This window comes from Chelmon rostratus, chromosome 18 (genome assembly GCF_017976325.1).
Source record: "Chelmon rostratus isolate fCheRos1 chromosome 18, fCheRos1.pri, whole genome shotgun sequence".
Classification (NCBI taxonomy): domain Eukaryota; kingdom Metazoa; phylum Chordata; class Actinopteri; order Chaetodontiformes; family Chaetodontidae; genus Chelmon; species Chelmon rostratus.
In genome coordinates, this window is record NC_055675.1 from 5,263,409 (window position 1) to 5,551,766 (window position 288,358).

A 288,358-nucleotide genomic window follows, 5' to 3' on the forward strand; every position below is an offset into this window, starting at 1 on the left:
TTAGGTTGTCGATGGTAGAAGTAGTAAAAGTAAATCCTACAAAAAAGAATACAGCAACTATAAAAAAAAAACAAACTTATTTGCCTGCAGGAGGCCACACCAACATGGCAACATCTGCAGGCCCAAACTGCTTCTGCTGCTTTTCTTCCTACAGGTGGTGCAGGGTAGCATGTAGACGTGGTCTGCCAGTGTCCCAACAACTCCCTCTGATGGAAAATCTACAGCCTCATGTGAATGAGTGATTTTGTGAGCAACATAAGCACCAGCTTCTTCAAATGTTTTGCATCTGTGAGTTCAAATGTTGCTAGCTGCACCAATAACCCCTAATAATGACTCCTGAAGCATCATCGGTCGGGACAGTACAAATGGAAGGCCTTTTCTAACACTGAGGATATTTGAGACAGGTGTGGGGTGAAAAATCTTAATTATTATGGTACTTTGAGGGAGACTGAACCTTCTTTTTCAGGAGAAATCCTTTTCTTTCACATAAAACAGTGGAGTTGAGTTGAGTATTGAGGAAACTTCTAAGCAAAAAAAAAGCATCAGTGAAAATAAGTGCTGCAAAACAGGCCGATCGCCAAAGGACGATCTCTCTGTCTGTGGCTCATCGATTATTCAGCAGGATAACAAAAATACCCTTGAAGGAGACCAGAGGATAGTGCAGGAACACTATGGATTGCTCTGCTTTTTGGGAGGAACTGTAACACATCCTGCCTCATTATCTCACACTGCCTTTGGTTCAGTGCTGAGTTTGCTGCGTGTGGATCCATGCACCGACTTATCCGTCAGTCAAGGAAGAACCCTGAAAGCACACAAGTTAAAAATGACATGGATACAGACTGGTGCAGCCCTCTTGACTGTGAGGAATACCACACATCAGTTTGACCATTTGGAAACACATTTTTCTGTTATAAAGCTGCACACTGAACAAATCTCTCTTTTTTTTTTCTTTTTTTTTTTGCAGCCGCCTGCTGCATCTGGAAACTACACTGATGAAAGTGATGAGACTCATTCAGAACAATGAAGTTGCAGCCTGTGAAAAAAACAATGAGCCGAGAAGCACTGAAGGGCTGAAGAGGAGGACTGCAGGGTCAGGTGATAATTCTCTTCATCACCATGAGTGACACCATTCACATTATGCAGTTATTTGATCCACTGTTAATGTAAAAAAAATCTGATTAGTGAAGCTTTAAACATTAAAGAAGAAAATAGCGAATGTCTCATATCTCGCTATATACTGTATATGTGTGTGTGTATATATATATATTTCCATTTACATCTGTCTACAACCTTTCAGCATTAAAATATCCATATGTCTCAAAACAGGTCAATCTTATTGTCAGAGCTGTGTGTATAAGTCTGGCTGTTCGGTCCTGAAAACTTAAACTAATGGCATGTGTGTGTGTGTGTGAGCACATACAGTATCTTTCCACAGACAAACCCCCCCTAGCTCCTGCAGCTCCTGTAGCTCCTGCTCTGAGTTGAGTCTGCAGCCTCTCTCTCTCTCTCTGGGACTCAGTTTTGTGAGAGTCAGCAAACAGAGCCTGCGGAAACAACAACCTCCTCCAACACACACACACACACACACAAAGTCGTGTTTCCATCATTTTTGGGGACATTACATAGACGTACATTCATTTCCTGGGGACTTACCCTAACCATAACCATAACCATAACCACCACTCGCCTAACCCTAACCAAACCTTACCACAACCTTAACCCAAGTCTTCAGCCTAAAATTGTGTCCCCACAACTGGACTGTGTAAACAGATTTACGTCCCCACAACATCTCTCGTGGGGAATTGGGGAAATAGGGTCAGGTGTGTGTAGAGGAGAGGTTAGAGGTCAGAATGAAAGCAAAGCAATCTGCCAGTGGCTGCATTACAGCACGGGAGGGTGGAAGTGATGGAGAGAGGAGGAGGGGAATCTCACTGGATGCTACAGTATGTTGCGCTCTGAACACGAAGAGAGAAGGCGAACAAACACAACATCCCACCGGAGAGAGAGGGAGGAAAAGAGTCCAAACAGAAACAAAGGGAGACAGAGGACGAACCAGAAACACGATGAGGGATTCAGAGAGAGAGAGAAACCAGACTGCCAGTGACTGTGACGACGAGAGGCAGACGCAGAGCAACACTTCCTGTTACACTGCAGCCCGCGAGAAGATGGGAGGAGCTTTGAAACTAAATAAAACACGTTCACCATGAATGTGACACACTCACAGGCTAAGCTGAGGAAAAGCTGACTCTGCCACAGACGCAGCAAACTGTATCAGAGCGTGTGAGACCCTGAGGGAAAAACCAGCCCACCCATTTTTAATACATTCAAATGTTAAACCATGTCTCATTTCATCATACCATATATATTAATAATTTAAAAGATAAACGTGTGGAATAAAGAGCACTGGTATATACACTACCATTCAGATCGCCTGCCACAAAAGCTTAATGTGGTGCAGTCAGATGGCTGAGCAAAGCTCTGTGTCTCTGAACGCTTTTTCATGCTTTCACGTTGCAGAAAGTCCAAATAAAAGGTTAACACCCAAACCTGTGCAGATAACGGACACGTGGCTTCAACATAGACCTTCTCAAAGCTTCAAAACACAAATAGTTTAAACCTGTTCGGTCTGACAGCCGAGCAGACCGCAGGGGGCCCGACGGAAAACAAGCTCCCAAAATACCTGGAGCCCAGCTGCACTGCTGTGCTTCAATAATAATCCAAGTTTACTTAAATAATGCATGTGGAGACTGAATGATACAGTTTTTGTCTGTATTAAAACAGCCAGCACACAGCAGGCGATCATAAACTTTTCAATGCTTCTGTATTAAACTACGCAACAGTGAAATGTTTCACATCAGCTCCACCTCCACCACCTTCAGCAGTGCAATACTGCCGACACATGAACGCATCACTATTCATAATTCAATAATACAATGTCAAAACGTGCAGAACTCACAGCAGCCATTTATTCATTTTTTCATACCGCACACCGCAATCCTGTTGCACACTGATGTTTCAGGGATGTCATTTGGCTCCATGTTGCCAGTTATTACAGAATATTTGGTATTTTTACTGTATATAGTTTTGATTCTGTCATGTGTTCCCCTCTTTCACCATTCTGAAGCTATTTTTAGGAACAGGCCATTCTGCTGATTGAGTCAGAAGCCTTTTTTGAAGTTGGCACAGTTTTGGTGGACGTGTGCATCATCTATTTCATACATCCACGCAACATCGAACACTCCAAATGTTTGTGCTTAAACTGTAGACCTTGAACAACGTGCTTAGCTGAGCTGTGCTTAATCACGGACATTCCAGTAAGGCCAAATTGAAGTGGAGAGTGCAGGCAGATCCAAAGGGAGAGGAGGCGAGGGACATGACATGAATATCTGCACGGCCACAATGGCCGACTGGAGATGTGCTGGGGCAGGGGAGAGGGGTGGGGCTGCTCCGCCAAGGCGAACGACTGCAATCCCCCCCCCCCCCCCCTCTCTCTCTCATTCTTGTACACTAACACAGGGCAAAAATACCAGCCCACCCTTCCCTCCGACGGCTACTCATCACACTGTACATTTCCTGTCAGCAGATTCTGTTTTCACTGCGCACACAGAGCTAAAACCAGCTTTGTGTGTGCGTATTTATGTTTTTATTGGAGTGGTGGTGACAGCGGGGGGGATGGGAGGCAGATGAGACACTCAGAAGACTCCCAATGACTCACAGCGAGGACAGAGTAAAGGCAGAAGCAATAGCTGCCAGCTCTTTTTGAAGTCCACATCCTCTTCGCAGATCTGAGACGTCTGCAGCCTCACAGCAACCCTCTGCTGATCGGCCCTCCGTTTCTCCACATTTTAACGCACCCGCGGTCCTTTAATCGAGGCCGTGCACCGTCTCTGCCTCCTCAAAGGCGCCAAATGACCTCAACTGTCATGTCGGTGTGTGCTGTGTTAATGTTTGTCAGGGATGAGGAGCAGAGGAAACACTGGCACCTGGTGTCTGAAAAGGGTTCGGTCTGAGCGGAGGGAAGGCTGCAGCACAAACTGATCCACAGGACGGTTGTGCTGTGGGTTGTATGTGCTTCTATGTGAGGAAAAGTGGAATAATCACCAGAACATATTTCAGACGGATATTTGTACGCTAAATATACAAATTTATCAAGGCCAAGCATTGTTAAGTGTGTCACTCTAAGTCACTCTTAAGTCTTGGGTTTTAAATCCTTTAACGTCACATTAGGAGACAGTCGTCATGTTTTAATACCTTCTGAAGCATCAGTCTCTCTTTAAAGGTTAGCTTTTGCAGATGAATAAGGTAGTGTGCCATGCATGTCTGACTCAAACTGTCCACTGGTGAACAATCAATGCAAGTCAATAGCAATGCATACTGTAACGTCTGCTTGACGGTGAACAAAGAAGGACACTCAGAAAGTTCTGAACACTCAGCGGCATTTATTAACAGACCTGCACACTGACAACACTCAAAAACACACAGCACTCTCTGCCAACACCTCCAACAATCACAACATCTGCAATGATGCCTTCAAGGTACCATTTCAGTGGGAAATTCCATCATTACACATAAAAGTTTATTCTTTTGTTGATTTAACTGCAGGCATCAGTACATTAAAAGAATGGTCTCTAGAAATCACATGAAAAAAACCAAAAAGATGTCAGTCTGGATACTTTCACACTTCTCTGTCCGTGGCTCTCAGCCCATTGCTCCCTACCGAGGATGAACATTTTTTTAATGAGACACTGTAGTTTTCACCAGTGTCACTCCAACAGCAGCAAATTGTGTATTTGCTGGGGACTGTTTTCAGCTGTAGATTTGGCACACAATAGGCTGTTTCCACAGCAGGACTGTGTATGTGGGATTGAGTCCAAATAAACTACAGTGTGTGTGTGTGTGTGTGTGTGCACTGAAGGAGCATGTCAGCTAGTGCTAGTGGTGGTCAGATACATTCATGGTTGTTTTGCCTTTTTCATGGAAACGACAATAAAAATACTAATATTTCCAGACTTATCCCATAAGATCATGTCCTTAAATATAGTTTCTCCATAACTGTAAAACCGTAAGAACATTTCTTACATACGTTAATTAGAAACTCAGCTCATATCGTTGACAGGGTGCGAGTCGGCTCAGTCCAGCAGCTAAAAACATCTGCATCCTGTATCGTTCCAGTGCTTTATTATGTTATTGATTATAAACTAGATTTAAAATCAACAAATCAAACACACAGTGAACTGTTCACTGGAAAACAGTTTCTATTCAGTCATCATTCTGGTCAGAATCAAGTTTAGTGTTTTATATTTTCTTACATTTCAAGTTCAAGTTTGCATCTAAGATTATTCAACTTGATCAAATGTGATGAATCAATCTCGCTTATTTTCACAAATGCATAGTCAAATAATTAGTGTGTAAGATATGTCTTATTAAATGTAGAGATCCAGCAGTGATGTGTGATCACTTTCTACTGATGACACAACAGATTTCCATTCATCCACATTAAAAGCACAGATCCTGCTTCACAGCAGAGAGCAAGTGTCCTTGAGCAAAAACAGTGGACCCTGCTTTAGTGGTTCTGTTCAGCTCTGATCCCAGATCCCAGTTCTCAGAGTGATATTACTAAAGCAATGAACAGAAAAACAATAGACGCAGGGTTCAGTTACACTCACTGTAAAAAGTGATCATGTTGACTGGATGAGAGGTTTCCAGTGGACACCAGTACGAATAGAACATACTGTAACAGTTACTGTTACAGAGCTACTGGTAGTTTCTGACTGAGAACTTGACGCTGTGCTCGTGGAGGCGGTCGATCAGACTGGTTTTATAGAAGGCAGCTCCTGGGGTGTACACCCCTCCCCTGTCAATAACAAAAGAGACACACAACAGAGAGAGGAGGTGGGATAAGAGGAGAGAGGTAAACAGATAAGTAAGACAGAAAAGGAAGCACAATGAGAAGAAAAAACACACTAAACTGACCTCCTGGGGAGAGAGTGCACTTCATTCAGCAAGGTAACGGCTGCTTGTACCATAGTAGAAACTGTTGCTACATAACCCGGCTCTGTGAACCAGAACAAAAACACAAACAGATAAATAGTTGCAGAAATAGTATTTACAGTACAAAATATCCATGGTCCAGGTACACTCTACAGTATGAGAGAGCCTCAAGGATGAACAAATCCCATGAAAAGACCCAGACCAACAATGACCTGATGCTACTAACAAACGCTGTGTGTTTGTATCCAAAGTCTGATGTGTCCTCCTGTAAACACACCAGTGAGCCACACTGCTGCACTGACATCTTCCTTCATTACTACGAACACACACACATCTTAGTTTGTGCTGAGTCAATCCCACACACACATTCTGCTGCTGTAAATACTCGCTGGGCCACAATATGTGGATTAATCCGCCACTCAAAAGGTTCTCCTAAAAACTACAGCGTCCAGCTGTTTTAGGGAATGACTGAGCCTTTTTTAAAACAGAATAACTCAAGCCTTATCCTCTAACAACAAACTGCAATCCACTTCAATTCATCTCACTTTACCATTTAAATTACTGAAAAATAAGAGTGAGTACGTAGAAGTAAGAGAGTAGAGTTGTGGGCGGTGACTCAGGGGTCTAACAGCAAAACTACTTACTACATGTACCACAAGCAGCAGTCGAACATTGTTTCCATCACTATTTTCATGATGCTGAAGCTGAATGGGTCTTCTGTCACAGCTAGTCATGCTAGGAAAAGCCCAGGTGTTTCAATAGCTGTACACTCAGCAGAACTGGAAGCATCATATGAGTGAGGCCCTGAGCCTGCTGTAATTATAGCAGTTTTACCTGGTCCTATGACCTGGGTGCAGATCTTAGAGTTGGGCCGGCCCTGCGAGGGATCTGTACCCTCTGAGTAGCCCTCCCCGAAAAATGTCAGGCTAAAACAGGTGTTTTCAATCTGGAGAGAGGAGAGAGTGACGAGAGAGGAACTGTATGAGTGCACAAAGCAATGAAAATCAAGCAAGATACAGCAGCATAAGATACAGTACAATACAAAAAAACTCCCAGAGTAGAAATACTGTGTGCACATGGTCGAGGTCCCCGGAGCTGCAAAGGTTGATAAACGTGCTAACAAAGTGAGCAAAATTATAAACCCATGCTGTGTAATATCTGCAATAACTATGAGCCAAAACATACTGTATAAGTAATAACGTAGGAAACAGAAATCTGTTATATCATATTTTTATCACTCTTGGTTAACTCATAGTTAACCAAATATATTCAATGTGTCACTTTTTATAAAATCAAAGCCCTGAAAACTTCCAAATCTAAAGTTTTCTCTTACATTAAGTATCAATGACTAAATCAGCAACAGAACATCCTGAGGTATCATTTATGAGGAGTTTAACACTGAAAATCTCAGATAATCTAATCCATCAGGACAACTGTCATCGCATTTTGAATCAGAAGATGTTCAATGTTGCCCTGCAGAAAGAACTAAAACGTTTTGGCCCAATGTTTTGTGTCCATGTGGGAGCCCATCGCTCGCAGTAAGGCGATGATCAACAACATGGTCTAAATCCCGCAGATCAATGACTGTATCTCCTGTCACTTGGCTGCGGAGCTGCTAACAGCAGGCAATGGATGACTCCCCATGGAAGCTTTCAATTCATCTCAGGATGCAACAATGATAAAAATAGCTGCACGTGGCGATTAGTGGGTTCAACCCCTTTGGGGCTCAAAAGAAGGACGCAGCTCTAACGGTAAGTATTAAATCCATCCTGAGACCATGCACGCACGCGGTACACATTTTTGGTATTTGTGCCGCCCTCAACGGGTGAAGCTTAACACAGCCTGAAGATATGTTCCCAGACTTGTGATGATCGGACACATCGTTAATAAAATGGACATTTTCTTGTTAAGTCACGCCCCTTGCAAAGTTTTTGGTTGACGGCAGCCGTGTTTGTTGACCGATCTTGCTAATTTATAATAGAAACGTGTATCTCAGACTTGCGGTGCTGTATACCCATGATGGTGCTGATACAGACAAAATCCCATCGCGTGCCAACAGATTTTTTGGTCCATCACACTGAGCTGGACTCCTGTGTCTCCAACTTCAAGTCAATCAGACTGTGTGATAGGTGCGACCTTTCCGAAACAGCAGTTTGGGCCTGAAACACAGCTCCCCCATCTGGCCCGTGGACATCTTTTCCACCTTATTCCAGGTCGTGGCAATTTGAGCCACTGTGGCAGAAAAACAGCTCCAGCAACAACAACAATAATAAACAATACACAGTAATACATAATATACACCAGGGCTGTGCCCCTCCTGCGCTGAACCCTAAATGCATCAAACTCACACAGGGTTTGTGTTACCTGCTTCATGGTTGGACCAGACTTGGTGAACAAGCCAAAGGAGAAGAATGATGGAAACTTTGGGAGAGACAAAAAAACAAATATCAACCATTATGCATACATGTCATAAGACTGTGCTGACAGCAGAATTATATACAACGCTCGTAAGGAACTGTGACTCTATAAACTACATTCAAACTACTGACTAAATTTGGTTTCCAGACTTCCTTTGCATTTCATTTAACGGCAGTGCTGATAAGTGAAGCTTTAAAACTGTAGAATCCATGTAGATCTGAAACATTTTCTACTTGCAGACATCAAGTAGTGTCACACTTGCTGCCACCTCTGCTGTTGTATTTAACATGTGCAGCTTTGGATAAGCCTTCCAGCTAAAGACCTGCACCTAACTGCCCACATTTAAATGTGCACATTTCGAAGTCCTCCTTTTTCTGAATGAAATGAGCTAAAGCATGCCAAGGTTTGATACACACTTGATTAAGAAAACAGGTGCTCCAGTCATAAATGCTTGTGAGTCAATAATGCAAACTACACTGGAAAATCGCCTCAAACCATCAGTCTAATCTAGGAAATCCAGGAAGGAAAACACTACTAATTATATTGCCAATTACAGTATGCAAGGCAGGATGTGATGGCTTCCACAGTTTTACAGAGCCAGACTGTTTCAGCAGCCAGATGAGCGTTTTAGCACCATATCAGAAATAATCTCCATCCAGACTAACACGCCTGAAAATGCATGTCACATGACCATTCACATACACTGGGCAAGTGCAAACCAGTGTTTGGTGTTCTCACAACTTTCATAATGTGAACAATGTACAGTATTTACCGTGGTGAGGAGCTTCCTGCCCAGGCTGAATTTGACCATGAGCCAGAACAACAGGCCGCCACAGAGGAGCTTAGCTACCGAGAAGAGGCCACCAACCCCGATGTAGGCGCTGTACTGGACCTGTGGGCGGAGGCAAGACAGGGCACAAAAGGCAGAATGTAAATGATAAAAAGGCAAATTAAAGGTGACAGAGGCAGGGGAAACAGATGAGGGAGGGGAAAATGAGCGATAAAGGGGAAAGTGGTGAGTTGAGAGTGAATGGTGAGGAGGGGATGGACACGGAGGAAGACATGAGAGATTAAAGGGAGGGTGGTGGTAGCAGTGTAGGAACCAAGTGGTGAGGCGGTTGAAGATGCAGAGGTAGAGGACAGAGGAGAAGTGCGAGGGTGAGACGGGATGCAGACGACAGAGGGAGGAAGGACGGGGACGTGGAGTGAAAAAGAGAAACAGTTGGAGGGAGAAAAAAGAGCAAGGCAGGAGGGAGGGAGGGCGAGATGAGATGTCAAAGGGAGTAATGAGCAGCGGGGAAGAAAGTGATGAATCACTATAGATGACTCATCATATTTCTACTTCGCTGGTAGATGGCGGCCTAAACAACATAATGAGCTAGTTTAAGGTCTGTGTCTCTGGCTGTGATCACAACAGTAACAGCAGCTGGGATGGCTGACCTAGTTACAGGTACAGCAGGGAGAAAAGGTTTTGCTCTTCACAGCCAGGATTACAGAGGCACAGTCTGCACAGCACAGCACATATATCCTGTATGTGTTCTTAAAGCTAAATATTAAAGCTTGTTGTGTCGTGCCAAACTGTGTACCCGAGGGACACGGACAATACTCCGATATTAATCTCTCTGCTCCTGAAGCGTGCTCATCAAGACATTTCAACGCATGGCCAGTTATTTACTGCCTCAAAAATGGGTTAGCAAATTATGGATGGCATGGAAATTTGCATCTACATGTATTCACTTCGCAAACACTATGGTCCAAAGCAAACTACAATTCAGGCCACAGTAAATCAAGGAGTCAAGCGTAGTTTGATCATACCTCAGGATTAGCAAACACAATGTGCTATTAGATGAGAGAAGGTATCTGTACCCTTCTTAACATGATGGTAACATATCAGCTCCTTGCTAAAGGGGTTTCTCACCCCAGTAGGACTTTTTTTGCAAGGCACACTTGAGCCATGTATTTAGAAACATTGTGTGTGTCCCATGAAGCCTAGCATGCATGTTAACTGCATTTCCTTCCTCATATCACATTTGCAAAGCGGCTTTCTTGGGTACGTCAGAACTTGCATTATTTAAATCCACGTTTGCTTGCTGGCAGCCTTCGTCTCCCTCACTCTTGCTGTTTCATTGCCACCAACTGTCAATCAGTGAAACTGGCGAGTAATCCTTGGCAGGAAAGTGCGTCATATCGCTTGTTCGCCCCTGTGTCTGCATCTTCACTTCACTGATTGGGAAACGATCAGAAAAAACATAGCTCCTTAGTGCTGCTGGTGATCAAAAACTCCACAGCGTACCTTTTAGATATCTGGCAATATTTTGATGATCTGATGCTTTACAAACATTTGCAGATGAAAGTAGGTGACATGATACACATTCTTGTTTACTACCCAGGGACATAAGGTGTAGTGTGTGGTGCATGCAAGCTACTGTCTATTCCATCCCTCTGTTTCAAGCTGTTCCACTGATCAACAGTTGGGGGCAGCAAAGTGCCAAGAAACGTCACCATGATGCACCAGAAAAAGGTGAAGAGGATTTTAAAATATTAAAGAAAGAATTAGCTTTGCAAATGTTTCATGAGGAAGAAAATGTACTCAACGCATTTTGTTGGCCTCAAGTAAGAGTGTAACTGTTTAACTATCACCACTGCAATGAATAAGAGGAAACACTGTGTCGGTTCTTCTGTTAATACAATCTCACCGGTGACTGGTGTTCCTCCTCGTAAAGGAAACGCTGGGTTCTCTTGACCACTGAGGGGTCAGAGCCCATGAATGGGATGGCATACTGCTCGATCTCCTTGCTGAAAAACATAAAACCCCTGGACACACACACACACACACACACACACACACACACACCAAATTACACACAGAGAAAGTAAAATGTTCTACAGTTACCAGAGCTATTTCTACTTGCAGCATCCACACAGTAGTATTCAGCATCATTTCATCCATTGATAGTCTTCTCACTCTGTCTCTTCATCCCTGCCAGGCTCCACATCCCAATAAAATCTCTCTACTCTGACTGTAATTCGGTCTACCTGAAGACAAAGTCTTTTTGGTTTGCAGTAACTTAAAGCTGACCTTGTGTTTCACCTGCAGAATATGTTTCATGGCCTTGAGATTGAACTTGGCTCATCAAAATGAAGGCTTCATTACAAAACACCAACATTTTTAAAAATAACAGTTGCACCAAATGTTCATTACATTTATTTGGTGATCTTCCATCTGCTCAAATGGCACTATATTGTAAATTAAGGTATTTTTATCAAAATAATATTCCATCACTCTTGAATCAAACTACTGAAATGTAGGACAGACTGCTGTGCGTTGAAGAAACACACCTTACTCCTGTCTTGACTTATGGCTGCTGAGGCCCTACATTCCATAAAAACGCTATTACTCAAAGTAAAGTGTTTAAGGCAGACAGTAATGGCTGCATCAGAGCCTTACCTCTTTTTGACTTTGGCTCCCACCACAGGCAGCGGCTTGTGGCCAAACTTCCTCCTCAGCTGGCGGAGGGATCCGCTGTCTGCAAAACCGTACACAGCAGACTGCCAAGTGGCGTCGTGGCCAGAAAACCCCTGCAAGGGTAGAGACAACTTCAAATTCTGTCACGGTGCAGAAAACCACTGCTATCCAAAAGCCTCCTCCATAAACAGCAAAGGTTAAATCTCATTTATTTTGATTGACAAGTTTAAGTGACCTGAACCTGCTGGGGACTGCTTTACTTACTCTTGAAAATGACATGTATACGACATATATGAGAATTCTGAAAGCAGCCAGCTGTGTGTTTTGCTTATATATCAGCATATTAGTTTCCAGGGAAATTAAAAACGGTCATATAATAACAGTCTCCCTACAGAAGGGCAGCACGAACTCAGAGTGCTCTCTATATATTTTCCTTACATTTCCCTCAAGCTTCTGTTAAATGACTTTTCTGTGTCACAGAAATATTGATTTTTGTGTTCCATATTAGTGTTTGCTTGGATTCATTTTTAGGAATTCAGCTCTCTTCGTCTTGTAAACTCAGTAGAAGTGACGTAAAATGCAATATTTTATTTCAAAAATGTATTCAGCTGTGTGCCTGCAATGACATTTTCTTATATTTACCATCTGTGATTAGCCACATCCTGAACTGTGCCTGACAGCTAAGTTATATAAACTTAGACCAAAACAGCCATCACTTCACTTTTGAAAAAGTTGGACATAGTGCAGCAGACAACATTTCCCATCATGCAATGTAGAAGCTGTGGTTGTTCAGGCTACCTCAGGCCCGCTGCTAATGTTCAGGAAGCTCTCCACAGCCGTCAAGGTCCCTGAAATAAGACCAAAGTTAAAGTTGCATTTTAACTTGCAAGTTAAAGTTAAACCAAGTTCTAGTGAAAATGTATCAGATGCATGGTTTCAACTAAACTTGCCACTTTTAGCCTTTGTATAAATGGCAGCAAAAAAGTTTGTGGCTCTATTTCTTGATAATCAATGACAATTTCAACAGATGAAATCAGTTGAAATGTATTGAGTTATTACTGTGTTGATTAATTCATCTATTTTGTACACTGTGACATCCGAGAACAGTTGAATCAAGGGTAACTGGACTCGTAGAGACTTGAAAATGTTTCGCCTCTCATCCAAGTGGCTTCTTCAGTCTTAACTGAGTGGAGAGTCATAGGTATTTAACCTCTGTGGGGTCGTTATCAAGGTCATTGAATCCACTGTGTGTAACGGCAGTCATTCGAGATGGACGCACCTGAGGCCAGGTGTAAAGGACTGTTGTTGGAGATGTCACACAAGGCCAACTGTGAATAGGTGTGAAATCTCCTGGGAAGGGCTGAAAGAACAGCATTGTTGGTGGGTGCTGCAGACCGCCTCCTCTGAAGGATGGTTTCTCTATTTTTACATAAATAGCCTCCTTCACTCTTGTCCACCTTATGCAAGATATGTACGTGTCCTCGAATGAGTCTATGCATTGGTCTGCATGCACAAGACTGCTTTTCTTGAAGCTATTTTCACAAAGGTCCAGTTTTCCAGGTATCCAGAAGCTTTAACCGGCTGAGCTTGTGTTGCAGTATGAAATGTGGAGATAACGTTAGCTCTGGCTAAGTGAGCAACATGAAAAATCTGTTTCCCATATCCAACCTACTACTCTGGTTATCTAATTGGCTTCAAATGAGGCTTAACGTTCACAAAATGTCTCTTGACTGTCCCTCAATATTAAATACTCCAACATTGTTCCAGCGTGTGGGTCTATAATAGATGCTACGAGCCACACAAGCCGTGGAAAGTGCTAGTGCAAATTCAATACCAATTTGATGGTAGATGCGCAGAACAAACAACTGCCCTTATCTCAAAGATAATAGCTAAAGAGATGCTTCCCATCCACTTTGTCGAAGGCAGGGGTTTTCAAAGTTTGCTAGTGTTTGTTGAGCCAGAGTTTATGGTCAAATAATGCAATTGCAAAACTGGAGAAACTCTATGACGATAATGCAATTGAGCTGCATACTCATGGTAGACAAGTGTTGAAAAATTGTCTCTGACTGCAGATTCATGGACAGCACTTAAAAATGAATCGTATGTAACAGTCACCTGTCATTACATAGTCAGGTTGGAAATACAGAGTTGTGTTCTGCAGACCATAGCAATGCCAAACAGTGGCACACTGCTAAAAACCTGGCAGATGTGCTTTCCACCACTACTGAGCACTGGGGACTAAATAGAAAAGTCACAGCATACATACATGACAACACTAGCAACATGGTGCTAGCCAACCTGAACGACCGCGATGGAACTCTCAGCCTTGCTTTGCACATTCACTCCAACTCCCTATAAATGACGGATTCAAGCTTCAACACATAAACCGTATGGTTGTATCTGCCACTTGTCTGGTTCCACATTTCCATTACAGCTGCAACACAAACACAAACACAAATTAGCGCAGTACTGCCAAACAAGGTGGAATTGGATTAATGACATGCTCCAGCCACTACCTGAGCAAAGATCGGCCATATCTGCAGGCTTGTCAGCCAGAACCTTCAGTAAACCCTCAGACACACAAACCTTTGAACTTACTGATGATAGCTGAGGTGAGTAAGTAAAAAATTACTTAAATAGCACTTTTTACAACACAAAGTTACAAAGTGCTTCCCACACACAAAAAAATAAACATGAATGAAGAAATAAGGTAAAAATATAATGTTATATAAGGCAAACAACAAAAACACCAAAAGACAAACAGGATCTTATGCCTGTGCTTAATTCACTGAAATGTGCCACTACTGTGTTGTATGGTATCTCCGTGGTTTACCTGGTTAGAGCAACTCCTCTAAACACCCCAAAGAAACCCACAGTTAAATATCTCGGACTCCCCATCAGTCAGTCAGAACTGAAGAAGCCAATTGAGAAGGATGAGAGGTGAAACATTTTCAGGTTTCTACAACCAAGTCCAGTTGCCCCTGATTCAGCCCTCCTTGCATAACCACGGTCTGGATGACTGAGAATCTTCAGACACTCGTCGACATATTGAGGACTCAAACAACGCACAAGGATTCGGAACTTTTTACTTTTCTCCATTGAGTGAACCATTTAATGCCTTGATTCACAATGGCTGACTTCACCTGTCCTCTGCTTCCTACCTTTGAACTGCCTCTGTGTGTACAGAATACCCAGGTCTGCCGGTATGGAGTCAAAGCCACAGCTGCCAATCACATACACTCCTCTGTCCAAGGCCTCGGCGTGGTACTCCAGCTGCATCCGCTCCAGGAACTGTACACGATGAATACACACACATAATCATGAAGTATATACATAAACAAAAAGGCATTTGATTGTATGAACACACACCCATCATGCACAGTCACAAATGCAAACAAGACTCCATCTAGTCAGTCTACTTAAAGGGCAGTAACACGGGTGGGTGATATGCTGATATATCTAATCTCATATCAGGATAGAGTTCTGTTCTACTTAATATAACCACACCATACCATACTTCATCACATCTGATTATTTTCTTCTTTTATTTGGAGCTTCCATACAAACAAAAACAACTGCATGAGATGACACTTTAAATACTGAAGCTGTTTTCAACTGTGGACAATGCCTGCAGAATCAGGTCTGGCCATGTTCAGAGTTGACCTTTCAAACATGTACCACATCGGTACGTGTCAGACACGTTCTGACTTCCAGGAAATACTCCATTTGGTTCAGGCGAGTGTGTAAATACGGCATACGGGACAGCTCCCGTGGTGGAAACTATTGCCAAATACTGGTGGACAATTTTAAAACAATTTTAAACCGTCACACAGTATGAGCTGTCATATTGCCCAACCCTTGGTAGTAATAACCAAGCTACAAAACAAATACATAGATACAACACCTCGACACCTTAAAAACATCTGGATCTATGTAAAAGGGTATTTATTCTCCTACCTGAGGCTCGCCACTGATGTCCAGGTAGTGAGCTCCATTTGCTATGCAAGCTTTAACCACTGGTTCACCATAAAATCTGTACTGAAAGGACAAGGACAGCAAAGAGACAATGATTAAACACAAACACAAAGCGCAAGATTACAGTGTTGTGGGTTTGAATCCACCAGTGTCAGGTGCCATCAGTTTCCTCTGTTTCCCTCCCTTCCAAAGTGTGGATGACACACTTACAGGTCCCACACAGTTGAGGACCACCACGCCTTGTTGGCACATGACGGCCAGCGACTCATCAATGGACACATCGGCAACAATCATTTCGATGTCTGTTCTCAGCTCTGGCATAGCTGAAAAAAGGGAGGAAAGGAGATCATCTCTCATTAATTGTGCAGCATTTATTACACAGCAAATTTAGGGGCAGCTGGTTCAACCACGGCTGGCTTGATTGAGTCAGGCTGCGAGCTACACTGCGCAACAACGTGACCAGCTGCCCATTTCTTAAGCTAGCTAGCTGCTTTGGAGCAAATCAACAACATATATGTAGGGGTCAATTACAAAATAGCTAACTTCTCGCCACATGACCATCAACAGACAACAACAACAACTCGGACCGCTGCCTGCGTCAGTCAAGTGAGTGACTGGAGCGTCCTGTGGCAGTGACATGACCGCTCAGAGCCTCTACAGTGAACAATCCTGCCTCAGCTAGCTCCAGGTCGCCCTGTCAAACACATACACAGCCTCCCCGCGGCTTGTTTCAACACTTCTTCCAGGCGCTGTCTGCTTCTCCCGGCCACGGCCCATTTCAGAGGGCTACCGACGGGACTGTCTGCGGCACAGCGGGCGACCTCTTCAACGACAAACTGCCCCGTGAAGCCTGTGGCACCGAAAACGATGATATGGTAGGGTCTGGTCGAAGTTACAGACGCCATTGTTTATGTTTTACTTCAAGGTCCCGCCTGGTAACGTTACTTCCTCCTCCTCCTTCCTCGGCTTCTTCTTCTTCTTTGAGGTTTTACAGCAGCTGGCATCCACCATGTCGCAATACCGCCACCTTCAGGTTGTACAGTGAGAACTATTTACAGAAGAGGTCCCAGAGACCGTTTGATTAGGGCGGCGAGCCAATTCATAAATACACAAAACATAATATATAAAGTGCCACGTTTTTCCGCGCGGTCCCTGAATGTAAGACACGCGCTGCTGTTGATTTCACCTCATGGCGCCTGACAGCAAAACTTAAGTGGACGAGAAGTTTCACGCTCTACAAGAGAATAGACAAACGATATTTTTTGTTTTAGATAATCCAGTGTGTCCACGTTAGAGGACGAGCTCGATGAAAAAGACTTGGATGGAGTTCATTCTTAAAGGTGGTGTTTGGATGCCCAACAAGCAGCTTTCACCAGATCACGTGCAGACAGAGACAGTGTTCTGCAGGCTAGTTCTGCGCTGAGCGAGCTGAAAGCTACGAAGCTGAAACCACATTCAGAGGAAGAATTTGTGAAGGAGAGTCTTGGTGCTGCAGAGGAGCTGCCAGCAGAAAAAAACAGCAGATTGTTCTTTGTAATTTTTACAGGTGACCTCCATCTCAATTTGCAACTGTGACCTGTTGTCTGATATATTCAATCTCTAGGGATTAATGATTTCAACATATGATTGATTTCCAAGTGTTGAACAAACTGTCATCGAGCCTTTTATTAAAGTGCATGTGTCCTTGACTGACTGACTAAAAACAAGGTTTGCCTGAATAGAAGTAGACTATTAAAATTGAATGGTCTGTTGGCTGCTTAGAGCCACAGTCTCAACTTCTTTCTTCATCTTTACTGTCTTACTGTCTTTTTGGTTGCTTTAACTGCATGTTTCGAATCACTGTCCAGCAAACAAAATGGGGGAACTGCACTGTTCACTCAGCATGGACGTGAATGCTTTCATTCTCAGCATTCAACACTGTTAAAGCTCCATTAGCTGATTGGTTATCCTGTATGGCTGTGTACACTCAGTTGCCATGTACAAGCTAGTTTCCACTAATGTAGTCTGATGCAACAAAATATTAGATGTAGCATTAAAATGTTCAGTTATTCTCATTTTGGAGGCTGCAGTTTGTGGTGCTGTTGAATTGCACTGCATTACTTGTACTCAGAGCTGTTTCTGTTATTTTGTCCACCCCATTCATATCAGTGAGGGTAGCCTACATCTTGTCCTTTTCTGTTCGCATGAAAACAAACTGTCTTTCAGTCCCGAGGCTTCCACCGTGGTCTACACATACTGAATTAAGCTTCCTGTGTGTGTGCGTGTGTGTGTTGGTGTGTATGCATGTGTGTGTATACTATACTTGAGCAGGTAAATGAGATTAAAATTTCTTTTTTTAAAACATTTCTAAACCCATGATCTTCAGCCCCGGCTGTGTTTACTGCAGTATTCGGTACAGTCAGATACACTCTGATGAAGTCGTGACCTTTATGCAGCCGTCTGCAGTATCAGTGATTCAGTTTCTGACTCTCAGTCCCAACAGACGGAGCTTCCAGTTCTTTCCTCCATCCTGCTGGCCGTTTCTGCTGTCCATGCTTTCCAGGGCTCAGAGCTGGTGCAGCACATTGACAGCCATCAAGAAGAATATGTGGAGGTACAATACCTCCTTTTTCCGTAAGCAACAGTCGGATCAAAGCACTCAAGATGCTGAAATATACTTGTTTTAATTAGGATTAGAATAATCAACACCACAGATTGTAAATCCTATACAGCAACCAAACATGCTGTAGAATTTCCCATCATAAGCAGTAAATAGTACAAAATCAGTAGTTTCTCCAAACTCACGTTTTCATTTTCCAGCTGCACTGCAGGAGCTTCACTGTGAGGGTATAACACATGGGAGGTTCATTCCATTCCCCAAATCACCCTCATCTGACAGGCACCATGACCAGAGTTAAAAGTACAGTGACAAGGACACGTTTCATATCAGTGCACGGCCAAACACACCATGTCAATTCAAAGCACATCAAATTCATTCAACTAAAATTGGATCAGATGGAATCACTTAAATCAAAGTGATCAGATCAAAGAGCAGATCAAATACATCACGTTACATTCAGCCAATTCACATCAAGTGAGAATTAAAAAAAAAAATCAAATGAATTGTTCCCCAGAGGTTCACCTTCTGGAGGTCCAGCAGCTGTCATGCCCTGATAATGGCCCACAGGTTCCTCACCCACTTCAGTCGGGGGGCAGGTGTCATCAGAGGATGCTTGATGGGGGTCTGCACACTCTGTGCGGCTTACACATTTTGACATGTTGTCTCCAGTCACAGACACAGCAAAGAGGCTTGTGATGTTTGCATTTCACACTCGCACACCACTGAAGAAGTAATAAAAGTGCTAAAAAATAATGTGTCTGATAAATTTAAGTCCCAGTGGTTTGTAGGTATCGGGAATCCACCTTCCAAGACTTTTGTCAGAAGAACAAGGATAGTGGCAAAACAATTTAAGCAAGGATTAGAGCAAGCGGGGAAGCATTAGCGCTTTAAGAGAGCAGGAAGTAGGTAGTGAAATCTGCATTTTCAGTGCACACTGTATGTGTTTGCACAGATGCATAGCTGCGACATACAGCAGCAGCCAGTGAGGTTTCTCTGTTCCCATATCTGTGGCATTTACCTTGCATTATGACTGCAGCAGAAAAAGGATGAACTAACCAGATGACATGGTGGGTGTTTCTGTGGTGTACACTGACATCTGGTGGCGATAATTAGATATTACATTTGCAGGTGTCAGTTAAAAGCAGGGGACCCAAATGCTGACACAGGACACACAGCAAAGAAGAAATCAACAGAAAGTAACTTTAGTAAACTTACTGGAGGTGGCACAGAAGCAGGCAGGAAAACAAAACAAAACAAAAGGCAGCTGGGGAGTCAAGGTAAAAGAAGTCTATCAAAGAATAAGCCCAATGAAAGTAGTCAAACAAAACAACAAAGAGAAATAGAAAAGGTGACCAAAGTTCACTAGGAGCATAGCTTCTGCTGAAACAGAGGCAATAACACAGAGACACCGGAAAAACGTAAGAGTGGGAACAGGCAGATGATCCAACAACTGAAAGAGGAAAAACACACAGAGGAAATACACAAGGGATTAATTAATGAGTACAACACAGGTGACATGGAAACCTGGTGGAAAAAAAGACAACAGGAAGTAAAATCAACCAAGACACACGAGGAAAGACTCTTTCAACAAAAAACAGAAAATAACTAAAACCCAAAACCATTACAGGGGAATTTGTGGTCGGTGTGAAAAAGCTCAAGAGGAGGCATGTTAATCATTAAAAGTAAACCTTTGTGATTGTTAAATGTGTCACCTTCTATTTAAAGGTGAGAAAGCGAACAGCAGTTCAAAACAGGACGGAGTGAGGAACCTCTTTCCTATCATGGCCCCGTCCAATTTGTATAACGTATCACACTAACCTCTGTGATGGCTGGGACTGCTTCTCTTTGAGGTGTCTGATGTCAGATGGTAGTGATGATGATGATGATGATGATAATGATGCAACTCGCAGCTGGTTTTCCAGGTTTGGGTCAGTCAGTCTTTGTAAAGAGCTGCTCACAGTAGTAGGTCGTTGTTTTGCAGCTCAGTGATTCTGTGTTCAGTCTGTCCTTTCATCTCTTTTAGTGGGTTTTGAGCTGTAATGATGCTCAAGATTGGCCTTTTCCATCACTGCACTTCTATTTTGTGTTATTTTCTTTTATCTTTCTTTTTACTCTTTTCTGTTTCTGGGTTGCTTTATGCATTCATGAACAGCCTCGCGGGCTGGATCAAACGGTCTCGCGGAGGCCGATGTTCCCTACCCTTGACTGAGAACAAGCCTCGAAAAAGAAAACACAATGGCAAGTGTTCCTTAGTATAATTTGCATTCCCTTGTGGACACATCCAAACATAGATAGTGAAACATATAAAGGCGGATGACGTAATGCAATATCCACAGTGACCCCAGAGAAGTAACGCTCATCACTTTTCAAACATCGGGAGTTCAGATGAGAGAGAGAAAAATCAGTTGAGAGCTGTGAAAACATCAACACGAGGCAGTTGAAAGAAGTTGTGTACTTGTGTCAGACAGGAAAACACAATATGACCGATGTACCCTTGGTATTCAAATCTCAATACAGATAAAAGAATGCTCAGGATTGTGTTGAACACCAGGTGGAACATTTACAGCTAGATGCATTCAGGAAAGATATAAATCGAGTGTTGTTGCTGGTAATAATGTTCTCCATCTACACATTTTGTTTTTAAACCACCTGTATTTTCATTTGGATACACAAACCAAATGGATCTTCTGGAGCTGTTTGCACACTGCAGGAGGAGACTAGACCTGATCAGAAATCCAGATGTCAAACAGGAATATTTGGTCGCACACTTAAGGGTGAACATGAAAGCACTGAGTACATAATGTATATATAACATTTGTATGAGGTTTGTAAGTGCCTGAGTTTGTGCAGCAGCTGTTAAATGACTGTATTTCATATGGATAACTGATGATGACGCCACTGAAATGTATTGTGTTATAAGGTGGCAGACTAATATTTTCATACTAAGAGTGACACTCTTCTCAAACCTACACACAAAACCACAGATGGGCAGTATTGCAATTTAATGTATTAAAATCCATATTTGAGTATTTAGTAATTTCTGTCTTGCTGGGCAGAAAAGAAATTAAGTGGTAACAAAATACTTGAAAAGAGCTTGTATTTGTGTATTTGAATACTTAAAATACACTATTTAATGTGTCATTTTATCATCAAATAAGATGCATTTTTATCCCCGCCCCCAAGATATCATGATTGGCCATTTCAAATCGATGATGCAGGAAGTTAGCAGAGCTCATTTTTGCAGTTTAGGGGGGTTAAGGTCAGAGCCATGCTGAATGTATATGTATTTGCCTAAAATCTGGTAATATCAGTATTTATATTGTATAGAATGTATGTATGTGTTTTTCAAATTGCAAATACATAATCATTGATTGTATGGCTATGATATGATTGTATGGATACAACATCATTCATTCAGACTGCTTTATGATGTTGTGCTTTGTTTTTAATCGATCATGTTGTACATTTACCAGAATCACATACAGTACAATGCTCCTGGTCATATCAAGATGGTAAGAGGAATGTTATGAGTCACCGTTTGTGCTGAGGTAAACACGAGGATCTTGTCGTAAAGGCAGGAACGGCTCATCTGTATCTGGAATCAGGGTTTTTCAAAGTAATATAAATCTTTGTCGTTGTGCCGTGTAAAATTTCTGCTCTAACTGTACAGCCCTGCAGGATATAACAGAGATGGGTCAACAGAGGAAAAGATAATGGTAACGTGAATTTAAAGAGGAAATAATCCTCATTTGAATTAATCATCCAAAAGAAAACACACACACATACAATCCTAATGAGTGTGATGGCAGCATCTGTCTGAATATGTGAAAATAAAACCACCAGAATGAGAGCAGGAGAGAAACGAATACACAGCGACAACTGTGAGGGAAACACAGGCACACAGATAAACTACTACCTCTGCTAAAATATAAATATCGTGAGAGTTGAGCGCCTTCTTGTGTCGCATCTGTCAGGATCAGCTTGAGACGCAGTATCTATACAAACAGTAGTAAACAAGAGCTGTGAACTCTCACAACATGCACGCTTGAGGATCTCGACAGTTTTCACTGTTCGGTGTTGCTTTGAGCACCCAGCAGTTATACAGAAATCTTGGACTGACAGCTCAAATTCATGAGTGAGTCAAAGGGCTGAAGCTCCTGTCACTGCAGGAGACACAGTTAAAGAGTCAGGGAGGCGGCATCAGATGACCCCTGCAGGTGCCGTGCCTCTCACGTTGACTCCAAACAGCCGATTGGAGTGGCCGCGCCCGTCACAGCACCAACATCTGGACTGCACATGACGGAGTCTAAGTCCGGAGCGGCAGCCAGTGTCTGAGCCCCTCAAAGAACCTCCGCACGGTCGTGACGTAGAAGTCGACGTTGTGAGTGAAGTCGGTGCAAATGTTGGAGTACGTGTCCACCAGGGTGCAGTAGAGGGCGGTCCCGCCAATGCTGATCACCACGGTAACCAGACAGAGCAGCAGCAGGATCAGGCAGGAGTCTCCACCAACCTCATCTGCAAGTACGAATTGGACAAAAGTGACACGTTTCTTTATGGAATCTAAATATTTCAACAGCTTGTCCTCCACGTGTTGACTGAAATGTCTACATTACAGACGAGGCAAACCGTACCCTGCTCGATGCCGTCCTCTGGCTCACTGAAGCGAACTTTGCGTTTAGAGTTCTGTTTAGTGACGTTGCTTGGGGGAGGCAGTCCGTCCAGAGATGCTCTCCTTCTCTTCAGGATGGAGACCAGTCCCTCTGGGGAGGAACTCTGAAGGAGACACAGAAACAAGAGAAATGACTATTAATGTTTTCCTCTTGTATTAAAGACCACATGTTTGGGGACACTTTAGCCAGAACCTGATGAGCGAACTAGTGCTTCAGTCATCCCAGTGTCTTACAGTAGCTCTGCATGGTCTATGTTAAATAGCAATCACTGACACTGCCAACCTAATATCTAAAAATTGATCCAACAGGGCAACAAACACAAACAGTCATTTGTACATGATTCACATGAACAGACAGTTATTCCAGATTATCTACCATTTTTTTGGAGGTAAACTAAAAGTGTGCACCCCGACAATATCAGTCATAATCCCTCATCGCACAGGAAAACTGAGTGCACACAACTATGGCAAGTGTGGAAGGTCACAGCTGAACGACTATCCCTATCCGTAATTTTAGCATTCGTCTTCATTTCCTTCTAACTAACCTGGGAGTTTCTTTAAAATCTGTATTGAGAGTTGCCCTGTTAAACCTTTTTTTCAGGGATGTCCAAGTTCTAATAAACCATAGTTTTACTGTAAGTCATTGAAGAACAAGCATATACAATAGCAAGTTTTCCCACTTTGGCGCTGATTTATTAGGCTCTCTGTGGCCTCACGACTTCCTCATTATCATTAAAAAACCCCTGTGGTCAATGGTCATCTGGGGTGACCCGTAAACAAAAAGTCAGTGTCGTCTTTGAAGGGAAATTGACTAAAAACATTAATTAATTCAGTAGTAATAGTTCAAAAATACAAACTAAATGAGGAATAGGAGCACAAACCACTAATTGTGGTGGCTGAGTGGTTTTTCGACTCACACCGCGTCACCCAGATCTTTGTCACACGTCACAACTAATAGCTCAGTCGAACACCTCGTTTTCAACAAGGACGATAAAAGCTGAGAATATAGTGAAAGAAATACATCAGCACATAATTAGTGGCAGGGACTAAACAGGCTTCATCTGCAGACTAATGTGAAAGCGACTGAATGTTTGGTATTAATCAGCAGACGACCAGCAGCATTTCAGAGGAGCTGGAGCCGAGCCACGGGAGCTTGGCTGAGACGAGAAAGCACCGAGCTGCAGAGGCACAAGTTGTTCTGTGCTAGAGAGACACAGAAAGCCTGAGTAACGCGCTTCAGTTGGAAACCATTGTATGCATTGCATTAGGAATGTTTAAACTGCAGCTATACTGTACAGCGAGGAACCTTAAAACACCACCCACCCTAATGAAAACCCTCTGACCTGATCATAATCTCTTAACAAACCACCGAACAGAAACAGCGGCACACAGCGTGGCCGTATGCTGACCGCTGAAGCGGAGTCATTCCTCAAGCTGCCAGCCTCATCTGCCGCCATCATTTACAGGCCACTTATTTACTGAGGTCAGTGGGTCAACAGCACGCTGAATATTGCAGTGGTCATCACCTCCCATCAAGTCTGCCCAGAGGCACATTAGTTCATGGTATTCAAGTCAAATTAAAATGTTCTGTGTCGACACTGTGTTAAAGTGACTGAGAGAGAGCTGTATTTACTAGACAAAGGAGGATGCCACTGATGAAAAAGTATGACTTGAACATCATATTTGTGGTAACTGTGATTTAATGAATAGAAAAAAATGTTTTGATTCAGTGTTGGCCTTGTCCAGAGTTTGGAAATCTCTTGAATGTGGATGAAATTCACGCCCGTGAAGGCTCTCGTTCGTCCAGGTCACGGTGCTTCTCGGTGCTTTAAAAGGCAAGCAAGCCCAGCTGCCTCTTAAAGCACGTAGAAATCCTAAATTCACAGTTTTATTGGCAGAAATAATCGTGTCAAAACAAGGCTAAGAGTCCACAGACGCGATAGCAGCTCATTAAAGGCCCTCTCAGAAACAGCACAACAATGGCCCCGCTGTGCGCCGACACCCGTTATTTCCAGTGGCTTTTTCATCGCATCGAGCAAAGCAGCACACGCGGCCCAGCGGCCCACTCGGCGGGTGCATTGCTAGGGACCCGAGGACACGCAGTGTCAACATGGTGCAATTTGGACAGGCATTGCGCTCAATATTCATAAACTGAATAAACAAGCGAACTGCGGTCTGTGCAGTTGTGGCAGCGGGGCTTCGGGGCTCTGTGGACTGAGGCCTTGATCACATGTGTGCAGATATTTGGCAGGACGAATATCTTCTCATGCATTTGGATCTCTTGTTCACATGCAAAAAGCATTTTAGGTTATTAAAACTGAGATATTTTTCAGTCTTCATGTAAAATAGACATGTACGTGGAAAATGTTTGCTCTTGTATATCCTGGTTAGGTCACGTTTGGTTAGCGCTGCCAGGCCATGTGTCAGAAAGGTGTTCAATAACTACAAGTAAATAATTGGCCTTATTAATTAATTGTTCTTATCACTTAGAATAGATTTTCCAAATGTTTATTCATCACCCTGATAAAAGTCATTTCTGTGCCGCTGCTGTTATGGTATCGTCATCTAAGGTTATTTGTCTATATTTTCTGTTTACTTTAACAGACATGTATTGGTGAGAAAACGGCTTAAACTTCTGTTACAGAGGATTGTTACAGTCTGTAAATGGTTTCTGTTATTCTCTCTGTCCCACGCTGGCCTGAGTCTCATTGCAGGCCTCAATGAAGCTCAGCTGATTGATTGACTTAAGATTATTGACTTAAGGCCTGTTGCAGCACGCCAGCTCTCTCATCTCGCCAGCCTCCATGGGCACACCACTGTTTGGGTTCCTCTGGTAATGTTGTGTTGAGTTCCCTTTTGGTTATGTTTTCACAAACACTCACACATTTCACCCATGCGCATCACACACCACTGATTTTACTGATTGACACACCCCATGCTGAGTTATTTATTTCACTTATTTGATTTGAATTTACTTCTTTAATTAATAAAATATTGTTTAAACAGTGCACAGTGGTCTTGTCTCCCTTCTTTGTTGTGATATATATATATGTAGAACATTTTACATATATACATTATATATATATGTATTATATATATGTATATAAGACGTACATATATACGTATAACTTTTACAGTTAAAAGATAAACTTGTGAGCACAAAGGGAGGGAAAACTTTGTAATGGCATCATTCTTTCTAAATCACTGTAAACATATGTTTGGGATTCTGCGCTGCAATTTACTTATCTGTATATCTATAATAAGACAATATCGGCCAATCTGTCGGCCCAGTCAGTTGATTGGTCAGGCTCTAGTAATTACCTCAGTTGATGGCCATGAATAAAGACCACTACAGACCACCAGCTCATACCACATTTGTCAAGAAATAAAAGTTACCCATATAATTTCTTCCTAATCTGGCCCCCTGGAATCCAACTGTTCCAGCCTTGGGCATTGCTGTTATTGGTTTTGTGAATTAGTCGTCTATAGACAAATAATGTGTTTCTTACAAAGTGACTTGACTGAAAAAGAGAAAGTAGGAAAATGTAAACTTGCTTGTTAAAAAAAAACAAACTCCAAAAACTTCATGAAATGTGAGTCAACTATTTTCATTGCGAAATAAAGGAGTCCCACCCATACCACACCCATGTAAACTTCCACTGGATTACATAACAGCCACAATCCTGACCCCATCCACGAGGCCTTCAGCCTGCACTGCTTGTTTGGAATAGCTCTGATTTCATCTCCACCTCTCGGAAGAACCAGGCCCTTACAGCTCAGCGTTTGAGCCAGGACACGATGTTGGCTCAGGCCCCGACTCAGTAATCCAGCCTCTTTGGCAGTGAAAACATCCCAAGTGTCAGACCACACCAGTGAAGATGGGTGGAGGTTTTTGAACACAGAGAAGTTGGCGATGATCTCACCAAGGGCCTGCGGAGATCATTAATTCGGGAGTGTCCCAGCAAAGACAAAGAACTGTGGGCCAGAGAGTCGGACTCAAGCAAATACAGTCTTTCTTTCTGCAGGCGGAAAGTTTAACAAACAGTAAAAACAGGAGAGACCAGGGAAAGGAAGGAAGGAAGGAAGGATAGATGCACGCAGGAGACGATACGTGAATGTGAGGAGGAAGGATGGAAGGCAGGAAGGAAAGATAGAGGATGGGAAACGATATTTATACCCCTCCCATATTCATCGCAATAACTTGCTTTCATACATTCATCTTATACTAAAATCATGTTCGCTGACAATCTGTTATTATTCTGTTATTATAACAGTTCTGTGGTTCCTACCCCCTCTGTGTGGGACAGCTTGGCCAGGTCCTTGTCTGAAGCCTGGGGGACTCCTGTCGGCCACTCCACCTTCACCTCCTCTTCCTCTGGTGTCTCCTCACACGGCTTCTCCTCCTCCTCTTCTACTTCCTGTCCTTCCTCGTACATCTCTTCCTCTCCTCCTTCCTCCTCCTCACCTCCCCCCTGATGGCCCGTCTGTGGTAAGGGAGGTTCAGAGTCTGAGCTCTGCAGGCTTTGCTCCTGTTCGCCCTCCTGGTGTGTTGTTTCAGGCTCGTTGGCTAGAATGTGGGAGAGACAAAGGACTTAGGTTATTGATTATGGATTATTACTCAGGCCTTACTGCATGTGAACTTGCAGCGTATTGATACAGAAGCTCTTAATGTGTCTGCGAGTAGCTTAGAAGGTCATGGCACTAACTCTACCTGGGTTAATGGAGGTCTTTTGGAAAAATGTGCCAGAGTTTATTAACTTGTCAGCATCTCCTGTTCCATTGTCCAAACAAAGAACTGAAGTGCAAAAAGAAGTGCATTGTCCAGTCGATGAGTGAGTGAGTGAGGATGTGTCTATAAGGAAGGTGAAGGCCATTGGATGGAGTCGCAGACATTCATTGTCCCCAAAGGATGATTCCTATCGCTTCATCTTTGCTGGCATTGAGTCAAAATTTTAATCTGTCCAGTGTTGACAGAAATGGGCTATGAAGAAAATACCTGCACTAAGCTAATGACATTCAGGGCTTTCCACATAAATGTTGGCCATAAAAGCCTAAATTTGAATGCCTCTGGTAAGTTCTAATGCCACGATTCGATCATATACACAGATCTTAATTATTGCATATCTTAATGAGTTTGCTTAACCGATTATTAACATGTAGTGAATAGGAATGAACACTGAATTTGTTGCACACAAATAGTCACAGTGTGAGGCTGAGACAGGGCCTACATTCTGCTCATATGACGTAGGCCTGTTACCTTAACAACATTGCCTGTTTTAGTGTGTTTGCAGTGCGTCTTAGAGATGGTGCTGCAATGTGAATAAGCATAATTCATTCATTTGTTCATGCTAGCATGCTAACAGGTGCTGATACATGCATCAGTATGTTAGCATTGTCATTATGAGCATATTAGCATGCATTTAGCTCAAAGCAGTGGCTGTAGACTGTAATAATGTTTACCTTTATGATGACAGGATTGTAGTGTCTCGTTCTTGCCCTGAAGGTCTTTCAGTGTTGTATTCAGCATTTTCTGTTGAAACAAACGAAGCTGATGACAGTGTATCATGGAGGATGAATTATTATTATATGAAACTGAGCAAAGAGCAGAATGGAAAGGGGAGTTTCTCGTGTCTCACCTGTTCCACACTGTTGGACGGTCTAAGTGATGCCAAAAAGATGAACACAGATAGAGAAAGAGGAGAGAAAAGACAGAGGGAGAGCAGACAGACAGCAGGGGAAAGAGAAAAGAGGCAGAGAGGGTCAGACATGGTTTTTATTGTGCACACAAGGAACATCAATCAAACTAGGGTTAATTTATTCACTTTAAGAATGGCTTTTTGTTTTTAAACACTATTTTTCAGGCCTTTCCGGCAGCAGTCCTTAAAAATCTAATTCGCCTGCACCAAATAACTTCGTGCTGCAGTAACACACCAAGACGGTCACAGGACAGGTGGGGCACAACAGCGTCTGGCGTGCAGACCTGTGGTATTTGTCTGTGTCCGCTGGAAATCACTATCCTGCAGGAAATATTTTCCGCTCTGTCAGGAATATTGATTTTCCCAATGAGTCCCATGTGTGTCTGTATCCTTGGTGTATCACCATGCATTATATGACTCCTCAGTGGACTCACGTGGGAGATGAAGATAGGGGTCGATTGCAGTAAAGCAAAATGGGCACTAAAAGGTTTCTGTCTGACAGTGATGAAGGTAATGGGAGGAAAGGGCATGGGAGGAATCTGGTTGAGAAGCTGAGCTGCTCATGTTGGAAGTTTCTGCAGTGCGTATGTACTGAGGCGTAGGAAACATTTCCCACAGCTTTACTAAATGCATGTTTAATTAATAATTAATTATAATTAATAAAAGTGTGGAAAGTCTGCTTTTGTGTCCCGTCTTAATTCAGGAATGGAGTATTGTTGTTCCTCCCATGCATCTGTCTGCTTTGCTCAGAAGAGTGCATGTGTTACATCCTATAAATCCTGTGTTGCTGTGTTTATGGCATACCTGAGGTGTGTCCTGCAGATCTGGCTCAGGGTCTCAATATGTTTCTGGTCGATGCCGTCGGTCTCAGCGGGCAAGCTGCTCTCAGCGGTTTTCTTCTCTCTCCACTGGCTCTCTGGGAACACGTGTGGAGCACAAGTGCACACAAAAATAAATGTACATACCCAGCATTCCTGCCAGCAGTGCGCAGAATTACATTTAGGTTTCTGGTCACTGAAAATATTGTGCAGAAGGAAGGAACGGATGCACACCCCAGTTCTCCTGCAGGGCGGCGAGGTTGGACAGCAGACGTTCATGGTAGAGCTTCTCCAGCTGTAGGAACTGGATGGCCCACTGGTCTGGTAGCACCACAGGTTAAAGACACCACCTGAGACTTTCAGTCAAAACATCTCTGCTTAACTGCGCTTATTTTTATAGTTCTTAAATAGATTGGGTCAGTTTTATGACACAGCATAGACAGCCAAACACACATTAAACTACTTATTGCTTTTTTTGTTTAGTTTTCTAACTAAGTTCAGGATCAATGACCACACCTCGAACACACCCCATTTTTGCACAGGAAAGTCCAGGTCCAGGTTGTCATGACCCGTGCCATGCACGATCTTGTTGATCTTTGCCGTTGCCCCATTCAGTTAATAAGTGTTTGTCCATGTGCTGTCTTTGTTCACATCCAGGTCACGTTTCATGTTAGTGTATTCCTAGTGTTGTCTCAGCCATGCCTTGTTTCTTGTAAGTGTATTCCTAATGTCTTCTAAGTCATGCCATGTTTTATGTGCTCGAGTTTCTAGTCTTGTCTTAGTCTATAGTCATGCCACGTTGTAAGAGTTTTTGTCTTAGTCTCAACCCTTGCCCCGTTGTGTTTGTGTTTTTGTGATTGTGTGTTGTCTTTGTCTGGATTTTGTCACGTCCAGTTTTATTTTGAAGGTTCATGTTATGTGTCTTTGGGTTACTTTACTTCCTGTGTTTTCCGTCCCTGTGATTGTCTGATTGTTTCCAACTGTGTGTCATCAGTGATCCCTCCTTGTGTATATAAGTCCGTGTCTTCCCCCCGTCTTTGTCGGGTTGTTGTCTGTGCTACCTCGCTGTCTTCGTCACCTTGCTGTCTTGTCACCTTGCCGTAGACCTTATCCACAGCCACAGCCATAGTCATAGCCCCATAGTGAATGTTCTTTGTTGTGTTCCTTTGTTCATGTCCGCGCCTTGATTTATATAATTGTCTCCTTGGTTTGTCTTTGTCTCTAATTTGCCACAGTTCTAGTAAGTTTGTTTCTTGTCTTGTTTGTGTCCTTGTTCCTGTTTATGCCTTGTTTTATGTTAGTGTTCCACCGTCTTTAGTGTTGTCTGCGTTTCCATGCTTCATGTATGTGTGTTTCTAGTATTGTCTTAGTCGTGCCATGTTTTATGTAAACGCAAGTTGTTAGTCTCGTCTGTGTCTAAAGTTGTCACGTTCTAAGTTAGTTAGTTCAGGTGCTGTCTTGTGTGTAGTGTTTGTGTGTAGTGTTTGCTCAGTGTTTCCCGGTGTTTGCCCTCGCTGTATGTATAACCCTTGTCCCTAGTGTGTGTGTTTTATCATAGTTCCCTTAGTTGTGTTTTTTCGTTGCGTTTAATAAATTTATGTATTTGAACCAAGCACCCCACGAGTCTGCATCTGGGTTCTACCCCATAGCTCCCATACTTCCCCTAAGTCCACACCTTCCTGACACAGGTGCAATATGCATTTGCCACGCAACGCAACCCCCCAACTCCTGTCTCCCCACTGGCAGCTGACACTGGTCCATCATTGCACTCCCTTCATCCATCCATCTGGTCACGACCCAGATTTCTCCCTTCATCCCTCACCCTTGCTCCTCTTACCCCCTTCATCCCTGTACCCTCACCTCTCCATCCCCTCATCCCTTGATCCCTTCATCCTGATCCCTTCATCCTACTTTATTCCCCCCAAACCCTTATACATCCCTACTTCATCATCTCAGCTCTCCTCCACCCATAATATGTATTAAACTATTCTCAATCTTATTGGTGTGGTCATTGTTAGTGAATAATACTTTTTTCCCTATCGTGTTTATCAGAGCAGCACAGGCCTCTAATGATAATTTGTAAAGGCCCAAATCTGCTCTGCCTGATGACCCTCACCAAAGGTGAACCCTCTTTTAAACCACATGAGACAGAAAAATGTACCCTGTAAATACTATTTATTTATTTATTTTTACTATCACATGAAAACATTACTGACTGGCAAATGTCACAATTCATAAAGACTGAAAAAATGAGGTCACGTGAAAGGATACAGTCCTCTTTGAGCGAGTAGGCCTCTGCAATCTGAAAATTAAAAAGAAAGCTGAATAAACAGGAGTTACAGTGCGCTGATTCACACAGAAGTTCATATGTGCAGTGTCCAGATGCACTCTGGTACTTAAAATGAGCCTGAAACAAGTCATGTGACAGCATTTCGGTGTGAAAATTGCCATTCACCCATGCAGCATCAACAAAAGCTGCTGCGTGCTACTTTGTCAAACACTAATTAGGCTGTTCGACCAGATGTAGATGTTTTTGTTAAAATTAAACAAATTCCTTCTAAGATGAAGATCACATGACACATTATACCAAGAAGCAGAGCCATGCAGACACCCGGTCTGATATGAAGTCACATGCAACCACTCATGGTCCGGATTAAAGTCTCTCTGTTGGCTTTTTTTCCCATCAGTGTTTGACCGTCCTCTCCGCAACCAGCCGGCTGTGTGATTTAGTAAATACAGGTGGTGAAGTTTCACCTCCTCAGATGTTCTTCTGTATTTCCATGATACCAGGTAGTTATTCTGTTATTCTGTCTTATTCTGATTAATTAATCTGCTGACTCTTTTCTAGCCCAAACAATTAGGGCTATAATGTATCACAAATTCTGCACTCAAATCTGAAAGCACTAAGACAGACGGCATTTTTCTGTCCATGTTTGACCTGATGTCATTGACAGTTTTCACTGATGCTGTCTCTGTGCTCTGATATTTTCTATAACCAGATTGATATATTTCAGGAGTGTTTGCTGAGGTCTTGAAATCATTTAATTGGTTAAAACAAGTTTTTCTTAAATCATACTTAAAAATGGCAAGTTTGAAACAGTATGTAGTATGTTGATGTTTTAATTGACGGTATGCTGACAAATCGGTTGCTGCATGGAGAAGCTTGATGAGAAGTCTCGATAGTCATCAAGTTTTTTCAGAGGAGGACTCACGTCGGGGGACGTGCTACACATCAACAAAAAGTCTTTACTCACCTGCATCAATCGGGCAAATTCTAACTGTTCTGTGTCATCTGTGAATTTGTGATTAGCAGCTCTTGTTTATAGCTAGCCATTAGCCCCTTTTCCCTGTTTAAAGCATTTGCGGCAAATGGCACGAAAAAAAAACGCTAATTCTGAATGTTGGTGAGAAGGAGTTGACGATCTGGAGTAAAGGTCTGGCAGTTGTGTAGGTTACTAGCATTGGAAGCAGAAATGTTCCCTTGTCAGAGCTGGGTTCATAACTGTGTAAACGTGTGGTTAGGCCCAGTTTGAGTAGTGTAGTGGAATAAACATCACATGTTAACTTCTGCAGCACAAGATGTGAGGACCTGAAGGCCTTTTGCTCACAGTTGAGACTACTTGGTATGCATTTCATTGATAGATATTATTCTTTGAGTTTACAGACATTTACACAAGGTGAGATGCATTCTGGTGGTACAGGTGGAATGGGGCAGGTTATTATTGACGCTATACACAATATTATAAAAAGCCATCAAAGGAACATGCATCAAAGGAAGTCTTTGATGCAGAATTATTCAGCTGTCAAACATATTGAAATAGCTTTACGACTCACTGTGACCTGAGTAGAATGAAAATAAATATTGGATTAGACGGATCAGATTGGATCAGACATTCAATCAGAAAATCCAGTATCAAATGACTTGGATTGTGGGCAGGAGTAAAGAAAACATTAACAGAACACCCCTGCTTTTGGATTGTGCCTTTTGACTTACCAAAGAGAAATGTCACTTCAAACTGAAGCTCTGGCTTCGGGGCCCCCTGACCCTTTAGGCCCCATCCATGTTAGGAGGTACCTGCTTCTTGCAGAGGGATTATTTCCCTGGTAATTCAGTGCATTCTTGCATTTAATTGATGATGTTCGCACCTGTAGCTGTTCCCTGCATTAATCACAATCATGGTTCACCAAGAGCCAAACCTCCCGTCAGAGGCAGACGTGCAAACTTGCACGAGAGCCTGGAAATGTGTATTTTTAACACTCTTCTGCTGCTTTGATTAATTCTTTTGTCTTCAGTTTCCTGACTTGTTCTCTTGGGTATGTGTAGTATTTAACAAGTGAATTCAGGCCATGAAATATTTGGTACGCCACTATAGCAGAGGCTTGCAGATATGACCAAATATGGATTGTCATGTCTAACAGAGAATGAAAGATGCTGACCATGTTTGTGCTAAAAGTGGGCCCACATGCTGAACACAATAGCATCACTCACACTGAATTCCTTGCAACTGGAGTGCATTCATTAAAAAAAAGATAAATCTGGTCACTCTGTCAGTAACAAATCATATAACTGCTTTTGTCCAGTGAATAACTGTGCTGTATTGCCTGTCCTCTCCTTTCTTAGGGATTGAAGCGAAAGCGCTTTGCCTTTGTTCCATGATTACTACAGTTGGCAGTGCAGCAAAGTAAACTATAAGCGTCTCAAAGTGCTGGAGCTGCTGAGACAAATTAATCTAAGTCTTGTTATGAAATTTTGGTCTCCAAAGTTTTGCACCAACAAAATGAAACCACTACCGTTATCCTTTTAAACTAAACGCAGACTGAACCAAACTATGCTTATCACACCTCTAATGAGAACGTCTAATTGTGATCAGAGGCAGGGGAGAAATCAGGAGAAGAACAAAAATCAGAAATGTTCTTTTCTGCTTCAGTAACTGCTGCTGATGTCTCCTTAAGCAATGCACTAACAAGAAGTGTGTAAGCGTTTCAGACAGCTGAGCTTTTAAAATGCTAAACCAAGTTATCTCAGCGCATTTGAACGCGCTAACGAGCTATTTCGACACATTTGAGCAACACCATCTCCGGAGATTTGTTATATTTGTCTCAGCTAACAGAGAAAACATAGACACTAGAATCAGGTCACACAGGAGGACTGCCACACACACACACACATATACACACACACTAGATGTAAGTGCACAGAAACTCACAAACGTATAAAGATGCAAACACACCCACGCATGGAGTCATTTTGTCTGACTAAACATATTCCCCCTGGATTCGGGGGAAAGAAAATCCTCCCGCTCTCTCTCAGACATTCACCTACGCACACACGCAAACACACACCTGGTGCAGGGAGTGAGGCAGCAGTGTGTAGTCGCTGTTTTCTCTGAGGGACTGCAGGGAGGCCAGCAGCTCTGGGCTGGGGCCCGCCAGTCCATCTCCGGAGACACTTCCTGGAAACAAACAACACAAACAAACACTGGAATGAAACGGACCTAATATCTGAGATGTTTGAGCAGTCATGGTAATGATGTCTCTTTATGAAAACCAGCTACATCTCTCTGCCTGAGCTTTGAAGGGGCAGTTTTAAAGTTACTTTTTTCACTTCCTTCTAATAGTAATAATAATAATAGACTTTGTTTAAACTGCACTGTTCAAAACAAAGTTGCAAAGTGCTTTCCACGGCTGAGCCAGGATTAAAACATTACAGGAAGCAATGAGGCCCATGAAATCAGACAAAATAAATACCCAGCAATAATATGAGATAATAATGATAATAATAATAAGAAGAAGATTTGAAGATATATTTTGAGAAGTGATTCAGAAAATGTGACTGATTCTGCAGCCTCAGATCTTCAGTCCGCCTTTAGAGCCCAGCCTGAAGATCTGAAGATCTGGCTCAAAGGGGAGCAGCAGTTCCGCAATATCACTTTAAACCACACAGTGCTTTAAAGTTTATCAGTAAAATATTAAAATCGGTTCTAAAACTTGCAATTAACCAGTAAAGAAAGGCTAAAACAGGGCTGACACAAACACCAAGAGGTAGCATAACAAATATTGTTGCAACACTGGCAAGCAGTCTGCTTGCATTGACCCTGTGTGTGTGTGTGTGTGTGTGTGTGTGTGTGTGTGTGTGTGTGTCATGGCAGCCCCAGAAGATGTGGCAGATGCTAAAGCTAGCTGACAAACAGGCTGTTACCTCAGCAGGTTGCCATCAGTGACAGCCTCTCAGCCCCTCGCCTGCAGCCATCACTGTGACAATTAGTCACCATTAGCTGCAGCTGTATAGTGCAACTCTTGCGTAACGCAGCTCCAGCTGTATAGCACACTGCAGATATCCAAGAGTATCGGCCGTGGATTCCTTACAGCTTAGTATCATCCTGATCATTTTAATCTGTGTTTTTTCCGGTGCGCTAGGGCAGTTTGTGGGGAAGCTGTGAGTTGCTGTGAAAAGCTTTCTGTCTGTGTGTTGTCGTTCTGCCGCATCTCTCTGTTCTGCTATGAGATTAATCAGCTTAGTCAAGGGTCGCTTAAAGATGATAAACTATGTTTCAGAGGCGTTTCAATGAAAAGGCTGTAATGAGTAGTGTATTTTACTGTGTCGTTACAATCCACATTAGCAGATCCTGCAGAAAAAGCAGCTCTCCCTGAGGCTTACAAACATAAAAAGCAGTCATACGTTAGACAAAAGACCAGATGGAGAAAAGCGTGTCACCTGTGGCACTGTCGACGCACACCCCTTCCTCTTTATGCGTCGTCGCAGCGTCGGGACCTTTCGGCAGGGTGGCGTTCTTGTTACCCATCGCCTCCTCCAACTCCAAGTTCCCCAAAAGCTTCTCTGGGACCCTCCAGTGGGCCGTGGCCGGGTCTCTTTTAACCGGGCCCTCAATGGAAAAGCACTAGTCGCTTCTGACTTGTATCAGAAAACTTCCTTTGACTGAGGTAAGCAAATAACTGGGGAAAGTCTCTATGCTCCCAGAAAGGATTCAAGGGCGTTGTGATCACTCTTGATGGAGCATGTGATTTAATCCTCCACCGCCTCTCCTGGGTGGTCAAGAAAGGGGAGATTTGAAATGTCCACCATAGTCTATAAAGGCTGGGCTGTGGACAATGATGCCCTTGGGTTTTGCAGACCTTCCTTCTTTTTCTTCTTTCTGTCTCGCACTCAGAATTCAGTGGAGCCTCCTTTGCTTGTCCCCAGGAAGCTGTCAAAAAGTAGACACATTTTAAAACGAGAACATGACATACGTCTCATGCATGCAGTGTGTCCTGGGAAGGAGGGGACACATAAACCGTGAAAGACAAGAGAGTCTGAATGCATCGCTGGTGAAATGGCAGTTATGTCACTGACTGAAAGGGTCGTCTTTGTGTATAAACCATGACTGCCCACTGAGGCATGGCAGAGTGCTCCATGCTGAATAACATCATAGTAGTCTGTGGAGTAGAATAATGAGCCATGAGCATGTTACAGTGCAGACAGGCAGCACACTGTACACAATAATCCATTCTCGCACTTGTTCTACCAGGCTGGGAGGTTTACAAGTGAGGGTTGTCTCCTATTTTATTTCTTACAAAATACTGCAGCGTTCAGCTGAAAAGGTGGACATGTTGTAACTTGTATTTGTGAATGTGATTTATATTAATCACATAGGCTGCAAAGAAGCAGAAATTTTCTGCAGCGCTTTGAGCTAAATGCTAATGTCAGCATGCTAACATGATCACAAAGGTCATTTTAACATGCATCCATCACCTTTAGTGTTTACTGTGTTCACTCTTTTAGTTAAGCGTGTTAGCATGCTAACATTTGCGAATTATCAGTGAACACAAAGTGCAGCTGACGATGATTGGAACGTCTTTAGCTTTGTATTGACTGAGTGGTTAATCATTAAATTACAACTGACAGATTAATTGACTTGTTAACTTGTTGATTCATTTCAGCCCTGCAGGCTACAGAAGGTTACTGCAAACTAACCAAAATATGAGTTTTCTTCCGAGATGTGTGAGTGTGAGAATTCATAATCTAAGTTACACTGGGCTAATCATCTGATTTCCAGTGTTATATCTATTTATTTTTGGCATCATTTGACATGCATGTGTACCACAGGACACCTCATCATGTATTATTATTGCATGAAGCTGAGTCCTAAATATACAGCAAGTTCACAATCAAGGCTGTCACTCTAACGTCTAACCAGTCTTGTCACTGCAATCATTATGGAGAGATCTTTACTTGCATTATGCCTTCAGAGACGGATCCCTGTTTTCACGCTAAACACCTGCATCCATCTGTCTTAGCCTCTCCAGTGGGACCCACATCACAAATGTGTGCAGCGCTGGTGCGATTTTACACACAAGCTCCTCTACAAGCCTGCAAAAGCCATGGCTTCCCCCCTCTCTTGGTGGAGGTAGGATAGGCATCGGCTGATAAACACATTTCCGCCTGGTGAAACCTGCATTTTCAGCCTGAGCGGTCTGGGGGCATGAGAGTCGTGTGATATACGCGCTCTCACAGCATGTTAGCAGTCACATGAACGCTGTGAATTCTGCAACATGGAATGTGACACAAAGAACAAACGCTGGGAGCGCAGAGTGACTCACAGGACGTGTAGCGTAAAATTAAGAACGATGCAGGGAAGGCCAAAGGTGAATATCTGTGAAAATGTTACCAAAATGCATCATGACAGTTCTGGGTTTGCGTTTATGTTGTGAGGCTTCTACTGTGGCTTGCTACAAATGCTCCTCCAGCTCACCTCTTCTTTCCTCGGCTTCTGTTTACACAACAAATGTGATTCTGGCTTCCTGCCTTAAATTTTGGGTTCAGTTGAGAAGCTGTTTTGGCCTGCAGACACTTTAGCTCATTTCCCTGCCTAATGATTCTGGTCTTAATTTTTTTTTTCTGGCTTTCAAGTAACCACTGGTCTCCATTAGCTTAGCTTAGCATAAAGAATGGAAACACTGGCTAGCCTGGCTATGTCCAAGGGTAACTTGCCACTGCATAACCCGGCTAAGAAACAGTCATAACCGCCCCATAAAATCACAACTTGCCATTCATTGCCTTTGTACACTAAATAAACAACATACATGTTATTTATTGAGGCACCTGAATTTTTGACAGAGCCAGGATAGCTTCTTCCCTGTTTCCAGTATACAGTATATGCTAAGCTAATCAGCTGCTGCCTTGTATTTACAGTGCAGCTGTATTATGGCCACTGTGAATAAAAAAAAGAAAAACGACAAAATTCTCAAATTAAAGCTACATATTTCTAAGAGAAAAAAACAATTGAGTTTTTTCTTTTGTCAAGGAACCCCATGCCTCACTGTGCAAGGTCGGGTCAACCTCATTACACCACAGACGCCGCTGCTTGCTGTCTTTTATATCATCATCAGCATCTGGACTCTGAAGAATTTGCCAGGATATGTAACCAGCGACATCCTTGCATCTGTCCATTGTGTTGTAGTTCCTGATGCACAAAAGCTGTCACCTCATCCAGATTAATATGTTATTTTCTTCCTCTGAATTCTGAATTCACTGCCATGTCTGTTCAAAGTCAGAATGCTTATGATAATATGGTGATTCTGGTCTAAGTATTTCCTTATTGCTAGTAGGACATCCACTGCAGGCATAATACTCAGTGTCTGTGATGTGTGAGGTTGATCCAGCCTTGCAAAAACGAATCCATGGTTCCTTTAAAGATATATATGTTAACAACTTTTTTTCCTTCTTTTTCGTTTTTTCTTCTCTTAAATTTACAACTTTAATTTTGGAAACGCTGATTTTCTCAGAATACTACCCTCCTCCTCTGGCTCTGTTTTTTTTATTATTTTTTTTTAACCTGCAGTGGCCCTAATCTGTGTTAGATTGGTATTTATCTTCATATAAGAATATTTCCAAAAATGACAAACTATTCCTTTAAAACCTGCTCATCCATCATGTTTTCTTTTATCCTTTACTAAAGCTGACTCTTCACTCCATAACCACATAACCTGGCTGTGTCAAAATAAAAGCAGACAGATGTTAACCATGGCGGAGCGCCTGAAGAAACTTTCAAGTGTCCATTTTAGTTTCAAACTGCGCTGAAATAAACAAGCACACTGGCATCCTTGCAGGAAGAAAAACCTACTTTCATAAGCAGGATCATTCCTTGAAATATGTAAAGGAACGAGCTTTAAAACGCAAAACAATGATATGCTCATTTATGTTTGTTTTATTACTCCTGACAGCATATAGCATCGCGTGTAGCTTCCAGCCTGGCTTGTTTGGCCACAGATCTGTCAGACCGGTGCTTCCGTTGACAGCACCCATCGTTAGAACGGGCTCACGCGCACAGTCGTGTGTGAAAGGACACGCGCGAACACTGAGTGACAGGTGCTCTCACGCGCGGACACCTTTCCGCTCCTTCTATCTTCTCTACAGCTCGCTGTTTCGCGACTTCCATTAATCTCCCTCAAAAAATGTCGCACGAGTGGGTGGCGCGAGCGTGCGTGCGTATGCACGTGTGTGCGTTAAGCAACGTGAGCATGTGCGTCGGGGGCGCGTGCAGCCGAGGGGCACGCACTACCGTACCTCGCGCGCAATTAAACAGAATATGGTTTTGCCTAAATCAATTTTCATGTCAGTATTTTTTCATCCTATAGAAATGCAGAAAAGATAAAAACAGAAAAACACCACAGCAGCCACAGCGCGTCTGAAGTAGGCTATCGAGTTAATTGCGGATTGTTCTGCTTTTATCACAATAATATTCTCATAACGTTCGCTGCTTCTTAATTTTTTTCTCCGACATCCATTTCAAATCCGTTCCAGTGTTATTGCAGTTCCCCTCTGCTGAGGCAGACATATACCCAAACCCCTCTGTACCACTCGATATCCAGCACGCAGCGCGGCGCGCCGCAGCGCTCGGCCGGAGGGACTCACTCACCGCTGGATGCTGCCCTGAGACGGCGTCGCGGTGTTCCTCCCGCTCCGCGTCGGCCCGCAGCAGGATCATCTGTCCGCCCCTGACTCTCTGGCTCGTGCGTCTTGTTTACGGTCCAATCCGGGGATTTTCCTACTTCCCCTCATCGCAAACGCACGGACCATGTTCCTTCATGTCATGTTTATTTATTTATTTATTCGCTCGCTCGTCCGTGTGACGGAGGCTGCCATCTTCTGGCAGATGTGTCACACTGGCTCCTGGCTGTGTGTCAGCGGTTATGCAACAGCAGATGAAGCGGTCATATGATGGGGTGTTAAGCTGATAAACCTTACACCGGATTACAAGGGGAATAGTGAAAATGTGCGTGGTCTTTGCTCATTGTTGCTGTTACATAAGCAGAGGAGAGAACGACTGCGGATTCGTTACATTTGTCCGATTAATGATGCACGCGGACAATCACCATCACTGTGGTGTGTATTCTTTACCTTCACTGACTGGGACTGCGCTCTGTATTGAAGTCTACGATGATAACAACAAACACGAGAAGATGCTCATTTTATGCTCAGGAAATATCACAGCTATGCAAATCAGCGCAACACACACGTGCAGACACTGGATGTTAGATGAGCTCCACACAGCACTGCAAGTCATAGCGTGCTTTGAGGTTTGAATTATTGAATAAGAGACAGATGTCTCTTGATTGGTTTGAGCACAGGTAAACCCCTGAATGCATCATGATGTGCTGAAAGTGTGTCAATTACTTGAACGTCTTAGGTCAGATGTTTCAGTTGAGGATGAAGGAACAATAATATCCTTCCACATTTTATTACACATGTATTATTCATCAGTTTCATAAATCAATTAAAACAGAGCTTGTTATGATTACTGCAGAAAGTGGGATGTAGTTTGACACGTTGGAACATTTAAAATAAATGGCCTTTAAATTTCCGAGGGAGACATGGTGCCGCCCTTGTTTTCTTACGTTTCTCCTCAAATGGACAAATGAATAGCCAGATGATTGACTTGCTTAAACCCAAATTGGTGCTATTCCCTTATCTCCATCCAAAAATAGATGCTCAGAGTTTGTTAGTGTGTGCTATACATCCCCATCCCCTCTTTTCTGAGCCTGAACACAACGAGCATGAATGGACGACTGTGGACTGCGGGATCTGAAATGTGGCTAAACAATGAGGAAGTGGAGCAGAAAAGAGAGGAAGGGCAAAGTCAGGGAAGGAAGCGCGCGTGTGTGTGTTGGCGCTTTTTCTTTCTCTTCTGGAATGAGTCTGACTTTGTAATTGGGCCGCTTCAGGGCTCAACTCTGCTTGCTCTCATTACTTTCCGGCTGGCTGTGGACGACCTGAAAGCTCGTCCTGTCGTTGTTGTTATACTGTGTTGCATCACGACATCTATTGCATCGCTCTCTTTGCACACACACACCTACACACACACACAGTAAATACTACGCACAGCATGAGTAGGACTGCATAATGACTTTAATTTTTGTAAATCAAAGGATGCACTCTCTACAAACACAGAAAGTATCTGAGAGTGCTGGTCATTTATTCACAGTGACGTACGACATGCTGATTAATACAATTCACAATACAGACATCCATTGTGTGTGTGTGTGTGTGTTGTCCCTGTATGTTTAAAAGCATTGATCCAGGTAGAAAACCTTGCATTGTACATTGATCACTGTGCATCAGGCCGTCCTCTCTTATTGGCTCAGTGACTTCAGAGCCACGAAGCTCCTCAGACACAGTGACGTTATTCCTTTAATGTGATTACTCCTCCATTACACCGAGAGTAGAATCCACATTTTTTTTATTCTGCTTCCAATGATTAACTAATGTGATTTAGCAGCCAGTGTATTGATCACTGGCACCCGTCCTCTGAAGACAGTAGAAAATCCACAGCGGCGCTTCTGTTGGGTTTTAAAGCTCGTCCATCAGTCCTCCACCCAGCATCCTGCTAATTGTTGGATTTATTTTTACATTTGTTTCAAAAGATCTGAAACACACAAATTCATTTTCTTCATTGTATTCAGCACCAAAATTACTATACAAAATGGCATATTCTTTACAACAACTTTAAGGCAGACTAATCAGTTCATCAGTCGCAGACTGCTCCAAGATTTGCTACCAAGTGTAAACACCAAACAGTAGTTATTTCAACATATAAGAAGCTATAAAAATGATCAAAGTAGAGAGTGTTTGTGTGTGTGTGTGTGTGGTGAAAGCTTATCTAAGTAATGCCAAGTGACTGCTTCATAGTCTTGCTTCATCAGTCGTTAGTAAAAAGACATGGAGGTATGGTTCAAAAGAGTGAAATCAGACCATAACCAAATGACAGAAGTGATCAATGTGGTGCCCTGCATAAATGTTGAGCATCTACAGTAGTTATATTCAACCTCAGATTTACTGTCCATGTGTGAGCGGAAGCCTGGAGGCCTTTCCAGGGAACCAATAATGCAGAGTCACTGCACTTTCATGAACTTAAAGCAAAAGCTTTATGATCTGAATGCCTCTCTGCCAGGAGAGGAAAGGTTACAACATGTGTCCTTTAGCTACACTAAAATGTCTTGTTAGCATTAGATGCTGCGCGGAGCTGAACTGCTTGCTTTAAATATACTGTACAATGCTAAAAAAAGAGTAATAAATTAAGGTTGTTTAAAGGACAAATAGAGAACTTGCATGCCTGAGGTGTGACTGATGACAGATGACAGAAAAAGAGCCCATTTTAAGGACTTGACATTTTTTCAGAATTCCAAAATGTGTGTGAAAGAGCGGCGACAGATTGTAAGAAGTGTCAGCCCTTTGTAGGTCCCATGTTTCAACCCTCACTAGAATCCAGCTCAGGTTCCCTTCAGGGCCCTCTGCTCCGGCGCTTTTCGCCGACGCTTCTTTTGCCGTCTCCTGATGGAGGCGTCGAAGCAGGTGACCATCATGACGTTGGCCTTGCAGAGGTTGAGCCTGTCCTCCAGCCGAGCCGTCACCACTTCAAGGGCCTCCAGATGCTCCAGGGAGTCCACCTCGAAGGTCTGCCACAGGTCGACTGGAGAAGGAGAGCGAGGTGACACCAAAGCAGTTTGTTAGGAGGCTACCTTTTTTTTTTTTTTTTTGCTGCCCCGTAGCTCTGTTTGATGCCCCAACTTTTGATTAATACCAGTGACAAATACTTTGCAGGATGCTCAGATTTCTTCACTTTGATACACACACATGCAGTTTTAAGACAAACACACACAGTTATTGCCATTTCAAGACACTCCCATACTATAAGGCTTGCTTTGGCGAGGTTGCAATTTGAACTTGTTGTCCTGACTCCCTCCACTCCTGCCGTGCCCCTCTTGTGTAACAGCACAATGTACTTTGTGTATAAAGCAGAAAATATAATGTGATATAACAGGAAATTACAAATTGTGCCAAGGGTAATACTAAAGGTGGTAATGAGGGCTGGATGACTGTCCTAGAAATAGCAGGATGCTGCCCCCTGTTGAAATGCTGTCATACTACAAGCTCATTATTTGATCCTTCACTGAAGGACTAGTCAAATAATAATTAAAAATAATAAAAATTAATTGCCAACCATTTTGATATTCTATTCATCCTTTTAGTCATTTTTTAAGTAAAACAGCCTTCTGGGTCCAGTGTCTCCACTGTGTGTTCTGCTGCTTTTATTTGTCATACATGCTGATTAAGTCAACATCTCTGGGTTTTGGACTCTTGGTCTGAAGAAATCAGCTATTTAAGATGCTTCCATGGGCGCTAAGAAAAGGTGTTTTCCCATTACATAGGTAAAACTCTGAATTAATTAACTGCTAAGATAAAACATTAGTAACACTCATTATGCCCCTAATTGATAGAGATTTTTTACATGAGGCAAGCTGTTGTGATAGAATGTATACCGAATATGGTTAAAAAAAAAACAAAAAGGGCATGTAGATTTACTGTAATTTTCAAAAGAAGAAAAGTCTTGTCTTGCATGCTTATTTCTTTAGAGAAGAAGTGATTTGACTGACACTCTTGGTTCCACTTGGCGGGCTCCAGCATGAGGTTGTGTTTGGCCTGCTCTAGCTCTCGCCTCAGGTTGCTGTATTTGGCTCGGACCTGTGAGATCCTCTGCTGACGGTGCTCCAAAAACTTCAGCTTGGCACTGAAGCAGGCCGGCCCCTGAAAACGCACACACACACATGCACACACACAGACACACACATTTCACTACTTTTATTTATGTTCATATAGCAGGTAATGGTCTCTAAAAAAGCTTGTATTTATTTAAAACTTCACTTCTGCTGCCATTGATCTCATGAATAATAATAACGTGGTGTACTGGCTGCAACACAGTGTTTGATTTAATCCTCCACACACACATAGAGGTTGGATGACCAACGGGGCCTCCCCAGTCTCTCTCTCCACCCACCACATCATAAACACCATGTTAGGGCAGGGAGGACACCTCTGGGGATTGAGACAAGATCGGCCTGTAGGCTTCTAAATAGAATTACTCTCTGATTATACTGACCTTATTACACATGAGGGACAGTGTTAAAGGTCAGTATATGCACATTATAAAGGGACACAAAAGAAATATGAAGCAATTCAAATCAATTAAAATTTTACTCAATATGTGCTACCTATTTTAAAGAGACCTGTCATTTTTTTAGCAACAACATATTCTGGTTGTTTTACCTCCAGTGTTCTTTGTCCTTCGCTGCAGCATTGACCCAATTTCCCCCCGTGTGGTCATTAAAATTGTATCAAAGTTGCCGTGCCTGAGACTGGTGGAGGCGGGGAACAGTCTCATGAGGCCAGACCTCTCGTCATGGGGACATTACGTCACCGCATGTGCCGCATTTACTTTTCAGGCGCATTTCATCCAAACGCAAGGTGGAATCTTTCCTTTAACCTCTGCGTACCCCGGGTCAGTTCACTGATCTCGCATATGAAAACTAGCTGCTGCCCATTATAGCCACAGTCTTTATTTGTGCATGCTGCAGTAGTTGTGCCTTCCTCAAGGGCACTGTGCCATTCACTTCCCCGCCCAGATTTCTCCCAAACGATCGAAGCAGACAGACTTTTGATCTCTTCCCATAAGGCCACTACATGAGCTGTGCCAGATTGTTTGTAAAGCAAAGCAATTTATTACCTCATCTACTTACAGGCTGTGGAAAACACAGAAACAGCAACAGCTGTGAAGATGATGTTTTTATCCATTCACATTTTGGTCATCAAAGACATTTTAAAGATGATATGAGCATTGTGAATAGGACATTTTTTATTGATTTAGTTGTGCTGTTACTTAGTAGGGTTAGTAACAGCACTGCTAAATCAATAAAAAATGTCTTAGTTGCACTTATTGAACTTATCCTTGTCAAAGCTTAGCTTTCAACATTTGAAATCTAAAATTGAAACTAAAATCAGTGATTCAATTTGATTTTTTTTAAGTATTTTGGTAGCTTAATTTATGTTCACAACCTGAAAATGAGATGAGCAGCAGAAAATATGAACATTTATTGATTGTATCCGATTGGCTGAAATAAAAGGTGTAGCCTACTAACTTTCACACCTAATTTTCACCACCTACAATAGACTACATGCTCCAGATGCTGGAGGTGCACAACTATTAAGTTCATAAGCTAGTGTGGTTAGCCTGCAAGCTGTCCCTGCAGGAGATGCCTATGCAGTTAGCTGCAAGGGCTAATTTCTGTCTTTAGTCTGTGTCAGACTCAGAGACAAGCATTTGAATGAATTTAAATGAACATTGCATTTGATTGAACCTGAATAAAACTTAACTTTGTGTACCAGCCAAATGTTTTATTACACTTTTTGAGTAGCTAAAGCTAACATAATAGGCTGTCTGTGACGTTGATCAGTGTTCAGGTCGGTGGCTGGTGAAAATGAGAAGTTATTTGAATGTTTGCTCTTTACTCTTTGCTCATGAAAAAGTGCAAGGATAGATGAAAGGTCTGATAAGAGCATTTGTTCGATATTTTGCTAATGCCCCCACTGTGAGGCAAACTACTTTTAATGCAATTTGCACTTGGGCTCTTTTTCACATCTGATGCTGGTATAATAAGACTTTTGAGACCCTAGAAGAGGCTGGGCGGAGATACCTTCTATCAATACTGCTAATCCTGCTGGTTGCCAATAGAGGTTGATAAAGGTCATATTTTACATAATGCCTTTAAACCTCTGATAAAAAATCAAAATAAATCCAGCACCTGTTTGCCAGCACCTGCTCTTTTCTGCATCCTCTGCACATTGTCGATCTCATAGACCTTGATCTCGTAGGCCTCCGGGATTCCCCGATCCGCCCAGCGAGACCGCAGACCGCTAGCTGAGCGTCTCAGGGACACGGGTGTATCATGGGAAAGACGACGCTGGTGAGTACCTACAGCAGGGTGAGGCAGAAAGTACGGTGACATGCTGGATCTCAACTGCTTGTCTTTCTCTTCTCCCTCTTCTGAAGCTTCCTACTGCACATACACAGTGAAACTGTTGAGATAGTCTTAATTTATAAAGGTAACTGATCTAATTATATTTAAGGTACTAATTAAGTATTGTATTTTAGTTGACTTTTCAGCTTGTTGATTTCAAGTTTAGTGTTAATAAATTGCCCATACTGAGACAAAGAGAAGTCACTGTTTGCTGCCACTTAATTTAAAAACTTTATTTATACCAATACCAATTTATTCTTACAATAGATGTACAGTACATGGAATTCAAATTCAGCAACACAGACTAAGATTATGCTGTTTTGTTCTGAGCTCATATCTTTACAAACGAATAAGCCTGAACACGGTGCTCATGGATCTACAAGGTGGCTAATGCCGTAAAGAGAGCGTTCTTGAGCCGGTACATTAGTATTGTCGGCTAACATTCTACACTAAAAGCATCACTGCTTTCTCTGAGTAAAGTTCTATGATGAATGATGGCTTGTGTCACGAAGAGGACTTCAGCGCGCAGGCCATGTGCTCTAATGGGGAGCTGAGAAAAATTTGCCTGAGGGCAAATACAGCTTGCCAGGGCACCCATATTATTCATAGAAGTCAAGACAGGAGACACAGTTTCTGTAACTCTTTCTGGATTGATTCAGTTTGCCAGTACAGGAAAAGATTATGTTACTGGAATCCTAATACATTAAGAATATGTTTTAACTCTGAGTTGATTACGAAGGGGAGCACTTAAGAAATTAGATGCAGACAAAATTTGATCACCCAATTAATGGCAGATTATGTTTGGGGACTGACAATTCATATGCTCATGAATGAGCTCAGGAGCTCGTCCTGTTAGAGATTCTCGGCGTGTATCGATCAGCGAGTATTGGCAGTGTGCACACACAGTCATCTTTTTAATTTACTGTATCAGCCAAACACTCTTCATTTTCTGTATGTGTGCTGCCATTAGCAAGTGCCGTCACTGGCTTCATGTATTAATGATGTGATCTCCTACACAATTAGACTTTCAATGCCAGTAGGGAAACTAGGTCAGACTGCACTCTCCAGATGTGTGTCATCTCCAATTAATGTCACATTAATATGTTATGTTGTCAGATTACAAACCAAAAAATACGATGGCCGGTCTGTGATTCCGAGAAATTGTGTTGTTTATAGTTTGGAAAACATCTGAGTGTCCGGAAAAGAAATTATACGGCAGATTTAAGAAAATGTGTCAGATGTAAACTTCACCTTTATAAGTGTTTTACTTTTCTTCCATTTAAAAAATAAATACTGGAATGGACTGAAATTTTTGTAAGATTTAATTTATCTGCTTCAATGTGACAATTTTACCCGTGCATTTAATTGGATCGGTGTGACGGTGCCAGCACAGCATTGGGACACGGCAGGCAAAAACGTCATATTCTGAAAATCTATGCCCTTAACTGCATCACCAGGCAACAATATTTAAAAGAATGACAAAGTAAAACATTTGATAGAAACAAGTGGTTTCTTTAAGAAAAGGAAAATATATGAATCAATCTAAAATGGTCATTGCAGGCTGACATTAAGATGCTCAACATACATGCTAACTATACTATACTACACTTTTTGAGACCACATTTAGAAAACACCTAACACCAACAACACACTTAGCACTTGATTAGGTTGTGATCTTTCCAGAAGACAAAGTCATCCAGTTCAGTTCATAAAAGGCCATTTATTCCAGGTGTTTTACCTGTATTGCCTCTCCTGCGAGATGATCGGCTGCTGCGAGCCACACTGAGGAGAGAGCCGCTCCTGTCGCTGACAGAGTCTCTGTTTGAGGCGCTGCTGCCCGTGGCTTCACTGTCCCTCACCATGCTGTCATAGCCACTGCTCACCATGCTGTTCCTGTTGGAGAAATGCAGGGAGGTCTTCCCCATAGCTGGTGGCAAATCTCCACTCAGCACACTGGTGGTGTCACTTGCGTGCCCGCTCATGTGATCAGGCATGCGGGGAGCAGTCACCCAGCTGTATGGCGAGGGAACTGTGGTCATTTGGTCCAGTCCTCCTGAAGTGGGGCTGGAGGCCCTTTCCTTGAGGAGGTCTGAGATCCGGCCGTTAACAAACCCCTGGATGGCAGATTTTGTGGATGAGCATGTGGAGCTCTGGCTCGGGGTCCGACTGATGGAATGAAAAGACCGCGGAGGGGAAGAGGAGAGAAAGGAGGATGTTCGTTCAAAGCTAACGGTTTTAGCATCTGGGGAAAGACTGGCGCTGCGGTTGATGGACTGCCGCAGGCCTTTGTGGGGTAGACTGAGGTTCTTAATGCTGGGGGCAGACAGTCGACGGACTTTGGGGCTAGCTATCTTAAGTTTCCCCACAGCAGAGAGCTTGGAATGGGTATGCCTAGCAGACTGAGTTACAGGGTCTTCTGAGGCAAAGAAGTGATGACTCTGGTCAAACCGAGGATTCTTCCTAGGGCTCCTGCTCGCCCTTGGCAATGTACAATCTCTCTCATTATGTCCACTATAACCTCCCTTACAAGCCCCTTCAATACTTCCCTTGGAGCTCGCCTTAGAGCTCACAGAGGTGTTACTACTGTCTCTATCCAGAGTTGGGAGGTCCCTCTGGGTTCTACCAAGGGAATTAGTCCTGGTAGCCAGCTGCTCCAGTTTGGCACTGAAAAGCCTGCTGCTGTCCTCAATGGGTGACTTCAGCTTCCCACTCATATTATTATTAATTCTTAGACTTGAGGTCTTAAACAAAGATTCAACCCCCTTTCTGGGAGCACTACTAGCATGCTGTTTGTACTCTTTTCCATATTTCCGAGGAGAGGAGACATGAAGTCTGTGGTTTGATGTGGAGTGCTGTCTGCCCTGCCTCCTCTCCAGAGTTACTCCTGGACTACATGGGGTGGATGATGTCACCCCCCTTGGGTCTCTGTGGTCGTCTGCCATGTAACCGCCATGGTAGCTGTCCTGGTGGTTGGCATTTTGCCAGCCTCTAGGCAAACTACCTGTTTTAAATAAAGCAGGGGTGGTTTCTTGGCAACCAGGTGAAACACCAATTGTCTTGGGGGCATTCCCAAGACGTCTGGAACAGATTTCTCCCCCCTCTGAGCCGCTTGGAGTGTTAGTGGAATAAACATGTTCCCTGTCTCTTGGGTGGCTGTTCTCTGTATTTCTCTGTCTCTTTCCACACATTTTGTTTCCTGTAGCTTCATCGCAGAAAGCTGAATCTTCCAGAGCCATTGGTGCATAAGATGTTTGGCTAAAAGGTGAGTCACATACTTTGTCAGACTTTTTGGCACGTGTCTCTGAGGCAAAAGCCCCACTCCTCTTCTCAATGGCCTTCCTGTCTTCCGGACATTTGACATTACTCTCCCTGACCTCAGATCGTGACTTGACTGCTGTAAAGGTGTTTAAGGGACTTTCTTTTTCTTTTGCACCATCCAACTCATAATCCGTACCTGTATTAATCAGCATGGGATTTATAAACGAAGGTAAGAACCTCTTTTCCCTTCTGAATTGACACTGGGGCTTTTCAGTATTGACCTCTGTAGCTGCAGATTGAACTACAGAGCTTTTGTTTGTATTAGAGGAACCTGAAGCTACAGATTCGTCGCTGACATTGCTGATTATCCTGATTGGTTGAGAGCTGGCAGAGCCTTGAACATGTTCCTGTGATTTGCCAGCATCTCTGATACAAATAATGTTTCCACCTGTCCTCCCGCTGTTCAATTCTCCACTGATGGTCACCTCCTCCACCATAGAGAAGACAAGCTCATCTTGACCTTTTAGGTCCAGTGGCTGTTGAACAGTCACTGTGATAGTGGCCTTCATTTCTTTAATGTCCTCTGTGGGGCGTTTAGGTAAGGCATCTCCATGTATAACACTGGTAGCCAAGGAGTGAGAAGATGAGCAGGAGGAAGAAGGAGATATGGGAGAGCTCTTGCCAACGGGTGAGGTCCTTCTGTCTGGTTTGAACCAATAAGCAGCTTCAGAACGCCCTTGCTTCCCTGTAGGCTGATGTGCAGGGGAACTTGTGATGGCCATGCCTTGAGCATCCACATCAAAGTCCTGTGTAAAGAGCTTGTCATCTGACTTCAGAGTTCCATTTTTGGGCAGCTCAGAGCAAAAGGTCTTTTTAAGACTGAGAGTTTGATTCAGCAGTTCCTCGCTGGAACTGGTTGCACTGCACTCCTCACAGTCATACAAACCTGAATCCTCTCTCTGAAAACTGTCTCCAGGGAAGGAACCATCTGTCTGCTTCTCTCCGACAGAGGTCTGACTGCAGCCTAACCCCTGATTCAACGTCTGTGGTGTTTCTGATGATTCAGTGTCTGCCTGTTTCCCTGTTTCTTTTTGGGGTTGTGATTTGTTTGTGACATTGTTAACAGAAGGCCCTTTTGAAGAAGATTTGAGCAACTCCATTGTCGCCTCGCTTCCATCTATGCAGCCCAAGCGCTCTTGAAGTTCAGCAAATGTGTCACATTTAAGACAGTCCCTCCCTGGCTCCTTCATGTCTGTCTTCAGCACTTCAATATTCCCTTGAATAGTTTCCTCATTCTTCTTCTCTCCCTGCAGCTGAGGAATTCTCAGAAGCTCTTGGAGCAGAGCAGTAAACTCTGGGTCATCCATGTCAGCCTTGTTAGGATGCAAAGAGGGTATGATGGGCACGAATTCAGGCTGTGCCAGTCTTGAGGTTGTTTTGGACTGGACCAACCCATCCGAGTCTAGCTGGATGACTGTGTCACAGGACTGGTCACTGCTGGAGCGCTCATCCAGTTCACCGCGCAAACGGAAACAAGGGACGTCAACATCTACCTCGTCGGTGGAGTGAAATGCCCGCAGGGACAAAGACGGAGGCCCTCTCTCATAATCTTTTGTCAAACTCCTCCCGGATGGAGAACATGAGGTGGACTGCTGTTGGATGGAGATCAATCGTGGAGTTAGTTCTAGAACTGGACTATCCAAAACATAAATCAACAAATGAATCATTGGTGTGCCTTGAAAACAATCACATGGTTAGTATGGACAGTAAGTTTTAAAACAAATTAAATTCTAAAACTCTCACTTCCTTTACAAAAAGGGGACAGACACTGTGATGTTACTAAAAGATGGTTGGTAGAAAGACAATAAAGGGTATGTACAATACCTTCGTCCTCTTCTGTGTCCTGCGGATGCGAGAAGCCAGCTGGATGGAGGATAAGGTCTCTTGAAGGTGTGCCAGTGAATCAGCAACCTCAGCAATCACTGTGGTATGGCAATTAACATGGCCCAAGGACTCTCGAAGGAGCATAGTCAACTTACTGCCCCTGTACAGAGACAGAGCAGATGTCCAGACATTAACTCAAAGGATCTTTTAGGCAAGATAAAATTGGTTTACAGAAAGAAATCTGACTATTTTTGAAAAACCAGTTGCAAGACCAACAGTAGGAATTTAAATGTTTTCACCAAGTTACATTCTTACTTGTTGGGGATGTTTTTATGTCCACTTAGTAGAGACAAGACAACAGGGCCCAGTTCAGAATACAGAGGTTTATTTTTGCTCATACCCCTGATGCCACTACACACATCTATCATGGTCAGCTTAGTGGGGCCACGTGAACCTACGGATAGAAATCAGAGAGCAGAGGAGAGTGTAAATGCAAAAAGCTTTGCATGTTTCCAAATATGTAAATAAAGAACACAAGAACTATAAGATGTGCTGTATATTAAACTACATTAAATCAGCAGTGAGTTTAGGGTTAGCTCATGGGGATTCATGCGAGAACACCAACTTCACCAGTGACATGCTGCCCTGCCGGCTGAATAATTCATCACAACCTTTGCCAATGGTGCTGCTTTCTGTACGGGGGGGCTGGACGTGGAGAGTGAAGAACATTATGGAGGTGTGGGACAGGTATGTAACGAAGTCACTGTGCCGACGTGCCGCAATGGCTGCGTCCAGGAGGGAAGCAGCCCGCTCGGCAGTGGGGGCCTTCACCCGGTTGTGGTTACGTAGCTGGAGAGAGGGGAGAAGATAGTCAGAAAACCATCAATGAACCAATGAAAACCATCTGCCATTTGATTTTTTCTGTCAGTCTGCCACAAGTATCCCACTACTGTCAATCACTATGTGTGTTTTGATTCAGGTCTGGATGCCAGATTATTAAAATAGCATAATTATGTAGAGAATTGTTTAGCCTTAGGTTTGCACTTTCATAGAGTGTTTTAGTGTTCACTGTGATATCAAAAAGGTAGGTTTCACTTTCGTTGTATTCAGTGAAGAAAACAGAGAAATGTGGTGTGAGGTGCTGGCTTGAAATTGACAAACAGCAGTGCGAGGGAGGAGATAGCCACATAATCAAACTGTAATCAGATGTAATCTTTTATGCAATCTAATAGGTTTCATTCACTACCAGTATAATCTTCTCACATAGAATGTCGACCATTATCCAGATTGACTGTCTACATAAACATTAACACTAATCCTATAATATCTAGGGAACAATGCCTGTAATCTAATTTGGAGGGATTCCAAACAAGTCATGTATAACACTACCTGTCACTGACACGTCCCACTGAAACTATATGGGCAATTCATTTGATCAGTGGACAATGAAAAAGGAGTTTCTCCAGGGTTATGGCTTAATTTTCTGGTTCTCAGCTCTTAAAACAACTATAAAATAACATTTATTTGAATGTGAATTTTAAAATTCAGACTTTGATGCATTGCCAGAGAAGTGAAGCCAAGAAATTGTCATTTCTCAGCAACAAAAAATAGTCTCTCTGGTTTTCAGATTTGGGACCGTTTTATTTGTTTTCCAAGATTAATTAGACTGTATATAATCCAATCAAGAATAACTCTACTTACTAGTCATTTTATTTGCTTTTAAGGCTGATTATGTTCTTCAAAAGAATACTGTTTAGATCAGTGGACCCTTGTGTGCTTGCAATTGGACAGAGAAGCAGACAGACTGGGTGAGACACAGTAGAAAGTTCTTGCAACAAGCCCCTTTTTTCCTAATAAAAAACCACCTTTCTTTCTACCTGAATTCCATAGATGGGGTCCTCCTGGAGTCTAATATGGGCTTTTGGGCTGTCCTGGACACTGCCTAATGAGGGGACAACTTCCCCCAGCAGATCCCTCAGTGTGTCCTCCTCTCCACAGCAGAGCTCTATAGCGGACACTGAGACAGTCAGATCGGTCCAGGTCTTCTCCCTCCGCCGCTCAATGGCACTGTACAGCCAGGAGATGGCACAGGGAATCAGCCCGAGCTTCTGGATGCTCTCGCCGCTCCCCACCATGCTGGACCAGGATCCTGAGGTAGACAACAGAGCACGTAAATGTATGCATGCTACACACACACACACACACACACACACACACACACACACACACACACACACACAAAGGCACACATATAGGACACATACATGCACATGCTAGCTTTTAAACACATGGGCACTCTGTCAATACATACAATATACACTTTGAGAAGCTGCTGGTGCACTAGCTTACACGAACCTGGAGACAATACATGCACAAATAAATATGGAGCATCACACCCACAAACACTTTCCGATTTTCAGATGGACCGGAGCCATACAGTATCTTCAAGTGCACTTTTGCCCCACATTAGTTTTGAGTTATGGGCCTGTTTTATACTCTCTTGTCTTCTCCAAACTCTAATTGAATGAGGACAGGAGAATTGGTTTACTCCAATTAAAGGCCAAGCCGCCTGCCGTTATTCAGAGAGAATAGTACACTATGGAGGAGATTGATATCCCCTGGCTGTGGGCCACATGTAGTTTGTATTGGCCAGCTAATTCAATCAGATTTACGGAGAGTGGCGTCATGTGAAAAAGCAGCTCCAAGGAGACCCTGTCCTTACCCTGTGTGTGTGTGTGTGTGTGTGTGTGTGTGTGTGTCCGTCCATGTGTGTCTGTCTGTGTGTGTGTCCGTCCGCGTGTGTGTCTGTGCGTGCACACGCCACAAATCTATTAAACCTCTTCACCGACCCTAAGTGCAGGGTTCCATCTCTCTAATAGAAACGTATTACGGTCCATTTTGTTTACAGTCCCCTCTGAGCTCAGTGCTTCAGCAACATAAAATAAAATATTTGTGTCCTTTCGTCCAGCATGCTGACGTGTCTGTCAGGGAATGGGACGCATTAAAAAAGCATATGTGTTGTATAATTGATGAATAGGCTTTTATTCACAAAGTAACAGGTGAGAGATGAATGACTGAGAAGGAAAGAGTTGAAATGACAACACTTTTCAGTCACTGCTGTGAAAAAAGGACGACAGAGAAATAGAACAGGGGTGAAAGCAAACGAACAGGGAGAGTGGACATGTGGATCAAGATTGATAAGAGCACAGAGAGAGAAGCTAGGGATGGGGTTTAAGTGATAGAGAAAGAATGAATGATAGCAGGAATGGGACAGAGCAGCAGGAGGAGGAGGGGGTGGATGGCCCCTGAGCACAGATAAAAGCATCCCACTCCCATCTTGAGATTTTAACCCATGGCCTCTCGCAGTGACCGATTACTCACCCACATCAGCACATCCCAAACCAAGAACGCATCCATCGCTGCCGCTGAGCACGCAGCGGATGACATCAGCCAAGACGCCTGCGCACACCTCGGCCTGGCCAGAGAGAACAAAGGACAGCGAGCGTCTCATGATTCATCTGAAGAAGTACATCCAACGAAACGAGAGAGCTGAGGCCGAGGAGAGGCGCACACTGATTCTGGAGATTCCCTTGGGCTCAGATACTGTAAGGGGAGCTCGGAGAAGGTTGAATATAATTGATGGACTGTATAATTGTGGTGGCTACCCAGGCCCTCATCAGTTTTCAGGTCAACAGACAGAGAGAGCAAACCAACCGTGGTGTGTCGTGTACGGAGGGGAAAATATGCACCGAGCACTTGAGAATGTTACACTATCGACGAATCTGTTAGAACAACTCCAGCAAGACAGATTAGCCTTAAAAAAAGAAGCACAGAATCATCTGAATTGTGTCGAGCAGTAATCACGATAAAGAACCAAACCTGGCTTGACTCTTTAGGATAGGCAGCGTCAACGTTGAAGGTCTTCAAAAGTTTTTTGCCGTCCCTGTCTAGTGTCATCGTCGCGTGGGGTTGGCTTTTGCTGATTGGTTCTATTATGGTGGCTCTTTTCTTGGACGAGTCAATGCGGAGAACAGGTGGTTGGCCTTGGAACTCTGACAGCGTTGGACTCACCCTCAGCACGACTTTGACCTGTGCACAAAGGAGATTGGAGCATGTTGGAAATTACAGAGGGATGGGAACTGTTGAATACTCACTGAAATGTTTTAATACAGTATGATGGGGTAAACATACTGTAGCGGCATGGCAATGTCAGTCTGTCTGTTCTTCTACCACTTTGGTCCAGTATGAAATATCTCAACAGCTATTGCATTAATTGCCATGATTGCCATGGTAGTCCTGCACAGTTTCATGGTTGTAATACCTTTGGTGGACCCTTATTTTGCATGCATGGAGCGTGTATGTGCTCTGCTTTGACAGTGAATTCACTTCTCAAACTAAATACCAGCAGCGAACAGAAACCCGTGGGAAAAAAAGTTTCAAAACCGTAAGGTTCAAAGTTTTAGACATCAGAGTCCTTGCATCTTGGAATCTGAGAACACCGTATGGAGCGAGAAAACTCGGAAATACACATATACAGACTGTATGCATGCCACAAAATCTTCAAATACTTTGCGTAAAGCTTCCTGTTATTTTGCCGCTTGCAGCATGTTTTTTATTTCTATTTATACACTGTGTTTGAAAGGTGGTTTAAGACTTTATGTTTACCATACAAGGTTTTTTTTTTAAAAAAACTCAGGAGCCTAACATCAAATGTAGCTGTGCGAGAGGAAAGTAATAGTCAGGCCTCATCTCTGAGTCCCTGCTGCTCAGCCACAGGAGGCTAAGATACTATTTTATGCAACGTGGGTTGCAAGAAACCTCGACTGGAAAAGGGGAACCTAGGCAGAACAAAGTAGTAAATGTCAAAAAGGATAAGGTTTGAGCACTGGGATGGTGAGCTAAAGATGGTGTACTTTGCTGTTGCAAATGTTTCCAACTAACATCACTCCAGTGAGACACATGCGTGCCCTTTAACACATCTGGCAATCTGCTCTTTTGCTTTAAAACTGATTTGTATAAATGCAAAAATGAGCAGCATGTTAATAAACATGCTTTCTTTAGGCTGCAGCAGACATCAGTTGATCCAGTTAGTGCAGAAGCCATACATGCACTTACAACTGCATGGCTATGCATACCTCCTGCGATATTTCCGCATGTCATGACATTAATTCCTTAATGCAGTCCTCTACAGGAAGCCTTAGGATTTAGAGGCTTTAAGGTCTTAAATTAAGTTAGACTCTGACTCTGACAGCATTTAACAGTGCTCATAGGTCTTAGTCTGCAGGAAGACGAGACGACATTTACCTCACAAAGGACTATAAGTGCTATTAAGGTTTCTAAGCAAATTATAACAAAATTATTCTTAATCAAGGTTCAGGTCTGCAGGATTGCAAGTAGCTCTGTGTGCCATGACACCCAGTCAAATGTTGTTTTCTTGAAACTGTCCAGGACAGCATTACACCATGATGACATCATTGACAATGTGAATACCTGAAAGCCATTTTCCATCTGCCACGTCAGTTCCCAGTGACTGTGAGGGATTTGTTTCCTCAGCCCTCCTCATAATTTCAATACCTTATGCAAGAAGTGGCTCCCTAATCCTATTGAACATGTGTCAAACTCTATTTATGAGGGTTAAATTATTCAAGAGACCCATTTACAATGGGAGAAAATCCTCCTCCGCTCTCACACACACATAATCTGGCACGCAGAGGCGCACAGAGCTGAGTGCTCCGGCAGGTGTGGCTGGCGGCGGCGTCTATCTGAGCCCTTATCTGTAACTCTAGACTAAACCCAAGAGTCCATCTATCTGAGACAAGGGGAGGGCAGCCAGCCATATTGATCTCCCCAGTTTCTCCCAGAGGAGGTGAGTGGAGGAGAGGGGAGGAACAAGATGGAGACATTAGCACCACATTACAGTGTATCACAAAGAAGGGGTGATATAGGATCTCCTTCAAATAGACTGTGATCTGTTTACTCTGTAACAAGGGTGCTAAAAACACTTCCAAGGTGGTGGTTGTGTGGGCGAGGATGGTAGCATACACTTTGAAAGTTTGTATAGATGTATTTCTATAAGATACAAAGTGGCCCATGTGTCACTGTCCTACAAATTTTGTATATTTTCTATTTGAATTTATATTAGCATATCGAATGTATGTGTGCACTGTAAAGAACACAGTAGATAGATCATGTCATCTGTCCCTCTTTATGCACATTATAGAGGCAAAACAGGTTGCGTGCCTCTTCCATTATTGAGCATGTGGTATATGTTTTTTGTCTTGCGACTGTCCTGCACTGATGGACGTTGTTGTTGAACTTTTAACCCGAGCTGCGCTGACCTTCATGAGTGCAGCTAATGGCTGAAAGCTTCTGCTTGTGCAGTGATCAGAGGTGGAGTTAAATGAATAAAGTGTGTTTCTGAATATAAGTATGTGATAAAAAATCATCATTTATTACTGAGCCCAAATTGAAAAAACTGTTGAAGTTTGATATTTTGAGAAATATGCTTATTTCTTATTTACTTATTATTATACTTATTTTCTTGCCAAGAGATGACAAGATCAATACCACTCTCATGTTTGTAACAGTAAATATGAAGATAGAGACAAATAGTTAGCTTAGCATAGACTGGAAACAGGGCGGACCTCAATCTGTCCAACACCTTTAATTCTTACTAATAAACACATAATATTTAATTTGTTTAATCCATATACAAACCATGTAAAACACACAAGTTATGGTTCTACAAGAAATTACATGCTGCCTTCCCTTATGCTAAGCTAAGCCTCATATGCGTACAAACATGAGAATGGCATCGATCTACTCATCTGTCCTTAAATTCCTGTGAATTGTTGGAATTATTACCAAACTGCACCCAAACCAAATGTGGTTCACTAAAAAACACAAAAATCTCCATCTACTGTAAATCTAGTGGAATTTGAAGCGCTGTAGTCTACCTTGCCAACACTGGGCGAGTCTTTGGTTCTAGTGGCAGCTTGGAGCAGGCAGGAGGGGACGGGCGGTGGGCTTTTCTGGATCAGCTCCCTGAAGCAGGTGGAGAGATGAGCGGGTGCTGGATCAGAAGCCTGGCCCTTTTTCCTCGATGTCAGGTTGAGCTTCTCGGCCGCCCTACGGGGAAGAACGGATGTGGCGAGTCATACCACCGAAACTTATGGTGTAGCCAGGACAGCCGCGCTGCAGGTTGAACTCATTTGTGCACACAACAAGTGCTGTTTTAATAGAGAGAGATTTACCTGGCTAAAAGGGACATGGCAGCAGTGTTGGCGATGGTCACCACTCTGGATATGTGAGGGATCTTTGAGCTCGTCTGTACGATCCCAGCATCACCACAGCCCGGTGCAGCATCATCTGCAGCCTGCTAGAAGATGAGGCTCATTATGAAAATCCAAATCTATAATTGCACTCCTGCACCCACTGCAAAGAGGGCTATTGTGACAGGAATTACTCTGGGGACAAGTGAGGGGTGTGTCTGGCTAAGTAGGGCATGTAGGCTGAGAGCGCAGCGGGTTAAACTTCCGCCATTACTTATATTATGGCTCAGGCTGGCTGCATGTGGAGTGTGAGGAATAGTTTGTGACTGCTTTAGTGACTGCTGTCTGAGTTTAAACCATGACTCAGAGCTGAAGAGGTGCAAATAAACACACGGTCGCTGCCTCGGACACACACACACACAGGCACTCCAACTCCAACACTTGGACAGCTGTAGCTCCAGGATGTGTGTTTTGCATCCATTCATGTCCGTGCCATGTGTACGCAACATGACCTATTCAGCATTCAGATGCTCAACATGCAGTGAGCGAGCCTCGCCGCAGGCCACTCAGCCAGCATCTTTGTCTTACAGCGGGCTCATGCCGCTCCCTGGCTTCCCGCTTCATCTGCGTCTCAGGCTTTTTTTTTTAGGGCAGGATAACAACGTCAGCTCAGTTTTTTCTTTTCATAATGTCCAACCATATACCAATTAGTGCCATAGGAGGGCTGCAGTGGATGATGGCTTGGAAGGAGACTGGGAGGAGAATGAAGACAGGGCTAAGTTAATATATGTAGCCAAAGGTAATATGGATGGTGTATAGATACTCCTCCACCCCTCCTCCTGGCCTCTTCTTGACTCATTTCTTCTGTCATAACCATTTTTATCTCCACTTTTTCTTTGCCTCTGCTCTGATTCCTCTCTGGGTTTGCTTTCATGTAGTCTGTTATTATCCCTTGTTTTTTCCTCTCCTCTCCCGCCCTTCACTCCATCTTTTTAAACTGTCTTTTTTTTCCTGCCTCCCATCTTAAACGCTTCATTTCCCTTCCTCTTCCTCTGCGATCCATTTTTCCTCCGCCCTCCTTTTTGTCTCCTCTCTCCTCACTCCTCTCATATTATTTCGCCTCAGACACATAAACCTGTATTGATCCGCTATCACGCTGGACCCGCTCGGCTAATTTCTCATACAGTCTCGCAAAGCCCAGGACAATTTCAATATAAGAAGATGTTTCATTGTTGTTGTTAAATTTGATTAGACAAGTCGATTAAGCGTAATGGGTTAATTACGATGCTGCTCTTGAGACTGTATCAGTCCAATTGACCATTCGCTGCGCCCCACCCCCGTCAACGAGCCTGTTCTCGCAGGCCACATAACGATAACGGTGGCAGCTTTATTTAAAAATGGGTCCTCAACAGAAATGGACAAAAGCCGTCTTTTTGTTTCTAGCAGGCCACCTTCGATTTTGCTGGCTTCCGTTAGCATATTTTATCAGCTAGCTAGTTAAGCTTATGCTAGCTCGACTACGACTTTGATGTCAGTGCAGTCTTTGGTTGGCTCAATGTTTCCTCTAAAAAAATGTCTAAAATGAGGAAAAACATTAACAAATGTGTTTTGTGTGGAGGGTAAACTTCCTTAAATCCAATCAAGAGCAGGACGGCGCCGCTAACGTTAGCCTAAACCCGATAGCATCCAGGACCAGTTCCCAGCCACTGGATGTGCTATTGTGAACTGGGCTTTTTGAGCAGAGCCTATAACCCCAAGATATTGTAGAATTTAATTGTGACCCTTGAAAGTAACGCTAGCTTGGGTCACTATGTGCAGCACTATAAACACTGCCTCATCATGTGTGATGTTACACTTGCTAAGATATAATTGGACAATTGCTTTTCCAGGGAGGTGTCAGCCAGATCACATGATATCTACAAGTAGTTTGCCAAAGGAAGGACTTTCATATTTGGCTTTTGTCCATATGGATCGGAGGTAAAAACCAGCAACATCACATAAAACATCTAAAACACTCTCACTCGCCTTGTACTGCTTTATAACCTTTTTCATTTGAGGCTCGGGGGAGGGCGGGCTCAATCTGGTGTAGCTTCCATCACAGTAATGCATATTTCACCATCCGCCCTGTTAAATATGACCACCCCGCCTATTGATCACAAGTGCTTTTTGACTGGCTGGCTTTTATGACAGGGGTAAATCATGACCCAATTCCATTCCATTAGTAAAGTACTTTCAAACAATGTCCTCAGCCATGGGATCTAAATAGGTTCTGATTAGGCTCTATGAATCACTGCTTTGCTGGCACGTGCACCCGTAAAGATGTACTTTACCCATATAGCTCATTAAAAGGGGAATGCACACCAGGGGATGTGTTATGTGTGATTTAGTGGTAGGAGAAGGCTTTTAGGGGTACCTGATGGCGAGGGTAGATGGTGACACCATCAGTGCTGGACACAGATTTAGAAGCAACCAGCTGCTGCTGTTCCTCTACCCAGCGGTCCATATCGGGGTTGGGGAGCTTGGGCCCCCTCCGCCTGAGGGTTTGAGGGGTCCTCTGAGGCGTCCTCGGGCTTCTTGGGCTGTGAGGACTGTGGCTGCGACTGCAGGGTTGATGGACGGCCTCCCTCGGAGCTCTGTCTCCATGCTTTGTCCCACTTTGTCCCAGCAGTGAACCGGTGCTAAAGCTGGGTTCAAAGGCAGGCTTAGCTAATGACTGACCCCTGCTCAGAGCCAAGTGGACGGCCTCTTGTTTGAGCTGGTTCAAGTTTACACCACAAGATCCGCACTCTCCCTGCTCCCTCTCTCTGTCCCTGGACTCATTGACGGACCGACTATGGACGTGAAGGTTGTCATGAAGAAACGTAGACAGGTCGCTGGAGTCCTGCAAAATTACAAAGAAATAGCAGAATTTACCAAATGCAAATAAGCTTGCCCGTTAGGTGTTTGAAGTAGGTGCTTGCCTGTAATTCAAGCTCTATTTTCACAAAAGAGACTGAGCTAATAAGATCACAGATTCATCATAAGCTTCTCATGAAGACATTAAAACAAAGCTAATTTACTTAGTTTGACTTCTGGCTTTAGAACTACAGTACATGAATGATCACCGAGCATATGAAAATTGAGTCGTGGGGAAGCAGTGAAAGCAATTTTAGCACTTAGCGAAGTAATCATGGAGTCAGCAGTATTGATTAATACCATCCCTGTCATTTTTAAAAGTGCAGTAAGCAAAAAAAAAAAAAACTTACTTACTGCAGCTTTGATATAAAATAAAGGTGTCATGAATCTCTGTTGTTAGCCACTAGTTCATGAAGAACATGTCAGCATGCAGCAATGGTTAAAGGAGCTATTTATTGTCATGTTCCCTGCTGAAGAACAGAAAATAACGCTGCTCCCTGGCTTTACAGGTGGTACAGTGCTGCTGGAAAATGATACAAGCAATGGAAAATAGCTTTGTTTTCTGTAAATGAGTGCTGGACATTCAGCCTTATCATTTTACACAATCATGCCAGGATAATTTAATAAGACTGTGTTATTCTGATAGACAGTCGTTATCTAGATGGAGGCTAATAATCAAATTCAATTTACAAAATTCTGACAACGTGACATTTGAAAACGTTTAAATCCCAATCATGGAAAGGGTTTTTGGCATCTGTGTTCCCGGCATCGACCCAGGCTGTCAAATCTAACAAAATGAAAATCCGACCATCATTTTGCTTTTCATCCTGACAAAGACACTCCTGTCTCGCATCCTGTTTGCCCTTGACACCTACCAACATCCAACACACCTCCTCCCTCCTCCTTCCCATCCGTCCCACCCATCCTGCAAGCTGCCAGCGCACTGCCGGTGACCCATATTCCCCCAGAGGAGTATTATAGGAGCCCTCGATAATTATGTAAAAAGAAAGCATTAAAACTCCAAAAGTGCTGAAACATCAGGGACTAAATTTATGTCCTCCAAAACAGCATTTCCTGATTTTCTTCATGCTACGTAAAAATGGCAAAATAAACCAACTCTACCACCTGAACATTTCAGTTTCAGGTCTGTGTCTTCCATTCGTCAAATAGAAATGATGACAGATACATAAAGGAAGAAATGTCCTGTGATAGCCAGACTTTCCATCTCAGCCAGATTGCAAGCCCATCCAAAAAGATGACACTGCTTTAGAGAAATCATGCTCGGATCAATAAACTTGCAGGAGCTGGACGGCTTATCAGATTTCATCTGACCATGTCTGTGGCCACAAGATACCATCTCCCTCCTGCTCTCACTGTGCACTGCTCCGGCAGGCTGTGGTCTCCCTCTAAAAACCTGATGCTAGCTGCGCCCCATCCCACTTAAGAGGACAAAAATAAATAGTCTTCCCTCAGTGGAGAGGGCTGTGGGGATGACACATGGATGTCGGAGATGAAATATTCATGCCCATTTGAAACCACTCGCGCAGGAATGGCACTGGTTTACTTTGTCTATTGGCGAGGTTGATGGATGTTGGTGGTGACAAATGTACAGATGGATGGTGTGCGGACCTCCCAGAGGCAGCACTGTAAAGACCCACACACATTAAAACGCATAGACATACAGCACTCACACATACAGTCAGAAAATGTGTTAAAAGAGGCAGTTTTATGAACAAAGTCTGCATGCGTGTGTGATTACATTAGGACTGCAATTAATGTTTTTCCCCCTCAATGCATCAGTTAATGTTTTGGTCTGCAAAAGAAAAAGAAAACAATTTCCCAGAGCCCGATCTGACACATTCATATTGCTCATCTTGTCTGACCAAACCTCCAAACCTTACAGATTTCATCTCAAAACAGACTAAAAAACAGGAGCTGTTCAAATTTAATTTCAGTTATTTAGCTTTATTTTTTTTTAAAGGACTTAAATGCTTAATGGATCAAAATTGCTTCTGATTAATTTTCTATATTGTTTATCTAGTATTCTCACTGTGTGCGTTGAAAATATGGGTGGAGGGGAAACTATGCAACCTTAACAATCTGTTTATGTTGGGTTATTAAATTAAACCTTATAACTAATTATTGCTACCATACTATATTTTTATGATCCAACTGTCTATAAATATGAGGCCACCCATGTGTTTACTTGAATCAGCCTATAGTTTTGTCTTATTATTTGACTCAAAACACCACTCTAACCTTTTTTTCCCCCCTCATCAACACTATTACCATCCTAACAGTGAGCAGCCTGGTCTGAGATGCATTCATGGTCCGTCCCGGCTACTGACCTTGGTGGAGAAGTGATGGTGAACAGCCAGGCTCAGAGCTTGCTTCTTGAGAGCAACAAGGGTCGCCGAGCACTTCTCACAACACGCAACTTTCCCGTCAGACCTCCCGAAGCCGGGATTCACCGACATGCCGGTCCTGCATATGGTCCCGCTCGCAGAGGACAGGGTGCTCCTGATGCGGTCTCCCACGGTCCCAGGAAGGGACTTGTAGGACGGGACAGCGTCCGCTCTCTGGCACATATTCCGACGTGGGCCGCCTCTGGTCCCACCGGCACCCTCAGGAGCGGGGCGCTCCTCGGGCTGGCGGTCTTTCCCGTCAGCAGCTGCAGAAAAGCCGCCGGGCTCACAGTGATGCTGCACTTCTGAGCTCTGAGAAACAAACCATTACAAGAAGGATGTATGTGGGCTCTGCCAGTGGGAAATTAGATGTCAATCGACGTGGACAACTGCAACCACACCCAAATGTGTTTTTCTTGCAGTGCAACAATATCACTCTTGTGTGAAGCTGTATAAAGATACTACAGTGAGTTACAAATGGGAGCAAATTCTGTTCATAGTGAATAAATCTGACTTACCCAGTGTGTTCCTCCTCCGACCGACGCAGGAAATCTCTCTCTTCTTCCAGTCAGAGATGACATGACAACTTGTTAATATTTAAAAAGATATCCGAACAAAGGCAGGCTGCACTTTTATTGAATTTTGCCAGAGCTCCGTGGATGGAAAGCAAAAATATTTCACTCATGGTGGGCTTGAATGCAAAATGTGACAAAGTAAGAGGCTGGCGACACTGGCTGAAAGCCGGAGTGATGACAGTGGAACAGTGGAGAAGGAGTGAGCGCACCGGAGAGCGCTTCACGATTTCACTTGTTGTTTATTATAACCGCCTCTGGGAGGCAGTAAGGAGCGTGTCCAGAGGATCAGGCTGCTGCTGCACAGTTTGTTGGTGATATCCACTTGGTATTTCTTTCTTTTCAGAACATGATTCCTAAATAATCTCTGAACATAACAGCCCTTCACATGGAATGGTACTGTGTAGCTTCTTGCAACAGAAAAGTCACATAAGGCTGCCTGCATGGAGACATACATTCACTGTCACACTGCTGTATTATACTGCAGGAACAGTGGGTACATGTGACATTATTACATCAATGTATAGGCTATAGTGTGCCTTCTGAACATGGCTTTGTTAGGTAGCACTAGAGGTCACCTTTATAGCTATGTAAAATGAAAATTAGAAATATATAACTAGTATAAGGCTTTTTGAAACAACATTGAACTATGCAAAACAGGAGAATATCAGACTTGCAGTAATGCAAAGTCTGCATGCAGTAGTCTGCATGCAGTCCTAAAAACATGAGCATGAGCTCTAACATAAGGCAGAGGCTGTATAAAAATGAGTTTAAAGGTTTGGCATTGCACTTTCAGAATGTTGTGGGACTCACAAGACAGATTGACAGCAGAATGGTCAAAAAGGATGCAGCAGAGGAAGAGATATCCCGCTTTTCAGTCCCCAGTATGAGTCAAGCTCTATAAATGCAGGAGCCTACGTTTCTGCATCTAATGACATCATCAGAGGTTTTTTTTTTACTCAGACACAGCTCCGGAGCCACAGGATGCATTCAATGTTTTCACAAGCGGAGTGGTAGGCCTCAGCAAACTGGATGTCACGGGTTTGCCGAGGTCATTGTAGGTTCTCCTAAAGGCTTGGAAGGGGACGAATGAGACGAGGGGTTTATAGTTGGTTGCAGGCTGCCACCTCACTTCTAGATGCCATGAAATCCTGCACACTCGACCTTTAAATGAATTCTAAATTTTAAAAAGGCTGACAAAACATCAAATGTGCTTCATGTCGTCATGAAGAGCGTGACGCTTTTTGTGCTAATGCATGAACATGTTCCACATCAATCGTCAAATGCCTGAAAATGGCCGCACTTGCTGCTCTTTAGTAATGAATTTGGTGTTCTTCTGTAATCGGGATGAACAGATGCAAATAAAACCGTGTATTTAGAAAAGTGAATTAAAGGATGTACAGTCGTTCAAGTGACCCTCCTTTACTCGATTGGCTTGGTGTCAGATGATAGCTGCCCTAAAACCCTCCAGCAGATTTAGTGTTAAAGCAGCCAGCTGAACTGGAAAGTTCAGTGAATTGATCCAAATTTCACTCCATGATTTTTTAACTTATTAGTAATTTATATTTGTTCCTCCCCATGGCGAGGAGTATAAATGTTCCCAATCTATACATTATAGCCTACTTCCAATATTTCTACATTAATGGTGGTAAATAATTACATTACAGTATTTTTTATCTTATTATCGTCCTATAGTCTTGCTAGAAGCACGACCTATGAGCATATTTTGAACGTCCATTCATTAACCATTCCCTTCTAAAAATGCATTATGCAATATGTTTACTTATGTCCACACATATATGCATTATGCCTTTAACGATAAGATGAGTAATATCCTGGATGTTATATGTGTGAATTTTCTTCCTCCACATTTTGTCCCATTTTTTCCTCTGGGGCTGGTTTTATAATTACGGCAGTGACAGATGGTCGGCGGGTTATGTAGCCAAGCTGCGTTGCTCTCTGGGTAATTACGGTAGGGGACGTCATCCTCCTCCCCCACACCGCAGGCTCGGCTCAGCTCTTCTTTGCCGGTGAACGATTGGTAGGACAGAGCGGGTGCCATTTGGCGCAGATTTGAGCTACATCCGTTAACAAAGGGCGCCCAGTTATTTATTTGTCGTCGTATTTGTGAATTTCAGCCACTACATTTTGCAGTCGAACATTCACAATGAGCGCAATTAACGTTAAAAAGCTGAAAGTGAACGAGCTGAAGGACGAGCTGAAAAAGCGTAATCTCTCGGACAAGGGGCTGAAGGCCGAGCTGATGGACCGGCTGCAGGCCGCGCTGGACGAGGAGGCCCTAGCCGGAGACTCCCCGCTGGACCAAGAAGCTGCGGCGCAAGAGGGCTTCAGCCAGGAGGGTATGGGAGAGGAAGAAGAGGGCGATGGCCCGATAGAAGAAAGCATGGAGGCCAACGAGGAGGAGGAAGAAGAGCCGGAAAATGGGGGCGAGGGAGATGGCGTTGCCGAGGACGAAGAGATGGGTGAGGGGGAAGAGGACGGGGACGGGGACGGGGACGAGGACGACGAGATGGATCCAATGCTCAAGGGAGATGTGGACGACATGGAGAAAATAGACACAGAAGATGGTGAGCCCGGGGACCAGGCTACTGAGGGTGAGTCGACTGGATTGGTTACGAAAATGTGACTGGCTGGATGGACTGTGGCTGGGTGTCGGTTTTTGCCATAACGTTAGCGTTAATGCTACCGCGGGAGGGAGCCGGCTGGGAATGACCAAATTTGAATGCGTAGCCATACAAAAGAGCGTCCATGTTGAGCTAGATAGCGTAACCTCGATAGAGTAGCAAGCGGTAGCTACAAACCGAAACTGTTAGCCGGTCAGCTAATTTACCGTTAGCATCGGTCACTACCTTGGCTAGCTAGTCATTTTGCAACGTCAAGTATCGATAGTCTAGTCCACAAACGTCAACTTTAGCATTATTACTTTATAACTGAATGTCATTCGCTGCAGTGTCCGAGTAAAATAAGTGAGAAATAAGCTATTATTTTAGCTTAGTCTGGGTTTTCGTTTTGCTTGGTTAGCGTGTTAGCCTCCTAGCTAACGTCATTTTCTTTGTCTGTGGTGCAGTGCTAACTATCTGACCAGCCGGTTAGCTAGTTCAGTGGTTCCAGTATTGACGTTTCAGTACGAATTGGGTGGTAGGGTGGCGGTGCTCCTAGACAGACACGCTACAACCTACATTAAACTGGCATAACGTGAAAGTAACACGTTGGAAATGTTGAACTGGTTTGGCTACTGTAGTCATTAGTGGGTATCTTCCCTACGCTTTTCTCCTGTTAATTACCCTAAGCTCACACGGGATAAGTGGGGAGTTCCAAAAGCAAGACGAATTTTTACTTAAATTTCAAATTCCCAGGGAATAACTACAATTAATGTCTCCATAATGGCACGATATGTGTAAATCCAAGTGTATTTGACTTGAAATGGACCGGGAACACCTGAACTAGCTTATCCAAAGCCGTGCTGAATATGGGGCAGGCGCTGGACTGCTTGTCCAGCACGTGGTTAGTTTGTACGTGGTTTGAACAGAAAGCGTCATCCTTTTTTTTTGGAATGAACATAGAAAATGTAGGATAAAGATAAATAGCCACCGAGGTAAATCTGTAAGATATGGGGAGGGGGGATCCAGATCTATGCAGGTTTCAGTATTTCCTTGCATGATGCGTTTGTCCAAGAGCACAGTACACTTGTCTCTTAATGAAAGACTGATATCTGAATCTTATTAGACAGTATAGTCTGAGCCCTTTATTGCAGGGTTTATGTCCCTTTAGTTAACAGAGACTTGTTTTTCCAGCCCCAGCAAACCCTGTTCACAATGTTCATTTGGACCAGCTCACTTTGTAATTACTAACTGGTCATTAGAGCTGTTACAGTTTATGGAGTATGATTGTGTTGTTTAAATGTAATCATGAGGTGTCACCTCTTAGTTACCTTAATATTGATGATATGGTCGACACTATGTAACTAATGAACGGGCTTTGTGGGCCAGAACCCCACTGCCAGTCCGACCTCTCTCTCTCACATAAAAAGGAGCACCTCATTCTATATCTTTGTTCTATTTTCAAAGGGGATGCGGACAAAGACACGAATGCTGATCAGAAGAATAAGAAGGGTGTTAAGAGACGCCGGGAGGAACATGGAAGGGGCTACTTTGAATTTATTGAAGAGAACAAATACAGCTGGTAAGGATGGGACAGAGCAAAAATGGCCTTCAGCATCCCTGAAGCGCCATCCATAGCTTTGTTAAACTGTATTGGCTTTAAGTGCCAATGCACATATAACTAGCAAGAGAAAACCCTCATTTTCAAGCATTATACTATTTATTAATAACCTTACTTTCACACACATGTTTTGAGGGTCATCCCTGACTACTTTAAGAGCCTTACCATTTACCTTTTACAGTGCCCACTCACATTTGTGTCTTTAATGAACTGCATTCTGTAGCAGAAGTGCAACTACCAAGTCTCTATGAATTTTCACATCTGTTCCTCGTGCCACTTATTGTTTTGGAAAGCCCATTGTGTCCTCAACGTGAAACAAGGCTGCTCAAAGAGAACAAACCCAGAGGAAAGTAGCAGATGTGCACTTTGGAATGAAGGGAGGGTGGGAGGAATAGCTGAGAGGCATGGGAGAAAGGGTCCACTGCTGCAGTGTAGCACACAAGGATGTAGCAAAATTCCCAAAGTATTTGGACCGTCCACGGAGGAGCTTGCTATTGACCGTCCATCGTTTTGCCTCGCAATGGTCCTTTTTTTACATTTTTTTCCCCCCTTTTTCCTTTTTTTTCCATTTTGTTTGGTTGTATGACGTCAAAATGCTATTTCTGTCTCATGTATCATGTCTTGTGTGTATGCTATCATGGTGTGAGAGTGTGGATGTGTGTGTTTGCAAGGCTCTCTTCTACCCCTGTACAGGTGACATCATGCATGGTGTGTGTGGGTGTTTGTGAGTTTATGTGTGTGCATACATGTACCTACTTCTCGGTCAGTGTTTTGTTTTCATTGCGCTGTTGACACACTGTAAAGATCAACTGGCAGAAAATGGAATCGGTTTTGGATTCAACCATTTTTATTTTTAATTTTTGTTTTTTTACTTTTGGGAAACGTCTGGGACTCTGGGATAGTATTGCTGCCTCTTCAGGTGCTTTTATCCCCCCTTCTAATCGGACAGTCAAATTTTTTTTAAAGCAACCGTTCATTTCCAATTGGAAGTCCAGTTTTTCCCTTGTTTCCCATTACTGTAGTATTTTCCCCAACAATTTAAAAGAGAGACACACAGCTACCCTGTGTGAAAACAGTGGCCCCTGAGCAGCCGCACGCCTATAGACCAGCAGCCAGTGTGTGGCCCACTGGTCGACTGCATCGACAATATGCTCCAACTCAGTCTGTTCTCCAGAGCCACCATAAGTCTCCCTTCAGCAACCATTTGTACAGCAGTCAAGTCGGCTTGAGGACAATTATGATGATGGATGTCTTTGGAGATGCTAAGACTGCTGCAGATGATGACAATGGGATGTTGTACCCCAAATCCATCCCACTAAATAATGACTCCACTGGCCTCAGATCATTGCTTCAGTTGAAACAATGTGAATGTTTGCCTTCCTTACAACATTTTGACTAGTTTCTGGAGCTTACCAATAAGAGGTTTAGATACCTAATCTCAAGCTACAGAGTTGGTAAGTTGCTGTAGCTCTCAGTACACTGTGATTGCTCCTTTCAAGCAGCTAAGCATGTTAACAACTTGTACTACATAGTTACACAGGCCAGTGAGCTAGTCATGACCTTTTCATTTATAATTCCACACATGGGAAGTTAAATATAACTGCACCCGCCATTGCTTTGACTGACCCCACAGCAATCCTGGAGATCTTAAACACACTGATCTCAAAGGGGAGAGGTCTGCTTTGAGTTTACCACTTTCACCAATGGATAGCCTTGCATGTTAAGGCTAGCAGAAGTGCTTTCTTTCTGTGTATCTCTCATGTTTTAGATTTCGCTGGATACTGCAAGGTAAGTGTTGTCTGCCAAGGTCCACATTACAGCTGACTATCCACAAAGTTTGGAGGCTCGCCTGCTCATTTTACTGGCTCTATTTTGTATGGTTTCCCCTAGTCTGTCTTTCCATTTCTCTCCCCAAATATTTTTCAGCAAGTGGTACCCAAGACATCTATTTGTTCCATGCAGTTGCATTGACATGCGAATCCTCTAATTAATTACCTGCTTGGTATTTCTTTTCAGGGCCTCATTTAAGTCTCCTGTGCCACCCCTGGAGGAAGAAGATGAGGAGTTTGATGACACAAAAGTCTGCCTGGATGCCTGTCAGTGAATTTAATGTGACAAATTACTGTATTCAGTAACATTTTTTCAAAGCAAAGTTAATGGTATTCCAAGATTGTTGATCCAAAATTGTTACTGCAAAGAACAAGAAAAACTTGTAGCAAGCTAGAAAAACCACACTTTGTTTATGAGACCTTTTTGAATAGATACAGATATTGATGAGTGTGCTTGTGTGTGTGTGCGCTACAGACAACTGCGACCTGCACTTTAAGGTGTCACGGGACCGTTACAGTGCCTCATCTCTCACAATGGAGAGTTTTGCTTACCTGTGGTCCGGAGGCAAGGCTACCTATGGCGTGAACAAAGGCAAAGCCTGCTTTGAGATGAAGGTATAACTTTAAACAGTATTTGCAAAGAAGGTGTAAAATAGAAACACACACTGGAGTAGTGGAAATGACCTGTGATGCATTTTGTTGGTGTGTTTTGTTTCCTGTCAACAGATTACAGAGAAAATTATTGTGAAGCACATTTCCAACAAGAACATGGATATTCACGACGTGCAGGTCGGCTGGTCCCTGGCTACTGGCACCCTGCTCCTCGGTCAGTGTTTTAACATATGTTTTAGCTCTACAGTCTTCTATATATTATGCTGTTGGCTGTGTCGTTCAGGCATTCAGTGTCGAGTCGAGCTGTAACTTTCCATTTGTCCACTTGTTGCCAGAGTAGCTTCTACTTGGTCATATCACACATGCCGTGTACAGAGAACTTCTGAAGATTTTTTTAGTTGATTCGTTTGTCTGTTTAAATTATGGGATATCACTGCTTCTGATGCACAAAATGGTGACCAAACCAATGCATGGGCTCATAACATATATTTTGGATAGATTTTACAGCGTGTTGCATAAATTGTGTATTTGGACGAAAGTGAACCATGTTTTAAAGTTTAAGACTGACCAGCCTGTGCTATAGGTGTATGTTGCATGAAGGTCTGCCATATAAGATAACAGCAAGTACTGAGACCGCTGTGATCCTCTGTGAAGGCAGTCTGTCTCAAGAGGTCCCTCTAGTGGTTCATACTCAGCACAACATGCTAATGTAAAATGGCTCCATCTCCGGCTGCATCATAGTAATGGTGGCTGGCCTGTTGCCAGCGGATGATTCACACACCATTACAGAGTCCCAGTGACTGAGACATGATGTGTTAATTCAGCAGTATTCCACCTGCTAGCTGTCACAAATTGTTTTTGTCAAATAATTTATTCTCCCATTAATGTGTAGGTGAGGAGGAACATTCTTACGCATACTCTGGGAAAGGCAAGAAGACCACCAACTGTGTGACGGAGGACTTTGGAGAAACCTATGAGGAGAATGATGTCATCTGCTGCCTTATTGTAAGACATAAATGCTGCTTATATTTCATCAGCTCATTGAAGTACATGAAAACCAAGCCAAAGTAAGATTAGAATTAAAATGCCTCAGATGTGTAAAGAGTTCTGCAGGATTGCTCTCTGTAGAACAAGTTTGGTTTTGTTCCCTTATTTATTGTGTTTAGGTTTTGTTTTGTTTTTTAATCTAGATGAAAGGCTGTCATCTTTTATTTTGAAAGTGAAGTGTGATTTGTCAGTGACTGGTACATTCTCTCATTTCATAAGAAGAAAGAAAGAACTTTGCGTTTTGCTTGCTTTGCTAAGGACTTTGAGGGTGAGGAGCTGGTGTTGTCCTTCTCCAAAAATGGCGGGGAGCCGGCTGTCGCTTTCCAGGTCAGCAAGGACAGTCTGAACGGCCAGGCCCTTTTCCCGCACATCATCTGCCACAATTGTGCTGTGGAGTTCAACTTTGGCCAGATGGAGACGCCGTACTTCCCTCAGCCCCAGGGCTACACCTTCCTGCAGCAAATCCCTGTGGATGAACGAGTCCGGGGGCTCAAGGGGCCACAGACCAAGGCTGACTGTGAGGTAAACAAAGCACTGTGTAGATATTTTTTTAATTACTGATGTGGTAAATATATATTTTGTTGGTATTTAGAACATTACTTTTTGAATGTATTTGTGTGTTTAAAGTCTACTTTAATTCTGTCTTTGGCTGTCATGTTATGTAGATCATAGTGATGGTTGGCCTGCCAGGCTCAGGGAAGACTACATGGGTGAAGAACCATGTCCAGGAGAACCCTGGGAAATACTACATCCTGGGCAGTGACACCATTGTGGACAAGATGATGGTCAGTACTGATACAGCTGTGTGGTTTCCTATTTTTTTAGTAGCCCTGCAGCGTGTGTACTGTATGTTTGGTCTCTGTCCCGCTATTCTAAGTGTTTTTTAATGTTGAGTATTTTGTCCCATCATTTAATGCAGATCAACAGCCTGAAACGCCAGTCAAAGGACATTACAAAACTGACCGCCATTTCCCAGCGAGCACCACTTTTCCTAGGGAAGTTTATTGAGATTGCTGCCCGCAAGAAGAGGAACTACATCCTGGATCATGTAAGCGGCGGGCACCGAATGTGATCGCAGCATTTGCCAAAATTCTGCAGGCATGACTTTAAATTCAAACCTTATAAATCACTCTTCTCTCCCAGACAAACCTGTCTGCCCCAGGCCAGAAGAGGAAGATGTGCTTGTTTGCAGGCTTCCAGCGCAAGGCCGTGGTGGTCTGCCCCTCTGACGAAGACTACAAGCAGAGGGTTCAGCAGAAGGTTGAGAGTGATGGCAAAGAAGTGCCGGAGCACGCTGTCCTCAAAATGAAAGGTAAAAAAGATGCTTGGGTTAGTAGTTAGTAGTTGAAACCTCTACTGGGTCTTTTTCTGTCATATTCAGTCTTTTCTCTTTTTCCATCCCTAATCATGTCCCCCACCCCCTCTCCTTTACAGGTTTCTACTCTCTGCCTGAGGAGGGAGAGAGCTTTGATGAGATCATCTATGCCGAGATGCCGAAGGAGGGGGCGGCCAAGCTGCTGGAGCAGTACAAAGAGGAAAGCAAGACTGCTCTGCCAGCCGAGAAGAAACCCAACCAGGGAAGCACAACACCAAAAAGAGGCGGCGGCCTGCGTGGTGGCCGGGGAGGCAAGAACCAGTTTGGCCGCGGCGGTGGACCTGGACAGAGGGGTGGTGGCCGTGGAGGCTTCCAGAGCAGAGGAAACTTCAGAGGAGGTATGATTGACATTTGGGGGTGTAATTAATGCCATTTTGTTAGAAACTTGTTTTATTGAAAGCACATTTATCCTAACTTGTGCTGTTTCTGGTCTTTCTGCAGCTCCTGGTCCTCGCGGCGGCTTCAACCGTCCACCTCGCGGCTTCCTGCCTCCTCCAGCCTTCAGAGGAGGGTTCCATAACCGTGGAAACTTCAACCGGGGCGGCGGCCCCATTCCCAGCTTGGGAGGATCCCCCAGGGGTGGTCCAATGAGGGGTAACATGGGACCCAGAGGGGGGCCCATGAACAGAGGCGGCCCAATGCACAGAGGCAACATGAACAGAGGAGGTGGAGGCAACATGAACCGTGGTGGAAACAGGGGACATCCCGGCCAGGTGGGTTTGATGATGGCACACATACATCCTGGTATCCAGGTTGCAAAGGCTCTCAGACGGAGAGTCTGTAGCACCGAAACACTTGTTTGTGTTTTAGCATTAACCACTGACCTGTATTCTTTAAGATTATTTGCTTTTCTCTCTTTTTTTTTTTTAATATTCAAGTTTATTAGCTACTGCATGCTCATCTTTTCCCTGAAACCCTCCCCCTACAGTTTCATCAGAGAGGTGGTAACCGTGGCAACTTTGGCAACAAGAATGGCAACTTTGGCAACAACAGGAACAGCGGCAACTTTGGCAACAGGAACGGCATGGACAAGGCCCAAGCCTTCAACCAGAGCTGGCATCATGGGGTCAGTATTTTTGCAGTTGAGAAATGGTTTATTTGCACACTACACCAGACTTCTCTAACACACACACACACACACACACACACACACACACACAGTCAATGTTTTAATGTGAACTGTCACTGAATATTTTCCCACTAGCGTTTGTGCGTGTGAATGGAGTTCAGCTGGTATTGAATTAGCTCTGTGGGTTATTCAAGAACAGTAGTTATATCGCAACCCTGATGAAAATCGTCTCTCATTATCACTTTCACTGTAGTGCCTGTATGTACCATACTGCTACTTATTAACTGTAAACAAATAATACTATAAACTTGTACTACCAGGGCAAAATATTTTCCGCAACAAAGTACATTTACAATTTCTTTTTTTTTCCCTCGCAAGTATCCCTTTGACATCATATATACACGGTTTATATTTTGTGATTTTTAAATTTTCCTACATGTAAAGCTTTTTAACATCCGGTCTTAATCTCAGCTCCAACCGTATTTGAAAACTTTGAGATTGGTCTCAACTTTAAAGTTAAAGACGCTTGTATACAGTGACGTCATAAAATCAGTGCTTCCTACTGTTCATTCTTTATCTCGGACTTTAGAGCATCCTCGAATGCACAAATGAGGAACAGTCTTTAAAGCCCCTACCTGTAACTGTATTATTCTAACACAATAACAAAAGAAAAGTATCTAAATATTGAATGCATTGCCGATGTCTGTGTCTTGTGCAGTTCTGGAACGAGAAGCTGTGGAGCCAGCAGTATCAGCCTGGATATTACTAAGACACTTGTTCTAACGGACTGGTGGCAGAGACCCACCGCTAGCCACGGAACATCCCTCCACCCCGCTTTTTGATTTTATTTTCCTTGAACCCACTTTTAATAATCTAAAAACCCATCAGCTGAAGGCTAAAGCGATATGGAGCAACAACATTCCACATCAGAGAGGAGACCAGGCAACCTGAGTGTAATTGAAGCTTTATATATCTATATACACATGTACAACGTGGGTTCAGTCTCATTCAGTCATCTGTTTTTCTTCTGTTGTATATTTCATTCTTTTTTCCACCACTTTTAAATGATGTGCTTTTAAAAATCTCATGTTTGTAATATCAGGAACCAGAAATATTTTGCCAGCCCAGCAGATGTTGAAGTTTTTGTTCCCTCCCTCCCCCCGCCCAGGGTTGTGCATTTTATCTGTGCTGTGATTTTTGTTTTGCTTTTTTATTACAAATTGTAAATTTCTTTTTTTTTTCTTTTTTTTTTTTGGCGTAGTTTGTATGCAAAGTTTAAGAAACAGTAATGATTGAAAGGAACCTTGGCTTATTAGCAAGAAGCATGGTAGGTGATTATATTGTTAGACTGTACATGTCAATATAGTCCGCTGTCAAACAGTTAAACTGAAGCAACGAATGAATTACAGCAAGTTTTTGTCTTTTGTTCCCAGTATCAAACCTGTAACCTAAACTCCATAGACCTACAATAAACGACTTGTTGGCTTTTTTACATTCTTCCTGGTTTATGACTTTTGATTCACTTCAAAGGTGTGTAAAAGACCTTTGAATGGGCAATGTCCAAGTTTGCTACTTCAAACAGTGAGGACATCAGCCCCACTACAAGTCCCAGTTTACACCTCATTAGCGAAGAATTCCCCTCCAGTGTCCTGTGTTTGATACGCCATTACCAAGCCTTTAGCTATTCTAATGTCTGTTGCTTTGAGAAAGTATTTTGGCCAAGCCATTTTCAGGATATAAATAAGCCATTTTTAGTACAACATTATGCCTTTTTTTTGTTTTATTTTTTAAATAAGTCCTTTAATTTATTTTAAAAATTAGAGCACTGGCTATGCTTGAGTCTCAGGAGGAAGTGCGGTTCCTAGATTCCTTTTTAAACGGTTCCTTTAGTGCAGTAGACTTCTGAAAAACAGCACTGATCAGTCGGATCTGAAAACCATTACAGCATTTTTCTTTTTAATTGACACACTTTCGATTTTTAAACAAATTTCCGATGATGCTAACTCAGCACAAACATGATTGAAAGCAGGCAGGGTTACTCATTTTCACCAGCAGACCTAAAGGGCTACACAGTGTCGCAACACATCCAAAACACCAACAGTTCCCGAAGACCTTCTCAGACGGTTAGGAAAAGGAGCGGGGAGTAACTTTTGGTCAACTTTCATACATTCTTACGTTTGGAAGCACTCCAGAGTTGATGTTGGTGACCGTGTGGCCCGGCAATAATGGCAGCTCCTCATCCAACTGCTCATAATGTGCCCCACCACGTTGTGCTGGCGGAGGACACCCAGCTTGAGTTTCAGCAGTAGAAGATCATCAGAGCTGGAAAACAAACCATCACAGTAGATCAGACAAAACCCGCTCGCGTGTGTCCATTGCTTTCATTTTTTACCTGCCCGTGTTGATACTTAATAAACATGTAAATACTTCACCACTATTTGAACCATGCACGAATGTTCATGAGTTAATTGACTTTGAGTAATAACTGTATTGTGATTAAGAAAGTGTTAGTTTGCCCGAGTACTGCTGTGTGATGAATTGACTATATTTAAATGTCTGGCGAGTTTTTATTGTACTGGATACATAAATCTAGCAGAATGCAAGCTTTGAGTTTACAGTATAATCTGTAATACAACAGACACTATATTTTTATCGCTTTATGTTGCAGGTTGTATATCAGGTCTTTTACGATTAAACCAACAATGCAAATGCTTTGAGACGTTGAGATTTCTTGTCTTTTCTATCTGACAGTTTTTGATATTTGTGTTAAAAGATTTGGGATTGTATTTTCTGTTTTAATTTGTCTCAACTCTATTAAAGTTAAAGAAGCTGGTGGATAGTGACTCTGTGGTTTGTTGCAGTGCAAATAAAAAGTGCCCATTTTTATTTATTTTATTGCCTCACGACGTCGAAGCGGGCTAGATTTAATGCCACCGTTTAATGTTATCTAAATCCATCACAGATGCTTGCAGGATACTTGTTTGCGAGTGTGTCGTTGAAGCACCTTTGGCAGTAATTCCAGCCTTAAATCTGTGTGAATCCACAAACTCTCGGTTGGACTGAGTTGTAGACTCTGTTGTTTTTAAGCCTTTACTGTGCAGCTTGTGTTTCATGCTCACTGTCTAGCTAGAAAGCAAATCCCACAAATCGTCAGGTTCCTCGCAGGCTGCTGGTCTATCTGACTTTTCGTCTGACCCTCCTGCCGTCCAGGGCTTCCTGCAGAGGAACATCCCCAGGGTACGACGCTGCCGCCAACATGGACGGTGCATCGGTACGAATTGCCGGACCACAGAACCATCCTTCAGCTGACCTCAGAGTCTTCTGGGAAACTGCTGCTGAGATGTCTTCTGAGTTTTTAGATGCACAGGTCTAGGGAGGAGCAATGTTGATCTATCCGTCTGCCGGTCCGTCCACCACTTTGGTTCAGACTGAAATTTTTAAACAAGTATTTGATGGATTACCACAGAATTTTTTACGTGCATTCATGGTCCTCAGAGGATGAATCCTGAAGTTCAGGACAGACATTAATGGCCTCCGGAGGATGAATGTTGATACCTGCAAAACGAATGATGGTCCCATCAGCCTAAAAAGCCTAGCTTTGTGTTTCCTGCTACATAGACAATGTCAGCATGCTAACACAGTGGATGGTGGTGAACATGGTATTACATTTGATAAACAGATTGTGTTGGCATGCTGATGTTAGCATTTATCTTCTATAAGCACCACTGTGTCACAGAGCTGCTAGCGTGGCTGCAGACTCCTGTCTTAAAACAGAGGAAGGGTGCACGGTCTGTCCAAACTCAGCCTCCTCCTGAGCCGTCATCCCTCAGTTGTTGAGGAAGGCCTGCTCTGGGCGGATTTACAGCTGGGTCGTGGTCTCCTGTGTTTTTCAGTGACTGATTTCATCGAACTCCGGGGGATGCTCACTTGGAAAGGGTTCCTTCTCCAACCTGCATCGACCTCCTGACCCTTTTTGCTCAGTTGGTGGGAGTCTCCCTTTGTCTTCATGTTGCAACAGTACTACCTTACCTAAAGCTGGACCGTCCGTACACAGACTTACTCCCACTACAGATACAGGTTTATTTCTACTACACATGCTGCAGATACAGGTGTATTTCTACTTCAGATACAGGTGTATTTATATTGCATTTGAATGAAACCCCTTGACACATGCATGATATTTCCATTTGTCTAATGATGTGACTTCTTAAGCCAGTGGGCTGCACTGTTAATGGTTTAGATGTGTCATTTGAAAGGAGGTGAATACACACTAATGTTTGTACTCAGTAGTTCATTTACATCACCATGTAAATACATTTTATCTTAAATGCTCTTTTCTGTTGATCAGTGTCAGAAAAGCCACATTAAATCTGTTTAATATTCTAAAAAATAATAAAACATGAAGACATTGAAGGGGGCTGACTACGCTTTGAAGAGTAGCAGAATATGCATGACATTCATTCTTTCAGCGCCGCCTGTATTTCCTCTATCCCGATGCCTCCTGGTGTTGCTGGAGGTGCATGCTGGGAATCCACTTCCCTCCCAGACAGGCAGCTGCTTGTCTTCGGCTGGGCTGCATGTTTACCTCCATCAGCAGCATATTAGCGAATGACAAGACCCCCCACTCAGACAGCAAACAGCGCATTAGGTATTGGCTCTGATTACCAATGCTCGGCCCGGTCTAAGTCTGATGTAAACACACGGAGAGCCCGTTCTGGCTTCATGTGAATTGACTTCATGTTTGCCTGCATGTGGCCGCGTAGCTCCTTCCCACTGTAAATAAAGCATTACAAGTAGGCTGGACCGCCATTGTCAACGACAGGGTCCCCTCGGTGTAACAAATGTTAGAAGTCATTAGGCAAATTATTTGCTCTGCTCTACTATTTCCTATAAGTGCAAATAAATGGGGGGGGGGGGGGGGGGGCAGCTGCATGTAGCTGCATGTGAATGTGATCATGAATGTGAATGGGGCCAGACAGCCACGCTCGACAGCAGGGAGGAAGAGGAGGAGGAGGAGCACACACTCTTAAGTGAAACAAAATATTTTATTTTCCAAACATAAACTCATCCATATTATGTACAGCTTGAAAATATAACACATCGGACCGAATTTGAATGACGGCTGCAGATCCGACACAACTCACACAAATTCAAATAAAAAAAGGATATCGAAATTTACAAAATATATAAAAGTGCTTGTGGGAGGAGAGGGAGCGGGACGGCAGCAGGACCGCCCGCCGTGTGTGAAACTCCCGATAAATGTCATTTAAATAGAAAGTACTAGACGTGTTGTTTCAAACCATTAAATACATCAACACCCAAATGAAAAACCACTATAATATTCCCATGAGGCTCAGCAGCAGGCTGTGATTGTAGGAATACTACAGCTGTTTTCCACGACTTCATACTATGGAGACATTGTCCATCGTGCAGGCACACCTCTCCACGATCATATTGGGGAATTCGGCCACTTCTATCTCAGTGTAGTCCCCCTTCTTCACCAGGTACATGATGGGTAACGGGGCGCTCTCAGACACTGTGCACCGCCTCTCCCCGTAGCCGTAGTTGCGCTTGGGCTGCTTGCAGCCGCCGGTGCACCTGAAGGCCTGGTAGCCCGCGGGCTCGATGATCCAGTACTGCGTCCAGGTGAGGGCGCGGAAGTTGACGAAGTACTGCTCCCTGCAGCAGGCGTCTTTGTTTTGGTTGACGTCGCAGTCGCCGCGAGAACTGGGGAGGGAAGGATCGAGGATGTGAGATGGCTGCTGATGCACGGAGGCCCAGAGGGGCCCAGAATCTCTTGGCTGCACCCCTGCTCTTCGTATTCATTCAGTTATGATATTTATTGTTTTTTAGTGGGCGAATCTACATAAAAAGGCCTAATTAAATGTGAATAGAAGCGAGAGCTGTTCAAACCACATAGGATCAGCACCATTAAGCACTAATATGTGAAACATCTGAACTAATTTCATGTGGCTCATGGACTGTTGCTGCTTCTCAGTGCCAGACACTACTTTTATTTCTCCAAACCATGAAAACAGGTAGCCTGACACCCCTGTGTCACACTGCTATGATGAATGTGTAATGGTAAGGGGGAGAAAAAGAGGATATGGGCTAATTGTCACGCTGATACAATATCCTGTATATCAAAAGCTGGCGCCCTTACCCATATTCTTCGAGGTTGAGTGTGTAGAGGATGAGCTCGGGCTTCCCCAAGGTGTTGTCCGTCTGCTCCTGGGTGGTAAAGCGCACACTCTTGGCCACCTCTGCCGCGTAGCTGCCAGGTCTCTCGCCCTCGATCCACACCTCCAGGTGCATAGGTGTCTTCTGCTGGGTCTTGGACCAATAGTGCACCGCCTGGGTCACATCAAAGCTCTTCCAGCCGGTCTCGTGAATGGGGATCAACCTGTGAGCACGAGATAAGGATCGATTAATTAAAAAGGAGAAGAATGCAATTTGGTTATTACCAAGATAACCCGCAGGGGCCTTGGTGATGCCGCCTCTTAATTGCTCCACAGCTAGTGTATATTTTCCACACGTCACCATGAGAAAGTGATCCCTTACCGTGAATCCACCAGCGACGTCCGGTTGGACCCGTTTGGCAGCACCTCCACCCAGTAGATGCTGACCCGGGCGTTGTTGACGGGCCGGTGGTTCTTCCTCTCCACCGCGAAGCGCTTGTGGTAGGAAGCCCGCTGGTAGAGCTTCAGCTCCGCCATGGTCACCTCGCTGTTATCAGGGATCCTCGCCTCCATGTCGAACACCATGCGATGCCGAGTGGTGTCAGAATACACATACTCCCCGGAAATATCTAAAGCACAAAGCATCGGAAGCGTTTTAGGCGAGTCTTTCCTCAAATGACTGTTTGGTGAAGGCAGTTTGGTGCGTAAAATCGTCTTTTCACCAAGTGTCACGATTACGCTCGGAAATAACTGTTTATTTAAATTGGCATCTGTGTCAAAGCTTTTTTCATATGAACTCCTACAAATTACATGTTACATATGTTTAAAAATGGGGAAGGGCCTTACCTGCGTTACCAGGGATTCCCCTCAGGATGCCCGCCAGGCTGGGCAGAGATCTGCGTCTCCTGCTGTGGTGCATCTTCAGCATCGACAAGTACTTGTTTCTGACGTGCGCCGGAATAACCAGATTCTCCAAATCCCTCTTATGGATCTTGGGAACCTCGTCCAACCCAAGTTTCTGCAGCAGCGCGTCCTTCATATCCTGATGCGTAAAAGCCTTGGCGAGAGCGAGGAGAGCGGTGCACAGGACACAAGCGCGGAGGAAATCCATGAGTCAAATCTTCAGTGTGGTAAACAGCAGCACGGTAGCACAAGTCAGCCAGAGACAGGACAGTGTGCCTCTGACACTCCTCCGGCCCCTTATATTGTTGCGGCCCTCCCAGTCGTTCGCACTTTGTCAATGGGGGCAGGGACCCTTATCAGAACAAAGGTGCGACAATACAGCCCCATCCTAAACAGGATATCTAAGTGGCCATACTTCAAACAGCAACAATTAGACTCGAGTGCCATCCGCATTGTGGAGGTGTAATTTCACCATAGTTCCACTAAAACTATGCTTGATGCCGCTGGTCTGCGATGCATTTGATGGCTAAAACCTACTCTCTATAGTGTAAATAAATAAGGCTATTTTGTTCATCTTGACTGTGGAAAAGCCTTTTATGTATTAAAAAAATTGTTCAGCTATAATTTACAAATGTGCCACAAAGTTGAAGTGGGTATCATGATGGTTAAAATGCTCTTTCAGCGGCTTTTTCACCCTAAAATGCTGAACTTTCTTGAAGAAACATAAAATGCATTAATTTATTTGGCAGTGACACCAAATATAATTGAACACAGACAACAATGTGGTCATTACCGATGGAGCCCTAGCTGCCATTTGCACTGAATTAAAAATCAGAGTCGTTTTCTTTAATTCACACAGCTGAAGTAAAAGTTTATTCAGCTAAACACAGAGATTTCTCTAGAATCAAAATGCTCGTCTCGTGAAGTGTTTTCTCTGCTGCTACACATGCGTCCCAGACAGACATCTCTTGACCCTGTGAACCTGAAGTGGCCTCTCCTCAGTAGCACCCTTGTCTACACACACCCCACACTCTGATGTGTACATTCCACCGGACGATGTCAGGCCGGGGCAGTCTGGCAACAGTCTGTCACACAAGGAGCTTATTTCTGACCGTCTGGGTGGCTGGAAGGCAGTTTTGTCCAGCGAAAGGTGGGCCGAGATCTGGACTAAAACCCAGCAGGCACGCTGGCCTGTTCATTTAGGCGCAACTGTGTAACAGGGGGCCGAGGAGGAAGTAATGCGGAGGTCCAAGGGAGGAGGGGGACTAGAGGATTAGATGTTTATTCCGAGCCCTGTCACCCATTCTTGGCCCTCTCCAGCAGATTAAAATTATAAGACAAACAGACAGTTAATCCAGGGGCCGGGGGGCCGGCATGGATGTGGATTGGGGCAGGCTCTTCACAGGTTGGTGATTATCTGATTCCATTGCGAGGATTTGCCTTGCCTTTTTTGTCACACAAACATTAGAAGAGGGCTGCTCTCACTGGCTGCCCTGAAGGCTCTGCCTGGGGTTGTGTATTGGCCGGTGTTTGCTTAGAGATGTCAGACAGACTGAAGGGGCACACAGGAAGAACAAATGACAGATGACTGCCAGACCCGCTCGCTCGCTCCAGCTAGTGCCTGCATCTTACAAGCAAGACCAATTATTAATTAGTGATGAGACCTGGTACCACACGTATGGAGCGAACACAGTGTGGAAATATTTGAGTTTGAAAAATACTTGAAAAAATGTCCAGTTGCATGTGTGTGAAGGCAGTTATGTGTGTACAGAGTTAAGACTAATATCAGTATTGCAGAGTTATAATAACTCGGTTATTCTGCTCTTGATGCTGCTGTATTTGTGTTTTAACCTAATTATTTCTTTTTTGTTGCAACTTTGCAGCTGTGCATGTTCTGCAGCTTTTTGCACAGTTAAATGAACAACTGAAATTTGCAATGACAATTTGCTGTTGTGCATATGTAGTAAACCCACTGGTCTCATAGGTCACATTAGGTTTTTATGCTAAGTTTGGCCAATTTACATTTGAAGACGTTTATTCTTACAAAATTGGTGCTGAAAAAAGGAACTTTAATCATGGGACACTAATCTATTGGTTTATTTGATGGGGGCATTGCTAATTAATTAAGCATCGATCAACACAGAAAATACTGTAAATGAGCCTCAAAGACTGTTTTCATCCATTATCATAGGACCCTAAGAAAGAATAAAACTACACATTGTGACATTTATAATCACAACATGCTAAATATGCACAAAATAGTTGAGAATGTCACAGTTGCACACAGTTCACTAATGACAAATGCAACAAACAAACAAAAAAGATCTAATTGGCTGGAGCAGGAGTAGATCCTGAATATGAACAGCAAAGACCACAGAGTCTCCTCTCTCAAAGCCCACAGATGAGGTCCAAACTATCAGAAGCGTCAGTGCAGACATGTAAATTCAGCACACAGCCATTGTCCAGTCCAGCCAAAGGCCAAGTCGAAGCGCCTGTTGTCCAGAGCCTGAAATGCACAGACCTTCGGTACCCCCTCTCCCTCACATTACAACCCCTAATTCGGGAAATTAAGATGGCCTTTGTGTGATATTTCTCAGTCTTTCTTCCTTCCCATGCCAATCAAAGACAAGCTGCCTAGTTCAAAGCTACATCTGATGCTCCTAGGTGCCATTTCTTTTCAATCAAAGGCCAACAAGCTCCCACAATCAACAACACAGGTGTTAATTAACATCCAGACATTTGCATTCAAAAGCAGTCCAATTTATAGGTCATTCCCTTCCATTTGTGAAACATGAAATCGCCTTTGCTTGCAAAACCTGCTGTTTGTAGAGGGCCCGGCTGAAATGCTTATATGAGAGAAATATTACAGAGAGGCCTGCAGGAGGAAGGCCTGGCTGCAGCCTGGTTGTTTCCCATGTGGTTAGGGTTACACACATTACATATATCAGCATGTGGAGTCTCAGTGGGAACAAGGCGGAGCTGCTGCTGCTCCAGAAAGTCAATATTGAACTTGTGTTGGTGGTCAGCGCAAATTCCTCATTATTCACATGCCTCTATTGTCACAGACTTCCTGATCTACAAGCCTGCTGCCTGTTTTATCTTCATATCAAATATTTGGGGAAATGAGCCCAGCTAGTTTGCACGTTAATGGCCCATACAAGCCTTCACTGCAGACGTCAAAGATACACTCTGAGTCTGCATCAGTCCGTCCAGCTGCCTGCCAATAATCATCGATCAGTCTGTTAGAGGGGAAAGCGCTAGACCTGTGCAAGGACAATACAATTATTGCTCAATGGCCTCCACATCTAGACGGAGTACAGGCCAGTCTAATTGCATTTCACACAGCTAATGACGGCTCAATCAGCGCAGAGACAAGAGGGTTTAATCCCCGCGTAGACTTAACCAAATAGCCTCGGATCAGACATGATTAGATAGGACTAACAATAAATATTTTCATTAACTTTTAATTAATTGACACAGGACAGACTTTTAGTGTGCAGGAACCTGATCAAACTTGGAAAATCCAAAAATGATTGTTTCATTGGCTATTCTCAGGTGAAGGACGTTCACAAAAAAAAAAATCTGCAGTCTGTAAATAGCAAACATGGATTAAACTGACTAAAAACCAATCAAAGCCCGGAAAAAAATAAATAAAAAACATTTACAATATGACATTTTATACCTGACAGCCGCAGGGAGCCTATAAAAATACTCCAGCTTCACTTGCATGAAGGCAGTTTGCACAGCAGAGGGCGCTGTGGTCACACTATGAACAGCTCGAGGCTTTAAAGGGAACATCCACCCTAAAAACTGCGCCTGCAGTGTGGCACTTGGGAGGGTGAAGTCACAGTTCGATGAAATAGACAAGGCAAGCAGTAAAGCCCAATCGAGACTCAGTTCACACTTGCTGGCACTGGCTGATTCATGTCTCGGTTACACTTTCTGTTGTCTTTATTGAATGTGTGACAGTTTATTACATCACTGTAATTCCACTATGACTCTATTTATGCTCTTTTTGTACTATATTTTATTATCCATTTTACTTTCCTTTTTTTATTGTGTTTTTAGATATTTTTCCATTACAATCCTTCAACTTATTTAAGAGGATGCATTTGAAAGACATCACAAATAAACATTATTTATATTTATTATGTAACTGGGAATGTTACATGCAGGCTAATTTTTTTTCTTCCTGCTGTCAGTCAAAATAGGCCGTTGTATCCCAGTGAAATCACCATGGCTGCTGTTTCATAGTGCACCCAATTATTTATTGCCATTACGTCATCAATAGAGTTGATGGTATTCATAATTTAGAATTCCACTAAATTAAAACACGGTGCAATAGATACCGCACATGTGGGTTCCATTCTAGAGTGCATTTCCTCTTTAACAAGATGACCTGGTTCTGCAGTGCCACACATGGGAGGGAGTCATAAATGTTGTGAAAGAAAGCAAACAGGTCTTCTCCTCTCCAGCATTGTTATGACGTTGCTGCCCACTGTTGCTCGCGTCCTTTTGCACACAGTATATTTCACACCGGGGCAATCAATCACCTCAGAGTGGCTCCACGCCGTAGAATATAGACACAGCTGAGTGGCTGTTTCATATAAACAGTCGTGTCAATGCAGTGTGCTTCAAATTACACTTGGTCACCATCGAAATGACTTTTATTGGACACATCTTACGTGCTGAGCGGTTCAGTGTGTGCTCGCTTCAGCACAGTGCGCCCTTTGTGCCTTACTCGTCCCAGGCACTGCAGCAACAAATCCATTTGAATATGTACTGAAATATGGAAGCGGATCATTTTATGCTGGTGTTTGCTGGCGTGTGGCACAAAAAAACACATGGCTTCTGTGTCTGCCTCTCTGCTCCCGAAGGTTCAGCTGCTCTGCCAGCCGTTAATCATTAATAGATGTACTCAGAGTGGCGATAAGCACCTCACTTCAAAAGGATGGGACATTTCCCAACAAGAGATTAGAATAAAACCCCTTCAAGTGTGACAACGGCTGATAGTGTTTTCATGATTTATGTGTGGGCATTTAAGGCATTGCTATCACTGCTTTCATGCAGTATATCACTAGGAATGTGAGCATGATGGCCCCTCCAACAGGTGTTATAGAACAGACACATGAGTGCAAATAAATAACCACTTGCAGATGCCTTGATTCTGTGGGATTTGCCTAGTATATCATGATCCATGCTCAATTCTCATTTAGGGATGTGTGCATGGGAACAGTGTGAGTGACTCAGCTTGCAGGAATACAGCAGAGCCCAGGGTCATCAGAAAGCCTGTTTATCTTCCAGAGTTTGCTCTCAGCATTAAAGCTTCTCTCGGCCAAGAACAGCCCAAGAGGCAGAAAATCCGAGACAAACCTGCCACACCTTGACGCTGGCACATGAAAAAAGCTGTCGAAGTGGAACAACTGCAATAATGTTTCACTCTTTTATAATGCCAATGATGTTTCTGGGCACATGGGTCACAGTCAAGGGCCTGTTGAGACTGCATGTAGTTGTGATTAGATGCACACATGTCAATGCAGGCTATTCTGATGTATGCACAACTTTCATGGATCAGCTGTAGCCAAAGTGCCTTAAACTTTCATTAAATGTCAGAGTTTGGTAAGTTTGGCCATTTGCATCAATCCAACACACACACACACAAACTACGACTCTCATGTACTGTCTGAAGGTTGTGTGATGTGGCCCACTGCAACATCCATCAGGGCTCAGCACAGGTTTGACGCAGACCCCATCACTGCGTAGGTTCGCCTCCATAAACCAAGTGTTTTGCAGCCAGTTAAAGGGACAGCAGTCATTCCAGCCTGGAGAAAATGTGTCCTCTCCGCACCACGTCACCAGCAGACTGACAGACAGCCCGCAGTTTCCATTCACAATATTGACAGCCCCCACCACCACCACCACCACACACCCCTGCCCCTTCCGCACAGCAGATGCTGTGACGGGCGCCATGATGATGATCTGGGATTTTGCCTGCAGCAGCGACCAGAGACGCTATAATGCTGGGAGATAGGCTGCTAGCTGTAAAGGAACGGACCGGCTCACGCTATGGCTCAGCAAAGATGGCCGATTTGAGGATTTAGCGTTCTACGCATGCGTGACAGTTGGAAAACATCGACGTTTTTCGTAAAAAAAAAATTAGACACACGACGCATTTGAAACGTATCGCTTCGCAGCTGAGACAGTCTTTATTAGATGAGAAAGAGGTGAAGTAGTTTGAGCGAGTTCATAAATAGTTTTTAGCCACAAGCAGCGTCGCGAGCTGAGCGTCCATTTTTATCTCATTCATATTTTACAAGCAGGCCCCGCTTCCCATAATCCAGCGCGGCGTTACGGATAGAGCCGTCTACCTGCTCGTCTTTCCTGTCGTGAGTCTCTGGCAGCAGGCTGCTGGTAGCTTGACTGTGCAAAGACGGCAAGAAGCGACCGACCGGCGGGGGAGGCAGGCAAGGCAAGGCAAAGGAAAGGAAAGGACAGGGGGAATTCAGGCTGTGTCCCGTATTTGGAATAAGCAAGGCTAGACTACAGCTTTCCTCCTGACGTGAAACGAGCTCCTCTGTAACCTTCAGAAAGGACCCGCATTTTTTGACGGCTAACTTACGGGCTGTTGGAACTCCTGAACTAACCGTCGCGTTGAACTGTGAAGAAAACTAAAGAGACATTCGGTTTCTGGACGAAGAATGGGATTTAAAGAACATATCTGCCAGCGCTGAGTTGAGAAAACAAGGGGATATTTTCCACTTGGATGAAAAATAACCACACTGTCGAAAGGGGCCAAATCGAGTCGAGCCCTGCTAACACTGCATATTGTATGTCGACTCCTGGGAAAAGGGGCAACGATGGCATTTAGGAGCGCAGAAAAGTAACGTTAACGTTAGCTCGCTGGCTAGCTAAATAGCTAACCTAGCAGGCTGCTAACTAAGCCTGTGTCGCCCTGCCATTCCTGGAGCAGAGGAGGGGCGCTGGGGCTTTGTAGCATTGCAGATCTGCCTTGCATTTTTGGGTTGCTGCAAGAATGGAGAATCCCAAATATCTGCCACAACAACTCAGGGGGATCTGTTGAACCGCATCTACTCAGTTTATCTTTCCATTAGCCGCGCAGAAGACCAGAAAACTGCCTGCTAACGTTGGGATTTCATCAAAATCAGCCGGCCCGGAGCAATCGGGGTCTGTAATTGTGACTACTTCTTTTCGTGTATACTCTGTGGGGATAGGTATTATAAAATGGGGGGGTGCTACACGTCTTATCCACCTCTTAGATGCTGGATCTTGAGAGGGAGATCATGAATAGGCCGGTTTCAACGAGGAATTAGCCCCGGCTTGCCCTCGACTCAAAGTTTTATTATTTCCAAGACATTCAAGGTGAGAGAACTTCTTTTACAGGCCCCTCTGCGCTCACTAACAGGCCGAGGAGGTGTTCGCTCGGTCCCCACCACCATCATCATTAGTTCAGGGAGCAGCAAGCCGGAGCAATCATGTCGGGAGAGGTGCGTTTGAAGAAGCTGGAGAAGCTGATCCTGGACGGGCCGGCTCAGTCCAACGGCCAGTGCCTGAGCGTGGAGACGCTGCTGGATATCCTGGTCTGCCTCTACGATGAGTGCAACAACTCCCCGCTCAGGAGAGAGAAAAACATCCTGGAGTTTTTGGAGTGGGGTAAGCAAGCTTGTTATTTGATTTTATTGTATTTATTTTACGTCCTCTTGTTTGGCCTGTGCATTCAGCCTGCCTGTCTTTTGGTAAGATGATAGGATAATAATGTTGGTGGTGCAGTGGCCCTCCCTTCTCCATCACATTCCTTTTATAGTAGTAGTGGGGCTCAGTTGGCCTGCTCTCCTCTCACTCAAACCCTCCCTAAAACTAAAAGCAAGGCCACTTTATTCCCGTGCAGTTAAATGCTTTATATGTTTTGGAAAAGATTCGTACTCGGTGACACGTCCAAGTTACAAGACCACACATTAAACCGAAGCCATGTCCCTTTACCAAAAGCAGACGTGTTGCAAAGAAAACAAAAGGTGGTACCAAGTTGGCAGTGAGAGAGAGCAACCAAATACACAGAAGGACAGTGAGGAAGATGTTGAACAGACCCACTCAGAGTTTTGATACGAATCCAGGAAAGATTTCATGAAGACGTCCTATCCTCCAGGCCACATTTAGTCTCATGAAAACGCACTCTTACGTAAAGTAGATCCCTGTCAGTCATTGCACGAACCCTCTTTATCTCAGTTTTCACAACTGCTTTGCATGCCAGTTTGTTTTCCTCTGTATGGGCGTGTGGGTGAAAGCTTGTCACCGATAACCTGCCTAGCTGTCTCCAGCAGATAGACGTTGTAATAAAATGAATGGCAGTCTTCTGTTGCCGTGATAGAGATAATTTTCGCACACCCTGAAGGTTTTGCCCAGGACTTGACTAGTTTCTAATCAGGAAAGGAGCTTCGGGTGGCAAGCTTGGAGTTTTGTGACTTTCCCCACTTTCCTGGTTAAAGCAAGGTTTGAAAAAACAACGCACAGAAGGCAGGAGGACCACACACACACACACACACACAAACAACTCAATCATTTGTGCAGAAGGACGGTGTCTCTGTGTGTGTGTGACGTCGGGGGTTTGGTTTGTGCATGAAGCAGGAATGTGAACAACTCACCTTTTTTTATCTGCTGCAGAGGCCCAGCTAGCTGCCAGAGCATGCCTGGCTGGCCTGCTTCTCTTTTAAAGCCCTGAAAGAAGTGCTGCAGCAGTTTGAGGCGGCACAGGGGTAAATCATTGCTCTGGATTGAGAGAAATTAAGAATACAGCAGGCTGTAACTAAGTATAATGGAAAGAACGGCAGTTTGGTGCATTTGCTGGCATCTCTCCCCCCCCCTTCTTTATTTCTGAGAGTGTTTAAAGTGCAGTGTTAAACAGGCAGCACTTTGGCCCATTATAGAGTCGCACTGTCAAAGACAGACAGGATGGAAGTCAAATCAGTCAAATGGTGGTACATTTCAGCTGTGGCTGCTAAGTTGGTTTACCCCACCAGCCACCATCTGGACAACCTATTCTGTTTAAAAAATGCTGCCTGGTAAAATACTGGAAGTAGCTGGATTTGGTGTCTATGAAACGGATAAAGAGGTACTTTTGTGCCTGTCTGAAAGCCACAAACAACTGTGTTTATGCATTAATGGATTGGATTGTTTCCTTTAGGCCATCTATGTTTTCCCCAGTTGTCAGTCTCAGCCGATCTGCTGCATCTATAGCAGCTGACCTTGCAACAATGCTGGTGTGCCCTGGCCTTTAAGGATAGGTGGTTTGTGCTTGGGTGCCAAGTGGTGACTTCATCCTGACATTTCCTTGTGTTGTCACAAGAAACTTTGTGACTGAGCTCGCCTAGACACAACACGCAACATGCATATGTATCCAAGCCGTCGTAGTCCCGTCGAGATCCCATGTTGTTCCACTCCAGAGGGATTTGTGTGAGAATCCTCCAGCTTCTGCAATTAATATCAATTAATGTCACTTAGTTGCAGAGTTTGTTCCCAGAAGTCACTGAAGCTGAAGTTACGTAAACAAAAGTCATTATCCTAATCAGGTAACCCTGATGGAAGAGCCCTGCGGGACTCTTAATATCAGTTATTGTCTGCTCTTCAAATAGGCTTGTACTGAAGATTTCTCACCACAGACCCTGACCTTCACGCTGATCAGCTGAGGGAAACCCTGTCCAAACAGATGAACCATAATGCTCCACTCTCCTCTTTTTACTATGCTTATATATATTCCCCACTGTAACAAAATGAAGATAGCTATCAGACATGTGTTGTGGTACCCAATGAGCTGTAACACGGTTGCTGTGGTTCTAAGCTGGATGAGCACTTTCATCACCAGTGAGTAAAAGGTAGACTGCAGCAGTTTATTGTGATTGGTGGGGGGAAAAAAACAGACAAGACAGTCATTAGTGGTCCTTGAGGGTTTCTAAATGAATTTCTTCATGGATGATTTATATATAGTGTTTGGAAGTTTCACGATTTGAAAAATAGCCAGAAACGCACACAAAAAAGAGACGACATAATGTCTAGATCACTGCTTGCAGCAACAAGTTTATAACTCAGAGGCACCGGTGTGTTCACTGTCTTTGACTTTATAACATTGGAGAATTTGTGATATACATCATCTCAACAGTGTTTGTCCAAATTAAATGTAGAGTGTGGAAGAACACAGCTGGAGCCTTATGGACATCTGTGATGGATCACATTCTGGTTGCTCTTTATTACACACCTCTCTGTCTTATTCTCCATTGAGTGACACAGGACCAAGTTATCAACCACTGTGAGCAAAGACTTCTAAATGGACTCCCAGTTAGGCCTGTTACTGGACCCTTAGTTAAATGAGTAGTTCGACTCTTGGATATTGTATTCTTATTTGCTTTCTCGCCCAGTGATAGATGAGAGCATCATACCACTGTCATATGTGCTAGACTAAGCCGGTTATGTTAGGATGAATACTGGAAACTGCTTAGTCCAAAGGTAGCAAAATCTGCCTACTGGCAGTTCATGTTATACCTCCTTTATGTAATCCTCACAAAAACTGAAATGTAAATACAACAAGTCACAGTTTTACAGGGGATCATTTGTAACTTCATATACATGTGATTTTTTGTTTTTCTTACAGATTAAACAAGCAAGATTATGTCATATGTTTAAAAGTGAAATTTTGAGGTGCTGGTTGGCAGATTTTGTTACCTCTGGACAGAGCCAGGCTAGCTGTTTTCCACTGTTTCCAGTCTTTATGCTAAGATACGCTAACTGGGTGCTGATGTAATTCTGTATTTACCAGACAGATATGGGTGCTATCAGTCTTCTAATCTAACTTCCCAGAACGCCAAACTATTGCTTTATGTGATTTGTATTGTGATGCAGTGTCACAGTCAAGTATTTTGGGATAAAGCTTCATCGCCAGTCAAAAACAAACATGTTAGAGCAGTCTTAGCAGACAGTACTGAAGAGCAGATTTCCATCTTTAGAGAAGGGATGAAATGGCTTGCTGTGGCAATGGTTTTTAGCATTATGATAACGCACGTCCACAAGATAGCATACCACACCTTTTTGGCGTAGCCATCAACACAAACAAGGTGTAATTGAGGTCAAGTCTTGTCCTGTTTGCTACAGTTTTTGGAGTGTCGCCACTCCCATGTTTTCGTTCTTGGCAGAACACCCAGTCGGGGGTCAAAGGAGAAGGCACAACTGTTACTCATGCAGCACCTTTTGTAGTATTTAAAGAGTTACTAGCTAGATGTTAGCTGAAAAGGTGATATAATGCCATTAAAGCCCCCTACTTATACTCACTAACACAGCCAGAGAGCCCACGTGACTGATTGTAGCCTACAAGAAACAGATTGGTTTAGACAGATAGCGTTAACACGTACTCAAAACACAGTTTAATCCTAGATACAGAAAAATGGCTCAAGATGGGCCCTGTGTAACCTTAGACCTCCTCAGCTTGTGAGTGATCTGCCTTTGTCAGCCACTCAGAGGCGGCCTCTGCAGCTACAGCACGCTCCGACAGAAAAGACGTATCATCGCAGCTCACTCGCTGGGCCTGTGTCCCTTTTTGCTACAGTGGCACAGACAAAGGTGCAGCGATGTTCCCCTTTCTTCTCCAGAATGTATATGAGCCAGAGATGAAGACAAACATTTGTTTTGGGCTTGCTTTTCTTCTTGTTTGGTGACCTAATTTCTGCTGAAATAGAGACCCCTACATGACCTGCAGCCAAAGGGGTAATGAACATGGGAAAGTACCTCACATATAGCACAGTTGTCTACCGAGTTCACTCGCTCAGGCCTGCACTTGTGTTTGTTCTCTTACGAGCTGGCTTGTGAAATTCAATGTAAGCCTGCCAATTTATGTCAACATCTTTCTTATTCGTAATGTAATCCGGTGTTTTAGGCAAAGTGAAGTGTGTCTGTATTGCTGATCGCTGCAAATGTCAAAGGAGGCTTCTAGAGTTAACATGAAGGTTGAGCATCATGACTCAAAGAACATGACTTTCTCCACTGAACAAGCAGCTGTCAGTCAGGAACTGAAGAGTTGATTCATATGTATCATTCCTTCAGTTTCACATTGATCCATTGCTCATACAGGGTGGTGTCAGTGTTTCTGTAGCACCAACAATGGAATTTGTGAACTGACATTCTCACTCTACACTTCATCTCTAGTTGTTGGTTTGTGTGTTTTGTGCAGCAGTGGGATGTCTTCCGTTTTCTTAACAGGAGTTTATGTTTCTGTGGACGCAACACTTGCATTCATTTCTCATAGATATCCTGTTTTCCTGCTTTTCTCCCATCATTTCCTGCTTTTCGTTTTGTCCTGATCTCCTTCCCTGTTGGGGAAACGGATTGTCGGGCAGCTGAATCAAAACGAGCAGCCATGCCAGCCCACAGTAGGCAAACATGGGGGAGGCAGCCTGACCTTTTCTCAATCCAGACTCAGTGTTAGCCCGCAGTGGCCAGCTGTTCAGCTGTACTGATGTGTGCTCCACCCTGCAAGGCTTTCATTGGCAGCATGCCTCACACACTACTCACAGTAGAGACACACACTCTCACACAAACACACACACACACAACTTATTATTGTGATTTTGCCTAACGAGGCTATCTCATAGTTCAGACTGGAGTCCCTCCCTGTTATTGACGTTGTTGAACAGACCAGAAAAGCTGCCACTTTACCTATAAAAATTGGAGTTGTGTTGGTTGCAAAGAAGGTTTTTTTGTGTCCCGTTTCAATTCTACTTGAGGCCCTTCCACCCAGCCAAGAATAAACAAGGCTGCGCACAACACCAGCACTTTAAACCTCTGGCTTCATGTACATAGTGCATCCTACTGTTGCAGCAGTGAACATGCATTCAGACCAGTCTAAGCTAACTGACTGTGAGAGATCACTGATGTTTCTGTGGCTGCAGTTTGATCAGTCCATTGCCCTTGTCAGTAGAGGTAAACCAGGCAGGAAATGTACTTTGGTGCTTTTATTTCTAGAATCCCGTGGCGGATAATAAAGACAGAATGGAGATATGATTATGAAGCAGTGCTTTATTGTGTTCAGGTTATGTTCATGACCAGGTGCTTTTGAATGATGAAAAATCCATTAAGACATGATGTAACCAAAATATTTGCTGATGATAGGAATTTGTCGTTCAGATAAATAGTAACCTGGTACGATTTAAGTGTCACATTTTATAAATCAAAATTCAAATATGAACTTTACTGTGAAAATACATGTTAGCATCACCGGCAGTCTGTGTGAGGTCATCAGAATAATCGCTCACAACCTGAATTTCACTATTAATATGAGACTTTAAAACCCAGTATGGGCTGGACTCTATCAGGATATCCTCGTCACCCCTCTGGTTGTTTTGCCGTTTCCTGTCTTGCTGTCCGGTGCTTATGGCTGGCACGGACTACAGGAAGGAACCACAAGGACTCGTTAAGATAGTTCAGACCCAGCAGGGACATGATGTCATACCAGGAAGTGGGACAGCTGTATCTCATTGTGTCATTGTCTACTCTGTGGCTCACTTGTGTCCAATATTTTGATGTTGTTGGTAAGGTGCAAGGTCACAAGCCTGTTTACTTCTTTGCTGGTGGATTCCTTTTTCATACGGACTCACACTCACACACTCATAACCTCTCTGCGTCTTTCTGTCACTCTTTAACACACACACACACACACTTTCATTCTCTCTCTCTCTGCAGCACAGCCTAATACACACACAGTGTGTGCATTCATTGTCCTGAGTGGACACACAAACAATCATACATAGCAGAGAGGCCCATGTAGATTCTCTCTTCTCCTGGTGTCCTCTACTTCTCATCAGAGTTTAGTATCCCTAAGGGAGCAGTCCAGCAGCCTCTGACTCTTTATTATGCTCTTTTTGCCCTCTATATTTCACTTACTCTTAATTAAGCCAGCAGCATTCCAAACAAACCTGCCCAAAGAAGAAAAATAACATACATCATTCATTTACAGAAGATCATAGAGTCATTTAAAGTGCTTGAAACATGGGAACTTTTTCAATGAATAGCTTTAGCATGAGCATAATGAATGGCGCAGGTGCCTTTATCATGAGTGTATGAACATAATACAGTTGTTCAGGATTTCATAAAAGCTGGTACATGTGTTTGATTTGAAGACTACATCTGTGAAGGAGCAGTTTACTGTTGGATGTCTGTAAAATAATGATAAAAAAAACGTCACCAGAGTCCAGTATATATGTACCACACAACTTATTCTAACTACCAACATGCTATTTCCCCACAATGCATTGCATGTCTGTACAGACTGCACTGTGTCTGAGATTTTGAGCCAGGCTAAAAAGCCTTGTATGTGTCCCTTTATTAAGTTTGTAATATTTTGTCAGGCAAGAAAGTAACCATTTAGATTAGCTTATCCAAATAACGCCTGTCTGGAAATGTGCTGCGATGTTTTCGGAGATCTGAGAGAGCCGCTGGCTGGGTGAGACCTGCTGTCAGCCATGTGACTGCATCACGTGACAGTCTGACTGTCTGCTGGCAAGTGCATACTCAAAAGTTCCTTTAGTAGGCGTATGCGGTACATACTGATGGAGTATGTAGCAGGCTATATGTCTGCATGCGATTTCGAACGCAGCCTTCGTCAATGTGTCTGGGAGCTTTGTAGGCAGTGAAATGCCTGCTGCTAATTGTGATGCGTCATCAGAAAGTGGCAGGGGAAGGGTTGGCAACCTTTCTCTGTCTCCCAGAGGACACGCTGTAGTGCAGGTCATTAGCCTGCCTTTCAGGACCCCTGGGATCTGACTGCAAAAGGCCTCTCCTCCCCCCTTCGCCTTTCCTCTTTTCTTCACCTTCACTTCTTCTCATCCTCCCATCTCTTTCTTTCTTGTCCTTTTCTGCCTCGTTCTTCCCTCATCGTGCCTGTCAGCTGGGTTTGGCTGACCTCTCTGCTCAGCTGTCTGTCCATCACTTCAGCCAGTGTTTGCAGACCAAATGAAAAGGAAGCTGCTCAGTTGGCTGAGTTTGGCCCATTTCAATGTATTCTTTCCTACTGCACCTTTCAAAAGAGGGACCTATTTTAGCACAAAGCACACACCATATACTTGCATTAGCACAAGTTATGCCAGAACTCTGGCCTGTTAGGATCCAACCTCAACCAGTGCTTTTTCTCAAGCAGTTGCTCTTATTATGAAGCTCCTGGCATTAGTGTGCAAAATGAGTTTGATTTCAGAGAAATTACAAGAGGCATTAGTGCTCCTTCTAGCAGTTTAAAGCATTTGCGAGTGTGTTTTGTACATGGTGGAGGAAAAATGCTGGTCTGCTCTCCCTGTAATGACTCTTAAGCTCAGAGGCGCAATTAGCGAGTCTTCCTTTTTCGTCTGCCAGCTAAGTCTAGACCAGCGACACACACACACAAATACACACACGAACGCTACAGACAGAGCAACATTGTTTTCTAACAGATTTTTTTTTTTACTGTTGTCAAAGGGTGAATTTTGGGAACGCCGCTCGCTCCCTCCACCCGTTCAGCCGAAACGGTCCCGCAGCCAACTGGCGAAGGCGCTTGCTTGCATAGTTTTGTTGCTTCCCATACTCACTGAATTGGTGGTGTGTGTCAGGAGACTGCTTCCACGCTGGTCTCACTGAGCAAGATGTAAACAAAAGCTAATTCAATTGACATTCCTTCCTTTCTTCATTCAGAAAACCGTATGGCATCCATAGTAATCACAGCAGCAAATTAAAGGAATTGAAGGAAATTTGTCTTTAAAGTGGCTATAATCAATATTTTTAATGACAGTAGATCCACTGTGCCATCACTATTTGTAGCATTAAAGAGCTTGTAATGATGAACAGATATCACCACTGGACTCTGAACCCCCCTCAACTGCTATCATTTCTCTCACAGCAGTGTTTCCAGCTGCAGCAGGCAGCTCTATTCAGTGAAAGCTGTTAAAAACCCACTGCCCAGCACCATTAGTCTTTAGAAAATATTTTTCTCAGGAATTGGTAGAGACCAAACCAGAGCTAAAAACAGAACGAATATTGAACATGACTCCAAATGCATGCGACTGTGTCTGGACACCTGCTGGTTTGTAGTTCATTTCTTTTTAGAGAATGGCAGCTGTACTCAGCCCAAGTTCACTGCATTAAAAGCGAATTCAAACGGGGACCCAGAGTCACAGCATTAGAAAAAAAAACTTCTATAGAAAGCTTTCAAACCACCACTGCAACATAATCCACCTCTCCACATTTGATCTTTATATTCATTATAACACAAAGCCTCTGAGTGATTCTCAAGGTCTCACGTTAACGGATTCTATTATGATTGAATGCTCAGTGTAGTGCACATATTCACCAGAAGTATATTTCATGTTGTATATACTGTGATACACTTTTGATGTTGAAGGACGGGACAGTTTGAAGAAGTCTTCATGTTTAACCACTGTTAAATCTGGGGATTAGGGAATCTAAGACCATTTGGGCAGCAGCCATAGACACAATTTGGCTTCAGTAGAGTTTCTACTAGATCCAGTTCAAACTGGGTGTACACACTGTTATATTATTTATATAGCGTTACTAAAAAAGGGTGAATTGCCTTTGTTATACGAATCTGTCAAAGAGGTGGGTGGTGGAGACCTCAGACCCTCCACTGTCTCCAACCCCAGCATAAAACCTATTAGCTGCTGTAAAAACCAGAGCCCTCAGGAGCCTTGTCAGGGCACATGTTCATGAATAACATGGAAAAAGACTGCAACATGTGATCTTCTCTGGCCCTTTGGTTTCTCCTCCTCCAGTTCCTCGTCTCCTCCCCTTGCTCCTTTCTATCACAGGATGTTTCTCTGACGAGCAGAGACACAGCGAGGCAGTTTGGCACGAAACCCCAGCTGTGGTAATATGGGGAGATGTCAGGGAGTCCAGATCATCTCTGCTTCAGGCTTCTACTTGCTTGGCATTTTAGCACAGACATTATCTATGTTTGTTCCATTTGTTTGTGTTTTATGCATTTTTGGACTTAATGGTCCATGAGGAATCTGTTCCTTCTTTTCACCTTTTCTCTGTTGGTCCTGTTGCTCTGCTGTGTCTTCCCATGCGCTTTAGCACAGGACCAGATAGCGTTAATTTTAGATGCTCATTCCAGCCGGTTAGTCATCGTAGTTCAGTGCCTCTGTTATGTTTTACTGGTAGAGATATCGCTCACTGCAGCAGCCCTGCCTCTGTCTGCTCTTCCGCTGGGATTCGCCGCCTTGTTTGATTTCCGAATTTTAAATTTGTGTCGCCTTTTTAAAATGTACAACCACAGCTGATGATTAAGGCGCAGAAGCCTGGCAGAACTCCAGACCTTTGTTGCCGCGGCCGCTTTTTGTCCCTCTGCGCATGCCGTAGCCAGCGCATCCCCTGGCTGCTTTGAGCGGAGGGCTCAGCTGTGTGAGTAAAAAGCGCTGACTCAGGCCCCAGCCCCTCATAGCCAGGCTGCCTGTGGAATTTGGAGCAGAGGTGCAATGTTAGAGAGAACAGCAGCTGTTTAGATGAGGCCAGGTCTGCCTCTTTGTCCACTGGTGCCTACCAGCCCCCATTCACTCTCCCTGTCTGTCTGTCTGTCTGTCTGTCTGTCTGTCTGTCTGTCAGCTTCTGGTATGTCTCTTGCTGCCATTGTTTAAATCTGTGTCACTCTCAGTTTCCTATCTCTTCTATTCACTCAGTCTTCATTGCTCGTATGCACTCTGCAATGCTGCATACCCCTTGTTGATTATTTGGCCCTCGTTGGCTCAAATCGTCCCTCTCTTATTCTCGCCTTCTCACTCCTTTATTTCCTCTGTTTGCTCTCTCCTCCCGTCCTCTCTCTCCCCTCCCTGCCTCTCGCAGCTCCCCTGCCTCCTCCCTTTCTCCCTCCCAGACTGCTGTATACCAGTTTTGCCTAGTGACAGGAAAAGCTTGGTTGGTGTGCGAGTGTGTGTTGTGTATGGCATGTACCGGGTGTAGTGTGCATCGTGCATGTGTGTGGGGTTGTTCATACCTGTCCCTTTTTTTGTTGGGTGTGTTTGCATGCGTATACATTGAGTTAGCGTGTGCGAAAGAGGCACACGTGCGGAGGCTGAGTCGATCAGACAGCGCAGTCAGCCCAGCAGTGTCCTGACAGCACAGAGCTGAGACGCATCCCTAATATAGTTCCTCTGCTGCATCCGCACACACACACACACACACACAGGCTTTGATCCTCTGTCTCATGCTGTAATACTTGGAAAGAGAACTTCATGCCAAATGAAAAGGACAGGTATTTGCCCTTTGAATTTGTTCATGCTAAATTAGGAGCGCACAGTCCAGTGACTAAATTAGCTGCTCAGCAAGACTATCGGAGCAGTGCTGCAGCAGCCTACAGGTTACACAAGCAGGCTCTTTTGAATCCCAGAATTCAGGAAAAAGTTTGTCCCTACGTCTCCTCAGTAGTGAGGCACTGGCGCAGTTAATAAATCAGATACAGTTATCCAGATTCTGTTAACCAGTATCAGTTGATATTGATATGCATTTTTGTGAGATTCAAAACAGGTTGACCTAGTCAGACATTATTGTTTTGAGGTAGCTGCTGGTAAGTGGATTTCTTGTTCATGTTGCTATTTTGACAGTTATGATATAGCAAGTGACAAACGAGTAAAACGCACTGAAATGCCAAGTCCACAATCAGGCAAATATCAGCACTAATGATAACAGTGCTCTGATGTCTATGAACCCATTTGCACTTGTTATTTCAAGTGTATAAAATCCAGATGCAATTTAGTGCTCCACTGTGTTATAAATGCTGTTTCTCCACTAGTGGAGATTAGTCTCTCTGCTGCAGCATTAGTATTGTTGAAAGCCACTGTTATCCAAAACAGGACTTCTAAAATGAAAGAGACCTGGAATAGAGTTATTTATCCCCGTCTACCAGCCATCTCTGAACCGACCTGAGATGGCTGGGGCTTTTGCAAAGTGCTGCAGCTGATGCTGGCTATTCTCTGGGTGATGGGGCACGCTTTCGTCATAATTGAGTTACTAAATCCAAACTGTGCCCAAATGATTGCTTTTTGCGAAGATGGCCTTCTGTCGACATTATGTACCTTATTAACAACATGCAAAAATCACTTTTTGGCATTTGTTTTTTTGCCCCTGTCTCTGCAACTTCTCTGACACATTAGCATTCAGACTTGTATTTTATGACATTTCTGCTTAATCTTCTTAATTAGAAAATGAGAGAGTAGATGTGAGAAATTAGGCAGAGAGTGAGAGAGAGGAAGAGAGAGTGAGATGGGGACAAATTGAAATAGTTGCAGTAGGTTAGAGGAGCCCACGCTCTTGGCTTGGAAGGTATCACTTGAAGTCAGTTCATCTATCTGTACTCCTTGTTCCTCTGCCTCAGTACTGCTTGCAATAGCTGACACTGATGCAGCATTGACCTTGTCTTGTGGTGCGGTGGCGAATTTGATGGTGTCCTGATCTATTTTAAGCCCTGTCCATGTATCTACACTGCTGCATATGCGCGTGTCTCTTGTACTCACTGTTCCAACCTCCCCCTCCTTATTTGTAGAAATGCATGACTCAAATAATGTTTGATGGGCGAGCAGTTTGCCAGCACCATTCATCCATCTTCCACCTGAATGGCGGTCATTCACGCCGGTGGCTCTCACATGCAACTGATCCGATCATCCCTCAGCCCTTCAGCTCAGGTCTGAGTCACTGTGTTTTCTGGGTAGATTCTCAGTGACAAACCGAAGCCCCTGCGAGACACCAGGCGGTCTGTTTACACATTCACCCATGAGCGTGTTTCCTCCTCAGCATTGCTGCATCCTGACAGTGATTCAGTGGTTTTGTGGTATCTGTTTTGAAAGGGGTTTTTGTGGGTTGTGGGCAAGTGTGTGAAAGCGAGAGTGAGTTTGTGACATTTGTGTGTCACTATAAGTGGATTTTTTGAAAATTGCTCTGTATGCCTGAGCTTTGACTAACCTCGGCTGTCCCTATCCTCTCTCCCTCTCCTGAGACGTCTCTGGTGGGGGAAATCCTGTGGTCGCTCCTATTGTCATCACAGTTGTCCTTTACTGAGTCCTCTCTGTTATTCACCTCTATATATAGAGAGCTGCCTCACACTGTTTCCTCCCTGTGCTGAAGGTCATGATACAGACAAAACAATTTGACACGCTGCTGTTGGTTAAATGTCTGCACCCCCAAATCCAATTTTTTTTCCCCCTCAGGCATTTGAAATAAGACTAATCAGTGCCATTGTTCCTTCATCTATTTTTCTCCCTTCCTGTTTATTGATTGCTCATGTGTTATAGTAGATAGTAGGGAGTGGGTTTGGGAAGCAGTTTAGCATAGCTTAATTTCCTTTTAGAAAAGCAAATGTTACACATCATGAATATTTTTGCATTTCAGATATCTACCCATCATTATTATGTGCAGCACTACTCTGTTAATTACTACACACTCACACAAATGTGCACACACTTTTTCCCTTTCTTCCTTACTGGTAGCCCTGATAGCATTCATTAACAAGCTGTGAAACATACTCCATCATGTGAAGAGATCCACAACTTGACAGGTTGTGCTTTGTTTCGGGGTAGCTAGTGATTTAGCGAATGGTAAATTGTTCATAAATGCACATCCTTGTCACCCAGCCAGTTCGGGATGGATGTGCTTCCTTTACTGTTAGGTGTTTCATGGGTTTGGGTCATTTTTTTTGTCATTTTAGTCAAAATTGCAAGACTTTAGCTCATCATTATCTTTTGACAAACATGGGCTGAATGATGAAGAATGCAGCTGCGCGGAAAAGTGTTTGGTCTTGTGGTCTGATGGCATCAGTTTAAGAAATAAATCACAATGCATTTAATTTTGATCAACATCAAATTTATTTTAATAGTAGTGTGAAGAAACACAGCCACCACATACGTCAGTTAGTAAGTTAGCTGCTCAAGTGTCTGGTGCACTCTTGGCTGTTTATGAACTTTAGCTAGTTAGCGTGCTAGTTTTAGCCTGACGCTCTTACTGCTCCTTGAAATAAGCCAAGTTGAGTTCTGGAAGAGGGAAAAAATATTTTAAAAAATGTGTCATCTTTAACTTCATGCTGTTTGGAAATTGGGTCATCTTTTGCTCCCTTAGCTATTCAAAGTAACAAATGTTGAGCAAGGATACTCAGACTTTTGCATGGCGCTGTTAAATGTGTGTAGTGGCAGTACGGCTGTCATAGTTGCTTGGTGCTGGTCTACACTATGTCCAGCACAGCACCGTGGAAGCAGACAAAGTGCAGCCTGTGGTTTATCAGCCTGTTGCGAGAGTGGGTGTGTGGTCACCTGGATGTCTCGCGTCCTCGTCAAAACAAGGGCCCGTCCCGCTGTGGCCTCCCACACTGACTCAATCTGCTTATCAGTGAGGTCATTAGTCTCGTAACTGTTATCTAGGTGTCCGCCTGCTACTGCACGGCCGCAGTTGTCATGGATAAGTCTTAAATGGATAAGGCTAGAGTATTCCCTGCCTGGTTAACTCTTGGATGGATTCGTTAATTGGTCAGACTGGTAGATTAAATAAATAGAGATGTATGAATGTAGTGCAGTGTCAGTTTATGAATGGATATCAATCATCTTGTTTGTTCTGAAAGTCGTTTTTGTGCTTTTAGAAGATTATTAGCCCAATTTATTACCAGTGCTTGTGCAGGGAAGAGGAACATTTGTAGACAGAGCATCCTCTGTGCTTGTCTTCTATGCTTGTGATATAAACATGCATAGTTTTTTTTATGATAACAACATGGAGAAGAGCCAGGTCCTGCCCTGCCCAGATCAGATCTCCGCCTGTCCAATCAGCTACGTAACCTAGCCCTACCACTGTATCCTTGCTTTGAAATCAAATTCATTTTTGTGTAGTGGTCACGTGTGTACCTTGCTTCTGTTCGGAATGGGAGGCCTGTCCTAACACGCCCAGCGGTTGCCCAATGCATATTTTCAAGATGCTTTTGGTTACAGGTCCCTGCGCTAACACCTTTATTCTGGAGGTTATAATTAGTAGCCAAGCTAGTCTTTTTTTGCAGCGACGGGGACTGGTTGTGGCCTAGAAAGTGTCTGTTGTGCATGGCTGCAGCAGAGGGGGAAGTGTATATATAGCTGTTTCACTTCAGTCCTCTCCATTTATTTTGGGAGCCACAAATGGTAATTTAGTGGTTTTCTCCAGATTTCAGTGTCACAGCCTGCCCGTGATTGTTTTATAACAGGAGAGGCCACCACCTGTATTGGAAAAGTGGAGTTTGTTGCAGTGTTGTGGTGTACACTTCATTCTTTTTGGATTACATAACGTACATGATGACTTGCTAAGATTTTCGGTGTTTCGCTGTTACATTTTGTTTTGCTTGGTTTTCAGGGTTGTTATTCGCCACTCATAATTGATCCGTAATTGGGGTGCACCACACTGGGACTAAACAATTTTTATGGTTACTGTTTTTTAATTATTCAGCACTTATTCAAGTACTCAACTTGGAAAACATGTAGCCTTGGCCCGGTTTTCTGCCGATCATTGTCACTCCTCCATGCTGGCCATAGCTTCAGGTCCTTCCTGTTGGTCCATCTTGAGCACACCTAGCTGGGCAGGTTTCCAGAGAATAAAAGACATCTTGGGTTACTTCCATCATGACACATATCGCCACAGGGAGCCTGCAGCCAAACACATCTTAATGTTGAATAGAAAAGACCTGGGTCATCTGTAAAGTACTCTGGGTGTTTTCTCCAGTGACAGCAGTGGCGGGGGAGGTGTATGAGCATGTCAGTCTATGAGTAGTTTGCCTTTGTATGCGTATAAGTAGATAGTGTAGTTTTACCTTCACGGACGTTTCAGTCTTTTCTGATACATTCCTTCTTTCCGCAGTCTGATCTTTTATTTTCTTTCCTCTTGCATCTCCTCTCTTCCTCTCTCCTCCTATGAAGAGGATGCTTTCATTCATTTGGTTGGTTTTAGTGTGGGTGGTCCCTATAGGAATCAAACCCTTAAATGGTGCAATGTCAGTGTTGGGTGGTACCAGTTGAGCTGCAAAAGGCTGTAGCATAGTAACAACCCCCCTGATTTTCCACAAGTGCCAGCATCCAGCGGTGGGTGGGGGTTAAGAGAAAGGATGAGCCCAGAAAAGGCAGTAGGAAACTTGTGGCGTAATATCTGTCAGGATGTTGTGACATGTTGGTGCTGGAACACCACTGGCAATAAAGTCTCACTTTTGTTTAAGTGATTGGCGACTTTGATTTGACTGATCTCGAAATTTATAAGGTGCTGCTGGAAGTTGACGAGGTGCCACAGTACAGCCACATTCTTGTGTGTGCACTGTGCCAACTGAGATTTTTACGTACTTGGTATTGGAAAATATCGTCTGCGTTGCTGAACATTCCCACAGCTCATGCCCGGTATTCCTAGCTCTGGCTCTTGTAACCGCCCTGTAGTGTTTTTCCTTTCAGGCTGATGTGGGAGCTCTGGCCTGTGAAGGCACTTAGAGGCTGCCATAAAGTCATTTGTTCCTGGGATTGAGCAGCAAGTGTTTCTGCTGGCAGTAAAAGCGGAAGATTCATACAGCTGTCAGTGTCTGTTTCTCAGGTGGCCACCTCCAAAGCCTGCAACTCCTTCCAAAGTGGAAATGGAGTCAGGTCAAACATCACATCTTATTCATTTAACTGGATATTGCAATCAAAAATGAGTATAAAATAGTTCACTGAACGTTTGATATCTTGAGTTCTTGTTAATGGATAATTTTGGATAATAGTTTTGTTAAACTTGCCACCTCACTTCATTAGCAGACTTCCCTGTTACTCATCTTGGTGAAAAAAAAGTCCTGTTTTACACCAAGAGCCACTTTTCAAATAATATATAAAAGTTTAGTCCTTTTTTGGTACAGTACTGCACTGATGCAAACTTAAAGTCCCTTATATTTATGCTTTTTGCAAAGTAAGCCCACACAATTAATCATGTGTGATTGTAGGGCAGTGCTAGCACCATTACAATAGCCAGTAAGTACCAATATGTTGGAGGAAATTCATCAACAAAAAGTGTTTATGGAGACTTCCTGCCCGATTTGATAATCTCTCCTTTACAGCACACAAATTATATTGTAAAGTAACAAATATGACCACTGCCCAACACTTATCAGGCCTGGAATTGAGACATTTTAGGGCAAGGCCGCTTTGACTGTTGATAAGTATAAATTTATTGGGTCATCAGTGCCAAAATTTAGGGCACCAAGGCCAAAACCAATGGTGCAATAACAATTAGTGATAATTACATTGTACGAAGACAAAACAGTATACAGTCAACAGTTAGGAGTCAGTGTTTGGAAAAACAGTGTCAGATAGCCTTATTGTACTTTGGCTGTTGCTTGGTGTTTCTATCTACATATACATTTGGATTAAATGGACGCTCCCTGCGATTTTTTTGGGGAAAATATGGCGTCGCTAGCTAGCTAATGGATGATTCCAGGTTGTCTATCAGCATTATACTGTATAATGTAGCTAACTCGTTAGCTAAAGCTACTTTTAAATGCCATATCACTAATACAGCAATATTCATAACTCAGCAACATATTTAATCATGCACGACAGAGTTACCTGTCAGAGTTATCACTCACCTGTGGAGAGGAGCTACCACACTCTGGGCATTTCATTCTCTCCTCATGTTTTAATTCAGAAATGCAGACTTTGCAGACGCAACGCTATGTGATAACAATAAATGATACCCTCGAACCTACGCTTCCTTGATTGACAAAAACAGAAGAAGCCGTCTGATTGGCTGTGAAAAAATGCATTTTTGAATCAAGCCACATTAGCAGAGTCTCAAAAAACTCACACACAAATACACAAATACTTTTATATACATGTATTTCTGCTACATTTATTTAGAATAAGAAATATTTGTGTGTGCATCATAAATACATTTGTGAGCCTTATGTTTTTCATATGATGATTTTTTTTACATTTATATACAACGACAGCTGTATGCATTGATAAATATTTATGTGGAGATATATAAAACGTGAAATACATTTGTGAATCCTTCTGTATGCCTTCATTAATACTGAAACTCATGTGAGTCCATACAGAGCAGTGCAGGCCAAACTGGCTTTTTTGCCGTGGTATAACTCCTGCCCTGACTCACTGATTCTGCCCACCCTCATGTGATTGACCTTTATGACAGCCAATAAAAACACTGAAGAGTGCGGTTAATTTTAAGTGGAGTGATGTTTTTCTTTTCTAAATACAACCTTCCAACTCCAGCCGAACAGGAGATGTAGCTCGCTACACCTACACATGTAGGTGAAATGCCACTGAAATGAATAATGTTTCAGGAGATGATATAACATCCAAATATGGCAAATATTGGTGGTGATTTTGTGTCCCAGAATATGATAAATCACGATTCACTTATCATAATATCTTGTAATATAATCATGATTATCTGTGTGAGTTTGTGTGGCACTATCGCTTTCTTGACATCCTGCCGTCTTATCTCAGCCATCGCTCTGTTACTATCAATACCCGGCAGAGGAACAATGCAGCACCTGGTGCTTCTACCGCCAACAGAGTGGCAGACAGTAAGGAAACCCAGCCAAGCTTGGTAGCATGGCCTGGCAGGCTCCTTTCATATTCTCTCTTTATCTGCAGATGGTATCGGGAGCCTGTGTTGACACAGAATTGTCTAAATCACCTTGTTTGCGATGTGGGTTGAACAGGCCGATGTGTGGGCTTGGAGAATTCTTTGAAGTGCTGGGAACACTTCCTGTACAGACAGCAGAAACTGGTGTAGCCCAGCCCCTCCAAGGCAGTTTTTCTCACGTTGCTGGCCTGGGTGTATGCTCACTGCAGCAGCCTATGCACTGTAACACCCACAAGATCTGATCTATTGTTTTGTCAAGCCCTGCCTCCCCTTTCCTTTGGTGTTTGTGGTTTCTTAATATTTTTGGAACATCCTGTTTGCGTGTTTAATGCTGTGGGGCACAGCTTGTTTAGTTTAAGGCCTTTGACCATTCCTGCCCTCTTATTAGTGTGACAGGACGAGAAAGACAGACTGAAGCAGACGAGGAAAAGTCCAAGCACAAGGAATGCACGGAGGGAGATAGAGAAGGAGCTGAGGCAAGTGATCAAATTGGATAACTCAGGAGGAAGAGTGGAAATGTAGGAAAAGAGATGAAGGGATGGAAAGAGAGGGAAATGGGTAGGGATGGCAGTGAAAGGAAAACAGCATTGAGGGGAACTTGAGGTTGGCTGTGGTGGAGTGGAGGGGGCAGGGAGGGTTATTGCAGACAGACAGCATTGGGAATTCTGGTGTCGCTGGAGTGCAGCCTAGCATTAAATGCAATTTAATGCTCCAAGGCATGTTTACATGCTATGTAAGTGATTCCCCCATTTGTCCTTCACGAATTTCCGGTGCTTATCAATGATTTAATGGCACCCCCCCCACTTCTCTGATAGCTGGCATACATCAGATACGATAAAATATGTGCTGGGGCACTGTCACTGCCCCTTGGCACTGCCTGTTGGGATCAGACAGCTGTGCACGTGTCATATGAGAGAGCGGGACATGGAAAAACCTTTTATCGGAGTTGGTCGTGCCTCCCTACACACATCTGCTGGGAGAACCTCTGGCTGTGACATTAAGGGGCCTGGTTCTATTTCCATCTGTAATTTAGGTAATTTACTGGATGTTTTTAAGCTACTTGCAATTGAATTGCTAGAAGGGCCGTGTTTTTGAAGTGCCTCTGGCATGGAGTCGCTTTTCCTTTGAAGGACTAGTTTATTAGAATCAAACAGCTTTAATATTTCCCTCGATGACCTTGCTGTGCTATTTATTCAGTCCTCACTTAGTCTTTTTTTTGCCTTCATTTAACCAGGAAGTACTTTTATAATAAGGCAGCTGTTATTTCCAGGAGACCAAAGCCTTGTATTTATAAAAATGAGGTCATGATGGGTCTGGAACAGTTTTTAAGTTTATTTTTTCTAAAAATAGTAAATGAATACTTAATTCCCTTTTGTGGCAACTAAGTAGCCTTAATAGACAGTTTTTGGAAACCCTGAACATATTGCACCTTGTGTCAGGAATGATGGGTTGATGGGCTTGATTCTGTGGCAGATGTTGCTGTAGCAGGAAAATGATACAGGAGCTGGTGGGCTCAGCTTGGGTTGTCTATTTGCTGACACAGCGGCACTGAAATGTCACATACATAGCCATTTTGAATCAGAAGGCAGCCCTGACTGGCAGTGTAATTTAGAAATAGCCTTTTATACAGACCTATTTGCTCCTTTTTATGACACAGCGTGTTTCCTCAGCAAAGGTTTACACAGTCTAGGAAAACTCCCAGCCTGCTTATGAGGTGTGATAAGTTCGCCCCCTCCAGTGGTCCCGCTGCAGTCAGATGGAAGGAAAGGCCATCCCTGGGTCTCTTCCTCTTCGTCTCTGCCATTCTCCCGCTTCATGTCGTATTCTGGAAAGCCTTTCTCTCTCTCTCTCTCTCTCTCTCTCTCTCGCGCGCGCTCTCAGTCTCCTGTCTCTCCTGTGAGCAGCATTTTTCTGTCGTTACCTCACTGTGGTTGTAAATAATCCCCGTTATGGCTTCCAGATGTCCCTCCGTCCCACTCTGGAACCGGGGATGGGGTTGGAGCACGGTGCGGGTGTAAGGGTAGGACACTTACTGTAACTGGCTCAGCGGCTGGCTCGGTCCGAGTATGTGTTGCCTTCTCTGGTTTTCGCTCTGTTCTCTTGCGTTCTCTCTGTCCTGCCCAGCCCCACTTTCTCCCACGAGCTGAGCCTGATTGCTTTTTCCATTCTTTTCTCTGCTGTCTCTGTTTCTCATGTTTTTTTTTTCTCTTGTAGTTTCTATCCCACAATTGTCCTCTGTCTGTCAAATATCTGTCATACTGTAATTCCTCACACAGCTGATTCCTGAAGTGCTGAAAGGAGTCAAGGGCTGGCCAAACTGTGTAATATCAGAGAGACTAATACTAGAAATACCACTGAACTCGTTTTCAACTACACTACAAGAGAATACAGGATTTATAATTACAGATTCATTTTTCTTTAATTTCCACAGTTTCACTAAATTCCAAATACATTAAAATCTGTTATCCTCTTAGTCCCAGTTAAACTTTCATCAATATTATATCAATGATTTAAGCTTGGGGCCCTCAGGTTGCTTGCCTAGAGGAGCGCATGCCCCATGTGCCAAGCCAGTGTCCTTACTGCAGCTAGTAGAAAGCAAAATTATGAGACTGTGTCACTTCAGTGGTCTCCAATGGTAATTAAATTTAACTAAAATGCTTGCTGTTGCTGCATATAAACCAGAAGGGCCATTGTTGTGTTTCATTTGCATCTCTCAGAGTTGGCGTGGGTTGGTGCATTTAAAAAAAAGAAAAAAAAGAAAGAAGAAGTGTGTCTGGTCTGTGTAATTGATGAGCTACAGACATCTAAATCACTCCAAATATTTCTAAAAAACGATGTGGGTGTGGGTTTCCCTTTGTCCTCTTTGTCTCTGTGCAAAAACTACACTTGCAATATGTAGATACTTGGAAATACATGATTCACATGTAGCATGCACAAATGAGCTCAGGGTCACACACAAACAATTCCTCTGTAGCACACAGAATATAACACGCACACACACAGGCTCAACAGTGTCGGGAAAGGTTATTTTAGAACACGGGCAGTGGTTCATTTCCTTGAGTAATTCTGAAGTCAGATCTACAATTTTCTCTTTGAGGAAGCCTTGTAACATGCAGTATATGAAGCCAACACTGTTTGGAGACTTTTGACTGACTGACTGTTCAGTTCTCTGCAGGGTGTCTCGCACATGTGCTCTGTGATTCTGGAAAAGCATTAGACAGGTGTATGCATCAGGTGACTGTACGTGGTTGTTTTCCTGAATTATTGGCTGAAGTAGTGGGTGTGTCATTTTGTACTAAAGAACACAGAACACGAAGCACACCCACAGCCCTTTAATAGCAAGCATACTTGTAATGCAATGTAATGCAATACTTCAAATTGTTTATATTTTTTACGGTTCTAACAATTAAATGGAACAACAGGGGTTAAGGTAAGAAAAAAAAGATTTGGGAAAAATGGATATGTTCTATGTATTTCTAAGTTACTGATAAGTCTAGTTACTTTTATCACAGTGAAATGAATGCAGTTACACCCAGTGTTGAGTCACACACAGAAACCTTGCATGTATACAGACATTGTAATCCTTGCTACACTCATGTCACACACGTACAGACGCACACTGACAAATTTCACATGAACACACCCTGGAGACACAGCGTGGAAGAGATCCAGACTGAGGCCGGTTGGGAGTACTGAGCATGTCATTTGTGGGCCAGCTGCTAAGTGAACACACTTGCCTCTAGTTACCAAGTTTCACACAAAAATGGCTGCGACCTTACTTGTTGGTATGGAGCAAGATGGGCCTGATAAGTGCTCAGCGTTTTGGACTAAACCAGTCTGGCTATGAGGATTAGCTGGCGTCACTCGTGTTTTTCCAGTTTCACTGCATCTTAAGGCCTCCTACTGAACACATGTGTACTTTGCAAGCATACGTGTGTCTTTTAATGTTTTTTTTATTTGTGTGTATGTACTCCTAGTGTGTCTGCAGATGGATGTCCTCCCCACAAAGCACGCAGTACATTAATGTGTCTGACATGTCATCTTTTTCCAATCTTGGCTCACTTGCCCTACACATTGCAAAACCATCTGAAAACAAAGAGCTCCAGTCATGCTAAAGCTTGGATAGACACCTTCGCAAGCATTGCCAGGGGTTCCTACCACACCTCGTCATAGCAACAGTTGCTATGTTTAGGTCTACCTGTATATTTTGCCAGTGAGTTAAGACGTATGACCAAACTGTATGGTATTTATTTTTCTCTGTTGTAAAAAGGGATGTAGTACGTTGCTATGAATCCATCTATGCTGCAAGAACTGCACAGACACATTGATCCCTGGGTAAATGTGGGTGAGCTTAGTGAGTACATTCAGTTCTTGTTTGAGTCACGGTGTTTTATACGTTGACCCTGCATACTGACATATGGGCCCAGTATTTCCAAAATACTCACACATACACACAGTTGAATACCATTTATAAATTACAGGCCAGAATAACAGGTTAATAGCTGCCGTGTGCTTCAATAAACAGCTTGTTGTTGGTGTGATGACCAGTGATTTTTCCTTTCCCGAAAAGCAATTTATATCATATTTCTGCCAAAGCCCGAGCAAGAAATAGTCACCAATTATGTGTCACATGTAGATGTAGGGAGCTAGACCTAGCTGTGTGTGTGTTTGTGTGTGTGTTTGCGCACATATTTGTATGTGTGCTTTGTTGTGGACAGGGCCTGTGGGCTCCTGGCTCAGAGATGAAAGACATTTCTTATGTGGCTGGTTTAGTGGAGCTCCTGAGTCAGCACGCAGCTACTAATCAGTGTTTTCTCCCTCGCTGCTAGCCTGACTCTGTTCCCCCTGCTCTCTGGCCCACCACTCTGTTAGCTCTGACTTGTATAATTAAGAGTTAAACCAGAAGGAATCAGATGCATGCATTTGAACCGTTAGCCACCAGTCCTACCTTGTCAGATCAGTTTAGATGAAGAAGATGGGGTGATGCAAAGAAATTCAGGGCTTTTCCACTGGGACTGTTGGCTGTGCCAAGTCAAACCAGGCCACGTTGATTTGTGTTTTCATTACCAGTTTAAATGCACCAAGTTGAGCTGAGTCGGGCATAAGAACAAACATGGTCCATCATAGACCAAACGTAGCAGATACTTCGATTTTTCAAGCAGTGGCGGTAGATGGCAAGCAAAATCGTAACAGCCTGAAAAATCAATGATAATAAGTAGCTGGCTACCAGCAGCCGTTACACAGTACAAAAGAGGCAGGTGCTTTTAAACATCATCGAGAAGAGGTCACTGCTTTTAGACGTTATTGACTCAAGACGAGCGCATCATCGCGCAAGACACACCTTCAAACCAAGGTAGCACGTCTGTTTGGTAAAGGGCTGATAGACTGCTGAGAGACAGATGACACTGAGTGTAAACAGTTTTGAATTGGGATGATGGATGAAGGGGAGGCACCAGCAGTGCCAAAAGATGTGTCTCTAAAATGTAAATTAGTCTACATCAGTTACTGTGACCCTTTAGGTCAAATATTGCCCTTTGTGTTCATAGGGTGGGGGCAAATGAGACTGCATAGTGCTGAATTAATGGAGCCCTTGTCTTAAGATAATAGCATTTATTGATATGGCTGCTCTCTATAAAAGAAGTCGATATGGACTTCCTGAAGGCGTGGAGATCTTGCAAGACAGGTAGCTTAGTAAGGCTTTGTCATCATATGGAAAACATTTTGGCTAATAACGATCAATGTTTGATACTTACGTCAATTGTTACAACAAAAATCAGAAGACTTCAACATTTCTGTGACCAATATAAAAGAGACTGATTTAACTATGTTCCTCGCATGTGACGCTGATTGAGAAAACATGGATATACTCCTTTGTCCCTTGTAATAAATAACCATCATAAAATGTGTGAAAATCTCATTATTCACACATTAAGTGAAATGAAATGTAAGAATCCAGTTCTAAATCATTTGTGCATGACCAGATCTTTGAATGCAAATTATTGCTCTTCACGCTGAAGCTGTGTAAGAGGTGAATCTTACGCCTGTGCTTTTAACAGTGAGAACACAACCGTATTAACCATATTATTTAATCCTTTTCCTAATCGTTTGCTACTCCAGCACAATTTGTTGGCTTTCATACATGAATTAATGTGAATCCAGGGATTTAGCTGCTAGATTTTATCTTGACTCTGGCAAACACGCCGTGCCAGGTTAAAGATGCTGGCTAAAGTGGAGAGCTCTGGCAGAGATATACAAAGAATTGTTTGTGCATGGAATTCAGCACTACCACCCAGCCAAAAGGTGGTAGATTTGACTAGTTGCTTATGAGTTTGTTTGGCGGCCAGTTAACCTGCGATTAGCCTGTCCTAAGTCAAATATTGTGCGATTATAAAGTCAAACAAAGCCAAGCTGACACATGTACTTATGGAGGAGAACCAGTTTGTTTGTTTTTTAAATGTTGCATGTGCAGAGATCACATCTTGATATATTAAGATATTTTTTTGTGGTTGACATTAAATTTAGAGAGAGCGTGTTTTGCCAGCCAACTCTCTGTACTATTGTTTTGACTGCTGTTTGGATCTTACACGTTCTTTCTTCTTGAGAAAGGTTAGTTGTTTGTCACAGCCTTGTTTGTCATCATCGTTGCAGACTTGTGGTGATGTCCTGGTCAATCGCCTGAAGCTGGAACACACTCCAAATACAACAGGGTTGACTGACCACCAAGTTTAATGTTTCTGGCCGACATGCTCCGTAACTGGTCTGCAGGAAATTGAATGAAATGACGAAGCAATTTTCCCATGTCAGGTGTTCCCAGCCTGACTCGGTGCGATGGCTGAGTGGCTTGTGTGTTTGTGTGTGTACATTGTCTGTAGTAATGCGTGCCAGGACATGGCACACTGCACCGGTCCCTGTTTTCCCTTTGCCCTGCGGTCAGAGCAGGCCAGGCCAGCTGTCAGTTGAGTCAGGAGTCAGGAGGGAGTGTGAGTGGAGAGGTTGTTGAGCTATGAGCAACCTGTTTGTTTTGTTTCAGCAGGCACTTCCCTGTTTCACAGTGGGAGAATGTCCTTTTTGTCAACACTAGAGGTTCTGGAAAGTCATGGCAACCAGATGAATATAGCATGATGTTTTGCCATTGAGGGATTGCAGATGGGCCCAGAGCGTCAACATGGGTGGTTACAGACAGACAGACAGACAGACAGACAGACAGAGCCTCCTCATGTAAAAGTCAAGCATCAAAGTGTATTTATATGTGAATACTTGCTTGTCTGCAGGCTAATAATGTTAAACTGGGCTAATCTTGCTGTTTCAAAGCAGGCAGCATTCAAATTAATAAAAGTTAAGCTATACTTCTCTGAGTTATCAGACAATTAAGTGTATCACTGCAGCCAGTATGCTAACCTTGGCGAACCTGCAGCCAATCCAGGTTATCCTTGGCATGCTGAGATCATGTAAACCAGGAAGTGGTTGAATAGCTCTCCACAAATGAGGGAAATGCTGACTTTGTCAGCCATAGATGGAATCTGTTTAGCTTTGTGAGGGAACGCTGGTGACCCTTGCAGATCCCTCCCGGTCCTTTTTTCCACCAGAAACCATGACTAAAGGCGTAACAATAGCCAGCTTTATCATTCAGCCTCTCTGTGTCCGGTGTCATGTGCTATAGAGAGGTCCAGGTGGTCACTAATACTTTGATAGAATAGATGTAGAATGGCATGGCAGCCTTTCCTGAGTTGTGGGAATATTGTGGGTCCCTAGTGGGTTACCACATGACCAGCACAAGTATGTTTCCATAAGCCTGGGTCACAGGATAAAAATACCTTTAACTCTTTTTCCTTGCATTGTGATGTGCTGCTCTGATCAATTGCAAAGCAAACATACGATGTGATCTCCTGCTGAGCAGAATCAGACAGATCCTGATGCATAACATCTCATTATCAGTGTTATCACTTGATGACGGTCAAAACAATTGCCTTACTCATTAGATATGTGGCCTTTGCTGTGTGACATAGCAAAATTTCATTATTCCCCTGAATCTTAATTAGCCTTATTGTCATTTGTGTCCTATAAATGCTCTAGTATTTAGTGACGTTACCTCTTCATTTCAGGCTCCTCCTCTATAAAATGCTGCTGTAAACCCTGAGTGTCATGATAATCAAAAGAGCATCAAATAATCTCTTTTATTAAATTTAAAATTATTCTTCCACCCCTGTGTGCACTTAATATTTTCCTTTGCAGTATATTTCTTATTTTGCAATTTGTGCCTTTTGCGTTCTACAGACACAGTTTGGACAAATCTGACGTCTGTTTTCCTTCTCTCTACAGCTAAACCCTTCACTTCCAAAGTGAAGCAGATGCGCCTTCACAAGGAAGACTTTGAGATCCTGAAGGTGATTGGACGAGGAGCCTTCGGAGAGGTACTACGCCCTGTGGTTTTAACACTCAGCCATGCAGCAGTCTATTACCATACAAGTCGAGAACCTGCAATTTGGTTTTCCCCTTTTTTGCTTTTGTGAAAGAAACAGGTGTTATAGGTTAGTTTGGAGCATTTTCACACAGATACATCATCTGGAGTGTATGGTTTTTGTCTGTCTGTTTTGACCGGAAACGTCTCAACATGTGGAGCTTCTTCCTTGAGGCAGAGATTTTGATCTTTGGACAACACTTGCCAGTAAAAGGCAATATTCTGTTGTACCCTTATAGCTTAATACCTGAATTATAAAAGACAAGAGTGCTCTTGTATTTGATCGTGGATTACTTTCTGCTGCATTCCAGCAGCAGTGCGTAGTATTGGTCCGCTGCATGAGCATGACTCTACTTGCAGCTTGAACAAAACGTTTAAATTCTTCTTCACACTTAACCCGTGAACAGTAAATGCATTAGAGTTCCAGTAGAAAGCTTGCAGTGTGGGGTTGGATGGTTTTGATTATTTACTTTATGCTTTTGTGTGTGCCTGTTGGGAGATAGAGTTACATTTGTCACTGGGTTTCAGGTAGTGATGTAAAAGCTGAGGAATGTTGAAGGGACAGGTATTGTGGTCCTCAGCCAAGACTCTTACGTAATGTCAGTGTCCTGCAAAAACCTTCAGCTTCCTCCTCAAGCTGATTGGTTTCACCATGGCGCAGAATTGTTTTGACAATGCCGCTGTAAGAGATTGTCTGAAATTGTGGGGATTCATCTCTGAACCGATCATCATGAGCCGTGCCACGCGCTTCCAAACATTTCTGAAGCTGTTACTCCACATCTGTACAAACAAGTTAGTGAATTCCTGAGTTCCCTTTAAAGCGCTCAGCTAGGTGGAGAGAGGCGAGGAGAAATCAACAAAGTGATAGATTGATTGATGGAGATAGATACAGGCACACCTACCAGCATGTAGCTGCAGTATCACCACAAAATACGAACTTGCTCATTTGTGTCCCTGCAAGGAGCGCTGGTATGTGCATGCACGAGTCATGTGTCTGTGTGTGTGTGTGTGTTTCAGGCATGTTGTGCTCAGCGCTGTGGTGTGATTCATGAATGGTGCTACCTTGTGGTGACATTCCAGTGCCTTTTCTCCAAGTCAGCTGTGCTAGTATGAGTTTTACGTGACAGAAAAATTAAATTAGTTCGAGAGACATCGTGACTGTCCCACCTGATAGTAATATACTTGCACAGTGTGTTGTGATGTGGATGTCATTCTGAGGTGTAGCAAACAGAAAAGGGAATGTAGCAGAATGAAAATGGTGGAATGAGGAGCTCAGTGGTCAAAGTAGTTGTAATTTCTGCACAGCTTTTGTTTAACATTGTCTGTATACATAGTAGTATCACATTTTATTTCATGTTCTAATGTATTCAAAACTTTGTGAGCTTTCCCATCTGGAAACGTGGCAGATGGGAAAGAAATGGCACTGAATATACAGACAGCTATCCCAAAACAAGGTTCTCAACAGCAGTCAGACAGCACAAGTTTCTGCAAGTTTGTAAGCTCTGCTACCTTAAGGCACCTTAGAGGAGTTGTGAACCCACAAGCACATTTGCCAATTTTACTGTATGACTGCTCATCACAAAGTTAGGAAGTCTTACTTTATTCTGGTTGGATGACAGTAATAACAGCCATATGACCTAAGGTCAGCCCAAGCAAACATGGAAAATGTGTATTTTGGGAAGGCTTCATGAAAATTTAGAAGGGTATGATTTATTTGTCGTCCTTTTTGGAGATTTTAAAGAAAATTGAGCACAGAACTGCAACTGAGATATGGTAACGGAGAATCGCAGAGTTAAAAAGAGACAGACAGCGACGGAGATGGAGACGGAGCCAGGTGGGCAGACACAGACATAAGAACACAAAGAAAAGAAAATGCCTGACAGTCAGAAAGGGAGGCGAGGGAGTTTGAGTGCAGGATGTTTTGATTTCATCCTCCCATTGTCAGCAGCAGGCAGAGAAATGGTGCAGGTGGGTGATGCTGTGGAGCTCATGTGATGAATGGACCAGTGTGCACTGGCCTCCTGCCTCTGAGAATGCTCCCATTAGGACTCAGTTGCCTCTTCACCAACACAAAGGGGCCAAATGGTGCTCAGTCTGGTGGAGCTCAGCGGATCGTGTTTGTTACGAACAGTGCCAGGGTTAGAGGTTCTGCTCCCTTAACATCAGTCAGTGTTAAACTTTATTGTACTGCTTGTTGCGTTGACTCAAAGAACACTTCTTCAAAAACACTTGTCAGCAGCTAAATGCCTTTAAATATGGCCTTGGCTGCTAAATCTGGCAGTTCTGTGACCATTTTGGCAGATAGCTGGTGTATTTGCAGTCTGTCTCTGCCACTCTCTAAAGCACTTGGCCTGTGGAATAATTATGTTGCCGCTGTGGCGCGTTTCATGCCTGTTCCAAACTGATGAAACCAAATTTGAAGACTCAGTCAACACCCTCGGCTAACAAATCATCTTCAGTTACAATGCAAAATAAAAAACAACCGACAATATATACTTATAAACAGGAATATAGTAAGGAACAGAGATGTAAAAAACGTAGAAGACACCAGGCCTGACAGCGAGGACCAGATGAAGGAAGGAACAGTGGAGACATGAAAGGAGAGATGGATGGAGAAAAGGACAAAAACAGCCAAGCATTGCCAAGAACAGTGTGCTCCCCCTGTCCTCCTCTCTTCCTCCTCCGTTCCTCCTCTCCTCTGGTGAGGGATCACTAGGGGAAATCCAAACACTGCAGGAATGTTATCATTGTATTGCATTAGCAGCATTCCCCGGCTCATTTAATAGACTACAGACCCCTCTGTCGCATGGGGCGCCCGTGTTTGTTTCACTTCTCATCCTTGTATGTGTGTGCAGTGCACTTACAAATTCCTGTCTATTTACTTGCGTTATTTTTTTTTTTTTACGGTGGTTTTCCCCCAATGTATGCATATTTCTGTATGCAATTAACCATTAAAAGAGGCCAGATTAAATGTATTTCTGCTTTTGGATTCGCAGAATATTACAAGAATATAAAGGAGGCTAAAAGAAGTCAGCCAGTATCTGAGTTCGCATCAACATGCGCTTTGGCGGTCGGCTTGCAGTGGTTTGTCACAGCAGCTTGTGCATCTCCTTTTTTGGCAAAATGTTCAGCCAGAGCCGGGGAAGCTTGTCATGGTGTTCAGCAATTATCAGTGAGGGGAAAGTTGGCAGTTGTTATATTGTTAAGACGGTACAAGAGGGTACGAGGAACACAGCGAGCGGGTGGGAAAAGACAGTATAACTGACAGACTAACTACAGCTTGTAGCTACTAAGATCTCCAATATTAACATTTTTTTTCAAATGGGTTGATTTGTTGTAGTAGAAAAGTTGGTCAGTGCAGAGCCTGTTATCCATCAGTCATTCAATTTGAAGTTTCACTATTCTGTCATTACTGTGAAAAAGTATGGCCTATACTGAATGCATACATGTTTATGCACATATACTCAATATACACAGTATGTGTGGTGTGTGATCCACATCTGTATGTGAATCTGTGTGTGAGTTTAGGTTCAGGATTTACCATGAAGGATTACATCTGGGGATTTAAATATGACAGAAGACCACATCAATAATCAGTCCCCTCTAAACCATCACATCCGCACAAATCTGTCCATTCGCTATTGATTTGTGCCCATTTACAAACCACTGGACACAGTGATTAGAGGAGTGGTCGAGTTCTTCTCTCAAAATTTGCTAGTAGCAAGCATGAATCCTCTTTAAGCGTCCAGCTGTGTCCAGCTGTGTGTGTGTGCGCGAGCAGGGGGAGTGCATCTGTTAGTCAGCACTTTAATATCTGTGGTCACTTCCTGCCCCTGCTCGTCCCTCCCCCTCCTTGACTCGACTCCGCTTTCCCTTCTTCTCTCCATTCTGGCCTTTTCTTTACCTCAGCTTCTCCTTCCTCCCATCCTCCTGTCCTCTTCTATTCATCCATTCTCTTCTTCTTCCTTTCATCGTGTTTGATGGTGCAACATATATTTCTCAATATATCCTCCTCCCTGCATGGAGAGATAATTTCCCTCTCGTCCTTTTATTGTTGTAACAACTAATGTATGGCTAAAATTGTAATGATCATTATTATTTTGTAAGGTATATTCATCATTTGTGATTGTTTGTGGATCTGAAGCATCACTACACATTTTTTCATTGTGCAATTCTTGCATTTGTTCTTTTTCCTGTTGCTTCAGGGGTGAGATATTAAATCTGTTTGGTATTTTCCTTTTGGTCTGTGTTTTTAACATGCTTCACATTCTTTCACTTGCTTTGGCCTCACACAAATGACTCAAACAGTTTTTTAACCTTCCAACTCTTCTGTCTTTCTTGCAGGTTGCTGTCGTAAAAGTGAGAAACACAGACAAGGTCTTCGCCATGAAGATCCTGAACAAGTGGGAGATGCTGAAGCGAGCTGAGGTGAGCATCCCTCACTCCAGGCTTTTGCTGAAGTCGACCAGTTCTGCTACTGGTTTTGGATACACTTGGCCAGCAGTATTGGGGGGATCTTTAAAGAAAACAATAATGAGAATTGTTGATTAATTTCAGAAAGTCTCTGCTGTCAAGAGAAGTCACAACCCTCATTTATCCACCCACAAATCAGGCCTTCATTGATTAATGCTTGCAGAACATGTTGCTGCTTGAGCCGCACGAGCTGCATGTTTTTCTCATCGACGTCTTCCTGACAGTCTGACATTCCTGTTGGTCCCCTGGGTCTTCAATCTTCATGCCTCATACGTCACAGGCCAAAACTGGTCCCTGCTGTGTGTGTGTGTATGTGTGTGTGCGTGAGTGAGAGAGAGTGCGTGCTTGCATGCATGCATGCAAACGCCAGGACATGGGAAACGATGTTGAGCAACAGATGTACTGTAGACAGTGGACACCAAGCATGTAATTGTCTTCGACATCAAGGAACAGTACATTTTTTTTAATATTGACATTGCAGGGTTAGGGGCCATGTTTGGATGTGACTTAAATTATTAAATATTGCATTGTGCACAACAACATTCAGAATTTTGATTAATTTTTTTTAATGTGCTGCTCGGCTGTAGAAGTTGTCTTATGAAAATTTACTTAAGTTTAAGTTTTAATTAGTCAGATTATGAATTGAATAGTTTTGGACATATGAATCTACCACCACATACAATGATTTTTTTCACCATGCTGCTGTTACAGTTACAGTACAGGTTTCATGTCGTCGGTCTTTATTGTATAGACAGACTCTTGTTAAAACCCTTTTAGAATCCAGCTAAGGTTATGCTGTAGATGGCCTGGTAATCAGGTTTCTCTTGCAAAACGTCTTGCTGTGTTAATCAAGTTTCATTCAATTAAGGGGTTTCCTGTTTACATTATGATGAAGAAATCAGGTTATCGCAAAAACACACATCACCTAGGTTACCTAAATGAATGTAAATGCACTGCCAGACAGCCCTGAATTATAAGATTAGCCAGCATTTCCATTCCAAACTGTCCTCGAGTCAAGACACTGAATTCTTCTCAGTTCCAAGCATGTGGCTTAGTGGAGGATCCTGATGTTTGACGTCCTACTGGATGGGGCCAGAGGTGTCACACAGTATATTCTACTAACGACTGAGCCACAGAATGTCAGTGCAGGATTTAGTCACTAAAATTACACATTGCCATCCTCTCATTGTTGTCAGTATGTTAGACATTTTAAGCTTAAGTACAAACTTTGTTGCATCTTTCTTTAGACGGCGTGTTTTCGGGAGGAGCGGGATGTGTTGGTAAATGGGGACTGCCAGTGGATCACCACCCTGCACTACGCCTTCCAGGACGACAATAACCTGGTAACACAGTATTCTTTCTTCTTCTCTCTGTATGTGTGTATAATCATGAACAGGAAATAGTTTTTTTTTTCCACCAAGTGTATTTCCAGAAATTCTCCCTCCCTTAACTTCTCAGGGAGCGTTTAACCTTTACTTATCTGATGCATCAGACTCCTTTTGAGTATCCCCCAACCTCACTTCATACATTTCAGCACATTCAAGCTTTGGTACTTTCCAAAGTCACAACCACAGTCTTGTTCTGCGTAGCTCCACCTGCCACTTTCACCATTTCTCCGGCCAGTTCATTTATAGAAAACAGCACCACCTCTGCATGATGGCTGGTGACCTGCCAGACGCTGACCAGCACATTCACTTCTTACCACAAAGCACGACATGACTTAGAATTGTAGGAAATTGGGCAACAGACGTTAACAGGGCCAAAAAAACATTTACGTAAAAGACCAAAAGAATGACTTTGGAGATTTCTGACTGGTTATGGGCCAAGCTCTTCCTCGCTTTCATTGGCTACTGGAGGCAGCTCTTTCAAACCTGATGGTCTGTCCTCTCCCCGTGACCCTGAGTTCAAATGCCAGGACTGCTTGTCATTCCATTTCCAACATTCTCACAACAAATGCTTTACCCTGGACACTCCCCAAGGCTTTAAAAATATACACCACTGCCCGTCCAGCCGTCTATTTTTAGAGAAACCCTCAAAAGTTGAGAACGGTTTTGGCACTCGCTGCCTCAGTGCCCCTCCGTTGTAATGATACTGTGAGAAAAAAGGGAGAGGAGAGTGAGGAGGGTGGAGGGGGAGAGCGAGAGGGCGGCATATTTTTGCCTTTCTTGTGTGACTTTCTTGTATTGTTTTCCACATCAATCATCTCACTGATTCACACTATGCTGATCATTTTTTGTCTAAATTGAGTTATTCTATTCTGCACATTTGTTCTTTTCTTTTTCGCTACCTGCCACTGACATATAATTCTCATTTCCTTTCCCTCTGTCTCTTTGTCTGTCTAGTACTTGGTCATGGACTACTATGTGGGTGGTGATCTGCTGACTCTGCTCAGTAAGTTTGAGGACCGGCTGCCAGAGGAAATGGCCAAATTCTACCTGGCTGAGATGGTGCTGGCCATTGACTCTGTTCACCAGCTACACTACGTCCACAGGTGAGGAGCATGCAGAATGTGTGTGTGCGCATGCATGCTAGGAGGGTTAGAATGTGCGTCTGTAATTATTTTTTGAAGAGGAACTGAGCAATAAGTCCTGATGATGGATGTTCAGTGGATTTACATTATTCTTGCTGTGTGGGCAATTTTCCAGCTGTGGGGAGCCACAGCAGCTAAATGAAAATAAATGAAAGTAGTGGAGAGTGTACGTGTGCACATGTTTGACTTCAGTCATCACTGAAGCTAGTCAGTACCGCTCACTAATTATACAGTATATTAGTTTGTGTTGCTGTGTGTGTTATTATTTCACTGTTGAACCTTTCCTTTTGAGGTGAGGTTTGTGTGTGTGTGTGTGTGAGATGCAGGATTTCAGTGCCTTAGAAAAAACTGCTGTGCTAGAAGGTCTGCTCATATCCTTTACTTTATTCAAAGTACCAGTCAGTCATTACAAATTAAAGTCCTACATTTTACACACAGAATTATCCCGTAAATCTGCTGCTCCCCTCAGCTTCAGCTCATTGTTTAGTTACTCAGCCTAAAACATTACTGCCTTGGTTCACCCTCACCTCTCTCTATGCATCGTTTTCAGCAGTTTCCAGTGATAAAGCTCTAAAAACCCACTGCACACTACCTGCTCAGCACCAAACAGCAGACAGACACAGTTAGAGACTAGCTGGTGAAGATAGTGGAGCATTTAACAGCTAAGTTAATATTGGACTGAGATTGAGCAAGTGGACACAAACACAGTTGTGGCAACGAGCCCAAACTAGGCGCTGTGTTTTGTAAGAAACCAGCAGCCAGTGAGACTCACAACCACTTTTGCAAACTTATCATATATTTTTATGCAAAATCTTAATCTGAAAAGAAACTAATAACTGCATCTGTTAGATACATTTCGTGGAGTGAAAAGTACAATATTTCCCTTTCAAAAGAGGTGGAGTAGAATTATAAATTATCATGAATTGTAACGCACAAGTACCTTAGATTTGTGCTTAATATCGCGCATGAGTAAATGTACTTAGTTACTTTCCACCACTGCCAGCTTGTGCACTGTTTTTGCATTTGTTGTCGCGTCAGCTGTTATTGCTCATTTTACTTTTAAGGCCCTGCCCTGTTCCCGTTAAGACACTTTCACTCATTTCACTGAAATGAAAATGATCATAAACAAATGGCCTAAATCAGACTGTTCACACCATGTGGCTCTTGAATCCACTTTCTTCTGGAACATAGATACCAAAAGAATGTTTCAGCCCAAAGAAGATGCCCGTGGGAGCAGGAAGTCGGGCTCTGCCAGACAGGAAGTGGTCACATTGGCATGTCAACACAATTACAGTGCTGCTTTCGCTGGGGGCTCGTCACGGCAATTTTGTTCAGGGAACAAGGGGAGGCTGGATAGACGGAGGGAAAGATGAGAGATGGATAGAGAGCAAGGGAGGGTCAGAGAAAGGGGACAATGAAGCAAGGCTTCTGGGTGGGAGAACGTTCTGGGTGTGTCTATAGCTGCTCTGATCACTAATATGCCAAGTGGAAAGTCAGACGGAAAGAGACGCACTGAGAGGCGACGGCAGAGTTATAGAGAGATGTAGATATAAATGTGTAACTAAAGAAAGGGAGTGAATGAGAAGAGAGCGGGGAGCCACTAATTGCATGGTGTTATCTGGGGGCCGTGGGTGGGGGTTGGCGGTGGTAGCCGAGATGGAGAAGTGGATGGAAGAGAAAAGGGACAGGGAGGAGGGGACAGCCGTGATTCTCTTTAAGTCCCCTTGTGAACGCTTTGGGACAGTAATGATGGGGTATGGGAGGTGTGTGGGTGGGGGTGTGGTGCTGTTACCTCCTCCTCCTCATGTACCAACCCCCAACTCCTCCTTTGCTCTCTCTTTCTCACTTGCACACACACTTGTGTGAGAGCTGTACTCTTGCTTTGTAGAGGGTGGAGACGGCCATGCAGGTCCCCTGAGAAGGGTGTGTCCTGCTGGCTGGGCCCATCTGATGAGTGAGTGTGTGTGTGTGTGTGTGCGTGTGTGTTTGGGTGCACGTGCAGGAGGGTGTGTGTTTATCTCGGCGGTGGTATGTATGTGTTTTTGTGTGTTTCGTATTCATGCGACTAAGTTAGAGTACAATGCATTAACCCTGTAATTTAGAGGCTCTAATGTCCATTAGACAGAAAACCAACCACCCACTATTCATGGCTCACTTTCAGTTAGACCAACAACACACACGCAACCAGGCCACTGTTTGGGAATATAAATGGGCAGGCTGTGGGTTTTCTCACTTCACCTCTTGGGAATCACATTTGTCAGTGGCCTGTGGTGCCAGTGTCTTATTAGCACAGTCCTTAAAAATACCATATTAGCCTGAATATATAAGACGGCCCTCCACCACCTGTTTTTGGAGAAAGACTTTTTGAAGATAAGAAGCTCCTGTATGTTGAACTGGGCCGACTAAAGACTTAAAGGTCAACATTAAGGCTACAAACAACCCATAATGCAACACTTTGTTGATTTAACAGCTACACTCTGCAAGATCAGTACACGTATATATCCGTCCTCAAAAGCACCAGCTTCTGTTGGCTTTATCAGTTGTGTTTAGTTTACTGTTTCATGTTGTGTGTCTGTGTATGTAGCACTCCATTATGTGTGTCTCCATTCCATGCTAGAAGCTCTGATTGATGAGCAACATTGTCCCAATGACCTAATACTATCAAGTATGTTAAAGAGACGTCGCCCTCAGTAGAATCAGTCAGTGTGGAAACTGTTAACCAAGTTATATATAGTCTCCTGGTATACAATATGCCTTCACATTGCCCAGCCCTATATTATATTATGTTAACAGCTAACCTTATTAGCCTATAGTCTAAATTATGGCATCTTAGCTCACCCAATGTGTGCTTTTCCTTGTTGACCTTGCCACAATGCGGGGCCATTTAAAATGAATATTTGCACTTCTGTTGATACTGACGAAGTTGAAAAGAGCCCAGATGAAAGAAATGAAGAGGAAAGAGCCTTCAGGTCAACCTTCTGTCCCCCTCGGCTGAGTCCCATGAGAGGCAGCGTGCGTTGGAGTCAGACCCTAAGGGAGACCGAGTTTGTATGTGTTCATTTATTCAGTGGTCAGTGATCTGCGTGGCCTCCCAGAGGGGCCTGACAAACGTTTCAATAGGCCAACTCAGCATGGCTTTGTGCTGCCTAGCACCACATCTGTCTGCCGCGTGTGTGCATGCGTGCGTGTGTGCGTGTGTGTGTGTGAGAGTGAGAGAGAGACATTGCCTGAGATAGGGGGATTCTGATCGAGTGAGTGTCGAGGTGGGGGTTGGGACAGAGGGACAGCAGTGTGTGGATGGTTAAAGAGAGGGGGACATTTGTTGTGGCCACAGAAGAGGAAGACGGATAGCAGTGCACACTTGCATGAAATAAGATGTGATGCGAGGGCATGACAGTTAACATCTGTTCTGAGTGGGGTCTTTCTACTGTAGAGTTCTGTGTAACTGTGTGCATGTGTGTGCGCCAGTGTGTGTTTTTTCTATTGATTGCAGCCTTTGTGTGTTTTATTATTGATCAGGACCATGTGTCTCTTCACAGCCCAGTGATCTAAGAGAGACGGGGCTTCCTCTCTCTCTCTCTCTCCTACACACACTCAGGCAGTGTCACACACACAAGCAAACACTTAACTATAATTTAGATCTTCATGCACATTGTGAACTCCATATATCTGACTTCTTGCATGTTAGAAATATTGTCCGATTTGATTGAAATGGACACTTTATTGAAAATATTATTAATATTAAGTCTGTGCCAAGGAGGATGTGTGAGTCTGTGTGTGTGATTATTATGTGATGCCAGAAATCATACAGGAAGCAGATCTATGAACCATTAGTTAACAAATGCTTGGCTAGAGCCATGTGGACATGCCTTGTCTGTCCAGTTTTTAGTGTTGCTGCAGGTCACATTGTGTGTGTGTGTGTGCATGCGCGCGTGTGCGTGTATGTGTGTGATAGGTGGTGTCCAGATGGCCAACACAGATGGATGCTTGTGGTCTTAGAAGAGATTATCTCCCTCTATTCTCGTCTCTGCACTGCTCCTTAAAACCGCAGGAGCCCTGTGACACAGTAGCCCAATTAGCTATGCTAACTAGCGTAGCCTAGCACTATCGTAGCATCACCACCTCTCTAGGTTTATCCTTGTGTGGAAGGCTATATGTGAGTCAGCTCTTGTGTTGTTAGCCTCCACTGGTGTGAGCTAGAGGCTTTTTTGTGGCTGCCCTGACCATCACGGGGTTCATCACTGCAGTCAGATTGAGCCATATTGCTAAAGACAAGGTGATATGAAGCGCAGCGAGCAAAAATTAATGTTGACATTTGGTGTCTGAAAGAGAGGTCAGAGATTTTGGAGAGGAGGAAGGTGGTAGAGAGAGAATTGCTGCTAAGAAGAGAGAAGAAAAAGAGAGAGGGGAGTGGGCAGACAGGGGCTTTGCCGGGTACTAAATGGTTTATCACTAACAGCGCCAATACCCCCTCCCTTGCCCCCACTGTGCTATTTGTCTGCCACACACATTTGCATACACATGGACAGGCAAGGGTCAACTCACGCTGTCTGCTTTTTGGCAGACCAGAAGTCTCTGGAGCAGATTAAGGCCTTTCAGCAATTGAAGCACCTGTGTTACGGGTGTCATTCATGATTTGTAAGGTCTGCACTTCCCGTCAAGGTGATCGGGTTGTGTGTACAGAGGTTGTGTGCCTGTTAGCGTAATAGAGAGTCACACTAGTGATCACAGACTTGTGAAGTGGGTACAAATTTATTTAAGTAACCCTGTCATGTGTGATTGCTGCTGTGAAACTGAACCTATGAGGTGTCTTTCATATGGTAAACCATGAGATACTGTGGACTTGTCATCCGTGTTTTGTTTTTGTATAACGTACATACAGGTGAGTTTTCTTGTCAACAAATGTTCCATTTACATTTAATGTCTCTCCAATATACATTGTGTGTATCTTTGAGGACTAACAAATTCATTGAGGGCATTTACTTCCTCATAAAACATTTGTGAAGCAGATTTATTGAAACATTTGACACCTGGAATGTTTACGTCCCTGCTTTGTCTTCTTCATCCCTGCCTTTGCTGGTGAATTGCTGTGTTTCTTGGCGTATTACCATCACTTTGTAGGTCAGAGAGAGGAATGGTGTGAAACAATTGGCAGGAATTTGTATTACATCACCAGCATGCTCCTGTATGTGTGTAATTCACCTTATACACATGTACTAGAACAGCTAAACAGAGATACATTTCTGCATAGCGCTACTAGTGGTCAAAAATTCCACAGAGCGCCTTTAAGTTATTGTCGTTTCCATTTAATGAAACAGGATTGATGGCTCTTCTAAAGGGTAAAAATTTTCCGAAGGTTCTGTTTAGTAACATAACTGCAAGCCAAAAACCCCATATTTTTTCCAGTTATTATACCCAAAGTTGTGTCTTCTTGCTCAAACCTTCCATGATGTCTTGGTTTTGAGTTGTTAAAGTTAAGGTGAAGGTTCAGCTTTAACAGCGCATTACAGAATCCAACGTGAAGAAACATTAGAATTTTATCGTAGAAATTTTGATTCTTCTGTTTCCAAGTTTTCAACTCTCTTTTATAGTGTGACCTTGAGTATACATCGCCTTGTTGTTTATGTGTGTTCGTGCCTGCCAAGTTCATGTTACTCCAGCCTGGTTACGTGAATGTTTACACTTGGGTACAGTTTGTGGTTTCCATCCAAAATACTATATACAGTATCCACTTAGGAAAGTGATGTCCAATCTGGAACTCATCTGAGAGCACCCAAGATCTTTAAAAAGACTTCTAAGTAACCTACAATGCAAATGTGGTAAAAATAAGTGTCAATTTATATATATACGTGCCCGACTTTTATGTGTCTATGCAAGTCACATGTGTGCACATATAACTTTAATCCATGGTTTTATAGTTTGGTGATTTAGTGGTGTATATGAAGCAGAGAGATAACTCGCCCACCCCCAGCTCCAGCCCCATGAGATGTGACTATTAACACTACTGGAAAATGACAGGGGCTCCACATTTGGCTTTGAAGAGATCTCGAGCTGAAGACAGACACATCAAAGGCGTCTTCTAAGCCAATTCATGTCTGCTCACTCTTAAAAGAAAGAAAATCTCTCAGGCCTGGCCAACAGTCTCATGTATTTATTGAGTAGTTAAGAAGAATTAAAGGAAAATTCTAAGTGGAATGTGGGAATTTCATGAGCTTTAAGTGATTAGCTTCGACTTCCTGAAGTTTTTTTTCATCTGGAAAAAATTGATTGTTTTGCCAGACAGAGTTAACACATTAGTGTTTGTCTGTCAGAAGACACTGGAATTTATTTGGGCCTCGGGGTAACTTTTCTTAGAATACAGCTCTGTCTGTCTGTTTGAAGCTGAATCTAAAAATGCATGCACTGTAATGGTTAGAGCCATTACAACAAAGATAGGAGGCTGTGGAGTTTGACCTTCTTTAATGTACTGATCTTAAAGGGCTGCTTCTGTTTTATCTCCTTGTTGTGTTTTATTCTATACAACCATCATCTTCTTATTCGTACTAGTTTAGTTCAGTTTGAAAGAGGGGGTGCTGCAAATTGATAAATGCACACATGGTAAAAAATAAATGCCAGAATTAGCCAAGAGGCTATTTTTTTTATCTGTAGTCCCTTGCTGGCAAAAACGAAACAGGACATGTAGTTGTTAAAAACAGAAAAATATGTACTGACATGTAGATTTCTGCAACAAAAACAGAGTTCAGTGCTTACATGTATATGTATACATCCATTGTTTTAATTGGTTGCTGAAAGATCTTTAAGTGTTAAGTTGTCTGATGGGATTTGGAATTATAGTCCACTCTCTTGAACCTCTGACACACCAGGCTGACAGGCTGAGGCACTATTCCACAAGGGAATAGTGATGTCTCCTCTTGTAGACCCCTTTGTGGTTCCTCTGTTGATAGTATTCGTATGCTGTTAGAGTGTTTGAACATGAGTTAACGGGTTGGGAGTACGTGTGTGTGTCCTTGTGTTGGACGTCTGTCTTATGCTTTTAAGCACAACCAATGTACACACCGCTCCCCAGAAGCTGCACCAGCTCAGTTCTGTAACCTGTGACATGAACTGTGTGCTTGTCTGTTTAAGCGGACTTTCGTTAAAATAAGATAAGATAAGATAAACGTTATTTATCCTCAGCTGGGGAAATTCGATTGTACATCATGCCCTATAACTGGTGTCGTGTGTGTTTTTGCATGTACTGTGCTTAACTTTTTTGTGTGCCCTCCACACTCAGTCTGTTGACCCATGTTGTGGTTCAGCGGGTTGAAAAGAGGGTCCCAGACACAGGCCTCGACGGGGTCTGCCCTCAAGGGAAATCGGTGGGATGGTCAGACAAGGACAGAGGCTATATTTAGCTGTGATGGTGGGATACAGTGACATCTCCATTTCATGCTAGTCCAGCAATCATTAGCGTTATTTAATATGTGTCTCTGATGATCATAATGTGAATTTCAACCTAATACACACAGTATTCAGAATATTAACACTGATGCCAGAAGGCCACAGACGAAACAGAAGCAAATCAGTTATTGTTCCTGGAATTTCTCAAGAAGCACAAGCTGAGAATCACCCACCAGAGACTGGACTAGACCGAGCCTGGCTGTAGATCCAGGATCTACTTTGGCACACTTAGACTCCCGTGTAAGACGATAGCACCCACAGCCCGACACAAACCACCTGTCAGTGACCCAGCAGTTAAGCACACTGTAAGCCCTCACAGAGCTACTTCCTGCACAAATCTTGAACATATTATAGAGGGAATATTAACTCTAAAAACCTAGATTGCTGGTTAAATAGTGAAAGAAGCTGATGAATACTGAGGCGGTCCAGCCGGTGTAGCTGCTAGACAGACAACCCTGTGCAGCAAAGGATCCCACCAACTGGAATGAAGCCACAGTCTCAGTATCTATATTATAAACATATCATCAGCAGTAGTAATGCAGAACAGATGCAGGTCGGGGAGGAATTCTGCAGCGGCCACCGTGTACACATCTGTGAAAGAATGTGTTGTCAGTAACCCCCCCCCCCCGCCCAGCCTGTCTCTGTTCACAAACACAAATATTGTTGGAGAAGTGAACAGGGGAGTGCGTCTGTTTAGGACACAAGGTCTTTTTTATGAGTGGGAGTGTGTTCGTGCGTTGCGTATTGCACACTCACACACACATTTTCTGTACAGTGAACTCCCACAACACAATTCCAGTTATTTCCAGTGTTGAGATTTTTTCTTTCTTTTGGTCAATTTGGAGTTGTCACACTCTTGATAAATGTGCAGGGGGAAATTACACTTAATTGAATCACAAATATATTTGAATTATTACACACTAGATTTCTAAGCAAGTTAAGACAGTAAGATTTCCTAAGGTTATGTAATTTACTTTGACGATGATTAATTACTGTAATATGAGCTCAGGCTTGTGTGTGTGTATGTGTTTGACTGTCCTGTGGATATTGTTTTGTTTGGAAAATTGTCTCATTTTCTTCATCATCTTCATTCTACTCCGAGGAATAGCTTGCTCAATTTGTCTTTTCTTTCTTTTTCTCCCCACCGCCCTCCACCCCCCGTCATCTTTTTCTCTCTCAGGGACATAAAGCCTGACAACATTCTGTTGGATATGAACGGCCACATCCGCCTGGCTGACTTCGGCTCCTGCCTCAAACTCATGGAGGACGGGACAGTAAGTTTTTACCACACCGCTGCTGATGCCTCCTCCGGTCCAAAGCAAACATACCAGAGCTTTACTGACCTCCTTGTCAACCCCCAGGGGTCTCCCAGGAGGAGTGTGTGGTTCAGCGGCTTGGCCCTGCCTGCACTTGATGATTCAGACAATTCTCCTGGCAAAAAAAAAAGGAAAAAAATCCCTCAGGTGTTATATAAAAGAAAAATGACAGGATGAAATAGATGATCAAAGAAATGCCTGAGTTTGTCTCCAATATTAATATGGTGATGAGGTTATATGACCATTTGTAGAAATAAATGTAGGGCTTGTTGGAACATGGTCGTAGACTAAATCGTCTAGATTTAAGTTTTGAATCGTGATCAGAGTGCGTTTCGCTGGTGTTTCATCTGTATTAAAGCAACTTCCCTAATAATAAAGACGAATGATGCCAACATGCGATGGATGTGAATTCCAACATCTGCTTTTTCTCTTCCACTGTGAAACTTCTGGCACATAATCATGACAGCCATTTCTGAAAATTCCTGTTTTTGCATTATGAATGTCCTAATTTACTGCCTTCATTGAAATTCAGGATCTCGAATCAAATGTGCATTCTCAATATTGCTTTAAAATAAGCTGAAACAGAGCTCTGCAAAAAAAAAAAAACTGTGTAGACGAGGGAATTCATCCCGCCGTGGGGGTCTTTAAGTTCAATAAGTTCTTTGTCTGGTTGTTTGCTGTTGCTGGAGCAGTGATATTTTCCAAGACTTCAGCCTGTAACTCATCATCATCATTACTTTCATTAGCATACAAGCTGAACTTGAATACTTAAGTTCTGTGCTTCTTTGTATTTGAGGTTTTGTCTCACATGAGTGACATTTTTCAGATTTTTCGGATCGGTTCTTGACTTTTTTCTTTTGTTCCCCTGCTAGGTCCAGTCCTCTGTGGCGGTGGGGACTCCCGACTACATCTCCCCAGAAATCCTCCAGGCTATGGAGGATGGGAAAGGCAAGTATGGACCTGAGTGCGACTGGTGGTCCCTGGGCGTCTGCATGTATGAAATGCTGTACGGCGAGACTCCTTTCTATGCAGAGTCCCTGGTGGAAACCTATGGGAAGATCATGAACCACAAGGTGAGCGCATGGAGTTTGATGTTGATATGTGCATATGGGACTGCTGTATCTTTCAGCTGGAGTGTGTACACATGCTGTAACAGAAATCAGAAGCACAGTTACAGCTGATTGAAACATCGTGTTCTGTTTGGGACTTAAATCTGTGTTTTCGAACCATCTCAAATCTCGGCTGCGTCTAATGCAAACCCTCGCATGTTTGCACAGGAGCGGTTCCAGTTCCCGCAGCAGATAACAGATGTGTCGGAGGACGCAAAGGATCTGATTCGGCGGCTCATTTGCAGTCGAGAGCACCGACTGGGCCAGAACGGCATTGAGGATTTCAAGCACCACCCCTTCTTCACTGGTACAGTCTAACATCACAGATATCGTGATGGGATTTGAATGTTCTTTCTACTGTGTGTACCAGCATGGTTTGTAGGCATTATCTCTGAATAGATTGTTTTCCTGCAATTTGAGTTATGGACTTATTGTGAAAGTAAATGAATTAAGCTATAAAAAGAAGCTGAATATTCTACGATGCATGTATTGTAGTAAATGAGTAAACAGCAGATGGAAAACATAAAGGAGACCTCATAGACAAATAATTAGATTTAACAATAGAATCTCTTAACAGGTTTAATCATTGACTGAAGTAGAATTAACTGGCATTTCAGCTCCCCAGAGTTTACACATGTGTGCTTATTAATAAAGGAATCAATGATCACCCTGTGTTCAAAGCATGACCTCTCCTGTGTTCAGGCATTGACTGGGAAAATGTTCTGACGTGTGAAGCCCCGTACATCCCAGAGGTCAGCAGTCCTACAGATACCTCCAACTTTGATGTGGATGATGACTGCCTAAAGAACTCGGTGAGGGGGCTGCTCAGTACTCTCACATTGTTTTCTGCATGTGAATGTGTTCATATTTTTTCTAGTTCTGTGGTGCATTAGATGTGAAAATCTCACTGCGTTGGCATGTTCTTGAATCATTTTTCAGGAGACCATGCCCCCTCCCTCACACACTGCCTTCTCTGGCCACCACCTGCCCTTTGTGGGTTTCACATACACAAGTAAATGGTAAGTGCTACCATGGGAAACAGATATATAAATACTTATATAAAAGACATATTTTTAACCGCTGGCTAAATTTAGGCTTTGGTCTTTTTGTGTCTTTTTGTAAAAGTCTTTCATCGCACTCATTTTCATGATGTGATTGGTGGGTTTTTAGTGGACAGGTGAATGGAAGTAGATGACATGAACAGGCTCCTTTTTCCTCCAGTATTTTTCTAGTTTGCAAAATTAAGATTATTGATATCTGTCTATAAAGGGAGATGACAACAGTGCGGCACCTTGTCATCTGGCTTCATGTGTAATTGGTTGACATAAATGGACTGACCTTCCAGACGAGCCTTCTCAGTGCATAACATTCTTATCACTCCATCTAAAGAAGCAGAGTGTTAAATTAGCTTCCCTCCCTAATAAGGTGACGTTCATGACTTGCTGTAGATCTTCACACTGAAGGCTACCCGTGAGAAAGCGACAACCCCACCACTTACTTTCTTATCTCTTCAAGGCTCAGTGATAATGGCCTTTTCCACTTCCTGTCTTTGCTCTTTCCCCCACTCTCTCTACACCCCAGTTTCCCCGCCTCTGTCTCGCACTCACCATCTTTTTGTTGCTGTCATTCCTTCTCCTCCCTCCCTCTCTCCCTTCTTCCATGACTCAACATCCTCTCATATTTCATCTCTACCTCTGTCGTTCACTTCTCTTTCCTGTTTCCCCTCCCCTGCTGTGTCTCTGTCATTTCCTCGTGGCCTTGCTCTCTCCTTTAACCATACATTTTCTTACTGAATTTCCTTTTACTGTTTAACGCCATTATGCCCATTTTTCATCTCTACAAATGGCCTTTTCTTCCCTTATCATCATCTGCCACTTTTATCCACTTTCTCACTCTTTCTCACAGATTATTTATGGTACTGTTCTCATGCCTCCTACACCTTCCGCTTCACTACCTAACCTTTTTTTTCCCATCCTTCCCTTTAGCACCCTATCTGACCGGGGTTGCCTGCGACAGCTCGCAGTGGAGCCGGGTAAGGCGGGTCAGGACAAGTTGGACCTGGACGTCCAGCGCGGCTTGGAGGACAGCCTGGCCACCGAGGCCTACGAGAGGAGAATCCGCCGTCTAGAGCAGGAGAAACTAGAGCTGAGCCGCAAACTGCAAGGTAGGGCTGAGGAAAGAATCCTCTTGGACGTGTGAGGGAAATCACATACATGCACACAAATACATTGCAATTTGAGAGAGTCAAGACGCATTGATACAGTCATTGTATATTTGTTAAAGACACACATATACCCACAGGTCGTTTACATTCAGTGGTCAAGTCTCCTCCAAATTTTATTTAAGAAAAGCACAAACGAAGCACATAACTAATGCCTGTGATCTGACTTGTTGCAGAGGCGACTCAGACGGTGCAGGCCCTGCAGCACCCGACAGGTGAGGGCCCTGTCAGCGCTAACAAGGAGGTGGAGATCAGGAGTCTGAAGAGCGAGATCGATGTCCTCAAGAAGCAGATCGCTGGTCAGGATTTGTTTTTGTTGATATTTATTTCAGCTCATTAGTACTCCAACCAAAGGGGTTCATTCACATGCTGCTTTTGAACAGAACTTGACAACCTCGGTAGCAAAATAACACAGTGACAGTTGAAGTCTGTCACTTTAGTGCTTAACTAAACCATTGTGTGTGTGTGTGTGTGTGTGTGTGTGTGTGTGTGACAGAGTCAGGCCAACTTGAGAAGCAGCTGGAGGACGTGTCGTTGGCCCGCAGGGACCTGGAGGACTCATCTAAACACATCAAGATTCTGGAGAAACAGATGAAGAGCATTTCACAGGAGAGGGACGACCTGCACAAGGTAGAACCAGTGTTATTTGGGGAAGCTGTGTGTGCGTTTGTATGTGAGTGTATTTTTATTTTCTTTAGATTATTTTAGATGCTATTTCCCCAGTGTAGGGAAAGTGATCATGACTCTACTAAACATTACCTACAGTAACAAAAATGTAGCCTTGATTTGCCCTTGAAGATCAACTATGATGCAGAAAGTCAAATCTAAACCCTTTGCCTCAACTGAGATTAATTTTCCTTGAAGCCACCGTGCAAATCTTGATACGTATCTACACTCTTTGTTGCCAGGATGTTATGGAGGCCAGTGAGAAGCTAAAGTCTCAGTCGAAGGAGCTGAAAGAAGCCCACAGCCAGAGAAAACTGGCCATGCAGGAGTTTTCTGAACTCAATGAGAGACTCACAGACCTCAGGTAGGATCACTGCTGGAGACCATTTCTCAACACCAAGACACCTACACTTCCTAGTTTCCTTAACGGAGCAGCTTCCTATTGAGTATTTGTAATGCTGTTCGTTTCTAAGTAGATTGATATTGACTTGATATTGACAATTTATCACACCTTGCACCTAGGTCAGCAAAGCAGCGCCTGGCTCGCCAGTTGCGCGACAAGGAGGAGGAGATTGAGAGCCAGAGTCAGAAGGTTGAGGCTCTCCGCCTTGAGGTGCGAAAGGCAGAGAGGGCCAAGAAGGAGGTAGAGTAGTCTCCCTGTGGTTGCTAGCAAACCCTGTTTTTGTCTCCCCATCCACTGGTTGGTGCCCAATTCCAACTTCTACTGCTGTCTGTGTATTGAACTCCTATCACGTTTCAATGAATATTTTTCTGTAGATTAGAAACAGTGTTGCAGTGGCTGTATTTCAGTGTATAATGTGTTTCTGCATTCTTGCAAAAACATGTCAGGCAGTATTTGGAAAGATTTTCATCAGTTTAGAATAATATAACACATAATTTCTATAGGTTGATGCACAGCACAATACACTACAATAAGGCCACTTTATGTATATTTCTGTTTCTTGTGTACTGGTGCAGTTGGTGCATGTTTTTGTATATGTTTTCATTATATGTCTAAAAAAAGATGGGTGCACGAGGGGGTAAATGGTGTGTGAGCTACACTTTCATCCAGTCACTGGAGTTTATGCATGCATCCATCATCAGATGGAGGCGCAGGCGGAGGAGCAGGCAGCAGAGGCTCAGAAAGAGAGGAAGCTGAGAGAGCGTAATGAGCAGTATAGCCGACAGCTGGAGGAGGAGCTGGAAGGGCTTAAGGTAAATGTGCAAACACACACAGCTGAACATTAACCTGTCCATCTACAGAGTCTCTGTACATCTTTACAAGTTAAAGGTTCCTGATTAGACAGGATGTCAGTACTGATACAGAGTCTTACTGCTCCCCTAACAGTCTTTTCTATGTATGTTTTACTAATCCTCATCTCTGCTGCTGAAACTCACCAACCCCGTTTTTCTCCATATTCCCACTACCCAGCTGAAGCAGGCCGGCTCCTCTGCCACCCCGGCCTCAGCAGACCAGACCCAGGAGGTGGGACGCCTGCGGGGAGACCTGGAGAAGAAGACACTCCTGTATGAGGAGGAGCTGGCGCGCAGGGAGGCGCAGCACACCACCGAGCTGAAGGCCCTGCGCAAGGAGCTGCGGGACGCCGAGAGCCAACACCTCACCCTGCAGAAAGAGATCCTGATGCTCAAAGACAAGCTGGACAAGACTCGCCGTGAGAGGTAGTTTAACATGTCCTCCTTCTTCTTTCTCTTTTCTTCTTTTCATCCAATCAAGACGATTTAATTCTGTGTAGTTGGCGTCGTGCAGTTAGCGGTATTGCTACACTGTGTCTGTCCAATACCCTGGCAGTCATGATATTATTTTTGTCTTCTTCATTGTCTTTTCCAGTGATGATTGCATGAGGTAATTAGAGTTGAATTAAAAATAGCTCTCTGTCTGGTATTAATGTGTAGTAACTGTGAAGTGCTGATTCTTTTGAATAGTTAATCTAACTATTGTGATGTAACATTATTAGAATGTGATAGCTCTGTTGTCCCTGACCCAAGCAGAGATAACTCCGTGTACAGGACACCTCCTTCCAGGGGTTCTCAAGTATTTCATCCCTCATTCCAAAGCTGATATCTTCCATTTCATAGAATTCCTTTATGTATCCTCATGAAATGGTTGCTGTATAGAAGTGATCTTATTGCCATTACTTTGAAAATAGTTCTCTTTTTAAAGCTGTTTATCTCATTCCTGAGCCATAGGAGGCTCAGGAATGAGAGGCAGGAACAGTGCTTTTGAGATGATAAATTGATATTGTACTCATTTATGTTCAGTTAATTTAGGGTTTATTACTAAATTGAAATAATACGGCAACTTATAAAACTCACTTATTGTAAGTTGAAATGGCAATACTGGACTTTTTTCACACCCCGCTGTAGTTTTGAATGGCAAAGAGAGCGTGCAAATGGTTGAATTAGTAAAAAAAAAACAAAAAAATTCTCTCAAAATGTGCCAGCTGGGATATTAAATACCAAGAAAGGAAAGAAGTAACTTATTTTTCCTCTACAGACCCCCTGGTAGGTGCTCAGGGGCACCTGATCCCACTTTGAGAACCGCTGGTTTAATCGAATTTTAATAAATCTTGTTTTTGAGGTGAAAGCTTTGGAGCTTTGTTTTTGTACCCTGTAGCCTAACCTTCCTGCCTGGTGTTACTCACATATTATTCTCACTACTTTCTAATTCATCTTTAAACACGCCGCTGTATCAGATTCTAACTGCATTAATGTGTTTTGGCTGAATAATGTGTACCTGGTCTTAGTACCAAGCCTTTGAGTCAGGTTTGGAGGAAACATGTGGACTCTGAGGCCCACACAGGAACAAAGGTGGGAGGATAGATGAGGCATTCTGAGGGAGTTTGGCCATGACATCGGTGAAAATTTGATTGTGTTTTCAATCTGTTTATACTCACCTTATCGCTGCATTAGAATACAGCACCTTTAATGTAGAGTGACTGTTTAAAGGCCAGCATTTCAGTTCAGGAGGCTGGACGGTAGAAAACCTACAAAACCAACCAATCTACAAAACCCAAATCTCTGCACAAAGTCCTGTTTTTGAAAGATTGAGTCAAGAGTCAAGATTGGATTTGCAGCTGTGAATTATGGTTGGGGAATAAATGTAAGTTTATACAATGTCACACGTTTAACAATCTGTGTGTGTGTGTGTGTGTTTTTCCTCCAGCCAAAGTGAGCGTGAAGAGTTTGAGGCCGAGTACAAGGAGAAGTATGAGAGGGAGAGAGTCCTGCTTACTGAAGAAAATAAGAAGCTATCCAGTGAAATGGATAAGGTAAAATATTTGTTCAGTCGTAACAAAAGTCACTCTGTTTAAAGCGAGTTTCAGTGTTTTTCTCTCTTGCTTTTTAGCGATGCGTCTATCTCCCTGAAACACACACATACATACTCGCGAAAAAACACAATTCCCAAAACCCCAGGTAACCTCGCTCAGCCAGCCCAAACCCTGTCATCACATTCCTCCCTCCACCCCCTCCCTCCCAGCTACGCCAAAGAAATCACTGTTCAATAGCCCCCATAAAAACACCTTGTAGCCTCCTACACAGTCAGATGGAGCTGATCTCTGGATTACGCTCTGTTGACGTTGGAAATAGCTCTTGGAAGTTCAAAAAGTCTCCAATTTAAACAATGTCTTAAAAGCAGGAGGCATTTTGACATATGGAATAAAATGTCTGAGTGTTGTTTTTCAAGTCTGCAACTGATAACATAGAAAATATCTTGATGAACTAGAGAGAATATGGATGTGGGTGCCACTGGAATGATTGCACGTGTCACTGTAGTTATTTAATGTATTATTCTGTTATTTCACTTACTGAAAACTCATGTTTTTAAAAGCATAAGCGTTCAGGATGGATTAGATCTGTCTGTATCCTTGACTCTGCACAAAATGGTCCTTCATCACGTTTGGAGCGTGTGAAAATATTATTGTTTGCTTACTCTCATCTTTCAAAGGAGGCGCCAAATTTCAACACTGTTTGCTTAATGGCAAAATCAAACCACTCTCTGCAACTGTATGTCTTTTTGTGTTTGTTTTAGGGAAAGTTTCATTTTCACTGTCGTCAAGGTCAAACTGGTGATAAATGTGGAGTATTAATGCAGTTGCATTAAAGGATAACTTTCGTTTTTTACAACCTGGACCTTATTTCTAGCATTAAATACGACCATTTACTCACCCAGACAACTTTGGTGGCATTTGGAGTCGTTTTGAAAAAATTAGCCCCAGAGGAGCGGCGTGTATATCCGTATAGTGCGAGTACTCGGGGCATCCATGCGCAGCCTCTATAAATGCATAATCTGTGGCAAAACTCGTTCATATTCCAATATTTTGTTATGATATGCTGGTGCTATTCCCCTCTGAGCCGGCGGTCGGCTAGTTTAGCTGTAGTTTAGCACAGCTATGGTTCGTTATTGCATGTTCGTAGCTGACTGCCGCAGAGTCAACTGTGTTGTGGCCGGCTGCTCGCAGCGCCCGGCGTTCGGTAATGACATCATCCACGTCAGAGGTAGTTGTCTAGAGACACTGGATGTTGATAACATGCCACCACGGGCTCAGAGGGGAATAGCACCAGCATATCATAGCAAAATATTGGAATATGAACGAGTTTCGCCGCAGATTATGTGTTATATAGAGGCTGCACATGGATGCCCCATGTACTCGCACTATACGGATATACGCGCCGCTCCTCTGGGGCTAATTTCTTCAAGACGACTCCAAATGCCACCAAAGTTGTCTGGGTGAGTAAATGGGCGCATTTAATGCTACAAATAAAGTCCAGGTTGTAAAAAACGAAAGTTATCCTTTAATACTTGCAGTTTTTTAGAAATGAACAGGACCTTGAGATTTGTGCCTCTTGCAAGATTTTTCCTATTCTGAACTTAAATTTTCTTTTTTTCCCTGTAAGGCTTATTTTACTTACAATTCAGATTCACCAAACCCTGTTAATTCCTCAAACTTGCCAAAAATCCCTTGTATTCTCTCAATAAATGCCACCTGTTCATGAGGAGACAGGTGTTCACGTGCTGTGATCAGAAGTAGAATTGAAGCCCCTCAAATTAGGTCACTTTTTCCACTCCATCTGCAGTCATTCAGTAAAGTGTCACTTAATAGCAAAAAGAAGAATTTCACACTGTGAAGCTTCAACTCATGTGTTAAAAAAGAAGCAGATGAAATATATATATAAAGTCTGGCAGTGACAGTTTTCAAATTTGGGAACCTGAAAAAAGAAAGTTGTCAGAGCTGAATGATTTGAGAGCAAGAGAGATGCCAAAAACAGTCTTGCTCAAATAAAGTGGTTCATGATGAAAATGGGAGGTAGTCACGGGGATGCGACAGTCGAGGAGACTGCACACCTGCACAGCAACCTGCAGAAACACCCAGGTGCAGCTGTTCACATTTTTTTGGCCACTACTGAACTGTAATAGAAAATACTTGAAACATGATCCACTGACTAGCTTTTAATTTTAATTCAAGTCAGTTATTGTGCAAGAGATGTTTCCATTGTGAAAGTGTCAGCAGATATGAATCAGATCCTCCCTAAGCCATTTATGTATCTCAAGCCATATTGTGCAGCTAGTTTCTGGTGAGGTGTGGTGTCGGTGGAGTGCTGTTAGACATACATTCTGTCACACAGTGGTGGTGGTTTCATCACTACAGCCCATTACAGAATAAAGCACATGTCATTTAGTGAGCTCTTATCCAAACATTACAGAAAACATTCAATGTTTACACTTATTTCTGCGTCTCGAAGCCTTTTCCACAAGTCTGACATGATTTTATGACCTCGACTGCACTCACAGATAGTCCAAACATCGGTTGGCGGCGGGCTCCAGGATTGGAAAGCAATTGCAAAACAATATTAAATTACTGTCTTAGCTTGCACATTACATCACAGCCTTGTCAGTTGCAAGACACCAAAAATGTGCCCACAATGTGTGGTATTTGAGCAAACAATAGGGCAGCTTGGGACTTGTAATGATGTCACCATGGTTACATCTTTACACACAACCCTCACGTTAAAGGACTCAGGAAATTTTTTGAGATGAATCACCCTCCTCGTCTCTGTATAGGTGTGTGTATGTGAATCCACACAGTTCCTCAGCAGCAGTGTAGTTGAGTGTGGTTGAGCATCAGGGGGCTGAATCATAAAATCCATCATAATCTCCAACAATACAATGATTCATTCCACACATTGAGCCAGTCACCACGTTCAAGGCTGAGCACCTTTGCTCGTAGCGACGCAGCAACTGTTAGACTCATTACAAAGTGCTACAGTTTTCTAATGTAATGTCAGTGTCAGTGTATGCGTGACATGACATGAATCCATTTGCCAGGTGTCCAACTACCTAATGACAACTTCACGACTCAGTGATGTTTAATATGATCTGTTTTCTCTGCTGGTGTGCGCATGTGCTCTTCTCCTCAGCTGACCAGCATGTTTGAGAAGGTGAGCAGCTCCAACAGGCAGCTGGAGGATGAGATGAGGGAGCTAGCAGACAAAAAGGAGAGTGTAGCTCACTGGGAGGCCCAGATCACAGAAATCATCCAATGGTGAGACACACACACACACACACACACACAAATACACATACACACATGCACGCAGTAGCTTTCTCAAATGTCCTCAATACTTGCTGAGGCATGTACTTTCTCACTGATGCTATGGCACAAACTGATAGACAGCTATATTCAGTCTCAGAGCAGACACACACACACACACACACACACACACTCCCATGTTGTCTAGGAGTGTATTGGGTTCCTCCGCACAGTATAACTGCAGCATTTCTCGCATGCCTCTGAAGATCCTCGAGCTACTTGACCCTCCCTTCCTCTCAGATCACTTCCCATTGCAGCTGACACCTCGCCAGCTGCTCGGCCTCCCTCTGTTGGACAAGCTCGCAGTCCTGGCATTGCACACATACCACACACACGCACATGATACATCCATCCAGACGCAGAAACACACATACCCGAATGCACACACTCACATTCCAAACATGCACATACAAATGTTCAGTCTGGAATGCATTTTTAGAGGAATTTAGTGATTTATGTTGCCCCCTGGTGGAGACACTGTGCTACTGCAGTGGATAAGCCAGAAAATAGAATCACTCAATTGGTGAAGTATTACAAGTATTCTTCTAATCATTCTTTTTTTGTTTGTTTGTTTGTTTGTTTTTAACTAGGCTCACAAGTAAAAACTGTTCTATAACTGTCTCTACAGGCCTTTAGTATTTATGTGTATGGGTGAATGTCGGTCTTTGGAATGTTTTTGTCTTTTGTAGTAATGCAAATGTGTGTATTTTGTGTGTTTGCTGCAGGGTGAGTGATGAGAAGGATGCTCGGGGCTACCTGCAGGCTCTGGCCACTAAGATGACAGAAGAGCTGGAGGGACTGAGAAACACCAGCCTGGGAGCGAGAGCAACGGTGAAATACGCTCACATACAAACACTGTTACCGACTAAAACTGATGTGCATAAGTATTATTTTTCTAAGACGATTAATGAATGTTATGAAAGAAGTCTTATTTGGCATTAACATTATATTTGCTAAACTAACTAAACTTTAGTAATACTAGTTCTAGATCAGCACTATCATCTCTCTCATTTGAACTCCATTCGTCACGTTTTTTCATTTACTAACTTTTCTCCTCCCTGTTTCAGGACATGCCGTGGAAGATGCGGCGCTTCGCCAAGCTGGACATGTCGGCCCGTTTGGAACTGCAGTCGGCCCTGGACACTGAGATCAGAGCCAAGCAGAGCATCCAGGATGAACTGAACAAGGTCAAGGCCAACAGCATCGCCACAGAATGGTACGGGCACTTTACAACAGCTGTTGTTAAAAAAAAAAAAAATCAGAACAACCCTCTGGATAATATTTGTTGCATCGTTGTCTCTCATCCTCCAGTAAACTGCAGGAGGTGGAAAGTAAAAACCAGGACCTCCTGGCTGAGATCGACAGGCTGAAGAAAGAGGCTGAGGAGCTGCGGCTACGAAGAGGTACGACTGGAAGTCTGACCTCTCTGTTCTCTTGTCAGTCGCCAGAATGCACAAAGAATTGCAATAATTGATACAGACCAGAGTACATTTTGACATTGCTATTAATTAAGTTCCCAAACACTGTGGTAGAACTTTATATACAAGTATGCATTCTTTGGAAAATATATGGGGTGAAACAATTCTTTAAATGTACATTTTCTCTCTATACATTGCGTGCTGATCGCTGACTGGACACTGCACACTGTGAAACATCTTGTGGGAGATTATCACTGTGAAAGAGGGATAATTGCAGCCGCGGAAACAAATCGGAAGGTTTTGCGTCAGCAGCCATGTTTGAGAAATAAAATCATGTGCTATGTACATGAAAATGTATTGTTTCTGAGGTCAAATGAAACACCCCCCACTTCTTAGACACAGTCCCGTGACTCATTTTGTTTAAGTCGCCCTTTGATGTTTTAATATCGCGTACTTAACCACGGTTGTGTTATTTGTTCTGTGTCTGTAGGTGTCAAGCACCAGGATTCCCAGAATTCCTTCTTGGCTTTTCTCAACGCCCCCACCTCAGCACTCGACCAGTTTGATGTAAGTATTCAAGAAAAAAAGCCTTACATGGGCTGATTTAAATATAGCTGACCATATATCTGCCTGGAATTAGAGACTTACGATCTATGATCGTGATCAGCTTGGACGTCATAAATCTCATAAATCTGCAGTTCATTTAATTATATCTGTGCTTTTTCTTCGCATCGTTTTTTGTTCACATGAATTTTTATTTTTGTTTTTATCCATTTGGTTGTTTCCTTGCTTCATTCTCTGGTACATCAGGACTCTTATTCCTCATCCTCATCTTCTTTAATTGAGTTTTGGGAAGACGTAAGTTCCTCTTGGTTAGGCGGGGGTCCATGTGTGTATGTAACAGTAGCTGTACGCTGTAGGATTTGACTAGCTGAGAAAGACGGTGCAGATCTGTGTATACGTATTGCACCCGTGAGTTTGTGCCTGTGATTCAGCGTTACTGTGAGAAGAAGAGCGGAACCACTGCAAAAACTGTCACTTATAAAAGGTCTAAATTTATTTTTTCCTGAGAACAAATGGAAAAATACACAGAATGAGATACATTCATTTCCTCCTTGTGCACATTCTGTACTTAAGATTGACATTTTTTGCAGTGTGCTGCCCTTTTATTCAGTTGCTTGCTAGTCCTCGTAGGCTAGTGGGCTATTTGAATGGCTCTACTTTGGCTTTCTAGTTCTAGGACTTGGGTTGAACAGAACTGCAAAGTACACAGTACATTTTTTAGGAATCCTTCATACATCCCTTCATCTTTTCCCTGTGTTTTGTTTGTTTGTTTGTTTTGATTTTAGTTTGTTTTTTTGCCAGAAATAGACGTTGAGTCATCACTGTGCTCCATACTGACTTTCCCAGCTGCTCCCTTCCCCTCACCATGTGCACACATACAACCTCTTCAGCCTCTTTCCTCAATTGAACCCTGGTGGACATACAGCCGTGTAACGCAGTGATTCCCAACCAGAGCTACTGGTGCAACTTGTGCACTAGCCAGGGCAGATGTGGAAAGCTCAACTTATTAACTCAATAAACCTTCGATAAATTTACAATAACAAGTAAGCTGCCCATCAGCCTTAATCAGCTGTAACACGTGTTGCAACTGAAAGTGTGTGAAAACTAGTTAAGTAGGAAGAGAAGTTGAAATAGTTAGCTAAAAGTAATGGATAAACAATATCCACTTGTATCTCATTAGTAGTGTAAAGCAACAGCCAGTTTTTAATCCATATATAAGAACGTGATTGGTGATGATGAAGAGATACTCGGGCTCAGCTGATGTTTGATGTGGGGGAAGCCCTACATCAAGCCCAAACAGGTTGGGAACCACTGGTCTCATGTGATGCAGCCTTATATTACCATTTCATGTTTCTCCCCCCAGTCTGTTTAAATGTGTGTTTTCAGCTCTGTTAGACAGCCTTTCTGATATTCACCCATCTCTGTGTCTCTGCCACTCTCTGCCTCTCCTGCCACTGAAGCGCTCGCCATCCGTTGGCCCAGCTAGCAAAGGCAGACGTGTAAGCACCATCACTGCGCTCTGTGATCTCATCGAGCCTTTCTAAATGTGCTGTCCTCGTCACATTGATGTTTAATTTGTGTGTGCGTTTCCTGCGGCTGTCAGATTGCATGGCAGGAGTTGTGTTGTGTTGTCAAAGGCTTTAATGTGTTGGATTTTCTCATATTTTGATTACATGGGGTGTTGCTGTGTGTTGTGCCTGTGTGCATTGTTGTCCGTGTGTCGTTTTTCTTTTTACTCTTCAGTGCAGCTTTGTGAATGGCAATGCATGGTGTATGGTGACTGGTGTATGTTTGTGGTGTCTCAAATTAGCATGGACATTGGGCTGTGATGTGTTCCTTTATGTTATATTGTAGTACGTGGGTTGCAGAAAAAGTTGTGGTCGGATTTCCTCTATAGCTTTGAAAATCCAGTGGATATGACCACAATATCCCTTTATTCTGTTTTCCGTTTGTATATAAACGCACCTGCGCTTCTCTCTAAGCATGGATGCTGCATATCGTTCTCTGGTTTGTTTAACTAACCCTCTTTCCCTGTCTTTCCCTTCCTCCTCTCATCTTCCTCTGTCCATCTGCCTCATCACCACCTTATCCCTCTCCATTCCTCATCCTCTTTTCTTCCTCCCATCCTCATCCTACTTGCATCTTGTCTTTGCCCTTCTCTTCTCACTTATCCTTGTCCTTACTTGTCCCTGTGTCCTCTCCCGCTCCTCCATCCTGTCTCTCTCTCCTCAGGTGGACTCTATGGATAACTTCACCCCCTCCAACACTCCATCCCGGGAAGACGACCCTAAGTCCCACCTCAAGTCGCGCTCGCGTTCACCCTCCATGGCCAGTGATATGGAGCCCATAGAGGTCAGACAATCCCTTAGTCTGCCAAAGAAGTGCATGCGTTCTTGTATAGAGGCTGGTATCCTGCCAGGAAGGTCTTGTAGCCTTAGTGAAATACAGCATCACGATCTGGATAGTGGTTGGGTGTTATTCCCCATCCTTTATCACCAGCCTCTCTAAATGTGGCATCAGTAAACATTCCCCATACCAATTCAATTGCCAATTTTCAGTGAAGAAGGAGCTGTTACTCAGAGCAACGCACAATACTGAACTTGTCAGGTGGGTCAGCCATTGTGAATTGCAAGTAACTTAGTTATGGAGAAATGCGAGCAGTATAACTAAAAGAAGGAGAACATTGAGACCAGCAGGAGACATCGTTACCTCTGACCTTCTTCATAGAAGGTCTTGTCCGAGGCTTTTCTACAAGATTTATGTCCCTCATACATGGGTCAAAACCACAACCAAGACCCAGTGATGTCTCTGATTGGTTGTTTGTGTGTTCTGTCATACAGTTGATAGACCACCCTCCCCGTACAGTCCAGACCCCCACCATGCGCTCAGGAGGGTACGGCAGTATTGGACGCTCCTCACCTAAGGTTAGAGGTTTTTCTGTAGGATCACACTTCATTGTTGGACAGCTTTGCATCAGTAGGCCTCATGTTTTCTTAGTTAGCACTGATTACGTCTCTCTTACGCATTCTTGTGTATTCATTTATTCTCCGCAGTCCAAAGCACATCAGTTCGTGGTGAAGTCATTCAACACGCCCACTAAGTGCAACCGGTGCACTTCCCTCATGGTGGGGCTCATACGTCAAGGCTGTGCCTGTGAAGGTAAGGACAGGAAGGGTAGAAGGTGAAGGGAAGCACAGTGGATTGGGTCTGCCTTTTCATTGATTTTAATGTCTGCTAGTTGACCAGTCAAACCTCTCTTCTGTCTGCATCTTGTCTCCGTCTGTCTCCTCGTCCAGTGTGTAACTTCTCCTGCCATGTAACCTGTGCGGACAAGGCTCCGGCTGTGTGTCCCGTACCCCAGGACCAGACCAAGGGCCCGCTGGGTATCGACCCACAGAGGGGGATTGGTACTGTGTATGAAGGGCACGTTAGGGTGAGTGAGACTGACAAAAGCCTCAAGTAATTGAAAATCAGTTGCAAACAATGCAGGTGATGGGAGACCTTCAGATGAGCTCCGTTTTCTGGATTGTTTACTTCACCTGAAGCCAAATAGACTTTGGTTGTCACTGTCCCTGCTTTCATGCTGAATCCTCACAGAGGTAAACATGAAATATAGCTTTCAGTGGACGCTTGGATTTGAGGCTAAATTAGTTTTTATATAGGTTTATGTAGTTACAAATTGGCATCTTTTACATCTCGAGCACTGCAGAAGGTGCTCTATAGTACAGATCCATGTTTTCTACCACTAAACCATGTTTTTATGCTCTAGGTGCCCAAACCGACAGGAGTGAAGAAAGGTTGGCAACGGGCGATGGCTGTGGTGTGTGACTTCAAACTGTTCCTCTACGAGCTGGGAGAAGGAAAAGCCACGCAACCAAGTGTAGTAGTCAGCCAAGTCATAGATATGAGGTATGAGTAGCATAGAAACTCCTCTTAGTGACTGTAGGGACTGGAGTTATTTACCATTCATGTAAATACCCTGGATATTCAGCAGCGTCTTCAGCCCGAGGTAGTTTACTGTATGCTGCAAACAAACAATACAGCAAGAAAACGTATTGTAGATACTAGAAAGTACTGAAAGTGATGTGATCCTGCTGGGACCTGCAACAGATTCTTATTGTCATTATCGATTAATCTGCACATTATTATATTTTTAGATTCATCAGTTAATAGTTTAGTCTATGAAAGGAGATAAAATGGGAGTCACAGTTTCACTGAGGCCACAGTCTAAAACCTAATGATATTCAGTTTACTGTTACAAAGAACAACAGCTGTCACACAACTAGAGAATGTTGGCATCTTATACTAGAAAAATGACTGAAATGATTGATCAACTATGAAATAGTGGCCTATTTATTTTGTCTATCCAGTAAATGAATAATAGCTTTAGGTTCTGCATGTCTGACCTTTGATCTCTGTCATGTCATATAGGGATGAAGAGTTTTCAGTCAGTTCTGTCCTGGCCTCTGATGTCATCCACGCCAGCCGCAAAGATATCCCCTGTATATTCAGAGTAAGTCCTTTTATTTGTCTGCACCCTAAAGTTTCAAAACAGCCCAAGTAGCCTAAATTAGTAAATTCCAAATGCTGTTCAACACCTCACGTGCCCTCTCCTCCCCTCAGGTGACAGCGTCCCAGCTCTCCCCCTCCAGCAGCCACAAGCCCTCCATCCTGATCCTGGCCGACAGTGATCAGGAGAGGAACAAATGGGTGGGGCTCCTCAACGAGCTCCACCGCATCCTCAAGAAGAACAAGCTCAAGGAGCGCTTCGTCTACGTCCCCAAGGAGGCTTACGACAGCACCCTGCCGCTCATCAAGACGACACAGTCTGCTGCTATCATAGGTGGGCCTGCACCACCAACATTCCTGCTCAAAAAGCAGGGTAGCTCTGCGAGACTACAAGAGGTATCACAGGAAGCAATTAGGACATGTCACTGATCAACAGCCCTCATTATTCAAAAAGAATAGTTCCTTATTCATGTATTTGTAGCAGTGTAGTTGTTCCAGATGGAGCTACTTTTACAGATTGCCAATTAGATGAGAGAAACTCTCTGAGCCCGGCAGGTATGTTATGAAAATAGAAACTAGCCGATTGGAACATTTTCTACACAGGAGCCCTTTTCTGTCCCCTTACTGGCTCTGGAATGGTCGTCTCACTTCATTTGCTCTGCCCTCAGATCACGAGCGTGTCGCCCTGGGCAACGAGGAAGGCCTTTTTGTCATCCATGTCACCAAAGATGGTAAGAGCCACTCTTTAACATCTGGTCTGTGTCATTGTTCACGGTGGCAGCCGGGGACAGGGGCATTATGTTTTTGGGTTGCCTGACCATCTGTCTGTTCCACTCTGGTGAAACAGATATCTCAGGAACGCCTTGAGGGGATTTCTTCAAATTTGGCACCAGTGTGACCAAACAAAACATGTTTCTGGACATAACTTAAGAATTCATAACATAATTATGACCAAATTGCACACACATGTCTCATAGGATAAAATGATGAAGGGACGGCACTTTATATCCAAAAGGTCAAAGGTCAACTTCACTGTGACATCATAATATTTTGCAAAAACACGTTTCTGTCCATTATACAACACCATCAGGAGCAGAATAGGTGGATTGATGACCAGCGCATTTCTCTTCCTCTCCTCTTTTCACCACTTCCTTTCTCATCTCCCTTTATCCCCGCATCTTCATCCACTCCCTCTATCCTCAGAAATAATCCGGGTGGGGGACAACAAGAAGGTGCACCACATCGACCTGATTCTCCAGGAGCAGCTGCTGGCGGTCATCTCCGGCCGGAACCGTCACGTCCGTCTCTTCCCCACGCAGGCCCTGGACGGCCGCGAGACCGAGTCCTACAAGCTGGCAGAGACAAAGGGCTGCCAGACCATCGTGTCTGGCCCCGTCCGCAACGGCTCCCTCACCTGCCTCTGCGTGGCCATGAAGAGACAGATCATATGCTATGAGGTGAGAAAGCACTGGATTTGTTGAGTCTTGTTTATTGATACAAATCCGTAGACGTGCTGCTGTAAAAGCAGTTTCCTGTTTGTCCTCGTGCACTCCAGGTGAATAAGAGTAAAGCGCGTCATCGTCGGCTGCGAGAGCTGCAGGCCCCGGGGCCCGTCCAATGGATGGGTCTGCTCAGCGAGCGTCTCTATGTGGGATATCAGTCTGGCTTCACCCGCTACAGGTACTCCACCTGTCGACTGATCTAAATACAGTGGAGACGTTCCTCTCATGGTTTTTCACGTCCATGTTTGTTTTGTTATTGTTTCTTCATGTTTGATCACTCCCTGCTCTAATAATTCATTCATTTCATATGAAAGGATGAGCTCAATTTAATCAATCTGACTGTGTTTCCGATGACCTCCACAGCGTCCATGGCGACGTGTCCCCTGTCAGCCTGCTGCACCACGAGGACCACACCCTGGCCTTCATCCCCCAGCAGGGCCTGGACGCCCTCTGCGCTGTGGAGATTTCCAGCAAGGAGCTGCTGCTGTGCTTCAGCGCCATAGGAGTATATGTGGACTCCCAGGGCCGCAGGTCACGTCAGCAGGAGCTGATGTGGCCGGCCGTTCCCAACGCTGCCTGTGAGTGCAGGAATAATTGATTTACATGGTGATTGTTATATGAAGGTCGATGGACAGTCATTGTATTCACAATGTGCCTGTCAACTAAATACCTCCACCTGAGATAATATAACAAATGAACAGAATTTCAGTAAGACAACATTTTTTAAGGTATGAGAGAGAGAATTTGCTACAGTGATCAAAATATTTACATCCTGATAAAACTATAATCAGAAATGTACGGACAGTAAAAATTGACAAGTGACTACAAGTGTTGTTTCCTTTTGTTCAGGCTACAACGCCCCCTACCTGTCAGTGTACAGTGAGAACGCTGTCGATGTGTTTGATGTCAACACCATGGAGTGGATTCAGACCATCCCTCTCAAGAAGGTCAGTGCTGTGGTCTGCGGCCTGTCGTGATGTGACATGACTGAAGCCTCAGCAGAAATCGACTGCTCAGTGAAGCAGACGAGCAGAGACGTCTCTGGCTCCACCTGGTGGTTTAGATGAATGAATCCTTCTTTTCAATCACCATAGTAACCTGACTTGTTCTTCTGATTGCAGCCCTGCCACATTAACAGATTTTGATGTGAGCCTCAGTGAATTTCTGTGATGATCAGAAATCGGTTGTTGAAAATGCGTTAACGATGGATTTATCTGCTTCCCCTTCAGGTGCGACCTCTGAATGTTGACGGCTCTCTGAACCTGCTGGGACTGGAAACAGTCCGGCTTATCTACTTTAGAAACAAGATGGCCGGTAAGAACGCGCAAGTGTATCATGTGCCCGTCTTCTGTTCTTCACGTGTTTTGTAGAACAAAAGCAACTTGAGTACAGTGGAAGGTTTGACGTGAATCTGCCGCACGTTGTAGTCTGTCATGTAAACACGCCCGCGGCTTTGTTCTGATCTTCCAGAGGGTGATGAGCTGGTCGTCCCGGAGACATCAGACAACAGCAGGAAGCAGATGGTGCGCAGCATGAACAACAAGAGACGCTTCTCCTTCAGGGTGCCTGAGGAGGAACGACTTCAGCAGAGGAGGTAGTTTACCTGCAGCACGAGGCAGCACTCTCCATACTCACTGTGCAACGCCAGAGGACGCTTCTGCCTGTTTCCCGCTGATCAGTGTATCCACTGGGGCCGCAACTGACAATTAGAAAAGAAAAGCAGCAAGTCCTCCCATGTCCTGAGTGTTTTCACGTGGAAGTTGTGAATGTTAGAATGTTAAGCCATGTACAAGTTGCTCTTAAGGTAGAGTTCATGTTTAGTGGAGGAGAGTACAGTTTCATGTATTGTGCCTCTCTGCGTCTGTTCCGGTCTGTTTGTTACTCCGAGCCTTTCTGTGCCGCTGCTCATCTCTTGCATGTGTGTTTTTGCTTCCAGAGAGATGCTGCGAGATCCAGAGATGAGGAACAAGCTGATCTCCAACCCCACCAACTTCAACCATGTGGCCCATATGGGACCAGGAGACGGGATCCAGATCCTTAAAGACCTGCCCATGGTATGTGCATGCAGACACACTGAGGCACATGGTGTAGAAAATACAGACACATGGGAAAGAAGCACGCGTATACACACAGGACACAAAAACAACATAGCACTTGGATTGTTCAGGATGTGTGTGTTTGTAGGCCTGCTTCTCCAGAACCAGCACAGCTTCTCTGTCCTGTATCCTCTGATGCCCCCTGTAGCATGCTAACACTGGGATTTGAACAGAGAATAGAAACTAACACTAAGGTGTAGTTGAATCACAAATTGACCCTCCTCAGCTTCACCTTCCTTTGTCCTCTAAAGTTCACTGCTCCTGCTCTCTGACCTGCTGTGTGTTTATGAAGATCATGCATGCATGTCCATCTGCCCAGACCTCAGTGGCCCGTCACACATGAGCCACATTCATGTTCAGTTCATGAGCATGTCGTGTTTATAACTGCACCTCCTCACCCCTGTCCCCTGCACTGCACTCTGTCTCGTGCGTGCGTGCGTGTGTGTGTGTGTGTTTGCTCTGTTGCGTGTTTAAACCAGAACGTCCGTGTTCAGGAGAGCCGAGCGGGCTTCAGCGGTTCAGTCAGCATCCCCTCCATCACCAAGAACCGAGCCGAGCCGGGCCGTTCCATGAGCGCCAGCAGCGGACTGGGCATACGTGAGTAACAGCAGCACGCCTGTCGTCTTCAGTGAACCTCTCTCATGCCGCTCCATACTTCCTAACCTCATTCTCTCTCTCTCTGTCCAGGCTCGTCCTCGCAGAACGGCAGCGCCCTGCGCAGAGAGCTGTCGGGAGGAAGCTACGGATCCAAACGGCAGACCATGACCTCTCCCTCTGAGAGCTCCCTGTCCTCTGGTGGAGGCATGGACTGTGGCGATGCTCCGCTGTCACAGTTTGACAGAGAGGTTAGTACATACGTTGAAACTGAACATGCAGCTTCATGTGCGGTTGACTCTCAGCATTCGATGTATACAGTATCTGTAAGAGAGGCCTGAGAGCTTGGCTTGATTCACCTTAACAACTAATCTTGTCTTAATTACATACTTCAGATTCTACTGGTAGTTCAAATCAGGCCAGGTCTGATGGGACAGATTGTTGTATAGCCACTTTATAGATCTGATTACAGAGTTAATGTCAACTCAACATCAGCTTTGTATGAACAGGTCCACATGCAGATCATGATTGTTTCCTTGCCGTGTGATTGTAGAAGCTAGTGTTCAAATATTTCCAAAGCCGACCACATTGTTCCCCATGCAAAGAGCTCCTCCCTCTATCCCATCTGTCACGAACATCCCGGCCTCTGGGTGCAAGCCTCTCACCTCATCCCACCTCTCCGAGCGATTGGTTAGCTCCCTGTGATGTCAGCGCCTTGTAGTGAACGCAGTCAGTTAATGATACCTGCTGTATTTGTAGCTCGGGCTTATTGTCGCCTCAGATTACTGAAGGAAACACTGACAGTTAATGTTTATTATGTCCCCCTTACGGTTTTATGCTCCTCTTTAAACCTGCAGTGCAGAACTTTTGTCTCCCCCTTGTGGCAATGAGTGGAATTACCTGTCACCATAGGCTCCATCATACTCCTAGTTAGCTGCTCCGTCACTGTGTTGGTCACACGTGAAATGCATCACTTCTGTTGGCCAGAGCAGGAATATCAGCACAGATTTAAAATCCAGCATGCTGGCGGCTCAATCAGCATCGTGTGAACTCTTTTGGCAAAGACTCAGCTGTAACGGATGATCATGTATATGGAAGTCCCGCACTGCAGCTTTAAGACCTAACCTGATGGAGGCAGTGGTGCCGTTTTGTTAGAATCATTGCATGTGTCGGTTCCTGTTCATAAGACAAAGCAGCCCTGCAGCATTGGTTTTGTGTAGTTGTGGAATTCCCTCACACAAGTAGAGACTAGAATCCAACAGTATCTACAGTACGGTACAACGGTACCCTCACCCATCAACCCACCCTAAAACCGCCTGTCATCCCTCCTGTGGCTCCCCATCCTCATGGCCCATAAGCCTGGATGCCGCCAGCTCCATTTTGCCCCATTCCTTGCCTCCCTCCACCCTCACCCAGCTGTGCCTCGCCCTCCCCGCCCCCACCCCAGCATGTTGTCTGTGGGCTGGGCGCTGAGTCTGAACTCTCCTCTGCAGTGGCAGGCAGTCTCACCGTCGGAGAAGACCCCCGATCTGAAAAGGGCTTTAAGGACCCTGCTTAGTAAGATGAAGGTAATGTCAACAGCTGCAACGACTGCACCAAACACACAACCGAGAGCACCGTGTCTCTGAATATGCACCCACACGCAGAACACACTGGAAGCTTTTAACACGTGTAAGCGAAGGCATTAGCATGAGGTGCGCGCAGAACACAAATGTGCCGCAGTCACATGCTGCCTGCGACGCCTTTGGCCGCCCCACAGCCCCTCGCTGCACCATTTCAGCTCCGTCATGTCAGCAGCATCTGATGGCTTGTCACATCCTCCACCAGAGCATCAGCCGCACCATCAGTCTGCCCCTCACCCGGCCTGTGTCATTTTTGGTTGCTGTTCAAACGGTGCAAACGCTGCCGCCCGTTTTGCATACGCCGGTGTCCACGCAGCCAATCACAGAGCATGTCTGCTTCCACACGTCTGCTCGGCCAGAGGGATACACAATAATAAGTACACTGTGTAGTCAGGGCTCCACCGGCTCCCTTTCAACCATGCATCTTGTTTAATGTGGGGAAGGTAACATCATGTTACTCTTTCTGTAATCTTCTAAATCACCTGACACAGACATTCATTAGAAATGTGTCCATCTCAACAGCTGCATGGTTTGAAGTGAATTCTGACGCTTCTCTGCTTCAAATGACCATGAGCCTTTAGTTCATGTCACATAAACAAAGGTTTGTACACAATGTAGCTGGGCAGTGCTCCACCCGATCTGAAAACTGCCCATCTACATTGACTCGTGACAGGCCTGTGTGTGTGTTTGTGTGTGTGTGTGTGACACAGATGGCTGCTGTGATGTTCAGTGTGAATGTGGGATGTTTCAGTGTAGAAATGAGGCAGTAGCAGCTTATTGGCCTCACGTGTTAGGTCGGATCCGAACAGGAGACGATTGTTGTCCATCAAAGCAGAGCCAGTGAGCTGGAGAAAGACGTCTTCATGCAGCACATGAGGTCATTCTGAAGGCCGCGACTGAGGACGTGACCACTGAAGTGGAAAGAGACTCACACACACTGCACCTCACATGTGTTCGGACCAAACCCTCTCTCTCGTACAGTCGTTTTTCAGGGGAGGGGGTTAAATCTCCTCGCATACTGTATGCGCTGCACAGTGCGAAGGTTTAACCCACACCCCTCCCTCCTCGTCAGGCCTGCATGCACGTTTGTTTGCCTTCAGCTGATCACTTCCGCTCAATCGAGCCGCTCATCTGCTGATGACGTGAAATGCAGCGGAAGACGAGGTCAGGGTGGGAGCAGCAGTCTGTCCTCCATCCACCCCCCCCCCCCCCCCCAACAGCACATCGATAACAAGCACAGAGAGACGACCGTGTTAGATTGTGCATGAGAGCCGTCGTCCCAGAGTCACACAGCCCACACAGAAGTAGTCTAAATCTTTAATTCAGTCTCCACCTTCCTCAGTTTAAATGATGGATGCTGCAATTTGTCTTCTACTTCACCTCATTTATCTCCTTTATCCCCTGTCCCTTTATTTCACTTCATCTCCAACTCCCCCCTTTCTACATTCTACATTTCTCTCCCCTCCTCTCTCTTTCTCCTCTCCTCCCGCAGGACTCGGACTCCCCCCGCCACTCCACAGCCTCCAACAGCTCCACCTTCAGCAGCCCTCCCAGTCCGGCCTCCCCACACAAGACCAAGTCCCTGTCCCTGGAGAGCACAGACCGGATGGGCTGGGACACATGAGCCTCCGCCTGCTTGTCGTCCCTCCCACCGACCGACTGACCGACCGACCGACCGACAGCACAGGACTCCAAACCCTCCTCTTCCCTCCTCCACCACAGCCTCTCGCGTCCTCTCTGAATCCCCCCCCCCTCCCACTGCCCAGAGAACTGCACCTCCTGACGAACATTTGTCCCACTTTACAAGCTCACTTTGTCTCTCATCGTACTTCCAGGATGGGGCAGAAACACTATGAAAGAGTCTGTCGTCTCTTTGAGGGAGGAGTTAATGGCAGTGGTTGTGTACATGTGGGTGCTGTTTGAGGGTGCAAGTGTGTGTGTGTGTGTGTGTGTGTGTGTGTGTGTGTGTGTGTGTTTGAGAGAAGCTGTATGCGCTCGCCAGCGTGTGTGCATGTGTTTATTCAGAAAGGGCATACGATATAGGAATGAAAACCACCCGTCTAGGCTCGCGTCGAGCTTCCTGACACCACTCTGTCCACGGCCCCCCCGATTCATTCAGAGACTCGAAAACGTCACAATGCAACAACAAAAGAAGAGGATTATTATTGAGAAAATGATTTGTACATGTACATAGGACCCTTTGGGTTTTAGGGGACGATATTTTAATTTATTTATCAACCAGGAAGGGGGGGTTTGCTTCATGGCCTGAATCAGACGGGTGGAGTTTAAACCCCTCCTCAGTTCCCTCACTTGCTTTCTCTCTGGGTGCTGCAAAAATTGAAAATGTTTAAAAAAAAAAAAAAGAGAGCGAGAGAGAGGAAAGCAATGATTTATCTTTTTTCTTTTACTCATGATATTAAGTGCAGTGACTTTATACTTTTTAATTTTTGACCATCAGCAAAAAGCAGCGTTAATAATGCCGGCTCCTCTGACATCATCACAGCTCCTCTGTGCTACTCCCCTCCTCATTGGTCCAGCGCGAGTGACATCATCCAGTAGCCCCGGACGTGTCCTCCGTTGTAGTGTAGACGTTCCACTTTGCTGTGCAACCAAACTGACCAAGTCACAGGTTCCCATCACAATGATGTACATAGGTTCAAAGTAGAGAGTAATATATGAGAAGGAAAATACTATAGAGAACTACACGGGAAAGAACAAAAATCCTCCTTGGCTTTTATTTTCCTTTTTCTTTGTTTTGAGAGTGATTTGGGGTTGTATTCACACAAAAAAAGCCATTTAAACCACTTTCCAGTTTCCTTTTTTTATGATTGATTTTAGATTTGTTTGTTTTATATTGTATGTATGGCACACGTTGTGTGTTTTTTGTGTTTTTTTCCCCCACTGTGTTTGCATTTGAGTGAAGAAAATTCATGTATGGATCAACACTACTGCCCGTACTGTAGAGTGAACACGTGCATTTATCACAAACCTGCTAGCACACATATATCTGCACACACACTGAGGTGGTGTTTTCATGCAGCAGATGCCTTGTCCTGCTCCACCTCTGGCTGTCAGAGGTGGAGTGGCTCTGATCATTTAATCAACAGTTAACGTGTGTGTTTAAATTCACTGTGGTATCTGGGTGGAAAGATCAGTCCTTCCGCTGAGCTTGATTTAACCAAAAATGGACAAAAGAGGGAGGCTTTGTGATAGGATTTGTCTTTCTGACGGCCTTTGCATATTCTGAAGGTTTGATCTGTTCATTACAAGGCGATGTTCGTGAGAGCTCTTGATTAAAAAACACTAAAACCAGATTGTAAACACTTAGAAGCTGCGAGAAAGTCAGCACTTGGGTTTCTGTTCAGATGAAATGACCTCAGTGCCACCTGTCTGTATAATGAACAGGGCTGGGTCTCGGTTTTTCTTTGGCAGGAGAAAGGCCTCTGAAAGAGTATTTGACGGCGTGGCAGCTCCTGGCTGCAGAGCAGGGCATTCACAGCCAAAAACCTGTTACCTCTGTTCATCTCCTTCAGTTTGCAGACAGAATGAATCGCCCACAGGGCAGATCGGGGTCAAACTGTAAGGGAACAATGTTCCTGAAACCTGAAACTGTCCTGACATTAAACACTAATTTTATCGTGGTATTATCTGTGAGAATACACACCCTGCACTCTTATAATGGCCTGTTGCTGGTCTTTAGCTCCTCCTCGTTGGGAACAGGCTGAATGCTTAATGCACAGGACAGAATCCTCCAGTTTATTCCACTTGGGTTGTCAGAAAGTGAAACAAAAACAAGTACTTTGGTGGTCATTCCTGTCGATTCCCCTGTTAAAACTGAACAAAGTAGCTCTAAAAACAACTCATTCCAGGTGTTTTTTTAGTATTCCATTTTATATGAAGAGAGAGGGAGAGGTTTGGAGCTCCACAGTGCGACTAAGCTGGTTTTATTCCAAACAAGCGCCTCTTTGAAACTTTTTAAGCTAGTGAGTCTCCTTAGTTCCTGCTGGAGTTTATCTGTAGAATGTATTAGGTGGGGGTGGGAGAACTGTCTTAGCCAGGTGTTTTATTATCGGCCAATATTGTACAGAAAAGCTGATCCTCGATATCCCAGTTCAAGGAGAGGGGAAGAGAAACTCAGGAAATGTCAGAACCAATGAATTCTTTTCATTTAGATGAAAATGGGTGTGTTCGAGATTTGTTCGATGGACGGATGGATGGAGCGAGAGAGGGAGAGATGACTCTGGCTGTAGTGTACAGTAGTAGACCTGGGTGGAGACAGCAGGATGGTGCAGGTGGTGAGGACTGTAAGATGTAAAAAAGATGAAATGTTTTCAGGGGTGAGGGGTGACAGGTGCTTTGACGGCCGAGGTGCCACAGTGGTGACGTAAGAGAAGGAAAACCTAAAACAAAAAAAATTCAAACGCCTTTGCATTTCAGTGAGGTCTTATCTACAGTACCTTCTATATTATTTTGCTCTTTCATATCATATTACACTATGTTTTTTTTCTAGGATTGCTTTGTAATAATTTGTACAGTTTTGCATGTTATAGATGTAATCATTTTTGTTTTCGGTTTGTTGTTTTACTTGGACTTCCTCCTTTTTGAACGGTTTGGGCGTTTTACTGAGGATAACCCACTACAGGTGATGTAGATTCTTTTTTGCACAAAAAAATATTTAAGGTGTAAGGTCAAAACAAAAATAATGTATGGAACTGGCTGCCACACTTATGTGGAGAACTCATTATATTAACCTGACTCCGATGTATTTCAATAAAGCGGAGGGCTGTTACAAATACATCCCCAGTGTGTTGATGTGTGGTCATTGCTTCATAGATATCCTCTGTCCATTCTTTAAAAAAACTTTATTACAAATGAACGATAAAAGTTCAGTTTTTACATCAATACGCAAGAATTGCCATTAGAGGAGATGTCGGTCTAACATTTTACAGTAGCTATACGAGTAAGGACACGTTCTTAAACAGGACAGACTACTTGGAATTTGACTCTTAGGGCGAACTATCATCTATTCAAACTGTAAAGGTGTGTTCAGACAGAAAGAGAAGCCAACTGTTTACCACCGCCAACCAGCCAACTGTATGTTAGCTGCAAGCTGGCTAGCTACAGACACACTGGCTGTCTGTGGGTTAGGGTATGTATATGTATGTATGTTTGTGTCTACTTGTGTTTTTGATTCTGTGAGTAATCGCACTGTCTGTACAGTTGGCTTAGCTTTCTGTCTCAACACAGTCATAAGGCAGGAGTTTAGATTCACCTTGTTTCCTGTATTTCAGCCCTTCACATCCTGACAAACCACACGTCCATTTTTCTTCTCATCATTACACCGAAGCAATGAAATAACTCAATAATAAAAGGAAACCACTTTTTCAAATGAGACAAGGCTTTTGTAAAGTTCAGGAGTCATTTACAGCTCGTGTAGTGTCTGCCAGGGGGTGTTTGTTCATTAAACTGCTAATGTGTTACCTTTAACATGGAGTTTCAAAGCAGGGGTGAAGAGTTTCCTTTATAAAGGGGGGTTTAAAAGGCTGAGTTACCATTTAAAAAAATGATGGGAGGTGTCAGTAGCTGAAGAGGTTCAAAAAATGTAGCTGGTAAACCTTTTAAAAAAGTACCCTGCTTCCATCCTCCTGAGAGCTAAAAGCACAGACTAGAAGAGAAGGCTCATGATGTCCACGGTCCATCGTTCAGATCCTGTTCAGAGTCCTTCATACAAACACGTACAGTAAAAACCGATCCAGTGCTGTCTGTCAGCGTTGGTCACATTTTGTTCTCGACCGGCTCGGTAACGTAGGTCCGCCAGTGAAGCCTGTCAACATTTTCCAGTGTCAGCTAACCACAGGTCGCCATCAGGACCACGAAATCCATCACAGTTTTGTAAACTGGACAGAAAGACATTGTGACCTTCAGTTTTTGGGATCAGCTAGTAGGTCGAGTAAAGCTGAGAGGACATATTAAGGCATCGATCCACACTCGGTCCTCTTAATTTGGCTGGCTGTAGCCCTATTCTAACTCCATCAGTCAGCCGGAGCATCACGTGGCTGCTACTCCGCTCTCTGTCCAACTTACTGAGGATCCTCACATTCTTAAACTTCTAGAAAAAGAAAACTCATCTTTCCTACTTTCACTTCTACTCATCCTGTCACATCTTCTTCAGAAGTATCCATGAAAAGTGGTTTACAGCCGCCTTCCTGTTCAGGCTGTGGCTCCGTCCTCCTCCAGGACCCTGTGGATCCCGTTTCCGGGGACACCGAGAACAGCTTGGGTGGCGCTGCTGAGGTCCCTGATGCTGCTGTGCCGCGACTGGGTCTCCAGCCGCTGGGTGGAGCCGTGGCGTGACAGGCTGTCCAGGCGATTGGTGCTGCAGTGCCTGGACTGCGATTGGTCGTTGAGGCGAGACATGCTTCCGTATGGCAGCCGGTCGTCCACGGCCCGGAAACTGGACGCTGTATATCTGGGACAGAGAAAAACAGCAAGTAGCATCAGGAGTGGGATCTACAGGAAGACTACCGCGGCGCAGAGGAAGACGAAACGGCGCCATGACACATGTGAAGCATAAGAGACCCACCTGCCGTCTCGGGAGCGGTGCAAGCTGCCGTGGTAGCTGCTCATCTTGGAGCGAGCGCTGCGGACCGAGCCGGCCCGGCTGGTGCTGGCGCTGGGCGGCTCATCCAGCATGGCCAGGTGGGTGGACGAGGCGTGGGTGGAGGTCCCCTGGGTGGACGTGCCTCGTGACTTCCTCACGATGGGGGTGTTGGGGTCCCTGAGCAGCAGCTGGGCGAAGTCGGGCTCCTGGAGCACCTGACGGCTCTCGTTCACCATTGCGCTGCAGCAGGGGAAGGAGGAGGGCAGGGAGGGGGTGGAGGCGGTGGAGGAGGAGGAGGAGGGGAGGGGAGGCAGGGAGGGCAGAGAGAGACGCAGGAGGGTGGGTAGGGAGAGGGGGAAGGTAGCGGGGCGGTGGGTGTGGTAGAAGAGGATGGAGGAGTGTGTGGAGCAGGCGGTGGGAGAGGGGGTTAATGCTCTGAGTTGGAGGGGAGGGGAGTGAGCGCAGAGAAGGGCCTGTGTTCACCACCAAGCCACACACACACACACACACACACATATCTACACTCAGTTCAACACACACTGAGCTGGGAACAGCCCAGGACCTGCACCACCTTTAACGGACTACAGCTGACCAGCTCAGAGAGCAGCACGGTGCCTGAGCTCAGCTGCTCACCTGACAGCAGGTGCAGTACAGGTGTGTCAGTGAAACCATGAGCAGGACTGTGTGCTGCATGGAGACCTCCTCCAGACATAAACACTGCTCCACAGGACACCTTTAAAGGACCAGTGTGTGGGATTTAGCGGCATCTAGTGGTGAGGTTGCAGATTCTAACCACATGAATCCCCCTCACCTCCCCCGTCGTGGCTGGAAAAACATGAAAGGGTTTGGTTTGTCTGTTCTGGGCTGCTGTAGAAACATGGTGGTGCAGCATGGCGGACTCTGCCACGGCAGAGGGCCTGCTCCCTCTGATATACAGAGCTAACTAAAACACCACAAGTCTTATTTTCAGGTGACTCCACACTAATAAAAACATAACTGTGAACACTAATAGATCCTAATAGATGCTAATACATCCACCTGAATCCTACACACTGGGCCTTTAAAAGGTTTGTTCAGCCTGTGTGTGAGTATGTCCATGTTCATATATCAGTGGTGAATACTGAGGGTGTGATATCAGCAGTTTGTTTTGTTTTTGCTTCATCTAACTCGTCAATGGGGTCAATTTCCTCCGTAAATGAATTAATGCTGTTTCCAAAATATATTCAATGACATACATAGAACTACATATTTCATGTAGTACACATTTGTTTTTTCTTGCTGTGAGATGGTTAAAATACTTTTGTCATTTCCTGCAGCACCTGAGCTAAATCTGGAGGTTATATGGCAGAATGAATGACTTTCTGATTATTGAATAATCACTACAAACAGCTGAAGTACCTCTGCTGGAGTTAAACATACTGGGACAAAACTTTTGTCTGAGCCCTTTTAAAGATGTTTTTAAGATTTTTCTATGAAAAGATTTAGCATCATATTTCAAACCAATGTGTGCACAGCTGTGCCAGCGGAGGGCACGGCTCGACAAACAGCGTGACAGAAGACATCCTGCAGCGCCAGCGGTGTGTGTGAGGTACGTACTCTTTGCGTCTCTTGCCGTGGAAGAAGCTGGCCCACTCGAAGCAGGTCTTCTTGCTGCCCACCCAGAACACAGAGGGGATTCCTACGATCAGCATCATCAGGTACTTGATCAGGAACAAGACCAGGTCTGGACGACTGGTGCGCTCCACCTGTAGGGGACACACACACACACACACACACACACACATACAGAAGGTGTGGTTATTGCGGGATGTACAGTGTGTGTGTATGATTGAGACGGCGCTGGAGGGGGGAGACAATCAGATCGATCAGAGTGAGTGAGCGTGTTTGGTAGACTGGGAGGATGTAGAGAGACAGTCTGCAGCAGCTACACCCACGTGCTGTAGGGCCCGAGGGCGGGAATGTGGAGGTCGTTCACAGGAGGCTTGACGGCCAATCACATCCCATTTCCAAACCAAGATTTAACATAAAGCAATGCTCACATCAAAGTTTGACTCTGACAGCACTTTCATCCACGAGTATACAAAAATACAAGTGTGTGCTTCGCTTCCACTTCATCTGCACCACAGGGCCACACAGTGACGGAGCTACGTCACTAAGTCCTGCAGGTCAACACCAGCATGTATGAACTAATGACAAGGTTCACGCCTGCTGACAGACTGTGTTCATTCATACCGTGTGTGTGTGTGTGTGTGTGTGTGTGTGTGTGTGTCTCTATATCATCCCTGACAGCTTTGCTGGAAGCATAAACACCACAGCAGCCGACACACTGCCTGTCATCTGTCTCTGATGCGGCAGCTGACGACTAACATTTGCGTCAAGCTGCAGCAGATTTTCTGGCGCTCTCCTTCATCGTGCTTCTATTTACTTTCTCATCACGTCTCTCGTACGCGATCAGTCTATGGTACAAGGAAGAATATCGTAACTGCACGAACAGTGCACAGATATGACTCTACAGACATGTGGTTTCTGTTGTACTCAGTATGTTTCCGATACGTTCAAGTTATAAAATAACATTACTGTGCTGTATGTGACTGGATGAGGCAAGAAATATAAAAACATGAGAAAACAGTCTCAAAACATCGTTTCAGAACTATAAACTGATACTGAGCGCGTTTAGTCCAGCAGAGGACAACAGAGCAGGACGACGGCGTGCAGAGTCACCACGCTGCTGCTCTCTGCCTCAGCAGCAGCAGCACTGCAGCTGCCACGCAGTGAACCACACAAACACTCCACATGTACACACACACACACATGTGTGTGCACTCATGCAGTCACACACCCAGATGTAGTCATGATGGCCTCATTATGAGTGGGACAGGCGGAGAGGCCCGGGGCTGAGCCGTCCACAGATAGGCTCATTACAGCGGAGAGATAAGACTGAGTGAGTAGGAGCAACGTCCTCGTTACAGACCGTATGTCATCGGTCATCGGTCGTCAGCTCCAACATCAAACTCTGTGGACAAATAGCTGCACGTAGGTTATTAAAGTCAAACCTAAAATTAGTTTTGATTCTTTCTTGTTCCTTCGACCAGTCTCATGTGGCTTGATTTAGTCATCAGTCTTTGTGTGTGTGTGTGTGTGTGTGTCCTGTGGAGAAGACGGGGTCGAGCATCACTGAAGAGCTGTTCAGCAGAGTGGAGGTCTGCGCCTCGGGGAAGGCTTTTAAGATAAATATAGTAAGGCACTTTGAGTCTAAGCTATCTACTGATGCACGTTATTGACTCTGTGTGTGTGTCTGAAGGCACAGTATACGTGTGTGCTTTCATGACATCGTGTGGGTGGAGGAGAAAGCTGGATCTTTGTGTGATTTTTACACCGAGAAGCATCTCTACAACACGCCACTGTTTACTGTATGATAACAACACAGCGCATGCAGCCTGTGTTCAGATCCGCTGCAACTATAATGTGGTGCAGCTTGACCTCACTGACCCCATCCTCTGCGCACACACACACACACACACACACACACACACATGCAGGATTACTGCACTGCTCTCTTACACAATGCAGTGACTGTGACAGATTAAGAGCACACTCTGGCCTGCATCTCCCACAGCTGCAGCTCTGTATTGTTGAAAAACAAATATATCATCACCCATTTTGCATTAGTTTAAACAGAAGCAGGGACCCATGTGAAGCTATTACCTACAGTCAACACCAGAGACTTCAGAGCAATTCAAGAGTGGTTATTACTGAATCCCTGACAAGGTCTGACTGAGACTTCACAAACAGCAAGCACACAACACTCACTCTCTCTGCTCTGCCACGATCAAAACCCACTTTGAACATGTGACGCTAAGTGCGGATGTGCAAAGGCATGCTCGGGTGGGAGGTGATACCTGACAGGGAGGAAGGAGGACAACAGAGAGAGCGAGCTGTTTGAATTATTAACAGCTCTATCAGATGAGATGCGGTGTGAGCGCTGATGCTGGAGGCAACTCTGTGAAGTAACTGAGCGGCTGAAGACGAGCAGCATGAAAGCCACTGCTGGACATGTAGGAAGATGAGTGTGTGTGTGTGTGTGAGCGTGTTTGGTCTGTGCTGGACATTGTGTTTAAATGCACGCAGCATGCGCTCGCATTCAGGACACACTCGGTATCTGCTCTCTAATGTCTCTGTGTGCAAACACATCTGGCAGTGATCAGCCTTCTCCCAGCTGTTACCTCCTGCTCCGTCTTCTAGCTTCCTTGCAAAAGTCCCAGTTGTGCGTTTAATGTGTGCGAGCATCTGTGCAAACTGTGATGAGCGACATGCAGCAGTATCTCAGCTACTATCAGTGCTGTGTGGTTCTAAAACTGCAGTGAGGGTTCATCTGGGTTATGGGATGTTACTGCAGTCATTACATACACACCAGAATCCTGTTGTATCATTAGCTTATCGTGTTAGAGATAGAATCTAAATGCAATTACAGGTCATTTCCTTCTGTTAGATTTGTACTTGTCCTCCATCTCTACACTGTGCATTATGTTTGAAGAAGATGGTACGATCTGATGAAAGCATCACGTGACAGCAAACATGCATGCAGACAAGCTTGGGTATAATTAGCCTGCAACAAAGAGGCTAAAAATTTTCAACATTTCAATATTTTCAGGAAGTAAAAACACGTTATGTTTTGGGCCCAAGGCAGGTTTCGTGAAAACCTCACAGTGGAGGTGCCAATTTAAACTGGGAATTATTAGTCAAGACCAGTACAGCCTGCAAACTATCAAAGCTTCATGTTAAATACACATCAGGTAGGTGTATGACCTGGTAGGGGCAGGGGATGTGGTAGTCTTTACACTTCTCCTGGACCCAGGTCGTCTCCCAGATGGCTCGGTAGCTGTTCTCATAAAGGTAGCAGCCCAGAACGGCCAGCAGGGGGACCAGGTAGAGCACGGAGAACACGGCGATACGAATCATGAACTTCACCAGTTTCTCCTGGTTCTCCTTCTCCAGTGGGATCTCCATGCGGACGCGGTTCAGTGCTGCTATGCCTGCCAGCAGCAGTGCCACGCCAACCTAGCGTGATGCAACAGAGGGGTGGGGTTGTGGTTCACAGCCATCAGCAGATCATTCAGATTAGCAGTTAAAGTTTGCATCATCTTTTAGAAACAACTCAGAACTGAGCTGAAGTTGTGAGGTAGATACCACTCTATGTGTTTAAACTATCTCTGGTTCTGTAATACTCTTCCTCACCACTACGTCCAATCCCAGCGGGGCCAACAGGAACCAGCGCAGGGCCGTCAAGTTGTAGAGCCCCACAAAGCAAACGCCGCTGACGCTGTCTCCCTCGATCCTGTTCATGGCGAGCAGGGTGACCGTGAGGACGCCGGGGATGCCCCAGGCGCAGGCGTGGAAGAGCAGGGCCTTCTTCTCTATTGCCTCACTGCCCCACTTGGGAACAGCAGCCAGGAACCAGGTGATGGTCAGAATGACCCACCAGACGCTGCCGGCCATGGTGAAGAAATACAGCACCATGAAGAGAAGGGTGCAGGCCTGGGACAGACAGAGACAGGTGCAGGATCAATACCAACGTCTAGGCAGTTAAAAAAAACAGCAAAAAATACACAATCACGACTTTCTTACTTTATTATGGGAGCCTTGTGTCACCGTTGAAGCCCTAAACTTGCCAGGACTCGCTGCGTTACAGGAGACTTTGTCCTCCAACAAAAACCCCAGGAAGAACACCAGGGACACCATCATGTAGCACACGGCGTAGAATATAATTGGACGTTCCGGGTAGCGGAAGCGCGACACGTCGATGAGGAAAGTCAGGAAGGTGAAGAGGGTGGCGGACAGGCAGACGATGGACACCACCCCGATGAAGTAGCGGGCGAACGTCAGCTCCTCGCGTGTGAAGTACATGTTGGGGCAGGGGGGGGAGCAGTCGCGGACCCCCATGAAGGAGTAGCCGAGCTCGGGGTCGATCTTGAGCTCTCTGGGACACCAGAAGCCGTAGTCCCGCTGGACGGAGATTGGGGATTCGGTTGTGTCTGAGCTGGACAGGAGGTCTACAGGACGGGGATAGGACTCGTCACAGTCTGGGAACCTGGGAGGAGGAGAGAGGTGATGAAGACCTCAGTATGTGCAGCCTTCTTGGTTTGTCACTGAGGAGTCACAGTGTGTGTGTTATCTGTACCCAGTGTGGTTCAGCTGAACTCATGTAAAGTGTTGCCTGCTCTGTTCCTTACTGATATTTAATTGAAAAAAATCCACCTTTTCTCACTGTTTGTCTTCTTAGTTTCATTTGTGACAATGTGTGAATGTGACGTGGATTTGGTGATGCTGCGTTGGTCATATCTGTGCACTGCGTCGCTGCTGAGGTTTCTAATTTGATGTGTGGTTCACTGATCAGATTATCTGACTGCAAAACTAATTTCCCCTCTGCGAGAACAAAGTCTGAAATAAGTTTCATTGTTTAGCTGCTGGTTCTCATAAACATGGTATTCCTCTGACCCCCTTTATATCTGGGGTCATCAAAATAAATGAGCTTTTATATGCTCGCTGGTCTGCTGCTGCACTACTGCTCCTCTAGAGAGAAACTGCTCCTGTGACTGATGCAGTAGGGTCGTTACAGCCGACATAAATCCAGGGGAAAAGATTTATTGCTGTTGTGCCAACCTGTTGCAGTCCATCTCCTGCGGCCAGCTGACGCCAAACATGTCCATGAGTTTGTAGCAGTCGCTCTTGGCCTGCAGACAGAGGCGGCGGCAGGGCAGAGTGATCCTCCCATACTCGGTGCACAACGGGGCGTAGAGGGCGCACAGGAACATCCGGAGCTCCGGGGAGCACTGCAGGTTCACCATGGGATGGAACGGCTGCAGGTAGAGATAGACGGAAAGTGTTTAACATGTGCAGTAATAGTCCACACTGTCATTCATTTAAATGGGAAAGTGTGTCCAAACCGTTGACTGATAATGTTTATAAAAGCACAAAATAATGAAAGTGGTTCATGTGAAACAGTTTAAGAGCTCCTGATCTTCACAGTGAGGGCCAAAGAGAGGCACAAAGAGATCAGTGGAGCATGTCTCTGACGGTTTCTGGAGATGAATCCATAAAAACAACTCTGGCCTCTTTCCTAATAATCCCCTCCACCCCCGTGATTCTAAGCTCCCCCCTTCCTCCATCTCCTCTCTCTTCCTTCCCTCCAACCTCCAGATGGGAGGAGCACAACAAGCTGGGCAACCCCCAACACACACACACACACACACACACACACACACACACACACATGCAGGGGTGCTGCTGACAGGGCCTTTGTGTTACAGAGAGGACCACGCTGTGACTGACTGACACACTGCGGTAATGTGCATACACACTCTCTCACACACACACACACGAGCCAAAGTACCAACGGAAGTATATTATTTACATGGTAACACACCCGAGTACCAGCACAATAATGGTCTCACACATATAAACTGAGCCAAGAGGCGGTGTGAGTGCAGGAAGCATCTGTGGGGCGTGTTGTTAATATGCAAATGCAGAGGAGAGAGTGTGTGTGTGTGTGAGTGAGTGTGTGAGTGGGAAAGCATATGTACAAATCCATGTGACCAAGGGCTCATGGTTACATGTGTCTGCATGCAGTGATTTGCATGTACCTCTGTGTGTGTGTGTGTGTGTGTGTGTGTGTGTGTGTGTGTGTGTGTGTGTTACAGAAAGGCCTCCAGCCACACCCAAGACAGTCAGACACATGCTACCCACCCCCCCTTAAAGACAGGGGTCTGTATGACAGACAGGGACAGGGAGGGGGAAGGGAGGGGTGAGGAGAGGACAGGCAGGGGGCAATTTGTCTCTGTGTTTGTTAGAGGGGTGGATATTAATCAGGACGTGTCGCCGTGCTTTAAACAAGTTAAACTGTTTGTTCTGCGTCCTCAGTGTGCGCGGAACAGAGAGATGAAGACGAGGAAGACCACCGTGAACTGGTGTTTGTTGGAGACAGCATGTTGGGACCATCTACAGCCTGGACAAACAGACATTTAGCTCTGTGTATGTCTTCATGACACAGAGCGACTGTCGATGCAGCTGAATTCACTCTGTCATGTCGAGATATGACTTTTTAATTGAAACATGAAATGAAAATTCGAGGCTGCTGGTATATAGCTGCACATTCAGGCTGAACAGTGGATATTTGGATAAAAACTGAACACTATCTAATCCTTAGAAATGAAAAGTGAGAACATGTCCTAGCTCAAAATGCAGCAATAAATCATTTTAGAGAAGCAGTGATTGAGGATTTTCTCCCATCCTCTCAGCTGTTTGCTTCCTGAACCGCAACCACAACAGACTATTGTGTTCCCACTGTATGTCTACGACATCGCTACACATCCCTCTCCTGCCAGCCACCCACATGTGATGTCTTTATGTAAAAAGGATTAGAATGGCTGTTAGGCTTGGCCCTTAAAGCACAAAGCGGCCACATCCGTGCAGCTTTTGTCATCGCCTTGTTCATATCACTTTTCTAGCCAGACGACGTTAAGCTGCTGCGGAGGAGACGGGAAGCAATCGCGAGGCAGACGGAGGGGGCACTGAGGTAATCAGAGCGGTTCGTCACCTCCACTGTGAGGGATCAGGGATGGATGGGTGATGACAAGGATTTATGTTCACGGGAAGAAGCCACAACGTGAGTCTTAGCACTTTGGGTGACTTACACGCCTGTCGTAGCTGAGATCAATCATGCAGTCGATCGTGTAATTTCTGCACAAATGGAGTCACCACGTTTCACTGAGCGCCACTGTGCGATGACACAATAACACAAGAAGCCAGAGTTATCTACGAAGCATAAACACAAGTGCTGTGAGAGTGATCCACCTTGAAATGAGTCTATTACTGCAGATGTACGCCATCACTCACACTGTGCTGTTTAATAGTGTAGACAGCCTGCCCTGTAACAAACACAATCCAACCTTTGAGTCTCACGTTAACGTTAATTCTAAAGCAAGAGGAACAATCATTTTCCCCAGTTGACCCCCTTTTAAGATTTAAATGACACTTTTTGCCATATTGCCTTGTTAAATGTCTCACAGCTCCACTCAGTGACTTCTTAATTATCGTAATAGGGCTGTAAGTAACAATTATTTTCATTATCGATCAAGATGCCAATTATCATTTTTTATTAAGCAATTAATCGGTTGGGCCATAGCTGACATTCAAATCCAAACTTCATTCAGTTTAATATCATAGAGAGAATTAAGAAAACGAGCAATGGAAGCTAAAAACAGCAAGGCTTTGGTATTTAAAAAAAAAAGATTTTTGACTAATTTTCCATGAATCAGCCAATCCATTAATCAAAAAATGATCCATTTAATTAATTATTCATTAAGTGAACAGTTCATAAAACCTATTCAAAATTCATGAAAGCTTCACCTGTACTGATCAGGACCACAGCAGGTTGAACTATGTTAAACTAAGAATAGGCATGTGTTGTGAAACACTATAAAATCTCCTTCTTAGTCTGAGCAGAGAGGCCAAACACACCGAGACCACAAGAAACCCAGACTTCATCAGAGGACGTCACAGCACAGTGGACACAGATGGACAGATCTGTGGTCAGTAGGATCCGGTGAATTCAGCCCTTTTATAAAAGCACTGGCGGGTCTTGATAGAATCATTGCTCAGACACTGTGACTCCTCTTTAAGTGAGAATATTATATCACAGATACAGTCAGGCACAACAGGGCCAGAGAAGCTGAGAGAAAGGAAACTGGAGCAAGCAGCCTCTGGAGAAACCCTGAATGTCAGCCCCACCCTGCCAGCACTGGGTCCTGTGACTGACATCTATTACTTCATCAGTGGTGCCCTGTCAGCGCTGGATAACCACTCAAACATGATCTAATGCAGCTAAAGTGAGCGTGCGTCTTCGCTCTTCCACTCCGTGTTGAGTCCCGCAGGCTACTGATGCGCTCCACAGAACACAATGTACTGCACTGCAGTGTGTGGGGAACGGCTGAATAAATATATAGGCTGCAAGGAGTGATGATCCACGAGAGAGAGAAAAAACTCTTCCTATTCATCATGCTTCCCATTTTGCTATTTTTACACTCCTCCATCATCCACCCCTCTCCTACAATTCTTACCCCTCCTCCATCGCTTCAGCATCTCCATTCAGCCATTTTATTACAGTCGAGCCGTCATGTGAGCCGCTGTTGGCAGGACTGAACTGGTGGTGGATGGGACAAATGGCTGGTCGCTGCTTCACAAACACAGTCAGCGGCCCCAGCAACTCCAAACGCCAACATCTCGAGGCCCCGCAGAGGGAGCCTCTGCGCTCTCCATGGGGATTTGATGTTAATGGCCACACTGGAAACAGCTGGTGAACCACTGCTCCGATGAATGGCAAAGGGTTTGTCACGGGGCTTCCCACCCCGGAGCCGGCCGTGTAAGGAGAATCGAGCGTGTAATACACAACTCTGTCGAACGGTGCGGGCCCGGGGGTGGAGGTATGCTAATGTTATTCCAGCTTCAATCCTACTGCTACACTCATTATGTATTCATGGGACTTTGGTACGGGATTTTTGATCTCTGGAAATGGGAAATAATATGGCGCTCTGTAAACAGCAGGCTCGCACACAGTCAGATGTGTCAGTTAGAAAAGCTGTGGATTCTGGGGCTCCGGTGAAGGCCAATAAACACTGCACAGAGGACTTATACATAAAACAGTATTCTTACTAACTGATGAACAAGAACAAAATGTAGCACAAAGGGTCAAATTAACAACACAAAAGTCAAGAGATGGGGGAAAAGAAGATGAAGAGAAACCAGCCCGGATCAGGTCAGAGCCTGGACCCGTCTGAACAAGAGGATCCTTCTTACGGAGCACTGCTCCTTGATACCATGACGCTGGGACATGAAGTTGTTTTTATCACAACAGACACTATCCAAAAGATTTATTCCAATCTCAAAGAAAAAGCACTAAGTCTATAACTATCTTTAAATCCATCAACACATGACATGTACTGTCTTTGTCCTGTATGTGTTTTATATGCTCGGCTGGATTATAAACACGGATTATGACAACAATCTACTGACAAATGTCATCAATATCCCTTTGTCACAGCAGACACTTTAATTCGTCACAGTGGGGAAAATTCCAGAAGTTGCTAGTTGTGCCTGCAGTATCTCAGTAAGCTGTAAGCTGTGTGACAGTGAGGCAGCGTGAAGCAGCTAAATGGAATCCAGCCATCGTGTGTGCTATCATTTACACTTGCTTTCCATACTGTGTGTTGCGGCTTCCAAAAACAAACCTTTTTAGCCGCTGAGAGTGTGAGATTTGTGATGCGCACGAGGTTATAGCGACAGATACGCTGAGATCCAAAGATGCATTTACTGTGAAAAACCAGCACAGAGTGATCACAGCGCAGCGAGGATGATTAAATGGAAATGAAAAGCAGCGGATTAAACAGATGACGACAAATGATGAATGAATGAGTAGCGCGGTCAACAAAAATTACGGCTACTACCAAACCCTGACTCTCATCTGTGTCACCAGTGAGTGCACACCTTTACACACACACACACACACACACACACACACACACACACATTCAGACGAACCGTGAGCCTCATCTCCAACCTGTGTGTCTCCTACACTGTGACATGTCCAAATGTCCAAATGGTGCGAGCGACGCAGTACGGCAGTTCGCCACGCCATTCTGCAGCTGGTTTACTCTGATGAATCACAGCTGGTTGAATTCCTGCTGAGTGAACAGCAAATATCAGCAGCGCTCTGAGACTGAAAACCACCGATCCGAGCGTAGACTGCAGAGCAGAAAGCTTTCACAAACCCAGATGAGGAGAAGACAAGGGAAAGCGGTCATACGTTGTATCACCATGCAGTTCAATCAGACCAACACACATTTGTTTACTTAACATGCGCTTTTGCATATTTCTGCATATTTTTTTGGAGTGGAAACCTCTGATCTCCAAACTGTCAGGCTTTGAAGAGGTAAGAAAAACAGCCTTGACCTCAGTTTCACCTTCATACATTTCTGAGATTATCCATCCTGTTTTGAATCACATCATCGTGATATGAAATATTAATACGGCCCAGTCCAATGAAGCGCATCCAAGGGTGGCTGTATGTACCTTGCTAATGCTAAAGTAATTAGTTTTTAATGAAGGCTCCCAGTCAGCTGCTACGACGCTGTGACTGATGAATGGCTGACAAAGAAGCCCACCGTGGCCAACTGGTCTGTGTTGATTTGCTCTTTTATAAATACCTCCCAGTCACCTCTCTTCCCATCAGACCCTGATCCCTCCCTCCTTCAGCCCCTTTCCCTCCCGCATTCTCTCCCCTCTACCCCCTTTCTCCTCTGCTGCCATTTCCAATTCTCAAAATTTCCAAGCTCAGCGCCATGACAACGAGTGATGCATCACCAGGGAGGAGGTGGAGGAGGAGGAAGAGGGAGGAGAGCAGGGTTCGAGGAGGTCAGGGTGTGGGGTGGAGGGGACCACCTCCCGGGAGGCAAGAAAGCCTCTGCTCCCTTTGTTAACAGCACAATTGGGACCGTTTCCTGGGCAACGGGTGAGCCCTGCGTAGGGGGAAGGGGAGGACAAAAGAGGTGGGTGAGGGGGGGTTTGAAGAGCGGGTGAGAGAGAGAGAGAGAGAGAGGAGGGATGGGTCAACCGAGTCAGCCGTGTCATTCACCGCTAAGAAATGTTTGAAAACCTAGCGCTCTGACAATGTGCAACACACACACACACACACACACACACACACACACACACACACACACACACACACACACACACACAGAAAGGTTGTTGTGGACGAGCGACTTGCTCTCTGGATGTGCTTCTCTTTCAGTCCACTGCCAATAAACACGGTGTTGGACATTAAATAAAACAAGAGGCTCTTTTATAGCCTGGGTCACGCTGGGTAGGATTTATCAGACCATGTTGTGGGTGTGTGTGTGCGTGTGTGTGTGTGTGTGTGTGTGTGCGTGCATGCTTAGCCAGGATACATCTTTTTGAGCTAACACAATAAGCATGTTAATTGGTGTACTTTTTAGTTCACTGCAGCATGTTTTAACAGACTTGCAGCCATCAGAGTGCTTCATCAGCATTTTACAGAAAGTCTTTCTCACACACACACACACATACACACAAACACACACACGCACACAAAAAGACACACACCTCTCCCTTACAAATCCATTCACACAGCATGGGTGGAGTATCTGGGTTATTCTACACAGCAGCTGTAACATGACACAGTTTGTGTGAATGTGTTGTAAACCTGAGACAAGAGGCTGATTTAACGACCTGAAAGGAGGAGGAAATGAGTGTAAGTGGGACTGAGCAGATTAAAAACAGACCATTGATCTGTCTTTGTGTCGCTGCACAGCCTTCATACAAAGCAAAACGCGACAAATACCACGGAAAGATGAAACCCAGATGGCTGAGAAAAGACTCGACCACAAGCCCTTTTCTGTTTCATTATATTCTACCTATGACACAGGCAGAATACCCTCATCTTCATCTTTGAATTCTGTGATGAGGACAAAATAAGATGCGTCAGGGCTTGTTTATCATTGTGATTTTTTTCCATCCTGGAGCTATTAAAAATGATTTGCTGGCTTGGCTTTGGCTTCACGTAAACAAATCCTCTCGTCCATCTAATTTAATTAACATGTTTGCTTTGCCCTGACCCTCGCTCGTCCCATCTGGCCTTGAAGAAACGCTCAAACAATCCCAGCTCTCATTACTTTTACCATGACAGTCACAGGTCTCCAAAAAAATCACCTCCACCACCTGTCTCCTGATGCCTCCTGATGCTCATTTCTCTGTCCTGCTAAACACAAAACATTCTATGCACTTGGTTGATTTCCTCTAATAACTGTGCAATAAAGCACAACACGGCAATTCACACAAAAATATGAACATTTGGTTTGATAGCTGATTGGAAGCTTTAGTTTTTCAGTCAGCTCTTTGTAGCAGGATATGTAAAATCCAGTAAATCACTGATGTGTGCATCACTACACAGTAGTTCTTAGAAATGTTATTTCTCTAAGACAAAGCAACATGAAGTTTAGCGCAATATCGCAAGAATTTCCCCTGCTTTCCACCAAAAAAGCACAAATCCTTAAAGGATATGTAAATCCCATAGCAACTGCCTCCATTAAACAAAGAGACGCCCTGATCTCACACTGTACATCATCACCGAGTTGTGAACCAAATGCCATCAAACCAGATGCCTCTGGATGGCGAGGACACTTCCTGACAGCCGAACTGATTTACAGTGACGAGCCCACACAGTTTTACATTCATCCCGTAGCTACAGTGTGCGTCTGTCTCCAAAGACGGGGATTTTAGCCAGTTTCTTTTCTTCCTTTTGCCGTGCCAGTCAAATCCGCCACGCTCCCACTTATCTTATGTGAGTGTGGCACGGTATCATTGTGGCTCAGAAATAGCCGATTCCCAGCCCCGAGGCCGCTGTCCCACTTCAGCTGCGAGGTCATTCAGCGGTCAGCGGCGGCTGATTGAGCGTGGATGAACACAGAATCAGAAAATCCTTTTTTTTAGAAATCCCCCTGTTTGTGTTGTTTCCTGCTCAGACAGATAATAGAATATGAATTTGTAAAATAAAGTAAAAGACTTTTTATTCCTGTGCACATTCTCATACACCACAGGACCATGTGTCGCCACAGTGGGCGCCAGCCTCGGGTGAAGAGGAAAGGCACGCTGAACATCAGCACTTTAGAAATATTGCCTGTACATCTTAGAGAAGAGAGAAGAAGTTCTCAACGATATCATGATAAATTGCATCAACTTTCCCAAAAAACAAAAACCTTGAAAGACCTTGAAAAAGTGAAACGAGAAAAAAGAAATTCACAAAGACACCACTTCAGGGGGTTTAGACAAAAACTGCAAGAGCGGCAGGCGCTGGTTCTCGTCCAACTCCCAGTTTCTCCACGGTGCAAGGCATTCATCATCATTATCATGGCTATTCAGCAGACCTAATTCTCTTTAAAATCATCTGTCAATTCTCATTTGGCTGCCCCCAACATCTTATAGGCTTTGAATTCTCCCATGAACTGGATCTGGGGCGAGTTATCTGGAAAACAAGAGCCAAACAGAGGCGCAGTCTCCGCTATTTGGAACCTATTGGGTTTCCATGTGTTTTCCAAACTCAACGAGCATTTCTGAACACTAAGAGAGACTTAATTGTGGATCCATGACCAATCAAAGTGAACACCGTCAAAACCACAAGTGCCTCTCTCTGTTCACTGCGACCCACACACTGAGATTAGGTGGAAAAAGCTAACCTGGCCTCAGAAAACACAACGCAGCACGGGGTTGGTAGCATCGACCAAAAACACACACAGTCCAACTGATTTAAAATTCTAAATGTTTTTTTTTCTGGAAAGAATCCATCAAAAATCTCTCTTAAAAAAACAACATGGCAGAGTGACTAAACCCAGAAGAAGAGAGTGAATATTTCGGCAAAGACAGGAAAGGACACAGTGTGAGTATGAGCAGGCAGGCGGAGGCGGGAGCGTTCGCATCTCTTCCAAATGTGTGTGCAGCTGTGTGCAGATGTGATGCGATGTGATGCTCCCACAGTCGGGCAGGGCATGTTCAGAGGTTACATAACCCCGGATTTTCGTGGCAAACAGCTCCTCCCGCCCACCACCGCTCCATCTCCCTCTCGCTCAGTGTGCCTATGCTGAGTACAGCGGAGTGCAGCAGGCACAGATGGTCGGCGCTCGCTCCACACATGGACCTCATCGCTGCGCCAGGCGGGGCGGGGCGGGTGTCGAAGGGCAAAAGTGATAGAGGGAGCGGTAACATGACGCTGAGAATGGATAAACTGAGATAAATATAGATGGATGGACGGATACACACACACAAACACACACACACAGATAGACAGACAGATAGTTCAGCCAACAGAGCATCCAATCTAATGTTTTGGCACAGTTTGGCCTGTAATTGCTCGATAGATTGAGCTTCCAGAGGGATCAGCCTATATAAAGGATGGGATTAACTTAACGAGGTGATGCATCTGCTCCATGATTGTGTTTAAATGCCTAACTCGACGTTTCAAAGAGGATAACACAGCCACAACAGTCGGATGCTGTGGCTGGTAAATCTTTAGATTATCTGAGGGGCAGAAACAATAAAACACGGACTAAACGCTTGAATCTGAGCTTTAATCCACCATCTGAACCGAAGAAAAACAGAGGACAGTTTGGGATCTTCGCTCCCAGCCTGCGTTGACTAACTGCTCAGAAGCCTGTTGTGTAAAATGGTACTCTGGGAAGAGTCCCAACATGTTTTGCTAAATCGCTGTCTGTCAACATGCCAGATGTGCGGCCAGAAAGCACTTTAGGACAACACACCCCGTTAAATCAGTGGTGTTTAATAATGCACTGTTCTCGTTGCCCCCAGGGACAAGTATTAAAACTTCATTTTCTGCTTAATGTTTTGGTAATACGCTCCCAGTCCCTGGAGCTAGAGCAGCCAAATTAAAGTAGGCTAGCACTTTGATATTACTAACTCTCAGCACATACCCGGTTAGCCGTGGTGATAGCTATCTAGGCTGCTGATGTCCATGGGGCAGGCAGCGCAGCAGACACACTGAGCCACTTATCAACATGTGAGGAAAACTAATTATATCACAAACACCAGCCCGGACCTGACAACACATGCATGCAGATAGAAATGTGCCTCACTCTGCATGCAGACGTGTGTGTGTGTGTGTCTGCAGCGTGAGGCACAACACGCAAGAAAAGATTCAGCTTTAAATGCTTCAGATTTTTCAGACTGACTTGTGACTCTTGTGAACCAAACCCAATACATTTTTAACCTCTTTTTAACACAAGCGTGATGTGAAAATATCCTAAAACAGAAAGGACCAAGAAATCTGCTCGTCTTTCAGCATCTGTGGCCAAATAATTCTGCTAAAATGATTTACTGTAAATAGTTTGTAAAAACCATTTTATATAGACCATTACGTAGTTGTGTCCCCAATCCATAGCTATACTGACGATCAGATAAAATGTAAGATGTAATCAATATCCAGCAGGATATATTACTATTAGATTCAAGATTCGCAGTCTATGATGGTCCGTCACAGTTTCTCAGACGGTCACATATTTAAATGTTTTTGTTTTGTTTTTGTTTGCTCCAAAAACCAAAGATATTTTACTTAAAATTATATAAAACAGAGAAAAACAGAAAAATCCTTATGTTTTAGAAGCTATGTTTGGGTGCTGACCATTCATTAATTTTTTTAATAGCTGTCAATCAATCTTTTGTCTTTGAACTAATAAACTGATTGGGAAATGATTTCAGCTCTAGAAAGAACCGGGGCACGATGCTCAGAAAAAGGAAAGGAAAGAGAGAGCGAAACATTAAAGATAACAGCGTAAGAGAGAGTAATAAGCTCTTTGATATTATCCCAAAAGGCCATTTTTGAGGGGGATGTGGAACTGAAACACGACCGGCTTCTGATTGAGACGTTGTGAGTGAATTTCTGAGACGACTGTGACATAAAAACTGCAGACAGGACGTGAAATCCTCTCCAACGTTTATCAAACATGACTCAGGTACAATATGACATCATTCCAAACTAATTATTACTGCTAATTAAAAAAAAAATACTGTGATCAGGTAGAAGCACATTTGATTCAGGCAATTACCAATCTGTGCCCCAAATCCACAGCTTTAAATGGACATTTTAATTAACCAAACAGCAGCGGGCTAGAATCTGCAGATATATTCTAATTTCCTTGTTTCTATTTAAAAGAGTATTTTTTAATAAGTACATTAGAGTGCCTAATGTATCCCAGCTATTCCTCTTCCACTGAGCAGGTGTGGACCACAAAGCTGCTGTATTTCAGTCCCACTGCGATCTAAGTGGTCTGTTAGGTCTAAAAGGCTAATTTTCTCCACCTGACAACCGGGAGAAAACACTGACGCTGATACAAAGATGTCAGCACAAAGTCTGAGCAACCCTGCCCTGTCCCTCTCAATCTCGTTTTCCATGTAACTCAAACCGCAGCTTTAAAAAAAACAAGCTTTTCACACGTTTCACAGGTCAGCAGTGTACCGTACCTCCATGGCGAGGGCGGCCGTTTGCTGGTCGTAATGGTTCAGTACGTTGGGCATGAAGGTGGAGTTGTAGGGCAGCCCCTGGCACATGCGCAGGGTGATGGGCTCGCAGGTGAACAGGCTGTGGCTCCCCGCCGCCGCATCCATGGGGATGGCGACGCACGCCGTCAACATGGACACCGACAGCGCCCACAGGAGGTCCATGGCTGGTCTGTACAGCAGGAAGGCTGATTAGGAAGAGATGATGAGCCCCTTCAGCATCTGGCTCACCAGGAAAGGGAAGTCACAAGGCTTAAGGAGCGTCCAGGACTGTCTGGTAGTCTCTGCCTCCTCTTCAGCTCACAGGGAAACAGTCTGGGTCGGGCGGCGTAATCCAAGAAGGCCATGTTCGAAGGCGGCTGCAGCCATCACATCAAAAGACCTCCATCACCTGAGGGATGCTGTGGTCCTTTAAGATGCCTCACCGTGACCCAGCGGCTCACACTCCTCCTTCTCCTGCCTCCGCCGACAGCGACGATGCTCGGGAGGACCACAGATGGAGATGATGTTCAGCCTGCGATCTGAAAAATAAAAGCAGCACATTTTAAAATGAGCGTTTGGTGAGAGGACACCATCGCGGGTTACTCATCATTTTTGAATGAAAATTAGACTAATTACAGACTGCAGCAGAAAAACACACAAAAGGCTGTTTCAGGAGGGTTGGTAGTTGCTTTTCAGCTCACTAACTGTGGTGGGTGGGTTGTGTCGATGAAGGTAACATTAACAGAAATCATTAGGAGCCATTAAATCATGCTGGTGACTGAGAAAAACAGCAAAACACTCACTAAATATCTAAATCACTGCTCTCTTTAAACATTTAGGTTTGTGTTTACAGCTTTTCTGTGGGAGTTTATTGAGGTGACACACGCACAATTAGTGGTATGTTACCATCTCTAATTAATGTGGTGTAACCTTGTTCAGAAGCATTTCTAGCAATTACTTATTATTCAGCCATTTGTTCATAATGGCCACATTTACATGACAGTACACACCCATAACAAGCCACTACCTTCCATTCACTGACACACAAAGCATAAATACTTTATAAACCTGTCTAATGTTACCAAATGTCAAACCAGCCCAGCTGCATTTTAAAGGCTGATTACCATAAATGTGAAATTAGTACGTCTGTTCGTCTACCTGCGCGTCAACACTAACGGCTGCTCGCTGAGAGCAGCTAACTGCCGTAACCTCGTCCGCCTCTGGCCGGCGGAGCCGAGTCACCGCAGGGGGAAAAACGGTTCAGCAAAGCGGACAGAAATGTCAAGCAACGCAGCGGAGACAAAAGATGACGGTTGGGGAACTGATGGTGACCGCGGCAGATGGAGCCTGTGTACCGGTGGTGTAATTCACCGCGCCGCGCCGCGCCGCGCCGGGCGGCAGCGGAGGTAGCCGCTCGCGAGAAACGCTCCGGTGATAAATGTGAGCAAAGGTGGCTCCACGAAAGGCAACTTTACCTGAATGCTGTGCCGAAAATTCACGTGTAGCGACGCTCCCTCGAGTTGGTAACAATGAGCGAACGTCCCTCTGTCGGCACCCTCCTCCCGGCTCCTCCTGTCCTCCTCCTCTGTCCTCCTCCCCGCTCCTGTCCCTCCTCTGTGCCGAGCGTCAAGCCCGCGACGTTTTAAAGATGGCGTCCAGCCGAAACGCTAAAAAAATAAAAGCCCCGTCAATGGGCATGCAGAGACGACAAGGAGCATCAAATCCCAGCCAGAAAAACACTTTCAGCAGAAAACGAAACAGCACTCAGCCGAAAACACACTATTATGTCAGTAAATTAAACATGTGGTGAGGTAGTGACGCAATTTATTTTTTACTTTATTGTCATACTCTTGAAAATTGTGTTGTTTCAGCAGCAATATAATACCAACCAACAGATTTTTATTTAATTATGTATTCATGTTTATTAAAATGAATCATAAGCAGTAGTAGAAAATAACTAAGCTATTTGGCAGTCTTTAATTTTGAGGTCCCTCTATAGAAGAACCTCAAAATTAAGTACTTTTCTTTAGTATTTCCATTTATGCTTCTTTAGAAATGAACTCAGTTGGCGTTTTCCTGCAAAAAAAGTACTTTTACTTTAATTCTTCGAGGTAGGATTTCGAATGGACCTGTATTTCATAATGTTGTACCGGTACCTTTACGCAGTATGCTTCCACAGATCATAAATGTGAAATATAGAAGATCATAAATCCGAATAACATTTATGTGTTATATTTTATGATGCTACATAGCAAAAACACACGTTATATGCTGTCTGAAAATAAAATAAAATAAAAAAAACACTTTTGCCATAAAAGATTTTTTTTAAATAATTACTTTGAAGGTCCGCCGGCTGGTTTCCGGTTCCGGTTTGCGTTAACTTGACGCAGTTCTCCCCCTTTCTTCACAGCAGGTTTTCTGTCTTCGTTGCGCGCAACCGCCCATCCGAGAGCGAGCAGCAGGCCTTGTGCTTTTCAATGAAAAACTTCTTTGACTGGTGGGACCGAGTGTTCAGCGGGGCGTCTGAAGAAAAGACCCGAAAGCTTGAACAGTGCGCCCACAGCAGCGCGGCAGCAACAGGCGCATTAATCCATGGGAAAAAAACAGAGCCAACGCCTACATCATTTACCCTAGTCAATTTATTTAATTTAACACATGGTAATACTACTAATACTACTGCTAGTAGTAAATAATAAAAACAATTATTATTATTATTATTATTATTATTGTAGTAGTAGTAGTAGCAGTACTAACATTTATTTCGAATCCTTACATGTAATGTGTGTTTAATGTGTTTTATGTTTTAAAATATAAATACATACATAAACATATTAATTTCAAATGTCCAGGAAATTTTGCTAGGGCTGCAAGTAATGTTTATTTTCATTGCTGATCCATCTCAAGATTATTTTCTTGATTAATCAATTCGTTTTTTGCTCTATAAAATGCCACAGAATGGTGAAAAATGTCGGTCAGTGTTTCCCAAAGCCCAAGAAGACGTCCTCAGATGTCTTGTTATATTCAGATATTCAGTTTGCTGTCATTGAGGCGTGAAAACTAGAAGACATGCACATTTAATTTTGCCTCTCAAAATATTTAAAACTGATAATAGATAATTATAATAGTTGGCAACTGATTTGATAGTTTACAACTAATCGATTAATTGTTGCAGCTCTAAATAGTGCATAAGAAAATTATATATTTCATTGTCATTCCAAATATCCTCCAAACATATCCAGAAGCAAACAAGCTGGAAACATATGTTGTTGGTTTTTTGTTTTGCAGAATCAGTGTATCAGAGGCAGATGGTCTTTATTGCAGTTGCAGCGTCAGGCCTCCTGCACTACATTTGTCATCATTAGAGGCAGGGACGCCTGCACGCTGCACACACTCCACTGTGGTTTGCTTTGCAGCACCCCCTCTGTGTGTGACAGTCTGCGACAGCCAGCCCATGTAAGGAGAGTGCACTCACTGTTACTATGGAAACAAGTAAACTGTGCACAGGGAAATGGGAAAAAGAAGAAGAAGAGGGGTAGGGTGTATGCACACAAAAGCCGTCAGGAGTTTGCACATAGAGGGAGAGAGTGTTTAGAAGTTGGATTTATTTCCTTGTGCCAGCAGAGTTGAACTCGTGGTGAGTGTGTTGTGCAGTTCTGAGCAGTCATGTTAACTCTTATAACACGGCAGACTTAACTTTGGAGATGTGATACGCTTTTGCTAACTCTTATCTTTGCAAGACACAGAATTAAAGGTGGTAATGCTTTCTTCAAGAGGATCATTTGGCATTATTCACGAAACTTTATCCATTTTAAGTCAGATAAACCTGGTGTTATGTAACTTCATATTTTAGAAGGAGCATAAACATTAGCCTTAAAGTGCCAAACCTTTAAAGTGGCTCTGATGTAGACAATCATGGAAACAATGAGACCACACCATGTGCTGCACACACACTCAAACATGTAAGGAAACAACGGCAGAAATGCGACTGATGTTTTGCTCTGTGTGTTTTAGCACGCCGCCTTCATCCAGCCATTCCTCAAAGATGCCACTTGCGCCGAGGTCACCTGCAAACTGTGCTAAGATGCGGACCACACTGAGCACCTGGACTCCTCTGAACCACCCGCTGTCCAACAGCAAGGTCACATCAAGCATTGCTACCAGCCAAAAACAAGTCACTAGTGCTCATGATATAATTTTTATTTGATTAGTGGTGGTAAAGTACTCAGATTTTTTACTAATGTGCTTAGAAGTAAAAGTACTGCATTCAAAATCCTACTTAACTTAAAGTATAGTATCAGCAAAATGCACTTTTGCAACAAATTTATCAGTTTTTATTTATGTTTCAGTTTATTTGTCAGTATCCTTGGTTGTAGGCTTTTCTACTTAATAGCATTATCATCAGCAAGAGTCCTTTAGTCAAGTTGAGTACATAATAAATAGCGACATTCTCACAGATGTGACATGATCATATAAAAATGAGAATATCTGTATCAAAAAAGTAAAAGGTAAAAGTACCCATTGTGCAGTAAAACGGTCCGTGTGACTTTTTTGTGAAATATTGGATCATTTTAGCCTTTTGGGCCTTGAACAGTAGTGAACCACTCATTTCATGTTTAAAAATCCATTGTGTTTTATGAGCTTATCATATGTTACATGGCATTTATACAGCTTTCAGATAAATGTGCTGGAGCAAGAAGTGGCCTGCAATATTTCAGTAGCATACAGTGGATACTAGTGAAGTATAGGAAAGTAAAACTTGATGTGGTTACTAACCTGTTTCACTGCTCTCTGCTTTCAGGTGTTTGGAGAAAGGCGAAACCTCCTGGCAAAGTGGGTGAGTTTAAAGACGATGAATAGAGACACAGTTAATGCACTGATGGTTCTTTACTGTGCTGTACTCAGTGTGAGCCCTGTCTAACACAAATAAATCTCCGGTGGTCATTAGAAAGGCACTCTGTGCTCTGCGGCTCCATTCGGCTGAGACAGTGCGTGTGAAAGAGTTCTGTTCTTTCACGTCTTTGTCAGTTTGACAGGTGGTCTGACAGCCAGAGGAGGGCGGTGCTGCAGGACCTGGTGCTGAGCTGTTCCACGGAGCAGCTGACGCTCCTGAGCCTCAGCGTGAGCAGACGGCTCCCCCTGCAGGCCGCAGACTTCACCTGCCTGCTGCCCAGAGCCCTCTGCCTGTACCTCTTCTCCTTCCTGGACCCACGCAGCCTCTGTCGATGTGCCCGGGTACACTCACTGACCACAGTGCAAACATAGGCCTGTTAACTTGGATGAATGTTACTGACGCAGCTGAGGGTTCTGGCTTGTAAAACTCACTCCCTGTGGGTGCACCTCATCCCTCTCTGGGCAGGTGAGCTGGCACTGGAAGAGCATAGTGGATCTGGACCAGCTGTGGATGCCGAAGTGTCTGAGGCTCAGCTGGTGCATCAGCTTCTCCCCCACACCCTTCGAGCAGGGCGTCTGGAAGAGACACTACATCCAGACTGTGCAGGAACTGCGGCTCACCTCGCTGCAGGTCTGGAGATCGCATCCACAATTAGCTAATGGCTCTAACCTGATTCAGTTCTCATGATTTTATTCTGAAATGTCCTGTGCTATAGCTCAGAACAAAATGCTACGCAGAGGAAAGTGCTGTCCACCTCCAGAGGGCCTCATCCCAGCAGCAGCATGTGGGTCCACTGGTATCAGCCACCTGCAGCAGACATGATGACCTGTCAGAGCTGGCCTTCCTCAGGGAGGAGCGTCCAGCATCCAGCACACTGCCCCATGGAAGCATCTCCAGGAAGAAGCAGCAAACTGCACCACCACCATGGAGAGATTCTGACAGGCGTCCTAAAGACACGCTGCGCTTCAACTACTTGGACAACCTGGACCCCATAGAACTCGGGCTCAAAGCGTAAGACTGCAGCGGACATGAGGGGGAAGAACAGTTTTCAAACAGGAGAAAATAAAAATAAAAAAACACGTAAAAAATAATTAAAAGTAAGATGAAAAATGATTCTACCATGTTAAGCAAAAACAAACTGATCAATTATTGAACTGGGTGTTATTAACAGGACTTGAGGAGGAACATTTATGAACATTACTTTAGCACCCGGAGAACAGAATAGTCAGTAATGTTTGCTTTAGCCAAAGGTGCACAAAGAGAAGCTTCTGTGGAGTCCGACAATTCAGCTCTACAGAGGAAAACAAGACAATCTGGCCTTTTTCACACCATATATCCCCAACTGAGTTCAGATATTCACATGCAAACCTCAGTCTACAGTCTGCATTTATTATGTGAGTCTTAGAAAATGGGAGTGTTGTGAATCTGTGACACGAACACCAAAACGGTTTCCATTTTCAGATGCAAATCTCCCCGCACAGCCATCGTAATCACACACTGGTGTCTGCAAAGAAAAATACAACTGCAAAATGCAATAAAAAAAACACTGATGGAGCCGCACATTGCCAGTGCTGCTCAGACCAGCCCATAATGTGTGAACTATATATATAGTACTATTTGTATGTGCAGGTGTGAACAGTGAGTACAAGATACATAGCACTAATAGTTGAGTCCATAATGTTATAAATCCAGTGATGTTCCACCTGCTCACTGACTCATCTGTCTCTCTGCAGGCAGATGAACATCAGAGCCTCCATCTGCAGCAGGAGCACGAGGAAGCAGGACGACAGGAGCCACAAGCCCCTGTCTGAGGCCAATTACAAATTACGCAAAGCCAAATCGCTGGTAAACCGCGCTCCATTCATCATCGCCGCCGTAGCCCCACTGTGACTGTGACCTCCTTGTCTGAGTCAAAGGGAGACGATAAGGACTCTCTGGAGACTGCAACCAGCAGGCATCGTGCATTATGGAGCAGCTTTTGCGCAGAAATGCATGTTAATGATGCGCTGCTCAGACAGGGAGGTGAAGGGGGGGCAAATTATGGTGATGATGGGGTTTGAGGGAGGCGGGAGTAGGGTGAGATAGAGGACACTGGCATGTAATATTCAGGCTGTTTTACTGCCTGGATACAGGAGCTAATGTGAAATAACATAATGTTCTTGAATCATCTTGAATTGATTGGTTGTCAAGGCAACAGCAGTCCTCTGAGAACTTTTGTCTTTTTTGTCCTCCAGATGTTCCTCAGCTCCAACTGCAGACCCCAGCATCCTCCTCCTCCTCCTCCTCCTCCTCATCATCATCATGAGACCCAATCTCGACCCTCTTGGGCATCTCGCAGTCATGACCACCCCGGCACCAAGGAGACCGCCAAGACCATGCTGCGCTCGGCCCAGTGGAACGCCGGGATCCGTCCGGGGCCGGCGAGGACGGCGGTGCCCCGGCTGAGCGTGGGGGCGCTCAGGGCGTCCCAGCGCTCACAGCGGAGTGCTCCCAGTAAGTAAATCCCAGCTCCTCCGCCCCTCTGGGCTGAAGATGATGTAACCACACAGCAAGAAATGTACTGGGGACTAAATCTGGGTTTAAAATGACTGATTCTGCAGGAAAGACTTGTGTGCAGTTTGTGACCCAATTAGAAATTAGCAGATTAGATTGGAAATTTGAAATGTTTTATCTGTTGTTACCAAGTGGAGCAAAGTTATGGATTTTGAACATTTCAGTGTTTTTAAAGCAAAGCATTAGATGTTAGGGTAAAATGGACACATTTAGAGGACGTCTACGTGACAAATTACACCAAAACATAATGGAATAAAACAACATGCTTTTTTTCCCCACTAATATATCTCCATTTGGCTGTTGGCTAGTGGTAAGAAAAGGCTGAAAATGTTAATGTACTCTTTATATTACCACCGTTAGCAGGGTGGTGAGGGCCGTGTTTGTGCTGTCTGTTCATTTTGTGCAGCAGAGCAAAAGGCAAATCATCTCGCTGAAGGTAACAGACATCACAGCAGGGAGAGTCCAGGTGTAGTCAGCAACATTAATGCTATTAGTGACAACTGTGTTTGCTGTAGGAAGGTCTATAGTTTGTTCAAAAAATGAATAGAAACTGCAATTTAAAGTATTTGCTGATGGCTGTCTTAATGGTACAGTGCCTGTTAGTGTCAGATCTTTTATGTAGCGCGTCCACTATTTTATTCACAGCTTGCAGTGTTAAGTGATCCATATCTTAAAGGGTAAGTTCACCAAATTACTAAAAAAATTCTCACATACCTCCAGTGTTCAGTACCCATGTACATGTCTCTGGATAATCTAATGTGTCAAATTCAGCAGCTCCAATCACATCAACAGTTTTTACTGGAACTATTTTCTGCTGGTCAACATTTAAACTGTTCACTGTGAGATCTGTGGAATTATGATTTAGGTGACCCAACCCTTTAAAATAGGGTTAAGATGATGTCCCAAGTATCTGCATCATCAGACTATTCGCAGTCACAGCAGCTGTCATGAGCCATGTTGGAACATGTTGGCCAATCAGACGTCGCACGCCGACTAAAATTGAAATATTTTGTTTGACAATTTTAACATGAAGTGGAAAATCGCTAATGAAGCGAATATTTCTGTCAATCCCAGGTACACCACTGTTTGAGGTTCAGCCCTGGACTGTGCCTGGTTCACACACACGAGATATGGAGTGAAGCACATCGGCCTCATCAGAAAGACGTCAGAACGCCTTCACATGCAATGCATTCTACGACTGCAATAAATCATTGTGTAAACATGGCAGCGGCTGGAGACAAGAGGAGAATAACTGTGATGGAATTATTTTGAAAAGCACTGCAGAGACGACTAAATCTTTCAGAACTTGAAAGAAATGAATCCTCCTCAGGGCTTTCCACTGAAAGGAGAAGATCAAACATGAAACACTCATGGTTTTAAAGGAGACAGTACTTTGCATCAGCTACAAATAGTCAGTAGCCTCATCTTGAATATTTTAACAGTCCTGTTGAATAATGATGTTTAACATTTACACGTAGAAGCAAGCTTGCTTTTCATGACTTTTTACAGACGGGATTTCTTAAACCACTATCATGAAGAGTGGGTCCCTGTTTTGTTTGCATCTTGTATACACTCACAAGGCCCCCCCACAGTCCTGCTGGTAGACGAAGGCCAAGAAAAGTAGCAATGAGCCAGCAAAAGGCAGGGCATGGATAGCATCATGACTTAGTTTGTATAGAAACCTCCACATGGTACCTTTAAGTTGAAGAAACCATGAGCATCAGGTGTGTAACACAACATAGTTCTTAGAGAAGAAAGCCAAAGGAAACATACGTCAGTATAAGAAATGTACCACCTTTATTATCCAATCCACACATCCCATTCAATACGCAATACAAAGCCAAAGCAATTTATATAAACAATAAGTCTGAGCTCCAAAAATATTAAACAAGAGCTGTCAGTTTAAGACAAAAAAGAACAAACTGATTTTGTCCCAGTATTCAGAACAACATGTTGGATTCGACACACAGTAGCATATCCTGGGCAGAGAGGGAAGCTTTGTGTACATCAATCATGACAGAAGATGTGATTTTTCATTTAAAAAAAAAAAAAAAAGCTACTTCAGTCAGATATGAAATATCCGTATCATACGTACACCTCGCTCCAAGTCTCGTCCATGTACAGTTTTCACTCATTGCATATAAAACATTGCATTCAAAGTATGGCTCACACACGTATATATTACTAAATACAAGAGGGTCAAAAAATAAACAACAGACTGAACAGTAGATATCTGTTAATTAACTGGATGTTGATGTGTATTGTTCTTTATATATATGGCTTATGGATGAAATAAAGAGAAAGTACTTCTGTATTGTCTTACAGGTTTCACAGGTTACGTCTTTAAGGCAATGTTGTGCTCCATGATGATGAGACACACACACTTCCATATTGAAGACATCTGCTCAGTTAGTAGAGGGTTTTATAACACGTGTCTTAACAACGGGTCCAAGTGTTCATGACTTGCTTATCCATCGACTTTCAGATATAACAGTAAAAATGAGCCACAGCTGAACGTACAGCAGCGTACAGCAGTCGTGGATGATGAGATTGTCTGACCAGGTGAGGTTAATGTTAGCGACTGTCAGGAATATCCACGTCGAGATGTTAGTAGGATGACGGGTGATATCAGTGATAGACAACAGATCCTCATATTGGCTATGATTAGTGATAATGATCATAAACACGAGAGGTGAAGGCAAACAGAAGTTTTACAAGCCATTAAATCTTAAACCAGCAGTCCAATTTCAGGCAAAGCTCGAAGTGTTTGTTATTTCAAATTCTGAGGCGATGAAACGGTCCTGGGTGTAGTTTGATGTATAGAAGGCTTAATAAACTGAAAATGTAGTTTTTAACATGTTAAACAACATCAAAGTTCATGTTTAAAAAGGAAACCTCGCCAGTGAAGACCCATCTGGGTCTATTTCTAGAGGGCTAAACAGAGTCTTTTTTAAAAAGAATGAAAAACTTTAAGGAAGAGATAAAAAGTATTCTCTTTAAAAATGTGTTCCTTTGAAGAAGCACGTCATTTAATCAGAATTAAAGACTTTTTGGCCTTTTTAGCAAAATGCATTTTCTGTTTAATACAAAAGCCACAAAATGTCACTTAAAACATGGCAAAGCATGCGACGAAACAATGAAATAATACATTTGGTGGGTTTCGGGTTTCATCATCAAGGCCTTCTAACTCAGCAAAACCTCCAAGTTAAAGCACACTTTGACACACTGGATCTTACTGGATGTGCAAAGTAAGTCTTATGTTCACAGTGGATTTATTTGAACAGTTGCACAAGGTTGGAGTCTAAAAACAAGACAAATGCAAGAGAAAACACCCAAATGCTTTTAGCAATACGTACATCAAACTGATCAATCCCTTATCTGCTCTCAATATCTAGCCCTTCACTGCGACATCCATCTTTACATTGATTTCATATTGTCATTAAATCTCAAGTGAAAACCCAGAAACAACTTCACTTGTTTTAATACTTGATGAATTTTCACTGATAGAAATGAGAACCTGCGTCAGGATTTAAAAACGCTCACTCTTACCAAAAAAGATTTATCTTGCTTCAAAAATCAAGCTGCATTTGACGACAACCTGTACACTAAATTAATTCCATTGTCAAATAAAAGATTGAAGAGAGTCATCAAAGGACATTTTTATGCTGCCTTTTTCATTTCTGTCCAAGTGCTGCTTGCAAAGCTCAGTTACTATATAAGGCTGATAGGCATCCATCATTTGTGCTTTGACAGCTCTTAACCATAGAGGCAACTCATGTGATGCTTTCATACTTTTTTTTGCAAAGTAGAAGAAGAAGAAGGTAGACGTTCTACAGATTTCAATAGCTTGGAGGGAATGACTATGCAAATACACACAAGTATTAACATCAAGTCTTTTTAAATAATGTAAACATATACATCTTATTTGAGGTCAGAGCATTGATCCTCTTCATATCTATTTATATAAAAAAAGAACAAGCATTACTGGAGCATCGTCCGGATGTTCTTCGGAGTGGACTCGTCATTCAGGTGTTTCGTGGTGAACCTGAGAGGAAACAAACGTTTTAGTGGGACTTCCAACAACGAGGCAGTCTGAAGATGCACGGCGCCCATCGGCTTTGCTGCTTCTTGCCTAAATGAAACGTGAGCTCTTGACAGTGAGCCCACTTTAGTGACAGTCTGGAAGTGGAAGTCTGGCCTGCATGTGTTCAGAAACAGAGCAGTATGGTATCTAGAGCATTTGCTTGAAATAGCCCAAAAAAATTGAACAGAGAGACCTTGGTTTGGTTAAGATGAACTAGTTTTTGTAGTTACATTAATGGTGGCAGTGGCCAAAAGTTTGTGACGATATTTAATGTCAATAAAGTAAAAGAAAAATGTCAGAGAAAGAGAGAAAAGTTTGTGGAAAAAAACACTTGTCACAACATCCAGGGGCAGACTGAACGAATAAAATGTGTTTTTCAGACTAGTGGATGAGACTGATGGAAGTCTAACCAACACAGAAACACTCCTTCATGATGCAAAGCTGAGTGAATGTAACCTACTTGAGGGCATTCAGGAGGCCTTCTACGTTGTCTGCCGGCTGGTCCTTCAGGACTTTTATGCAGCCTTTCATCTGAGGAGAAATGAACAGAGTCAGCAACACAAGAGCTGCAGCACAAAACAGTTCCACAGTGACGGCGTTACATCATCTGTGCAGCTTAAATCATGTACAGGTGTGTGAGAGAGAGTGTGTGTGTGTGTGTGTGTGTGTCTCTTACGTCGATCTTGGAGGACTTGTTGAAGGCGCCGTTGGGGTGGACGTGGTCATAAAGAATGATGACTCCGACCATGACCCTCATGCAAAACAAGAGTGTGTCCTCGCTGCTGAAACGACTCGAATATTCCCTAAATACAGAGAGAGAGAGAGAGGGAGAGAGAGAGAGAGAGAGAGAGAGAGAGAGAGAGAGAGAGAGAGACAGACAGAGAGAGAGATAGAGAGGGAGATCAGACAGTATATCACTTGTTGGTGTTCAGTTGGTTGAATGTGTGTGAGAGTGTGTGAATGTCCTCTACACTGTTAAGCTATCAGGGTTTACACACTAAGCAGGCATCAAATTCCAGGTCTTGTCACGTCTCAATGTGTTGTCTTGTAATTCAATGACTCAACTTGTCATGAGTCTCAATCATGCCGTGACGACGGTCACAGTGTCGCATCTAACGATCACAGCGCCATAAACTCTTGGGCAGGTGACTTGCAAGACTACACGTATGACCCCGACTAATCACAGCAGGTCTTATTTCACGATCATTTCTTTTTTGACCCGTCATGGTTCTCTTTTGAGGAAACATCAGACAGGCAGGGGTACTGTTGCCACAGCTCAGCTAACTTTTCCTCTTTCGTTGTCCCACCTCACAGCAGCAACCTCAGCATCCTTCCTCCTCCTCGCCATGGTTACCTGAGTTCGCACTGGAGAGAGCACCTGATTGGTCAACGCTCCGGCTAGATTCATGTAGTCTGAACCTGAATCAGGCTTATTTCTTAAAATCGATCAAGCAAAATATCACAGTAAAATAATTCAGTGGCTGCTGTATCAACACAAATCTCACAGTGTTGCTGCTGGAAAATAGGAATAATAATAAGCGCTGCATTTAAGATTTCTTTTCAAAAACCTTCAAGGACTCACTTTGAATGTGCAGTCTACTAAGGACCTGTGAGACCTGTGTGTGTGAGTGTGTGTGTGTGTGTGTGGTTAAGCATCATCACTCACGGCGTCTCCAGCATGACTTTACAGACGCTGGCCATGGTGCTCAGACAGTCTGTTGTGTTCTCCAGTGGAAGAGTCTTGTTCTGCAGAGGACACAGAAAACAATCACAGTTTATTGTTTGACATGAGTATTGATTAATAATTCACTGTGAATACGTGATGATCTGCTTTCTGACACGAAACAGGATGGCAACATAGTGTAAATCCTTTTGAAACTTAGATAATGTGTTCAGCACTTCTGGAATTTGGCCTTCTTATCTAAATAAGCAGAGTGCAGTAAGCTGGAGGGCTGTGTTAGAGCCACAGCATGAGGACGGTATGATGGACATTTGCTCAGTTCGAACACAGCTGCCGTGGGGTTATTCTGGCCTGTTGAGTGATGCAGTGCAAGCACTCTCACCTCTGTCACAAAGTTCGTGGTCGCGTTGCTGAGTGTTTTCAGCATGGGCGTGGCTTCGGCGTAGAACAGAGACATCCTGTTGGCCATCTCATTGTTGACTTCATTCTCAATGTCCAACTGGAGGTGTCGGAAAAAAAAAACAGATAAACCAGAGCTGTCAGCGTAGGAGGGAATGTCTTTTTCCACACGTGTTTTTTTCATTTTTCTAATGCACCTACATCTCTCACATATTTACTGAAGAGAGGCAGCATCCATACACTGCTCGACAACAGTTACACCTTGTTCACTGTTATCCCATTTTTTCTAATATGACCAGTTTGACTTATTTCCAGGTTCTGATGTCACAGACATTAAAACACAGTGAACACAGCCATCGTTTCTTGTGTCGTACTACGATTGTTTCCTATTGTAGACTGAGAAAGATACTAAATATAGAAATATCAAAGACTGCTGGGAGATATAAATATGTGGACTTGAGAGCCTCAGGAAAACAATGGCTGTCACCTTGTGCCAGCTAATGTAGATCTGAACTAATGTAAGAACATCTGCACAACTCACATTCATGTTGTTGATCCGGTTTCGATTGATGGTTCTTCTGTAGTAGCTGAAGTCGTTCTGGATGGCAGGAATTCTCATCTAAGGGAAACAGTCAGAGCTTGGACTAAATACATTCAGCCCCCATACAAGTATACTGTGTGGTATGAGAGAAGTAATTAGGGCAGAGCGACTGAAACTGTGTGTGTGTGTGTGTTGGCAGCTCAGCGTCTGCAGCAGACCTTCAGCTCATCAAAGCGCAGAGTGAAGTGGAGGATCTCAGCGAACTGTTTGGCCAGCGCCTGCTCCCTCTCCAGGTGCTGAGTGGGCGTGAAGGGCGGACATGTCAGGCACTCCAACAAACTCTTCAGAGCCTCCTCTGCAGACACACACAGACGCACAGACAAGAGGTGAGCTGCTGCGTAGGTGCCAAGGTCCTGCTACACCTAAAAGCCTCTTTCAGTTCTTCTTCACAATGTATTTGGACGTGCACGTCTTCACAGTAAAGAAGAAAAGGCTTGGGATCTCATTATAACAGTGGCGTACGCACAAAACAGGGCCTGAAAGAGGCGTACACCACTTCCCTCACAAAATCTATAAAAACTAACTTGATGGTCGAGGTGGTGAATTGAAGCCAGATTGTGTCATGATGCGTCTCACACATTTAATTTCTCTTAATATCAAAGATTAATTGTACATCCACATTATCATAAACATTCAAAGCAGAAGTGTCTCTAACTGTGGTTGTAGTGAGCCATAACTGTTCCACAGCAGCTTTAAATCTGAAAAGAGCCAACTCAAGTCTTAAATCAAAGTCTGCTCAATATTTCATCAGCGCTTCCCCACCGTCACAGCTCAGAGGAGAGGCTGGGCTGTATGCTAACTAACTGATGAAATTATCATATGGCCTGTGGAAATCCAAGATGACATCAAATAGCATTAAAGAATGCAGAACCCAGCAATCCATAATGTCCTTATGAGTCCTAATCATAGCGCAATAGGCAGAGTTCACCATAACAGAATAAACTGTGTTCATCTATCAAACTTCCCCTTTCAAATGATGATAGTGGATATCTACATGATCATTTGGACAAGGTGTGAAGCAGTCAGTCAACAGTACAACATATAAAAACTGTGGTGACACTCGTGTGTAATGCTGCATGATGGACTACGTGAATGGAAAAATTCATGTGCACCTCGATTTCCGTGTCAGAAAAATTGTTTCCCCCTCGGTCGCTGACGTGATTCACTGTAACGTACCTCTGATCAGCAGGCTCATTTATATGCATCGATATTCATGAGGTGGTCATATTGGTTTATGGTTGAATGCAGGCCTGCAGAGGGCGGGACATGAGGCTGACCCGTGTGCACACATTTCTAGGTGGATTCTGACTTATAAAGGGAACACTGCCTGCAGGTGTGGATACACGTGGTTTTATTATACTAATCATTTTCGGCTTTTGTGCGCACATACACTTTTAGTAAGGATCCTACGCACTGTTTGCTAAATGAGACCCCAGAGCATTTTGTACTAATGCTGTATGACATGAGCTTACATCCCATAGTTCCTTATAACAGACTGATATAACTTGTGTTAGGATACAACTTGTACACTGTAACCTCACCTAATCTGATAGAGAAACTGTAGAACTTCTTGAGTTTGATGACCAGTGGGCAGACTGAGTTCCAGGCTCGCTCCTGCTGCATGAAGTCGCTGGGGTTTTGAATTGCCTGGAAAAAAAGACAAACAGCAGAACACATTAGAAAACATCCATAATTCGAGCCATAGTAATCATCAACATCAAGCACCGGTGTGTGTGTGTGTGTGTGCGTATTACATCTCTGATCTCCTGGCCCGCTCCTTTGTACGCCTGCAGCCCAGACAGGATGCTCTCAGAGTCCTGGAGGACTGAGTTCACCTGGTTCCACACCTCACGCTCTCCTTCTGTCGGCTGTGCATCTAACACACACACACGGATACATACAAAAATCACACACACGCACACACACACACATGCACACCAGTTAGATAAGCTACTGCAGCAGTCAATGTGAATACAAATACATTTGATAACTGTTAATTCTCGCCTTTTCACATCAAGAATCAATTTGTAAGAGATTAGCAATTTTAGCAGATGTGACTTTTCACACTTAGATTTAATTTTCTAGTCTAAATGTTACACTGTGACTTGATGTGAAAGGGCTTTGATTAAATAAATAATAAAGACATGTGTGCTGAGTGTTTTTGTCACTGAAGTAACTCTTCAACTCGTTCTATCTAGAACTCTTTTTTTTTTTTTTTTAGCAGAGGAGTACGAAAACATTCAGCACAATGAACTGTGTTTGGGTCAAAGCTAGAAGCATTATTTCACTTCAGTAAACATTTTTAGCTTTTAGCACATACAGCACATCCACATAGGAGTCCATCAACAGTCAGCCACCAGAATTTGCTGCCGTGGGCATCCAGAGTGATGCCTTTAATTTGCAACGCAAAACCCAAATGACGATAAGCAGTGATGAGACTGGAATCGTCTATAAAACAATGAAAGCACTCTACTGTAGACTGAACGGCTCCACACACACGCACAATCGAGTATCCATAATGTGTCCTAACCTCTGTAACTGAATACACTGGAGCTGGATGCATTTACTGCATCCTGCCTGAAGCTCTAACTAAGCTAATCTGAATTCTGAGTGCATTTCAAGACAGCAGCACTTGGAGGTTGACTGTAAGAGAACGAGTATGGAGGTATATACAGCATGAGCTGCAAAACTGTACATGTTCTACTACAGTGAAATATGCTGAAGTGTTTTTGCAGGGTGGTCTGATCCCAGCGTGCTGGAGTGAGCTCTTGGAAAGACATGGAGTGACAGGAGAGTTTTAACAGTCTGGATAACAATATTCAAGGCATTTTACTGCATAACATGGATTAAGTTAATTGTATATTCTGTTTGCATATATTTGGGAAGTCATGTCTGCAACCTACAGACAAGTCGACTGTTTTGCTCCATACTTCCTGCATGGTATCCTGATACAGACATCAATTATTTGTGTAGTTCTGCCGAACCAATATATCTCCCATTAGCTTGGTTTGCTTCAGGACGTATTTTAATACCGTGGGAGAACATGTACGATGTCTAATTTACAACAAATAATAATGAGATTTGTGCCGGAAACTAAAGATTCTTCCACAGAGGGAAGAGCAGCTCTAAATATGGAGCATCAGTGACATTAAAACTGTGCGTCTGAGGTCTGTTTTGCATTTCAAAACCCTTCCACTCCCATCATTTCCTCTTTGCTGAGTAAACAAAGCCTGAGGTTGGCTACATTGTCAGAGTGGCTGAAATGCCACTGTGGAGGCGTATTGTGTTTTTCTTTCAGCAGGAGCTTTTAAGAAAAAGGCCAAAGCCGATTTATTTGGAGTGTTGAAAAAATGAAAATAGCCAGTTCGTCTCTATCGTGTAAACATCAGAGGAAACAGAGCACTACTGGAGCTACTTTAATATATTACTGCAGTGATGGAATTTTTTTTTTTCCTTGACAGCATTCATGTAGCTAACTGATGATGATTATATAGTGAAATGATCACTACAGATAACAGGATTATGCAGGAAAAACAACAAGGTGCCATAATATAAAGCATCTGATAATGTGTATTACATTAATTTATGTATGAATATGTATCATACGTGTCTTATCATAAGTGAACATACGGGGGGAAGCATGCAGACAAGGTCAAGGGTCAGCTCCATTCTTCTTCAGCTTGGCATGCAGTGAATGGATTTTAAAACCACACTGAAATCAATCATGAATTCCAATAAATTCACAGGAGGAAGGTCAACAATACAATGGCTGAATAGGCTGACCCCGGACCAGTCAGAGCAGCTAAAGAGACATTAAGGGATAAAGGAATTAGGAATGTTGGTGGTGGGGGGGTGGAGGGGGTCCTAGCAGGACAGGCATAAGCTGTGCTCACTTTCAAAGTCAAGGAAAAAGTTTGGCCCCTGTTCAAGCTCTGTGCAAGTGAGCACTTTTAACAGATTCCCCATTTGGTTTCTGCAAGAGAGAAAAGAGAAAGAGAAAGGAAGAAAAGTATGTGTGAAAGGCCATCAACAAGTTAATAGGCAGATCAGAGCGGGAAGAGCAGGAGATCATGATGGATAGAAAGGAAAGGAGGGGAAAGCGAAGGAGAAAAAGAGGAGCATAAGCAGACTCCTTCAGGGCTTCGTCATCAGGAGCAGAGACCTGCTGACAGAAAGGAAACAGCTGAGCTGCTTTCACCTCTCCCCACCTCCCCACATCACTTTCTCCATCCATCTTTTCTCCCTTTGTTCCACTCCACTGCCAGACTTACTTTCAAAGTCCAGGAAAAAGTGTGGATAGTTCTCTATTTCCCTTGTTAGGACTTTTAGCAGGTTACCCATTCCAGCAAACCTGATGGTCAAAATACAGTCGTGAAAAACAGACATAAAAAAGACATGTATACATATATTTTCATACAAAATGCATTAAATGTGCAGTGAACTGTGTACGGAGTACTGTACTGTGCACACAGAGACATTCACGATAACCTAAAGCAGGCTGAAAATGTGTTCAACATCCAAATATGATTTATATCAAGCAGAGGTTGTTTCTGTTTGTTCTGAATGATGAATTTTCAAATGAAATAGTTATAAAAGTTATAATTTCAACCTAGTTAAATGCAGATAATCTGGATTTGAAGTGTGTGTGTGTGTGACCCTGCCTTAAGACATTTGTAGCCAAAATAACTGCAGGCCAAAACATAAACCTTCCTCTAAATTCTTTCATTTTTTGCTTCATGGTAGTCCATGACTGGCTGCCCGAGTCACTGTAAGGCAACAGAGAAGAAGAAAAATACAAAGGGGTTTTCATTTCAGCCCCAAAGCTGCGGCACTACGAGTTTTGTTTTTTTATTTGTTTTTTTGGGGGGGTGGGTTTAAAAAGGAGTCAATGACAGCTGATGCTTTCAGTTGCAGTTTGTGTTGCGTTTGAGATGCAAATGTCTGCATGTCTACTGAGACTGATTTACTGAAACTGAATTCAGTGGTGACCCACTACTCTAAAAACTGGAGCACGGTTATGGGACTCATTATGTGCATTTAGTTTTCCTAAAAAGTCACGTAAAAGATTTTTACGCAAGTCAAAGCAGTTCTGAAACCTTCTGAAACATTTTACAAAATACAAAAAAGTACAATTTTTCTAGGGCTGAAAACAACTATTTAGTAAGTAGTTTAAGTAAGTAAACTAACTAATTAACTAACTAAATTTAATAAACTAATCTGCCGATTATTTTCAGCATTTCACGATAAGTTGCTTGGTCTATAAATGGTCAGAAAATATTGATAATTTGACATCACCAGTTCTCAGAGCTCAAGCTGACGTCTTCAAATGTCTTGTTTTGTTTGACGTACAGTTCAAAACTCAAAGTTATTCAGGTTAGATTAGAGAAGGCAAAAAACAAAACAAAACAAAAAAAAAGCAATTACTATTTGTTGATTATTTTTCTGTCACTCAACTCGTTTACTCCATCAATTGTTTGACATTTACAGTTTTCTTCAATCAATGACATCATCTTTTAATCCAACCTCACCTCATTTCACAGAAATGACACTGATGGGGAAAACAGCATTTCTAACTGAATGATTTTTGTGTTTAAAAACATGCACAGCAAGAACTCAGTCAAAATGAGAAAATTATTATTATTTTTTATTTAAAATGTGTAGTATATAAACAGAATTCACATTGTGCACATGTATGCATGTGTGTGTTTCCTGGTCAGTTAAAGAGGCTGCGGAAGCTAAATCTCCTCCCACCTTCGCTGGACAGAACTCCTGAGGTTCTGAACCTCTTCCTCTGCTCTTTTGGATTCAGGCCTTTCTCAACGTGGCCAAACACGGGGCCGGAGTCCTAAATGGCAGTTACACTCTATAAAGATTTTATTGGAGGCAAAAGGCAGTGGGTAGGTAGCAATTTCCAGGGAAAAGTCTACCTCCTCAACCGTGGAGGGTGGTCACAGACTCTGTAATCACAGCAGGGCTTAAATTTACAGTAGCATAATATGAGGCAATGATTACGGTAAAGGAGAAAACGTCACAGTGTATCATGGGGATGGAAATGGCAGTAGTATAACCTTGCTGGGTTCAAAACATTTACCCAGATGTTGAATTCATGTTGGGTGGGAAACAAAAGTTGTTACCTGAAAGTCATTTGAAACAAAGAAAATGCAGATGCACTCGAAACAACAGATGTTTTTTAACTTTAAGTCTGCGTCAGTCTATTACGGACATGGAGTTGCAGATTCATACTGTGTGAGGAAACTAGATGGGTGTAGGATTGTTTATTCTCACACACACATCAAACTTCTCTCAACTTTAAGAAGTCACAGTGTGACGCGAAAACAAACGAGACACTGTGCCGCAGTCTGCACATGATAATCACACTACACTTCTCTGCACAGCCTCCAGCAAGCCTTCGACTATTTTCAATCATGGTATTCATTCCTCCAGTGAATATCTGGATACAAAAAAAAAAAAAAAAACAGTCTGCTTTCAGTTCCTACAGCACCAGCTTTGATTCTGGAGGAGTTAGAAACCTTTTAATGTGTCTGATTAGCAATTTCATGCAGTCACGATTAATTCTGGTGTTAAAATACAAAGCTGAACCAGAAGGGGGCAGTGCTGATTTGCATTTATATTTCACTGACGGGGATTAAAGTTGTGCTGTAATGGTGTCATGTCAGTACATGTGCAGCAGAAGTCTATTTTTCAAGACGAACCCTGACCTGCGGCTACAACAAGTTCCTCAACATACTCACTTGGGTGTATCTGCAGCCACACTCCGGTTATGCTACCCTCAGGTATCAGTTAAGCATCAAAGCTCACAGCCAGTTCTATCAGACAATCATCCGCAGACGTACCAGCAACATCTAAAGGGGAACAGTTTTTTTCTGAGGGACCACAGACCATGTGATAATAAAAGGTCCAGTGTGAAAGCTGATGCAAATCCTTGGTTTAACATACTTTTTCATTCAGGCCACTTTCAGACATTTTCATTCGTTGTGGGGAGTGTGTCCGAGAAAAAAAGACAGCATAGTTTTGTAGCCTTGAAGAGATTCCTACAGGCAAATCTCTCACATACTGTTACACTGTTGGATATCATTAACTTGTCATTTCCCCGACAACACCAGAATCACTTTTAACAACCCCCAGAGAAGTTATAGCTTTGAGTCATAGGTGTGTGTGTGGATTAACACAGCTAGCGAGCCAACTGATTAATGAAGACTGGGGAGCGTCTATGATTGTGGTGACATCACTCAAAATGTAGCTGCATTGCACTGCACTGCATATGTGAAGACTACCATTCACAGAGAAAGCAATGATTCAAATAAACGCTTTTTAGACTTGAACAAAACGTGTGACATATGTCACAGAGTCAGATCTAGGAGACAATTCAAATATGAAGTAAGCAACTTTTCCACTGGCTAAATGTAATGTCAGAAACTTAAAGACAACAAAGCGATATCTTAACTTGCATCAACCCATCAACATGGATGATCGTAGGATATAACAAGGAGAAGGATGTAATATTTTCACTCTCAAAATAGTCACTGCCCATCACTTCTGATGATAGGTACACAGTACAACAGTGCAAACAAAGACTCAGCAGTACAGAACAGAACATGTGTGACTTCTAAGTAAGTAAAATGTGCCAATGTGTATGCAAATCCATGCCAATAATGTCCTGTGACAGTTAACTTAACCAGCAGCTACAGGAAGTGTGTGCGTTATTTTCCCCAGAGGCAAACAAACCAGCTCCAGCAGCTTTTTCCACTATTTCTTGTCTCTCAGGAAGCCAAGGCGCAAATGAAACAAACAGCCCCAAACAAGCTGAAAATGCAATCTCTACTCAGAGAACTGTACAGTAAAAGGAGAAAGAAATGAACCATGATACAGAACAACATGGTAACACTGTGCATGCATAAAGATCCACTTCTGGTCTCATCTTTTCCTGTTTGTAACATGTAACATGTGCCATATACGTAGGTATGTGCACAATACCAGGAACCTGCTGGCTCACCTGAATGAAATGCAGTCTGTTGTAAAGAAAGGTCTGTAGTGAACAATAAAGGACAAGCCTGGTCTTTGAATGCCTCTCAGACCGGATTTGTACAGTGTGACAGACTAAGTCTAGCCAGGTCTGTGACCTTTCAGAAAGGTTGATAAATGCATAACACACTGCACTGAAATGCTCACACGCTGTTCAAGTCTGAGCTGTGATGTCTCCTCCATCTTTAACATCCTGCTCACAATCAGGAACAGCCCTTTGACAATCTATGTTGCATGATGGATTGAATTTCCTTTCTTTTTCTTGTTTTATGAATTATAACTTAACGGACACAGTTGCAGACTGAAGTCATTGAATGGTTTCTACAGTAGAAGGGATTAACCTTGTACTGCAGGCTGAATGCACGCTCAGTAAACCTGCATCATCATATGCACATCTCATTCACGACACTCCGTATGCACACTTTTACTCAAGGTCATTAGCAGTGCTATGAGTATATGCATTTCTTTTTTGGCCCACTGGGAATTAAACTTTCACATGTACTTACTTTCCCACATTTACCCTTCAGTCTTAATACCAGACAGGGAATTTTATTGTCTGCTTGGTTCCTGTTTCATAACCTATACCACAGTCTGTATCTTATCTTTTCCTCTTTCCCATTGTACTTACCATCAGCTGATGTGAGTTAAATTAAAAGGGGAATAGCACATATAGTAAAACATGTAAATCTTTTGTGAAAGGTGTGCTGAGGATGTAGCTACAGACCATTTAAAAAGTACATATCTGAGAGACAACTGAGACAACCAGTTTCCCTTCAGAATACCATTTACAAGAAGTCCCTATTCAAAAAAAAAAAAAAAAAAAAAAAAGACATCCAAATGGTTTTGAAGCTGACATCACAGGTTTGTTTGTCTGGGGAACTTTTTATTACCCTGTAAGACAACTTGTCGGTCTTGATCAATGACTTGCCTTTCTACTTGTTTAGTGCCACAAGCTGTTCTCAGTGATACGAACTGACAGAAACTCTCTCAACACCACCACTGTCCTAGTTCAACCTCAAGTTAAACATTCCTCTTGCTCCAAAAAATGTGCTTGTGAAAGCGTGCTGCAGTCTCAAGCCTATTTGTGCTTTATAATTAAAGCAAACTCTTTGCATTTGAAGCACCAAAATGAGTGCCACGTTTAAATTGCCTTCCATGCTGTCTGAGTGTCTGAAACAACCTCTGGTGAGAGAAACCATTCCCTGAGCAAACTCACAAACCTAATCTTTGTAGAGTGCTAAATGGAATTTTGCATTTTGTGTTACTACAAGATTTAATATTTGTCTTTTAAAGTGACAAAGACAAAAGACAAAAGACAAACCACAGCAAAAATTGAATTGTCCTTCCCAACAGTGAATACCTACAGCTGTTCTCAAAGTTGCTTTTACAGCATGTGAAAATTACTCAAAAGCACATCTTCAGTTTGCATCTTATTCTCTTTTCTGATGTGCAGGCAGGTAGCTCTAAACATGCAACTATATCTTGTACACACAACTTTGCTCATTTATGTTTTATTTGTTATGCTTGTACGTGGCATTTGTAGTTCACAGTCCTAAAATCCCCAGAGTCAAATTCATGAAGCGTGTAAATTTGCAGAAGCACGTTTAACCTTTCTTCTGACAGATTAGCAGCAATAGTTTTTAATTTAATGTTGATTATGGAAGTTACTTGAATGTTAAAATGCTAATTTAAATTCATATTTCACTAACTGGACATGGAGACATTTAAAGAGTACGATCACTTGCTTTTTCTTTTCAGGTGGCATTTGTTAGTGCAAACTTGCATCCTTTTGGGTAAATGACATAAAAAGTTTGGGAACCTGCCCATATCGGAAAAATGCGGTTCAGTATTTCTCTTTAACAGTGCTGAGGACAAATAGTTCAACAGCCTTTGCGGGAGAAAGTTTAGGGCTTAATACAACAAATGCAGGCTAATCCCACTGTAATCATCTAAACCACAGCATTGTTGCTGGGCTGATGTGCCTTAGTGGCAGCTTAGTGTGCTGTTACTCAAACATGACTACACTAGCTCAGAAAACTCTGTGTGTGTGTGTGTGTGTGTGTGTGTGTGTGTGTGTGTGTGTGCATGTGCGTCCTGTACCTTCTCTGGTGGAGGACCTCGGGTTGCTGTCTATATCATCCGCTTTCTCGTTATCCCTGAAACAAGAGGATAAAAGGAATTGTTAAAATCAATATATATCAGTATAGACATAGAGGTGTGTGGGTGTGTGTGGGTGTGCGTGTGTGTGCATGCTTGTCACATCCCACATCTGTGCTTCGGGTAGGTTAAGTATCAACTTTCCACATTAACTAACTTCCCCCTTTCTCCTGACATGCACGCATTCAGCAAACAAATACAGCCCTCCCTCATCACAAAACACCCAATGAATTATTCAACGGTGAAATCTACACCCCTGTCTGTTATAACCAAAATAAAGCTGATTAAGGCTCTGCCTGCTGCATGCTCACTGGCGTATTAAATGTCTTGTGACACGCTGCAGCTGCTAATGGTCACTGGGACTGTACTGTATCTCCCTGAGGCATGAGAGCAGAAAATAAATAAATAGATGGCACTCTCACCTTCTGTCAAAAACGAACGAACGAGTAGTGCACATCCAGTGTAACATTTTGTGACCCATCCGAAAAACACAATACAGTAACAAAATACTAGTAGCCATAAAGAAGTAATGTAACATGTACTATTAAGACTTCAGTATAGTAGTAGATACAGTAACGCATTAGCACCCAGCTATTAAGCATTCAACAGCGAGCAGCAATATCATCTTTCCATGATATTCAACACATGAGACAAAAACTCAAACTTGCTGCTGTTGAACAGCTGGGGTCAAGAAACGTGTCTGTTACCTAATTAATGGTTCAAATTATAAGCCAGCAAAAAAATTACAATTACCAACATGAACCGCCGTGTTCTGAACACACACCCTTACACCCCAACACTATTGGATAAACGCTGTAACAAAGCAACATTTGCACTTTGGAAAATAAAACCTAAAACATGACATACTATTCAACTCAGCACAGAGAGGGGCCCTGCCCTGCAAAAGAGCTGCAAGCCTGCACAGAGCACAAATGGGAGCAGATCTGTTGTAGACATTCACGTAGAAAAAAATTGATAAAAGTGTGTCGAAATGTCTGTCAAAAGCAATCATAAGCTAAGCCAACATTGCCATAGAGACCAGGTTATATTGAGGCTATAGTAGGGATAGTGTTATTGTTACCAACGATAATATAACCGTAACAGCGTGAGAGAGTGGTTATTTTGGTTTAAATAATGCAACAGTAAATAAATGAAAGTAAGAAATAATATGACAGATATTACATTTTAAAAGTTACTTGTCCTGCACATAAGTACTGACCACACAGGTCAACAGGAAGCATTATTCAGAAATCTTGCTGCGTGTTCATTCTCCACAGAAGTACAATTTCTGTAATCTTTTGTTATCTATGTAGCTTCTTTTCTTTTTTGGTTACCATCAACAGTACAGACCATCATGTGAGAGCCTGAAGACTGAGACAGCCCCATCTGTCACAGTAAATAGACCTCATCCATCTGTGCTGACCTCCATCCCTCCTCTGGAGAACCTGCACGGTAACAGAGCGAGGGAAAAGGAGGTGGGATGTTGTGGATGGATGGATGGATGGATGGATGGATGGATGGATGGATGGATGGATGGATGGATGGATGGATGGATGGAGGCCCCACAGGGACACTAGGCACTCTCCTTATAAGGGCATGGTAGTGTGTGGTGACTCCCTGTGGTCTGACACATGAGCGGACATCACCTCAACATTACACTAGGTCTACAGACACACACACACATACTACACACTTCATGTGTCCCTTCTGGACCTCTTCACACACACGCACGCACACACGCACGCACGCACACACACACACACACACGCGCACGCACGCGCACGCACACACACACGCGCACGCACGCGCACGCACACACACACGCGCGCACACACGCGCGCGCACACTTGCCAAAACACCATGTGGACAGCACAGACTGAGCCCTGATGAGAGCAGACACTTCACCATCACACCCACTTCACTCATTAGACAGCCAACTTCTCTCTTTCTCTGCACTTCAACTTTTTCATCCCCGCACTCTCTCTCCTTCCCTTTTCTTCCCTGCCTGCTTTCTCCCTCCCTTTCACCTCTCTGCTTCCTCTTTCAAAAACACATAGCTGGATTTTCTGTTTTTCCAGCCTGACAGACACACAGATGTCACCAGGCAGTCAACTAATTCACACCATGACGCTGAATTTGATTAATTCAATTCAATTCCAGATTAGAAAATAGCCACTAGCTAGCCAGACACATCTTCCACCTAGCCCTTAGCTATCCCAATGAAGCAGCTTTTCAGTAAACTAGCCACACGTTGATTCAGGCAGCCGGCAGATGAGTCAGTCGGTTTAGTAGTCGTTTAGTCGCTAAATCTGTCAATCATCCCGGCAGGTGGTGGAGCCAGACAAGAGACGAGGGAGATGAGTACAGACTCCTAAAAAATAAACATGTTTTTCAGGAAACATCAATCGAGAGCCAGAACGGAATTTTCCAGTGACCCCACAGGAACAACACACATAATAAAACAGGCCCACTATGCCCCATTGTAAGGTACAAAACAATATGATTGTAGTGAGGCTGAGTTTATCCTAATAATCTAGTATTAAGAGGAACATTTCACCATTGGAGTTAATTTAGCTATTGTTATATGACTGCAGTGTCCTTACTTACGTTTGTCGATGAGATATAGAGTGTGTCCAAATGTTTCATTTCCATTACATTTCAGCCAGTATTCATCCATTTAGCAGCCAGACGCTAAGGGATCTTGCGTTGGGGTCTTTCCCTAATCTTTACAAATTAAGATTAGCACACTATAATAAAATGGATTTCCTAGTAACAGTGGCCTGCGTAGCACGTAGCTTGTCTCACTTGTGGTCACCATTTAGGCAGTTTCAGATGGAGGCCCAGGTGTTTCTCCAAACAGGTTTTAATGCAATTTGAGATGATGACCTTTCAGTCACAAGGCTGCTTCACCAGACTCTTAGCAACCAATGCTCAGTACAAACAAAGAGTAATAAAGGCAAAGGAAAAAGTTCAATCACCATTCTGCCTGATCCTTTCACTCTAAAGTTAGCTTCATGTGTTGACTGAATTACAGTGAGCTGATGACCCACCTTCATCTGGAACATTGCCCCATATAAGCTCACACACAAAGATATAAAACAGTCTAACACAAAAGCATTAAGTCTCTTCCATGCACAACCACACAGCCTGCCTGCAAGCCTGTGTCAAAAAGCTATCTGTTTCCATGGTGACAGCAGAGACGTCCGTTAAAACAGGGGAAGCACACAAATGTGACAGAGTGGAAGCCCGGAGGGGACGCACACATCCACACTTTGTTCCTCAATGGTTTACTGTTCAGAAAAAGGGAAGGTGTGTGATGAAAGCTGCTGTCACTTCTGGTTGCACGCCTGGCAAGGAGGATACCAAACCTACTGGGTAGAGAGAGGGAGAGTGACAGACTACAGGCCTGTGATGACAAGAAAACAGCAGAAACAATCCTCAGGGAAATCGCAGGAAAAAATATACAGTATATGCACAAGGAAAGCTGTGGTGCATCCAAACAAAACCTCAAAAACTAAAGAAAGAGAGCATCAGTATAGTGACAGTGCTCCCATGTTGCTGAAGGCAATGATTTTTGACTCAAAGAAAGTAGAGCAAGACTAAACAGCACCCAAAAAGACTTGCATATATGAGAAGTTAACGGGAAACATCGTGCACCTCTGTCACTGAAACGGTTGTTGAAGGTGCATTAATGCATGAGGCATGGAGAGACACACACTACTTGACTGTGACAGGGCCCAGCGAATGTCCTAGTCCTATTGTCTGCAACCAGAGTTTACACAAGAAGACAAAAGACCACATATCCCACAGGGTTAAATGGACCATTCCAGCGAACATTCATGAGTCGCTCTTATCTGGCTCTCATATCAGCTGTGCTTTCACAGTGTGTTTACATGCTCAACATTAGCCTCGAACCACTGAGTACTCAGTAAATCAGTAAGCACATATTAGAATCTAACGCAAATTTGTCCAACACAGTTTGAAGAGTGGTTCTCTCACCGATAAAGCCAAAACTACGGGATGTAAACATGACCTGATGCTTTCATTGTTTGGAATGTTTCATGTAAGCTGCTGTCGTTACCTTGAAAATGTACTCAGAAATATGATAACTGCCAGGCATCTGTTAAAGCTGACATTTAATATTAATTGCCATTCAACCTGAAATGAATCACCTATGTAGCTTCTTTTGAAGCTGAAATTTTACAGTAGATGCCAGAGCTGTCAGTGAGTGAGTCATACACACAGTGCAATGTCATAACCGCTTACAACGAGGCCATTACCAACACTGAGGGAAGTCACCTAACAGGATATGTGCTTAACGAAACTACAATCTGGCCTTGGAAATAACCACACCTCTGACAACAATAAGAGAACACTGTAAGCTTCATCATGTTGGATTTAACTGCAGGGCTACTGAATTGTGTGGTAAGGCCTCATGTATTTTCACCACAGTCTGTCAGTGACAAGTAACATCCTGTGTATTCTTGCTTGCAGTGATGGAAGAATGATGAGCACAGAGTAAAAGACTGTCAGTGAGAGAGCATTTTGTCAAGGTTGACAGTAGAAGTTATTGTCCACACAACTCCACGCAGAAAAATAGACCCAAGAAAATATAGAGTCAGGGCTGTCACACCAGACTGGAGAGACGATGGTTACTTGAAAAGGCAACCAAACAAAACATCAATGGTGCTTGACTTCTACAGTGCATGCAGAGATGCATACTGCTGAACTGCAGTCTCTAGTTTATTGGCAGACAAAACATTTTCTTGTCCTGAGGGGAGGAACGGGATATGACCCACTTTGGATCAAGACCCACTGTTTTCTTAATGCTACATTTAAGCTTCCACAAAATCAACATTAGCCATAAAACAAATTTAGCCTGAGCTACAAATACAACACGCATCCTTTAACGCAGAGGGTTGGAGAGGAACATTAGCTTTTGGACTTGTGATGATAACAGCATGGAGACTGATGGTGATTCAAGGGGGAAATGTTGGAGCTCATTCAATCAGTCAGGTAACTGAGTGCACACGACTCCAGTCGGAGCAGCAGTTTAATTATTGCAAACACAACGCTGCTACTTCAAATTAAGAGCTGTGAATGGTTGACCAGTAACAAGCTACAAGTGTGCAAAAATAGACGTTTAATACAGACATGGACATTTGCCAACACATTTCTCCCAGTGGGTAATTTTGAAATATTGTAGTAAAAAAAAAAGCTGATTAGATGAAAAATTACAAACCAGAGCATTAATTATCCAAATATTGTTACTTAATCAATCCATAATGAAGTCTGGTGCACTTATAGTACTGTGTGTTTCTGATAAAAGGCCATTTAAATCACGAAAGTCATTTGTAGTGTAAGCAGAGGCATGTACATCCCCAGCAGAACGTGGTAACTAATCTTTTTTGACATATTATTGTGTACAGAAAACTATACTAAGACAATATATTTAATGTTTTACCTCACTTCTTCTTTGATTTTTGTAAATATCTGCTTATTCTGATTTGATTGAAAGTTGTGGAACGCTTCAAAAGCACCTGTTTGGATCATTCCACAGGTAAACAGGTTGATTGGTTACAGGTGATAGTATTATGATTGGGTATGAAAGGGGCATCCTGGAAAGGCTCAGTGGTTCACAAGCGAGGATGGAGTGAGGATCAACACTGTGTGAACACATGATTGTGTAAAGGATGTTACTACACGAGCTCAGTAACACTTTGGAAAGCTGTTGTCAGTAAACACAGTTTGTTTGCAAATGACTCCATTCTGTTTTTATTTGTTTTACACAATGCCCCAGCTTTTGTTGTACAATGAAAGCGCCGTTTCAACATCGATTTTAACTTGTTTAATTTTGTAAAAAGACAAACACTTCATGCCCACTCCGAATCAAGTCAGCTACTACAACTCCACTATAAACTCAGTAACACTGACAAAAGGAGTCCCTGGATAGCGTGACAGCTGTTGATGTTCACAGACATCCAAGACTGAACCTAAATCAATTATTTACATGAATGAGCATCATCTCCAGCACTGGAAAACACACATTTCCAATACAGCTCCAGGTCACGCAAGGGGAGTTGGTGTGAGCGAGGAAAGCGTAAGCAGAAGTCCCAGTTGAGACCACCTTTGGCTGTCATTTTCAGGCAAGCAAAAAAGTGTGTGTGTGTGTGTGTGTGCGTGTGTGCGTGCGTGGTCACTGCACACATCTTTGATGGAACAAGTCCGTCCCTTACTGCAGTGTGGAAAGCAAAGGATGCAGTGAGGGCGAGACACATCTGGCTCAGAAGGATCTGCCTTCTGCAGACACCCTCTTAGGGTTCAAACAAGGGTTACTCCTCAATGGAGGTGCAATGGGCTGGAAGACTGCAACCCTCCCATGAGTAAATGAATGTGCATGCCTGTGTGTTTGTAACAACTGTGGAGCTTCTTTCTGCCATTCTGCATGGCAACAGCTGATGATGGGTGATAGATTTACAACAGCCCAGTGAGCTCTGGGTTGGGGAAGAGATTTGTTCATTTGGCGGCATTGTACGATAACAACTGCCTACACTCACTTTGTATTCACTTCACAGCACTCTAGCCTTCAATGCTATCCTGACATTTTTGCTTGCAACCCTCAAGTACAACAAGCAGGTGAAGTGTTGGTTTTCACACTCCTGCAAATTAACCGTTCATTCATCAACTGACACTCGGTTGAACAGGAAATGCATCTGCCTATTCACTCTCTGTCAACGCTAATAAGTGTGGGAACTGTGCTGAGTTCCTCTTTTGTCATGCACGTAGAACCGTACAGCTTCATGTATATGTTTAGGTAGAGTAACTGCATCAGGACTCAGGCCCGCTGTAGTTGAGGGGTATAAAATGATGAAATTTAAACTCTCGTCCCTTTCAATCAAAATAACCCTTCTTATTTTGATGCATGTTACAATTTAATTTCCCCGGCGTGGGATTAATAAAGTCTTATCTTATCTTACCTTAATACTGTACTTCAAAACACAATCTCCAGCAACAGAGCCACCATTATTTCATTACTTTACAGTCATAACTTAGATTAAGAAACATTAAATAATTGTCTCTTATGATGCAGCAACACATAAAAAAAATATTATTAGATGAACAGGAAATTTCTATAGCTGCTTTTTCTCTCTACTCAATGAACTCAAAGCCAGCTGAACCTGATCTGCAGTTTCGGGAATCTGGTTCCAGTTTGCTTCCTCTCACTCAGGTGACTATTTGTGAATCTTTAGCTCCAACATTGCCAAACATGAACCCTTTGAAAGGCCAAATGTAATAGAGAGAAACAATTTCCTCTCCTGTACCCTGATGCACATATTTCAAACAGCCATGCTTATAAAACATTGAACCTGGAACACAACAGTTCTTCTCAGTTTTGATCCACATTCCCAGGGTCAGAGCCCTCTGTGTCGTTCTTGTGGAGGAACAAAGAACTGCCAATAAAAAATACAACATTTTAAAAAAGGCTTGTGGCGTTGTTCAAACAACAGTAAATCCCAGAAAGAGGAAAATGACCACCAGCCAAATGCTTCTACTTCTTGGCAGCGAGTTTATCTAACAGCCATTTCGGCAAAGAATCAGATGAAGATCTTGTAATGACAATAACACTCAGCAGCTAGTGAAGAATGACAAGTATGAGGAATAAAGCTGATACAATATTAACAAAAAATAAAGTATTTTTAAAAACCTGGACTGCAGTTAGCTGATTGTCAACACTTTGAAGCAACAAACTCAAACTGACTGTGAGACACCTGCCAGTCAAGCAAACATGCCTCAGAACTATGCATTGAGTAAGCAGTTTCTTCCTCCTCTTCCTCTCTTTATTATAGGTTTGACAGTTCACATAGTTGGTATGAGCAGTTGACGTCATGGAACGTGCAAAACATGAATACAAAACGGTTCCTCCTATAGACACTTTTAGCAGTGTGTCAGTTGTTGACTAGCTAAGACATGCTACTCAGATTACCCCTGCCTGTGAGGTTAGCATATTCAGAATGCAAATTAAGGCAACCTCAAAGCAATAATGAATGCCATAGGAGAGGTTTTTTTGTTTGTTTGTTTTTTAATAGTTGCTAGTACACAACCATACTTCAGAGAACACAATGTGCTGATGATTACGTATTGACACAGATCATTTAGTTGTATTTCAGCTCATTTATTGATCGTAATGCAATGTTTGAGTGCCTTCTGCCATTATTTGTACAGCAAGAATCACTGAGTGTTGCTTTTTCTTCTGTTTTCATATACGGCACATATTCAACTACGGCCATTAAACACAGTCACGCTGCTTATCTTTATATATTTAGTTTCCGCATTGTGCTTGACTGGATGTCTGATTCAAATAGTAACAGATGCTTGGACATTGTCAACTGTTCTTTGGCCTGCATGTACCCATTCAAACTGTCCATTTCTGTGTTTGTGTGTAAATTAGACGGCAGCTTACATTTAAAGGACACTGTTCTTGGTCTACACCGTCTGCGTACTAACTCAGTAGTTCTTCTGTCTGTTCAACCTGTTTCCTCTGAGAGGGACTGTGTATAAACCAAAGGAAACCAAAATCAACACCAATGACCCAAAATAACTTGTGTTTTGGAAATCTCTTGGAAAATGACTGGTGAGTACAGAGCAATTGTTAACTAGTGTCTCTCTACGATCAAGTCAGCATACTTTTTGTACAGACTATTACTTGGTCTGAGTTCTGTTCTATTGTTCTTAGTGGTGAGCATTCACACTGTAAAACACCCTAATAAAGTTGGAAACTACTTATGGGGTGCTGGCCTTTGGCTTGGTATAATCGGAATACTCACTACCTCTGCTGAGTGTTGTTGTTGTACTCTAGAAAGTTTTGCATCCTAAAATAATAAAGAAGCAATCAAATGGCCATTATGGCAAACTATTAAGAACTAAGTATGTTGGCAATCAATTGCATAACTGTCATAAAAATTGATAGCATTAATGATGTGATCATGAATAAGTACAGTTTGGTACCAGTGCAGCCAGGATAGTGGGACCTATTATCTTTGGGCAAATCAAACTAAGGATGTATGCACATATGAAACTATGACGCACTTTGGAGAAAAGTGGTCACCAAGTGGCATATGGTCAAGCTCTGCTCAAGTTAAGCCCATTAACTACAGGTCCTAAAAAATGCAGAACATTCGAACACACCAGCCTGCCACTTAAAAACAAACGATTGGCCTTGGCTTGCTGCATCCATTTTTAAAATCCTTCTGCTGTTTTGACTGGCCAGGAAAACAGGCCTTCAAATTGGGTTAGGGGGAGCTGCGTCTCCCTCAGGCTCCTTTAGCTGGAGCAAATGTGACAGCAGGGCGTGTTGGGGGGCTGAGCTCAGCTCGAGGGGAGGTTGGCTGAGTTTTGCCCTAATATGGGCACAGGCCGGGGGGGTGTGGGGTGCTGCTGGAAGGCAGGGGAGAGGGTGGGCTGGTGGAGAAGGGGAAACCTGCCCAGCACCACCATAATGGCAGCCTTGCTTCCCTCTGCTGTATCACTGACACTCTTTATCCTTTCCTCTAACAGTCTACTTCACATACCAGCACAGGATTCAACTGTTTTGGTCTACCAGCCCTGCTCTAAATGCTCTTCACACACTGAAGAACTCTTAAGCAGTAAGGACTCGTACATCCTGCACAGTTCATTTTTAAGCACTCATCAGCCCTCTGAAATGCTCTCACTCAGAAACCATACATTGCATATCACACACAGTCACACACTCAGACACAATTGAGTGTGTGACACTGAACCACAGCGCTGAGTCCGGTCCAGCAGTGCTCAGCTCTGTTCAGCAGCTGGCTCTGTGTGCCCTGTGGTTCAGTCAACTGGGCCTGCTGCCTAATATTACACTTGCTCATTACAAACTCACCACTATCCCTCGTCCACATCTGGCCTCTGATGTAGAGAGAGGGAGAGGGACGCTGATAATGGCAACACAGAGCTCACAGTTCTGCCATTTTTTTTCTGTTCACAGAGTTGAGGAGGGGGGCTGTGGACATAGTAAACAACTCGGAGAACGAGAAAGTGGGATAGAGAGACACGGTCTGCCAAGGCACATAAGAGTGCATGAAGAGAACAATGGAAGGAGGAAAAGAAATCAAGTCGAAAAGCAAGTAGGAAAGTTAAGGAGGGCGTTTGGTATTTGGAGAGGAGGAGGAGGCTGAGGGGCTGTCTGGCTACTAGCAGCCATCGCTGCATATAGTGGGACTCCAGGCGTAGAAATTCCTCCTACGTCTCTGCTCAATGCCACTTCTGTTCTGCCAAGCCCTGCATGTCAACAACACAGCAGATACAAAGAGAACCATGTCTGTTTGCGACTGAATCTTGTGTGAAACTAGTGTTACAGGGTGAGTATGTGAGAGAATCAAGCAATCTCCACCCCTACATGCTCCTTCTCTGCTGGGCGGAGGCGCCCAAGCTCGGCTAACGGAAGATACATTTTACCCTGGGAGCAAGATAATCCTATCTAACATACTCAAACAGATGTGCCACTGGTTACCTCAAAAATATAAAATCTTGATACTGAAAGTCTGTTTTGATGTTTTCAGACAAGATGTCATTTGATAAGTGCATTGATCCACAGCCACCTGCAATACTTTGGGTGGATACATTTACTGCATTGGTGGGATCTGAAATAGAGCTGTGCGATATATTGACAATCATCAGTATTGTGATATTGTAACCGGATAATGTCTAGTCAGTTTGCAATCTTTGATACCACAGAGCAGTAAAGTAAAACATTTGTCTCACCCTGAAGGGAGAGTTTGACATTTCGGAAAATATGCTTATTGGGTTTCCTGCCGAGCGTCAGCTGAGAAGATCAACAACTCTTCCACACATTATCTGTAAATATATTAAACTGCAGCCACCAGCTGGTTAGCTTAGCTTAGCTTGGTGGAAAGACTGGACACAGCCTGGCTCTCTCTGAAGGTAACAAAATCCACATACCTGCACGTCTAAAGCTCATTTATTAACACGTCAATTCTTGATTGTGAATCCATGCAAAAACAAGTCACTGCACCCAGCCAAGAGACAGTCTGGCACATAACTCCCCATAAAACCACAAAGTGTCATTTTTACATCTCGGTATATAACATTTCTGCAAGAAAGCAAAAGCACATTTCCCCAAACGCTGTACTCTTCCTTTTAATAGTCCATTCTAGCTGAGTGACATTAGCATTATGCACATGATTAATAGTGATCTGTTCTGAACTTTTTGTTGTCGAAATAGCTTGTAAAACCCCAAATAATCAAGCATGATATTAGACTTTGGAAATACTGCCTGAGTTCAATTGCTTACTGTTAATCCCCTGACAATCTGAGTTAGAGGATCCAAAACGCTGAGACTATTGTTCACAGCTAAGAGAAATAGGCTCCTAGTAATTTCTGCAATAACAAGCTGTACCAACGCAGGGAGTGGGGCACAGGGGTGTTCCTTCTGAAAACAAACCTATTTATGGCTTTCTGTGAACGCTGGCTGTACACTGATGGATCTGCGCTAATTACTTCTTAACGGTCTAGCAGACGATACTTGACCTTTGCAGATCATGCCTTTGGTCTCTGTCATCAGACAAGTCTGTTGGTCTTGGAGGCCAAGATCAAGAGCACACACTTAGTCATGCAACATATCAAGGCCAAATGTTTTTTCCTCCTTACACTGCTTTCACTTTGTTGCCTTTGCCCCAAGTCTGCATGCCCTAGATCTTGTATTTCTGCCTGGTATGTGAAAGACTAGCTCAACGCAGACTCAGGTGCATGAAGTGGAGCCTGCAAAACACAGGCAGTACACAATGTCAGAGAACAGAAACTTGGACTACTGACTGTGATTTGTTTATAAAGGTAACCTCAGCGTTGTGCATTAACATGCTAAAAGAGCATGCTCATTGAATGTGCTCGTGTTTTTGGTGAACAGTGAACTGAATGAATCCATTTGCAATGAGTATGGCTGCAACAAACTATATTTACAATCAATTAATGTGTTTATTATTATTTTGATTAACTGACTATTAATCAAATGAAAAGAAAAAAAGCTGAATTTTACTATTATTTTTATTAAAAAAACAAACCTCTCTTCGTCTTCTACCTACTCTTTCAAACTATTTGGCAAGGCGAGTACAGACAAGACCACTACAACAAAAAATGAAATTAAATAAATGGGCATTAAGGATGCACTGAGAATAAAAGGAAAATGTAACTGATACATATATTTGATCAGGTATTGCTCAAGTTTCTGTTGTGAAGAAATAAAAGATTCACTTTCACTAATGGCATGAAATATTAAAAAACAGCATAACACTATGTAATGTTCTGTTGCATTGTCTTTCTGACCTAATGTAGCTAATTAGTGCTAGCTGCCGGCTCCAGCAGATTTGTGTCCACTTTGACGGACAAACACAAGTACAGATTAATTTAAGAACAAATTTAACCGTCAGAAATACCTTACGTCTGTTTTCTCTCCATTTCATAGCAGATCAAGCTTTAATTAGGTGCCTTATCTTTATCTAGCTTAAACTTTAACACAGCCTTATCAGAGGCACAGCTATATTGACATATCGAAATGAAGCGTCCAGCCATCACCATGAGCCAACAGACCTCCAACTTACTACACTACACTGTAGGAGACCTGCAGCCTTTACAGCTCATTAAAAATGGAAGAAATGGACATGAACTAGTTCTTTTTGGGGGACTGTAAACTATTGTTTAAAAAAAGTCAATGCAATGTATATTTTTACATTTTAATTAATTAATCATACATATATGTATATCATAGTTTTGCTATGACTGCAGCATGTATGCAACAGAAAGTATTTTTCTTGCATTCTCTGGACCCCCAAATAATTACATAATCAAATCATCAAGATTAATAATCAGCATTAATCATCACAATCCCAACATACAGTAAACAGGATTTAAGCCATTACTTTTCCACACACACACACACAAACACACACTGAACAAACTGCTGTTGTTGTGCTGATACACCCTCCCCACTGAAGCGTGAGGGCTGTCCTCCTCAACATCCTAATACTTCTGCTCTCACAGAGCACTAGCTTGTCATGAACAATAAACAGCTGTAAATCTCTGGAGTCCTGCACCTGCTGAGATCAGTGAGAGTGCTGCTGAATTGCAAAAAAACAGTCAGACAGAGGCCAAGGTCCTTCTGCCAGCTGTGGAAATGCACAAAAAACAAGTGGCTTGACAGCACACATTCAGCTCGCTAATCTCTGTCAAGGTTAAATATTATGATGTTTTATACTTTCAGCTAATGATGCACTCTGTGATGCATATTGTTACATATTTGTATCAAAAATCTTAGCAGCATCAGTAGCAAATATGAAAGTGGCTGGTGTGCAATTTCACTTCATGAAAGCACAAAGTGTGCTTCACAGAGCAGGAATGTGACAACACCTGCCATTTATCAAATGGCATTCAAGTCTCATAATCACCGATTAATGCCTGTAGTATGACAAAAATACAGCAGGTGACAAAGAATGACAAGATGAGAACAAGTCCATCTGAGTAAGCCTTTATCTTGTACTTTTATACCTTCGAAACAAACTTTGTACTGTAGCATATTTTCCAAGGCTTTCCAATTTTCCAATGGCCTAGAAAGTATGATGCTTTGGGCATTTGCACATAAATAAACTGCCAAAGCAAAGAAGCCCATAGTTGTAAGTAGTTTGCACAAAATCGATGGGCCAGATGGTGTGCATTTTAAATGACTCTGTTGTACCACCACTCAGGTTTCAAAAACAAAAGGTTACTTATTTGACATGATGCAGCATTAAACCTTACAAGGTTAAATAAGGGCAAAATAAATGAAAAATAAAAAAACAGGAAGACACACATGTCTCATTACAACACTAATCAAAGCAGGTAACTGTGAATTAAATAAATCTTAAAAAAAACATCCCTTAACACTGAGACTGATGTGCATTAGCACATGTGGACTACGTGTTTTTGAAAGTTGGAGGATTTGAAAGCCCTTTAGTTAACCAGAGAAATTCTGCTTTCTATCATAAAACAAACGTTTAAGAATTCCTGTGGACAGTCTATGGTGAGCAAACAACATTATGGCAAACCACAGAAAACACAGGAACAGTAGTACTGGAGCATTTTAGGGGTAATCGACATGACGGAACTATGAGCACAACCTCTGCACAATACTAGCCAGAGAGAGCACAGTGAAACTGCACAGCAAACACACTCACTGAGAGCTGCTGTCCCGCTGACAGGACGTGAGTATACAAAGTGAAACGTGAGCGGGAAGTGTGCGGGTAATAAAGCGGCACAGCTCCACACACAAGTTATTCTCACAGACAGACAGACAGACAGATAAACAGACAGGCAGACGGGTAGTTTGAGGTGAAACAGGAACTCAGAGCAGACAGTTTGATTCGTATGGTATTTTACTGTGACATAGCCACGGTTGGCTACACACAAATAACTAATTTCCTGAGAGTAATAAAAACAGAGGGGGATCAAGGACGGCCAACCATGAATAAAAATATTGGTGATTTCTGACTGGAGGACATTATTCTTGGTGAACATTGAACACTGCTGGCTTATGTGTTAGAAGAGATAAGCTGTCCTAACAGTTGAGATTTATAAATCCTGCTTTGCCAAAGAGTGAGACTGAAAGGACTCCTTGTGTAAGTGGGCACATAATTGGAGCTAAAATGATAACCCTGTGTCACGGGTCTGTTTCACAGCACACGTTTGACTTGTCATTGTGGCAAAAGCACAGGTGTTAATAATAACGTTAACACTGGCTCTGTTGTATTCAAGTGTCCCAGGTAGCCATGACAGTGTGACTGAGGGAGCATGAACAACACCCTGAAACTGAAGCAACTAAATGAATTCAGCCATCATGTATTTTATCATTTTTGCCAGTGTTTTTCTTACTGTGACATGTCTAAATTTCTTAAACATTTCCTATTACTGGTAATGATTACCAGTCTGTTTGGGTATGCAGGACCTTCAATTACATGACTAATAAAACAATACCATGCACCGTTTAAAAGTCTTGGGTCTATACTTCCTGACCGGCCCTCTGAGTGAAATTAAGTCTTGCAATAATATTTTATGAGAAGTAAAATGGAAAATTATAATTTTAATTTATTCAAAAATACAAAAAAATTGATCTCCCTTTTGTCTTCATATCACACTTTCTTTCTCTGTATGACTTTTTTTAAATCATTTTTTCTTCCACACACACGCACACACTTAGCTGAGCGTCTGAGGCTCTAGAGCCAGCGAGAAGTCTGTTGTGCTTTCTGTTCCAGCCCAGATGGCAGCATTGGCTGAGTCAGCGGTGGCTGGTGGTCCACGGTAAACTGGGTGATTAGTCGTTGACAACAGGACCAGAGCCGAGCACTAAGAGCCAGGAGCTGAGGAACTGAGGGACTTTTAAGCCAGTTTGTTCTGTTTGACTGAAATTACGACTTCAACAAGTGTAATGTGAATGTTCAGCTTCTCCATGTGAACAACTTGCTGCCACGAACTAGTAAATAAACAAAATCAAGATGCTAAAGGCCGCATATATTTTATTTTAGCAATTTCACTTTTTGTACAACAACTGTCTAGGTCATACCTGTTTAAACTTAAAAATAACTATTATTTGTATATCATTACATTATACAAAGCAGTTACTTTGTATTTGTTTTGTCTTGATGCAAAAGCGATCTTCTCATTCTTCGACTGAGTGAACACAGGAGTAGGAACAACAAGTCCGGCTAAAATTTGACGCACATAAACAAATGTGTGATCAAATGTGCCAGACTCAGTGTGAAATGTGTAGCAGGCTAACCTCAGTTGGCATCAGCAGGGAAGTGATGATAGCAGAGGGCTTCACACTGGCTGTTCAGCTAAAACTTCACATCAGATATTAAACCTGGCACTGGTGCAGTGCTGGAAGAAAATTCGTTGGGATTTTTCATTTAGTGTCACTAAGCAACTTGTGATTCATAGCTGGACTCCTGTCAAACGAAAACCGCTGCTGCAAGCATTTGGAGTTTGAGAACAGCTAATCTGCGAATATCACATTACCTGTATTAGGCTGGGTGAGAGTTTAACGTAGCACATTTCAGTAGCTGGATGCCTCTTTGTGATATGACTGTACGGACTGCAGTCATCATATTTCACACATCAGAAGGCAGCATCAATTCCAGCTTGCTAACCGTGTTTCAGGTGGATACTGTATTTCTTTGCTCATGACAACACACATTCAAGCTAAAGGTGATGTATAGCCTGTGCTGCTGTGAAGTTTGGGTTTAGGTTTCACATCTACACGTATTTTAGTCCTGTTTTGATTACCGTGGGGGTTGCAGTGGCCAAACGTTCTACCTGGCTGGCTGCTTAATCATGATAAAAATAAGAATGCTAAATATCTTCCACATGCTTGCCTATGGTTATTATTTATGTATTCTTTCTTATTGTTTTTTCTACAAGAGTTGTGGCAGAGCTCTTGCTGTGGCAGCCAAACAGTGCTAAAAAAATAAAGAAGATACACAGCGATTTAACACAAACGTTCATCCCTGTGCTTGGCTCAGGCAACCTGTAATACAAGAGCAGGTTAAAAACCACAATGTGAAAAAATGCCACCGTTCAAAAGGGTGTGAGATGCCATATCCTGTTTTTCTGTCACAGATGCGAGCAGTGAGAGAACAAAACTACCTTCAACTGCTATCTAACAGCTACTGCTCTGCCAGAGCGACGATCGAGTGTAGTTTCAGCCACACACACGCAAGCACGCGCTGCATTCAGACTCTGCCAAGATACATTTGTAAAGTCTGACATGTCTTTTGCTCTTTTCAGTATTCTCCCATTCGCTGTACTACATCTCATCAGGACAGTATCTGAGGCCTTTGCACGGTTCACAAGCACCACACAAAACCCAACAGGAGCTGATTAACCAGACTGCAGGGCCACAGGGCGCAGCACTGGGATGTTCCGAAGTAATGCATCACAATGCTCAATAAAGAAACATTCCTTAGCTTAATGTTTATAATGCTGTCACTCATTTCAATATTCTGGGGGTGATGTGGTAAATAGGGCTCTTGCTACTTCAGCATACGGCAACATATTGTGTGGCATCACTTTGCAAACAGTGCGGCAAACCTTATGCTCATCAGACATTTGAAAGCCAAAGTCTTAACCTTCTATCAAACAGGACAAGACTTAGTTTACACGTGGTTGTAAACCAAGTGCCACATCACATGGGACTCCTTGTATATGTTGTGGCTTATAGTAATGACTTGGCATCTTCCTTTGGGGGCTATATAGAGCCCTGCGTGCCCTAACCTGTCCACACTGTGTAAAAGTGAATGCTGAGGCACACAGCTAGATTAGACCATGCAAACAACATGCAAAGCACTTCAACTTCTTCCAGTGGAGATCAGGTTCATCTACAACAGCCATTGTCCTGTTTGTCAGTCACAAAATTCAACCAGCATGCCATTAATGCTGCAGTTACAGCCTGGTGGCATACCGACTGAAACACACACACACACACACACACACACACACACACACTGTTGTTGAGGAGCACAGCTGTTGCTGTATGTCCTCTCCAACAAAAGAGCGCCATTTCAGTGCATTGAGAGGCACAAAAAAAAGCACGTTCTCTCAAGCTGGTTTCAAATGTAAAGCTGGCTAATTTTGAGTCCTGTCACTTTCTTAACTCCTGGGATTGGATAGTTGACAGGTTTGCACAATTCAGTGTTGCTGTGTTTCAGACTTCAAACCAATTTGGACTCAGTTCTTGGAAATTCCTTACACATGACTAATCCATCGGACAAGCATGTAACTATAGCCCCCCACTACTCCCTGAATTTTGCTGGGTGCCACCACCTACACCTCAACACAGCAGTGATTCATAGCAGCGGAATGACTGAATGTGTTGCTGTTGTTGGATGTAATGAGTATGCACTCCAACAACATCCCATGAGGCAAAACAGAGTCACTCAATGGCAACTCGTGTCAAGAGAAGAGAAAGAAACAGCTGCTGTTGTCTGGCATTTACAACGTGTAACTAAAGTAGGATAATACGGCACTTCCACTGGCTAAACAGGCTGAACATTCACACATTTGAAGAGCAGAGAGGACAAAATTCATATTTTGTTTGCGCCACCTGCCAGTACGTAAACAGTACACTGATGTCAGTTCGTAGTGAACTCCTCAAAGTTGTTAGGACGCAGTGATTGCGGATTGAAATAGTTGTTAAATTGTTTAACTATTTGTAGCGAACCGGGATCCCAAAGCATTTCACTTCACTTACTCACCCACAAACCAAGCGATTAAGAATCGAAATACAGCAACGACCAAATCTTTCGGGGACCTCAAATGAAACGTGGCTCGAATTCTGCAGCTACTCGCAAGCTAAGTTTGCTGGCTAGCCAATCCGCCTGTTAGCCGGTACTGCTGTCAAGCAAACCCAGGAAAGGGGAACGGTACTTCCTCAATAAAAGGGTCTGAGAGGCTTAATAAAGCACACGCGGTTATAGATAACAGTCATGTCACAGTTGCACAACGTTTAACGTAACCACATCACTTATTTCAGCGCTCAAAAGCGGCTAATGTTAGCTAGCCAGTTAGCTTTCCTCCCCGGCATCTCGTCCCATGTGAACTCATCTGACAGTCACTGATCTGACAGGGATACACAATTTGGCACGACACCAGGTGAAGTAAATCTAACTCAGCGGCCACTAAACACGAATAAAAGTTGGTCAAGCACAAACACTCACCTGTATGTCTCTTGAGGTAATACTTTTAAGGGTGTTATGGACCGAAGTCTTGGTCTCAGCAGTACTTTCACCGACCTTGGCAGCTCTGCCTGTCCCCCAGCAGCAACACACAACAACGGCTTCAGTGCGCACCCCTCCCTCTGCCGCCAGAGAAACGAAGGAAAAAAAAGAAGCGTTTCAAGCCCCGCCCATTCATATTTGTAATTGGTCAATAGTAGGGACAATGCCAAATGAGCCAATTAAATCGCCTATTGTTTTTTCTTTGTGCAGTGTCATTGTTTCCTCTGCAGTGCAAAGTGAAAATGACATTTCTGATGAAACACAATGGGGAAATTTAAGGAGGAAGATGAGGAAAGATCCTTTCTTTGGGGAAGAAATCACTCATGCATTAGGGCTGTATAATTATTATATTTTTGATCTTTACCTATACAAATTGTGTCACTTCCCTTATGGATTCCTGCTAGTTGCATGTCCAGTAAGCTTCATCCTCTCTTTGTCAGTGTTTTATGTGTCAAGCTCATATAATATTACACAAATCTAGTGAATAAGTGTAGAGGTGAGACGATCATTTTGTTAGCTGATTGGCCAGTTCACAGAAAATTAATCAGCAACAATATGGACTGATCTTTTTAGGGTACAACTTCTCAAATAGGAGGAGTTTTATTACTGTCTTTCATGAGATATGATGCTAAACTGAATATCTTTGGGTTTTGATTGTTCGGTTGGACAAAACAAGCAATTTTAAAATGTCACCTTGAGTTCTTAGAAATTATAACTAGTATATTTGATTATTATTTAACATTTTAGAGAAAAATCAAAGACAATCAATTATTCATGAATTTAAAAGACAAATAATCAATAATGAAAGTCATTTGTTTGTTGCAGCACAAAATACACTAAGTTTATGCAATTTAGCAGTATGATTTAGAGAACTTATCAGAACTTGTGCACTTGAGCTGTTTACATTATCCAACCAACATGCTTTCCTTCTGGCCTCATAACAGTCATAACTGGGTCAGGGTTCAGAGGGCAAATTGAAAGTCACATCATAGTAAACTTCCTGCTTGCAACGGGTGGCCAGTCAAGATTGATGGAAGAAGTCAAAGGCATGTTTGAACATTCTTGGGTCTATAGAATGGGGGACCTGCATATTTGGCCCTGAGGGCTACAATGCAAAGCAACAGGAATACTCACACACAGCCTTTTAAAAAGTCAAGGCTTTACAATCAAAACAGTGCAGGGCCGCATGTAGCTCGCTGATGCTATTCCTGTGTGTGTTGCCATACCAGGTGGCCACGACGCATGCCGGAGCCTTGAGTCTGTGACTGCGGGAAACATTTGGAGCACATTGTTGTCAGCAGTGTGGTCGAAGGTATGTACAGGATAAACACACCTCCACAAGACTACAAGGGCCAGTTAGGTTAGATTAGGGAGGGTTAGAGTACACCCACGTCTTCCACTACCACAACCGCTGGTTGTCATGGAGTTAAGGTGCCTTTACAGCAACTTTACACACACCCACACAAGTCAAGAAACAGCCAGCATGCGTGTTCTTCACTCTGTCCAGCTATTACACCACATGCTATACTTATCCACTGATGTGTTGTATCATGTGAGTAATGCAACTATGACTCTAATGCTGGAAATAGGTCAGTGAAAGTGAACTATCACTGCATGTCTCACTGCTGAAGTTCTCAAGGAAGTGAACATGATGTGCAGAGTAACGACCACAGAAACTATATACTTGACTTTCAAACAGTCATCGAAAGGGGACATTTTCACTATCCAGTGAATCCAACAGGTCAACAAGAACATAAGAAGACAGAATCTAAATACTTTACTGAAGGTTTTGGTCCACTTGTTTATTCTCTGACCTTTAATGACTCTGAATGAGCTTTGGAAAATCTCTGCTGAAGGGCTGACCTCTGATCTGCCGGCTTCTAGGCTGGAAGGGGTAATAATTACAACTTTTCCTTTAGGAAGTATTAGTTTGTCACACAGTATGCCACCGTCTGATAGTGTAAAACTGTCCAAAAGCGACACCTGGTGGCGATTGCTTGTAGTGCTGCGCTGACTGGTGGAGTAATAGAATACATCATATTATCTAAAGACCATGTCACCGTCTAAAATGTATATTGCTCAGGCATTAAAGAATAATAAAACCCAAAAAACAACATTAGTCGATTTCCTGTTACACCTCTGAACCTCCAGTTTTTTACTTCTATGTCAAAGCTTCAAAAGAGAGGTACAATGCAATATAATTTGTGACTCACTGATAGATACAACATATTCCTGTCCAGCTGTCTGTACCAGTAGGAAAATAATTTTCTTCCAGATAGACTGCTCTTAGAGCCACAACAAAACTGCAACCAAAAAGGACACAAAACCAAAGTACCCTTTACTCACTGTTTCTGAAATTATGAATAATAGTTGTTTTCTGCATCCTAATAACTGATGCCTTTTTTTTTGCACATCCAAATATTAAATACTGAAGTGATACATACAGTCTGTAAAATCAAATAAAGAAGTCATGTCGAAGGTCTGTTGTTCATGCAGATGTCACAGTCATAACTTGGTTGTACGTGTGTCTCCATGCAGCTGAGAACATGAAGCACTCATCCTCCTCTGGGTGGCAGTAGCTCACCACACTGCTGCGACAGCGGGCTCTCGTTATATCTGCACAGGCATCAACTGAATTTAATAAGTCTCTACTTGAATGGATAACGCACTGCAGCTAATCAAATTTACATTCTACAATTTATGCATTCTTCAAGAGTTTTACTGGTATTTTTGTCTGAAAATGCTCTGCTGCTTTACTTTAAGTGCCCTCTCATCCATGTCCTGCCTGCTCTATATATTATACATAGTGCTGCACCTGTGGGTGGAGTTTGCCTCGGGAGTTGTGGGATTACAAGTGCTTTATACTGTTTTTAATCAGCTGTAGGATAATGCAAAAAACACATATGTAAGCCTCAGTCACACACTGTCATTCAAGCGTAATACCGCAAATACATATTAAATGTTATCCTGTGTAGTATGATCGCTCTATTAGTTTGACGTGACCAATGTGACATGGAATCCCATAATCCCCTGGAGACCATGTAGAGGTGGGCGGGTGTATAACTAGGTGGGCTACATTGATTTTTCCACTGTCTCTTAAGGCAGTATGAGGGATGAGACAGCAAAAATGCAAATGCTTCACAGTGATTTTAATGGCTGTGACTGTAGTACAGTATGATGGCATAATGGGAGGTAGATTAGAAAGGGAGCGCAGAAGTCAAAGGCTTGTTGGAGCCAACGCTGGCCAGTGAGGCCCAGCAGTGGCCCTGAGCAAGGACGCCTGGACCTTGTTTATTGTCTGCGCTAATCTACTCCCTGGACGGGCATTGAAAATGATCTTAATATGGTGATAGAAAGCAATTGGCTGTTGTTTCCGAGGTGGGACTTCAGATGTACGCTGAGAGCATAAAATAATACATACACTGATATTAAGATTCAGACCCTGGAGGTGGAAACAAATACAAAAACAAATGCCATGTTAGTGCTCCCTTCTCTGTTTGCCCTTGGTGTTGGGGGGGAGCAGAACAACAGTTTCTGCTCTTTCATCTCCCAATGTCCATACTTGGCAGGATGCCGGGGCACTGTTGCTAACGGCTGCATGGACTCGTTTTATTCTGGCGGTTCCATTGTACACTTATATAAAAAGGACATGAGGGAAATAATATTGCGTATACAAACATTATGCAGCCTGAGCCACTGTGTTCAGGCTCGTTAATTGGTTTGATTCTCAGTCATTTGCCCCTTTACGTGTTTTCAGATCCTTTCAAATGCTTTGGTTTAAAACAGAGGCAGGGAAAATGCTAAGTGATATGTCAACATTTCCATTTTTGTGGGTCAGAATCTAAATGCTGCCAGAGCAGATGTGAGTATGCGCGGATTCTAAATGTCACCACTGCTGTTTGATGACGAGGCTTTTTGCTGCCCAGCGGACCAGGTGCATTGAAGTGTCACTGCTACTTCCTCGCAACCTCCCCGCACTCCGAAGCGTCCAAATGTCAGCCCTGCGTTTGCCCCGGTGGTGGAAACACCGGGTTCTGCGCGGTGTGCTGCAAGTTGAGCAGAAAGGACGAGAGGAATTAGATCCGCCTGCTTTTTCTTCCATTTTTCTCTGGTCTGGTGACACTGGACTAAACTGCTCCCCACTTTCAAGTGTTTCATATTAATAAAAACTACCATGGGGAGGAATGTTTCAGCCTGAAAATAAAAAACAAGTGAAACCTCACTGAACCTCAGCTCAGGGGAAGCTGCTGGTCTTGCCGGGGGCCCTCTTGCTTCATCCAGGCTGCACACAGCTGCCTGTTGGCTGACTTTGATGCCACCCAGTCTGACCCTACATGTTCGGGGAAAACGCCGCAGAGAGGCTTCACCGTGGATTGTCACGCTCACAGCTATTTGAGGGGTCTTGAAGCAAAACGCAGTTTGAATTTCACCTGCCCCAAAAGCAGGCCGCGCCTAAGTGCTCTGCAACGCCCGTGTGCCTCGCAGTGCTGCCGCGCTAATTGGCTTCTGTTCTGTGGGCTTTGTCGTGCAGCCACACGCACAAACACGCATGCATCTTGACAGCAAACAGTAAACAGCCTTTCTCAGATCTGCCAGGATCTGCAGACTTTGGAGCACTTGTTGGATCTTTCTGAGCATTTTGATCTAATTAGCTTGGTCATAACCCCCTTCCCGTCCCCTCTGTCTCTCTGTCTCTTCCTTTCAGCCTGTTTCTTTGCAGCGCACTGAATCATTATCAAAGCTGCTGCCTCCAGACCTCGGTTGCACGGCGGTTTGATGCTGCTCGCTGTTAGTAATGTATGTGCATCTTTCTCTTTCTTTGTTCCCCTCTGTTCTTCAAAAAAAAACAAACAAACAAACTGCATCTCAGTAGCACTGGGTTGCACACTGCAAAGGATTCCAGAGCTATTGATGGCAACAACGTCGCCTTTTGTGTCCCGATCGATGGCTGGAGATCCACAGTAGATTTATTGCTGCAGAGACAGAGTCTGAAAACAGAATAGCAGCTGCAGCCATTGGCGTACTGACTGATTAGTGTGTGTAAGAGAGACAGTAAGAATTATGGAAATCACTCATAACAGACTAGCAGAGTGAACACCTAAAGACACAGCATTCTCAAGCTATCATGCACCTTCATCCCGGGCTCTGTCATCAGATTAGTGTCAGACATTAACGGGGGAGGTGTGGACTCAGGCAGTGTAGGTAGATGAGCATTTGTTGCTCGCTCTGAAATTGAAAAAGTGTTCTGTGTTGGCCCTGGAGCTCGACTCTGCGCTTGAATATTCAAGTCTTGTCTGAGTGTACCTGCAATGAAGCCCAGTTTATGTTCTGGCTCAACTAAAAAAAAGAAAGTAAACAATTCCCTGATGATAAGCTGTAATAATGACTTTGATGTTAAGCTACAAAAATGAATGCAAAAGAATAAATGAGAGATTTGGCTTGAATCCTTCAGGCCTGGTCAGATCTCATAAGGTTCGGGTATAAACTTTAATTCTAAAATGCTTATGGTTGTTTTTAACAGAGGGGGATTGTGGCCTATTTTTTCCTCATCACTTCCTATTTTCTCACTTCAGACTGGGCGCATCAAGTCAGCATCGATGAACTTATAACCAACAAAATAAGAAAGACACAAAGAAAAACAGAAAAGCAGCTGAAGTGGAGAAAACACTGAAAAAGTCCTTCATAGTAATACCAATACTGCACATACATACACAGTCCTATGCACATACTCACATATTAGACATTAGATTGCATTTTGGATGCAAACTTTGCTGCAAACTACTGAAATTATTATTAACTAATTTTTGGCCCCTTGGGTGCAGCAGAAATAAAATGTGCACAAAAGCTGTGCATGCAAACCTGCTAGCAAACAGTTGCCTATCAGCACATCCAGCAGACTCGGAGCAACATTTGCATCTTTTTGTAGTCATGCTTCTGTCCACCTGACGAATGCAGGTCCAGCATTCACTCTGTTTTAGCTGAGGGAACTATCTGGCTGTTTATCTGCTAAATGCTCCACCATGTTCACCATCTCCATGCTGATTTCGTCTGTCTGCAGTCTGGTGCTGGACAGGTAGCGCCCCGTGGGTTTTCTGTGTATTTTTTTATACTTGTGCTCACCAAACTGATGCAACCCATTTCAGACCTGTAAAGCTGAATCAGCGCTGGAAACCGTCCCAGCAATGTTCACCCCCCCCCCCCCCGTCCTCCCTGACAAGCACACTGTTTTGCTGTGGGCAGTGGTGTTGGTGTTTCCCCACCCTTCTCCACTGGCGATGACTGAGTGGCCGTTTGACACCATGTTCTTATGCAATCAGCCGAGGCATCGGAGCGTGATTATCGAGGAGGCGCGAGGGACTACAGTGTGCCAGCAGGAGCGACTGAGTGCTGCTTATGAATGTTAGGAGGGAGCCTGAGAGGGAGACAGAGAGAGTGAGGGAGGGGTCAGTCAGAGAGACTCCTGCCAATGCCATGTGAGAGGAGAGGCAGGGATGGACTGAAGGAAGAAAGACTGAAGAGGAGATGAAGGAAACAAGGAGGAAGAGAAGAGGAGGGAGGAAGATTATGAAAAGTTACAGGAGACAGACAGGAGGACACAGAGGATGAGACATTGAATAGGGATACAACACATAATAAACAAGTAAGCGGGAGAAATGACAGAGAAGGAAAAAGAAGCAGGAGATCAGAGAGCGAGGGCAGAGGAGAAGGAGGGAGACAGAGCCTGTGAGGGACGATCTGTCTGTTCGGCTCATTGCAGAAGTCTGGCAGGGCTGGAGAGTCTTAACACACTGCGGCACTCGCTCCCGCCTTCATCACTCGCGCTCTGTCCGGCAACACAGTGCTTTGATTTATGCCTTAATTAGAGACCTGTAATGATGGTGAAGCCCAGGCTCATAACCACCTGAAAAGGGAATTTGTCTGCTGACCACACACGTCTTGCAACGGATGTAAGCCCACAAGAAGCAAGAGAATATGGCAGAAATGCAAATGGGCTGATTCAGAGTTTCTGTGCGGTGATGAAATTCACATCAAAGAAGTGACCCTCTGTTTCTTCTACTCCCATTGTTGTGTGAGGAACTCCAGACTGTAGATAACGACATTGTGTGAATGTGCTTTATCGACTTGCAAATGAAGTCTGAGCATAAAATATGAGGCCAGGAGGAATCTGTAGTTATAAGAATAGATATTAATATACACTATAGAATTACATTACATCCACACTTTTGCCCCTTTTGGTCTTTCATTCTGCAGGAATGCAGAAAGTGCCTCGTTGCTCATATCATGTGTCCCCTTGGTGAATTGGCTCTGCATATTAGCACTATTAGATGTTCTGCTGTCAGTAATATATAGTAATAGTAATATGGTGTTTTTCAGTCAAAATTTCAACCTTCTGGCAACCCAAAATTTGCATTCATTGTGCATCCAGTAGAAACCTCAGCATTTAAAGAGGTACTGCAGAGAACTAGTCTTGCACTTCCATGAAGTCGGGACGCTCACAGCAGAGAGATTAAAAAAAGAAAGGTCCAAATCGAGGCAGCAGAGTCAAAGCCTGTCATTCATTTCCTAGCATGCATTAAAGCTCCAGAAACACTGGTTCCTACATTTCCCATAATGCAACTCAATTGTATCTTTCTTTAGACTTCACATGCTTTTATCTCTAACTCTTTATGTGTCCACCTGCTCTCAGATAGGCTGCTCCTATAATGCAGTCTAACACAAGTGTGTCTGCTTGTGACCTCGACTCCACTACATCTCAGAGGCCAATATTGCACTTTTTACACCACCGCATTTGACAAACTGAAGGATTAAGTGTACCTTTATGGGTTGAGAAAATTCTTCTTCTTCTTAAGACAAATTAACTATTTAAAACCCTTCTTGGGTTCGCTGGAAAATGGACTGTCACAAGACGCTGGGAACACAGGGCTGGTTTTCTGGGCTCATCAAAAGTTGGCTTTTTGGAGGTATGTGGTTCTCACAGGACAGTGGTGCTACAACCATATAGAACTCAATGCATTGCTGTTGATTAAACAACCCTGTATAAAGTAGTTAAAATTAGCTCAGCCTTAAACATCTACAGCGTTAAAGAGTAACACACACATTAATGCAGAAGTGATATTAATCCAAAATTTATATAATATAATACAGACATATTTTAACTTAAGTCAGGTTTGAATGCAGGACTTTTCACGGTGTGGTTGTCATACTTAAAGGATCTGAACACTTCCTCCACCACTGCTACTTGGGAAACAAAGGTAACAGGTCATTTACAAAATGCTGCGTTTGATTTTGGTGGAGGAACTTTGTAGATGTTGGATCCTGGTCTCATCCTTTTTCATTACTTTTGATCATCCCAGATATGTCCCTAGACATTTCAACTTCATTGCCAATGTGGCTGCCGTTCGGCGCGTTTAGAAAAACTTCTTCATAGCCATGTCTGAATTGCCGACAGTCATTGCAGCATGCCGCTGCCATAAAACAGTATCTGAGGAGTTAACGACATGTTTATCAGCTGCAAAGTGCAGTTCATCGTTTACCAAAAAGGTAAGCACGCTCAATGAGCGGGCTCTTTTTTCCTCTACTCCTTTTAGTCCCTCCATCTTGCTTCTTTCTGTAATTGCTTTTCAAATGCCACCTCAGCTTGTTTCAGTATTTCAGTCCAAATCCTAAATGCAAGTCCACGACCAAATTCTCAGCAGTGAGCACACACACACACACATTTCAGAGCGGAAACCTCAGTGTTCAGGATTAGTGACGCCAATGAAGACTGATCACCTCAGAAACTGACTTCACTACCTCTGGCACTGCGAGTGGCTCCAAAAGATTCATCAGTCCAATAAAATATCCAGTCAGACGTTCATGTGTGTCATTAAAACAAATTTACCACCCTGCCTTGAAGCGTTCTTTTCACTGCGAGTTGTCACTGGATACTGAACCCTGCCAGCCTCCTTAGTCACTCAATTGCTGCCCCCGCCTTGAGGATTACAATGAAGTTGTCAGCTCACAGAAGCCCCCTTGATGTGTATGGGGGTTTAATGCTAATTTTAGCAGGTCCTATCAAGTGCTAACCTTCAAAAAAAAAAAACTGTGAGGAGGACAAAAATGGAAGCACTTCCTGGCAACAGTTTGTCAAACAAAACAAGAGGGGACATTTTAGCTTTTTGTCATCATCCATACATCCTCTCTCAGCGCTGTAGCCCTCATGTAGCTTACCTGATTTCATGTGCCGCCTAAACAGACAGAGAGTAAGTAGAGCTAGAGACAGAGCAGTTCATTCTGTCGCCAAAAATGTTCTGCATCGCTCATACTACCTCCAAGATATATGGAAATGATCCGCCAGCTGTTCTTCACATTTCCTCCAACACAGACCCCTTCCCATCTGACCTGTCTGTACACATTTTAACACCAGATCCTAAAATATCTCATCAGATCCTGCCAGCACAAAACCCTCCACAGAGCCAAACTGGTGGAGGAAGACCGAGCAGAGCACATATTCAACCAGGCTTCCTCCAGACCCCGTCTCCCATCTTAATCTAACCTTATTTGCTGACCGTTTCTTAATGGATTGAATCATTAAGTGTAATTTGAAATGAGTTTCCTCCTGCCTTTCTTTCTGTATATGTCAATAAATATGTCAATTAACAGCCCTCCTCTTAATGCCATCCATCACAGTCCACTGTGTGCTGCTACAGGGCTCTCCGATGCCGCCCGGTTTACTGGCCGCCGCTGCTGGTAGTGATGCTGTGACTCTATATATAGACTCCTATGTATGCTTTGAAAGTATAGAGAGGGATGGAGAGACAGACAGATGGGAGGAGGAACAGAAAAGAGGCACCGAGTGAGACAGAGAGAGACAAATAGTGATGAGGTAAATGAAGTAAGAAAACTTAAATAGGGAGGCAGATGGAGATGGAGAGGGAGAGGCTGACGGAGGCTCAGGATGTGTGGATGAAGAGCAACCTCGAGAGCTTAACTCTTCCTCCCCAGGCATTAACCGCAGTAACCACATAGTCAGATTTAAGACTTCAAAAAAAACTTTTGTGAAGTGAGCACAAACTCAGCAACACCTACGTTTTCTGCTTCAACAGTCACATCATGTGACACTAGCTAAAAGTTAGCACTATGCAAGTGAAGCAACCTTAATTATCTCTGCGGCACGTTTTTGTTTCGTCCTACACGCGGCTGCAATCCACACCGGGAGCGTTTCAGAAGTGGGCCGCTTCTGATTTTGTTGGCCTGCTCAGATTTTGCTGCTTTGGTCATTTTTCCTTGATATTTGTGCTTCTATCATGTGTCAGTAGGCTCCTAATTTTTGGTCTGCTTTATTTGTTGATGTACGATCAGGAGTCTGCACAGGGTGTTTTATTTGGAAAATTTTAGCAGATTCTCTACACCCTTCCTGTGTCCAACTTCGATCTGCTCTCTGATTGCCACTCGGGGACACAGTGGCAAAAAGCTACATTTTGCTCCGGTTTGGTCTCCTCCAGCTCCTGGGAAAAATATCTGGCTTTTCAGCTGCTGAACGCTCCACTATGCTCACCAGCTACCGTCTGGTACGGTGGGTTTATTGGAGCTAACACGTCCCTGCTTTGACTTGAAACAAGTTTTACGAAAGTGGCACTAGACTCATCAAACCAGCTCTGCAGCAGACTGTGGAGCTGAGCTGTGATAATTCTCCCCACCATCAGCAACCCCACGACTCATCTTACCCCACTGTGTCAACTATAATATCTTTTTGCACCTTTAAACTCTTTAAATCTACTTTATGTGGGTCTGGAATTGAATCTCTTGCTTCTGATTATCTCTCAGCGCTGCTTCGACCCTGCTTCTTTCCAGTCTTGGGTGCTTTGTATAATCTCTTTGTGGTGGTGAAGTGCGTTTCTCAGACTTACATCGCTGGGTCACATTTGCATTTAACGGACACAACACAAACAGCTGCAGTTGTTTGCATCTTGGAGCACATTTCGTGGATATTGCAGTAACACAGTGTGCAGTTCACACCGGTTTGTTACAGCTTGCAGATGCGTTTCCTCGCTGTGATCTCTGACTTTAGCCCAGTAAGCGGTAAACTTCCTCCCTCACAGGCATTTTGCGGTCTCTTGTCCCTCTCACTCTTTCATGGCTCTGAATTTAATTCGGCGGTGTCGGGCCCCTCAGGAGCCCGGCCGCTCACTCAGTGTGCTTGAACTCAAGCGTGAAACTACAAAAAAACACACAGAGGCAGTTGAGAAAATGGATTTCTCTTGTAGGCGTGTGCGGATGCTGCTGCTTTGTGGCGGTGACCTCGCCGTTCGGCGGAGGTTTTTTCATCGGCCGTTTGCAGGGAGGGAAGCGTGATGTTCCGACAGGAGCTCTGACAGCAGCTGCGACGCGTCAGCACGTCTGCTTTTGCCTTTCAAGACAAACAACGCTCTGAGAGGATCGCTCCTGCAATGCCACGGGGAAATCCTGCTCACTTTCTCAGAGAAGATGTTCTCCTCATTAACTCCAAAGAAGCAGCATGAGAGAAAGACAGGAAGAGAATGAAAGGAGCTTCCTTTAGTAAATAATGGATATTCTCTGAAATATACATGAAAGTCTCCTTTCTGCGCTTGAATTATGTAATCCAGGGCTCTGTGAATCAAACATTTCCCAATCCCAGTCAGAGTTGGAGTTGCGTAACACTCAGAAAGTCAAAGACCTCGGGGCGTCATCATTATTTCTTCTTAAAACAAACGGCTTTCCCCTGTTCTAAACAGTGGCAGCTGTTAGCATATTACATAAAAACAGATAATTGCAATTCTGTCTCCGTTCCCCCTGTTGTTCTTTTCTCTCTGCACCACCCCCCGCCCCCCAAACACACACACACACACATGCACACAGGCGGCTTAGCAGAATGAGACAGATGCCGCTGATTGCCTTGAGTTTTGCTTGACAGGGGCCGACGTGCAATCAGCGGATGGAAGCGTTGGATTTTGTCTGCGTCTCCGTGGTGGTTTGCTGCCTGCGCTGCCGGGACATCGAGGGGCCCTGGCGCATTTGCATCTAGATAAATGCATAATTAAGCCTATGTTTTGATTTGCCTCTTTTTGAGTCATTTTGCCGCTTTTGTTTTAACGTCTCCTGCATATATATATATATCATTTGGGCTTTCCATCAAGTTGGGGGTTGCCTTTTTTTGAGGCCTGATTACAAATAAAAAAAATTCACCTCTCGCAGTGGATTACAGGATTGCCGGGGTAACTGATGATGGAGCTCACAAAGTAATGATTTGAATTACTGTTCTTGGCAAGTCAATCAATAGCACAAATTAACCTTTTTCTCCAGAGTAACTCCAGGGCAGTTTTAGAAGATATAATAGCACCAGAAGAAGCAGTAACTGCACACATTTCATGAGCCCAGACGGTGGTTTCCCAGAATCTCTGCTGTGACAATGATTCACCCTCCTGATGCCAAGCGAGGATGACCCTTTTTATAGCTAAAGCGACAGAATGATCTCAGTGCCGAGGCACTTTAAATCATGCACCTCCCATTTGAGCCGCGCTTTCGTCGAATTATCCGGCGCGCAGCTTTGGCCAACGGGGCAAATGAATCGGAACGTGGCGTTTTTTTTTTTTTTATCTCGCCTCATTTTCTCCTTGGCCGTCTAATGTGACAGTGTTATCTACTATCAGAGAGGATCCCCGCAGATTTATCGCCTTATTCCAAGGGCAGACCCGTGATCGGCAAAAGATGATACACCACGCATGGCTGGTTTGTGCTGGGCCACACCCAGTTTCCATCTGCAAGGGAAGGGTGACAACGAAGGAAGGAGATAATGCTTTAGTTACGCCCATGTTTCCATTTCCAGCACATGCAACAGAAAGCGCAGCAGATGTGTCCCTGCTCTGCATGCAACCAGCATTAGCAGTCCAACATTTGACGAAGACGTCTTCCTGAGAGTGGAGGGGGACTGCGGCAGCCCTGCAGAAACCACGTCTGTGGTGACATGTCCATCAGTGACGGCTATGTGTTCAGATAGGCTGTCCCATTATCTTACCCTCAGTCACAAGCTCAGCGTGGACCCAGAACCTGGCTTTAAATAAAACTGGCAAGGAAAGGAAAAGATCCCCCCCTCAGATATTACACTGGTATGTGTCTTCAAGTAGAGACAAGGGTTGGCTCATGTCATAATATAAAGCATGTACATCATTTTGTCAGTTTTCTCTGATTTTACCACACAAATTATACGGTGATAGCTGTCATTTTAATGGTTCTTGGTGTATCAGACCATTGTTGGCAATGAGCAGAACTGCTTTATGGAAATGTTGGGTTTTATAGGATTTTTAGCTGTGTTAGTGGTTTGGCTTTGGTCTGGACTGAAATAGCTAAACAACTACTGGACTGATGAAATTTAGTACAGACGTCATGGTCTCCAGACTTTTCCTTTAGCGCCACCATGAGGCTGATATTTGACATACTGAGTGGATTGGTTAAAATTTGGTTTAAACATTCATGCCAAAACTTAAATTTGTGCAAATACCTGCAAAACTGACGACATTCCCATCAGCCTCAGCTTTGTGTTCAAAGCTAATGCTAGCATGCTAACAAACTGCGATGGCGAACACAGTAAACATTACACCTGCATATCCCAAAATACCTTATAACAGCCTGGAAAAATGGGAGTTACTGAGTTCAAATCAGCTGTATGTTAAAATGCAATTTCAAGACTTTAGCTTACTTTTGATATTTTAGAACATTTTGTCCTTGCTTTTTTTTTTTTTTGCTATTTAAATTGCATAGCAGATGCATGCCAGTTATTTTTGGGTGGTGTTTCTCCCATGCTGAGCAGAACACGTTGACGCCTTTCTTTCCTCTGCTCAGATGATCACGGTTGTACTGTGGACCGTCCAATTGCCACCCACCAGTCACAATCACATCCTTTCAAGTGCGTCTTAGATGAAGGGTCATTCTACCGCTGAACGACACTCACTTTTACCACCGGCTGGACAAAGTGTGATTGGCCAATTTGACAAAAACATATCCTGAAAAGAGCAAACTGTGCCTTTGCTTTGAGGGCTGGTTCAAGTCAAGAGCAAATCTTTATATGCCAATTAGTGATGTGCATTTACTGTGTCATTTGTGGTGTGTATTGCAGCTGAAAATGTTTTATGCCAGGGTCGGTGGTTGAATAAATATGAAAAGAGAGCTGTTTATCTTAATTTTCATGCAGTTTGGCCCGATGAAGGCCACAGCAATGCCAAAACATGTTGTTTTTAATATGTTCTTTTGAGTCATGAAATAAAAGTGTCTTCATCTGAGACTACCCTCAAGGAAAATGGCATCTATTTCATTGAAACTAAGCTAAAGCCCCTCGTCACCAAACCCCAACAGAAGCAGTGAGTCAGAGCGTTTGGAGACACTGTACGCTGTTCTCTCCTTCTCATAGATTCTTCAGCCTTTTCCCTGGGAGATGTGTCCACATGGAAACGTCTCTGTGCTCGTTCTCAAGGTTAAATCTGAAAGACTAGCTGTGCCGGGCAGGGCAGCTCCAAAACATGAATAATGATGAGTCTGAAGTGTGAACCACCATCTCGACAGAAATAAAAGCAAGATATTGCAGCGAGAATCAAAATCACAGGTTTTGATTTCAGCCCAAATGTTCTCTACGTATCTGAAGCAGTGGCTTGGAGCTTCCCCCTCCTGGTATGCACCCTTTCTCTCCATTTCCTCCATTTGGAAGTGGACTACCGTTAGATCACAGGTAATCTTGTTTGGGTGTAAGACAAGACACTTGAGTGGACTGGTTACGTGCAGGTAAACAGCTGAAATATCATCTCCCTCCATTCTCGTGTCTCGAGCTGCTGATTGGACTGTAAAAATTACCCGGCACATGAAGGAGGAAGCCTTGTCCTGGATATCTGTTATCCAGATATCTGCTGGCCCCCTGAGGCTAAACCGCTGTCAGACAACATCTGGGATTGGGACACTGGTGAAGCAGAGATGCAGCCAGATCTTTGCCTGAAGAAGGTGTTCATGTACGTGTAGCAGTCAGCACATTTGGTCTGGCTTCAGCTGCGCTCTACTGGTTAGAGTCTGGTCCTGTTGGAGGTGTTTCCACAGTACTTATCTGGTCTGGGGAACACCATCAGAGTGAGGTGACACAGTATGACACAGTCTCATCTGCTCATAGTTTGACTGCGTGGATTCATCTGAACTTTGATTTTGTTGAAAGGTCTTGCCAACTAGAGATGTCAGTGTAGTGACTAGACATTTGGTGATTACATTTATGCAGCTGACAGTTGGTCAGTCCCAAGCTTCCTCCATGCAAATTTTTTATTATTATGTATAAAATCATGTTATTGCCTTGGCACAGGCTTCAATCCCTTACTTTGTTTTTCTCTTGTAGACAATCAGTAACCTTTTTTGTATGTACTGTATCATTAAAGAGTGTATTTAAGGTACTTTCTAGAACAAAAGCAAGGATTAGACTTAGAGGATAGTGTGAAAAAAATTAAGGAGAATTTGGTGCAGCAGACTTGTGTTTTTTAATCATCTAGTGACCCAATTAGATCTGGCCTGGGGCCTCCTTGCGGGGGTCCCGACACCCAAGTTGGGAACAGTTCAAAAACAAGGCACAATCAAATTGGCATAGAGATGTAACCATAGCAACAGCATTTAAGCTTCTACGGTAGTTAGACACTGTTAAAATCAAATAAACATGTTTTGAAAACTTGGGTGACATTTTTCTTTTGTATGTGGACATGATACAGAACCGAAAGCCTCCTAGAAATTAAATTTATGTACAACTCATTTGTGTTCTATGAAGATTATGATTACTGCTGACTTTGTCTGCATTATAATTAATCAGGTGCCTAAACAGAACTATAAGAAATAATGCTGTAGTCACTACGAGTGAATAATGCATTTCAATGCTGCCTATTTTGGTGGAAAGCAAATAAAACACATTGTCAGTGAACATCAGTATGAACACTTTTGCGACTTGCTAGGCATTTAATTAACAGCATTTCCTAATTATGTTTACGCAAAACATAATTTGGTTGCATTATGTTTCCATTAAAACTTATTTGCCGCTGCTAATCACTTATATATAAACATAATTTCTAGGACCGGGCTCTTTCATCCCGTCAGGTTAAAGATTTTGACGGCTGTGGTCAAAACAGTCCCTCAGCTAAGCATGATGGACGTGTATCCACTTTCTGTGGTTTTTATACCAAAAACAGACGAGGAAATATCTGCAGCAGTCCAGACTGCAGTTTACCCTTGACTGATTATTGCTCTAGGCTCTCCGAGCATGAATAACTGGTGGCTATCAAATGTCAACATGCATCTCCTTCTGCCCATGAAACCGTGTGCTGGCTGGAGTTATGCTTTCACTCCTAATGCACTGCAGCTCTGCTTAAAGAATACTGAAGCTGCGTCTCTCAGGTGGCTGACACCACCCACGTTTAAATGACGCTGTTCTCACATAGCCAAATAAAGTGAGCACAACAAATTATTATTCCGGCGCCGCTGTGAATATGCTTTGTGTCCTGAGCGCCAGTCCCCAGCCCTCTGCATCAGACACACTCCCTGAGCTTCGATCGATGCGTCTTCCATTTTTAGAGGCAATCAATACCGTTATCAAGACAAAGCTGAGAGCCTCTGCTGCACCACCTGACTGCCAGGCGTCTGCAGCTACCTGCCTCCACCCCCCCACGCCTCCCCCTCCTCCCTCAGCAGGGAAAGCCTGGGAAGGAGAATCCCTTTGTATGAACTGCAGGGCTGTAACCCACTCGACCAGGCGGGATGACAAGCTGACTGCAGATGTGAAAACGAGGAGAGACGGAGAGGGGGAGAGGGGGAGAGGTGCTTCTTCTCTTTCATCTCTAGCTCTTTGCATCTCTGTTACAGTATCTCTCTCTCTCTCTCTTCCTCACTCTGTCTTCCTCTCTCTCTCTCTCTCTTCCTGTCTCTCTTCTTCTCTCTCTCTCTCTCTGTTCCTCTCTCTCTGTCTTCCTGTCTCTCTCTCTCTCTGTCTTCCTGTCTCTCTCTCTCTCTCTCTCTCTCTTGCTAGCTGTCTGTCTCTCTCCCTCTCTGATTAGTATGCAGAGCCAGGCCTGCTCTGTTCTGCAGTGTGGGTTTGTGAACACTGCTGTATGTCAGAGAGAGAAGGGAATCGCACTGCAGTGGCGGGTGGGGTGAGTGTGTGCGCACACACACACACGCACACACACGCACATACACACACACACACACACACACACACATATAATCCCCCTCCTGTGCTGCACCAGGAAACCCTCTTCGGACTGACTGTGTCACGCTTCTGTTGTCATTCAAATTAAACATTTGCATTTTTTTTTGCCCATACAGTAATAGAGCCCTTGCATGTATTGATTATTATATTTTCATGGTAAATGTTCTGCTATATGCATGCAGTCTACAGTGTAGAATGTCACGAGAAGGACAGTCCTTTAATATTACTGTCATGCATCCCCATATCATCAGATACTGCTATTGTCAGAGTGGTGTGCAGAGGTATTACTGGAGTAGTTCTGTACTGTAGATATATTGCAGCATAGATGAATCTGATGTGTTGCATTGGCACAGCTGAACTGAATGAAGAGAGTTCGACTGCAACCTCACGTCTGAGGACCCCTAGTCTGCAAATTCATGGAAAGATATTAGGGTTCCAAGGCATGAGGTGTGTCACTTTCTTTAGAGTCCCCAGAAATGAGAAGCATCACTTCTGCTAGAAGAATTGTGCTAATTAGGGAAGCAGAGATTTCAATCAGATGCTGAGCTGAAGACAAACTCCCGCAGACACAGACAAAGCTAACTTTGTAGCTGACGTCTGCAAAGGTGATAAATTAGTCCATGGTCAAATCTGGTGAAAACTGACGTTGTTTTCACCTTTAGGAAAGTAAAAGTTGATTTCATGCAGCAGAGGCTTGTGGCTTCTCGTCGAAACAGGGTCCTCTGCACATTTTCCAGCCGTCTGCAGGTAAATCATGGTGCTTGTTAGGTTAAGGGCAGCAGCTTCCAAGGTTACAAGGTGACTGAAGCACAGTGATTGATTAGCATCCTTTCACCCTCTCCCACAGGTGGAGACATTATCAAGTCACTGCTGTGCAGAGAGGCACACCTCCACTGTGTTAAGAGTGTGAATTAGAGCCCTGCGCAGGACTGTTCTTTTAATCCCGCTCCTGCCTGCTCCCGCTGAATATCTGACCACTCCCGCCTGCTCCCGCAACATGTATATCCACTCCTGCCCACACCAGCAAAACTCTGAGAATTTATGCCCGCACAATAATAGAAATGAATTGATTTTGTGTCTTCTCCCGTCCTGCAGGAGAAAACACGTCATTTTATAGGCTATTAATAGATATTAATGGGGATGTTTAGCTTTTTTTCGATTTCAGTTGTTGACCCCATCATCCTGTCACTCCTGCAGTGTTTTTTTTTAGCCGCTCGTTCCCACCCGTAGCAAAATTCAAACCGCCCGCTCCCGCGAGATTTGTGTTGGATCCAATCCCAATGCAGCCCTCTAGTGTGAATCCCTTTGGCCTAAATGAAAAACTGAATTTATTACCCTTAACCCCTTAATGCCTATTGTCGTGAATTTGCATCATACTGCTTTAATCCACATTGCAGCTGAATCGCGCATGCATTCCTCTAATGCCGGTTTGTGCCTATTCAACACACACCTAGGAACCTTTTGAAGCACTGGTTTCTCATCGGACCGATCAAAGTGAATGAACCCCTGTTCTAATTGTTGTTACAATGCAATGCTTGTAAGCCAATTTTGTGGCTGTTTTGATAAAATAAATGAATTTTGAATACACAAAAAAGATGTTTTTACTGCATTTAAGCATTGAAAAAAGTGGACATATACTGTTTGTTTGAACCCTATTCTAGTTAAATTTATATCTATTGTATGTGCTACAGAAAAATTAACAAACTCCTCTTAATTTAGGATCAATTTGAAAGCAAAAACACAAAGAATTAATTTCTAATGTAATTCTGAATAAATTCAGGCGTCAAGAGGTTAATGGATGCAGTACTTGCACTTTCTGTCTTCCTCTCTATCTTTTTTACTCCTTTCATCACATTTTAAAACATATAACCAGTTCTGCAGGATGTGGTGAACAGATTCTTGGCAAAACCACTTAAAAAGTGAACTCATTTACGTGCGCTACAGTGTTAAATGCAGGTTAACAGATTAAGTGCCACTATAGTAACGGCAGCTCGTCTGCTTCCACCTGCGGCCGGGATTTGTCTGTGCAGGGAAACTGAAAACTCTGAAACAATATGCTGTGGAGCCCATAACACAAGAATGCACTCGAGCGGAATCACCATCAGTGACAAAGCAGCTCAGAGTCAATTGAGTAGGATAGTGAACTGAACTGCTAAGTACCTAAAATTACGGCCGTCTTTATTAGCACCCCCCCCTGCTATTATGCTATTTAGGTGTGTTCATTTCAGGGGAGATGATTAGGCTGCTTCATCTGTGCGGTAATGCCTCTCTCTGCAGCAGCAGCAGGGATGTGGGAGTCACAGCAGATCAACAACCTGCTCTCCACTGCACAGGAGAGGAGACTTCAATGGATTTTCTCTCCTGGCGCTGGTTGAACCCAATTACACTTGAAGCAATAAATCCTTAGCAATGCAATTTCCACTCCCGACAAGATCTGCCGGGCTTCCCCCCTCGCTTCTCTCTCTCTCTTTCCTCTGCAACACACGCCAGCACAGCCTCCCTCCTGCTTTGTCTCTCGCTCGTTCACTTTGTGTATTTCTTCCTCTCTCTTCAATCATTCCCTCTTTGTCTTTTTCATCTCTGTCTCTTAGTTCATATATCTTTTACTTTATTTTCACTCTCCTGTCTCGCTCCTCTTCAATTTCTCCCTCTTCATCCATCCCTCTAGAGCTCCCTCACTCTCTTATTACACCGCTCACCCTGCGACCTTCATCTCTCCCCCTCCCTTTGCCCTCCTCCTTCTTTTCTTCCTTTTCGCCATGTCACCGCTCTCCCGCCATCATCTCATCACAGCCCCTTTGTTTTCTTTTGTGTCCCACAACACTCCTTCTCTTCTATTACACCCCGTCGTTCGTCTTAGTCTTACGAGCTTGCACACATCTCTCTTCATGCACCCTCCCCGCGTTTCTCACCCCCTCTCCCTCCTCTCCTCTCCATGCTAGTGTTTCCCAGTTGGTCAGATTATTACAGAGAACATGCGGGACGTTTTACTTGCTGCTGTGTTCAGTGCAGAGTGCATCACACATGAAGGGCATGTCAGGTTCCTGTGGCTGCAAGGACAGTCCCTAATGAAATAACTCATTTGCTTGAATACAGTTTGTCCACCTGCAGATGAGCACGATGTTTTCCAACCATATTTATTAAATACTAATAACCTGATTATGTAGTTTACAGGATTTCCCTCTTTAATAGTATAATGTATTGGTTGCTGTATTAAGGGGTAGCAGTATAAGTGCTATTAACATGAATTAGCCTAATTCTCTCAGCCACAGAAGTACATTTACGCGCATGAGAATCACTGCACATGCTATAAATGCAGAGTGAACTGTACATATGTAGCCATTATCATGTAATGGCTACAGTAAGGTTCAGTAGCTATTACATGAATGCATTCATCATGCATCTATTTGGTGTTAGGGGCATTATGGTTGGACACAACTGTTGAGACAGTTATGCAGCAGAGCAGAATGAGTAGATTTTAGTTTACACATACTTCTCACTGAGCAATTAGCATCACATGCAAGTAATAATAATAACAATGAAATAAAACAAAGGAGGTGAGCCCAGTTAAGAGCTGATGACAACGATGAACAAGTCATGTGGTTAGGACTCAAAGAGCAGGCGGTAGGTGTTGTTTGAAGATGGCCATCTGTATCTGTAACAACATTTGAGAGGTTTTCATTTACATTTGTGCAAAAGTGGCAGAAGTATTGTCCCTGGACAGACCACCCGCAGTCCGTATGCTGACATCCTTCCTACTAAATGACATATAATCGAGCTGTAGTTGTAAGTAGACTGATTAATTGAAGCAGGGGCTAGTAGCATTGGCAGTTTTTAACACAACCCTCAGCTGTCTGCGCTGTGCCTTCACGATGCTATAATATCTCGGTGAGATGAAGCAGAAACGCTGCAGCAGTTCAGTAATCTCTGAAGCGACTCCATCTGTATCCTAATATACTGAATTAAAGATTGCAGGGACATATTTTAGAGGACGACCCTGGTGGTTTAAGACAGCTTATACATGCACACATGGAGGAGTGCAGAGGTTCATATCGAGCAGTGTAATTCTGTCTACCACGGTTAGCGCTGTTGTTATTGTGCCTCTGTGACTTGTCAGTGAAGCCGTGGGTGTTGTTAGTTCAAAGAAGGTACAGTAGTTTTCTTTGCGCAGCGGCTGCTGCTGCCCTGAGGCAAAAGCTTTGTGTTTTATCTCACTGATTATTCTCCTTAAATGCAAACACACATACCGTTTTCTTGATACTGCGGCAAAACGAACAAAAGCACTGAGAGAGAAATGCCCTCATGAAAGAGCATCATGGGTTTGGCTGCTGAGGTGAAACCGAAGGTTAATGTTTAAGCAGTGAAAAAAATCCATATTTCCGTGGGTGCTCTGCACCCAACATTCATCATTTTCTAACCGATCACATACGCTCAGTTACAATATATGCTGACTCTTGATCATCTATGTATGCACCTGATCAGTGATTCATTGAGCAGTGCCCTGTACTGAACCCAAAGATGATTGTGGTGCAGAATGAATGCGAGAACACAGCTGTCATCACCAGTTGCTGCCTGTTTCACCAGCTTTTTGTAAGTTTAAACTAAACTTATAGAGCACATCACAGAATCATTGTCATGTAGAGATTAACTGTTACTAAATATTTAGGCCCTGCACCTGCTGGGTGGAACTGTTGCGTTGCTAACTGAATGGACTGTCAGAGCTAATGTCAGCCTGCTAATTGCTGTGACCTGCTTAGTTTGGAGATCCGACCTGACATATGATAAAATGCTGTATAATAATGATTAACTGGAAGATTTAAAATAAATGACAAAACATTATGCCAATAATGTTTTATTCCTGCTCATAGAGCTGCATGAATAACTCTGAAACACACATATTTCTCCATGTATGCATGTACGGAAATGCTACAGCAGGTTGCATCGAGGCCAACTGGACTGGAAACATTTCGCCTCTCATCCAAGAGGCTTCTTCAGTTTTGACTGGCTGGTTGGGAGTCCCAGATATTCAGCCTCTCTGGGGTCGTCATCGCGGTCAGTGGGTCGTTTGGGCTCCTGGCTGTGTAACGGCAGTTGTAAGTGTTACCTGAGGCCAGTTGTGAACGTCAGCCGTCGGAGTCGCCTAATGAAGCAAAATGTGAACAGTTGTTAAATGTCCTGGGAAGGGATGAAAGGACAGCGTTGTAGGTGGGGGGATAAGTGATGTCGTAGACCTCCTCCTCTGCTTCAGCTGGTGATGCTATACAGTGGCCTCCTGTAGTGTGTTTCCTAGCAACCGATTTAAAGAATTAGCTAAGACATCTCTTAAGTTTTAGTGATGCTACCCAATTTAATAACTAGTTTGAAACAAGCTTGTCATTAAGAAAATTTACTGCCGGAGCACAAGAAGACGCTCTGCCATTTTTCTTAGAATAGAATATTTTCTGTTTACATCCAGTTGAACTGATACACATTTATTTTTAGCGCCTCCAAATCCAGTCATGACGAGAGTCAATAAAAACATCTGGCATGGTCAAAGTTGTCATGCAGACATTTAAGGATTATTGATTAAGTCACAATGTCAATTTATGTACTGAATAAAATGCAAGAAAACATTCCACCTTAAAAGCTACCAATATCTGCCTTTGAATGGCTCTGTTAATTAATTTCTTAACCTAAGTCTATAGCTAGTTAGCGATAACTAGTGAAGATAAACATTTGCATGATTTTGTGAGTAAATAATCTTGACCATAGAGACAACGGCCGTAGATTACAGCAGCCGTGCTGCCTGCGTTGCTGAAGAAAAAGATGCAGCGACGCCTCCGCCTCTTTTCTCCACATTTCCTTCAGGGTCAGAGCTGTCGGCTGCAGGTCAGGTCCCAGTGTGAGATTACTAAAGGGACCACGAGGAAGAGATTGATATAATTGATCTGACATTTTGAGATATTGGTCATTTTGTTCACGCTAATGTCATTCAAAGCAGGTAAAGTCATTACAAGTTTGAGTGTGTTGGTTGATTGTCAATATATCTAATTCGGTGAGCTTCTCTGGCATTTGAATGCAAGTCGAAGAAAATTATTAATTGGATGATTCATGAGATATACACAGTCCTCTCATCTGGAGGGAGTGAATCATTGTTTATGGGCTATGCAAGTCTTAAACTGGAGCTACATAATCAGGTCACAACCTTAACCCTCCAGCAGTGTGAACAAGCCCGGGTTCAGCATGTGTTTGAGTAGAAACGATATATTGATGCTGAATACGCGATGCACAACAGCACTTATTCTTGGCTTTTTAGCCCAGAATATATCGTTTACCGTGATATAGTGAAGCTGAGTACACACAACTAATGCATTTACATTTACGGATCATGGAATAACATGATTTTATATTTTTGAATGGAGAGAATCTGATATATGATCACTTTAGCTTTTGTCCTATTCAGTTCATCATCAATCATTGACCTGAACTTCAAATTAACCTCTCACAGTGAGCAGTGGGGTCCAACATGAAGGCAACATTTTTTGTTCTTTCACATGAGAGATTTGTTTTTTTGCTTCTCTCACTGGTAGCAGAAGCAGATAAATGCCAAACAGATTTCACACATGTTTTTGGTCTCCACCAACTCCTGAAATATCGTCTCTGTAGCTTTTAAATGGTCCCCTATGCTCGTCTCTAACTGTGTCTGTATGGTGCTTGGTGCTCAGCAGGCCGTGCACAGTGGCTTTTTAGAGGTTTTCAGAAGAAAACAGCTGAATGCTTGAATATAAAATGATATCTTCTATGAGTTTTTGCATGTTTCTGCTTACCAAAGTAGCACACTTTTAATAAATATACTTAAAAACATTCTAAGTTCAATACAAATTAAATTAAGAAGCTGGAGAAACACATAGAATACAGTAATTAAGACTTAGTAGTGATTCAATATATATATATATATATATATATATATATATATATATATACATTTAAGCACAATTAGCAATGTATTCTTTTACTTTTTCATGTTTTTAAATGCTTTAAAAACTGACGGACATGTCTCTAAACAATGAAACTTTTCCAGCTCATATTCATGTAGACGTATTTCTCGTTCCTCATTCACATTCTGAATTTCATGCTACCACCCAAACAACCACCTTCAAACTTTTGTTGCTTAGTGGTGTGTGAGTGTCCGTGGAAGAGCTGCTCTTTTTGGGCCCAAACATTAAGAAACAGAACTTGTAATGGAAATCATATTCCTCCTGGGGGAGTCTCTCATTCAAGCAGTTGTGTAATCAGCGTGCAGAGCGATGCACAGGAACTGCTCTCCACTATCTGCCGCGGACTGCCTAAGATACGGCTCTGAATATTTAATAGGGACTCTTTCGAACGCCTATTTTTATCAGCTTGGCTCAATAATTCAAAGCGTGCTTCTCCTGTTCTCATCTGCAGCGCTGTGTGTGTGTGTGTGTGTGTGTGTGTGTGTGTGTACTGCACTGCACTGCACATGTATGTTTGCCTTGATGCGTGCACGTGTGTGTTTCTGTGACAGCGCCCACATGAACACCACCTAGCAGACACATTAGAACAGTTAACAGTTAGAGCAGCTCACAGAGGAGCTACCAGCTGAACGGCAACACTTGTTTTGCTCTGTGTCGGTCATTGGGTAGTGCGTCTGCCCCCACACCGAGCTCTCAAAGACGCCTTGCTGAGGAAACAATTACAGGTTTTGCGTGGTTCCTGACCAGCTTATCAGTATCCAGGTGAGAGGGAAAGCGGAAACAGCCAAATTTGACACTGGCTTAGAACTCCGGATCTAATTTCGCGTGATGTCAGCTCCCCCTCGATCCTTAAATCTCCTCATGAAAAGGTCTGTTTTTGAATAATAATACCCTAATCAAGCTCCGGCACAGCCAAACGCCCAGCACTTGACCTACAATCAAACAGCCAAGCGAGGAATCAAGCAATCACCATGCACTTTTTTTTTTCTTTCCAATCAGGAAGAACGGCAGGTTTGGATAGGAAGTGCAGCGTAACGATGCCTTCTTCACAGTGCTGCCACAGAGCAGGTTTCAATTGATTTAATTAGCGGCATTAACGACAGCCCCGAGTCCACTGAACAGAAATGGTGCGAGGACGTTAGACATCCTAAATAGGCCTGTGGGCTTTGTTGTTGGCGGGGTAATAACTTCAGTTAGGAATGACCTGAGGTACACCTGCCTGTCAGCATATATTGGGTATAAACTGGGCGTGATTACATGTCCACATGGAGCGTGCCGACGTAAGTTCAGGCAGAGCACTGCTGCTGATATTCTATGTTCCTTTCAGCGTCAACAAATCACGTGAGAAGACCTTCAACACTTTCTGAATGTCTTCAGCTTTATTATCTACCACAGTAAATGCATTATGAAACAAACATACTGTTGTCTGGATTGCATTTTCTATCACAACTGTTAATATAGTAGTGAACGTAGGTCATATTCACTCCTGCAATGCAATATCTGCTCATAGCAACTGAAGCACGCTACATTTTGTTATGGTTCTGTTCACAGCACTTGGACAAGCTCAGGCAAACACTGTGGTTTGGTTACATGCTGAAAGAGTCTTAATTGACTTGCCAATAAACATATTTTGCAGGAGGAGACATTCTAAAAGACGATGACAAAGGCTTTGGAGCTTTTGGACAGACACACCACACTTGTTGGTAAGATCGATTCATGGTTGGATGCTTTGGTTGGATCTGACAGTAAGAAAAATGTAATATATTGGCAGCCTTATCCTTTCACTGATTGGCTGTTTAATTCATGGTCCACAATCACTGGCTCGCTCGCAGCCGAGTGGCCATCGGCTGACTAGTAACATCCAATCGTATTCACGCAGGCCAATATAACCCGATCCTGTTCGCTTTTACTCTCCCAATACAGCTCCATCCACCAGCCCTACCTCCACGCTATGTCTTGTTGCTGTTGATTTAACAGATGTAATGTGCATATAGTGGATGTGTTTAAGGGATGATCAATTCTAACAGCAGCATCCTCTGAGCTGCTATAAATGGGCAATTCCTTGTGCATGCTGATACATTTCAGCTGCACGTTCTTAAATATTACCCCACATACATCACAGCCATTACTCTGCAGTTTTTTTTAATTCATTTCTGTTTTCATGCATGTATGCCTGCATTATATGTCACTGTAAGGCATGTATGTATGCGTGCAATGATCATCAACGTGAATTTGCATATATATGGACTCCTGTCACTGCATTAAACTGTATATGTGTGCAAGCATGTCCATGTAGCAGCGAGTGTGTGTTTGCGTGTGCATGCAGGCGCGCTGTCAAACAGACGTTATAGAGACAGATGGCTCGGTTGCCCTCCACACCCATGTTTGAGCACTGCTCATGCCGGCGTGTTGCGTCGCTCGCTGCGGGTGTGTTCTGTTGCCGGTGTGTTCCTCCCCGCGTGTGTGTGCCGTGGCAGCGTGTTACTCTCCACGGTGACCGGGATTGGTGCTGCGGCCCCTGATGGTATCAGAGAGAGGAGCGCCAGCCGATAGAGAGCTCTGGGCTCACGTGGGAACACCCCAGAGGTGAGGGAAGAGGAGGCACTCAGCGTTTTATGATGTTTTTTTTTTTAAGGCAAGATCACTGAAAGTGATTCAGGGACTGACTCACTGCTGCTTTTACTGCCTAGTCAAAGACACTTTAATCTTCCCGAAGGTGTATTGTATTACATTCTGTGTGTGTGTGTGAAAACTACATGCACTTGTCATTAATTATTAGGTGATATATAGTGTTTAATTCTGAGGAGCAGCTAAAGATCTGCACACTGTCAAGTATTATTTCATAGTACCAGTCGTGTGGCACTGAAAGTCTAAAATAAAGAGAACCAGGTTTTGAATGTGTGGTAACACGTTTTGTTTTTCTTTTATTCAGCTGGTACGGATGAACTTCTGTAGGGATGCTCCTCTACATCTCCCTCCAGTCTGCATTTCTGGACACAGATTGTTGCCAGTGAACAAGACATGCAAAGACAGCGATGCTAAGCTAATGTTAACATTGCTCGTGCTATCGCTGTTGCATGTGCGTGACTTTTTGTAAAAGCAGCTGAACAATTTTGGAAGGATGCTTATTGACTTCCTTATGGGAAAATAGAAACCACTCTCATCTGTCCATGAAGTAGAGCAAGGAGGTGGTTAGCTGGTTAGCTTAGCTTAGCATAAATACTGGGAGCGAGGAAAAAAGCCAGGATCGGTCAAAAGCAACTCTAAGGCTGATTAATCCAAATGTGTGTTTTTTTTTTATTTATTTTGTGCAGAATCCAGAGTGTGTAAGCAACAAGTTGTGGTTTTGCAGAAAGTCTCGTAGTGAATGTGAGGCGGGAGGCGGATTCTTTTACCATGAGGCACAGCCAGGCTGGCTTTTCCCACAGCTTTCAGTCTTTATGCTAAGCTTAGCTAACTGGCTGCCGTCTGCAGCTTCACATTTAACAAATGATCGTTGGAGTGGTTTCGCTCCTCTCATCCAACTCTGGGCGAGAACGCAAACAGCTTCTCAAGATGTCAAACTATTCCTATTGATGACTGCAGGCGCTATTGCTAACAGTCTTTGTGGGATGATTTTGGGACGTGACCGATTAAATGTTGCTTTGGAGCTCAAGAATAAGTGGTTAACACAAATACTGGGTATAAAGCTTTAATTACATTTTTGAATGAGAGGTGAGGTCTGTTTTAACAGCCTCAGGCCTCAGAAAATTCAAACTGAAGTGTTTTTCTGTTGAGCATCCCCCCGCTCTCTCCTATCGTTCTGGTGAAAGAGGCTGTGTGGGTTAGAGGAAGAAACAATGACATGGTTGGTTGAAAAAGGTCTGCTCGTTAGCAGTGGGAATCTTCTGTTTAATGGATCCCTTTTAAATAATAATTACCTCTGTTTTCCAGGGAAGCTTCTGTTTAGGTTAGAGCCTCTCTATGTACAAAGGGAACCAGCACACACACACACATACACACACACACACACACACACACACACACACGCTGTATCGCATGGAAAGCTAGTTACATAACAAGAGCTAGGGGGGTTGGCAGAGCAAAGCAGACAGAGCATCTCATCAATGGTAGATGACGGTGAGATTTTTAAGTTTGGAGACCGAGCACAGTTCACTCCTGTTCTTTCGTCTTTCTGTGATGCTCGTAGAGCCTCACCCATCAAAAAAGTTAAAAAAGACATAAATAAAAGATTGAGTTTGTGGGGGAGATAATTGAAGGTCAGAATTTCGAAAGTGCTGATCACTGCATCATCACGGTGATTTTGATTAGAATTTGAGGGATGGTGCATCTGCAGCATTTAAAGCCCCCACACACCGCACTACACCCACACAGGTGTTTCAGTGGCTTTACCTCATTAGACTTCTGCACAGGACTGTGTGGGCGTGTACAGACTGTGCTGGATGGACATCTTCCACACTTTCCTGTTGTCGTTTTGTTGCACTTGTTAGGGTCCAAACTTCAAACTGATCTAATTAGGCAGAAGAACTGACAACCTTTGTGAGCGTGCTGGCATTTACTGATAACCTTTTTAAATTGCAGACTTTAAAGCAGGAAAAGCACTGATGTTACAGTCAATCTCATAATTACTACATTCATACAACTATGGGGCCCCAGTGTTCAATAACTGTTCAGTGTTAGATAAATAAGTAATTTCTAAATTATGAAATAAATGATCACATTAATAAATTGTGTAAAATATATAAATGACACAATTTTTAAAATAATTTAATACATTTTAAAAGGGAATTCATTATTATTAAATTAGTTTCATCATTATTATCAACAACAGCTGATTTTGATTTAACATCATTTTTTATTTCAAAATAACATGTTTCAAAAGCCTGTTTTTTATTTCTTATTTTCCCCTAAAACACTTTTTATTTCATAGTAACACACTTTCATAATGTCACTTGTCATTTCAATTTCATTTAATAATTCAATAATTCAGCTCTGAGCCAATCACATGTCGCCTGCCTCTTCAGGTGGCAAACTCAACCACTGCTACCAAGTTTAGCCTGTTAGCTCCTGTTTGCTGGGCTAACGGTTAGCTCCCCTGCAAGCTTCTACAATCACATGCATAACACTGAAGTGCATCAAGTACATTTGTCTGCTCCAGTCTGTAACCTTGACTTCTCTCCCCTCAAAAAGTTTTCTGCTCTGCCTGCATGTTTGCATTTCACTCCTAACTTCTGTTGCCAGCATTACTGGACTGTGACAGAATGAATCCTGGGTAAAGAGAGTTTCTATTACAAGCAGAATGCAAGGTCTGCTTTCTGGTCCAAACTTTTTCAGCTCTGACGAGCCCTGTTTATCAAGCGGACGTCCAAACGCTTCACTAGATGAGTCGGTCGATGGCCGTGTGATCCGAGGCTTCCTTGTGTGTGATAAAATCAGGTTCAGCTTGGCTGCTTTGAGTGCTTCTGAAATTGATGCTTGCTTAATCCACCCTGCAGAGGAAGAGCGAGAGAATTTCACGGCCCAGTAGGAAGAGTGTACGCACGTGTGTGTGTGTCAGTGCATCCTCCTGTGTTGTCTGTATGTACAGTAAGTGTTAGGATGCATTGCAGTGCATTGCTGCTCTGATTAGATATCACTCAGGCTCACAATTTCGACAAGTTTGCAAGTTTTCAAACAGAAAAATGAGGAAGCAAATTGACAAGACAACACGTGTGCTGCACAACATACAGCCAATTTCAAAGTTTCACCACACAAACGTCACATGCAGCCTTTCCTGCCTCCTTCTCACACAGCAGCCTTCTCATGTCCTTGCTGTTGATAAGACCACAGCGCCCACTACAGCGTCGGAGAGCAACGGCGACCCCTGCACAGACCAAAGTGCGACTCGCACAACTACGAACGCGTTAATTGTTGCAGACGGTCCGCACTCACCCACAGAGAAGAAGGGCTGTGCTGAGAGTCGGTCTGTGAGGCTGTTCATTAGCGCTGATCACGAAACACAGCTGGGGCTGATGGGAATTAGTTCAGCAGGCATCAGGTCGTAAATCAACTTCAACAAACTGACTTGATGGTAGTGCTACATGGAAGAACAGCGGGATCACCAAAGTTAGCAACAAGCTGACAGAAGACAGTGGAGCACTTAGCAGCTAAGGAGTCAGATATTTCAATGAAAACAGAGCAAAAAGGAGAGAAAATTCACCTGGTGGCCAGAAACCTCTTCATATAATCGAATGCTGCTCTGTATTTGCTGGGTGTGTAAATAAGCAACAGTTTGCTAACATGTTTTCCACATCAATTTAATATTTGACCGTTTTGCAGCATGTCTCTGCTGCCGAGTGGTCAGTCACTTAATGCAGGTTCCAGGCCTGGCATACAGAACATTTAAATGGACACACAAAGGGAGGAACACGCTAAAATAATCACATGAATCTAAATGCTAATGCAGGAGGAGGCTGGGGAGGTGGAGGGAGTTCGATTAAAAAATGGACAGCATACGGAACATTTGACTGGAAAACGATTTCTGTGCCTGCCTGAGCGATCTCCAGGCTCCAGGCGCTCAAGCACCTATAGTTCACACATGCAGTCACATGCAGTACACTGCTGCAGCACACTCTCACGTTTGTCCGTCTTTGTCAATGATACAGCAGTACAGACAGATATTGTTTGTGCCTGTATTTACATGTGTGGGCATTCCTGTGAGCAATGAGTGCACAAAAGTGCACACACGTGTGTTTCTCTCGCTCGTTAGGATGGGTGGAGATGGAGCGGTTCACCGAACGATCCGTCCGCCATCCCCATCCTCCCTCCTGTGCCATCGGTCCATTCATCATTCATCACTCCTTCCCCTGCAAAAGCCGCATTTATGTAAGAGATACTGGAGATACTGTAGAGTCCTCCGCTATGAGAGGACTTCAAATGGCAACGCTGCTCACTTGGAATTAATGGAGTTCGTTTCAAAGACAAGAGGGAACATTTATGTTATGCTCATTGAAAGACTGCAGTGTGCTCACAGCCTCTAATTTCCATCACTGGGTATCAGACCAAACTTACTGGTTCTTGGAGTACACACACGCTGAGCAAAATGTGTGTTGCATGTAATCAAAGTTGGTAACTGGTCACGATTGTTTGAATCTGAATCTGATTTTTGATCAGAAATCTTGATGGTGGGTGACGCGGCAGTTTCAGGCACATAAAGCCATATTGAACCGAAGGAGAACGCCTGCCTGTGATTTCCAGTCACGCTCTGTGTATTTGATATGTTTAAATCTCGTGGCTCACCGAGCCGAGACTGGGAGACGGAAATGAGCTATCAATTTTGGTAGTGCTGACCAAAAGTGAAGGAATGGTTATTTTCTACTGATACTTGCTACAGACAATCACGGTTCCCAGATGACGACTCCTGCTGACTTGATCCTGTGATTTGTCACAGCTGGTTGACATTTTCGGCTTCCAGTGAAATATCCTCGCAACTATTTGGTGGCTTGCCATCAAATCTGATACAGACATTCAAGGTTCCTTGAGGATGAATCATCAGATGATCTGCTGACTTTTCATCTGACACCAGATGAGATGTCTCAACAACAGTAGGATGAAATTTGGTCCAGACATTCATGCTCCCCTCAGGATGAACTGTAATAACGTTGGTGATCATCTGGCATGTCTCCTGCACCTTCATTAGGTGATTACATAAGTTTTGCAATACTTAGGTTTATGACCAACTGCTGCAAAATGAATATCCCTCCAATCAGCCTCATCTGTACTTTGTGTTTTGTGCAAATTAGCAAATGTTAGCATGCTAGCACACTAAACTAAGATGGGGAACCTGCTGAATATCACCATCTTTGCACTGTCATTGTAAGAATGTTACTGACAATCTCATAGACTCAGATCTACAGAACATCTCAACGCAATCAGCAGATCATACATTGAATTAATCCAGCTGTGATAAACATGTGAAGTAATAAATCTGAAGTGCTATGAGAACCAACAGCCTGTTGAAGCAGTAATTAAGTGATGAATAGGAGTGATAAGTGTGATTAAGTTGGAACATTCACTACAGTGTTTCCCAAAGGATTCAGCTCATAAAATATGATTTGACCTTATCAATAGTAGCTAACTGTGAACGTACCACTTTGCTTTGGCACCATTAGAACAGAATGTCAAGATATCCCAGCAGCACTGATTAATAGAAGGCAAGTTAGGGGGGATCCATCTCAGAATTATCCTTCTTTTTGCTTAATATTATCCCCTAACCTAAATCACTCCTGAGCCACAGTGAGACAAAAGGTGGAATGAGCAGGATTTTCCTGGAAAACAATGTATACACAAAAGTCATCTCGTATAATGTCTGTTCCTTTGCATTTCTGATTGCAGTGGGGTAGATGTGAGCTGAAGGTGACAATGCAATGTGATGTCAAGTTTGGAATGAAAGACCTGAAAGAGGTGATGATGCTGGTACCACACTCTGTTTGACACAGTGTGTTCCATCATATCACTGTTCTCACTGATTTGCAAAGAGATTCTTTTGAGGAAATGAAAAAAAAGAAACCTTTCATTGTTTATGTGATTTAGTTGTTGATAATATTCAGTCCATGGTTTCTAGTTTTATGTGGAAATCTTACTGCTTCAGCATGAGGAGCACAACTAACTTTAATAGGCGAGGCGAGATAGGCAGGGTAAACACAGAGGACCCCTGGTGGGATCAGACCGTCCTCGCCTGCGCAAGCAGCTTATTATGACCCATATATACATCTGTTGTTAGCCTTCTAGTAATATTGATGTCGAGAGGAAAAGAGGAAGTCAAGTGACGCAGTATGAAGAGTGACCAAGTCTGCATTTGGAGGAAGATGGGGTGGACGGGACTTTCACCCGTGAAACTGCAGTGACACCGAAAGTCAATGTTGACTTTGTATAACTTACGTTATACTGAACAAGTTATCGACGTACTTATCTTAACCCAAACCATGATCTTTTCCAAACCTAACCAAGTAGTTTTGGTGCCTCACCCTAACCAAACCGAGACTTTTCCACAGTGTTATTGTCGTTTATATACTAGTACATATTGAGTGGGATGGTCAGTAAAAACTGAGGGTGTGCACACAAACTTTTTTCAGAGGCTGAGCGTTGTGATGATTTGAATAAAATGATACACTAGACATCTAGGATATCTCTGTCTGATGGAGCGGTGCAGTTGTGAAAAACATGTAGTCTTGGCTTTGAATATTGGACTTGTAAGCATCATATAGCCTGAGTGGAGAGTTACAACAAGCTGACACAGAATACCTGCACATGTGATATTGTCAGACATAAGATAAGAGGAAGATAAGATGATCTTTCCAACTCTGAAGCTACTTAAATGGGATATAAGTGTTTGTGAAGGGGTTTAACGCCTTCTTATCTCTTCTCTCTCCAACGTAACCGTGAATTTGAAAAGAGTTGAATCTCCCAGACGGCCCACTGAATACTATGAACGAGGGTCCAGACGTCTCCCTGTTGGTTCGTGATCATCTGCGATCTGACGAGCGTTGTGTGAAAGCGAAAGATCACCTGCGTGAGACTTCAAAAGTAAACATGTTCAATCAAACATCAGTAATTAGATATTGTACATATCATAGAACAGCAAAGAAAGTGCAGATACTCAACAGTTCACGCACAGTTAACTAGTAATAGGCCATCAGGGATTTCCACTCAAGCGATGATCATAATACCTTTTGATTGGTTGCAGAGCACTCTCATGCCTTTTCATTACATCCTCTTGTATTAAGCTTCACTTCCCATTGTTCTCATCATAACAGAAGCTTTTGTAGTTTTTTACATAAGCTGATTCATATACAAAGATGACTAATCACATCTGATGTTAGAGAACTGAGCTTATATTTTAGATTTTTCTTGCTGGAAAGCTAATCGGCTGGGACGCTCAAGCATGAGACATTTTTCCTTTTGGACAACCATGGGAGACTGTGAGGATGATTTGCAATCATCTCTTTTGTTTTATGCTCCCTTAACCGATAAATCAAAAATTCATTATGCATATTAAATTAAGTGCAGTGTGTTATTGTCCTCATCCTTCATAGCAGGGAGAATGCAGTGTGAATGAAGGCTCTGAATTGAACGCAGGCTTTCAGGAAACAGTTTTTCACAGAGGCCTTTTCATGAAGGAGGGTCAAAATTCAGCCGTTCTGAAGCACGTTGCTACAGAGCTTTAATTACGTGACCAATGCACGTGTAGCCTTAACACAGGCTGCTGTCAGTGAGTGATATATTTTCCTCTCCGATTGACCAAACCTTTTAAGTTAATTTGCCGACACAGGAAAAGAGGCCAAGTCGTCACTAGACTGGAAGCCACAGTCAATTTCGATTGTCAAGATTGGCATTTAAAGCCAATCTAGATGTCCCGGTGTAAATGTGCGCAGGGGAAACCGGCCTCCATGCAAGAAAACACGAGCCCAGCAGTCCGCATTTCATTTACACAATGACACAGAAAAGACACACACAGAACCGCACACACAGCTCAGTCCTCCAGGACAACCTGTTCCGGTGAATTTGCAGCTCTATTTATTTCGGTGCAGCTGGCTGAGGGCCCGGCTTACAGGGCCACCAGGGCTTGCGCACGGCCATGCGAACCCCAGGGATGGGAGACGCTGGCCGGGCCACAGAAAGAGACGAGAGCGCGTCCGTGTGTCCGTGCCAGCTCCCGACTTAGATCAAACACAAGCACTGACATGCACATGAACAAGCAGGGACGTAGCAACAAATGCACCTACATAAACCCCTGCAAACACCTCAGACATGACATCAGACTGTGGCTGAAAGGCAGTGACAGCTCAGAAACAGCACACAGGCTTCAGACGCTGTGAGTATGGAGGACGTGTCGGTACAAAAAACTTTGTTTAACTTTTGTATTTATTTGGTCAAAAAATAAGAAATTTAAATTTTGCTTTACTTCTGGTATGTCTGGTAAAAGAAGCTAATGCTAGCTCTTTTGAATTGACTCAGTACGTGTTCAAATGACATGAACAAAAAGTCTGCTGAATGGGAATCAGTGCTAACTTTAGCAAGCTAGGCTAACTAGCTTCCACTTTCTGAGTGCAATTGCTACTTAATCTAGCTCCCTAGCTTCCACTGCAAGAGAAATACAAACATAACAGCACCGTGGGTCATCTATGGAATAATATTTTGTACAGAGGATGTTATCTCCTCCGGAGGAGATATTTTGTTGTAATTTTTTTTTTCCACTTTGCCTTTCAGGGCTTCCGTAGTCATCCCAAGTTTCATCTACATTAAATCAATTGTACAAAACATTTCTTGGTCATACCTTCCACTTAACAAACAATTACTACAGTTATGCAGCAGAGCAAAAAGGACTGATTTTAGATTATTTATCTGGTACGTCTCCAAAGCTAAAAGTCAGGTAACCATCCGCGAAAAATGTGTGATCACTGAGTTCCTCCTGTTCTTTGTATTTCATATATGACGGACTCACCACAGACGTTGACAGTGCGCCTCCCAGCAACGCCATTCTTCAAATGTCAATCAACCGTTGCCATGGGAAACACTCGCCTGGAAGCCTGAAGAGAAGGCACTGCTCCCATAAATAGGTCCAAAAATGGTTTAGAAAAAAAAATCCAGAACAGGCACAAGCTTCTCAATCATCCTCGTTTATTTCCTTGCACAAAAAGAGAGAAGAAATCAAATTTCCAATCACCTTTAAAAGGTTTATTTTGCCTAATTTTGATTATTTTCTGGTAAATTTAGATGAAAGTATCATTGAGGCAACAGCACAACAAACTGATTTAAGGTGACGGTCCCAGCTGTTCAGCTGCTGATGGGCAGCAGGTTGACGACAGAGACGTGTCAGTGCAAAGAGAGGGCCAGTATTGATTTCACTGTGAGATTTTATTATACATGTCCTGTTTATCCCTGCTAATATGCTTGTTTGCTTAGCAGTGTTTTGGCCATGCTGTGGCTCAGGTAACCAGATTTTAATGAATAACAGAGCTTTTCTGACACAATCCCAACCGTAATGATTGGAAGTGTCACTTCGTCACTGTGGCGTCATCTCATTAGCGTTATAATGCTGCTGCTTCATGTGCTGGACATAAGAAGTAGCTTCGCTCCTTAATTGGCTCTCTTTGAGGTTTTGGTGAAGAAAACATTTCATCAGTTAATAGCAGTGTAAGAAAACTTTATCTTGTAATACTGCGATCAATAACAACACAGAAATTCTTTCATCTCAACTTGTTAGAGCCGTGGGAGCCTTGAAGTAGATCGCTGCACAGTGTGCAGGAATGTTAGTGGTTATAGATGAAGTGCGATGTGTGTGAAGAGGAGAAGCACAGATGAGCTTCAATGAGTCAGTTAACAATGAACCAACCATGAAATAAAAGCTGGTAATCAAACACTAACCAGGGCAGACACAAACACATTGGTCACCTGCGTCCTTAAAAAGGGCCAAACAAAAACCTCTGACTGATAAAGGCTCACATGGTTCAGTCACAATAATGTGTATTTCACAGCAACATAGGCCTGTCATATTCACCTCTATGCTGCTTTCTCAGTTTTTCTGATCAGCGTTAAGCTACTGTCACTGACACTCAATGCTTCCTACAGATGTTTCACATTTCAAGTCTACCAGGAAGAAGAGGGAGTATACGTTAGAGGAGGAGAACATGGGTAGGTATGATGACTCTGCTGCTGCACTGATGCTACCTGAGTATCTCATCCTGAATTTATCAAGACAACAGGTGAACCTGGAGTAAGTTTGAAATGCATGGAGGAGTATCAGCAAAGACAGGCAAAAAAAATGGAAGCAGATTATTAGAAAGTGTCACCTCCAAAACACCCTCAGACCTGAATAACTGCATAGGTCAGTTGCCAATGAACCCCAAAACAACATGTATCACTGATGGACAGGACCAGCGTCAGGCCGGACCCTCATCGTACTGGACCCTCGTCCTCACGTTGCTAATGCTGTGAAACGGTCACAGATTGCTCAGGGTTCGGCGCCAAAACTAGTTTGTTAGGTTTAGGAAAACATTGTGGGTTAAAATGATGAACATGATGTAACTTAAGCACATTATGTAACTTTAAATACGTCAACGCTGACTTTGGGTTTCACACAGGACATGAACAGCAGTGACCATCCGTCCAACCCACCTTCCTCCATGTGCAGACTTTCTTGCTCTTTATACTACGTCACCTGACTTCCTCCTTTGCTTCTGTAATGATTACTACGCCACCTACAATAAAAGTAAATATGGGTTGTATCGTTTTTCTGCTGAAGACGGGCTGGATATGTTGTGCTAAAATATACTTTTAACAAGGGAAAAATAATAAAAATGGGCCATCTGTGGTGTAAGCTTGTTTCAAGTACAGGCACCTTTTTAAAAATATATTGCAGTGAGGGATATAATTAGAAAGAGAGTTATAAATGAATGAGTTAGTAAGTGAATGACTTAACAAGTGACTGAACAAGTGATTGAGCAAGTCAGGAGAGGCACCAAAAAGAACAGGCGAGGAAGCGAGTGGGTGAGCGAGTGGGTGAGCGAGCAAACGGCGGAGTGAACCAGCAAGCGAAGCTGGGAGAGAGTCGAGCCACGGAAGTTGGATCCAAACGTCGACCCATGCAGGAGCAGCCTGCTGCAAGCCATTGCATGCTGAGTTCACAGAGGACCCATCCAGCTGTCAATACAGCTCGCTTTGCTGATGCGGCGTCTCAAGCTCTGTGTTTGAACTGCTCTCCTGCAGGGAAACAGAAGGGATTAGATACCAACAGGCAGCAGCGCTGGTTTATATATTAAATATTCCATCTCGTGAAATTCAAGCCTGCCCTGTCTTGTCAAAGGCAATATGCCCTGTCCACGTTTCAACTGGTGCTAAAAAAAAACAGCAAGAAGGAGCGAATAAATGAGAGGAAAATAAGACGTGAAAAAGTGAGACGGACTAAAATAAAAAAACAAATGATGGACAGGATATGGAGGAGGAGATTGAGGGTCAGAGAGAATGACAGGAAGTCCAATAAGGTGTCTGGAGGAGATGCAGACAGAGAAAAAAGAGGGACAGGCTAGTTTTGATGTTTTTCTGGCGGAGAGCAAAAGTGGCTCTGGTTGACTGCGCGGCAGAGAATAATAACCCAGCACCAGCGGCTGCAGCATCAGTGCACAGTTACGTAAGACTCTGTCACAGATCTTTCTGCTCTTCCATTCAGGCCAAAGCCCCGGGAAAAGCACATTCATATTTCTGCTGCCGCCGAACAGTGAAATCGCCGCCACTCTGGAAATGGCTTCGTTCAAAACGGTATTGAATCACTTAAAAAGTGTTTCGGTGCAGAGCTGGAGCATCACGCGAGTCATCTACAAGCCACAGAGCTGCGGGAAACAAATGATGACAGGAAACTGGCTAAAGTATCTCACTTTGACGTGTTTGACTGTCAGTCCAGACTGTCCCAACAGCATTAAGTTTGTTTCCTGTTCCAGGACTTTTTAGCCTGGTGAACACTTCTTTACAGCAGGATCTACTGTTTGTCATTTTAATAATCTACTAATCTGAAGGTTGCTGATGCATTCACTGTTAGCTCAGCGTTCTGCCGCTCTGGATAAGAGTCTCATAATTAGAAAGCCCATTTTAAAACACTTAAAAGCTGCATTAACACATTTTTGTTTGCTTGCTTGATGTTTTTTTGACCATTTGGTGCAGTTAAATAAGATGTTTGACTACTCTAGTCCCTTTGTTACCTGCCAGCCTGCATATTGCTGTTCTACCTGACCTCCTGGTTTTGACCGTCAACTGTTTTTCAACTTTAGTGATCTGAGCTTTGATTTTACCTGCCTTGAGACATACTTGATTTCTGCATCACTGTGAGCTGTTAGACATGTTTGACTTGTGCCATATATGTGGCTGAAACGCTCTCTGTGCAGATACACCATCAGGGCAGGAAATCACCTGGATCAGCACAGCCCAGTGTCCACTTTATCTGAGTTCATCTCATTCATTAATAGCTCAGTGTTTTCTCTTTCGGTGTTTTCTTTTTCTAGTAAGTGAGCTCCAGGCTTGATGGAGCAGTTTAACAAATATGCACACATACATTCTTTGTCCGGGTTAAGATGACAAGATTGATATCAGTCTCATGTTTGTGTTTTACTATGGAGTCAAGAGGTGATCAGTGTAGCTCAGCATTAAGTTGCCAGATTGGTCTACCATTGCTCCTCTAAAGGGACCTATTCCAATTAGTTATCTTTAGAGGTGTTGGTAAGCATATTGTTAAACATTGGACAAAGCCAGGCTAGCCATTTCCCCCTGCCTCCAGTCTTTATGCTAAGCTAGGCTAATTGCTCTAGCTCCATACTTAAGGGACCAGTGTGTAAAATTTAGGGGAATCTATTTGCAGAATGTGACAGAAACATAACATCACATCATAATTATCTCTCCATTAGTGTATGATCACCTGAAAATAACAATAGTTGTGTTTCTGTTACCTAAGAATAAGCTCTTTATATCTACAGAGGGAGCGGGTGTGCTTCCATCGAGTCCACAATGTTGCATCGCCACATTTCTACAGTAGCCCAGAACAGACAAACCAAACAGCCCTTCTAGAGAGGGCCTGTTGCTGATTTGTGAGTTTTGTGGCCACCGCAGATCCTCCAACATGCTTGGAAAAGGAGCCTGGAGAAGGATCTGGATGCGACCTGCAGCCTAAATCCTGCGCACTGTCCTTTAATGCACAGACATGTGAGCGGTGTCTGTCCTCTCATCTAGCGCTGTGATGCAGTGGCTAGCCTTCATAATGCTCTACCTAAGCAAGACTTTCATTTTGATAACATACATTGTTTTTTGTTCTCTTCTGGTGCCAACCATGATGTCAGCAGCAGCAGCAGTTCACTTTGGCAATCAGCGTTCAGCATTCAAACCATCAATAAACCTCCGAGTTTGATGTCCTTCGAAATTCAAAAAGGGCTTTTGTCCACATCTGCTTTCTATAAACATGAGCACAGCAGAAGAGATACCGACTCTCCCACTGGCAGCAGTTGAAGCAGATATGAATTCAATGCAGCCAACATTTGTTGCACTCTGCATCAAGGGCCGTGACTTGTTTTTCGCCAACGAGTAAAAAAAGCGACGTTGCGTTGCTGTTACTGAGCCACTGCCGGTGCTCCCTCTACCTACACCCGCAGCCAACAGCTGAGATGCAAAGTAAGTCCTGAAATTAACCGAGCGTCACAGATTGATGAAACGTAGCACTAAAGAGCATGTAGAGGGGGCTTCTTTCATTAAAGAAGGTAAAGGTGAAGAACCTCCTTTAAAGAGACACAGTGTGTGTGTGTGTGTGTGTGTGTGTGATGTATGAGTTGTCAAGGCCAGTTACGTCAACGGTCGCAAATTGTTTCACTAGCTGGAACACGGCTGTCAAAGTTTATCCCAGAAAAACACATCCTTTATTTCATCCCTCGAGCTTTTGTGTAGGCAGCCGTCATGTCCCTCCGCTTTGCCGAGGCCACGGTTGCAAAGCTTCCCTCTCTAGCATCTCTCTCTGACGTTCAGCACCAAACGAGCAGCCGCGTGGAGGAACATGCTGTTTTTATTTTTTTTCTTTCATTGAGTGTGTGTGGCCTTCTGCTCCTGTGCTGAAAATAAACCGTGGCACGGCGAGGCACGCTCATGATTTTAATATGAGCACCGAAGAGAGAGAACGAGGGAGGGAAAAGAAAGGACGTAACTCTCATCCTGTTGCTGGATGTTAACAAAATATATCAGCTGTATTGCACGCTATTGCAGTGTGTTCTTTATTGTCATGCTACTGGAGTTAACTTTAAATAAAGACACATATACAGTATATTTGTGGCTGTCTCATACATATAGGAACATGGAGGGAGTGTGTGCACTTGCCCTGTGTGTTTGCTGATGTAACAGAGGGAGGTCATGGACGGGAGCACCGCTGAGGTCAGGCAATCAAACTGTAGCACTGGTGAGCAAGCTCTCTGCTGCTCTGCACCGTGGTCACTCGGGTTCGTCTTCACTTACCGCATACACACATCCGCGGGGTAATAGATGCATGCACTCATACACAAACAGAGGCATTGAGAAGAAATGCCGCATTGGCCTGCGGCCTGAGGGGCTGGATTGTTATTGCAGAGACTGAATAAGAAGGCAGGCGAGGTTTGATAGGCTGTATACTTGAATTATAATGTTGATCTATTAGATCCATTAAAGAGCACAGCGCTGGCTTTCTCTTTGCTGTTTCTAATACTGCCCCTGAGGAAGACTTCAAAGGGGCCTGTCATTTATTGACAATGCATCCACACTGTTATTCATATAGCTTGTGGCAACCCACCCTTCTTATTTTTTCCCCCAGACTTTTAGCTTTGTTCTTTTATCATACTTGTTCAAATTTTTATTAGTATCTTCTTTATGCTGCGCCCTCTCTTCACATGCTAGAAGACTGCTGAGTTACTTCTTCTTCTACTTCTGCGAACATCGCGCAGCACCTCAACGTGAGATCGTTGGTGAATAACATGGGCGAGCTAATGCCAGGAGTCAGGGGGTGTTCCAAGAGTATCATCAAAGCCAGTGACGTTGTCAGGGTGAAGTACATTCAGTGCAAGACTCATCCCACCCTGAGACACTGCAGAGAGCCACAGGAAATCTGCCTGTCAGCTGTAACTTATTTAGAAATTGTATTTTTTCACATCTGACTCAACAGTATAGTAGTTCTGTGCAATGATTGAACTGTGCAAAACTGTGTTATACTCAGCATTAAGTTAATTTTCTTTTTATACAATTCTTGCATTTGAATACATTTACAGATCCCACTTCTCATCATTATCATCATTATCATGAACATATTTGTACATATTCTAGTTTTCTTTTATATACATTGTTGATATATATCGTTATTTATTGTAATATGATGCACACATTACATTCTTATTTTTCTTATATGTGTTTTTCTTAAAATTTCTCCAAACTACTCAAGGATGGAAGTAGCAGCTGTGAGGGAGGAGTTGGACTGCTGACTCTGCATTAACACATTTTACTGCACGGTAAAAGACTAACAGCATAAGGTCCGTGAGGTCTTTGTGCCTTACAGAAGAGGAAAGAAAAACATTTGACACCTTTTTTTGACAGTGTTGCCATGCCAGTATAAAAATCTTGCAAAACATTAAAGGCTAGATGAGGTTTAATAATGCATTTGCAAATTTGCTCTTTTCCAGGGTTACAATATTTCAGGAAGGACAATGTTTGAAGTAGCTGGACATCTGGATTTTTAGAGATTTCTAACACTAATTAATTTCCTGGAAATAATTAATTTGTTGCCAATTATAGGGGAAATTTCTTTGGACGAAAAGTTCTATTGAAATTAAATATTCATTAATTATTCTTTTCACTTTGGGAACTTTATGCTTCATATATGTTGAACTGTGTGCTTGCCTTTGGACAAATGTTACATTTTTGCCTGTTTGACTGACCTTCTGCACATTGACTAAATGACTATGAGGTTATACCAGCGGCTGAATTAATTATAACTGTACCAATTGAGCACTGTCTCTGTCTTCCCTAAAAATAGTACCAAATTACACGATTCTTTCCAGGAAACTTCTTGAAAATGATGAGAAAATTATTTTAAAAATGATGGACCAGTAGAATAAAGCCTTACCCACTGTCTTATACTGTACTTTGAACTGGAATGGCATGTCTACAATGAGTTTTGGCTTATGACTCACGCACACAGATCAACATTAGAAATCAGAATGACTGTAAATAAGAGATTCATGAAAAGAAGGTCACAGTCAATTCACATCAAAGCGGCGAGCAGAGACACGGTGAGGTGTTTACATGATAGCACTTGTTACTTCCTTGCTGATGGTTTTAGCTGACTGAATCATACCAACAAGCAAAATGGATCATGACAGTGACAACTGGTAGCATACGGTTGCACTTACTGGCAATGGAGCAGTGCATCATGACATAAATAAACCCATAATTTACAGCTACATATGTCATTTTTAACCACCTCATGAAGGTTGATGTTAATTAGCCAGCTAGTTATTGTAGTGTGTACACGGTTGTAACTTTCCAATGTAACATCCTAACGTGGTTTGAGTGGTTGTGAATTTTGATCAGCTGAAGGAGTGAAAACGGACTTCATACTTCACTGATTGAACAGGAAGTGTTATCAGCAGACTGAATGATGGATCAATTGTGTGACTGGATAAGTGCCTGCCTCCTCCTCCTGAGGCCTTCCCATCATGAAGTCTACAGGCACATTTCACCGGCCGGTTCTTCCTCTCGCTTTCGCTTCTCTGTGTCTCGCTGTAATTACAGCAGCTGTTCCCCTGGTGGATCGACTGTCATGAGAACCCTCATTCGCTTTTCCTCGTCAAATTAGACTTGTGTGTTATTCCATCTGGCAATGTGCTGGTGTGGCGCTGCACACATTAGCTGTCAGGATCAATCAGAGTGATGCCTGGCCTTCTCAATATGCACGGCTGTGTGTGTTTAATGTATGTTCGGCATTGTGTTTAACACACACACACATGGATAGAGAGAAGATTTTTTGTTGCCGTCCAGATCTCTTTTGGGCTCTGAAAGACAATTAGGATGGAAAGTCCCCTGCTGAGTGACTTTAATTATCAAGTTAGGATAAACTTCTGTTGACAGAGCTGTCAACAGAAGAACTGCTGCTGTCCTGCCTGCTTTTTGCCTGAGCATGCAAGTAGAAATCTGGTCTGACCATACTGTGTTAAATCTGGGCCTCTGCTGCCTCACTGGAGTTATAAGCTAACGTTAGTGTTATGCTGGGATCACACTTCATGTATCTAGCACGATTCTGAAACAAATTTGTTGTAGCTGACCAATTACCAGTGTTGTGGCCGATCGTGAACGACAATCGGGTGTCTGCACCCGTGTAGCGTGACATGCTAAATGACCTGTTGAACAAAAACTCAGAATTTCTTTGTCTTGACACGTCCAGTGTGACATCACACATGTTTCTGAGCGTTGACCAGTCACGTGTTCTCTCCAGACGGCAGTCAGGTAACCATGGCGAGGAGGAGGAGTCAAAAAGGACAAATGTTGGCAAGAAATAGTGGGAGCACTTCATCAGCCAGGCGAGAAGCTGGCTATGCTGTCATAACATTATCCCCTGATATGCTTATCATTTTTCCAGTAGCATTTGGTTAGCTGGCTGCTAATTCTAGATCTAATGTTAAAGTAGCCTGTTTGATGCGGCCAACAGAGCCGAGCCTGCTCCTTGACGAGTAAATAACTATGGAAATAAAATCACAATATCTGAAACTTGTTGCACCGGTCCTAATTGCTATCCAGATGCTACCCGGTAGATGTGTAAGCAATGACCAAATAGGCTGAAGTTTACATTCTTGCATTTTCTTTTAATGTTATAGCACATCCACAGACGTTCTTTCTTTCTTTTCTTTTTTTATGGAACACAAGACCACCAGCATCACACACAACTGGCAGTTTGACAGTTACTTCACCTGCCTCCCCAATGAAATCTAAACTTGTTTGTGATTGTGAAATAAAACGTGCAGTGATTAACAGTCATATGTGTAGTCTTGCCAGTCACCTAGCCAGGACATGGGGAGAGTTTAAGGCACTGTGACTGTTAGATCTGACACAGTGATCATCATCAAAGACAATAGTCTGATCCGGGCATCTGATAAGGCAGCAAACAGCTTTACCTTTATCCATGATTTTCCCATCTATTATGGCAAATGAAGGCTACAGCCTGTTAATATACTAGGCTGGAAACATCTTATTGTACAACCAACAAAGAAAAGCCCAGAGAGGTAATCAATACAAGATTAAATTTTTTTGTGTTTGAACTTGAGAAAGTAGCTCGACTGGTACAAGATGTTAGAATTAATTACATGAAAAGGATCAATAGTACAATTAAACCAAAGCACTGCTTTGATCAGAGTAATGACTTTTTACAAGTACAATGTGTGGAAAGATACACAAGGCAAACTTTTCAGATTGATGGACCAAGAGTGAAATTGTAGAACTGATGAAGGATCAGTTTTTCACCAAGCTTAAAAGTTTAGAAGAATGCTCTACTTTTTGACTGGGATGGGTTTGTAAAGCTGGGAAATTAAGCTAAATGTAAAGTTGATAAAGTGATGGCATGGAGTTATGCCATTGGACATGCAGGGACTCAAAAACCCTCCATTAGAGCCTAATGACAAACTGTGGAGAATCCCAGGGACGATCCTGGGGCCCCTCTTTTTTTGCCACTCTGGCAGCATAAGATGGCAATGTGGGCTGGTGCTCGGTCTGTCATGCCCCACTTTGGTCCAGACTGAAATATCTCAACAATGCGAGAGACTGCCATGAACCTTTGTCCCAGCAGATCTTAATGACTTTGGTGATCCTCTCACTTATTCTCTTGCATGACCATGAAGTTGACAACATGGTCAACAAGTTGACGACAGATTTCTGTGACAGTTGATACAGTCATTCTTGATCTCCTCAGGATGAGTTGGAATTGCTTTGGTGAACTGCTGGTTAGAACTGTTTGTTTCGTTTCAGTATTTGATGCATAGCATGACAGCCGGGTTCAATTTTAAACTTGTGTATATTATGTGCATCATTGAAAATGAATAAAAATACTAAATAGAGCCCACCTGTTGATCAACAGAATTTAAATATTTCAGATAGTATTAAATATTTCATGCAGTCAACTACATAAAACTAAAATCACATACATCTGCTCAACTGAAGATAATGTTTTTCAGGAGAGGTATTAAATAATGAATAACTGTCTTGAGTGAGCACAATGTTCGAATTATCGTGTCTTACATACCAGAAGAGATGAAATAACTCTTTCCTCTGTATTGCAAATGTCTGGTGACCTTCTGGGCCTTATTTCTGCAGACCTCTGTAAATGCCATAAGCATCAAGACTTGTTTTAGCCTTCAAACCGGTCTCCTGACTTTGCTGTTCAAAATGTCCAAGAATAATACCTAACCTTCTTCTGAAGGCCACACTGTAGGGTTCTCTTTCCAGACAAGACACATTTAAAATGGCTCACATCGATTTGACCCCTTTAATGATGCACACTTTATTCTGAAAAGACTACAATGGCAGACACCCGGGAAGCCGGCACAGCTGAGAGAGAACTCGCCAGTGGGTGGCATTTTTATAGTTGATTTAAGTTACTTAAACAGATGAGTCAGTGGTGAACACACTCTTATCGGTGGTTTGGGGTTTGTTTTCAGACCCATAGCTGCAGCACCCAAGAAGAAATACTGGAAGTGACATTTAACGGAAAAATCTATACAGTGATGACTCAGTTCTGCTGGGCTGGAAAAATAGTTTGTGTGTGTGATGTCTGTATTCAACTGCTTCGCTCTGTTAATATTTAGACGTCTTAGAACAAACCAGACTTTGCTGTGATTAGTCTTATACCATAAAAACTGTAATTCTGGCTTTTGAAGTTCCAGATAATTCTACTGCAGCACCGTAAAGCACTGACTAACAGGACATCTCTACCATACAGGCAATATTTTACCCAGTGGTTCTGACTGTATCACCTGCTGTTGTGTGTATTAAGATGATTTATTTTGTCTTCTTTCTAATCTCCCTGCTGATCAGTCTTCCTGTCTGTTTGCTCATAAGTTATTGAAAGCACATTACAAGCCCATTACTGGAGCATTATGTTAATTGTAATAGAAAAGAGATATATAAAAATAATACCTGCGAGGGCATTTGTTATTGTGATTGTGGGCGCAACCGTGAGGCTGTCAGCGGTTCACAGTAAAAAGCCCCATGTCTCTGTCCTAATACATTTCAGCTATGTTTCATAACCATGTGCAAACAGCCAGGAGCAGCTGTGCACCCCCACCCCCAACTTTCCTACCACTCTCCCTCCCTGCGTGCCTTTATCGCTTCATTTGCCACAGTACTTCTTCAAAATGTCACCGTCTCATTTCCAGAGTGTCCGATGAAGGCAGAAAACACAGAAAAACGCTGCTCATTGTGATGGAAGATGCTAAAAAATACCAAGTATGTGACAATATCTATACGTCTGCATACTGCTTTATCTTATTCATCATTAGAGGAAATAATTCACAACATGCAGCAGGGTAGGAATAACATTTGACATCTTTTTTAACTACTTCTGGCCTTGGTGCTATACATTTTGGCTGTGCTACACCAATACATTTGTATTTATTAAGGGCTAAAGTGACCTTGAACTAAAAATGGCTTAATTCTAGGGCTGATATAACAACATTAACAAAGCTGTATTGGGTACAATGGTGGTGCAGTTTGCTAATATATTTACAGTGTAACTCCAGCGCACCTGGTCACCTGGTTATTAGTTAGGTGTCTATTCAAAAGTCTCAGAACCTACAGCAAACCACTGTGCTGCACTGACAGACAGAAAAAGATCATTTCCAGAACAATCAGTGAAAAGTTACAGGGAGGATGTTTGGGTGTTGGGTCGATGTACAAAGCTTTGGATCTGGAGACAAGGGTTTGTCTGTCTGTCTGTCTACCAACAATCAGTGATGTTTACCTTTACTCATGCAGGCAGTCTGTCCACAACCTTCATCACATCTCAACAGTCTTTGAAATACTTCTATAACCACCCATTCAGGCCACATCACTACTGTAGTAATGCTGAAGCAATCTAAAAGACATTTACTGTGGTTATCTGTACCCAAGTCACATGTTTCTGCCTGGTGTAAATGATGTTTTTTGGTTGTCATCCTCCACTTTTTCCAAATCCTTCACCGTGAATCATAAAATTGAACCGAAAAATCCCAAAGGACATCTCCAAAACTAAATGTCCATTTTCATACTCTGTTGCTGATTGATGTTACACAATCATGATTCATCCTACTACTATCCTGCGTTCATTAAAGCTTCAACATCTACTATTCCCCGCACAAAGTTTCATAATCCTCCACAGTGCACGCAGTGACGTGTTTTCTGTTGTGGCTGCAGCAACTGCAAATTGACCAGAGAAAAACAAAGACAACAGACTATTACACTTTAGTATGTTACTTTATGTTTTGTATTGACTGTCAGTATGTACTAAATGCACCTCTGGTCTAAACTAAGAAGACACAACAGCTGTTCAGAAGTCTGACTTACTTTAATGTAATGTATCAACAATTCCTCTGATTCTGTTACTTACTTTGCCAACCGTCTGCAGCCATGCATGGCGTTTGCACTGCACTGGCCTTAAAGGTGACAGGCACTTAAATAAATATATAATTAAATATATAGCTCTGAGTTTTGGGTTGCATTTCGGTCTCAAACTTGGCAGTACCAGTTGGGATCATTCGGCCTTAAAGTCTGGGGAACAAGCCAGCTGGATTCTCCGGTTTAGATCTGTGCTTAGTCTATAGTTCTCATTTTATGCAAAGGTGCGTTCTAAAATTCACCCAAAACTATTCAGCAGTCTGACTTAGTCGAATCAAGTGGGTATCTTCATCCCGACACTCGCATGCAACTTTATTGTTGTGTTTCAACAACAAATCTACATGCAATAGCAAGGATGTATCCCTCTGGCATGGCGTAGCAAGGAACCACAGTCTGGGGGAAACACAGGGAAGGCTGGAAGACACATTTGAATCATGCACTGATCAGACTAGACACAATATCTCTCTTTCTGATCTTGTCTTTCTGCTTGAGATGAGATGAGTCTTGAACTCTTGCCGCGATTCGGCCAAAAGACATGTCACTCGACCAAGCTTGTCATCTTTCAGAGCTTCCATGGCGTACATAGATGATCAGCAGGGACCAACTTCATAGTTCCATCTGATAGCTCCAACATAATTCTTTCCTGTGCCATGTTTACAGTTCTGGGTTGCGGAGCACTTAGTGCTCCCATGGGCTAATGTTACAGAGCAAAAAATAACAACCAAATACCACTTAGCTTTCTGGACCCCATGTGGTGTCCCAGATGCTGGATGAGTCTTCATCCACTATGACACACTACAAGGGACAAAATTAATAATTTTTGCATCCAAGCTCCATCTCAGGCCAGGCCATTATCAGACCAGTAGTCTGTAGTCTGATCCCAATGCAACTCAGACTGCTGAAGCCTCATAGTAGCTTCAGATGAGCTTTAAAATGTATTTTTGCAAAGAACAAGAACTGTGGATTGTGTCCTCTTATCTCTGAAAATGTGTGACAATTAACTTTCTCAATATCCATATCTTGTGGGGCTATAGCATTAAAATGGATTTACATATTCTTCAAAAGAAGATGTGGTTTAATCAATATCCATGAAGCTAGTCAAGACATTATAGTTTGAGCAAAAACTGAAGGATTTGCAGACCCACTGACAGAGGTTGTGTGGCTCTCTTTCCTTTACACATTATTATGATATATTACAGCTGTCAAAAGTATGGACTGGCCCCTTTACACATCATTCTGCAGATTACTGAAAGCCAAATAAATCCCCCCCTGCAGCATCATGACTTTTAGTTCAGGCACATTAAAGACAACCTTCCCCCCAAAAAAAGAACCCCTCAGCGATGAAAACACTTTAAAATCCTGGGGCTTGTTCACTCCTTAAACCAAAACAAAAAGCAGCACTTTTCCTTGCATTTTTCATGTCACGCCTGCACCATGCACCTTTGAAGAGGTGCACTCTCTCTACAAAACATTGTTTGTTTATGCATCACCCCTCTGTTTCCTCCAAGATGCCCTTGTATGTAATTGGCAGGGCGCTCTGATTTTTATTACTTGTAGGGCTGTAATGGGGGTGTGGGTGTGCAGTGGCAGAGAGGTGCCTGAGAGGTGCTGCCGATGTTGGCGAGGGGATGGAAATTACCTCGCATAACAACAGCGATCGCACCGAGATCTCCGGGAGATCATTAATATTCATTGAACACAACACATCACACACAAAACACAACGCTGACTGGAGTGGAGGGAAAAAAAAATCTCAATCATAAATTTACATGAAACACAGGCGATGGGTGTAGACCCACAGTGGGGCTAGAGACCACTGTTTTGATTCTGAAAGCTACAGAGAGGACAAAGGGCCACATGTTACTCCTCAGTGCTTAGACCTATCCATGAGTGAGTCCAGCCAGGGGCCTTGTATTGTGATTTCAACCCACCCTGCTTCCCCGTCTGAAGGGTGAAAAAGAGACAGGGAGAATTCAATGAGACAATACATTAGAAAAATACATCATGGCCTTGATATCATATTGAACAATTTATATGTGGAGATTATTTCTGCCTCTCTCATCAATATCCCTGATATTCCTGTCCTCTCACTCACAGTTCCTCCTTATTGCAGCCCCTGTGTTCACTAGAGAGTTTTCTCAATCTGTGTTACTGTCTGAACTTGTTCTCCTGAGTCATGAGTTACAGGCCAAGTACTGTCCCAATTTGAAGTCCGCTTTTAGCCAAGCATGGTACATAATCCAGGTAGTGTTCTTCCTTTGGTTTGAGATTATTTTGTCCCAATACATGTGAATGCGTTGTGTTGAAGTATAATAACAAGAGCCTGGCTGAACCGATGATGTTACGAAGGACGCTGCTGTCATGGTTACAAGTAAATAAGTCAGTCTGTACCGTGTTGTTGTATGGTACAAAGAGAGATTGATTTATGGCACCAAACAGGAAGAGGGTTCTGTTCAGCCAATGAAAAAGGGTTGTAGCATCTGTGTTCCAACATGTACAGTGATTAGGACGTGGACACAGTACTATTAATACAATTTACAAAAAAACTAATTTCTACACCTGAACACAGCTATTTTCCAGAAATGTGAAGAATATAATATCATTAAAAGTGGCCCTGAACTGCAAAATGCAACATTTCACGAAGCATATCAACAAAAGAGGAAAAGGCAACAACTGCTCAATCAGAAAGAAGAAGGGCACCAGGATGATTCCCTGGGGATGACCATAGCTTTTCGCAAATCAAAAGCACAGAAACAAACTACATTTCAGAGGAAAAAAGGGAAAATAGGACATGCACTTCTGTTTTGTTACAATGCAGAAAAAAGTTGTAGGGTCCCAGGATTGTTCCCTGGGGTGCTCCACAGGTTTTCATTAGTCTCTAGTGTAAGGGTTTTGAGCCTATGCATGTCTATGATACAACTCAATGCCACATTTGAAGTGCAAAACAAGCATTTTACAACAGACAACAAATCGCAATTGACCAAAAAAGCCCTCCAAAACATAGAACAACGCTTCAAAGATCAATTAATCAAAAAGGAAAATAAGACATGCTTTTGTTTGTCAATTTCTTTTCACAAAGGTTTTTGTGTTTTGCATGTTTCGTGTTTTTTGTTCATTAAAACACTATATGACATCTTTAATGTATCTCAGTTTTATATGACACAAGCTCTATGTTCTAGCTATGTCAGCCCCCTGCTATATCCCTGCTGTATCCTTTCTTCTGCATCTTAATTCTACCTGACAATCTCCTGTTTCCCTGTATGTGCCACCACATGATTTTCAGTGGCCTCACCTGGCCAGCCCTGTGACAGATTTCTGGGGGTGCCACTATTTATTTCACCTCATACATCTCTGGAATAATTTTCACTTTCAGATGCGATTGCCAATATTTCCCTTTAATTACACCCCTTACTTAGCTTAGCAAAACTAAGTCAGTGAAGCCACAAATTAGCATTTTGACCACAGAAAAAGATTAAGAATCACTTCAGGGTAATGATATTAAAAGCTTTTGTAGCCATTAATATAGTAATTTAATTGACAAATGATACATTCAAAAAATGGATTTCTTTTACTGACTTTTACTGTCATTGAAAGGAGCTGTGAACACCTAAGTTACATTGGCAGTAGCTGAAAAGTACCTTTTCAAAGCAGTATGGCATAAATACCTTCTTTATGGGGCACCTGGTGTGGCGGTTCCTAAAATTTACCCCAAAAAACATTTACTCATTTAAAGTGATTTTCACCCATGTTTTCCATTTGCCTCTCTTTGAAGCAATGAAGCATTCATACCTTTGCTGGCTCCAAATGTCTCTAGATGTGCACTATTAATGTCTGGAAAACTATGAGAATCTGCAGCTGTCATCACCAGTTTTAGCTGTGGCATAACTGCATATTTAACAGAGCTTTAAATACAGGAATTTAGTTGTTTATTCTTCATTTTAATACAGTCCAAATGTAATGTGGATGTTGATCTTATGGCATGCTTGGCTAATCCTAAAGGGTGTCTCAATTTTTGTTTTCAGGAATGTTCCTGCCTATAAATACTTTTTTAAAATCCTCTACCAGCTGATCCATTGCCTTTGTTCATTGCATTCTAGGTAAACACTGTCAATTGACATCCAACTTCAGAATACATACCAACATGCTTGAGTACGTTTAATTTTGCCTCCCCACCCACAACCAAACTACAGCGTGTCTCTCTGCAAAGCTCTGAAAAGTGCTGCATTCACTGCATTCAGACAACACACACTGTATTCAGTTCTTTTTTACACATCCACTGATATTGATCATTCATTCAATTTTGCTGTTGCGTGTTTGTGCCCTGATTTTCCTTGGTGAGATGTGATGCAGTGAAATCCTTCTAAAACCCATTTTGTTATTTCAATTAAAAGTGTATTTGGACCCAAGACTCCTTCCTTTATTCCAGGAAATGTGACTTAATTGAGATGCATTGTTTTCATCTATCATCCGTTTAATGCTATTGATGTCTTATCCCCCTGCTTTGTGTTGGCTGTCAGGGGGCCAAAAATAAAATTGTGAAAATGAGCTGCAAATCTTTTTCATACTGAATTGTTATTGGACTCTAATGTGATTTCCCTTAAGAAGAAAAGGCCCCAGCTGACTTCTATGCAGTAATATTCAGTGAAGCAGCTCAGAATATAAATGACTGGTGAATCCATGTCAAGGTATTATGCTAAGCCTGTTCAATACCGCTTGAGAAGAGGACATGAGAACGTGCTGAAACAGTCAAATCTATTACCTCGAGTAGTCATGCAGCTATGGCAAAGAGAAAACAGAGGCTTCACAGTGCCAATCAGACAACATGGAAACTAACACAAGCATGAAGGTATTAGTGATGTTTATGCATTTTTAATTTGTAGTGATTTAGTTACACACAACTGTATTTATCTATTTATGCGCCATGTATATTGTATCACAGGCAGACACAGGGCCTGCCCTACACCCACATTAATTGCTTATTGGGCCACTTGGGGGCAGTGGATCAAGCTGTAAACTCGACACTGACATATTATCACAGTATAAAGTTGTTATGGTTCACATGCTAGCCAACAGTTGGCTATTTACACAGCAGCAGACACAAAGTTACAATAGCTTTCATCTGAAGTTGTGTTTCTGGACACCCTGTATATGTGGCCTTCAGTGCATTATTCACTCTCCTTTTAGCTCTGTTTTAGGTCTCCACCAGCTCCTGAGGTGAATTAGAGTGAATTTCATTGGGACAATGTCCTCAGTATACAGTCGTTCCAGCAAGAACGGATCACAGTGAGGATTGTGGGTTATCCAGAGTAACAAGGACACATATAAATATTTAGTAATTAGTGCCCTAATTTGTACAATTAAAAGCCTCATCAGCTCAAATGATTATGTTTAATATGTCATAGTGATTATGAGGAACATTAGGCGGCCTCAGTTCCTCTTGTTAATAAACATGACATGACTCCAATAAACAGTTATTTCAGAAACACAAATCGCAATGGCTTAATGGCAACTTTAAGCTAAAAATATCTCAGTATCAGCCTTTGAAATTCATGCTGTTTGAACTCTTTTCGGAGGCGATGCCAGCTCAGGTCAATCACTCATGTGAGCTTTAGTTATCAGCCTCCAGCACGGTGTTTGTGCATTTGACATCCGCTAGCGAAGCCGGTATTTCCAACAACATCATTACTGATCATTAAAAGCTCATCAGGCGAGGATGTGAGCTTGTAACTAAAGGGTAATGTATGCACGCTGTAGATGCGTTTGTTCCTAATGAAGTTTGTCGTAAAGTATGCATGCATTAGCCATTGATGGGAATGGCACTTCCTTAAGGGCCTTAAGGAACAACAAGTTGATTTTTCACACAAATTCCTCCTATACCATTGATTACCCTTAATGCGCTTTTAAATCAGTGGTCCCAGGAGATATTTCTGCCTTCATTTACATGAATTGTACGGGGTCAGAGCTGTTTGTCTTCTGTCAGATCAGAATAAACCCACACAGTGATGATGTGTGATTTGAAATTTGTTGAAAAGTATTTGTATCCAGTTAAATTCCTTTTATTGATCTTTAACGCGAGGCTGTAGCTCAGTGAAGATGCTAAGTCTAGCAGGCTAGCAGACGGCCACCCACAACAGCACCCACCGATTCACTGCACGATCTGATAAAACGCTGGCCAGGGCAAACTCACCTGCTGCCAAAAGCTGTGATCATGGACCAGAGGGGTTTTATGCTTTGAGAGGAAAACAGAAGGCAGGGAAGAAGTTTGCCTACTTGGCTGTCATAAATCTTCAGTGCCAGTGTGAACACTGGCTGACTCATAATTTGCTTTGCAGTCATCCTGCCTCTGCAATGAAACCTGTACATTCATACTATATGGGTGTCTGTCGATGGCGTGTGTCTTTGTGCATGCACAAATAGGTGTATGTGAGGCTATTTGCTGGAAATACACACTTTCCTATTTGTGTCTGTCTTTCCATTCACTCCAATGTGGTTTGCTCAACTGCAAAGCTTATATTCAATTATGCCACTCTTCCCAAAACAATGAGGCACATGAGGATCTCAAAGTTTGTCTTGTTTGTCAAACTGCTCGTGTTTCTTGATCATTTCAGTGATGTGGCTGCATTCGAGGATCTCGGAAAATCATATGATGTTTTTATAACTGACAGGAATGACATCAAAAGAGTAAAAATAAGATCAAATTTGTATGCAACCAGAATTTCCCTATAAAGGATGCTCTTTATCTGAAAACAAACACTATGAAACAATTTGAACACGTGTTGCCCGTGTATCCAAAGCCTCTGTGACTAGACGTCCACTGTTGTCCAAAAACTATTAAAAACACATCAGTGAGCCACCCTGTTGCCTCGAGTCACGTGTTTCTTCATTATCCTGAACACACACTGCAGGTTTAGCTTGAGTCACACACACCATCCTGCTGCTGTAAAGCATCACATCTGCAGCTGAAAATAGTCCCTAAAAATGCACCATTTACTCCTGAGTTATACAGTTATACTGTGTATATTTGTGACTCCTATATGTCTTCAGTAGGAACAAATGAGCTTATGGATGAGCAAACCCGTCTGCCTGACATGCAACAAAGACCTCTGGACGGACGCGAGATGGGGACATCTATGGTCAGCAGCTTAACCCCTCGGGTTTCCCCCCACAACAGGTTTCCTCACACATGGCAGATCTGAACAGTTAACAAAGTGCATTTATACATACGTTCATCTCCTGTAACTTTAGATTCAGATTTGGTCTGTGAGTTTTGTTGTCTCAGGTGACGCTGTGAGGAAACAGAATGGCTGTTGCATCAATTATAGCCGAATGAAACAGTTCTGAAAATTGTGCATGGCCCACAGGCTGGGGGGGCATTTGGGAAAAGTTCGAAATTAGTTTTACACACATACACAAGTAATGAGATTTGGATGCCGTGGTTGGGAGGGGAAAAACTACAACATGGACTCAGTGGGAGCTTTGCTGACGGACTGCAGGCCAGGAGGTGTAGTGGATCCTGCTGTCTCACGCTTTATCTTTCTTCTTGATAGAAGTTAGAAAAGATCCTGTCACACCGCGGTGAGGTTTGTCTCGTCTTGGGTTTTTGTCTTGTCATTTCCTGTTTTATTTTGTTAACCTAACTCTCCTCTCGTTTCAGAGCACTTGCCCTCCCTCATGTGTCACCGGTGCGTCCGCCTAATTACCTATTGTCTCCACCTGTTGCCTATTACCCCCCATGTGTTTAAATAGTCTGCGTCTCCCTTGTCTCGTGCTAGTGTGTTTTTTGTCCGAAGGTCGTTCACCCGTGCCAACTATAGTTCCACAGCCACAGTTCAAGTTGCCTAGTAAGCCTTTGATCCTCTTCGTGAGCGTTTTTTGTTTGAGTTTTTGTGTTCCTTTGTTTATTCCTTGTAGAACCATAGTCCTCTTTATGAGAGTTTTTGTTGTTTCACCTTTAGTAGTCTTTGTTTTCCTCCTAGATATTTCATAGTCCTCCTTGAGAGAGTTTTTTGTTATTTAATATTCTAAGTCTAGATCTGTAAATACCTCGTAGCCTATTCACTATCCTCCTAGAGAGCGTTCTTTGTTCCATTCATTTCCTGAGATAATTATAGATAGTCTTCCGTCATTAAAGAGGGAAGTTTAATTTTGATCAACAGTCAACTTCTTGCGTTGGTTAATTTTGATAACTTTGTTATTTTTCCTCCTTCTGGAGCGATTTCCGTTATCTAAGTTTTATAGCCTCTATTCCTCTTACCAGAGCGTTTGTGTTAATCTAAACAAAAGTTTTTGTTCCCTTTGTGTTTTGACCGCTATCAGGTCCAGAAAGTATTAATCAAAGATTAACTTCATAGCCATTGCTTTCAAGCTTGTCGAAGAGGTCATTGGTTGTTTTTGTGACAAAAAAATAAAGTCTGTTACGATTTAACTCTGCACCTGAGTCCTCATTCCAGTCCCGGCCTGACAGATCCTCATTAACAAAAATGCCAGAAAGAAGTGCAAGGAGCTCCTGGGTCTGAAGCCAGATGAGAGCGAGGTGCCTTAAACCTGCATTCTTTGAAATGGCCAGCAGGAGGCAACGCCACTGGTTGCAAAAATAAGTCCGATTTCATGCAAGTCTACGAGAAAATGACCCTACAATTCACTTGATTTATTGCCTTAGTAAACATTTTCCAAATGACTTTATGGTCTCAATCGATAGCTCTAGTTTCAAGTCTTCTTCAATACAGCATAATGTTCATTTCAAATTATGGTCTCATTTAGAGTAAAACAGACGATAAAGCAGGCTATGCTTTAGGGCGATAATTAAATTAATTAGAACATTTTGGTCACCTAAAAATGTCACTCTAAGCTGTTTGCTTTAAGCCTGTTTTTCATGAGCCAAACAATCACAATTAATACAGCAGTTAACCTAAATTATGGATGCACCTGCAAACCAAGCTCCCCCTCAGCTTCACCCTCCAAATGTTGTCACTCATGGCGCCAAAAAAACAAAAAAAAACCAAACAAGACAGCAGTGACCGAAATGCAAAACTTGAGGCTTCAAAACAGTAGCCCACGAAACGATGCTCAAGAGCAAAACTTGCCTGGAGAGAAGAAGTGGCATTATTTCCACAGGCTATATCACTCCCTCTCCACTCCCACACAGGTGTTGTCCAGTTCACGGTGAGTCATCAAAATATCAAACCGACACAGGCAGCAGAGAAACGCGTGCGACAGACGAAAATGTGAAGCCACGTCACGCGCCGTGCGTCATCAATACAACGGAGCTGCAAATGCGCTGTTGGAAAGGATGTTTGAACTATGAGACGCATCACTCAAGCATCATGCGTCACATTCAAAACAGCACTCGTTGGAAAGTCACACGTGAGTTGTCGCAGGTTGTCATGATTACAAATCTGTTTCTGTTTTTCTATCCTGCATCCCTGACTGATAACAAACAGCTGTGTGTCCATGAAAAGCTAGCAGTAAATGTGTTGACAGATTCATCTTTCATCTGATGCACAAAAAGTGGCATGTTTCCAGAAAAAATTTAACCACTGGTCACCATCTTAGTTTTTTAATTCCCCTCATTGACTCAGGAATTGAGAGCAAGCTCTCTTTTGCTCTTTTTTTTGAAGGGGATCAGCTCGTCTACTTTTGAGCGTTTCAGCAGGTCGTGCCATTTGTGTGGTGCACAGCACTTTAGAGCCAGCGTTGACATGGTGATCCTCAAGGAGCAAACTGTCTTGGGATGTAGTGCAGTGTGAACCTGATTTCTAATTATGAAGCCATGAGATATTCAGTTAGTTTGCCAAGAAGAGCTTAATAGGAAACATTCACAGTTCACAGCCACAGTTATTACCTGGTGGTAGTACATTCCAGTGTAGACCTGATATGAATCAAACTATATAATATTTCCTTTTCAGATCATAGTTTTGAATGTCAGATGAAAAAACTATTATATCTATTTGATGTAGGATAATTTCTTCCTCCACGAAATCCACAGTTCTACTCTACCAGCGGTCATAGTAGTCATTTTGTACTGAGCATAAAATGGAGCAACTAAGCATCTCAGTGAGCTGAAATGTGCATACAGTGTACTCACAACATTGGTACATGCAGTCCAATCCATGACTTCAGTCTAATTAGCCCCCATCTAATTCAACTATCGCTCCTGAGTGCAAACCGCCTCAAAAAGCAGCGATAACAACCTCTAAGTACAAAAGCCCACACAGATCACAGCCACAGTGCAAATTTGTAAATTTGTGTGTGCCTCTTCTGTGCCTCCCTAACAACTGCCAAGATGAATGGCTGCCTTACCCAGATGGGGTGTGGGATCCATGGCAACAGCTCTCCCACTTCTTAAAATGCTGTCATGTTTTTGGGTATGATGGACTCCTCTTGGCTCAGCCTTCCTGCCATTACACTGTAATTAGGCTTCATCAAAACATAACAAAATAATGTCCCATCCAGCTGTACTGCTGCCAATGGGCCCGTCATTTCTCGACCTTGGATTGATATGTACTTAACTTGAATGCAACTGAAAAATAAACCATTGTAAACACGTTGTTTTTCTTAATAGTTTCTGGAAAACAACTTGTTACTACACAAGTTCTGAATGGAATGGACCGTTTTATTTACTCTTGCCATTAATCAAAACCATTTGCACTCACTGTAATGGGATGCTTAAGTGAGAAATGTGGCTTAAGCAGCATATATTGTAAAAACATAGAGGCCAATACATTCTTGGAAAAGCTGCTGCTCTTGTGGTTATGGGGAAGACATCTGACCTTTTGTCTCAGCTGTATTCAGAGCCAAAACTGCAAAACCTGAAGTGATTCCAAAAGGGCCGAAAACTGAAAGAATTTTGTGCGCAGAGAGATTGCTGGAGTAAATACTGAAGGAGCACATGGGTAAATATGAATATGCATGTTGTATATGCGACTAAATGCAGATGACACTGAGTTAATTATTCAAGGTGTACATTTACACATTGTTAATGTTTTAAACATGTTTAAACACATTTTGAACAGTTTTAAAGTTTTAATTTACATTTAAAAAAACAAGAAAGAAAGTAATTATTGAATATTTGATGTGAAACTAAAAGCTTCTCCCTCTTACCTCATTTTCTTGAAGGAATGGTTTGACCGATTTGCTTTCTTGTCTTGCGTTTAGGTGTGCAATGGCATAACTTCAGGGTAACATGAGTCTGGGAAGTCACTGCTACTGACTGTTGTTCCATTTTAAAAGCATGGTACTCCCCTTAAAACCACATAACTAACTTAACTTAACTTAACTGAACTAGACAGAGCCAAGCTAGTTTCCTCCTGCTTCCAGTCTTTAAGCTAAGCTAACTGAATGTGCTCCAGGCTGCAGCTCTGTACTTCATGCACAGTAAACTGAAGACATGTTTTTCTTTCCGTTCAAACATGCAATACTTCCATCTTTCGTGGACTTTCTTGCCATGTTTCCTATAACAGTTCTGGTTAAATAAACTAAATCTTTTCTTCTCAAGAACTATATAGCAGAGCGTAGCAGCAGCTAGGAGTGTAAAACCTCTGAATTGTGAGTTGAAATCTTTTCACAGCAGCTACTGAGAGGTGCAGAAAAAGCCCATTATCTGGAGATTCCAGCTCAGCAACATGTGCTATAAAATATGTTCAGTGTATCAGATAAATCAACCCTCTAATCACACCTTTACTGGTCTGTTTTGATGTTATATTCTGGGTTTCAAGTACTGCTGAAGTGAATAAAGTGAATTTCATGCATTGCTCGGTGAGAAGTGTCCAGGCTCTGGCTTGTGAAGTACATTTAAAACATGTTTGATAGACATGCATGATGCAAGTAAATTGGTCATTGAATTAAATATATTGGCTGTGTCTATAGGATGCGTACAAAATGTGTTACAGGAGCTGAAGTCATAGGATATTCCACGACTTTAAAACACCGTTGACTTTTTTTTTTCTTCACACATGAGCCTCCAAATTGCTCATGCAATCGATCAATGAAACATTCAATAGTTTGTGGCTTTATTGCAGAAATCGCTGAAAAAGTTTGGGGACAGCAGTTTTACAATCCAAATGTACAAAACTCCTTTAAGAAAATAGCATCAGAAATCTGCAAGCCCTCATTTTTATCTGACCATCAATGCCTTTCCTTCCCAACAACTGCACCTCTAAGACATTGTGTTAAGAGGAGCAGCGAGGCTCATTTGCCCTAACTTCTGGCCAAAGATCAGAGCCTTGAGATTCAAGGCGATTGTGTTTCTTCAGGAAGGGATGTGAGCTGACTGTTGATCTTTTGCAGGGCCAGACGGATTGATGGGAGAGAGTGAGGAGGAGGAAGAGTGCAGGAGGGGGGACAGATCGATGGTTAGTCGACCCTAACAAACAGATCATGAGGTGACCTCTGCATACAAGCCGAGAATACCTCTACAGAAGAAAAAAGAAAAAAGACAGCTAACAGACTGGAAGAAATGTGAACACAAAAGGGGCAAGCGATGGAGATAAGAAAAGAGCTGACAAAGACCTTTGGTGTACCGGGTTGAGGTACAGGTGAAATACTTTGGTCAAGATTTTTCACTGATTTCATTTCATGGCAGCAATAACGTAAAGGATGATGCTCAAAGGTGCCCCTGTCGTACAGACATAATCTGTAAATGTGAACAGCAGTCTCCATCATCAACGTCAGACACTGCCGGTTGTGACCCAACAATCCACGACAGTTTGTGGCTTTTACACTAAATTTACCATCCATTATTTTATTTGAGTTTCCAAATTTTAAATGTAAAATTGTAAATGTATGCTCTTTATGTTGCCCCAAAAGTCAGAATGGAACAAAAAAGTTTGCATTAACTACGTAACAATGCAATGTGTTGCATTTTATAGATGTAAAAATTGCAGTCATGATGTTGATTGACACGTGTCTGAAATTTCAATTTGCTGCTCACTTCAGATTAAACTACCGTCTATTTTATAGGGAGTAGTAACTTAGTAGACAAGGAAGTGATTTTGGACAGTCTTGGTCGCGTAGTTTTAAAAAAAAACCCAGTTTAGATGAAACCACGCCCACTTCTGTATGTCGTACACCTCGACAGCCGCGTTCCCATGGAAACTGCGCTCATGCTGGTCGCTCCTCCTCCGGAGCCGTAATGGGAAATATGGTGCATGAATTTTTATGAATTTAACATTGAAGGTTTCCTACTACGGCTCCGGAGGAGGAGTGACCAGCAGTTTCCATGGGAACGCAGCTGTCGAGGCCTTTGTCATACGGAGGTGGCTGTGGTTTCATCTGAACTGGGTCGGAAAAAACAATAAATGTGTCCCGGTTGCACCACGAAAGCAGGATTACTCTGCGCTACCTTGTGAAACAGGTGCTGCTGGCAGCTTGGTGAGCCCTCACAGGCTATTTGTGTACTGCTGTAGATGGTGAGCGAGTCACAATAAGTCTCCAAGCTAGCTGGCCTGCTAACTGTCATTTAGCTCAGTGGCTAAGCAAATAATAAACTAACACAGATTAGTCAACATGTCCAAGTCTTTTATACTCGGGCAGACTGGAGCTATGTATGTCATGGCTGGTGCAGCACTCCAAATGGGCTGCAAATCTATTCCAAATTTTAACACAATTTTGAGAAAATTGGGAAAAGAACTGCAAATTGCGGATCACTGCAAACTAGTGACCGTCTTGTGATAGGATCAAAACAGCTGGGATGGCCGTCAACATGATGGTGTTCTGACCATGCATACTCAGTCATTACTACATTACCACATGAGTGCTCAGCACCCAAGGGTTGGAGCAAACCCATCTTCAGATTTGGACTTTGGCTGCATCTTGCATGGTTGTGATGCTATCGCCGAGACGAAATCTGTCCAGACAAACACCTGGCAAAGTACACAAAGCTGCTTCTGTGGTAGTTCCCGATACAACAGGTGTCTCCAGGACCACGCCATGATGACACATACACACACACACTCACAAGGTGTTTACAATAGCAGCCACGCCTCTGCGGCAGGTAATGAATGCTTGTGTCCATCCTCTACACTTATTATTAGAACTCAGTTAATCAAAATAAGTCAATTCTCCAGTCAGGTGTGAATGTGCATATGCAGTAAAGAGGGCCTGGTTAAATGAGTGCCAGCCAACACAACTTTTTTACTATATTTCAAGATTTTTTCAAATTCTGGGCATTTCCACTCAGGAGTTTTTATGCACAAATTGAAAACTCTGCTCTTTTAAAGGTTAGCACGTCAAGACTCTAAATTTGGGAAGATGTTTGACAGCATCTTATTAAATTCATATCCAGCGTTGAATCCCTTCAGTCAGAATAATTTGATTTCCCTTAAAGAATCTTTTTAGGTTTACCTTTTTAACAATTGCATGTAAAAGTGACTACAACTCACAGATCTCTAATCACCTTAGCTGAGAAGGTAGACAGACAAGTTTTTAGTAGCAGCCAAGCAACCTGGAAATGAGATCGGCAACATAATACATGAAATGTGAATTAGAAGTGTCAGACACATTAAGTGTAACCAGCTGCTAACTCATCCTAAAATGTTGGTAACTGGGATTCTATGCTCACAAAAAAGAGTGAGGGGAGACACAAAAGGTTTGATCAGACATCCACTAGCTTGCCAGAAAACCTTGAGCAAAGGTTGTTTCAGCTGTTTGAACAAATGACCAGAGGTCTGTCGCTTTTCTCGTGAAGACAGGGTCCCGAGCAGTATTTCCCCTCTTGGAGCACCTAAATTGAAGTGTCCCTCCCTCCTCTTCTCACCGCATGCTTCCACCACTCGTCTCACATCCATCTTGCTCTTCGTTAACGGTTTGGCTCAGAGCTGCGGGAGCTTTGCAGAGGACAGAGGTTAACGGTACACTGCCCTTCCTCTCCCTCGCTCACTAAATTATTTAACCAGCACCCGACAAGCTCATCAGTTAAATCAGGACTGGGACAAATCTGACATGACACCTTGCCTTGTGTTCGGCTCCATCCGGAAGCAAAGTCTCGGTCTGAGCGTGGACATTTAAACTGTACGACCGGCTCACTTCTCCGCTGCTTCTCCATATTAGCTGAGTTATAGTTGAAACACGCGGCTCAAGGCGTGCTTCAGCCCATCCCCATCTCTGAGGCCCCTGAGACGGTGCATTATCATGCGGCAGCAGCACAACTTCATTAAAGTTTCATTGTGTCTTGGAGCAAGCTTGACGGGAGCTCTAAGCTGCCTGCCTGCATGCCACCTATGACTTGAAGTACAAAGGTTCCTCCCTCTGACTCACTCCACTCGTCCTCACACTCTGTCTCTTTCTCTTCATCTCCCCTTCTTCCCTTCGTCTCTGGTCAAGCCGAGCGCTTGTTAAATAACATGCAGGCCCCCTGAGATTTGACTATAGGCCTGTTGTTGAGCAGATGGGCCTGGGGACTCACTGGCTCACTTACAGCTGTCTCTTCTGGTATTTGAGTTGCCATTAAGACTCAGGACAGAAATGTAAGGAACACGTGAAGCAGCCAGTTTTCTCTTCACTGCAAACTCAGACAGAATATGTATCAGAGCATGGAACCTTTCTGTCTTTGCCTTTAGAAATTCAGCTGAGAAAATGTAAAAGGAAAGAGCCACACTTTACATTTAGGCAGTCAACCGATGCTTTGATCTAGTGCGACTTTCCTTGAGTAGAACATTAACGCCACTGCGGCTTTTTCTGGAGCTTCCCAGCAGTGGATGAGAACGCACAGAGCCAGTATGTCGATGGACTTGAAAGGATCCTTTGGTAAATGCAATTTGCAATCAATTGGACTTGCTTTTGGCTGGATTTGTAGCACAGGATTTACGTAGCTGCTCACTCGCTGTGGGTATTTCCTGCAAATGGGGTTTTGTTTCAGCCACTGAGCCAACAAGAGCTAATGGGAGATTTCTGGGCAAAGCAGAAGGACAATCTTGCTAGCCATATTTCAGCAAACATTTTTATGAGATCCCGTTTATTGTTTGCAGTAATTTTGAACCAGGTGTCAATACTTCTCTCTCCTGAAAGTGTTATTGTTTTACTTGCTGAGTGCATCATTGCTTTTGAAGCTGCAGTAAGTCAAGGATCAAGAGATTCACTGTTCTATTTTTAAGTGCTGATAGATCCACCACAGCACTCAATGTGAAATTATTTTTGTTATGGGCTGTGCTGTCACAACAAGGCTTTAACTCATTACATTGGTCGGTGATATGTTGGTTTTGTTCATTTTTATGTTATATTCTACTAATAATACTTTTGCTACTAGCAGCACAACAGTGTTCAGCACCCTTTCCTTCTGCTGATTAACCCTGAATTAGATCTTATATTTTGTAACACAGGATATACCTTACAATGAGGGTACATGGGGCATTTCTGTTCTCTTTGATATTCTACTTCTCTTAGGCACCAGTAGTCCTTCATGGGAAATTATAGTGAAACCCTGCAGAGGGTAAAGAAACCATTCATTTGAAACATTTTTGCTCAATAGCCCACTGTGACCGTGACTGTGATAGTGATGTGATACAAGTATCATTTTTGGCATCTCTGAAATACCTGCAATAAGAGTGAAATTGCTTCAAACACAATGTTGCTGTTGGAAAACTTTTTCTACAAAGTAGAACACACATTCGTACCTTTCCTTTAAAGGAGCACTGATTGGATCAGTTTTCCTGAGCTTTCTAGGGGAAGAAAACCATCAGGGTTCCTTTTTCTCCTCCTGGGTTATAGCTTGTGTAACAAACTGGGGGCATGACGTTTAACCCATATTTTTTT

General features: G+C 43.4%; 8 protein-coding genes across 14 annotated transcripts; 2 read left to right on the forward strand and 6 right to left on the reverse strand.

Annotated features, from left to right (window-relative positions):
- Positions 1 to 4,424: 4,424 nt before the first annotated feature.
- sccpdhb (saccharopine dehydrogenase b) lies at positions 4,425 to 16,796 on the reverse strand. 2 transcript variants are annotated; one of them, XM_041958375.1, is made up of 12 exons: positions 16,560 to 16,796; positions 16,061 to 16,173; positions 15,833 to 15,913; positions 15,037 to 15,166; positions 12,674 to 12,723; positions 11,858 to 11,988; positions 11,106 to 11,223; positions 9,182 to 9,301; positions 8,356 to 8,412; positions 6,826 to 6,937; positions 5,974 to 6,055; positions 4,425 to 5,854 (listed from the first exon to the last, which is right to left on the reverse strand). In XM_041958375.1, the coding sequence occupies exons 1-12, from the start codon at positions 16,753 to 16,755 to the stop codon at positions 5,755 to 5,757; spliced, it is 1,290 nt and encodes a 429-aa protein (XP_041814309.1). In that variant the 5' UTR covers positions 16,756 to 16,796; the 3' UTR covers positions 4,425 to 5,754. The 2 variants fall into 2 exon arrangements, with proteins under 2 accessions (XP_041814309.1, XP_041814310.1); XM_041958376.1 differs by lacking the exon at positions 16,560 to 16,796 and having other exon boundaries at positions 15,833 to 15,908; positions 16,061 to 16,155.
- A 5,096-nt stretch (positions 16,797 to 21,892) lies between these two features.
- On the reverse strand, positions 21,893 to 40,678 carry cnstb (consortin, connexin sorting protein b). The gene is made up of 11 exons (XM_041959162.1): positions 40,549 to 40,678; positions 36,348 to 36,837; positions 34,976 to 35,085; positions 31,904 to 31,934; positions 29,867 to 29,953; positions 29,619 to 29,730; positions 28,755 to 28,776; positions 28,579 to 28,648; positions 27,408 to 27,685; positions 23,081 to 23,222; positions 21,893 to 22,964 (listed from the first exon to the last, which is right to left on the reverse strand). The coding sequence occupies exons 2-11, from the start codon at positions 36,433 to 36,435 to the stop codon at positions 22,756 to 22,758; spliced, it is 1,149 nt and encodes a 382-aa protein (XP_041815096.1). The 5' UTR covers positions 36,436 to 36,837; positions 40,549 to 40,678; the 3' UTR covers positions 21,893 to 22,755.
- A 2,788-nt stretch (positions 40,679 to 43,466) lies between these two features.
- Positions 43,467 to 64,766, reverse strand: kif26bb (kinesin family member 26Bb). The gene is made up of 14 exons (XM_041959160.1): positions 64,638 to 64,766; positions 61,808 to 62,275; positions 59,377 to 59,498; positions 59,080 to 59,251; positions 56,003 to 56,212; positions 55,505 to 55,598; positions 54,001 to 54,272; positions 52,795 to 52,972; positions 52,439 to 52,577; positions 52,124 to 52,283; positions 48,720 to 51,891; positions 46,780 to 46,935; positions 44,564 to 44,714; positions 43,467 to 43,599 (listed from the first exon to the last, which is right to left on the reverse strand). Exons 1-14 carry the CDS (start codon positions 64,764 to 64,766, stop codon positions 43,545 to 43,547), a joined length of 5,478 nt encoding a protein of 1,825 aa, XP_041815094.1. The 3' UTR covers positions 43,467 to 43,544.
- A 2,521-nt stretch (positions 64,767 to 67,287) lies between these two features.
- On the forward strand, positions 67,288 to 78,277 carry hnrnpub (heterogeneous nuclear ribonucleoprotein Ub). Its single transcript, XM_041958488.1, has 14 exons — positions 67,288 to 67,881; positions 69,355 to 69,469; positions 71,525 to 71,604; positions 71,813 to 71,952; positions 72,064 to 72,163; positions 72,842 to 72,954; positions 73,255 to 73,518; positions 73,662 to 73,781; positions 73,916 to 74,044; positions 74,140 to 74,308; positions 74,431 to 74,709; positions 74,813 to 75,084; positions 75,300 to 75,437; positions 76,159 to 78,277. Exons 1-14 carry the CDS (start codon positions 67,434 to 67,436, stop codon positions 76,207 to 76,209), a joined length of 2,418 nt encoding a protein of 805 aa, XP_041814422.1. The 5' UTR covers positions 67,288 to 67,433; the 3' UTR covers positions 76,210 to 78,277.
- A 2,565-nt stretch (positions 78,278 to 80,842) lies between these two features.
- On the reverse strand, positions 80,843 to 82,730 carry lft1 (lefty1). The gene is made up of 4 exons (XM_041959249.1): positions 82,466 to 82,730; positions 82,002 to 82,248; positions 81,604 to 81,843; positions 80,843 to 81,167 (listed from the first exon to the last, which is right to left on the reverse strand). The coding sequence occupies exons 1-4, from the start codon at positions 82,728 to 82,730 to the stop codon at positions 80,843 to 80,845; spliced, it is 1,077 nt and encodes a 358-aa protein (XP_041815183.1).
- A 6,232-nt stretch (positions 82,731 to 88,962) lies between these two features.
- On the forward strand, positions 88,963 to 160,089 carry cdc42bpab (CDC42 binding protein kinase alpha (DMPK-like) b). 5 transcript variants are annotated; one of them, XM_041959451.1, is made up of 43 exons: positions 88,963 to 90,193; positions 116,489 to 116,580; positions 120,972 to 121,055; positions 122,348 to 122,443; positions 123,443 to 123,591; positions 132,251 to 132,344; positions 133,259 to 133,459; positions 133,664 to 133,802; positions 134,198 to 134,307; positions 134,435 to 134,514; positions 135,481 to 135,659; positions 135,893 to 136,015; positions 136,213 to 136,346; positions 136,625 to 136,746; positions 136,905 to 137,025; positions 137,487 to 137,597; positions 137,815 to 138,062; positions 139,567 to 139,672; positions 142,821 to 142,945; positions 143,719 to 143,824; positions 144,061 to 144,209; positions 144,305 to 144,396; positions 144,902 to 144,978; positions 146,436 to 146,474; positions 147,208 to 147,327; positions 147,816 to 147,899; positions 148,029 to 148,134; positions 148,272 to 148,408; positions 148,745 to 148,884; positions 149,407 to 149,488; positions 149,599 to 149,818; positions 150,153 to 150,215; positions 150,688 to 150,941; positions 151,040 to 151,164; positions 151,350 to 151,564; positions 151,836 to 151,933; positions 152,216 to 152,300; positions 152,457 to 152,580; positions 152,923 to 153,040; positions 153,562 to 153,679; positions 153,770 to 153,927; positions 155,170 to 155,244; positions 156,791 to 160,089. In XM_041959451.1, the coding sequence occupies exons 1-43, from the start codon at positions 90,016 to 90,018 to the stop codon at positions 156,920 to 156,922; spliced, it is 5,409 nt and encodes a 1,802-aa protein (XP_041815385.1). In that variant the 5' UTR covers positions 88,963 to 90,015; the 3' UTR covers positions 156,923 to 160,089. The 5 variants fall into 5 exon arrangements, with proteins under 5 accessions (XP_041815385.1, XP_041815386.1, XP_041815388.1 ...); XM_041959452.1 differs by having other exon boundaries at positions 153,577 to 153,679; XM_041959454.1 differs by lacking the exon at positions 155,170 to 155,244.
- Positions 160,090 to 160,229: 140 nt separating this feature from the next.
- Positions 160,230 to 185,276, reverse strand: fzd3a (frizzled class receptor 3a). The gene is made up of 9 exons (XM_041958682.1): positions 185,238 to 185,276; positions 179,999 to 180,127; positions 168,560 to 168,756; positions 167,525 to 167,987; positions 167,135 to 167,434; positions 166,706 to 166,957; positions 163,496 to 163,644; positions 161,882 to 162,139; positions 160,230 to 161,767 (listed from the first exon to the last, which is right to left on the reverse strand). The coding sequence occupies exons 1-9, from the start codon at positions 185,274 to 185,276 to the stop codon at positions 161,509 to 161,511; spliced, it is 2,046 nt and encodes a 681-aa protein (XP_041814616.1). The 3' UTR covers positions 160,230 to 161,508.
- A 3,964-nt stretch (positions 185,277 to 189,240) lies between these two features.
- fam49a (family with sequence similarity 49 member A) lies at positions 189,241 to 223,333 on the reverse strand. 2 transcript variants are annotated; one of them, XM_041958542.1, is made up of 12 exons: positions 223,199 to 223,333; positions 204,369 to 204,424; positions 198,497 to 198,576; positions 195,980 to 196,101; positions 195,767 to 195,872; positions 194,384 to 194,520; positions 194,166 to 194,243; positions 193,608 to 193,724; positions 193,211 to 193,290; positions 192,221 to 192,347; positions 192,005 to 192,075; positions 189,241 to 191,505 (listed from the first exon to the last, which is right to left on the reverse strand). In XM_041958542.1, exons 3-12 carry the CDS (start codon positions 198,564 to 198,566, stop codon positions 191,442 to 191,444), a joined length of 972 nt encoding a protein of 323 aa, XP_041814476.1. In that variant the 5' UTR covers positions 198,567 to 198,576; positions 204,369 to 204,424; positions 223,199 to 223,333; the 3' UTR covers positions 189,241 to 191,441. The 2 variants fall into 2 exon arrangements, with proteins under 2 accessions (XP_041814476.1, XP_041814478.1); XM_041958544.1 differs by lacking the exons at positions 198,497 to 198,576; positions 204,369 to 204,424; positions 223,199 to 223,333 and adding an exon at positions 198,119 to 198,345.
- Positions 223,334 to 288,358: the final 65,025 nt, after the last annotated feature.

Excerpts from the sequence above, each read along its gene's own strand:
- sccpdhb (XM_041958375.1), bottom strand. The coding sequence starts at position 16,755 with ATGGCGTCTGTAACTTCGACCAGACCCTACCATATCATCGTTTTCGGT. Across the intron at positions 9,302-11,105 it reads AGGAGGAACACCAGTCACCG|GTCCAGTACAGCGCCTACAT; the intron begins GTGAGATTGTAT and ends CTCCGCCCACAG. Across the intron at positions 6,938-8,355 it reads CTGGTCCAACCATGAAGCAG|ATTGAAAACACCTGTTTTAG; the intron begins GTAACACAAACC and ends TCCTCTCTCCAG.
- cnstb (XM_041959162.1), bottom strand. The coding sequence starts at position 36,435 with ATGGGTAACAAGAACGCCACCCTGCCGAAAGGTCCCGACGCTGCGACG. Across the intron at positions 29,731-29,866 it reads CGCCCTGCAGGAGAACTGGG|AGAGCCAGTGGAGAGAGAAG; the intron begins GTGTGCATCCGT and ends ACGTGTTCCCAG. Across the intron at positions 28,649-28,754 it reads CGTCCAACAGTGTGGAACAG|AAAATGCTGAATACAACACT; the intron begins GTGAGACACGAG and ends TTGTTTCAACAG.
- kif26bb (XM_041959160.1), bottom strand. The coding sequence starts at position 64,766 with ATGTCGGTGAATCCCGGCTTCGGGAGGTCTGACGGGAAAGTTGCGTGT. Across the intron at positions 52,578-52,794 it reads AAGCAGCACCATTGGCAAAG|GTTCACGTGGCCCCACTAAG; the intron begins GTTGTGATGAAT and ends TTCTATCCGTAG. Across the intron at positions 44,715-46,779 it reads GAGGATGCAGAAAAGAGCAG|GGGCCGGCCTGCTTCAGTGC; the intron begins GTGCTGGCAAAC and ends GTGCGTTTTCAG.
- cdc42bpab (XM_041959451.1), top strand. The coding sequence starts at position 90,016 with ATGTCGGGAGAGGTGCGTTTGAAGAAGCTGGAGAAGCTGATCCTGGAC. Across the intron at positions 123,592-132,250 it reads CAGCTACACTACGTCCACAG|GGACATAAAGCCTGACAACA; the intron begins GTGAGGAGCATG and ends TTTCTCTCTCAG. Across the intron at positions 150,216-150,687 it reads CATCCATGTCACCAAAGATG|AAATAATCCGGGTGGGGGAC; the intron begins GTAAGAGCCACT and ends CTCTATCCTCAG.
- fam49a (XM_041958544.1), bottom strand. The coding sequence starts at position 198,191 with ATGGGGAATCTGTTAAAAGTGCTCACTTGCACAGAGCTTGAACAGGGG. Across the intron at positions 196,102-198,118 it reads CTTTTTCCTTGACTTTGAAA|ATGCACAGCCGACAGAAGGA; the intron begins GTGAGCACAGCT and ends TGTGTGTGTTAG. Across the intron at positions 194,244-194,383 it reads TGCGCTTTGATGAGCTGAAG|ATGAGAATTCCTGCCATCCA; the intron begins GTCTGCTGCAGA and ends TGTTTCCCTTAG.
- fzd3a (XM_041958682.1), bottom strand. The coding sequence starts at position 185,276 with ATGTTTGCACTGTGGTCAGTGAGTGTACCCGGGCACATC. Across the intron at positions 168,757-179,998 it reads CGGCCGCCCTCGCCATGGAG|CCGTTCCATCCCATGGTGAA; the intron begins GTACGGTACACT and ends CTCTACCTGCAG. Across the intron at positions 167,988-168,559 it reads CAGGAGATGGACTGCAACAG|GTTCCCAGACTGTGACGAGT; the intron begins GTTGGCACAACA and ends TCCTCCTCCCAG.
- hnrnpub (XM_041958488.1), top strand. The coding sequence starts at position 67,434 with ATGAGCGCAATTAACGTTAAAAAGCTGAAAGTGAACGAGCTGAAGGAC. Across the intron at positions 67,882-69,354 it reads CGGGGACCAGGCTACTGAGG|GGGATGCGGACAAAGACACG; the intron begins GTGAGTCGACTG and ends CTATTTTCAAAG. Across the intron at positions 75,085-75,299 it reads ACAGGGGACATCCCGGCCAG|TTTCATCAGAGAGGTGGTAA; the intron begins GTGGGTTTGATG and ends CTCCCCCTACAG.
- lft1 (XM_041959249.1), bottom strand. The coding sequence starts at position 82,730 with ATGGATTTCCTCCGCGCTTGTGTCCTGTGCACCGCTCTCCTCGCTCTC. Across the intron at positions 82,249-82,465 it reads GGGAATCCCTGGTAACGCAG|ATATTTCCGGGGAGTATGTG; the intron begins GTAAGGCCCTTC and ends TTTGTGCTTTAG. Across the intron at positions 81,844-82,001 it reads ACGTCGCTGGTGGATTCACG|GTTGATCCCCATTCACGAGA; the intron begins GTAAGGGATCAC and ends TCGTGCTCACAG.